This window comes from Capra hircus, chromosome 8 (assembly GCF_001704415.2).
Source record: "Capra hircus breed San Clemente chromosome 8, ASM170441v1, whole genome shotgun sequence".
Taxonomy (NCBI): Eukaryota; Metazoa; Chordata; class Mammalia; order Artiodactyla; family Bovidae; genus Capra; species Capra hircus.
This window is the reverse complement of record NC_030815.1, coordinates 38,695,401-38,972,664: the sequence shown is the minus strand read 5'-3', so window position 1 is coordinate 38,972,664 and position 277,264 is coordinate 38,695,401. Positions and strand designations below refer to the sequence as shown.

General features: G+C 39.1%; 3 protein-coding genes across 4 annotated transcripts; 1 reads left to right on the top strand and 2 right to left on the bottom strand.

Annotated features, from left to right (window-relative positions):
* On the bottom strand, nucleotides 38,798–53,773 carry LOC108636599. The gene is made up of 2 exons (XM_018052763.1): nucleotides 53,127–53,773; nucleotides 38,798–38,927 (listed from the first exon to the last, which is right to left on the bottom strand). Exon 1 carries the CDS (start codon nucleotides 53,771–53,773, stop codon nucleotides 53,162–53,164), a length of 612 nt encoding a protein of 203 aa, XP_017908252.1. The 3' UTR covers nucleotides 38,798–38,927; nucleotides 53,127–53,161.
* Nucleotides 53,534–196,446, top strand: RIC1 (RIC1 homolog, RAB6A GEF complex partner 1). Of its 2 annotated transcripts, none has more exons than XM_018052017.1 (26): nucleotides 53,534–53,915; nucleotides 98,902–99,009; nucleotides 123,382–123,461; nucleotides 139,331–139,438; nucleotides 151,354–151,496; nucleotides 151,800–151,933; nucleotides 158,010–158,101; nucleotides 159,778–159,866; nucleotides 165,465–165,609; nucleotides 166,298–166,346; nucleotides 167,972–168,124; nucleotides 169,902–170,105; nucleotides 174,650–174,688; nucleotides 174,995–175,105; nucleotides 176,022–176,111; nucleotides 176,898–177,058; nucleotides 178,038–178,173; nucleotides 183,078–183,194; nucleotides 183,761–184,489; nucleotides 186,594–186,752; nucleotides 186,841–186,980; nucleotides 188,551–188,837; nucleotides 189,840–190,031; nucleotides 192,560–192,737; nucleotides 192,891–193,079; nucleotides 193,869–196,446. In XM_018052017.1, exons 1-26 carry the CDS (start codon nucleotides 53,772–53,774, stop codon nucleotides 194,155–194,157), a joined length of 4,266 nt encoding a protein of 1,421 aa, XP_017907506.1. In that variant the 5' UTR covers nucleotides 53,534–53,771; the 3' UTR covers nucleotides 194,158–196,446. The 2 variants fall into 2 exon arrangements, with proteins under 2 accessions (XP_017907506.1, XP_005683745.2); XM_005683688.3 differs by having other exon boundaries at nucleotides 151,797–151,933.
* ERMP1 (endoplasmic reticulum metallopeptidase 1) lies at nucleotides 198,500–260,682 on the bottom strand. Its single transcript, XM_005683759.3, has 15 exons — nucleotides 260,254–260,682; nucleotides 258,635–258,936; nucleotides 254,620–254,747; nucleotides 253,938–254,043; nucleotides 231,070–231,216; nucleotides 230,327–230,419; nucleotides 227,740–227,952; nucleotides 225,026–225,246; nucleotides 222,030–222,204; nucleotides 221,474–221,664; nucleotides 217,394–217,546; nucleotides 214,871–215,073; nucleotides 213,287–213,402; nucleotides 201,820–201,983; nucleotides 198,500–201,693 (listed from the first exon to the last, which is right to left on the bottom strand). Exons 1-15 carry the CDS (start codon nucleotides 260,595–260,597, stop codon nucleotides 201,532–201,534), a joined length of 2,718 nt encoding a protein of 905 aa, XP_005683816.2. The 5' UTR covers nucleotides 260,598–260,682; the 3' UTR covers nucleotides 198,500–201,531.

Sequence of the window (277,264 nt, the reverse complement as noted above, 5' to 3'; positions counted from 1 at the left end):
CCTTGACATACTCCTTTCCCAGTTTTGAACCAGTCAGTCATTCCACCTCCAATTCTAACTTGTCAGTTGACTCACATACTAGTTTCTCAGGAGACAGGTAAAGTAATTTGGTACTCCCATTTGTTTAAGAACTTTTTACAGTTTGTTGTGATCCACACAGTCAAGGGCTTTGGTGTAATCAATGAAGCAGAAGTAGATATTTTTCTAGAACTCCCTTGCTTTCCCCATGATCCAACGAATGTTGGCAATTTGATCTCTGGTTCCTCTGTCTCTTCAAAACCTTGCTTGTTCATCTGGAAATTCTTGGTTCACATACTGCTAAAGCCTAGCTTGAAGGATTTTGAGTATAACTTTGCTGGCATGTGAAATGAGCACAATTATAATGTATTTGAACATTCTTTGGCATTGCCCTTTTTTTCCACTCAGTACATGTGAACTGAAAGTGTGGAGTACAGTAGGACCCCAAATTACAAATGGATGCTAGAGAGGAAAACCAATGTTTGCCATCAAAGCCAGTTATGTAATCAATCAACAGTTTATGAGCTCTTACTATCCACAAGGCTCTGGTGACTTAAGATGGCTAAATTATGGTCTTTGTCACTCACCACTAGGCTGAGAAGACAAAGATGAATGTAACCCTGATATCTTGCCAGATGTTGGGATAGATGGATAAGAATCCTGGTGATGCAAAAGCTGAGAGAATTCAGCACCACCAAACCAGCTCTCCAACAAATTCTAAAGGATATTCTCTAGACAGGAAACACGAAAAGGGTGTATAAACCCTAACCTAAAACAATAAAGTAAATGGTAACAGGATCATACTTATCAATAATTACCTTAAACGTAAATGGGTTGAACGCCCCAACCAAAAGGCAAAGACTGGCCGAATGGATACAAAAACAAGACCCCTCTATATGCTGCTTACAAGAGACCCACCTCAAAACAAGGGACACATACAGACTGAAAGTGAAGGGCTGGAAAAAGATATTCCACACAAATAGAGACCAAAAGAAAGCAGGAGTGGCAATACTCATATCCGATAAAATAGACTTTAAAACAAAGGCTGTGAAAAGAGACAAAGAAGGCCACTACATAATGATCAAAGGATCAATCCATGAAGAAGATATAAAAATTATAAATATATATGCACCCAATATAGGAGCACCGCAATATGTAAGACAAATGCTAACAAGTATGAAAGGGGAAATCAACAATAACACAATAATAGTGGGAGACTTTAATACCCCACTCACACCTATGGACAGATCAACTAAACAGAAAATTAACAGAGAAACGCAAACTTTAAATGATACATTAGATCAGTTAGACCTAATTGATATCTATAGGACATTTCACCCCAAAACAATGAATTTCACCTTTTTTTCAAGTGCTCATGGAACCTTCTCCAGGATAGATCACATCCTGGGCCATAAATCTAAACTTGATAAATTCAAAAAAATCGAAATCATTCCAAGCATCTTTTCTGACCATAATGCATTAAGATTAGATCTCAATTACAGGAGAAAAACTATTAAAAATTCCAACATATGGAGGTTGAACAACACACTTCTGAATAACCAACAAATCACATAAGAAATCAAAAAAGAAATAAAAATATGCATAGAAACGAATGAAAATGAAAACACAACAACCCAAAACCTGTGGGACACTATAAAAGCAGTGCTAAGAGGGAAGTTCATAGCAATACAGGCATACCTCAAGAAACAAGAAAAAAGTCAAAAAAATAACCTAACTCTACAACTAAAGCAACTAGAAAAGGAAGGATTGGAGAACCCCAGAGTTAGTAGAAGGAAAGAAATCTTAAAAATTAGGGCAGAAATAAATGCAAAAGAAACAAAAGAGACCATAGCAAAAATCAACAAAGCCAAAAGCTGGTTCTTTGAAAGGATAAATAAAATTGACAAACCATTAGCCAGACTCATCAAGAAGCAAACAGAGAAAAATCAAATCAATAAAATTAGAAAGGAAAATGGAGAGATCACAACAGACAACACAGAAATACAAAGGATCATAAGAGACTACTATCAGCAGTTGTATGCCAATAAACTGGACAATGTGGAAGAAATGGACAAATTCTTAGAAAAGTACAATTTTCCAAAACTGAACCAGGAAGAAATAGAAAATCTTAACAGACCCATCACAAGCACGGAAATTGAAACGGTAATCAGAAATCTTCCAGCAAACAAAAGCCCAGGTCCAGATGGCTTCACAGCTGAATTCTACCAAAAATTTCGAGAAGAGCTAACACCTAGCCTACTCAAACTCTTCCAGAAAATTGCAGAGGAAGGTAAACTTCCAAACTCATTCTATGAGGCCACCATCACCCTAATACCAAAACCTGACAAAGATGTCACAAAAAAAGAAAACTACAGGCCAATATCACTGATGAACATAGATGCAAAAATCCTCAACAAAATTCTAGCAATCAGAATCCAACAACACATTAAAAAGATCATACACCATGACCAAGTGGGCTTTATCCCAGGGATGCAAAGATTCTTCAATATCTGCAAATCAATCAATGTAATTCACCATATTAACAAATTGAAAAATAAAAACCATATGATTATCTCAATAGATGCAGAGAAGGCCTTTGACAAAATTCAACATCCATTTATGATAAAAACTCTCCAGAAAGCAGGAATAGAAGGAACATACCTCAACATAATAAAAGCTATATATGACAAACCCACAGCAAACATTATCCTCAATGGTGAAAAATTGAAAGCATTTCCCCTAAAGTCAGGAACAAGACAAGGGTGCCCACTTTCACCGCTACTATTCAACATAGTTCTGGAAGTTTTGGCCACAGCAATCAGAGCAGAAAAAGAAATAAAAGGAATCCAAATTGGAAAAGAAGAAGTAAAACTCTCACTGTTTGCAGATGACATGATCCTCTACATGGAAAACCCTAAAGACTCCACCAGAAAATTACTAGAGCTCATCAATGAATATAGTAAAGTTGCAGGATATAAAATCAACATACAGAAATCCCTTGCATTCCTATACACTAATAATGAGAAAGTAGAAAAAGAAATCAAGGAAACAATTCCATTCACCATTGCAACGAAAAAGAAGAAAATACTTAGGAATATATCTACCTAAAGAAACTAAAGACCTATATATAGAAAACTATAAAACACTGATGAAAGAAATCAAAGAGGACACTAATAAATGGAGAAATATACCATGTTCATGGATCAGAAGAATCAATATAGTGAAAATGAGTATGCTACCCAAAGCAATTTACAAATTCAATGCAATCCCTATCAAGCTATCAGCCATATTTTTCACAGAACTAGAACAAATAATTTCAAGATTTGTATGGAAATACAAAAAACCTCGAATTGCCAAAGCAATCTTGAGAAAGAAGAACGGAACTGGAGGAATCAACTTGCCTGACTTCAGGCTCTACTACAAAGCCACAGTCATCAAAACAGTATGGTACTGGCACAAAGACAGACATATAGATCAATGGAACAAAATAGAAAGCCCAGAGATAAATCCACACACATATGGACACCTTATCTTTGACAAAGGAGGCAAGAATATACAATGGAGTAAAGACAATCTCTTTAACAAGTGGTGCTGGGAAAACTGGTTAACCACTTGTAATAGAATGAAACTAGATCACTTTCTAACACCGCACACAAAAATAAACTCAAAATGGATTAAAGATCTAAATGTAAGACCAGAAACTATAAAACTCCTAGAGGAGAACATAGGCAAAACACTCTCAGACATAAATCACAGCAGGATCCTCTATGATCCACCTCCCAGAATACTGGAAATAAAAGCAAAAATAAACAAATGGGATCTAATTAAAATTAAAAGCTTCTGCACAACAAAGGAAAATATAAGCAAGGTGAAAAGACAGCCTTCAGAATGGAAGAAAATAATAGCAAATGAAGCAACTGACAAACAACTAATCTCAAAAATATACAAGCAACTTATGCAGCTCAATTCCAGAAAATAAACAACCCAATCAAAAAATGGGCCAAAGAACTAAATAGACATTTCTCCAAAGAAGACATACGGATGGCTAACAAACACATGAAAAGATGCTCAACATCATTCATTATTAGAGAAATGCAAATCAAAACCACAATGAGGTACCACTTCACACCAGTCAGAATGGCTGTGATCCAAAAATCTGCAAGCAATAAATGCTGGAGAGGATGTGGAGAAAAGGGAACCCTCCTACACTGTTGGTGGGAATGCGAACTAGTACAGCCACTATGGAGAACAGTGTGGAGATTCCTTAAAAAATTGCAAATAGAACTACCTTATGACCCAGCAATCCCACTTCTGGGCATACACACCGAGGAAACCAGAATAGAAAGAGACACATGTACCCCAATGTTCATCGCAGCACTGTTTATAATGGCCAGGACATGGAAACAACCTAGATGTCCATCAGCAGATGAATGGATAAGCAAGCTGTGGTACATATACACAATGGAGTATTACTCAGCCATTAAAAAGAATTCATTTGAATCAGTTCTGATGAGATGGATGAAACTGGAGCCGATCATACAGAGTGAAGTAAGCCAGAAAGAAAAACACCAATACGGTATACTAACACATATATATGGAATTTAGAAAGATGGCAATGACGACCCTGTATGCAAGACAGCAAAAAAGACACAGATGTGTAGAGCAGACTTTTGGACTCAGAGGGAGAGGGAGAGGGTGGGATGATTTGGGAGAATGGCATTCTAACATGTATACTATCATGTAAGAAACGAATCGCCAGTTTATGTCTGACGCAGGATACAACATGCTTGGGGCTGGTGCATGGGGATGACCCAGAGAGATGTTATGGGGTGGGAGGTGGGAGGGGGGTTCATGTTTGGGAACGCATGTAAGAATTAAAGATTTTAAAATTAAAAAAAAAAAAAAAAGAATCCTGGTGATGTCATTTGTGCTGAGATGTTGGAGGCCCCAGATGTTTCTGTGGGCCTCTCCTAGACTATATAGCACAAAATGTCAGAAGCCTATTCTAAGAAAAGTATTGCTCTCACATAACACCCTGAGGAAAAACACTTCCAAAATATATTTTTGGTCATCCTGCCTTTTCTGATGATATACTTCTTACCTCTATGGCATTTCAGTTCACTTCAGTTCAGTTGCTCAGTCGTGTCTGACTCTGTGACCCCATGAACTGCAGCACACCAGGCCTCCCTGTCCATCACCAACTCCCGGAGTTCACTCAAATTCATGTCCATTGAGTTGGTGATGCCATCCAGCCATCTCATCCCTTGTCGTCCCCTTCTCCTCTTGCCCCCAACCCCTTCCAGCCTCAGAGTCTTTTCCAATGAGTCAAGTCTTCGCATAAGGTGGCCAAAGTACTGGAGTTTCAGCTTTAGCATCAGTCCTTCCAAAGAACACCCAGGGCTGATCTCCTTCAATATGGACTGGCTGGATCTCCTTGCAGTCCAAGGGACTCTCAAGAGTCTTCTCCAACACCACAGTTCAAAAGCATCAATTCTTCGGCGCTCAGCTTTCTTCACGGTCCAACTCTCACATGCATACATGATCACTGGAAAAACCATAGCCTTGACTAGACAGACCTTTGTTGGCAAAGTAATGTTTCTGCTTTTGAATATGCTATTTAGGTTGGTCATAACTTTCCTTCCAAGGAGTAAGTGTCTTTTAATTTCATGGCGGCAATCACCATCTGCAGTGATTTTGGAGTCCCCCAAAATAAAATCTGACACTGTTTCCACTGTTTCCCCATCTATTTGCCATGAAGTGATGGGACCAGATGCCATGATCTTCGTTTTCTGTATGTTGAGGTTTAAGCCAACTTTTTCACTCTCCTCTTTCACTTTCATCAAGAGGCTTTTTAGTTCCTCTTCACTTTCTGCCATAAGGGTGGTGTCATCTGAGGTTATTGATATTTCTCCCGGCAATCTTGATTCCAGATTGTGCTTCTTCCAGCCCAGCAATTTCTCATGATGTACTCTGCATATAAGTTAAAGAAGCAGGGTGACAATATAGAGCCTTGATGTACTCCTTTTCCTATTTGGAACCAGTCTGTTGTTCCATGTCCAGTTCTAACTGTTCCTTCCTGACCTGCATATAGGTTTCTCAAGAGGCAGGTCAGGTGGTCTGGTATTCTCATCTCTGTCAGACTTTTCCACAGTTGATTGTGATCCACACAGTCAAAGGCTTTGGCATAGTCAATAAAGCAGACATAGATGTTTTTCTGGAACTCTCTTGCTTTTTTGATGATCCAGCAGATGTTGGCAATTTGATCTCTGGTTCCTCTGCCTTTTCTAAAACCAGCTTGAACATCTGGAAGTTCACGGTTCACATATGACATTTAGATGTGTTAAAGTGCAGGGGAGGGTTTGGATTATACATTATTTCTTTTGTTGAGCTTGAAATAATAGATAACCAGTGTTATAGTGTCAGTAGCCATCATGAGGGTAATTGTTTATCATTGTAGCTAACTTTCATACCATGTGCCAGACATAGTTCTAATGGCTTTACATGTATCACATTATTTAACCTTTGCAGTTTAATGAAACAGAGGCTATTCTTGTCTCCATTTTACATGTAAGCCAAGTGAAGTCCACAATAAAAGCTCACAGCACATAGCAGAACAAGACCTCAAGATTCTGCAGGTCGCCCTTGGTCCTAGGGCATGTAATACAGTCAAGCTTACACCACACGGTACTTTGTAATTACATATGTGTTTGGTTTTCTCCAAAAGCCTGCATCATACCTAGGAATAGGAGCTGGATGTTTATTCATTTACAAAGTCCTAGAACGCAAACCCAAACACAATACCACTTCAGTATTCTTGCCTTGAGAATCCCATGAACAGTATGGAAAGAGAAGATAGAACACTGAAACATAAACTCCCCAGGTCTGGAGGTGCCCGATATGCTACTGAAGAACTGTGGAGAAATAACTGAGGAAAGAATGAAGTTCAGTTCAGTTCAGTTCACTTCAATCACTCAGTCACGTTCGACAGTTTGCAACCTCATGGACTGCAGCACGCCAGGCTTCCTGTCCATCACTAACTCCCAGAGTTTACTCAAACTCATGTCCATTGAGTCAGTTATGCCATCCAACCATCTCATCCTCTGTCTTCCCTTGCTCCTCCCTTCTTCAATCCTTCCCAGCATCAGTGTCTTTTCAAATGAGTCAGCTCTTCACCTCAGATGGCCAAAGTATTGGAGTTCCAGCTTCAGCATCAATCCTTCCAATGAATATTCAGGACTGTTTTCCTTTAGGATGGACTTGTTGGGTCTCCTTGCAGTCCAAGGGACTCTCAAGAGTCTTCTCCAACACCACAGTTCAAAACCATCAATTCTTTGGTGTTCAGCTTTCTTTATAGTACAACTCTCACATCCATACATGAATATTGGAAAAACTAAAGCTTTGACTAGATAGACCTTTGTTGGCAAAGTAATGTCTCTGCTTTTTAATATGCTGTCTAGGTTGGTAATAACTTTTCTTCCAAGGAGCAAGCATCTTTTAATTTCATGGCTGCAGTCACCATCTGCAGTGATTTTGGAGCCCCCAAAATAAAGTCTGTCACTGTTTCCATTGATTACTCATCTATTTGCCGTGAAGTGATGGGGCCAGATGCCATGATCTTAGTTTTCTGAATGCTGAGTTTTAAGTCAACTTTTTCACTCTCCTCTTTCACTTTCATCAAGAGGCTCTTAAGTACTTCTTCACTTTCTGCCATAAGTGTGGTGTCATCTGCATATGAAGTTATTGATATTTCTTCCAGCAACCTTGATTCCAGCTATTGCTTCATCCATCCCAGCGTTTCTCATAATGTACTCTGCATATGAGTTAAATAAGCAGGGTGACAATATACACCATTGATGTACTCCTTTCCTGATTTGGAATCAGTCTGTTGTTCCATGTCCAGTTCTAACTGTTGCTTCCTGATCTGCATACTAATTTCTCAGGAGGCAGGTCAGGTTATCTGGTATTCCCATCTCTTTAAGAATTTTTCACAGCTGATTGTGATCCACACAGTCAAAGACTTTGGCATAGTCAATAAAGCAGAAAGCAGATGTTTTTCTGGAACTCTCTTGCTCTTTCGATGATCCAACGGATGTTGGCAACTTGATCTTTGGTCCCTCTGCCTTTTCTATTTTTTAAATTTATTTATTTATTTTAATTGGAGGCTAATTACTTTACACTATTGTAGTGGTTTTTGCCATACATTGACATGAATCAGCCGTGGGTGTACATGTGTCCCCCATCCTGAACCCCCTTCCCAACTCCTTCCCCATCCCATCCCTCAGGGTCATCCCTGTGCACAGGTTTTGAGTGCCCTGTTTAAGGCATCAAAGTTGGACTGGTGATCTATTTCACATATGGTAATACACATGTTTCAATGTAGTCTCTCAAATCATCCCACCCTCGCCTTCTCCCACTGAATTCAAAAGTCTGTTATTTACATCTGTGTCTCTTTTGCTGTCTCATATATAGGGTCACAGTTACCATCTTTCTAAACTGCATATATATGCCGTAATATACTGTATTGGTGGGGGTTTTTCTTTCTGACTTCACTCTGTATAATAGGCTTCAGTTTCAACCATCTCATTAGAACTGGTTCAAATGTGTTCTTTTAAAAAGCTGAGCAGTATTTCATTGTGTATATGTACCACAGCTTTCTTATCCATTCATCTGCTAATGGACATCTAGGTTGCTTCCATGTCCTAGCTATTGTAAACAGTGCTGTGATGAGCACTGGGGTACACGTGTCTCTTTCCATTCTGGCTTCTTCGGTGTGTATGCCCAGCAGTGGGATTGCTAAGTCGTACAACAGTTCTATTTACAGTTTTTTAAGAAATCTCTACACTGTTCTCCATAATGGCTGTACTAGTCTGCATTTCCACCAACAGTGAGAGAGTTCCCTTCTCTCCCCACCTCTCCAGTATTTATCGTTCGGAGACTTTTTGATAGCAGTCATTCTGACTGGCATGAGATGGTACCTCATTTGCATTTCTCTGATAATGAGTGATGTTGAGCATCTTTTCATGTGTTTGTTAGCCATCTGTATGTCTTCTTTGGAGAAATGTCTGTTTAGTTCTTTTGCCCGTTTTTTGATTGGGTCGCTTATTTTTTTGGTATTGAGCTTCATGAGCTGCTTGTATATTTTTGAGACTAATCCTTTGTCAGTTGCTTATTTGCTATTATTTTTCCCATTCTGAAGACTGTCTTTTCATCTTGCTTATAGTTTCCTTCATTGTGAAAAAGTTTTTATGTTTAATTAGGTCGATTTGTTTATTTTTGCTTTTATTTCCATTCTCTGGGTGATGGGTCATAAAGTATTCTGCTGTGATTTATGTCAGAGAGTGTTTTGCCTATGTTTTCCTCTAGGAGTTTTATAGCTTCTGGCCTTACATTTAGATCTTTAATCCATTTTGAGTTTATGTTTGTGTATGATGTTAGAAAGTATTCTAGTTTCATTCTTTTACAAGTGGCTGACCAATTTTCCCAGCACCACTTATTAAAGAGATTGTCTTTTCTCCATTGTATATTCTTGCCTCGTTTATCAAAGATAAAGTGTCCGTAGGTGTGTGGATTTATCTCTGGGCTTTCTATTTTGTTCCATTGGTCTATATTTCTGTCTTTGTGCCAGTACCATACTGTCTTGATGACTGTAGCTTTGTAGTATAGTCTGAAGTCAGGCAGGTTGATTCCTCCAGTTCCATCCGTCTTTCTCAGGATTGCTTTGGCTATTAAGGCTTTTTGTATTTCCATACAAATTGTCAGATTATTTGTTCTAGTTCTGTGAAAAATGCCATTGATAGCTTGTTAGGAATTGCATTGAATCTATAGATTGCTTTGGGTAGTGTACTCATTTTCACTATATTGATTCTTCTGATCCATGAACATGGTTTATTTCTCCATCTATTTGTGTCATCTTTGATTTCTTTCATCAGTGTTTTATAGTTTTTTATATATAGGTCCTTTGTTTCTTTAGGTAGATTTATTCCTAAGTATTTTATTCTTTTGGTTGCAATGGTGAATGGAATTGTTTCCTTAATTTCCTTTTCTGTTTTCTCATTGTTAATGTATAGGAATGCAAGGGATTTCTGTGTGTTAATTTTATATCCTGCAACTTTACTATATTCATTGATTAGGTCTAATAATTTTCTGGTGGAGTCTTTAGGGTTTTCTATGTAGAGGTGAGAGTTTTACTTCTTCTTTTCCAATCTGGATTCCTTTATTTCTTTTTCTTCTCTTATTGCTGTGGCTAAAACTTCCAAAACTATTTTGAATAGTAGTGGTGAAAGCAGGCACCCTTGTCTTGTTCCTGACTTTAGGGGAAATGCTTTCAATTTTTCACCATTGAGGATAATGTTTGCTGTGGGTTTATCATATATGGCTTTTATTATGTTGAGGTATGTTCCTTCTATGCCTGACTACTGGAGGGTTTTTATTATAAATGGATGCTGAATTTTCTCAAAGGCTTTCTCTGCTCTATTGAGATAATCATATGGTTTTTATCTTTCAATTTGTTAATGTTGTGTATCACATTGATTTGTGAATATTGAAGAATCCTTGCATCCCTGATATAAAGCCCACTTGGTCATGATGTATGATCTTTTTAATATGTTGTTGGATTCTGTTTGCTAGAATTTTGTTGACGATTTTTGCATCTATGTTCATCAGTAAATTGGCCTGTATCTTTTTTGTGGCATCTCTGTCTGGTTTTGGTATTAGGGCAGAAAAATATTCAGCAGGTAAAGGAACATGATAAATGCCCACCAAACCAAACAAAAGAGGAGAAGATAGGGAGTCTATCTGAAAAAAGAATTCAGAATAATGATAGTAAAGATGATCCAAAATCTTGAAGACAAAATGGAGTTATAGATAAATGGACTAGAGGCAAGGATTGAGAAGATGCAAGAAATGTTTAACAAGGAATAGAAGAAATTTTTTTAAAGAGTCAATCAATAATGAATAATGCAATAACTGAGATCAAAAGCACTCTGGAGGGAATCAACAGTAGAATAACTGAGGCAGAAGATAGGATAAGTGAGGTGGAAGATAGAATGGTGGAAGTAAATGAAGCAGAATGGAAAAAGGTAAAAGAATTTTAAAAAATGAGTACAACCTCAGAGACCTCTGGGACAATGTTAAATGCCCCAACGTTCAAATCATAGGAATCCCAGAAGAAGACAAAAAGAAAGGGCATGAGAAAATACTTGAGATAATAGTTGAAAACTTCCTTAAAATGGGGAAGGAAATAGTCACCCAAATCCAAGAAACCCAGAGAGTCCCAAACAGGATAAACCCAAGGTGAAATACCCCAAGACACATATTAATCAAATTAATGAAGATCAAACACAAAGAGCAAATATTAAAAGTAGCAAGGAAAAAACAACAAATAACACACAAGGGGATTCCCATAAGGATAACAGCTGATCTTTCAATAGAAACTCTTCAGGCCAGAAGGGGATGGCAAGACATACTTAAAGTAATGAAAGAGAAAAACCTACAACCCAGATTACTATACCCAGCAAGGATCTCATTCAAATATGAAGGAGAAATCAAAAGCTTTACAGACAAGCAAAAGCTCAGAGAATTGAGCACGACCAAACCAGCTGTTCAACAAATGCTAAAAGATCTTCTCTAGACAGGAAACATAGAAAAGGTTTATAAACTCAAACCCAAAACAATAAAGTAAATGGCAATGGAATCATACTTATCAATAATTACCTTAAATGTAAATCAATTCAATGCCCCAACCAAAAGACAAAGACTGGCTGAATGAATACAGGTCTTGTTTCTGTATCAGCATTCATTATGCTGTCTACAAGAGACCCACCTCAAACCAAGGGACACATACAGACTTAAAGTGAAAGGCTGGAAAAAAGATATTTCATGCAAATGGAGACCAAAAGAAAGCAGGAGTAGCAATACTCATATCAGATAAAATAGACTTTGAAATGAAGGCTGTGAAAAGAGACAAAGAAGGACACTACATAATGATCAAAGGATCAATCCAAGAAGAAGATTCGACAATTATAAATATATATGCACCCAACTTAGGAGCACCACAAAATATAAGGTAAGTGCTAACAAGTATGAAAGGGGAAATTAACAGTAACACAATATAGTGGGAAACTTTAATACCCCACTCACACCTATGGATAGATCAACCAAACAGAAAATTAGAAAGGAAACACAAACTTTAAATGATACAATGGACCAGTTAGATCTAATTGATATCTATAGAACATTTCACCCCCAAACTATGAATTTCACCTTTATCTCAAGTGCACATGGAACATTCTCCAGGATAGACCACATCCTGAGCCATAAATCTAGCCTTTGTAAATTCAAAAAAAATTAAATCATCTGAAGCACCTTTTCTGATCACAATGCAGTAAGATTAGATGTCAACTACAGGAAAAAAAGCTGTTAAAAATACAAACATATGGAGGCTAAACAACACACTTCTGAATAACCAACAAATCACAGAAGAAATTTTTAAAAAGTCAAACAAGAAATCAAAATATGCATGGAAACAAATGAAAATGAAAACACAACAACCCAAAACCTATGGGATTCAGTAAAAGCAGTGCCAAGGGGAAGGTTCATAGCAATACAAGCTTATCTCAAGAAGCAAGAGAAAAATCAAGTAAATAACCTAACTTTGCACCTAAAGCAACTAGAAAAAGAAGAAATGAAGAAACCCAGAGGTAGTAAAAGGAAAGAAATCGTAAAAATTAGGGCAGAAATAAAAGAAACAAATGAGACTATAGCAAAAATCGAAAACTAAAAGCTGGTTCTTTGAGAAGGTAAATAAAACAGACAAGCCATTAGCCAGACTCATCAAGAAAAAAACGGAGGAGAATCAACAAAATTAGAAATGAAAATGGAGAAATCACAACAGACAACACAGAAATACAAAGGATCATATGAGACTACTATTAGCAACTATATGCCAATAAAATGGACAACTTGGAAGAAATGGACGAATCCTTAGGAAAGTATAACCTTCCAAAACTGAACCAGGAAGAAATAGAAAATCTTTACAGACCCATCATAAGCACGGAAATCAAAACTGTAATAAAAAATCTTCCAACAAACAAAGCCCAGGACCAGATGGCTTCACAGGTGAATTCTACCAAAAACTTAGAGAAGAGCCAACACCTATCCTACTCAAACTCTTTCAGAAAATTGCAGAGGAAAGCAAACTGCCAAACTCATTTTATGAGGTCACCATCACCCTAATACCAAAATCAGACAGAGATGCCTTTTCTAAATCCAGCTTGAACATCTGGAAGTTCATGGTTCATGTACTGTTGAAGCCTGACTTGGAGAATTCTGAGCATTACTTTACTAGTGTGTGAGATGAGTACAATTGTGCCATAGTTTGAGCATTCTTTGGCATTGCCTTTCTTTGGAATTGAAATGAAAACTGACCTCTTCCAGTCCTATGGCCATGGCTGAGTTTTCCAAATTTGCTGGCATATTGAGTGCAGCACTTTCACAACATCATCTTTCAGGATTTGACATGGCTCCACTGGAATTCCATCACCTCCACTAGCTTTGTTCATAGTGATGCTTCCTAAGGCCCACTTGACTTTGCATTCAAGGATGTCTGGCTCTAAGTGAGTGATCATACCATCCTGATTATCTGGGTCATGAACATCTTCTTTGTATAGTTCTGTGTATTCTTGCCACCTCTTCTTAATATCTTGTGCTTCTGATAGGTCCATACCATTTCTGTTCTTTATTGTCCCCATGTTTGCATGAAATGTTCCTTTGGTATCTCTAATTTTCTTGAAGAGATCTGTAATCTTTTCCATTCTATTGTCTTCCTCTATTTCTTTGCACTGATCACTGAGGAAGGCTTTCTTATCTCTCCTTGCTGTTCTTTCCAACTCTGCATTCAGATGCTTATATCTTTCCTTTTCTCCTTTGTTTTTCACTTCTCTTCTTATTTCAGCTATTTGTAAGGCCTCCTCAGTTGGATCATTGAAAAAGCAAGAAAGTTCCAGAAAAACATCTATTTCTGCTTTATTGGCTCTACCCAAAGCCTTTGACTATGTGGATTCCAACAAACTGTGGAAAATTCTGAAAGAGATGGAAATACCAGACCACCTGACCTGCCTCCTGAGAAATTCATATGCAGATCAAGAAGCAACAGTTAGAACTGAACATGGAACAACAGAGTGGTTCCAAATCAGGAAAGGAGTACATCAATGGTGTATATTGTCACCCTGCTTATTTAACTTATATGCAGAGTACATCATGAGAATTGCTGGGGTGTATGAAGCACAAGCTGGAATCAAGATTTCTGGAAGAAATATCAATAACTTCAGAAATGTAGATGACACCACACTATGACAGAAAGCAAAGAAGAACTAAAAGGCTCTTGATGAAAGTGAAAAGGTAGCTTAAAACTCAACATTCAGAAAACTAAGATCCTGGCATCTGGTCCCATCACTTCATGGCAAATAGATGAGGAAACAATGGAAACAGTGAGACTCTTTATTTTCTTGGGCTCCAATTCTCAGGTTAGTTCAGTTGCTCAGTCATGTCCGACTCTTTGTGACCCCATGAATCGCAGCACGCCAGGCCTCCCTGTCCATCACCAACTCCCGGAGTTCACTCATCAGACTCATGTCTATCGAGTTGGTGATGCCATCCAGCCATCTCATCCTCTGTCATCCCCTTCTCCTCCTGCCCCCAATCCCTCCCAGCATCAGAGTCTTTTCCAGTGAGTCAACTCTTCGCATAAGGTGGCCAAAGTACTGGAGTTTCAGCTTTAGCATCATTCCTTCCAAAGAAATCCCAGGGCTGATCTCCTTCAGAATAGACTGGCTGGATCTCCTTGTAATCCAAGGGACTCTCAAGAGTCTTCTCCAACACCACAGTTCAAAAGCATCAATTCTTCAGCGCTCATCTTTCTTCACAGTCCAACTCTTACATCCATACGTGACCACTGGAAAAACCATAGCCTTGACTAGACAGACCTTTGTTGGCAAAGTAATGTCTCTGCTTTTCAATATGCTATCTAGGTTGATCACAACTTTCCTTCCAAGGAGTAAGCGCCTTTTAGTTTCATGGCTGCAGTCACCATCTGCAGTAATTTTGGAGCCCAAAAAATAAAGTCTGACACTGTTTCCCCATCTATTTCCCATGAAGTGATGGGACCAGATGCCATGATCTTCGTTTTCTGAATGTTGAGCTTTAAGCCAACTTTTTCACTCTCCTCTTTCACTGTCATCAAGAGGCTTTTTAGTTCCTCTTCACTTTCTGCCATAAGGGTGGTGTCATCTGCATATCTGAGGTTATTGATATTTCTTCCAGCAATCTTGACTCCAGCTTGTGCTTCTTCCAGCCCCGTGTTTCTCATGATGTACTCTGCATATAAGTTAAATAAGCAGGGTGACAATATACAGCCTTGACGTACTCCTTTTCCTATTTGGAACCAGTCTGTTGTTCCATGTCCAGTTCTAACTGTTGCTTCCTGACTTGCATATAGGTTTCTCAAGAGTCAAGTCATTACAATGGCAAAAACCTTTTTAAATTTTAACATATAATGCTCCAGAATATTAAATTGATAGAAGTTGAGCAGGATATAGTCTATAGGGTCACAAAGAGTCACACAAGACTGAAGCGACTTAATACAGACACACACACACTCTTAAGTTGTTAGTGGTCATATAAATCAGTACAAATTTGGAAGGAAGGTAATTTGTCTATAGATCAGGGCTCTTAAAATTTTTCATACCATTTGCTTGAGGAATTCTACATATTTTAATCTGAGGAAATAGTTTAAAAAGAACAGAAAAAGCAATAAACATGGAGAGGTTCATTACAAATGTAAATATATATATGTATATATGTATGATTTTTTTAAAAGCTTTGCCATAACACTGAAAGAATAAAAAAATGTACAAAACTCTATACTTGCTTTGATTACTCAATTTTTAAAAAAAATGAACTAGAAAATATTATTGAATAAATAGCAAGAATCATGTCGAGGTTCATACTTTTATCCAAATATACCATTCCAACGGTTTTTTAAAAAAGGAAATCCATAGACTGAAGTGGAATACGTTAATATATGAAAACATACATTACAGTGTTACCTGTTGTTGTTTAATCGCTAAGTCGTGTCCAACTCCTCTGCAATTCCATGGACTGTAGCCTGCCAGGCTCCTCTGTCCATGGGACTTCCCAGGCAAGAATATTGCAGTGGGTTGCCATTTCCTCCTCCAGGGCATCTTCCCAACCCAGGTATCAAACCTGGGTCTCCTGCATTGGCTGGTTAATTCATTACCACTGAAGCACCAGGAAAGCCCATACAGTGTTATCTAGATGGCCCCAAACTGGAAATAATCTGTCAAACAAAACAGAAGTGAATTAGTCATAGTAATATATATTTGCATTACAGATCACTATCTAGTTACAAAGATTATGTAGAAATATGAAATAACTATGATATAATTTTAAGTAGAGAAATAGTTTGTATATGTTAAATGCTTACCATGAGCCTGTCATTCTGTTACTCAATTTACATACTTTATCGCTTTTGGCACCCCACTCCAGTACTCTTGCCTGGAAAATCCCATGGACAAAGGAGCCGTAGGCTGCAGTCCATGGGGTCGCTAAGAGTCGGGCACAACTGAGCGACTTCACTTTCGCTTTTCACTTTCATGCATTGGAGAAGGAAATGGCAACCCACTCCAGTGTTCTTGCCTGGAGAATCCCAGGGACGGGGGAGCCTAGTAGGCTGCCATCTGTGGGGTCGCACAGAGTTGGACACGACTGAAGCGACTTAGCAGTAGCAGTAGCAGTGCTCGCAGAACCTGATAAGTAGGTAGAGTGCTATCCTTAGTGACAGTAAGACAATTGTAACAAGGTTGCTTAATAATTTTCCTGAATTCACACAGCTAGTAGTCAGACCTAAAGCTAACTGATATCAAAGCCATTTCCCCTTAACTAAAATGTTATAAAATCCCTAGACACCTAAGGCAGTAAACAAAGTAAATATAATATACATATATGGAGAAAAAAGACAAAATCAGAGTGGAGCAATGGTGTTTAGTTCAGTTCAGTTCAGTTCAGGCACCTCAGTTGTGTCCGACTCTTTGTGACCCCATGAACTGCAGCACGCCAGGCCTCCCTGTCCATCACCAACTCACAGAGCCAACCCAAACTCATGTCCATTGAGTCAGTGATGCCATCCACCCATCTCATTCTCTGTCGTCCCCTTCTCCTCCTGCCCTCAATCTTTCCCAGCATCAGGGTCTTTTCAAAAGAGTCAGCTCTTCACCTCAGGTGGCCAAAGTATTGGAGTTTCAGCTTCAACATCAGTCCTTCCAATGAACACCCAGGTGCAATGGTATAGATAGTCTCATAGTAATTTTTTCCCTTCTATTACAATGTTGAGTACAAACAAACTAGCAAATAAAATGTTAACAGTGAGAATCAGACAAAAGTCTGGAAAGACGTATACTAAAGTATTAATAGAGTTTTGTTAAAGTGGTAGAGTTCAGTGTAATTTTCTCCTTTTCTCTATTTTACAAGGTTTTTTGGTAATGTATATTGCTTCCCTGGTAGCTCAACTGGTAAAGAATCTGCCTGCAATGCAGGAGCCACAGGTTTGATTCCTAGGTTGGGAAGATTGCCTGGAGAAGGGATAGGTTACCCATTCCCGTATTCTTGGGCTTCCCTGGTGCCTCAGATGGTAAAGAATCTGCCTGTGATGGCTAAGACCTGGGATCGATCCCTGAGTTGGGAAGATCCCCTGGAGAAGGGAACAGCTACCCACTCCATGGGTAGAGTTCCATGGACATGATGGACAGAGGAAACTGGCAGGCTACAGTCCACCAGGTCACAAAGAGTCAGACATGACTGAGTGATTTTCACACCTCACATAAGACTTTTGAAAAATACTTTAAATGCTTCAGCAACACATATGCTAAAATTGGAAAGATACTGAGAAAGATAGTATGGCCCCTGCACAGGGATGACACACAATTTAATGGAGCATCACATACAAACACACACACACATATACATCTGTCCTCTGTGATACAGAAACCAGAGCTCTGTAAACTTATTGATCATTGAAACACTGTGATATTCAGAAACAGCAATGGTACTCCTGGTGGTATAAGTGTTATTAAGAATACAGTATATCTGTCATTTCTTTCAAAATTCTTGGGGTTACTTTCCATGGAGTCCTATTTTTTAAAACAGGTTTGAGAAGAAAATCTAAAAGCTGATATTCCTTCCTTTTTTTACTCCCTTCCTCTCCTTTCCTTTGCTTTTGTAACTATAAAATTTGTGTGGTATGTGATAATAGTAACTCTCTCCATTTATGTGATAAGTGCAAGGGCAATTTTATTTTCATTATATTCTTCCTGTATTTGAAAGGTTTTGAAAAACACATTTAACAATTTAAATCTGAAAAATTATCTTTAAACTTAACATTATAAATTATTAAATTTGAAAGAGTTTAAAAGTATTTTTGAAATTTTAGAAGTTCTGTATTTATGGAAAATCAAAACATGGCACACATACCAAGTATAATGATATGTTTGGCAAAACTCTTGTAAGCACAACTCATGTTTTTTCCCTTTCTGATACAAACTTTCACCTGTGTTTTGAAGAGGCTCTAAAAAGAAACTAAAAGGAAACTTTGCTAAGTGAAAGTTTGAGAAGGTTCTGGGGTTGCCAACATCTTGCCTGCTTAACTGATCGTCGCATTGGCCGCTGCACGCACTGCATGGCTGGGCTGCAACACAGCACATGACACACATATGACAGCACGAGCGGCTCGCGTTCTTTCCGAGTGGCGCTCTGGGGAGTCATCCTCAAGAACCACCCTCCTAAAAGCAGAAAACTCAGGGCTGGGGAGGGAGAGGGGTCTTTCCAAAACACAAAATCTCTTCTGAGTGTTCTAAAAACGAAGAGGAGGAAAGGACAGTGACTACTAGATGCTAAAATGTGACATTTGAAAGTGTTAGGAAAAATGCCAGACTGACAACTCCAGCTATAACCCCCCGAGTCAAAATGAAAGTTCAAGCTCAGGCTGATAGAGACCCTACTTTTCTGAATGTTCGTCAGCAAGATGGGAAATTCATCAGACTACCCGGACGGCATGTCCTCCCTTTCTGAGCTGCTGGGAGGAAAGGTTTAGTTCCCAGGATCTATCCAGTTCTGTCTTGAAAGTCTGAACCTCAATCAGCATTGTGTGAGATACAAAGTCTATATTAGATATGCTTCACCCTGGGGAATTTATAGGAAGTGGGAGGAATACATCATACATAGGAAAAGTTGTATGAAAAACAAGGCCACATAAAATTGTCTGATGTGTGGAACAGACCATAAAGCAAAGAAATTCAGAGTGGAACGGAGCTTTTACAGGAGGGAGAAGCACTAGAGACCTGGGGGAAGATGAGAAATGCACTGGGCCTGGAGGATTTTCCGTGATGAATGGGGAGTAATGGGGGCAAGGCTGATATTTAAAAAAATCACCAGGCATTATGAACAGGAGTAAGAAGGGAGCAAATAAAACACAAACTAATTCTATCAGCATTAGTGACAAGTCATCATTCTAAGTTAGATTTCTGTGACAAGTTAAAATTTCAAAGGATTTTAAAAATATTTATTTTTGGCTACACTGGTTGTTTGTTGCTGTGCATGGGCTTTCTTTAGTTGTGGTGCTCAGGCTTCTCATCACCGCGTCTTCCCTTGCTGCAGAGGACTGGCTCCAGGGTGTGCAGGCTTCAGCAGTTGTGGATGGTGGGCTCTAGAATTCTGATTCAGCAGTTGTGGCATTCAGGCTTAGTTGCCCTGTGGCGTGTGGAATCATCCCAGACCAGGGATCAAATCCATGTCCCCTGCTTTAGCAGGCAGATTCTTAACTACTGGACTACCATTGGACTCCCTGTCAAGCATTTTTTAATGTCTTTATTCTGGTTGAGCTGCTAAGTCATGTCTGGCTCTTTTGTGACCCTATGGACTATATAGCCCATGGGATTTCCCAGGCAAGAAGACTGCAGTGGGTTGCCATTTCCTCCTCCAGGGGATCTTCCTGACCCAGGGATCAAACATGTGTCTCCTGCATTGGCAGGTGGGTTCTTTACCATGAAGCCACCTGGGAAGCAGCCTTCCTAACACTTAAGGGAGTAGGGCAACTACTCCTAAATCAGAGATAAGGAAACTTGGTTCAGAGAAGTTAAATAACTTGCCCAATTTACTCCATTTCTATTTTTAGTAACATTACCAGTTTGGTAATTCAGGGAGGTGCCAAGGACACAGAACATCTTTATTTGTAGCATAGCATATAATAAAGGATTACATTTATTTGCATGTGAATAAATTAATATGGTTGGAGAAGAAGTCAGGCTGACAAAGCAACTATTAAGAAACTGACTTCTTTCTGGGGGCCTAATATGAAAAAATATGACTGATACCATACTTGTCAATTATAACTGTGCCACAGCTACAAGTGCAAGCTGAATTGAAATCCAGTTGCCAAAAACTAAGGAGAACTTCAGAACCACCAATAGCAGGATATTGTCCAAAGCTGGGAGCAGATAGTCTTGCTGTCTTCCTACTATATCTAGACCAGACTGCATCTAGAATGTTTGGTCTATTCTGGGCTCTGTCTGTTAACTGGAACACTGATATGTGGGAATAAAGCTGGAGGAAGCACCTAAGATGGTGATGGGGCTGGAAACCACCATAACCTAGTAATACCTTAAAAGCTGGGTGTATTTCTCCTGAAGAAGGTTTATTAAGGGAAGACACGAACGTCAAGTTCAATGGGTACAAGTTACATTTAAGTAGAGTTTCACCCAGAACTGAAAAGGACTTGCTTACAACTTGAGATACTCATCGAAAGTTAACCTCCCAGTTCTTGGAAATAGTCTCATAGCCTGGAAATGCCATTTTTCACGATGCTCTAGAAGGTACTCTTCTTTTAGGAGGTAAATTTATAAGGTCTCCTTCTTGCCCTAAAACCCTATGATTTCTCAAACTAGCTACCTTACTTCTCTTGTGGGAATCGAGTTAGAATGAAACAGTTCTTAAATTCCCTTCTTGCTCTCTCCTTCCAATGAAGTATCTCATTCTAAAGTTCAGCTTCACTTGTGTTTCACAGTGATATCAGAGACAGGAATCTTTCATTTCAGCTTGACTCTCAAGATCTTATCCTCAAATGAACTTACCACTACCAACTGAAATAAGTTCTTAAAATCTTCTGTCAATGAATCATCAAATGAGTCAGCTTTTCAAGCTTAATTGGCATGGTTCCTTGATAACTATGTCACCTTGCCATATTCCTTTTTTATTATTATTATTTTTTCCCCTAAACTCTGTTTTTAAACTCAAACATCCTGCTTTCAACACTCTTTGTATCTAAGAACATAGTGGGGCTGATGACACAGGACGAGAAACTTGTAAAGGGTAACAGATATTTTCCTTTTGACTGGTAGATGTTGTCAGGAGTAGAGAAGGACTGATGTGAAATTCTGGGCTTGACCTTAAGGAAGTAACTGGAAGTCTTAAGAGTATCGTGTGAAAGACTTGCCTCCAGACAGGATCAGTGACTGTAGGAAAAGTAGGTGGCTGTGTTTGCATGTGTTCTGAGAGATTCTGGGAAGTCCCTACCCTTTCCCCTACATGTATACCCACCCATTGCTCCATCTTTCTGTCTTTAGAAATAATTTCATTTAGGCCACAAAGTCTTTTAAGACTTTAAAAAGCTCCTTGTTCATGCTAGGTCACTTCAGTCACGTCTGACTCTTTTCAACCCTATGGACCATAGCCCTCCAGGCTCCTCTGTCCATGGGATTATCCGGGCAAGAATACTGGAGTGGGTTGCCATGGCCTCCTCCAGGGGATCTTCCCAACCCAGGGATCGAACCCACATCTCTTATGTCTCCTGCATTGCAGGCAGGTTCTTTACACTAGCACTACCTGGAAGCCCAATAAGCTCGGGGCAGAATACTGTGGAGAAGCGGGAAACGGGGAGTAATTTCATAAAGTTGCCTAGTTGAGTCTGTCTGTTCCTTTACAACCAGCCTTAAGGCTAAGAGAAGGTGTAGGCCTGGGTTGAAGGCAACTCTGCCACTAACCAGCTATATCACCAGAGGCAGCTGATGCTCTCTCAGCCTTAGTTTCTTCCTATGTAAAGCAATGAATCTTATCTGGCTGTATTTTGAAGGAATTAAAGATAATACACTGAATTTCCTATCACAGTTAGTATATAACCATAGAACCTGAACTTAAGGAACCCTTAACTACTAGTATAAGTAATTTGTCTTAACAGCTGGATTGGGGGATAACAGAGTCTGCTCAGTCAGACTTCATGCAGAAGTGAAAATCCTGGGATTTGCAGAAAATATGCTCTTAACAGTAAATGCCCTCTATAATGAGGTGTGACAGCTTAGGCTGGGGGCAAATATTTCATGAGATCTTAATTGCTAGAAATAAAAAGTTGAGGAGCCGAGATGGGGAGAAGCTACTTGTATTTTTAGTTTTCTGGGTTGTTTTATGTTTTTCTAGAAGAAAGATATTAAATTTACATTTGAGATGGATTATTTCAGGGTAAGAAGATTAATAATTTTTTTTTAATCACATAAAGGTAAAGCCAAGATCCTGATCTGGAACAGAAAGTTTGAGACCGTTCATTCCTTTATTCCCGCAGTCCCAACCTTTTTGACACCAGGGACTGGCTTCATGGAAGACAGTTTTTCCAGACCTGGGGGGCAAAGGTGGGGGTCACAGAATGGTTTAGGCTATAATGCAAGCAGTGGAGAGTGGCAAAGGAAGCTTCACTTGCTCACTTCCTGCTGTGCAGCCAGGTTCCTAACAGGGCCGGGGGTGGAGACCTCTGCTTTATTGACTCAGCAAATATTTGAGTACTTGCTATACATATATTACACAAGGTAGTGAACATAAAAAGCACTGATTATGCAAAAAGGTTGTCTTTGCAGTGAGTAGAATTACAGTCTTGAACCTGTGTTTCCTTGGGGTCTGGAAGGAGAAGCTTGATTAATGGACTCTGGTCTATAGGAAACTGGGTCCCTCCACCATGGCAGCAGGATAGGGACTGAGGGAGAGATACCCTTCCTTTGAGGGGAGGATAGGAAATGTTTTGGACTTCCCCAGTGGCTCAGCAGTAAAGAATCTGCCTGGAATGCAGGAGCCGCAGGAGACATGGGTTTGATCCCCTGGGTCAGGAAGATCCCTTGGAGGAAGGCATGGCAACCCACTCCAGTATTCTTGCCTGGAGAATCCCATGGACAGAGGAGCCTGGTGAGCTACAGTCCATGGGGTCACAAAGAGTCAGACAGGACTGAAGCAACTTAGCAAGCACTTAGGAGATATTTTGGAGGATCCAGATATTTTTTCTTTTATGCATCATTTTTTCTTTCTCCTTAAGTAAAGTTAGGCTAAATGTTGCAGTCTATTCCCCATTGAGAAGGGCTACCCTTGAGGCTCCAAGTAGTTGACTGAAATAAGCACTCCCTAGGAATTCCCAGAAGTTTGAGGGAGGAGAAGTCAGATATTGACGTTCCTGCAGTCAGGCGAGAGGTGAATCTCAGAGTTATTTGGGCATTAACTAGAATTGGGATTATTTGAAAGCAGGACTCCTCAGTTACACATTTGTCCTTGTGAGCAGCTTGAATGATCCTCACAAAGTGCCTGAAGACACACTCTCATGATAGCAAGCCACTGGGCACAGTTTCCAAGAGTATCAAGTCAAAGCAGCTCACTCCCCACAAACTCAAATAACATGAAACATGCAAGTTATTTTACATGCTGCGGTACAGATATGCTGAGCATGTGGACTAGAGCTTGCCAATCCAAGGTTATTTCCTTTTATTCCTCTTTTCCTTTCTTACCTATCATCCATGCTTCTCCCAAGCTCCCTCTTGGGCCCTTTCCTCAGTTCAGTTCAGTTCAGTTCAGTCACTCAGTCATGTCCGACTCTTTGAGAGCCCATGAATCACAGCACGCCAGGACTCCCTGTCCTTCACCAACTCCCGGAGTTCACTCAAACTCACGTCCATCGAGTCGGTTGTGCCATTCAGCCATCTCATCCTCTGTCATTCCCTTCTCCTCCTGCCCCCAATCCCTCCCAGCATCAGCGTATTTTCCAATGAGTCAACTCTTTGCATGAAGTGGCCAAAGTATTGTAGTTTCAGCTTCAGCATCAGTCCTTCCAATGAACACCCAGGACTGATCTCCTTTAGAATAAACTGGTTGGATCTCCTTGCAGTCCAAGGGACTCTCAAGAGTCTTCTCCAACACCACACTTCAAAAGCATCAATTCTTCGGCGCTCAGCTTTCTTCACAGTCCAACTCTCACATCCATACATGACTACTGGAAAAACCATAGCCTTGACTAGATGGACCTGTGTTGGCAAAGCAATATCTCTGCTTTTCAATATGCTATCTAAGTTGGTCATACTTTCCTTCCAAGGAGTAAGCATCTTTTAATTTCATGGCGGCAATCACCATCTGCAGTGATTTTGGAGCCCAAAAAAATAAAGTCTGACACTGTTTCCACTGTTTCCCCATCTATCTATCCCATGAAATGATGGGACCAGATGCCATGATCTTCATTTTCTGAATGTTGAGCTTTAAGCCAACTTTTTTGCTCTCCTCTTTCACTTTCATCAAGAGGCTTTTGAGTTCCTCTTCATTTTCTGCCATAAGGGTGGTGTCATCTGCATACCTGAGGTTATTGATATTTCTCCCAGCAACCTTGATTCCAGATTGTGCTTCTTCCAGCCCAGCGTTTCTTATGATGTACTCTACATATAAGTTAAATAAGCAGGGTGACAATATACAGCCTTGACGTACTCCTTTTCCTATAGGGAACCAGTCTGTTGTTCCATGTCCAGTTCTAACTGTTGCTTCCTGACCTGCATATAGGTTTCTCAAGAGGCAGGTCAGGTGGTCTGGTATTCCCATCTCTTTCAGAATTTTCCAGTTTATTGTGATCTACACAGTCAAAGGCTTTGGCATAGTCAATAAAGCAGAAATAGATGGTTTTCTGGAACTCTCTTGCTTTTTTGATGATCCAGCGGATATTGGCAATTTGATCTCTGGTTCCTCTGCCTTTTCTAAAATCAGCTTGAACATCAGGGAGTTCACGGTTCACGTATTGCTGAAGACTGGCTTGGAGAATCTTGAGCATTATTTTACCTGCGTGTGAGATGAGTGCAATTGTGCGGTAGTTTGAGCATTCTTTGGCATTGCCTTTCTTTGGGATTGGAATGAAAACTGACCTTTTCCAGTCCTGTGGCCACGGCTGAGTTTTCCAAATGTGCTGGCATATTGAGTGCAGCACTTTCACAGCATCATCTTCCAGGATTTGAAATAGCTTAACTGGAATTCCATCACCTCCACTAGCTTTGTTCGTAGTGATGCTTTCTAAGGCCCACTTGACTTCACATTCCAGGATGTCTGGCTCTAGGTGAGTGATCACACCAACGTGATTATCTCAGTTGTGAAGCTCTTTTTTGTACAGTTCTTCCATGTGTTCTTGCCACCTCTTCTTAATATCTTTTTCTTCTGTTAGGTCCATACCATTTCTGTCCTTTATTGAGCCCATCTTTGCATGAAATGTTCCCTTGGTATCTCTAATTTTCTTGAAGAGATCTCTAGTCTTTCTCATTCTGTTGTTTTCCTCTATTTCTTTGCATTGATCGTAAATGAAAGCAAAGAAGAAATTAACATGTAGGGAAATCTGCCATGCTAAACACACTGTGGGCTGTTCCACATAAATTATATCATTTAATCCTTTACAGGGGTTTCCCCGGTGGCTCAGCCATAAAGAATCTGCCTGCAATGCAGGAGACGCAGGTTCAATACCTGGGTCAGGAAGATTTCCTGGAGAAGGGCATGGCAACCCACCCCAGTATTCTTGCCTGGAGAATTCCGTGGACAGAGGACCCTAGCAGGCTACATTCCAAGGGATCACAAAGAGTCAGACATTAGCACGAACACATGCACAAGCCCTTACAACAATTTGGCAAAATAGGTAAGTTTATCGCCTTTCTGTGATAAGAAACGGAAGCTGAGAGTCCTATGTCCAAAGTACCACAACCAGCAAGTAGGTAGCAGTCCTGGGGTCCAAATACAGGTTTAATGTAACAACAAAGTTCTTTACACCAAACCACAGAGGAAAGTGTATGTTGGGAGAGAAACATAATTAAAAAGGAAAACATATTGGGAGATATGTTTCTGCTTCCAAGCAAACATAAGTAACTACCCATCAGTAGACACTGACCTCCAGTTGTAACTAAAACCCACGACACAGGGGGCACAGGTTCAGACACTTCCTCTCCACCTGGAAAACTGCCGCAAAGGAAAAAGAAGTGGTAAAAAGCAGTTTCAGGCAGATCATGACAAAGTCAACTAATCTTTCTTGGGTGATAGGAGTAAAGGAGCCATATCTGTCTGTCCTGGGGAATCAGTTGCCTTGAAGGTTAATGTAAATCTGTTGTTTAAAACACAGGTTGTTTTATATATACAGCCCCAAAAGTTAAAGCTTAAAAAAAAATCCCTCATTCATGCAAAATCATGCTGACATATAAAGGCACATCTGCAGTCTACAGCTTGATCATTTGTAGCCCTCTTATAAAGCACCAACCACACAGGGCTTTGTAGACCAGTAACAGTTGGTGGGTGGGCACAGATGCATGAAAGTGTCACTTTCATTTTCAATTACAACACTCTTAGCACCGGTTATTCTAAGAAAAAACCAGCCATTTAAACCTCAACATGGTCTCCACATATCAAATTACAACAAATTCTTTCTTCCTTCTTTTTGTCTCTCTTTTTTTTTTTAAACTCGAGCAATCTGTGGGGCTGCTTAAAAGAAGTCTTTAGTACCTATAGACTTTCTGAAGGAAATGAGAGACATTAGGAGGTCTCAATTATATTTTCTTTCTGCATAAATCTGAGCAAGACTGTTATTTTTATCATCTCAAAGATTAAAGTTGCGCAGGCAGCACAAGGGTAGAATCTTGATGTTTGCATATTTCTTCCCTGTTTCCCCTGTCTCCTGATCCTGAACCCACACACAGAGAGAACACATAAGCTGAGTGACTTACTCATGGCAAGCATTTGAACTGGTCTTTTTATACTCATATTGTGGAATCTGTTTAAAAAACCACACCAGACAACCACCATGCCACCCACTTCACCTTTCTTTTGTCATCTGTGTTTTGTGGTAACATGGTTTTCTATCACAGAATGATGACACTCTTGCCTTAAGTGGTTTCTGTGATGAATTCCCAGACAGAGTTTGGGGGGAAAGCATTATTTCTCTTTTGCTTCCCCTACCCCAAATGTCCCTTATGTGTACCTCAAACGCTTCAGCCTAGTCTTCTCCTTTTGAGGGGAAATTAGTCAGTGGCTCAGAGGGATATACCCCAGCTCTTACCTCAGTGGCTTACCAAAACCAGAACTGGCCCCTCACTCAGTCAGGTCCAATCATGATCTTCCACAGACCCTGAAGCCATACTTGAACCTGGATTTTTCCCCCCACTTAGGATTCCCCTTGGAGAAAAAGAATCAGGGAAACCACATGCAGAGGGTTGAGCAAAGAACAGAAATCCCAGAGCCTTCCAGCTTCAACTGTTCTTGCTGTCCTGATGACCCTCCCAGGGCTAGAGAGGAAGAAGATCTAGCACAGGGAAGAGAGTGGCTGTTAGATCCCTTGGGGAAGGGATCTCTTGGGCTCTCTTGTGAGATCTGAAAGTGTGTAGAAATCCCTGCAGTTACTAGGAAAATGCAGATATCTATGCCTGACAAATAATTGGTGCTCAATATGTACACTAAATAGCTGAATGGTTGAATGAATAAATGGGCAAAAAGAAGCAGAAGAGAAGAGGATGAAACAGAGCTTCATAGATCACTTTCATTTGCCTTCCTTCCTGGGCTCTTTTTTTGTTTTTTTTTTTAAGATTTCTATTTATTTATTTTATTATTTGGCTGTGCTGGGTCTTCACTGCTGCATGCGGACTTTCTCTACTTGCGGCGAGGAGGGGCTACTCTCTAGTTGCAGTGCGAGGGCTTCTCATTGCAGTGGATTTTCTTGTTGGGGAGCATTGGCTCTAGGCTTGCAGGCTTCAGCAGTTGGATCCTGTGGGCTCAGTAGTTGTGGTTCGCAGACTTAGCTGCCCTGAGGGATGTGATATCTTCCCAGACCAGTGAGTGAACGTGTGTCCCTTGTACTGCAAGGCAGATTCTTATCCATTGGACCACCAGGGAAGCACAGCAGTTATCCTTTTTCTTTTTTGCTCTTCACCCTTAAGAATAGCCATGCCATTTTTATTTTCTTATTTCCTAATTACTCGCTTAATTTTTTCCCCAGATGTTTCATGTACATCGGTTTATAAAGTGAGATCACACAGAAGAGCTAATAATGAAAAATAATCCAGTTACAAGGAAAAGCTCTATTCTTTCAGCTTTAATCCTTTTCTCCAGAGGGAGACAGTTTTAACTCTCTTAACTTCTGCTTGTTAGAATGCAGGTTCAGATTCAATCTTGATGAGGCCCAAGATTTTGCACTTCTACCTTTTGCCTGGTAATGCCAAAGCTGCCCTATGGAGGAGTCTAGAACTTTGAGTAGCAAGGACCTAGACCATTGCTATAGTGTCTTCCAGCTTCAATTCTTGTCAAATCTCTTCCACCCTCACCCCCCACTTGGCATTCTAAAGCCTCAAACATGCCGTGCTCTTCAAACCTGCTTGGCTTTGTACATCTTCCCTCTGCTTCTCAGCCCCTTCACTGAATGAGTTTCTTTGTGTCTCAGCTCACACTTAATCTCTTCTATGAAACCTCCCCCAGATTCCCATCCTACCAGATGGTCAGGCCCTCTCTTCTCTGTGCTTATCACATTGTAGTATAACATGCGGTTTCCATGTCCAGGGCTATTGCATAGGATTGCTCAGGTTGTGCCCAAGGATAAGGATCCCTGGTCAAGAAAGCAAGAGGGGCTGAAGTCCATCCTGTTCTCTGCTTGCTGCATCAGTGGAGGCCTAGTGCAGAGCTGCCTCTGCTAGGAGGCAAGGAGGACTTTTTCTCTTTCACACAAAGGTACCATATGGGCTGATTTTCTCTCTTTTCTATCAGATGTGGTGTCCTTCAGGAAGGAATCAAGTCTCTTTCACCTTTATGTTTTTATTTACTAGCGTAGTGCCTGTCATATTTCAGTGTTCAATGAAATGTTTGTTGAATGCATAAATGATAAGAAAAAGAAATGAAGCACAAAAGCAAAGCACAGACAATAATTTCACTCAGTTCTAAAATTAACTGAATTGTAAGCAAGAGGTCTGGAATTTGCTAATTGCTGATAAAAAGGCAAGGACTTAAAAACTTCACTTTGCTAAAAAGGATGGTAATAAGTATTGGTGAAAAGATATAAAGGTTATAGTCAGCACCTTTAGAAGACTCATTAGAACCAGTAAAGAAATAGGCTGCCCAGAATCAGTGCTAAATGGTCATGTCTTTTCAGATCTAGGGAAATATGAGGAAGATTCTGAGGATATTATTTGGTCATAAGATTTAGAAGCTCCTAAAATCAGCAAGAAGGTCCTGAGACCAAGAAGACGTGATGACAAAAAACCATGCATTTATATAGAGGGGCTGAAGTCAGAAACAAAACATGTATTAGGTTGTGAAAATGAGATTCCCATGACTGCTAGGAGCCTGGGCTTTATTGAGAAAGGCACAACCCAGATAAAGAAACATCTTGACACAGATCTTTTAAATGGGGTCCATTCAATCTGCTTTGCATGAGCTCCTTGGGTGTTTCCACAGAATGTCTCTCCAATAAGACTGGAAGCTTCTGGAAGTTGGGACCAAGGCTTGGACATTTTTTATCTTCCTGAGAGTGTGTGATACTCTGTGAAATGAAGTAGGTGCCATATATGCAGGGAGTTTACAGCTGTCAATGACCAGAAAGTAAGGGAGTGCAGAAGTGCTAGTCATCCTCCACTAAAATAGCAATTTCACCTCAGCACTGAGAAAGGGATTCTTTTGAGAAACATCCTAATACCTTGCAAAAACCCAACCTGGGCTTTGCTTTCTTATATCATCTTATTCTCATTAAGGCCAGTTTCTGAAACTACAACTGGTGGTTCTGTAGTAAGGGGAACTGAGAATCTTAAATACTGTATGCTATCATGTGACTTCAGGATAAAATGTTGTTCAAAACAAAACCTAAGTTAAACACACACACACACACAAAGGAACGTAGGATAAGATCATCAAACTTACATTTACCTCTCACCAAGATTTAACCCCAGATCTCCAACAAACAAATTGGGAGGTGTTAGAAAGCATCTGGGGCCTTATCTTTTCATCTAAGGGGTTTTCTGGTCTAGTTATCTAGCACCAGCACTTGTGATCAGTGTGATAAAGAGTCACTGTCAAAAAGAGTAGAAATGAGGTCTTTCTGACACATCACTATCATGAGACCTAACGCTGTTTACTGCCCAGGACCCATGGACTATGCTGGAATTGAGAATTGGGCAATTGCAAAGTTTCCTCTTTTTAAGGCATAAAAAGTGCTAACTTCATGTCTTTATTCCCTGGGCCATTTCTAAAAGGAAGGCAAGCTAATTAACTTTTTTTTTTTTTTAAAGAAAATCAGCCAAATAGCAAATACTCATTTAAAAAAGGCTTTCAGTTATTTAAAAAACTCATTCTCATTTTAGGAAAAAAAAAGTTTAAAGAAGTACCCCCCCCAAAAAAAAAGAGAGAGAGAGGTTATGGTAATCCACCTATTGTCACCAACCAGGTGGATTCCTTACCAACAGAGTCACCAGGGAAGCCCAGCACAACTTTAGCAATGTCTTACGTTAACTTTTCAAGCCATAGAGAAAATCAGCACCTGAAAGCTATTCTCACACTCAGTTGGTAAACGAAAGGTAGGCTATGCTCTTACACTCTGAGGTTCAGTGGAATTGTGCAAGTAAAAACTATTCTGGAAATCTTAAATGTTAAATTCAGAAATTAAGAAAATATGTGACTATTGATCACTTCCTTCAGTGGATAACAGTGCAGATTTCCTGATCTGTCACATGGCTTTCTTTTTAACCAAACAGGAAAGGTTTTGACATCCTTGTTTGCTGTTTCTACATCTTGAAGAAAAGCTGAAAGCACCTTTCTAGATACTGGCTGCCACTGCTGCTGCTGCTAAGTCGCTTCAGTTGTGTCTGACTCTTAGTCACCCCATGGACTGCAACCCACCAGGCTCCTCTGCCCATGGGATCCTCCAGGCAAGAGTACTGGAGTGGGGTGCCATTGCCTTCACCTAGATACTGACACACCAAAAAACTCCTTTCAGAAAAGTTAGAGAAATCCCAGAATGTTATTTATCAAGCAGTTCAGGTGTATCCTTTTGAAAAAGATTGACTCTGCAGATTTTATTACTTAGACTGTCACCTGTAAGACAGTTCTTCTGAGTGTCCATAACATTTTTACTCTTTGGCAGGGGCGGGGGGTGTGTGTCATTTACCCAGTTCCCATGAGGTGATCTAACCTCAGATTTGGAAACCACATAGTAGGCTGTTAAATTTCTTACTCAATGATACAGAATTGCTTTTAAGCTGAGTTTTGAAGCTGTAAACTTCAAACTGATTTAAGCACTGAAGATGTTTTGGGCAAACTGTATTGCTTGGCATATAAAAAACAACACTAACAACCACAAAGTTCTTACAGTGTGTCAGGACCTATTCTGTGTGCTTTACAACTATAACTAACTCACACTTAAGCTTCATAATAAAATCCTCACAATCATCCTATGAACCAGATACTGTTATTGTTCCCATTTTATATATGAGAGACAGAAAGCAATTTGCCCAAAGTCACAGAGCTGTTAAGTGGCCAAGCCAGTGATAAGAACTGGCCATCTGTCTTGGAGTCTGTGCCTCTAAGTCTCGTCTAGCAATCTACCCACCCCCCCAACCAGTTGAAAATTACATTGACTCCTTCTAGCCACCCTCGTCCAACATTAAACCCACTTGAGTAATTAAATGCCAAATTCAGTAAAGCTGCATTCTCTTAACAACCCCTTTTCCCAAGGTCCATGGGAGAAGCTGGCTATTTGCCTGGGGAAGCCTGTCTGAAGGGGTTTGTGTGTGTGCACGCCTGCTCAGTTGTGTCTGACTCAGTGGCCCCATGGACTATAGCCCCCCAGACTCCTCTGTCCATGGAATTCTCCAGGCAAGAATCCTGGAGTGAGTTGCTGTGCCCTCTTCCAGGGGACCTTCCCGACTCAGGGATTAAACACTCTTCTCTTATGTCTCCTGCGCTGGCAGCCGGGTTCTTTAGCACTAGCACCACCTGGGAAGCCCCTGAGCTAACACTGTCACTGGGGAGAGAAAGGTGAGTTTTCTTGTTCATTTAGTGTGAAAAACTTCTTAAACTGACGGGTTTCTTTCCCCTCTCTCTGCTGCCAATAGCTACAGGTGAGAAGGTCTCCTGGGTATATTTCACATGATCTGCCTCAAGTAAAGAAAGGTCATGTGCCCTCAAAGAAGACAGCATACAGGAAGAGCGTAAGGGGAACGAGCAGGAATTATAAAAACTCTGTTAATGACGTAAATACCTCATCAGCTTTCATTTTCTCAGCTAGGAGGGCAACCCACATGGTTAAAGTCAAGAAAGAAACTCTCAAGTTATTGTATTAACAATTCTGTTCTTTGGAGGAGACATCATAAAAAACCTTGGGATGGTAGAGCTGGAACTCTTTTAGCATCATCCCCCACATTTTAAAGACAGGGAAACTGAGACCCATAGGGGACTCCTGGCCTGCTTGTGATAACACAACTAATTGGTGATTTTTAAAAACATATTTATTTCCTTTTTGGATTATTTTCTTTTGAAGAAAGAACAAATTAATTAGCTTGTTTGGCCTTCTAGAAATGGCTCATGGCATAAGGCTCATGACATGAAGTCAGCATTTTATTGCCTTATACGGAGGAAACTTCAGTTATTACCTCCCATCCCAAAATGGGTCATGTTAGGCCCTAGGGCCTACGTATTGGCATGACAATGGAGACGCGTCTTGCTCTTTGGTCGTGTAACTACTGTGCTGCTTATTCTCTGTTGCTGGCTGGTCCTGTAGCCTCTATTGGGCCCTTTTGCCCAGCAGGTTGCAGAGACACTCCCACAACGGTCCTCTCTTTTGATCACAGGTCTGCCACAAGGGATTCCTGCCACTGCCCTTGAGACTGAAGGGCTCAGGCCAGGCTTCCACAGGCACGCATCCAGGCTTCCCCCAGCAGAGGTCTCAATCCCTTTGGAGTACTGTGCACAATTGCAATCAGATTCCCGGCACTTGTAGAACCTCCTGCATATCTGCCCCTCCCAGTAGCCAGTCTCATGCCTTCTCCCTTCTCCTTAGGGTCTGTCCACTTCCTTTCCCCTCCTCTTGCACAACTCCAGTTCTTACCATTCCAGACACTTTCCAAAGTAAGGGTTATAATGCAACCCTCAGACTAGGAAGCCCTGACCTCCTGGAGTAGAAAGCAAGATCTCTGTTATCCTGAACCAATTATGTATCTGTTTAATGTCTGACTCTCTTCAGATTATGAAGAGAGAATGAAATTGAGGATTAGGATCAGGTTAAAGTTAGAGTGAGATTTAGGATCCTTCTGTCTGTTCTCTTTTGCCTCCCCTCTGCCAGCTCAGGGCCTAATAAATAATAGTCACTCAATACATATTTTCAGAGGTAAGAAAGGGAGGAAGGAGAAAGAGGGGAAGCTATTACAGTGGTATTGAAATAACAGCAATACTGAAATAATAAGTGTCTGATTTAAGGTAGTCTTAGAGGACATAAAGAGGAAAGAGTGGGAATGAAGTTGAAAACTATTAGGAAGAAATAATTTACAGGGTTTGATAACAAATTTGCCATGAAATATGTGAAATACAGCAGTCATGGGTGATTCTGAGATTTTATTTACTTATTTTGCTACACTGGGGCTTCACTGTAGCACATTAATCATATGGGATCTTAGTCTCCAACCAGGGATCGAACCCATGTCCCCTGCATTGAAAGGCAGATTTTTAACCAATGGACCACCAGAGAAGCCCTTATCTTGAGGGTTTTTAAAATGGACTTACCTAGATGTGCTCTGGGACTGTGGGAGAACAACTGGGTTGGTTTTATTGGTAAAGAATGGAGGTTGGGGGTGGGAGGTGGGAGGGGGGTTCAGGATTGGGAACTCATGTACACCCGTGGCAGATTCATGTCAATGTATGGCAAAACCAATACAGTATTATAAAGTAAAATAAAGTAAAAAAAAAAAAAAAAAAGGATGGAGGTTGGTGAAGGGCTTGTGAACAGTGGGTCTAGCTTGGAAACTGTGAGGTATTTGGGGAGCATGTCCAGCAGGCAGATATATCTGTGGGTCTCACTATTTTAAATACATGTGAACAGGAAAACCAAAATCAAATTGTGAGGTGGGAAGAGTTGTCTTTAGAAAGTCCCTTCTCTTTTAGGACCCATTTCAAGGCCCCAAGTTCCCTAATTTTTTGCCTGTTTTTCTTCATCTACATCTGTTTTTAAGAAGTGATCTGATCATCTCGATGATCTCAGTTTAGAAGACAAACTGTTGAAACACAATGAGTTAGTTCCTCAGGTTGTACTGGAACGCTCAAATGGGAGCACAGCCTCAAACCAAAGAAATGATAGTAACACCACCAGTAAGAGGCAGTGCTCATGCGCCTCTTCGTGCACCCCAGGCACTGCACCAAGCACCTGCTGCTCTCTGCAACACCATGAGGCAAGAGTCATTTCAGAGAAAACTGAGCACCAAAAGGCTAAGTGACTTGTCCAAGGTCCCATGGCCTACTAATAATAAAGCAGGAAACTACCCTGGTGTTGGGGCTCTGGAGTCCATTCCTGTAACCAGTATACTGGGAATGAAAGTATAATGGTGGAAGTCTAAGAAGAGTGGAAATGTGCAGTGAATTTTTCAGGGGAGGGACCCTAGTAAGATTCAGATCCCGTTGTGCAGCTCACTGCAGTTTCATCCTTCAGACGGATGACCACGATGACTTGGGCTCTGCCGAGAATTAACCTTAGGCAATGTACTTAATCTCTTTCAGTTTCATTTTCCTCAAAGGAGAAATGACCTATGTAAAAGGTTATCCCTTATAGCAGCATATAGAGATGCTGGAAACAACCTAAATGTTTATTGAGAGGGGACTGGCTTAAAGAAAAAAAAAAGGATTGTACACCTATAAATGGAACATAATGCAGCCATTAAAAAGAGTAAGGTAGAGGTCTATAAGCTGTTATAGAATGATTTCTAGTATATATTGTTGTCAGTCAGTCAGTTCAGTCGCTAAGTCGTGTCTGACTCTTTGTGATCCCATGAATCGCAGCACACCAGGCCTCCCTGTCCATCACCAACTCCCGGAGTTCACTCAGACTCGCGTCCATCAAGTCAGTGATGGCATCCAGCCGTATATTGTTGTAGAACAATACAATATGCCAGCAGTCCCCAACCTTTTTGGCACCAGGGACCAGTTTTGTGGAAGACAGTTTTTCCATTACCAGTGGGTAGATGGGATAGTTTGGGGATGATTCAAGTGCATTACATTTATTGTGCACCTCAGATCATCAGGCATTAGATCCAGAGGTTGGGTACTCCTGGAGTATGCTATAATTTAAGCTTATAGACCTCTACCTTTACTCTTTTTTATGGCTGCATTATATTCCATTTATAGGTGTACAAACCTTTTTTTTTTAAGCCAGTCCCCTCTCAATAAACATTTAGGTTGTTTCCAGCATCCCTATATGCTGTTATAAGGAATAACCTTTTACATAGATCATTTCTCCTGTGAGGAAAATGAAACTGAAAGAGATTAAGTACCTACTGGAGTGGGTAGCCATTCCCTTCTCCCAGGGATCTTCCCAACCCAGGGATCAAACACAGGTCTCCCACATTGTAGGCAGATTCTTTACCAGCTGAGCCACAGTGGAAGCCCATATATGCAGAAAACCTGTAGAATTGATTGCTTCAGGAGAACTGGGTGGCTGGGGGACAGAGATGTGAAGAGGAAGCTTGTACCTATCAGGATACCAGCAGAAGTACCCTCAAAAGGGAGTTTAATGAAAGAATGAGTTACAAAGGTGTGGACGGGGATAAGCACCCAACAAAGGATGGTGGTGTGTCCACCCTTGGACTAGCTACAGAGGAAAAGTCATTACCATGCCTGGGCCCCAAGGGACAGGGGGAATAATGCTTACCAGAATCCAGAGAGAGAGAGCGAGCGAGCTGTAGGTATAGAAGAAGCCACAGACTTCCAACCCACAGCCCAGCAGAGAAGGTGCTGGGGTTTAAACAGAGACCCTGACTCCATTCTTCTCCTGTCCTCCTATCTCTTGCCAGTGCAAACCCCACCAGCAAGCCAAGGGCAGAGAGCGCTGTCAGTGCACCCTCACAGAAGAGCCTCTCGGGGGTGGAGGCAGGTGGCAGTGGGTCTGGAGGGCAGAGACTACCCACCACGGAAAAGGCATGTATAGCCTTTGACCTTGTATGTTTAGAACCAAGTGAATATATAACTTGTTTGAAAAGTAATAAATCTTGCACACATAAAAAATAAATTAAAAATAAAACATAAAATTAGGGATTAGAGTAGATGGTTGCAATGTCTCCCCCCCACCTCCACACTCTATTTATTTGATGTGTGAGTTTTTCACCTAATGACAATCCAGGGCTCCACCTAGTGTCAGAGCAGCGCTTCACTGCATTCTGAGCAGTCTCGCTAGGAGGGATTCTGGGGCAGACATGCTGGCTGCCCCCAGTCACTGGTGTGTAAGTAGTCTTCACTGTGAGTTATACCCACTTGGTGAATGGTCTTACCCCCTGAAAGTAGAAAGTAATTATTTTGAGACACAGAACATTTGTTGTTATTTCTCTTAAAGAGATAGTGAAGCTTGAATTTTAATTCAATTTTGAACTAAAAAAAATGTATTTCTTGGAGAGTTTTAGAAAGATCTTACTGGAAATTCTAATTTAACTGGTTTGAGGTCTGGGACTCAGGCATTGATTTTTTGTTTGTTTCCAAAATCCTCAGTGGGTGTAACGCGCCACCAGGCTGGGAGTCCCGGGTTTAAGGATTCATTGCTTTCTATGAGGTGTGTTTCCCTCACTACCCAGAATGTGCCCCTTTCACTTTAGGCAAACTAGGTTACATGTAAGACAATTTTCCACTCTCCATGTTTTGCTCATGCCACCCGCTCTGGACTGCTCATGCCTTGAATGTTTTGCCACCCCTGCCTGCATCTACTGCCACAGTTTTACCTATTATCCCTGACACTGCTTAAGGGCTACCTCCTCCAAGATTTCCCCTGCCCCTCATATCCAAACAGCTGTCTCTTCCTCGTTTGAATCCTTGAAGATTTTTAAAATAACTTTTATTATTTTTTTCCTTAGTAGAAAATGAATATATTTATACAGTATTCTTTTTACTTATCAAATTGGCTGCAATCAAAAAGTCTAATACAGTAGTCCCCTCTTACCCACAGTTTTACTTCCCATGCTATCAATTACCTGTAGGCAACCACAGTCTGAAAACATTAATGGAAAAATCCAGATACAAACAATTGATAAGTTTTAAATTATGCACACTTTTGAGTAGTGTGATGAAATCTTGTACCACCTGCTCCATCCCACTTGGAAAGTGAATCATCCCTTTGTCCAGTATATCACCCCAAATGCTAATTTTAAGAGTTTATTTTAAAAAGATAAAATATCTAGAGCAATTTTGGATTTATCCAGAAATGCAAATGAAGTTAAATACTAGAAAATAAATATAATTCACCACATTAACATTAAACAGGAAAGAACATATGACCATCCTAAATATGCAACAAGTAATATCCCTAATGATGGAAAAATGAAAAGCAAACCCTAAAAAGTTCAGGAGCAAGGAAAGTCCATTTACCTCTATTTGGTATTATAATGTATTTCTTAACTAGTGTGGTAAGACAAGAAATAATAGAGCACAAAGATAGGAGAAGCAGTAGCTGGTAAAAGTATTGGAGTGGTCTTTTTTCATAAAAATATGGTTGTCTACATTCCAGTGAATCTTCAGGCAAATGATTAGTAATGAATGCAGAGCTCAGTAACATGGCTGAATAGAAGACCAATACGCAAAATCAAATATACTTCTAAGCACTGGCAAAAAAGAGCTAGAAAATCCAATTTTGAAAAAAAAGGTGCCGTTTACCATAACAATTAAAAAAACATAAGCTACCTCTTTCATAAGGCCTATATGCAATAAATTCCAAAACTCTATTTGATGAACATCAAGGAAGACCTATCACAGAAATACATGGTAGAAGATGTTCAATAGGAAGACTCTTTTGTGAAGTTGCCAGTTCTCCCCAATTTGACCTATAGATTCAATATAATCTAATTCCAAATCCCATGGGATTTTCATCCCCCAACCCCAACTAAAACTGATAAGCTGATTCTAAAATTTGTACAATAAAACAAAAGTTGATATACAACAAAGACTCTTTTGGAGAATAAGGTAGGAAGACTTGTATCAGATTTCAAGAGTTTAATTATAAAGTCATAAGAATGAAGAGAGTGTGGTACTGATGCTGCAGTAGACAAATGGATTCATGGAATAGTAGAGATTCCAGAAGCAGATTTATGTATTTATGGACATAATATAAAAGAGGAGTGGTGGACTTACCTGGTGGTAGAGTGGATAGGAATGAGCCTGCCACTGCAGGGGACACAGGTTCAATCTCCGGATTCTACAAGCTGTGGAGCAGCTAAGCCCGCACACCACAACCACTGAGCCTGCACTCTAGAGCTTGCGAGTCTCAACTCCTGAGCTTGAGTGCCGCAACTACTGATGCCCACATGCCTGGAGCCAGCGCCCTGCAACAAGAGAAGCTACCATAATGAGCTCACACGCCACAACTAGAGAAAGCCTGTGCACAGCACTGAAGACCCAGCACAACCAAAAATCAACAAAGAAGAAAGAGAAGTGGTATTGAGCATACTATGGAGAGGAAGAATTAGTTAACAAGTGGTGCTAGGGAAATACAGGGGGAAAAAGCAGATTCCTACCCCATGGGTATATAGGAAATGCATTCTAGTTGTATTAAAGACTTGAATGGGAAAGCTGATTTTTAAACATCTAAAAGGAAAATAAAGAATAGTATCTTTATGTATTTGGGGTAGAGAAGAATTTCTTGAAACACACACACAATTTTATCCAAAACTGACAACAGAAAAGATCAACAAATTTGACTCTACTAAAATTAAAACATTTCTGTTCTTCAAAAGACCCCACAAAAGAATTTGTAGACAAACCACAAACCAAGAATAGATATTTGCAAAATATATAACTAGTGGTGTGCTTGTAAATGTTTTAAAACTAATTTTCCAGGGGAAAAAGCCATGATTTGTAGGGTTTGATGTTTACCATGGAGGAAATAATCCCACCATAGCCTATTTCAAACTACCAAAACAATGTCTTACACACAGTTTGGAAGAGATGCACAAAATTACTCTTATGAGACCAGGCAAGCCAGCTCCAGTGCACCACTTCATATTACATTAAAGGATTTGTTTCCAGAATATATGAAGAACTCTTTCTGTATATCAATAATTAAACATCAAGCAATGCCATAGAAAGATGGGTAAGAGACATGAATAGTCATTTTACAGAAGAGAAAATGTAGAGAATAGAAATATACAAAGATTCTCCACCTTCATTAATAATCATATAAATGTTATAATTAAGATTACAATAAGAAACTATATATACTCTATAGGTGGGTTAAAATTAAGAAGTATATTAATACTAAGAAATTGCAAAGACTTGGATCAAGAGAAACTCTTTTTATGTTGTGATAGTTTCAGATGAACAGAGAAGGGACTCAGCCATACATATACATGTATCTATCCTCCCCCCCCCCAAGACTCCTGTCCCATCTAGGCTGCTCCATCAAGTTCCATGTGCTATACAGCAGGTCCTTGTTGTTTATTCATTTTAAATATAGCAGAGTGTACATGTCTATCCCAAACTCGCTAAATATCCTTTCCTCCCATCCCTCCTATTGGCAACCACCAGTTTGTTCTCTAAGTCTGTGAGTCCAAGAGGAACTCTTAAACAATGCTTCTGTGAGTATAAATTGGCACAACTACTCAAGAATTTAAAAATTTTATTATCTTAAAAGTTGAATATTTGAATACCCTACAATCCAGAAATATGTACTCTTTAGGTATCTATTTTAGAGGGATTTTAGCACAAGTATACCAGAAAGCACAAACATGAATGTTCATGGTAGCATTTTTATAATAGTAAAAAACAAACAAATAAAATTCAGCCCAAATGTATCAGTCAGGGTTTGTTCAAAGAAGCAGAACCACTGTGAGAAATTAATGCAATAAGGGATTTATTATAGGGGATTTAACTGTATGCAGTTCCAGAAGCTGGCTACACTGTCTATGTGAAGCTGTTGTTCCTGTATCTGATATCAGAGCTAAAGACCACAGGATGGGAAGACAGGATGTGAAATGGGGGGAGCAAGGACATACCAGAACCCACAAGGGTAGACTGTAATCTGCACTAGTCTTTCCCTCCTCCCAAACCCGTGGTGACATTCACTGTGGAGTTAAACACACACCTGGCCCAAGAGTTGGAGAAGCTGAAGCTGACGCTGTGAAAGGAATTGGGGAGCTGCGGGCCTGTAGGGACTTCCTCCATATAAGGAAATAGGGCCGCTCCTTCCCTCCTACCTTCTTTACTGAGCCCAAAATGTCTCTTTGTCTTTTCACATAACCCTAAGAGGCCCAGAGAAGAGAAGCGACCTGTGACCTATAGAAGCCTACTTTTAAGCAGCGTCTTTCTGCATCTTTCTGCATTTCTTCTCAAGAGAGCTCATTTCAATATTTTGGATCTGAGTATCTGCTATTCCTCCTCTCCAAAGGACATTCCTGACAGGTACTTGTGCCTGTTGCCTCTCATGATACCGTATAAGCAGGCTTAGGTAGTTTTGTAATAACAGATCTATTTACATGATTAGCCTCCAAGAAAGTTCCTCATTCCACTGTAAATAGATGTCATCTTAGGACTGATTTCCTCCTGAATAACATAATCTTATCTAAATTTGAGCTATACATCCAAATGTACATTTTATTTCAATGTGAATTGCTGGCTTTGAGCTAAAGACAAATTCTCAAACCTCTGTCCAAATTTGGTACCAAATTATCCATGGTTACTCTGCAACTACTAATCTAGCGGAGGAAACACTCTTTGGCAGAAGAGGAAGTCAGTCCCCAACCTTCATTTCTCTATTCTCAGAGACATCAGGATGAAGTTTAAATCCATTACCAAAACATAACAATAGAATTAAAATTATTTAAGGGAGAGACTAAGTCTTTGCCAATTCATTTATTTTGAGCAAAAATAATACAATAAAGTTCCAGTACTGGAAAAGAATTTGGCTAATATTCTTAAGAACAATATCACAATATGTTAACTTGAAGTGACTTTTTCTCCCTCTATAGCTAAAAGTGTTGAGCCAAGGGTAATTAATCAGAAGTTAATGCAATTTTATATTAGATGTTTTGCTGTGGCTTTAGATTTTAAATAACAAATACTTTAGTTTAAATCATTTCAGTGAGTGAAAATCTGATTCTGTAAAGTAACAAATTGGAAGTTAGTGATTTCAATTTGCAATTCTTTTCTCTGTAAAACTATTTGTCATAAAAGTCTTCACATGGTGAGTTCTGCTACTGACTTTAAAATATAATTTAACTCACCAAAATATGATTCATAGTCCAGTTTTTCAGACATGTATTTTTTTTCAGACATATATTTTTTTGTACAAAGTGAGATATGTTAGTATTTCTTTCATTTCTAAATCTCTTTCTCTATTCTTTTTTGCTAATTTGTTTTTACTGTAAGATAACTTTTTATAAATATGGTACTTACTGAGTTATATTCTAATATCGTTATTATTCAGAAACCTCAAAAGAGAGAGATAGACAAAGTTCCTCCTGCAAGGGAGCCATCAATCACTAAAACCACCAGTCAACTGAGCATAAGACAGCTCTACATACAAGCAATAATTGGCTGCTTTGACTTTCTCTTTCTTTACTCCTTTGGGTCTATACTTGAGGAGTTAAGGTATCTAGATATTTGTACCTGGGCTCTGGGTACCTGCCATGAGAACTAGATTCAAGACACAGATTAAGGTAAGGAAGTTTATTAGGACGTGCTTTTGGAATCAAACCAATCTATTGCTCTGGACTAGACCAATATTATTGTTTTGTTTATTTATTAATTTATCTTTGGCTGCACTGGGTCTTCATTGCTATGTGCTGGCTTTCTCTAGCTGCTGAGAGGGGGCCTACTCTCGAATTGCGATACATGGGCTTTTCACTGCAGTGGCTTCTCTTGTTGCTGAGCGTGGGCTGTAGACACAGGGCGATATAAGATCCAGCTGTTCCTTTCCATGTGGATATTCTCTTTTGAATATTGATGTTGGAGGATATGTGTTTATTTTAATTAAAGAAGGCAACATTTTTTTAAATCTAGGGCCTATAAATATTAGTGGCTAAGCATTTTCAAAAATTTGAAATTCAATCACAATCTTCATTATCAATGAGCAATTTAGAAGAACACAACATTGTTACTGAAACAAATTTACTATATTTTCCAGACACTATCTTAAGAATTGAAAAACTGGTGGTTTTTGCTTTTTGGAAAATATGATACTTTTTCTTCTCAAAGTTTCCTTTTTTTTTTTTTGCCTTATGTGGCCTCATAGCTCTCTCCATGCCCTGTGTACAGATTTCCAAAATCTGTTCTTGCTGTCAGGTAGAGATATTTAGCAACAAAGAAAAATCTAAGCAGGACCCACCCAGCTTTTATATCCTGCATGGCTGAACTTTAATGAAAGTTTGAGTTTTTCCAAAATCTGGTCTTCACTGACTGGGGAGGAAAACCAGTTTGGGAAAAAAAAAATGCCTTCAGCATGTGAACCATGTAATTTTATTTGAACTCAGGAATTCCAAAAATACTTGCTTATTGAAAACACAGTTATGTTTTTGTGTTGAAACCTGTTATGGAGAAGGATAAGTGCTAGTTCTTTCCTCCACTACTTTTTCTCATAAACATAAAAAAATTAAAGACTGAGTGGCTGGGCAGAAAAATAATATGGAGGGGATGAGTCGGACCATATCCTGTCCTGAAACCTATGCTTTCCTTGGGAGATCTGTATCCATTTTGTGGGATCTACTGAGCCCTACTCAGCTTCAGATAACCCTTTCCCCCTCTGATGAGAATTCAGGGCTCCCTCTGGCCCGATCTTCAAGGCTAGTTGGCTCACTGTTCTACTTGCTGACGTCAGTGTAAATGCTATGCCAGTAGCAAGACTAGAACTTCTGGGTTCCTGCAGGGCAAACTGGCCAAGCAGAACATTTTAAGGTCTGGTCAGGTTTAAGGGGATCCAGTGTTAAGAATAATATTAATAACTAGCATTTGGGGGAATACATACTATGTGTCAGTCACAATACTGGGTGTTTGTTGTTGTTGTTTTTTAATGTGAATTACCTTATTTAATTCCCACAACAATCCTTTGTGGAATTTGATGCTTAGGGAAGTTTAAGAACCCAGAATTTGAAACCAATCAGCCGGTCTCCAGAACTCTTGATCTTCTTCCCTATTCTGCAAGCCCTGGCATTTATTAATGGGTCTCCATGTACTAGATTGGAATCTCAGGCACCAGGGTAGCAGATGCTGTTGGTGCCCTGCCCATGTCTCCTTGAGGCTGTACCAACTGCCAGCAACTGCACCACCTATCAGTGACTTTCTCTAGTGGTTAGAGGTCCAGCTGTGAGTATGGAGGTTGGGTGTGCGGAGATTTAACGCCTCCCAGGAGCAGCCCTTAACTAATGATTGGTAGGAGCTGGTTTATAAATCTCCAGTGCCCTTGCTTCTCAGATGCAGTAATTCAGAAGTACGGGATCTACGCTGGTTCCCAGAATTCCCCAGAGGGACTAAGTACCCATTACCCATAGTGTTCATGTGCTTGAAAACACTCTCCTCATTGGTTGTCTCCCATTCTTGCGTATTTCCCTGCTGGCATTTCCTGATACCAACACCGAAATGAACTATTGGCATGTGTATTCTTGTTGGCTTCTTCTTGTTTTTGGTTCGTTGGGAACCAAAACGAAGACAGAGTAAAGGAAAGGAGGGTCTGTGAAGAAGAAGAAGGCAGGTGGTGGAGCTGCTGCATTTCTGGAAAGAGCACGGGGTTGCTTCTGTAGAAAGTAGCCTCATAGGTGGTTCTCTGCTCTTGAAGGTGACAGTGTCTTTGTGAGACATGAGAGAAAGGTTTCGAAGGATTATTGAATATTGACACACTGGATGGTTCTTTTACGGCTCGGTTGGTGGAATGTTTGTCAGAGGTCTCTTTTGCTCCACTGTTTTTAAGTGTACTTTTGCCTAGCGTTTTAGTTGGAAGTAAGAGAAGCTTCCCTGGTGGCTCAGATGGTAAAAGAATTTGCCTGCAATGCAGGAGACCTGGGTTTGATCCCTGGATTGGGAGGATCCCCTGGAGAAGGGAACGGCAACCCACTCCAGTACTCTTGCCTGGAGAAACCCATGGACAGAGGAGCCTGGGGGCTACAGTCCACGGGGTCACAAACAGTTGGACACAACTGAAGAGACTTAGCACAAACGCAAACAGGTAAACTTTTTTTATTTCCTTGATCATGGAAGGACGTGGGCTTAATAACAAATATATACAGGCAGTGGCCAGCTTCTTCCAATACACCTGGCTGATGGAAGATGTTTCCTTCTACCTGGTTAAGGTAAAAACCTGGAGGGAGCTCTTGCCACCTTTGTCAGTTTTCTTGTCTTTATTACAGAGGGGACAACCTCTGAGAACAGTAATCTTGCTTGGGATTGGGAAAGTGTAGGTTGAGGGGAGAAATTGTAATGCTCCCTCCCAGAAATTGCTCACAGACAGTGCAGCATCCAGTCAAACCCCAAGGGCCTTTCACAGGAAACAGTCTGCACTTGCTCACTTTCTGAAAATGCCCACTGAGTAGGGGAGAGTCTTCTTTGGTGAATCATGTATTGAATGATGTGGTGCATTAATGTTGTTGAAATGCTATCCAACTGCTAAAAGGTTAATTCCTTGATTCACTTTATAGATTCAACATCCTACCTAAGTGATGCAATTCCTTCTTTCCTCTCTTCCATCTACTGCTTATTAATATTTTCACGTGACCTTTTGGATAGATTATCATTTCATTTTTGCTTAAGATATAAAGGATGTTTTTTGCTAGGTGAATATGAAAATGCCAATTTCATTCATTTTCTTAGCAAAGCAATTTTTCTGCATGAAGGATTCATAAAAAATATTCTTAGGAATTGAAAAAAATAGTTAAGTCTGCCTGATATAAAATATGCATATTTTATTAGTGAGAAAATAAGTGTGTAGAGAGAGACTATATTCAAGTTTGTTAAGTGTTTGTGTTCTGGGTTCAAGTTTTGATTCCACCACTTCCTTCTTTACTCTGAACCTTGAGCCTCTCTGAGCCTTAGTTTCTTCACTTGTAAAGTAAGGATAATAATAGCTACCTCATGTGATTGTTAGGATGATAAGCATTAAGTATTATAAAGTGCTTAGAGCAGTATCTAGCACATAATGAGAGCTGAATACTAGTTATTATTATTATTATCATTTGTGTAATAGAACTCATCATTAGGAAGTTTTTTGTGTCTAATTCAAAATATGCTTCAAAGGGCATGGATTACTTTGACCTTTCAGTCTCCAGCATCATTAAAAAAACAGAATCTGACAAGATAGGTATTAGCATCTCCACTCCACAGATGAGGAACAGTTAAAGGTAGTTTAGAGGGCTAGCAAGGCAACACAAAGGTGATGAACAGGGCCAAGTAGTCCATAAGCATGGGCTCCACTCACTCATGAGGACTGCTATTGAATGACTTAAGGTTACGTCAACCCCTTGGTACCCTCTGGTCTCTACAGCGGAGTTGTTGTACCCTTTGGATAGCTCTTTCACCAGGAAATCAAGAAAATTCAGATTTGCTGGAAGAGGATTCATGCCCACACTTCCTCAGAATCCAGTGCAGCAGGATTTTGACTTGTTTGTATGCTGATAGGAGAACTGTATAGAGATTCTAGCCTACATATAGAATATAGACAGAAGGCACTTTAGCTTTTAACTCCTAATCAACTCTTTATTAACTCTTATTAATATGCATGAGAATCTTGTGGGTATTTGTTTAAAATGTTAATTCTTGGGCCATACCGTAAAGGGATTCTGACTCAGGAAGCCTGAGATTTGGTCATGGAATCTGCATTTTATTTTATATTGTTTTCTGTGTGGCAGATTCTCTTTTCTTTTTTAAATTGAAGTATAATTATATATAATATTATATGTTACAGGTATATAATATAGCGAGTCACTATTTTAAAGGTTATCCTCCATTTATGATTATCATAAAATACTGGCTATATTCCTTGTGCTGTACAATATATTCTTGTAGCTTATTTTATATACAATAGTTTACAGATATCTGGATTTTAAGTGTATCTCCAGACAGTTCTGATGCAAGTGATAAGTGGACCACGATTTGGGAAAGTTGACCTCCTCAATAACAAATTAACATACAAAATAGCTATTTTTTCTAATTAAAAAAGAAAAATATTACTATTTTTCCACTTATAAAAGAAAAAAAAAACAGAAAATGCCAGGAATGAAAAAGAAAACTATGCATAATTATATTTTCTAGAGATGAGTTGAGTACTGCAAATATTTTGATGGCTTTCCCTTCAGTTTTATTTTCTAATGTATAGCCACTTTTTCATATCCTTTAGTACTTATAATCAAGTGTATTAAATGTGGTTTCATAGATATGTTCCTTTTACATTAAGTATTTATTAGTTTTATAAATTAATTTTGTGTTTTAAATATATGTAAACTTACTCTATGAAATCTACTTATATTCTTGTCGAGGCTGGAGATTGGACTAGATAATATTTCAGGCCCATTCTGATTAAGATCTCATACTTGTGAGATTCGTACAATTCTTTGAGTGTAAGAACTAACCACATTCAAACCTGATACAGAATCTAAAATTACATTCTCCAAAACTTAAGTTCAAAGATTTGCTCTTGGGCTTTGTCTTTCTCTCAGATCTGCTGATGTGACATTGTATCAAAGGTAATAATAACATTTGTTCAAAGATGATATACACATGGCCAACAACTATGTAAAAAGGTGTTCAATATCACTAATCATCAGAGAAATTAAAATCAAAACCCAAAATTATCTCACATCCATGAAGATGGCTACTATTAAAGAAGCAGAAAATAACAAGTATTGGTGAGGATGTAGAGAAATTAAAACCCTGTGCACTGTTGCCTGGGTTGAAAAATGGTTCAACCTCTATGAAAAACAGTATTGGAAATTCCTCAAAAAATTAAAAATGGCACTACCATATGACCCAGTCATCCCATTTCTGGGTGTATATCTAAAGGAGTTGAAAGCCAGGACTTGAACAGATGTTTGTGCACCAAAGTTCCCAGCAGCTTTATTCACAGTAGCCAAAGTGTAGAAACAACCCAAGCATCCACATATGGATGAATGGATATACAGAATGTGTAATATATTTATACAATGGGCTATTTGCCTTAAAAAAGAATGACATACTATCACATGCTACATACAACATGGATGAATCTTAAGAACATTATACTAAGTGAAACAAGCCAGTTGCAAAAAAGATAATTATTGTATGATTCCACTTATATGAGTTGGAAACTAAACTAGTCAAACTCACAGAAACAGAAAGTAGAATGGTGGTTATTAGGGGCTGGGAGGCAGGGGGAAAGAGAAGCTATTGTTGACAAGATATATAGTTTCAATTTTGCAAAATGGAAAGTTCTGGTGATCTGTTTCAGACAGGGTGAATAACCTAAAAATAGTTCAGTTCAGTTGCTCAGTCATGTCCAACTCTTTGTGACCCCATGGACTGCAGCATTCCAGGCTTCTGTGTCCATCATGAACTCCTGGAGCTTAGAACTCCGGGAGCTTACTCAAACTCATGTCCATTGAGTCGGTGATGCCATCCAACCATCTCATCCTCTTTCGTCCCCTTATCCTTCTGCCTTCAATCTTTCCCAGCATCAGGGGCTTTTCCGATGAGTCAATTCTTCACATCAGGTGGCCAAAGTATTGGAGTTTCAGCTTCAGCATCAGTCCTTCCAATGAATATTCAGGACTGATTTCCTGTAGGATTGACTGGTTGAATCTCCTTGCAGTCCAAACAACTCTCAAGAGTCTTTTCCAATACCACAGTTCAAAAGCATCAGTTCTTTGGCACTCAGCCTTCTTTCTGATCCAACTTACACCCATACATGACTACTGGAAAAACCATAACTTTGACTAGATGGATCTTTGTTGGCAAAGGAATGTCTCAGCTTTTTAACATGTCTAGATTTGTCATAGCTTTCCTTCCAAGGAGCAAGCGTCTTTAAATTTCATGGCGGCAATCACCATCTGCAGTGATTTTGGAGCCCAAGAAAATAAAGTCTGTCACTGTTTCCATTGTTTCCGAATCTATTTGCCAGGAAGTGATGGGTCTGGATGCCATGATCTTAGTTTTTTGAATGTTGAGTTTTGAGCCAGCTTTTTCACTCTCCTCTCTCACTTTCATCAAGAGGCTTTTTAGTTCCTCTTCACTTTCTGCCATAAGAGTAGTGTCCTCTGCATATCTGAGGTGATTGATATTTCTCCCGGCAATCTTGATTCCACCTTGTGGTTCATCCAGCCCAGCATTTTGCATGATGTACTCTGCACATAAGTTAAGTAAGCAGCGTGCCAATATACAGCCTTGATGTACTCCTTTCCCAATGTGGAAGTAGTCTGTTGTTCCATCTCTGGTTCTAACTTGCTTCTTGACCTGCATACAGGTTTCTCAGGAGGCAGGTGAGGTGGTCTGGTATTCCCATCTTTTTCAGAACTTTCCACAGTTTGTTGTGATCTACACTGTCAATGATGCAGAAGTAGATGTTTTTCTGGAATCTCTTGCTTTTTCTATGATCCAACAGATGTTGGTAATTTGACCTCTGGTTCCTCTGCAATTTCCAAATCCAGCTTGAACATCTGGAAATTCTCGGTTCATGCACTATTGAAGCCTAGCTTGGAAAGTCTCATTTGCATCCATTAAGGCTTATTAATAATAAGCCATTCTGGCTTTATGGTTAATTAAATGATTCTTAGTAAAATTTAACACTATTTACCGTGAGGAGGACTTTGGACAAGGTAGACTGGTTAATCACATTTTCATTTACTGAAATTTTAAAAAATTTAAATGTTTGTACTTTTAAAATCAAAGTTTCAACCATGTGGAAAAGTAGAGTGAATAACATATTGAGTTCCCTACTGGCCATCACTTAGCTTCGAATATAATCAACTCATAGCCAACTTTGTTTCATACATACTTCCATCTTCTCCACTCACCCCCAGATTATCTTGAAGCACAACCCAGACATCGTATTAGTTTAGCTGAGATATTATCAATCTTCAGGAGGGCATAAATGCTAATCAAGAATCCATCCCAGAAGTAAATACATTAGCAAATATAAATATAAAAGTATCATACAAAAAATACAAAAAAGCAAATACAAAAATATCATAAAGTTGAATGTTTAAATCATATTAAACAATCCAAAACTAAACCAGTATCATATTCAGTGAATATTGTGATAGGCTCTTATAGAGATCCCCCCAAGTTGGAAGTGGTGTGCGCAGAATCAGAATCCAGTCAGTTATGTATCATCATAAGAAGTCTTTTGGACTCTGTGGGAGAGGGCGAGGGTGGGATGGTTTGGGAGAATGGCATTGAAACATGTATATTATCATATGTGAAATGGATTGCCAGTCCAGGTTTGATGCATGATACAGGGTGCTTGGGGCTGGTGCACTGTTATGACCCAGAGGGACGGTACAGGGAGGGAGGTGGGAGGGGGGTTCAGGATGGGGAACACATGTACACCTGTGGCGGATTCATGTCAATGTATGACAAAACCAATACAATATTGTAAACTAATTAGCCTCCAAAAGAAAGAAAGAAAGAAAGAAGTCTGTGAATGTGTGAAGGGCAGAGAGCCTACTTTTAGTCTGATGACTCAGAGTGCTTTTCCTCCTAATCCTTCTCTCACCAGTCTTGCGACAGTGCCTGAAGCTCCAGATTACTACATTCCTCTCTTTGATTTGCCTGCACTGTAGGCCTCACTTAAAGCAGAAAAGCGGGGCATTATAAATCATTAGCAACTTAACTTTGTCTTATGGAATTTTTTTTTCATTACAAAAGTAACATGTATTCATTATAGACAATTTGGAAAACACAAAAAACCCTCCCAAAGAACACAAAAAAGCACCTATAATCAGGGGTCAACACCAATATTTTAGTGAATTTTCTTCCATTTTCTCCTAGGCATTTTTATACATTTTTTTTTATGAACATGGGATATTTTACATACTGCCTTTTTTCTGCTTTCATTACTTCATAATATATACTGAATATACTTCTATGTGATTAAATTTTCTTCCCCATAACTCTTATTTTTGCAAAACTTTTCATAGTAAGGAAGGACTATAACTAATGTCTTTTGAAGGACATTTAGATTATTTCCTCTTAGCTATCTTTGTGGGGTACATTCTTAAAGTTAAACTCTGTACATACTGGTGTTTTTTTCTTTAAAAAAATCACTAAAGGAAAAGAAATGGTTGGTTCCAAAGGTAACATATCTTTATGCGCTCTCTCTCTCTCTCTCTTCTTAAAAATGTAAGACCAGCTACTCTTGAGCTTCCCTGGTGGCTCAGACAGTAAAGAATCCACCTGCAACGTGGGAGACCTGGGCTCTATCCCTGGTTTGGGAAGATCCTCTGGAGAAAGGCATGACAACCCACTCCAGTGTTCTTGCCTGGAGAATCTTAATGGACAGAGGAGCCTGGCAGGCTATGGTCCATGGGGTTGCAGATAATAGGACACAGCTGAGCAACTAAGTACACAGCACACCAGCTACTCTTTAGAAAAACTGCGCCAACTCTTCTTCCAGCAACAGTTTATAAATGTACCTCTGTTCTTGTGTCCCAACACTATTGCTTGTGATTAAAAAGAGTCTGTTAGTTTGATACATGAAAACTTGTACCTATTAGATTTCCCCTACACTTCAGTCTTAGCTCAGAATAGAGTTCAATAAGTTTGACTTGAAATTGACGGTGGTGTGCAGAAAGGAAGAGAAGGTACATCCAGAGCATAGGAATTGCTAGTGTATTTTATAGATAAATGTTAGACTGTGATATCTGAAAGTTTGCAAATCCCATTCATAGGGTTTCTACCACAATGGAGGGGGGGACTCTTAAGTAAGCGGTTGTGGAGAGAGTCAGATATTTTACTTCTCCCTGGACAGGAAGAAAGGCCTACAGGATCTCCCTGCCTGGAGCAACTACCACAGGTCACTTCAATCTAGAGATCAATAGATCCGTAGAAGGAAGACCAGTTCTTTTCAGAACTGGTGACTTTAGGCATGTCTACCACTCTGGTCCTGTTAACATCACACCAATGTTACCTACCTTGAAGATTAGCTACAGAACAAAATCAAGTCATGCATTTGAAAATATTTTGCAAACCTTAAATGCTGCAAAGGAGTGTGTTAATAAATCAGCAAGTAAAGTTAAAAATGAGTGCAATGAAAAGTACTTACAAGTTCCTTAAACTGTGTGTGAGTGCAGTTAAATGCTAACATTTAGGAGGCGCGTGAGAACAAAGACCCTCTGAAGGAGAGCTGGGAGAAATACACCCTCAGGAAATTTTCAAGTGGAACTGGTGCCCTGTAACTTAACTTTAATTTCCTCTCTCTTTCTGCCAAATGCATAACTGAATCTGAGAATGGTAGATGACTGTATGATGCAACTGTGTTATTTTTCTACAATTTTATATTAGCAAGTCAAGAAACTGCTCTGGGCCTCTTTATTTGTCTAATGGTGCAGTTTAGTTGGATCAGGGTTTCATCCAAATCTTTCTTTGACAAAAATTTTCAGTTTACTATCCTTACTATTTAATATGTTCCAGGCTGCTATGCTGTTTGTTTGTCGGGAAAAAAACACCAGGAAGGAGACACAGTCTGGCCACAAGAGGCTGGTGAGTGGTGAGGCAGTTTAAACTTTGCTTTGAGGAATCTTGGATTCTTTGATCACCTTCTGGAGAATGCAGTGAATGTTTAGGAAAATTATGGAAAGTTACATATTTTGCTATGAGTACCAGCTACAATACTGCATCTGATACGGATTAAGTTAGTTTCCTTTCTTGCTGTTTATTTATTCATGTGAGTTAACTTAAAAAAAAAACAAAACTTGGGCTCTTAAAAAAAAACTTTTAATTGAAACATGGGGAAAAATTCAGACTGTACAAAGACGCAGATAATGAGAAGAAAGTCTTTTAATCCAGAACCCCATTCCCCTACTCCTCTTTCCCTCGACACTCCTGCATCCTCTTTTTCAGATGTAATCCCAGGGTCAACGCTTAAAGAAACTCTTATTGTTAAGGTGATCCCTAGGGTCCAAAAAGTTAAACATCGAACTACAGAATCGCTAAAGTCGGTTCCAGTTCCAAAATTAAATCACATGCTCTACTGAGAGCGCAAAAGAAAAAGCCTTGCCTTGTCTAACATTATGGCTGGTAAATGGATACAAGATTGCAAACCGAATTTAAAAATATACACTACATTTAGAATTCCTGAAGGACAGAGAACAGGATTCAGGCACTTTCACGGCAAGTGGTTTATGAATTGAAATAAGGTCCCCTCTAGGGTGTAAACTCCATGAGGGCAGGGACTTCACCACCAGCTTTCACTGCAGACCTTGGCATACAACAAGGGTTCACTGGACAAGGGACCGCACAACCCTGCACAGAGACCGCGGCCCACAAGCCAGGACAGGAATTGAAGCAGCAAACGTCACGTGAGTTACCCTCCCCTGCACGTTCCCCCGACCCAGGCAAGGCAGCTCCGGACCCACCTCCACCAGAGACTTCACCAATCAGGGAAGGAAAGTTAAATTTGGCCAGGCAAGGGGCGGTCCCAGATCGTAATCTCCGAGTAGCTGCGTCTTGCCGGCTGGGCCCACTGGTCGCCGAGTCTCAGGCACTTGTCCTGCCTGCTAGCCCTGACTATACAGCCCACAGAGCAACTGGGAGGCGCAGAGGAGCCAGAGCAGCGCAAGGCGCATGCGTGTTGAGCTGAAGCCCAAGGCGGAGTTTCAGACAGCAGAGTGAAGATTATCTCCAGTACGCACGCGCGCAGCAGCCCTCGCCGGCAAGACACACGCGGCGCGGCGTGGTGACGCCAGTGCGGCCCGAGGAAGGGGCGGGGCCAGGGCCGGGGCGGGACTTCCAGCTCCTCCCGCCCCCTCTCCATCCAGACTCTCCCTCCCCCTCCTACCCCTACACTGGGCCCCGTCTGCGCTGGGGTACCTTCGTCGCTTAGCGTTGCGTCGGCCTGGCCCGGCCCGGCCAGAGGGCAGATGCCCGGAGCTGCCACCGGCGCCGCCGCCGACTCGGCCGGTGGCGGTGTGGGAGACGGGCGTCCGACCCTGGGCCGCTGAGTGTGACGGACGGGGCCGGGGGCCGCCTGGCGCCGCGGCGTCTGAGGCTCCGCGCGGACCATGTATTTCCTGAGCGGCTGGCCCAAGAGGCTGCTGTGCCCTTTGGGGAGCCCGGCCGAGGCGCCTTTCCACGTTCAGTCCGACCCCCAGAGGACTTTCTTCGCCGTACTGGCCCCAGCTCGCCTCAGCATCTGGTACAGTCGGGTAAGTAGAGCCTCACGCCGCTTCCTCCCGGCTTCCCGGCACCATCCCGCCCCCAACTTCCACCCAGAGTCTGGGACCCCTGCCCCTTCGTAACAGACCCACTCGTCTTCGCCGTCCTTGTTCCGCCTCCTTGGTTGCGCGAACCCCCGGATCTGGACACGTCCTCTGGCCAGGGCTCCGGGGTGGATGCCGTCGCTGCTGCCCCAAATCCCTGCACCTCCCTGCGTTGGGCCGGCGGCCGCGCATGGTGCGGACCCCACGCGCTCCTTCGTCCGAGTCCAGACTTTCCTTCCTCTCTCTTCCCCCATTCGCCGAGGAACAAATTTGGTTAAACTTTTCACAATTAGGAATCTGGCCGCTGTTGTGTTCCTAGTCCTACCTTGCTTTAAAGGCCATTGTTTTGAAGTTGGGGAAAGCCTGTTGGGCTTTACCCAGTCAGTGCCAGACTTGACATGCGGTGATAACATTTCTGCAACTGCAGCCAGAGGTTTTTTTTTTTTTTTTTTTTTTTTTTAACTGAAGGTCTGGTAACCCAATTCCTCGCCTTGCCCTAACATCTCTCCGCTTTTAGGTCAGTTATTTTCTCTACAGCTCTTGGACTCTTCTGTAGAGAATTATAGGGGTGTTAGTAGGAGCTGAAGTGGGACTCAGTCTCTCCGCTTGCCTCCTGGTATTCGCACCTGGAACTAATAAGATTTGGGAAGCGCTTGAACCAGTGTTCTGTTTTTGCTTTCTGTGAATCGTGCTTTTTTATTTCTTGTATCTAATTAGTCAGTGGTTGAAAGAAGAACTTAAAAAATAACTGGTGGATTTCCTTATTTTCCTTGAACGCTGCTACAGGTCTGTTTATAAGCAACAGAATAGAGTATAAAAATTTCCCCCCACCCTCCCGAGAGAAGGCAGTGCTAATCTATGTCAGAGTGAAGTTGTTATCCTTTGAAAGCTGATTTTTACCAGGTGGAAATAGGTTTCGACCTTAGCTTTGTTAGATACATGTGAAATACTGGGTTTAATCAAATTAGTTAAAACTGTCACATCTGTGTGACTATTTGAATGCCTGTAAGGCCCTTGACTGTCCTCACACACAGCCCTGGTAAAAGTAATGATGAGATTTCGGTATTTCTGGTATCTTTTATATGACTGTAATAGTTAGGTTTTAAATTATAGTGTTTGCCATTAAGTTTTGGCTGATTTAATTTTTAAATACGTCTCAGAACAAAACAGGGCTTTGTGTCGTTTTGTTGTCGCAAAGCAGCAATGTGACACTTCTGTCTGGTGCTTGATTGCATGTTTTTATGTATTGCATATCATCTGGGTCTTAAATGAGATACTAATTCATTTACATCATGTATGCCACTTGAGTAATTTTTTTGTATATATTATTTTTAAGGCATATAAAAAATAATTAGGTAAATTTTATATTGCCTTCTGAACTTTAGTTCATAATTTCACTCTAATGTAACAAACTGTAAAGCCTGAAATATAACTTTCCTTAACTCCATAAAGGACAGGCCTAACTTAATTTTATCACCCAACACCTGGTGGCTCAGATGGTGAAGAATCTGCTTGCAGTGCAGGAGACTCGGATTCTGTCCCTGGGTCAGGAAGATCCCCTGGAGGAGGGAATGGCTACCCACCCCAGTATTCTTGCCTGGAGGATTCCAGGGACAGCAGAGCCTGGCAGATTATAGTTCATTGAGTCACAGAGAGTCAGACAGGACTGAGCGACTAACACAACTTAATTTTAGGCATAACTAAAAAGCCTCTTGATGAAAGTGAAAGAGGAGAGTGAAACAGTTGGCTTAAAGCTCAACATTCAGAAAAGTAACATCATGGCATCTGGTCCCATCACTTCATGGGAAATAGACGGGGAAACAGTGGAAACAGTGTCAGACTTTATTTTTGGGGGCTCCAGAATCACTGCAGATGGTGATGGCAGCCGTGAAATTAAAAGACGCTTACTCCTTGGAAGGAAAGTTATGACCAACCTAGATAGCATATTGAAAAGCAGAGACATTACTTTGCCAACAAAGGTCCATCTAGTCAAGGCTATGGTTTTTCCAGTGGTCATCCATGTATGGATGTGAGAGTTGGACTGTGAAGAAAGCTAAGTGCAGAAGAATTGATGCTTTTGAACTGTGGTGTTGGAGAAGACCCTTGAGAGTCCCTTGGACTGCAGGGAGATTCAACCAGTCCATGCTAAAGGAGATCAGTCCTGGGTGTTCTTTGGAAGGAATGATGCTGAAGCTGAAACTCCAGCACTTTGGCCACCTCATGCGAAGAGTTGACTCATTGGAAAAGACTCTGATGCTGGGAGGGATTGGGGGCAGGAGGAGAAGGGGACGACAGAGGATGAGATGGCTGGATGGCATCACCGACTCGATGGACATGAGTTTGAGTGAACTCCGGGAGTTGGTGATGGACAGGGAGGCCTGGCGTGCTGCAATTCATGGGGTCTCAAAGAGTTGGACACAACTGAGTGACTGAACTGAACTGAAACTTAATATGGGCTTCCCTCATAGCTCAGTTGGTAAAGAATCGTCTGTTGGTAAAGAATCGTCCGGTTTGATTCCTGGGTTGGGAAGATCCCCTGGAGAAGGGATAGGCTACCCACATTTAGTATTCTTGGGCTTCCCAGGTGGCTTAGTCAGTAAAGGATCCACCTGCAGTGCAGATGTGGGTGTGATTCCTAGGTTGGGAAGATCCCCTGAAGGAGGGCATGGCAACCCACTCTTAATATTCTTGCGTGGAGAATCCTCATGGACAGAAAAGCCTGGTGGGCTGCAGTCCATGGGGTCACTGTCAGACATGACAGCGACTAAGTGCAGTACACAGCATAAACTTAATATGAAGGAAGAATAGACCAGAAGCCTGTAGACTACTTTATCTGTAAAAGAAACAAAAATGTTCCTTGACTTTCTTAGGGATATTGTGAATATTGAGAATATCAGGGTTTTATTGTGTGTGTTTCGTTTTGCTTTTGGACTTAGATATTAAAGAAATCTATGGCAGTCCTGGTCAATGTAAAACTGGTCATACCCCTTTCCTTCAAATTCCAATGGTGCTCACAGATTGCTGGGGCCACTATCATTAAGATTGTGCAAAAATTTAGGTTGTACAGAGTGTATGGGTTCAGAAGTATGTGAAAGGAAATTCAGGAATACCTTAGAGGAGGCTCCATGGTACTGTCAGTTCACTTAAGGTTAACTTTGAACTCTGACATCACCGTCACTTTAGAAATCAAGTATTGGACGAGATGATTTTAAAGTTTATAACTGGGTGAATGGGGAAACAGGTGCCAGACTCCAGTGTTTATTTTGATATTTTAAATTTCTAAACTTAAACTATGTAAGTTAAACCTATCTAAGTTAGGTTAACAAACTTCTTTTAAAAGTGAAAATACCTCTAGCTAAACTGAGTAGCTATAAGTCATTCCTATGTAATTTAGAGTGAACGGGTTTAAAATTTTTGCATGAGAACATGAAAGCTTTGATTTTGGAGACATTGTATATGCAAGTAATTTTACAGAATAAAGTGAATTTTGAAGATCTGAAGAAGGGTTTTATGAAATTTGAAGTCTTTAAAGCAGCTTGAGGGCATTTAAAAACATGGAGAAACATGCTCAAAGAGATGTGAGGATATAATACAATTTGCTTTCTTAAAATTTTGTTAGGGCTCTTTTAGTAAGTTAAATTCACTTAGGAGGAATGCATTTTTAAAAAGAGAAAACTGGCCTTGTGGGAGGAATGTGCATTTAATAGTCTAGCTGTTTATTTATTTATTTTAATGTCTAAAAGAATAGCTGCCTGGAAAATGTTGATTAGACATGAGGCTATGAAAACAGTAAAATAAAATCTCTAAGAATAACGTGTGCGTTTTGTGGATTTTCTAGTGAGCTTTTATGTACCTCTTACAGCGACTGTTGTATACTCTATGTAGCTGTTTGGGATCTGAGTGTTATAGTCATATCTCTTCAAAATTCTTTCCTGACTTCAAATTTGAGAAGTGTAGTAGAGTGCTTTTTAGATGTGTTGATAAGATAGTCATTTTGCTTTTGATTTCATTTTTAGTGTGAGGGTGTGACTCATTTTCATTGTAATGTGTTGGTGTAAATTTGCTTTCTCTACTTAGTGAATCTACTTAGGAGTTTTAAACTACTTGAATTTACAACAAAGATCATTCATATATTTTGGGACCAAAAAAGGGGACTCCAAAAAGGTTTGGTATGTCTGTTAGATTGGGGTGCTAGAGATGCGAGTTACTTGATGGAGCAGTTGATGATGTATTTCTGCCAAGGGTATTGTAAAAGGACTGATTTCAGCTTTGAAGACGAAGCTGCTGTTTAAAGCACATTATGATTTATGATTGACATGGGGGTTGTATGAGATAAATTGTGTTTTGTACTGTATTAGAGAGCCTAGAATTATTCCTTTAATATACTACTTAACTGTGACTATAAAAGTCTCTGTGAACCACAGAATGATACTTCAGAATGCTGTAATTCCAAATTAATCTTATCTTAATTTTCAGGTCATTGATTATTTTAAATATATGAACACTTTCTGTGAAAAAGATAGTATCAATAGGCAGTGTATGAAAAGGATTAAGGGGACATACTGTATGTGAGAGAAAAACATTCTGTTCAAAGATACTAGTGTGTTAATATAAGTGAAAATTTTGTGAGTACTCACTGCTAATAAAAAGGTGAAAAAGGTAGAATTACTGGACTTATGAACTGTAATAAATTGTCTTTGAGCAACCCTGAGTGAAAACTTATCCTCTTTTTGCTGTGTACTAATAATGGAAAACAATGCGACAGATATTCAATCAGGTGTATGGTTAAGATGTCATGGGAAAACACTAACTTTTTGGTTAACCCAACAATTTGTGCCTGTATTTTTCCAGCTCTCCCATTTCTCACGCTTTCAACCCTATTCTGTTAATGCCTCCAAAGAGCCTTCCTTATAAAGCCACTGCTTGGAAGTCATTTAGGGTTCACTGTTGGTTAAAGGATGAAGTTCATACTCCTTGCTTTAATATCAGAGACTTTCCTCTCTTGGAATGCTCTCTTGCCCTGTCTCTGCCTATCAGAATATTACCCAAACCTTAGCTTCTGTTGAAATCGCGCTCTGAGTCATTCTTTATTTACTATAATTGTTTTTGATGAACACTGTTTTTCATTGAGTTCATTGTTTTTGATGAGCAGTACTGTTTGTAGTGTAGTTTTTCACACTTCGTTTATTTCTCCAACTGGATTGTAAGTTTCTGGAGAGCAAAAGTTATCTTACTTATTTTTAATTGAAGTATAACTGATTTACAATATTATGTTAATTTATAAGTAATCTTATTTTGTACTTATGTTTTGCACAAAGGTGTTTAATAAGCATTAAAAAAAATGAATTTAAGATATCTGTCCTATGCATAACACTTAACTTTTTTCAAGTTTTAATAATTTGAAGATTTTTAAATGTTGACATGTAACTTAAAAAATGTGATGATATTAAATTACAACTTAAAATCAGAAAAAATTGTATTAGGGTTATAAAAGTTAAGGTGAATTAAATGCTTTTTAAAATTATACCCAGCCCAAATTATATTAAAAAAGTAGTATGTTATTCATAATAGCCAAGATGTGGAAGTAGTATCTGTCAATGGATGAATGGATAAAGAAGATGTAGTGTATATGCATAATGGAATATTGTTTAGCCATGAGAAAGGACATCTTGCAGCATATATGGAAGGACCTAGAGGGCATTGTGCTAAGTGAAATAAGTCAAAGACAAATTATGTATATATCACTTATGTATATATATGATCTGAAAAAGCAAAATGGATAGAAACATACTAGAATGGTGGCTATGAGGGGCTAGGGAGTGGTGGAAAAGGGGAGATATTGATACAAGAGCATAAACTTCAAGCTGTAAGCTGAATAAGTTCATGTACAGCATGGTGATTATAGTTGATAATACTGTATTATATGCTTGAAAGTTGCTTAGATGAGAGTAGATTTTCAGTGTTTTCTCTACAAAAGAAGAAATGGTAATTAACATGATACATGTATTAGCTAAGACTGGTGGTAATCTTTTTGCAATGTATAAGGGCATCAAATCAACATGTTGTACATCTTAAACAGTGTTGTATGCGAATTGTATCTCATTAAAGCTGGGCAGGGGTGTTGGTAGAAGTGCTACCTTATAAAGGGTCTTTCTTTAATTATTAGGTAATCTGCAGTTTGTCAAAACTTAAATTACTGTGCAGTATTATATATAGCCAGTTGAATTCCTTGTTCCCAGTGTATATTTATATTGATGTGATCTATAATTTGGTAGTGGGACCACATGTGTGTACTTTTAGTTTTTCAATCATGTCTGACTCTGCAACCCCATGGACTGCAGCCCACCAGGCTCCTGTATCCATGGGGATTCTCCAGGCAGGAATACTGGAGTGGGTTGCCATTGGCTTCTCCCGGGGATCTTTCCAACCCAGGGATCAAACCCAGGTCTTCCACATTCCAGGTGGATTCTTTACCGACTGAGCCACCAGGGATAGGTACTCTGTTATTTGTGTGGATTCGTTTCAGATTTCTGAGGAGATCAGTGTACATCTTTGTGTGTCTCAGAAAGGGCAGTGGTTGGGGAAGAGTAATTTGGTTCTTCACTATAGGCCTCCTTATCTAGTGTTTGACTATCAGTGCTGGAAAAATGTGTGGAATATTCATACACTACATTTCAGCTTTCTAGATTATCTTCCTCCTTTATACTGTGATTCACTTATTTATCTAAAGTACGGTCTCAAACTAGTACAAGTTGCCTGAGAGTCTAGCAGCCTTTAGTTAAAGGTATCTAGCCAGTGAACATAATCATAGTAAACTGCCACAAGGAAGAAGTTAACTTACCCTGTGTATCAAGGTCCAAAATAATGATGTTCCCAAATGAAAAAAATTAAGATTTGGGCCAGTTAGAAACTAACAGCAGTATCAGTAGAGGTGCATGCTTAATGTCAATCAGTATAGTTTCCATTTAGTGCATCTTTTAATCACTGAAATAAAAGCTTCTATAAGATTCAAGTCTATGATTGAGAAGGCTTTCTTTTCTGGTTATCACCTGTACCCTGAAAAGATTTGGTGTTGGCTGGTTCTAAGACTGAAATGTAGTAAGCCTAGGTTGACTACAACCCCGTAACCTTCTGTTCAAGTTATGGCACAGTATTACAGGGACCCCTGACTTTTCTGTGAGAAAAGTGGACCTTGAAGTGAGATGGAGAGGAAGGAGTTCAGTGCTGATGGTCAGTGGAGTTGAAGAGATTTTAGTGACTGGATTCCCCTCCTCTTACTTAAGATCCTAGTGAAATGGAATGTAGACCTAAAGTGGAACTACTTGTTGGGAGTCACTAGTGCCAATCCATGAAAGCTGGAAAATATACATTTCGAGAAGCCTTGAGTCCCTGTTTAACTGCCCACTATACAGGCACTACAAGAAAAGTTTGAAACTTTTGATGCAAACACAGTAAAATAAAATTTAAATACTTACTCTGCCAGACACTGGTGCCAGGATGTGAACTCTTCTAGACACTGGTGCCAGGATGTCAACAGTACACAGAATCAGTCCCTGCCTGCATGAAGCGTCTGCTTTGGTCAAGGGAGACAGGCAGCAAACGCATCCATATGTCAATATAATGAGTGCCGTGGAGAAGAGCAGAGTAAGGGTGTCAGGGAATGTTCGTGTGGCATTGTTATTTTAGCTAAAGATGGTTGGAGAAAGCCTCCTTAGGGAGGTTGCATTTCAGCAGAGATCTTGAACTAAGTGACCAAGCCACGTAGGTATCTGAAAGAAGAACATTTCAGAAAGTTCAGTTCTGATGCTCAGTCGTGTACAACACTTTGCAACCCCAAGAACTGCAGTACATTGGCTTTCCTGTCCTTCACCAACTTCAGGAGCCTGCTCAAACTCATGTCTGTCTAGTTGGTGATGCCATCCAACCATCTCATCCTCTGTCATCCCCTTCTCCTCCTGCCTTCAATCTTCCCCAACATCAGGGTCTTTTCCAGTGAGTCAGCTCTTGGCATCAGGTGGCCAAAGTACTGGAGCTTCAGCTTCAGCATCAGTACTTCTGATGAATCTTCACAACTGATTTCCTTGAGGATTGACTGGTTTGATGTACTTGCAGTCTGAGGGACTCTCAAGAGCCTTCTCCACCAGCACAGTTCAAAAACATCAATTCTTCAGCACTCAGCTTTCTTGTAGTCCAGCTCTCATATCCATACAGGACTACTAGAAAAACCATAGCTTTGACTAGATGGACCTTTGTTGGCAAAGTAATATCTCTGCTTTTCAATATGTTGTCTGGGTTGGTCATAGCTTTTCTTCCAAGGAGCAAGCGTCTTTTAATTTCATGACTGTAGTCACCACCTGCAGTGATTTTGGAAACCAAAAAAATGAAGTCTCTCAGTTTCCATAGTTTCCCCATCTATTTGCCATGAAGTGATGGGACTGGATGCGATGATTTTTGTTTTTGAATGTTGCATTTTAAGCGAGCTTTTTCACTCTCCTCTTTCACTTTCATCAAGAGGCTCTTTAGTCTTTCTTTGCTTTCTGCCATAAGGGTGGTATCATCTGAATATCTGAGGTTATTAATATTTCTCCCGGCAATCTTGACTCCAGCTTGTGCTTCATCCAGCCTGGCATTTTGCATGATGTACTCTGCATATAAGTTAAATAAGCAGGGTGACAGTATACAGCCTTGATGTACTCCTTTCACAATATGGAACCCTCCTAGCTAGGCTTCAACAATACATGAACTGTGAACTTCCGGATGTTCAAGCCGATTTAGAAAAGGCAGAGGAACCAGAGATCAAATTGCCAACATCCGTTGGATCATCAAAAAAGCAAGAGAGTTCCAGAAAAACATTTACGTCTGCTTAATTGACTATGCCAAAGCCTTTGACTGTGTGGATCACAAGAAACTATGGAAAATTCTTCAAGAGATGGGAATACCAGACCACCTGACCTGCCTCCTGAGAAATCCGTATGCAAGTCAAGAAGCAACAGTTAGAACTGGACATGGAACAACAGACTGGTTCCAAATAGGAAAAGGAGTATGTCAAGGCTGTATATTGTCACCCTGCTTATATAACTTATATGCAGATTACATCATGCAAAATGCTGGACTGGTTGAAGCACAAGCTGGAATCCAGATTGCAGAGGAAATGTCAGTAACCTCAGATATGCAGATGACACCACCCTTCTGGCAGAAAGGGAAGAACTAAGGCTCTTAATGAAAGTAAAAGTGGAGAGTGAAAAAGTTGGCTTAAAGCTCAACATTCAGAAAACAGATCACAGCATCTGGTCCCATCACTTCATGGCAGATAGATGGGGAAACAGTGAAAACAGTGAGAGACTTTATTTTTGGGTTTCCAAAATCACTGCAGGTGGTGACTGCAGCCATGAAATTAAAAGATGCTTGCTCATTGGAAGGAAAGCTATGACCAACCTAGATAGCATATTAAAAAGCAGAGACATTACTTTGCCAGCAAAGGTCCGTCTAGTCAAAGCTATGGTTTTTCCAGTAGTCTTGTATGGATGTGAGAGTTGGACTATAAAGAAAGTTGAGCACCAAAGAATTGATGCTTTTGAAATGTGGTGTTGGAGAAGACTGTTGAGAGTCCCTTTGACAGTATGGAAATCAAACCAGTCCATCCTAAAGGAAATCAGTCCTGATATTCATTGGACGGACTGATGCTGAAGCTGAAACTGCAATACTTTGTCCACCTGATGCAAAGAAGTAACTCACTTGATGAGACCCTGATGCTGGGAAAGATTGAAGGCAGGAGGAGAAGGGGATGACAGAGGATGAGATGGTTGGATGGCATCACTAACTTGATGGACATGAGTTTGTGTAAGCTCTGGCAGTTAGTGATGGTCAGGGAAGCCTGTTGTGCTGCAGTCCAGGGGTCGCAAAGAGTCGGACACAACTGAGTGACTAAACTGAACTGTTGTCCCATGTTCAGTTCTAACTTTTGCTTCTTGATCTGCATACAGATTTCTCAGGAGGCAGGTAAGGTGGTCTGGTATTCCCATCTCTTGAAGAATTTTCCACAGTTGGTTGTGATTCATACAGTCAACGACTGTAGTGTAGTCAGTAAAGCAGATGTAGATGTTTTTCTGGAACTCTTTCCTTTTTCAGTGATCCAGTGGCTGTTGGCAATTTGATCTCTGGTTCCTCTGCCTTTTCTAAATCTGGCTTGAACATCTGGAAGTCCATGGTTCATGTACTGTTGAAGCCTGGCTTGGAGAATTTTGAGCATTACTTTGGTAGCCTGTGAGATGAGTGCAATTATGTGGTAGTTTGAACATTCTTTGGCATTTTCTTTCTTTGAGATTGGAATGAAAAGTGACCTTTTCTAGTCCTGTGGCCATGGCTGAGTTTTCCAAATTTGCTGGCATATTGAGTGCAGCACTTTCACAGCATCATCGTCCAGGATTTGAAATAGCTCAACTAGAATTCCGTTGCTTCCACTAGCTCTGTTTGTAGTGATGCTTCCTAAGGCCCTTTTACTTCGCACTCCAGGATGTCTGGCTCCAGGTGGGTGATCACACCATCGTGGTTATGGGTCGTGAAGATCTTTTCTGTAGAGTTCTTACGTGTGTTGTTGCCACCTCTTAATATCTTCTGCTTCTGTCAGGTCCATACCATTTCTGTCCTTTATTGTGCCCATCTTTGCGTGAAATGTTCCCTTGGTATCTCTGATTTTCTCGAAAAGAAATATCTTGAGATCTCTAGTCCTCCCCATTCTATTGTTTTTCTCTATTTCTTTTCATTGATCACTGAGGAAGGCTTTCTTTTTTCTCCTTGCTATTCTTTGGAACTGGGTATATCTTTCCTTTTCTCCTTTGCCTTTTTCTTTTCTTTTTCACAGCTATTGTAAGGCCTCCTCAGACAACCATTTTGCCTTTTTGCATTTCTTTTTCTTGGGGATGGTCTTGATCCCTGCCTCCTGTACAGTGTCACGAACCTCCGTCTATAGTTCTTCAGGGACTCTGAATATCAGATCTAATCCCTTGAACCTATTTGTCACTTCTACTGTATAATTGTAAGGGGTTTGATTTAGGTCATACCTGAATGGTCTAGTGGTTTTCCCTACTTTCTTCAATTTAAGTCTGAATTTGGCAATAAGGAGTTCATGATCTGAGCCAGTCAGCTCCCTGTCTTGTTTTGCTGACTGTATAGAACTTCTCTATCTTTGGCTGCAAAGAAATTTATAATCAGTTTGATTTCGGTATTGACCATCTGGTGATGTCCATGTGTAGAGTCTTCTCTTGTGTTGTTGGAAGAGGGTGTTTGCTATGACCAGTGCGTTCTCTTGGCAAAACTCTCTTAGCCTTTGTCCTGCTTCATTTTGTTCTCCAAGGCTAAATTTGCCTGTTACTCCAGGTAATCTCTTGACTTCCTACTTTCGCATTCCAGTCCCCTATAATGAAAAAGACATTTTTTGGGGGGTGTTAGTTCTAGAAGGTCTTGTAGGTTTTCATAGAATCGTTCCCTGATAGCTCAGCTGGTAAAGAATCCACCTGCAGTGTGGGAGACCTGGGTTCAATCCCTGGCTTGGAAAGATCCCTTGGAGAAGGGAAAGGCTCAGTTCAGTTCAGCTCAGTCGCTTAGCTGTGTCTGACTCTTTGCGACCCCATGAATCGCAGCACGCCAGGCCTCCCTGTCCATCACCATCTCCCGGGGTTCACTCAGACTCACGTCCATCGAGTCCGTGATGCCATCCAGCCATCTCATCCTCTGTCATCCCCTTCTCCTCCTGCCCGCAGTCCCTCCCAGCATCAGAGTCTTTTCCAATGAGTCAACTCTTTGCATGAGGTGGCCAAAGTACTGGAGTCTCAGCTTTAGCATCATTCCGTCCAAAGAAATCCCAGGGTTGATCTTCAGAATGGACAGGTTTGATCTCCTTGCAGTCCAAGGGACCCTCAAGAGTCTTCTCCAACACCACAGTTCAAAAGCATCAATTCTTCGGCGCTCAGCCTTCTTCACAGTCCAACTCTCACATCCATACATGATCACAGGAAAAACCATAGCCTTGACTAGACGGACCTTAGTCGGCAAAGTAATGTCTCTGCTTTTGAATATACTATCTAGGTTGGTCATAACTTTCCTTCCAAGGAGTAAGCATCTTTTAATTTCATGGCTGCCATCACCATCTGCAGTGATTTTGGAGCCCAGAAAAATAAAGTCTGAACTGTTTTTACCATTTCCCTGTCTATTTCCCATGAAGTGATGGGACTGGATGCCGTGATCTTTTCTGAATGTTGAGCTTTAGGCCAGCTTTTTCACTCTCCACGTTCATTTTCATCAAGAGGCTTTTTAGTTCCTCTTCACTTTCTGCCATAAGGGTGGTGTCATCTGCATATCTGAGATTATTGATATTTCTCCCGGCAATCTTGATTCCAGCTTGTGTTTCTTCCAGTCCAGCGTTTCTCATGATGTACTCTGCATATAAGTTAAAGAAGCAGGGTGACAATATACAGCCTTGACGTACACCTTTTCCTATTTGGAACCAGTCTGTTGTTCTATGTCCAGTTCTAACTGTTGCTTCCTGACCTGCATGCAGATTTCTCAAGAGGCAGGTTAGGTGGTCTGGTATTCGCATCTCTCTCAGAATTTTCCACAGTTTCTTGTGATCCACACAGTCAAAGGCTTTGGCATAGTGAATAAAGCAGAAATAGATGTTTTTCTGGAACTCTCTTGCTTTTTCCACGATCCAGTGGATTTTGGCAATTTGATGTCTGGTTCCTCTGCCTTCTCTAAAACCAGCTTGAACATCAGGGAGTTCATGGTTCATGTATTACTGAAGCCTGGCTTGGAGAATTTTGAGCATTACTTTACTAGCATGTGAGATGAGTACAATTGTGCGATAGTTTGAGCATTCTTTGGGATTGGAATGAAAACGGACCTTTTCCAGTCCTGTGGCCACTGCTGAGTTTTCCAAAATTGCTGGCATATTGAGTGCAGCACTTTTACAGTATCATCTTTCAGGATTTGAAACAGCTCCACTGGAATTCCATCATCTCCACTAGCTTTGTTCGTAGTGATGCTTTCTAAGGCCCGCTTGACTTCACATTCCAAGATGTCTGGCTCTAGATGAGTGATCACATCATCATGATTAGGGAAAGGCTACCCACTCCAGTATTCTGGTCTGGAGAATTCCATGGACAGTTAATGGGGTCACAAAGAGTCAGACATGACTGAGTGACTTTCACTTTATAGAACCGTTCAGTTTCTTCAGCATTACTGGTTGGGCATAGACTTGGGTTACTGTGATACTGAATGGTTTACCTTGGAAACGAACAGAGATCATTCTGTCGTTTTTGAGGTTACACCCAAGAAATGCATTTCAGACTCTCTTGTTGACAACAAGGGCTACTCCATTTCCTCTAAGGGATTTTTTCCCACAGTAGTAGATTTAATGGTCATCTGAGTTAAATCACACATTCCAGTCCCATTTTAGTTTACTGATTCGTAAAATGTCGACATTCACTCCTGCCATCTCCTGTTTGACCACTCTCAATTTACCTTGATTGAACCTAACATTCTAGGTTCCCATGCAGTATTGTCCTTTAGAGCATTGGACTTTACCTCCATCACCAGTCACATCCGCAGCTGGGTGTTTTTGCTTTGGCTCTGTCTCTTCATTCTTTCTGGAGTTATTTCTCCATTGATCTCCAGTAGAATATTGGGCACCTGCTGACTTGGGGAGTTCATCTTTCAGTGTCGTATCTTTTTGCCTTTTCATACTGTTCATGGGGTTTTCAAGGCAGGAATACTGAAGTGGTTTACCATTCCCTTCGTCAGTGGACCATGTTTTTTCAGAACTTTCCACCATGACCTGTCCGTCTTGGGTGCCCCTACATGCCATGGCTCATAGTTTCATTGAGTTAGACAAGGCTATGTGATCGGTTTGATTAGTTTTCTGTGATTGTGGTTTTCCTTCTGTCTGCCCTCTGATGGATAAGGGGCTTATGGAAGCTTCCTGATGGGAGAGACTGACTGTGGGGGAAACTGGGTCTTGTTCTGATGGGCGGGGTCATGCTCTAAAAATCCTTACTCCAATTTTCTGTTTTGGGGCTGTGTTCCTTCCCTCATGTTTGACCTGAGGCCAAACTATGGTGGAAGATATGAAGATAATGGCGACACACTGCAGCACTCAGTGCCCCGACCCTGCAACAGGCCACCGTCAACTGACACCTCTGCCGGAGACTCCTGGACACTCACGGGCACATCTGGGTCCATCTCTTGTGGCGTCAATGCTCCTTTCTCCTGGTGCACACAAGGTTTTGTTTGTGCCCTCCATGAGTCTTTTTCTCCAGTCCTGTTTAAGTTCTGGCGGCTGTATGGTGGGGTTAATGGTGACCTTCTCTAAGAGGGCTTGTGCCATACCCAGGTCTGCTGCACCCAGAGCTCCTGCGCCTGCGGCAGGCCACTGCTGACTCATACCTCTGCAGGAGCCACTCAGACACTCAAAGGCAGATCTGGCTCAGTCTCTGTGGCATCTTCTGGTGCGCACAAGGTTTTTGTTTGAGCCCTCTGAGCGTCTCTGGCGGATTTGGGTTTTGATTCTAAATGTGATTTCGCCTCTCCTACCGTCTTGCTGGGTCTTTGCCTTTGCCCTTGGACATGGGGTATTTTTTTTGCTGGGATCCGGCATTATCCTGTCAGTGGTTGTTTAGCAGTGAGTTGTAATTTTGGAGTTCTAACAGAAGATGAGTGCACGTCCTTACTCCGCCATCTTGGATTGGATTTTTTTCAGGTAAGGGTGATGACAAGTCCAAAGGTTCTGAGGAAGGAACTGCATGCTTTGACACTAGTGTAGTAGAAGAGTCGAAAGTCAGTGTGGCTGGAGTAAAATGAGTAAAGAGGATATTAAGAAATTCGTCAGAGATAAGGTTGGGGGTGGGGCATAGGGACATGCACTGATGATGCAGGGCGTTATAGGCCATTGTGAGGACTTGGCTTTTAACAAGCAGGATGGGGAACCATTTGAAGGGTTTAAGTGAAGAGGAACTAAAAAGCCTCTTGATGAAAATGAACGTGGAGAGTGAAAAAGTTGGCTTAAAGCTCAGCATTCAGAAAACGAAGATCATGGTATCCGGTCCCATCACTTCATGGGAAATAGATGGGGAAACAGTGGAAACAGTGTCAGACTTTATTTTGGGGGGCTCCAAAATCACTGCAGATGGTGATGGCAGCCATGAAATTAAAAGATGCTTACTCCTTGGAAGGAAAGTTATGACCAACGTAGATAGCGTATTCAAAAGCAGAGACATTACTTTGCCGACTAAGGTCCGTCTAGTCAGGGCTATGGTTTTTCCTGTGGTCATGTATGGATGTGAGAGTTGGACTGTGGAGAAGGCTGAGCGCCGAAGAATTGATGCTTTTGAACTGTGGTGCTGGAGAAGACTCTTGAGGGTCCCTTGGACTGCAAGGAGGTCCAGCCAGTCCATTCTGAAGGAGATCAACCCTGGGATTTCTTTGGACGGAATGATGCTAAAGCTGAGACTCCAGTACTTTGGCCACCTCATGCAAAGAGTTGACTCATTGGAAAAGACTCTGATGCTGGGAGGGATTGGGGGCAGGAGGAGAAGGGGACGACCGAGGATGAGATGACTGGATGGCGTCACGGACTCGATGGACGTGAGTCTGTGTGAACTCCGGGAGTTGGTAATGGACAGGGAGGCCTGGCGTGCTGCGATTCATGGGGTCGCAAAGAGTTGGACACAACTGAGCAACTGAACTGAACTAAACTGAGTGTGATGTGATACAACTTAAGTTTTAGTAGTGGCTGGCTGCTGTTTGGATAGCATATGCATGGTAAAGAAGTAGTAGCAACCACAGCAAAATAGTATGAAGAATGGCATTTGAAGTCCAGGAAAAATCAGGCATTTAGGATGGGTATCTGGTATATAGCATCTTCCCTGGTGCCTCAGTGGTAAAGAATCTGCCTCCTAATGCAGGAGACAGAGGTTCAATCCGTGGATCGGAAAGACCCCCTGCAGAAGGAAATGCCAATCCCATGGACAGAGGAGCCTGGTGGGTTACAGTATGTGGGATTGCAGAAGAGTCAGAGAAAACTTAGCAACTAAACAACAATGGAAAAAGAAGGTCACACAAATGAAGCAGAATAAAAACATCTAAGTAAAGACATTTTCCTCATCTTCAGTGCTTGTGAATTATTGAGGCGATCCATTTTACTTGTAAATGTTGATTCTGAGTTTACTATGTACTGTGTGATTTACATCATGGGAAGCAAAGTTTGCTGAATTTAGGTTCTTAACATAACTCACTCATGATGTTTGTCCTGTCCTCAGAGTAACCTGTCCAGCCTAACTTTTAGACTTAAAGTTTTCTTTCAAAATAATTTATATCTTCTTTATTCATGGAAAGCTAGCATCACTTTTGTGAATAGAGGGTTATTCATGAGGAGCAAAATGAATGTTATGAAAAACTAGTTTCTTAGATTACGTCAGAGATGGTTAGAAGTAAACTAGCACTTCATACAGATTTCCTCCTTACCAAATCAAAAGGACTAAGTAATTAAAAAAGTTTTATTTTCTCACATGTGATTAAATATTTAATATAGTGTTTATATGTCTCCTAAAATGATGGTATAGAAAATATTACATTCATAGCATTCCATTTACTGCTAGATAAAGTATTTACTATGCAGTTTATCAAATTAGAATAAATTTTGTTGTTCAGTTGCTAAGTCATTTCTGCCTCCTTGACCCCATGGACTGCAGCACGCCAGGCTTCCTTGTCCTTCACTGTCTCCCAGAGTTTGCTCAAACTCATGTCCATTGAGTCAGTGATGCTGTCAAAACCATCTCATCCTCTGTCATCCCCTTCCAGTCTTTCCCAGCATCGGTATCTTTTCCAGTGAATCAGCACTTCGCATCAGGTGGCCAAAGTATTGGAGCTTCAGCATCAGTCCTTCCAATAAATATTCAGGACTGATTTTCTTTAGGATTGACTGGTTTGATCTCCTTGCTGACCAAGGGGCGTCTCAAAAGTTTTCTCCAGCACTGGAGTTCAAAAGCATCAATTCTTTGGCACTTAGCCTTCTTTATGGTCCGAGTCTCCCATCTGTACATGACTACTGGAAAAGCCATAGTCTTTATCAGCAAAATGATATCTGTGCTGTTTAATATGCTGTTTAGGTTTGTCATAGCTTTCCTTCCAAGGGGCAAGTGATGAATTTATAATTTAATCATTTTAAAATATTCTAGAATTCAGACTTGCCACAGAGTGAGACTTTTTTTTTTAAATTGACTAGCAAGCATCAATTGGTTGAAATCAGGATATCTCACTTTTCTTTTAAGCTTTGCTTAAACCTGTCTCCTCATGTAATTTGACTTATTTCAGTCATAAATCATACCTAACTTTGCATATAAAATTTTGGATATTATTGTAGCTATACTGTAGAATTTGCTGTAGCTTAATTTTAAGTTTTATTGAGGTGTATAAAATACATCCCGTAAATGTGCCATGATTTTTAGTAAATTAATAGAGTTGTGCAGTCATCATCACTATCTAGTTTTAAGAGCATTGATAGCAACCTCAAAAGTACTATGCTCATTTGCATTCAGCTTCTGCTCCCCCCTCAGGCCCAGAAAATCATTGACTGCCTTTTGTCTCTGGATTTCGCTTTCCTGTAAATTTCATGTAAACATAACCATATAATGTTTGGTCTTGTGTCTGACTTTCATTTAGTGTAACACTTTTGTGGTATACCTTTTTATTGCTGAATATTATTCCATTGTATGGAGATACCATATATATATATTTTAGTCCATTCCTCAATGATGAATATTTGGATTGTTTCTCATTTGGGACCATTGTGAATAATGCTACTATAAACATTTCTGTATACTTTTGTTTTTTTGCAGTTATGTATTATTATTTCTCTTGGGGAGATACCTAAGAATGGACCTTCTAGGTCATTTGTTAAGTTTGTGTTTAGCTTTTTAGGAAAATGCCAAGATGTTCCAATGTAGCTATAAAATTTTATGTTCCCAACAGCAGTATATTAAGGTTTCTGTTTCTCCACATTCTTGTTAATATTTATTATTGTCAGTCTTTTTGTTATAGCCTTTTAGTGGCTTTGTAGTGATAGCTCATTGTGGCTTTAGTTTCTATCTTCCTGATAACTAAAAATGTTTAGCATCTTTTCATGTGCTTATTAGCTATTTGTGTGCCTCATTTGATGAAATGTCCATTCACATGCTTTGCCCGTTCCTTTTTTTAAATTGGAGCATTTGTCTCATTCAGTTGTTAAGAGTTCATTATATATTCTAGATGCAAATTCTTCATCAGATATGCCTTGCATATATTTTATCATAGTCTGTGATTTGTCTTTTCAGTTTCTTAATAGTGCCTTCTGAAGAGAAAAAGTTTGGTTTTGGTGAAGTCTGGATTATCATTTCTTTGATGAGTCATGCTTTTTGTGTCCTATCTAAGAAACCTTTTGCCAGTACAAGATCACAGACATGTTCTGTATTTTCTTTTGTAAGTGTTATCATCTGAACTCTTATACATAGGTCTGTCAGATGTTTTGAGTTGATTGTTATGAATGGTTTCAGGTCAAGATCTAAGATCAGTTTCTCTTTTTATATACAGAGCCAATTGCTTTAGCATTATTTGTTAGAAAAACTCTTTTCACTGTTGAATTGCATTGGCATATTTGTCAGAAATCTATTGACCATAAATGGAAGGGTTTATTTCTGTATTTTCTGTTCTGTTGATCAGTATGTCTATCATTGTACAAGCATCATCACACTGGAGCTTTTATAGCAAGTTGGTGAAAGTCCTACTTTTTGTTTTCAAAATTATTTTGCCTGTTCTAGATCTTTTGCAATTCTATATAGATTTTAGAGTCTTTGTCAGTTTCTACAGAAGAAAGAAAAGAAAAACCTTGCTGGGACTTTTCAGGAAATGACACTAAATGAGTGTCTCTTCATTTAGATTTTGAAAAGTTTCTGTTTGCAGTATTTTTTAGTTTGCAGTGTACAGGTCTGTTACTTTTTTAAAGCTTATTTCTAAGTTGTGTTTATTTTCTATGATGCTGTTGTGAATGTAATTATCAGTTTCATTTTCAGATCATTACTGACATATAGATATGAAATTGATTTTTGTATATTGTTCTGCAGCCTTGCCAAAATTTATTTACTTCAGTAGGATTTTTTTTTGGTAGTGAGAACTAATGAATTCAGCAAAATTGCAGGACATAAAATCAAGATGCAAAATTCAGTTGCATTTTTATGTAGAAATAGTGAACATCCAAAAGTGAAATTAAGGAAATAGTTCCATTCCACAATAGCACCAAAAAGAATAAAATACAGAGTGTGAGGGGAAATGGATTAGGAGTTCAGGATTAACATATGCACACTGCTGTGTGTAAAATAGATAAGCAAAAGAACCTACTCCTTAGCACAGGAAACTATATTCAATGTCTTGTAATAACCTGTAATGGAAAAGACTCTGAAAAAGAGTGTGTGTATGTGTACACTTGATATAACTGAGTCACTTTTCTATGTAGCTGAAGCTAATACGCAGCTTGTAAATTAACTACATTTCAATTGAAAAATTGATATTAATAAAGAAATACTTAGAATGAAAATTAATTAAAGAGGCTAAAGACATGCTAAGAACTACAAAAATTGCTGAAAGAAAGAAGATGCAAGTAAATGGAAAGACATCCCATTTTTATGGATTGGGAGACAATGTTGTTGAAATGCCAGGACTGTACTGCCAAAAGCAGTCTACAGATTCAGTGCAATCCCACCAGTGCTTTTTGCAGAGATATGAAAATCCATTCTAAAATTGGTACGGAATCACAAGGGACTTCCTCTTCAGGCTAGCTGAAATTTTATCAATGTTTTAGATCTTTACAGAGAACCAACTTTTGTTTTTACTGACCTTAGTCTATTAAGTTTCTGTTTTCTATATTATTGATTTCTGCATTGATTTTTTTTTTTTTTTTAAATTTTCTCCAGCTTGCTTTGGGTTTAGCTTGCTTTACTTTTGCTAGGTTGAAAACTTAGGTTATTAAGTTGAGGCATTTCCTTTTTTTAATGTAGGCATTTTAAGCTCTTAAGTTTTCTTCTAAGCACTGTATTAGTTGTATGCCATAATTTTTTTCTCTTTGGAACATTTTCAAGTTTACAATAAAATTGAGAGGAAATTGCCATTTCCTCCTCCGGGAGATCTTCCTGACCAAGGGATCAGACCTGAGTCTGCTGCAGCTCCTGCCTTTTGATTGGAGTGTTTAGTCTATTTCACATATGATTATTGATGTGGTTGGGTTTACACTAGATAATTTTCTATTTCTCTTCTATACCTCAGATGTTTTCTGTTTATCTGTTATGCCTTTAATCGCTTTGATTTCTTAAACATACTTTTTGAGTTATTTAACTGATGGTTGCTCTAGCAATTAAAAATTAATCTTATTACAATATATTTCAGGTTGACTCTGAATTAACTCTGGTAAAGTATAGAAAATGTTTCATTCCACTTTTTACTTTAATGCTTTTAAAATGGTAAAATATGCATAATATAAAATTTACCATTTAATAATTTTTAGATGTGCAGTGCTGTGGCCCTAAGTATATTCATATTTGTGCAACCATTACTTTCATCCATTTCTAGAACTTTTTCATATCGAAACTCCATTTCTGATAAACAGTAATTCCATTTCCCCCTCCTCCCACCCCCTGGCAACCACCGTTTTACTTTGTTTCCCTATGAATTTGCCTGTTGTAGAAACACAATGTTTGTTAGTGATAGACTTAATTCACTTAGAGTGTATTCAGGGTTCTTCCATGTGATATAGCATGTACCAAAATATGCTACCTTTTTAAGGCTGAATAATACTTTATTGTAGGTGTATATTATAGTTTATCCATTCATATGTTGATGAACATTTGAATTGCATCCATTTTTGGGGTTGCTTTCACTGTTTGTGAATAGTACTGCTGTGAACATTAGTGCACAAATGTCTGTTTCAGTCCCTGTTTTTAATTCACTTGTATATATCCAAAGTGAAATTGCTGGATCATGTGGTAATTCTGTTTGATTTTTTGAGAAATTGCTGGAGTTTTGTTTTCATACTGTTTTTTCACAGTGGCTGCACCATTCCCACCAGCAATACACAAGGGTTTAGATTTTCCCACATCTTTGCCAAAACTTTTTTTCCTGTTTTTTTTTTTTTTTTTTTATGATGGCTATCCTGATGAGTACAAAGTGGTATCTCATTGTGGTTTTGATTTGTATCTCCCAGGCTTCCTTGGTGACTCAGTGGTAAAGAATCGGCCTGCAGTGCAGGAGACGCTGGAGATGTGGGTTCAATCCCTGGGTCGGGAAGATCCTTTAAAGTAGGAAATGGCATCCCATCCCAGTATTGTTGCCTGGAAAATCCCACAGACAGAGGAGCCTGGAGGGCTATAGTCTACGGGGTCACAAAGAGTTGGACATGACTGAGCTCACATGCATACACATAACATCACTTGTCATGTGTATGCTCATTAATATCTGACTCTGTGGCCCTATGGAGTGTAGCCCACCAGGCTCCTTTGTCCATAGGATTATCCTGGCAAGATTACTGGAGAGGGTTGCCATTTCCTCCTCCATGGGATCTTCCAGACCAAGGGATCAAACCTGAGTCTCTTGCAGTTCCTTCATTGGAAGGTGAATTGTTTACCAGTGAGCCACCTGGATTAAATACCTTTTAATGTGTTTGTTGGTTGCTTCTGTATCTTCTTTGGAGAAACGTCTCTTCAAATTCTTAGCCCATTTTAAAATCAGGTGATTTTGTTGTTGAGTTCTTGGCATTCTGTATTCACAGTTAGCCCTTGAACAACGTGGGTCTGGCCTGACCCAAACATGTGAATGTTTTTCATTAGTAAAATACTATAGTACTACATTATCAATGGTTGGTTGAATTCTCAGATGTGGAACTGCAGTGATGAAAGCCCCACTGTTAAGTTATACTGAGGTTTTTGACAGAGGGTCAGTTCCTGCATTGCAAGGGTCAACTGTATTCTGAATATCAATTCCTTATATATATGATTTGCAAACATTTTCTTCCATTATATGGGTTGCCATTGTACTCTGTTGATAGTGTCCTTTGATGTCCAAAAGCTTTTAATATTGATGAAGTCCAGCTTAACTGTTTTTTCCTTTTGTTGCCTGTGCCTTTGGTGTCATATGCAAGAAATGATTGCCAAATCCAAAGTCATGAAGTTTTTGTCCTGTGTTTTTCTTTTAAGACTTTAATAGTTTTAGCTTATATTTAGATTTGTGATCCATTTTGAGTTGATTTTTGTATATAGTGTAAGATAAGGATCAAATTTTATTTTTTTCCTTGTGGATATTCAGTTTTCCTGGTGCAATTTGTAAAACACTACTCTTTTCCCCCATTGAATGGTTTTGGCACTTGTTGAAAATCCTTTAGCCACATATATGATGTATTACTATTAATCTTGGGCTCTCTGTTGTATTTCATTGTTGTGTATGTCAGTCTTTATGTCAGTGTGGTACTATTTTGATTACCATAGCTTTGTATTAAGTTTTGAAATCAAAGTGTGAGACCGCCAACCTTCTTCTATTTTATGCTTGTTTTAGCTATTGAAGTCCCTTGAGATTCCATGTTTTAGGATGAATTTTCACAATATCTGCAAAAAAACAAAAAACTGGTGTTGTAATTTTGATAGGGCTTACTTTGAATCTGTAAATTGCTTTGGTGGTATTGACATCTTAACATTGTTTTTTAACCTGTGAACATGAGATGTCTTGCCATTTACATGCATCTTCTTTATTTCAGGAATATTTTGTAGTTTTTAGCATACAAGTCTTTCACTTCCTTGGGTAAGCGTAATTCTGAATATTTTATTGTTTTCAATACTACTATAAATGTAGTGATTTTTAAAAATTTTATTTGTACATGTTCCTTATCACACAGAAATTCAACTGATTTTTGTGTGCTAATACTGCAGCTGTGCTGAACTGTTAATCACTTCTAACAGTTTTGTGTGAAATCTATAGGGTATTCTACATAGAAGATCATATTTTCAGAGAAGAGAGATAATTCTACTTCACTTCCAGTTGGGTGCTTTTTATTTTTTTACTGATTTCACTGGGCAGGATTTCCAGTAATGTTTTGAATGGAATTAGTGAAAGTGAGCACCCTTGCTTTGTTCCTGATCTTAGAGAAAAGCTTTTCAGTTTTTTAACCTGCTTATTTAACTTATATGCAGAGTACATCATGACAAATGCTGGGCTGGTTGAAGCACAAGCTGAAATGAAGATTGCTGGGAGAAATACCAATAACCTCAGATACACAGATGATACCACCGTTATGGGAGAAAGTGAAGAAGAACTAAAGAGCCTCTTGATGAAAGTGAAAGAGGAGAGTGAAAAAGTTCGCTTAAAACTCAGCATTCAGAAAACTAAGATCATGGCATCTGGTCCCATCACTTCATGTGAAATAGGTGGGGAAACAAAGGAAACAGTGAGAGTCTTTATTTTGGGGGGCTCCAAAATCATTGCAGATGGTGACTGCAGCCATGAAACTAAAAGACATTTGCTCCTTGGAAGAAAAGCTATGACCAACCTAGACAGCATATTAAAAAGCAGAGACGTTACTTTACTGACAAAGGTCCATTTAGTCAAAGCTGTGGTTTTTCCAGTAGTCTTGTATGGATATGAGAGTTGGACTATAAAGAAAGCTAAGCACAGAAGACTTGATGCTTTTGAACTGTGATGTTGGAGAAGACTCTTGAATGTCGCTTGGACTGCAAGGAGATCCAACCAGTCCACCTGATGCAAAGAACCAACGCATTGGAAAAGACCCTGCTGCTGGGAAAGATTGAAGGCAGGAGGAGACGGGGATGACAGAGGATGAGATGGTTGGATGGCATCACCGACTCAGTGGTCATGAGTTTGAGTAGGCTACGGGAGTTGGTGACAGACAGGGAAGCCTGGCGTGCTGCAGTCCATGGGGTCACAAAGAGTCGGACATGACTGAGCAACTGAACTGAAGACTTGTTTTGTGGCCTAACTTATAGTCTGTCTTAGAGGATATTATATGTGCATTTGGCAAAAATGTGTATTCTTCTGTTGTATGGAGTTATCTGTGAAAATGTTTTAAGTGAAATTAATTAGTCTGTGCTGCTGCTAAGTTGCTTCAGTCGTGTTTGACTCTGTGCGAGCCCATAGACAGCAGCCCACCAGGCTCCGCCGTCCCTGGGATTCTCCAGGCAAAAACACTGGAGTGGGTTGCCATTTCCTTCTCCAATGCATGAAAGTGAAAAGTGAAAGTGAAGTCGCTCAGCTGTGTCCGACTCTTCGTGACCCCATGGACTGAAGCCTACCAGGATCCTCTACCCATGGGATTTTTCAGGCAAGAGTACTGGAATGGGTTGCCATTGCCTTCTCTGTAATTAGTCTATAGCGTTATTCAAGTTGCCTCTTACTGAGTTTTTGTCTGGTTGTTATGTTCTCAGGTGTTTTTTATGAGGTGTTATTGTCATGTATGAAAGAGATGGGAATACCACACCACCTGACCTGCCTCTTGAGAAATCTGTATGCAGGTCAGGAAGCAACAGTTAGAACTGGACATGGAACAACAGAGTGGTTCCAAATAGGGAAAGGAGTACGACAAGGCTGTATACCGTCACCCTGCTTCTTTAACTTATATGCAGAGTACATCATGAGAAACACTGGGCTGGATGAATTGCAAGCTGGAATCCAGATTGCCAGGAGAAATATCAATAACCTCAAATATGCAGATGACACTACCCTTATGGTAGAAAGCAAAGAAGAACTAAAGAGCCTCTTGATGAAAATGAAAGAGGAGAGTGAAAAAGCTGGCTTAAAGCTCAACATTCAGAAAACGAAGATCATGGCATCCAATCCCATCACTTCATGGCAGATAGATGGGGAAACAATGGAAATAGTGATAGACTTTATTTTCCTGGGCTCCAGAATCATTGCAGATGGTGATTGCAGCCATGAAATTAAAAGACGCTTACTCCTTGGAAGGAAAGTTATGACCAGCCTAGACAAAAAGCATATTAAAAAGCAGAGACATTACTTTGTCCACAAAGGTCCATCTAGTCAAGGCTATGGTTTTTCCAGTAGTTATATATGGATGTGAGAGTTGGACTATAAAGAAAGCTGAGCGCTGAAGAATTGATGCTTTTGAACTGTGGTGTTGGAGAAGACTCTTGAGAGTCCCTTGGACTGCAAGATCCTCATCCTAAAGGAGATCAGTCCTGAGTATCCATTGGAAGGACTGATGATGTAGCTGAAACTCCAATACTTTGGCCACCTGATGTGAAGAACTGACTCATTTGAAAAGACCCTGATGCTGGGAAAGATTGAAGGCGGGAGGAGAAGGGGACGACAGAGGATGAGATGGTTGATTGACGTCACTGACTCAGTGGACATGAGTTTGGGTAAACTCCAGGAGTTGGTGATAGACAGGGAGGCCTGTCATGCTGCAGTCCATGGGGTCGTAGAGAGTCGGACACGACAGAGTGACTGAAGTGAACTGAACTGATCTAATGTCTACATGTTACGAACCCCATAATAGAATAGTATAGTTTATTTTAAAAATTATTATTTTATAGAGTGATATATTTTAGAGAAATTAGGAGGAGGAAAGATAAAAATACATTTATTCAGTCTTTTGCACTTATCCATTTACCATTTCCTGTTGTCTATGTTTCTTCTTTTGATTTGAGTTACCATCTTTGTCCCTAGTTTCCCCAATCATCCCCCACTCCCAGCTCAGTGATTTGCTTTGAAGACTCACAGTACACAGCATATAGCCATACTCATAACTGTGATTTATTACAACAAAAGTATACAAAGCAAATTTGCCAAAGGGAAAAGGTTTAGTGAGCAAGATCTGGAGGAACTAGCTGTAAGCTTCCAGTAGTCCTCTTTCAGTGTAGTTACGTAGGTTGTGCTTATTTTCTCCAGTGTCATTTTGTGATAGCATTTGCGTAGTGTTAAAGACCAAGGAAGTGCATTATCGACCTAGTTCCCAAGGTTTTTATTGGGGGCTTTTTGCCCAGTGCATACCAAATTTCACATTCTCTGAAAGAAAACAGGTTTGTGTAAATAGTTTAGTCACAGCCAGCCACTCTGATCAGTTAAGGAATGGTGGGAACCCTCCCAAAATCCAGGTTGCCATCTGCCAACTCAGGACGAACATCCTATGTTGGCTTTTTTTGTTTTTTTTCAGGTACAGCAGTCTTAGACATTTTAGGTTAACTATTTTTTGCATACCGTTTGATGACATTTCCTTTTTTTTTTCTGAGGGATTTCTTTTAGTATTTCTCATAAAAGGCGGCAGGCTTGCTAAGAACAAATTATTTTTATCTATTTTTAATCTGGGATGACTTTCCTTTGCCTACAGCTTCAAAGGATAATTTTGCTGGATATAGTATTCATAGCTGACAGTTTTTCTGTTTTCAGCATTTAAATATGTACTTTCAATGCCATCTGGTCTCCATTACTTCTGACAAGAACTCAGCCATTAATTGTATTTTTGTTCTTTTGTGTGTGGTTACCTGCTATACACATGTTCTTTTAACATCTTGTTGTTGACTGTAAGTAGTTTATGATGTATGTATACAAGTGTTTATTCCACTGGGGTTCTGTCAAGCATTCCAAATCTGGGGTTTACTGTTTATCACCAGACTTGGGACATTAACAGTCATTATTTATTATTTTTTATCCCTTGTGTCATCTCGTGGAACTTCCCACTATTCATATATTGGTGCACTTGATGTCCTACAGATCTCAGAGGCTTTCTTCAGTTCACTGTTTATTTTCTGTTTTTTAGATGGCTTAGTTTTATTGAACTGTTTTCGTGTTTTTTGATTGTTTGCCATCTCAAATCTGCTGCTGAGTCTGTATAATGAAGTTTTCATTTCAGTTATTGTACTTTTAAACTGAAATTTCTAGAGTGGGTTCTGTGTTATTGATTTTACTCTTTTGAGATTCCCAGCTTGTTTGGGTGTCATCATATTTTCTTTTCATTATGTAAACATACGTTACTTTATTCCTTTGATATATTATGACTGGTTTATTTGCCTGGTGTTTTGGGTCCACTCACAGTAGTTTTTTTTTCCTTCTGTCTGGCTCACTGATTGTACATCTTCTGATTTTTCTGTTGATAATTGGCCGTTTTGATTAATTTATTATAATAACTCTAAAGTCTTTTTTTTTCCCGAGAGTCATTGTTGCCGATTTTTTGTTTTAGTATTATGTTTTTTTTAAGTTAATTGGATGGATTTAATCTGCAAAATTTATGTCCACTGCAACTGCAGCAACTGACTAACATCTCTGGTTATTTTTCTTATTTTCATTTTTACCATGGCTTTCTAGGAGCTGCCTCCATGTCTACATAGTGAGTGTTTAGATGTTCAAACATCTTGAGCCAGTAAAGCTGAGTTGATTATTGGTTGATATATGAATTAGGGAGTGTAGGCAAAGTTTAGGATGTTTTTATGTCTGACTCAGCTTGTACTTCCTGTCTGGCCCTTTGGGAACTTCTTTGCAAACAGCCTCTTAGTGAGTCTGTGTTGTGTGGGGAGCTTATTAGCCTGTTGGTACTCTTCATCTGTGCATGTACACAGCCTCGCTGACGGACAGGGATGAACGGGGAGCTTGGATGCTTAAGAGTTTTTCCTCTTGCTAAGCTCTGCCTCCCATTGAGCCAAGGATCTGTGGCAATCTTATCAGTTCCCTCTTTGACTCCCTGGTTTCCAGGATTTTCCTGTTAAATTTCTGGCTGGTTGTGGGATGTGCTACTTGCCCGAAGCAAGTCTGCAAACTCTAGCTTATCGGCACTGGCAGCTTTTTCTGTTTATTTTCTAAGAACTTACCGCTTTTATCAACAGTGCTAAAGGGTATATTGCACCCTGCTCCATATCAGGGCAGCCTATCTTTAGCAACAAAGCTGGTTTTTCACTAGCAGCCCCACCCTGGTGGCGCTACTGCCTACCAAGCTTCCTTGAGGGGATGGGACCAGTCCTGGCAAAAACATCATTTATTGCCACTGTTCTTACCTGAGATTCAGCAGTTTTTCATGCATAAAGTGTTCTTAATTTGTGTATGCCATCAGTTACTTTGCAAATACAGTAAGCTGACCCTTGAATAACAGAGGTTAGGGGCCCTGACCTTCTCTGTAGTTGTAAATCTGCATATAACTTTATTGGTTAGTGATTGACAATCCAAATTAATTTTTGAAATGTTTCTATTCTAGAATACTTGTGAATTGAAAGAATATCGCACAGGATAAAGAACAGTAACATGGTAGGAGAGAAACAGCCTGATTTTAAGAGCTTGGAAGTGGGAATCAGGGATTTCTGAAATGTTACTCACTGTGTATAGAAAAGAAAGAAAATAGTTTATTGGCTGTCTTCTTCCTGTGCAGGAATGTGAGCGTCTTAGTTAGATGCCAGGAGCATTGAGGTTGAGATTGGGTCATCAGTCACAGTGCTGCCCTTAAGGAAAGTTGCACTTTGAAATTTGAGGAATGTTTGAAGCATGAAGTTAATTACTCATCACTACTGACATGATATCAGTAGAAGTAGCATATTACTGATAAAAGTGCCCTGTGTATACCCTAATGGAATGTCAGTAACCAGAAAAACCTTTTTTTGAAAATCATGTAAAACACATTGGTAATCTCTGTTTTTGTAAATAGCATTAAATATACTTAAATGGTGGCCTGTTTACTTACTTTTGGACTTTTTTTTGATGCGCAGTGAAGTGTTGATCTTAAGTGGAATTTGACCGGTGTATATACTAATATAATGATTATTCCAGTCAGGATTCAGAATATTTTCATCACTCCAGAAAGTTCCCTGTGCCCACTTCTAGTCAGTCTGGTTCTTTTCCCCATTCAGGTATCTGGTGGTCGAAGCACTGTATTGCCAGAAAGTTGGGACTGATCTTGTCTTTGTTGACTGCGGCGTGTGAGGTCGCTTTAATCATGTCTGATTCTGTGACCCTTATGCACTGTAGCCCACCAGGTTCCTCTGTCCATGGGATTCTCCAGGCAAGAATACTGGAGTGAGTTGCCATGCCCTCCTCCAGGTGTCTTTGTTGATTAAGCTAAGCTGTTATTGGTGTCTTAAGTAGGCGTTTCAAATAAACTATTTCAAGGTAGCACTTGGGAGTTTTGTTCTGTAGTATGTTTAATAATGTAATCGTGAGACATTAAAATAATGAAACAGCAACAGATAACCTGGTGCAGTCCATGGGGTTGCAAAGAGTTGCCCGTGACTGAGCGACTAACACACACACACACACACACACAGTACTTATTGAGTACTAAACATTCTGCCAAGTGCCGTATTATTTATTCAATTTTTGCAGAACCTACCAATGAGGTAGGTTCTATTGTTGGATTTATTGTAAAGATATAGAAACTGAAGCATAGGAGAAACTAGTTTGTTTAAGCTCACAAAGCTATTAAAATGGCAGAGCAGATATTTGAACCTTGTGTTCAGACTTCAGAGCCTATATTCTTAACCACTATATTATGTTCCCTGTTAGTATATGTGGGCTGAGTAGACCTTTTTGAGCTGATGAAGCAATCTAATCACCATTTAAAGTGAGTTTTCCTATAGGACCCCAATTATCAATTTAAGACAGATACTGGAACATTACTTCTTTGAAAGTTGGAGTTCCCAGTTAAAAAAATAGACAATGGATTTGGATAGATGTTTCACCAAAATGATGTAATATAGCCAATAAGCACATGAAAAGAGGCTCAAAATGATTTATTCATTAGGGAAATGGTAAATAAACTACAAGATACTACCATACTCACTGGAACGGATACTATTAAAAAGAGCAAGCGTTGGCAAGGAGGTGGAAAAATTAGAACTCTCATGGGCTGCTGGTGTGAATGTGAAATAGTGCAGTCACTGTGGAAGACAGTTTGACAGTTCCTCAAAAAGTTAACACAGTTATCATATGACCTAGCAATTCCATTCCTATGTATATAGCCGAAATAATTGGTAGCAGGTGTTCAGTCAGGAATTTGTGGATGAACATTGATAGCAGCGCTTTTCACAGTAGCCAGAAGGTGGAAACAGCCCACATATCCATCAATAGATGAATGGATAAACACAATATGGTATATAGATACAAGGGAATATTATTCAGTCATATAACAATACTGTATTGATACATGCTACAACATGGGGGAATTTTAAAAGATTATGTTAAATGAAACAGACCAGATATGAAAGGCCACAAATCATATGATTCTGTTTATATGAAATCTCCAGAATAGTCACATCCATAGGTCAGAAAGTAGATTATTGGTTGCTAGGAGCTGGGGGGTAGGGAGGGATTGAAGAATGACTATTAGTAGATACAGAGCATCTTATTGAAGTGATTGAAAATACTCTGGAATTATATAGATGATTGCACAACTCTGAATATACAGAAACCTGGTAAACTAGACACTAAAAGTAAAAAATAGACTAAAAGCTGATAATATTTAGTTTATCAGACATAATATACATTTATAACTACTTGAAAAGTAGATTAGAATTTCCTGAAGGCTGGTATAATGAGCTCTTTATACTGTGTGATAATCTAGAGGAAAGATGAGTTGTTTAATCAAATAGATTTAGAAAGTATACATACTGTATCTATTGAAGATTGATAGTGTACATCAGCCCACTAAAGATTTGCTAAAGGTCTATGGTAAAGACACATGTTCAGCTTCAACACAGGATTTTTACAGCTGAATGGATCTCTAGTCCTTTAAATAATCACTAGTTTCTACAGAACCTACTTAGGTATATCCAGCATGGAAACTGCTGGTCACGTTATTAAAATTCTTAGTTTATTAAGAATTAAGTAAAATAAATTCCTTAAACTGGCCACATTTCAAGTGCTCAGTAGTCATGTGTTACTAGTATGTATTATATTGGACAGTGCATTTCTCGTCTTGCTGAAAGCTTGATTGGAAAGTGTTAGTATAGGTAATACAATAAGACATACAGTCATAGGATGTTTTAATTTACTCTTAGCATTCTACTTTTCAGTTATTATGGAGCATTACAAAGAGAGAATATGATAGATTGAATCATGTCTCCCACCAAAAAATAAGTTGATTTCCTAACCCACAGTACCAGAAAAAGAATTTTTTTTTTAGTAGAGTCAATAGTTAATTGGGGGGGCCTTTAAACGTGTTGATTTCTGCTATTGACAAAGTCAGAGTGGTACTTATTAATATTTATAACATTTCTTACTACATTTATGCAAAATGAAAAGAAGAAGAGAGGTGAGACTGAAAACTGCTGCTTGTCTGCTTTACATAAAAACTTGGTGGTTTCATAAGCCCATGTTATTGTACATTATTCTTTTGTTTCAGTATGGATCCAAAAAGAGTAAAAAAAAACCATCAGGTTTAGTATGCTTTCTGACTTCCAAATTACAGAATTATTCATTTTGAGAACTGAAAAATTTACAAAATATTTAAACATTAAAATAGAAATTAAAAATTAGCAAATACTAAAATAAAACATAGCTATGATTTTAATTTAGTGATTAAATGTCACTCCGATTGACTCATCTTTATTAATCCAATAGGCAAATTATTGTCATTGCTGATTATAGCAATAGAAACCTTTTTGTTTTCAAAGCCCTCTTATTGAATTGGTTAATGTCTTCTTTGTAATCAATATTAAATAATTTTTCAGATAGGTCAAAGATCCATAAATCATCAAAAATGTAGAATTTATGCTAACTTGTATCTTAGATGTATTCATTTTAGTTGCGAAACAAATTACAATCAGTTTTTGTTGTTTTTGTCTTTCTGTCCCTCCTACCTTTTGCCATAGTTCATGTTTCTCTTTAGGCTTTTGCAGTAGATTCTGAGTAGGCCTAAGTATTTTTTCCCTTTAATTAGTTCTTCAAAAGACCATATAAGATAACTTGTTTTTAACTTTCAAATGATATTTTTTAGTATATAATTGACATATGTATAAATTGTACATATTTGTAGTTTAAATTTGTTTTTTTGACATGTATATACCCATGTAACTATCACTGTAATCGTGATAATGAACACATCTTTTATCACTCTGTTTCCTCCTGTCTCTCTTTTTTTTTGTGGTTTATTCATTTATTTTTTTTTACTTTACAATATTATATTGGTTTTGCCATACATCAACATGAATTTCGAAACATGTATAATATCCTCCTGTCTCTTTATAGTTGCTTCCCACTGCTCTTCATCTCTTGACAGTGACTCATCTGCTTACTTCTCTCACTGTAGATTAGTTTGCATTTTCTAAAATTTTATATAAATGAAATCATACATATATTCTTGTTTTTTGGTTGTTGTGTGTCTTTCACTTAGCATAATTGTAAAGAGGAAATTAACATTGGTACAGTAAGTATAAATCTCATTGAAATTTTCCCCAATTTTTTTTATGGATGATTTGTTTCTGTTCTAGACTTGTATTTCACATTGCATGTAGTTGTTATTTCCCCTTAGTCTTCCATTCAGTACAGTTGTTCAGTTTTCCTTGTCTTTTATGATCCTTTGGAAGAATATTGTTCAGTTCATTTATAGCATCAGTCAGCTTGTTTTCTCTTTTTTTTTCCTTCATGAATGAAATGTGCTTATGTATTTTTGGTAGAAATATCATGAAAATGTCCTTCTCAGTATATATCAGAGTTCATGATGTTCATATGTCTTTCTGTTGTTGACCTTTACCTTGATCACTTGTTGTCTGCCAGTTTTCTCTACTGTAAAGTTATTGTAACTTGGAGAAGATAATGTGCATATCCTGTTTTTTCTGAAACTTTTGCATGCTGATTTTAGTGTCCATTGTTGGATCTTGGCTGCAGCTATTATGCTGTTATGTGGTGTTTATCTAATTCTCTGCATCCCTGTTTCCTTTTACATTTATTAATTGGAACACTAATGTAAGAAAGAGCTGTCCTTTTGCTTTCATTTATTCAGTAACTTGTATCAGTATATTTTTGTGTATATATGCTAAAATACAACACTAATTTTATTTAAATTTTTGACTTAAAAAAATTGAATTTTGTTTTTACTCTTAAGAATTTTTCATTTATTTTCGATACAAGTCACTGATGCAGATATGATTTCCTTGTTTTTTTTAAATTTCAGTTTATAGCATGTCTTTATTCTTTTTAGTAGTGTTTTCTAAAGTGTTTTGAAGTATTTAATTTTTATAAGAATCACTTTGTCACTTTTAATAATATTTATTTTGTGAGTCATGATTTTTATATCTTATCTATGAAATCTTTTCCTAATCCAAGACCACAGAAGATTTTCTCCTGTATTTCTGAACGTTGATGGATCAGGTCTTATATATAGGTCTATAATAGGTGAATTAATTGTATTAATGTATATGTATTAATATGTCTTTTCCGTTCAGTTGCTCAGTCATGTCTGACTCTTTGCCACCCCCATGGACTGCAGCACACCAGGCCTCCCTGTCCATCACCAACTCCCGGAGTTTACCCAAACTCATGTCTATTGAGTCAGTGATGCCATCCAACCATCTCATCCTCTGTCCTCCCCTTCCCCTCCTGCCCTCAGTCTTTCCCAGCATCAGGGTCTTTTCATATTAGTCAGCTTTTCACATCAGATGGCCAAAGTATTGGAGTTTCGGCTTCAACATCAGTCCTTCCAATGAACACCCAGGACTAATCTCCTTTAGGATGGACTGGTTGGATCTCCTTGCAGTCCAAGGGACTCTCAAGAGTATTCTCCAACACCACAGTTCAAAAGCATCAATTCTTCGGCGCTCAGCCTTCTTCACAGTCCAACTCTCACATCCATACATGACTACTAGAAAAACCATAGCCTTGGCTAGACGGACCTTTGTTGGCAAAGTAATGTCTCTGCTTTTTAATATGCTGTCTAGGTTGGTCATAACTTTCTTTCCAAGGAGTAAGCGTCTTTTAATTTCATGGCTGCAGTCACCATCAGCAGCCCCCCAAAATAAAGGCAGCCACTGTTTCCACTGTTTCCCCATCTATTTGCCATGAAGTGATGGGACCAGATGCCATGATCTTCGTTTTCTGAATGTTGAGCTTTAAGCCAACTTTTTCACTCTCCTCTTTCACTTTCATCAAGAGGCTCTTTAGTTCTTCTTTACTTTCTGCCATAAGGGTGGTATCATCTGCATATCTGAGATTATTCAATATTTCTCCCAGCAATCTTGATTCCAGCTTGTGCTTCTTCCAGCCCAGTGTTTCTCTTGATGTACTCTGCATGTAAGTTAAATAAGCAGGGTGACAATATACAGTCCTGACGTACTCCTTGTCCAATTTGGAACCTGTGTGTTGTTCCATGTCCAGTTCTAACTGTTGCTTCCTGACTGCATAGAGGTTTCTCAAGAGGCAGGTCAGGTGGTCTGATTTAGGTATAGTTATTTTAATACTTTTGTGTTTTAACTTTTATACTAGGATTGGAAGAAATTTACCTATCACCATTACAGTATTCTGTATTTGTCTACATTTATAGTAGTGAAAACTGTGGTGTTGGAGAAGACTCTTGAGAGTCCCTTGGACTGCAAGGAGATCCAACCAGTCCATCCTAAAGGAGACCAGTCCTGGGTGTTCATTGGAAGGACTGATGCTGAGGTTGAAACTCCAATACTTTGGCCACCTTATGCGAAGAGTTCTCATTGGAAAAGACCCTGATGCTGGGAGAGATTGGGGGCAGGAGGAGAAGGGAATGACAGAGGATGAGATGGATGAATGGCATCACTGACTCGATGCACATGAGTTTGGGTGAACTCTGGGAATTGGTGATGGACCCGGAGGCCTGGCGTGCTGCAATTCATGGGGTCGCAAAGAGTCTGACGCAACTGAACTGACTGAAGTGTTTAGTCACTTAGTCATGTCCGATTCTTTATGATCCCATGGACTGTAGTCTGCTAGGCTCTTCTGTCCATGAAATTCTTCAAGAAAGAATATTGGAGTGGGTAGCCTAAGTCCCCTACATACAAATGAGTTGTGTTCTGAAAGCAAGTTCATAAGTCCAGTTTGTCATAAGTCCACCAAAGTTAGCCTAGGTACGCAACTAACACAATTGGCTGTGTAGTACTGTACTATAATAGGTTTTTTTTTAATTAAAAAAATTAATTGGTGAATAATTGTTTTACAATGCTATGTTAGTTTCTGCTGAACAACAATGTGAATCAACTATAAGTATACATATATTCCCTCCTAGCCCCTCCATTCCACCCCTTTAGGTCATCACAGAGCAGCAAGCTGGGCTCACTGTGTTACACAGAGCTTCCCGCTAGCTATAGAGTTTACACATGGTGGTATATGTCAGTCAGTGCTGCTCTCTGAATTTATCCCACCGCTCCTTCCCCCATTCTCTACTCCTGCCCTGCAAATAGGTTCATTGCTACTCTTCTTCTAGATTCCATAGATATGTGTTAATAGATGATATTTGTTTTTCTCTTTCTGCGTGACTTCATTATAACACGCTTATAGTACTTTTCACACAAGGAATATGTAAAAAACAAAAAATATTTTTAATCTTACAGTACAGTACCTTGAAAAGTACAGTAGTATAGTACAACAGCTGGCATACAGAGGCTGGCGTTGTGTGAACAGGCAAGAAGAGTTATTGATGGGAGGAGGGAGAGAAGGTGGGAGATGAGAGATGGAGGGCAAGCTACAATTTGCCTGATATTGATGGAAGTTTACAACTTGAATGTTCATATGTACTTACTGTACCTGTGCCAGCCAATTTATACTTTCTTATGCTGTTATGTTCCCTGGTGGCTTAGAGGGTAGAGCGTCCGCCTGCAATGTGGGAGACCCAGGTTCAGTCTCTGAGTTGGGAAGATCCCCTGGAGAAGGCAGTGGCACCCCACTCCAGTACTCTTGCTTGGAAAATCCCATGGACGGAGGAGCCTGGTAGGCTGCAGTCCATGGGGTCACTAAGAGTTGGACATGACTGAGCGACTTCACTTTCACTTTTATTCTATTATGTTGCTGTTTAGTGAGTCTTCATTTTAACCTGAAGAGTTGGTGAGTAGGGCTAGTGGTGATGAACTCCCTCAATTTTTGTTTATTTGGGAAAGACTTTAGTTTTCCTTCCTTTTTTAAAGACAGCTTGCCATTATAGTATTCTTGGTTGACAGCTTTTATCTTTTAGCACTTTGAATATATTGTCCCGCTACCTTCTGACCTGCAAAGTTTTTGCTGAGAAATTCATGTGATTCCCTTGTACATTACAAGTTGGCTTTTTCTTCTGCTTTCAAATTTCCATCTTTGGTTTGAATTTTGACAGTTTAATCTTAATTTGTCTCATTGGAGATTTGAGTTCCTTTTCTTTGGGGTTTTTATGGGCTTCTTGGATCTGGGAATCCATTTCCTTCCTCAGATTTGGGAAGCTTTCAGCCATTATTTCTTTGAATAAATTTTCTGGTCATTTTTTCTTCTATGCATACATTGATTGGGCTGCTTGTTGGTGTCTGACAAGTTCCTTAGATGTTTTTTTAACTTTTTTTTTCCTTATGCTTTTGTGTGTGTGTGTGTGTGTGTATTTCTTGTTTTTGTTTTTTAATTTTCATGGTTGTGCCACACGGCGTGTTGGATATTAGTTCCCCAACCAGGAATCAAACCTATGCTCCTTGCATTGGAAGTGCAGTCTTAACTACTGGACTGCCAGAGAAGTCCCATTGCTTTTGTAACTGAATGATTCCTGATCACTTTTCTTAGACCTTTCTGCTTGATAGTTTCCCACTGAACCCCTCTAGTGAAATTTTATTTCAGTTATTTTATTTTTTAGCTCTATAATTTTTGCTTGGCAGGCATATATGTGTGTGTGCATGTGTATACACATATATGGATGTGTATATATTTAATAGTATTTTATGTTGGAATTCTCACTTTGTTTATGCATTATTTTCCTCACTTAAGTGAACACGTTTGTGATGGTTGTTTTGAATTTGTCCAGTAAATGATAAATCTCTAGTTCACTATGGTCTTTTTCTAGACATTTATCCTGTGTCCTTTGGAACATAGTTGCCTGTTTCTTCATCGTCCTTGACTCTCCTTGTTGGTTTCTGTGCATTAGACAAAGCAAGCAACTCTCCAGTCTTAATGGATTGGCCTCATATAGTAGAAGATCCCTACCAGTCAGCCCAGCCAGAGATTCCGATGGCATCTCAAAACTTGAAACCAAGCCATGCCTGTGGGGCAACCCAAGACAGGCGGGTCATGGTGGAGAGGTCTGACAGAGCGTGGTCCACTGGAGAAGGGAATGGCAAGCCACTTCAGTATTCTTGCCTTGAGAACACCATGAACAGTATGAAAAGGCAAAATGATAGGATACTGAAAGAGGAACTCCCCAGGTTATTAGGTGCCCAGTATGCTACTGGAGATCAGTGGAGAAATAACTCCAGAAAGAATGAAGGGATAGAGCCAAAGCAAAAACAATACCCAGCTGTGGATGTGACTGGTGATAGAAGCAAAATCTGATGCAGTAAAGAGCAATATTGCATAGGAACCTGGAATGTCAGGTCTATGAATCAGGGCAAATTGGAAGTGGTCAAACAAGAGATGGCAAGGGTGAACGTCGACATTCTAGGAATCAGGGAACTAAAATGGACTGGAATGGGTGAATTTAACTCAGATGACCATTATATCTACTACTGCGGGCAGGAATCCCTTAGAAGAAATGGAGTAGACATCATGATCAACAAAAGAGTCCGAAATGCAGTACTTGGATGCAATCTCAAAAACGACAGAATGATATCTGTTCATCTCCAAGGCAAACCATTCAATATCACAGTTATCTAAGTCTATGCCCCAACCAGTAATGCTGAAGAAGCTGAAGTTGAACAGTTTTATGAAGACCTGCAAGACCTTTTAGAACTAACACCCAAAAAGATATCCTTTTCATTATAGGGGACTGGAATGCAAAAGTAGGAAGTCAAGAAACACCTGGAGTAACAGGCAAATTTGGCCTTGGAATGCGGAATGAAGCAGGGCAAAGACTAATAGAGTTTTGCCAAGAAAATGCACTGGTCATAGCAAACACCCTCTTCCAACAACACAAGAGAAGACTCTACACATGGGCATCACCAGATGGTCGACTCCGAAATCAGATTGATGATATTCTTTGCAGCCAAAGATGGAGAAGCTCTATACAGTCAATAAAAACAAGACCAGGAGCTGACTGTGGCTCAGATCATATACTCCTTATTACCAAATTCAGACTTAAATGGAAGAAAGTAGGAAAAACCGCTAGACCATTCAGGTATGACCTAAATCAGATCCTGTATGATTATACAGTGGAAGTGAGAAATAGATTTAAGGGCCTAGATCTGATAGATAGAGTGCCTGATGAACTATGGAATGAGGTTCGTGACATTGTATAGGAGACAGGGAACAAGACCATCGCCATGGAAAAGAAATGCAAAAAAGCAAAATGGCTGTCTGGGGAGGCCTTACAAATAGCTGTGAAAAGAAAAGAAGCAAAAAACAAAGGAGAAAAGGAAAGATACAAGCATCTGAATGCAGAGTTCCAAAGAATAGCAAGAAGAGATAAGAAAGCCTTCTTCAGCAATCAGTGCAAAGAAATAGAGGAAAAGAACAGAATGGAAAAGACTAGAGATCTCTTCAAGAAAATTAGAGATACCAAGGGAACAATTCATGCAAAGATAGACTCGATAAAGGACAGAAATGGTATGGACCTAACAGAAGCAGAAGATATTAAGAAGAGGTGGCAAGGATACACGGAAGAACTGTACAAAAAAGATCTTCACAACCCAGATAATCATGGTGATGTGATCACTCATCTAGAGCCAGACATCTTGGAATGTGAAGTCAAGTGGGCCTTAGAAAGCATCACTACAAACAAATCTAGTGGAGGTGATGGAATTCCAGTTGACCTGTTTCAAATCCTGAAAGATGATGCTGTGAAAGTGCTGCACTCAATATGCCATCAAATTTGGAAAACTCAGCAGTGGCCACAGGACTGGAAAAGGTCCGTTTTCATTCCAATCCCAAAGAAAGGCAATGCCAAAGAATGCTCAAACTACCACACAATTGTACTCATCTCACACGCTAGTAAAGTAATGCTCAAAATTCTCCAAGCCAGGCTTCAGCAATAAGTGAACCATGAACTCCCTGATGTTCAAGCTGGTTTTAGAAAAGGCAGAGGAACCAGAGATCAAATTGCCAACATCCGCTGGATCATGGAAAAAGCAAGAGAGTTCCAGAAAAACATCTATTTCTGCTTTATTGACTATGCCAAAGCCTTTGACTGTGTGGATCACAAGAAACTGTGGAAAATTCTGAAAGAGATGGGAATACCAGACCACCTAACCTGCCTCTTGAGAAATCTGTCCGCAGGTCAGGAAGCAACAGTTAGAACTGGACAGGGAACAACAGACTGGTTCCAAATAGGAAAAGGAGTACGTCAAGGCTGTATATTGTCACCCTGCTTATTTAACTTATATGCAGAGTACATCATGAGAAATGCTGGACTGGAAGAAACACAAGCTGGAATCAAGCAATATCAATAACCTCAGATATGCAGATGACACCACCCTTATGGCAGAAAGCGAAGAGGAGCTAAAAAGCCTCTTGATGAAAGTGAAAGAGGAGAGTGAAAAAGTTGGTTTAAAGCTCAACATTCAGACAACTAAGGTCATGGCATCTGGTCCCATCACTTCATGGGAAATAGATGGGGAAACAGTGGAAACAGTGTCAGACTGTATTTTTTTGGGCTCCAAAATCACTGCAGATGGTGACTGCAGCCATGAAATTAAAAGACGCTTAACTCCTTGGAAAAAAAGTTATGACCAACCTAGATAGTATATTCAAAAGCAGAGACATTATTTCCCGACTAAGGTCTGTCTAGTCAGGGCTCTGGTTTTTCCTGTGGTCATGTATCGATGTGAGAGTTGGACTGTGAAGAAGGCTGAGTGCCAAAGAAGTGATGCTTTTGAACTGTGGTGTTGGAGAAGACTCTTGAGAGTCCCTTGGACTGCAAGGAGATCCAGCCAGTCCATTCTGAAGATCGGCCCTGGGATTTCTTTGGAAGGAATGATGCTAAATTGAGACTCCAGTACTTTGGCCACCTCATGCGAAGGATTGACTCATTGGAAAAGACTTTGATGCTGGGAGGGATTGGGGACAGGAGGAGAAGGGGACAACAGAGGATGAGATGGCTGGATGGCACCACGGACTTGATGGACGTGAGTCTGAGTGAACTCCGGGAGATGGTGATGGACAAGGAGGCCTGGCGTGCTGCAATTCATGGGGTTGCAAAGAGTCGGACACTACTGAGCGACTGAACTGAACTGAACATGCTTGCTTTGTTCTTTTCAGCCCCCTAGTATCTGGGTTATGCTGGATCCCTCCACAGCATCAAAACTAGTAATACTGAAGCCATTTCTCAGGCCTCCTCTAAAATAGTTCGATCATTTGATGCTTCATCTAACTGTTTCCCTCCCTAGGGAGAAGCTAAGAGCTGAACTTTTTAATCCAGTTGCTCTGTGCTGAGCTGGAGGAGGAGCAACGCTAGCCCAAACTTTGGTCTCTATTATCATCAACTTCTTGGTGGCTAAATTATGTCAGTATCATCACTGCTCAGTGGAAGGCAAGAGAGAACCCCCCACCCCCACCCCTGCCCTGCACTCTGGGCAGCCCCCAGAAAAGTTGAGGCATTGATGTTGTGGACTAATTCTTTAGCTCCACAGGGAGAAACTACGCTTGTCGAGGGGCAGTGGTTATCCACTCAGTGTATGCTTAGTGAAAGAGGAGAGTGAAAAAGCTGACTGAAAACCCAACATTCAGAAAACGAAGATCATGGCATTGGGTGCCATCACTTCACGGCAAATAGATGGGGAAACAATGGAAACAGTGACAGACTTTATTTTTTTGCGCTCCAGAATCACTGCAGATGGTGACTGCAGCCATGAAATTAAAAGATGCTTGCTCCTTGGAAGAAAAGTTGTGACAAACCTAGACAGCATATTAGAAAGCAGAAACATTGCTTTACCAACAAAGGTTCATCTAGTCAAAGCTTTGGTTTTTCCTGTAGTCATGTATGAATGTGAGAGTTGGACCATAAAGAAAGCTAAGCACTGAAGAATTGGTGCTTTTGAACTGTGGTGTTGGAGAAGACCTCTGAGAGTTCCTTGGACAGCAAGGAGATCAAACCAGTCAACTGGAAGGACTGAAGCTGAAGCTCCAATACTCTGGCCACCTGATATGAAGAACTGACTCATTGGAAAAGACCCTGCCTGATACTGGGAAAGATTGAAGGCAGGAGGAGAAAGGGGATAACAGAGGATGAGATGGTTGGATGGCATCACCGACTCAATGGACGTGAGTTTGAGCAAGCTCTGGGAGTTGATGATGGATCGGGAAGCCTGCATGCTACAGCCTTTGGAGTTGCAAAGAGTTGGGCACGGCTCAACAACTGAAGCCCCCAGACAGCTAGACATTTCCAGGTCCTGTCAGCACTCTGAGACAGATAAGACAACCCATTCGTTTGAGTAGACCCCATAAAGTTGGGGTTTTGGACATGTGGACCAATTCTTTCTTTCTCCAGGGGGAAGCTGAGAGCTAGAATTTTCTTCTCTGCTAACCTTGTGCTGAGCTGTAGAGAATAGCGATGGTGACTACTATCCAAGCCACTGTCTCTGTCCTCCCCCAGGTAGCTTGATTATGCCAGTTCTGACAGGATCTTATGCAAGACTGACAAGATAGAAGCCTGTCCTCTGAGGAGCCCCCTTGGAAAGGTTGGCGCGTTGGACACACAGACCACTCCTTTTCCTTTGTAGGGATTAACTGTGGGCTGGAGGGTTTCATCCTGCTTGTATGACACTGTGTTGGTGGTAGGAATTCTGGTGAGAAGGTGTCCTGAGTTTTCCTACCAGTTTTAATGAGCCTTCTCACTCATTCATCCAGCATTCAGGTGCTTTTCAATTAGTTTCTGTATTCCTCAAAAAAGGGGATTTGTCTGTGAATTGTTAGGGGTTGAGGAAAGAATCCAGAAGTATGTATTCTGACATTTTGCTAATGTCATTTCCCATCAAGGTATTTTTTTTTAACTTTTAATTGATATTTGAAGTACAATCACTAATGACTGGCAGTTTTAATGTTTTCAGAGCTTTGTCAGTGTCTTAGAAACTTCTGTATTTCAATTTTAGAGATTGAAAAAAGCTTCTGAGGGAATGACTTATGTAGCTTTGGAAAATGGTGTTGTAACTGGTTATTCTCAAGCTAAATTAAAAGAAGTTATCCATAACAACTGTATTCTATTTGGTAAAATTGTTTTTTATGAGAATATATTTAGCAACTCCAAAATACTGTATACATATGTAGAACAGAGAACTAAATTAGTTGTATGAAATGATAGCCAAGCACTCACTGTCAGAAGAAAGTTCCAAGTAAGGGTGAAGTCTAGAATTAAGCACATTGTGCTTGATTATGGTCACATATGTTTCTGTTTATAAACATTTGCATATATTAAAATCAATATTTATAGATATGTGTGTAGATGTGGGTTAGTATAGGTTCATGTATTTTCTGAGAAAACCTAAAGGTAATGACATCCCACTAGCAGTAAGCATCTTGGTTTCAGGTCTTGTTTTCTAAATATTGTTTCTAATTAAAAGAGTCAGGAATTTCTGAAAAAGTTGTTGATTCTAGAGCAAAGGCAGACAAAGTACCAGGTGACCTTGTGGAGCTTTTTTTTAGTGTCAGAAATTAGATGTCCAGTTGTTTCAGCATCATTTGTTGAGAAGACCATCTCTTCTCCATTATGTTGCCTTTGCTCCTTTGTCAGAGGTTAGTTGACTGTGTTTGTGTGTGTCAGTTTCTAGGCTCTCTATTCTGTGGCATTGATCTGTTTTCTACTCTTGCCAATACCACTTTGTCTTCATTTCTTTGTCTTTATAGTAAGTCTTGAAATTTGGTGTCAGTCTTTCAATTTAGTTTGTTTCTTTTAATATTGAATTGGGTGTTCTGGATCTTTTGCCTCTCCATGTAAACTTTAGAACCAGTTGGTCAGCATCTGTAAAATAACTTGTGATTTTGATTGGGATTGTGTTGAATCTGTAGATCAAGTTCGGAAGAATTGAAGATTCTTCTTTTGTTCATTGAAACTTAGTAGATTTCCTCACATAGGTCTTACACATATTTTGAATTTGTACCTAAGTATTTTTTGTTGAAACTTCCACTTATCCGTTGCTAGTAGATAGAAAAGCAATTGATTTTTGTTTAATAACACTTTATCCTGCAACCCTGCTGTAATCACTTATTATTTTCACAAATTTTTTGTGGTTCATTCTTTCTGATTTTCTGTATGTGTGGCCATATCATCTAAGAACAAGTTGAATTTTTCTTCTTAATCTGTATATCTTTTATTTCCTTTTCTTGTGTTATTGCATTAGCTCAGTATGACTTTGAAAAGGAAGGGTGTACCTACCTGATCTTATCAGGAAAACTAGTTTTTTTCCAGTGAGTATGCTGTTAGCCATAGGCTTTTGTAGATCTTCTTTGTCAGGTTGAAAAAGTTCCCCTCTGTTCCTAGTTTGCTGAGAATTTTTGTCCTGAATGGTGTTGAATTTTGTCAAATTCTTTGTCTACATCTGTTGATTCCTTTAGCCTGTTTATATGATGGTTGATTATATTAGTTTTCACATGTACCAATCTTGAACACCTGTAGTAAATCCCACTAGATTATGGTATATAATTCTCTTATACATCGTTGGATTTGATTTGCTAATACTGTGTTCAGAATTTTTGCATCTTTGTGCACGAGAGATACTGGTTTGTCATTTTCTTATAATGCCTTTTCTGGTTTTAGTATTGGGGTGATACTGGCCTCAAGGAAGGAGTTTGTATTCTCTGCTTTTATCTTCTGAAAGAGATTGTAGAAATTTTGTATAACTTTTCTGTTATGTGTTTGGTAGAATCTACCAGTGAACCCCATCTGGGCTGATCCTTTCTGTCTTTGAACCTCATTAATTATCAGTTCAGTTTCTTTAATAGATATAGACTTATTTAGATTTTTTTATGGTTCTTTTTATCTGATTTGCTTGGACTGTTTAAACTTATGAATTAATATTGTTGTTGTTCAGTTGCTAAGTTGTGTCTAACTCTTTGTAACCCCATGGACTACAGCACTCCAGGCTGTCCTTTACTATCTCCCAGAGTTTGCTCAGGTTCTTGTCCATTGAGTTGGTAATGCCATCCAGCCATCTCATCCTCTGCCACCCCTTTCTCCCCCTGCCCTCAATCTTTCTCACCATGAGGGTCTTTTCCAGTGAGTCAACTCTTTGAATCAGGTGGCCAAAGTTTTGAAGCTTCAGCATCAGTCCTTCCAATGACTGTTAAGGGTTGATTTCCTTTAGGATTGACTGGTTTTATCTCCTCGAGGTGCAAGTGACTCTCAAGGGTCTTCTCCAGCACCACAGTTCAAAAACATCAATTCTTCACCCCTCAAGTCTCCTTTATGGTCCAACTCTCCCATCCGTACATGACTACTGGAAAAAACATAGCTCTGAGTATATGGACCTTTGTTGGCACAGTGATGTCTCTGCTTTTTAATACACTGTCTAGTTTTGTCATACCTTTTTCCTTCCAAGGAGGAAATATCTTTTAATTTTGTGGCTGACCCCATCTGCAGTGGTTTTGGAGTGCAGAAAAATAAAACTGTCAGTGCTTCCACTTTTTCCCCTTCTATTTGCCATGAAGTGATGGGACTGCATGCCATGATCTTAGTTTTTTAATGTTGAGTTAGAAAAGGTTATGTTATCTTTTATTATACTTCTAAAATTATTAAAATACTGTCAGTACTTCATGATGTTATCTTAGATTTACTTATTAGAAACATTAATAAAATACAACTTTTTTCTTCCAGCCCAGTGTATTAATTGTAACCTACAAGGAACCTGCAAAATCATCTTCTCAGTTTGGGTCCTACAAGCAAGCTGAATGGAGGCCAGATAGTACCATGATAGCTGTGTCAGTAAGTAGATTTTAATGGTGTTTTCTTATGAAATCATTACGTTGCATCTAAATTGGATTTTTTTGGGTGAGATATTTTTACTCTTTCACACTCTTTAGTTTTTACTGTCTGTGATAGCAGTTCTATTTAGGTTACTCCTCCTACTGTATCTTCTTTCTTGATTCTTCTACTTCTTCCCAGCGATAAATGATGCCTACTTTGTTTTCTTTTTATTCCTTTCACTTTCCTTAAAGTCTAATCCAGATTTTTTAAGCTTTCATCTATATTCACATGGTATTCTCAGATTTATATTATGAATCCTTCCCTTTATTCCCAGGGATGTGTCACAAAAATGATAAATTTTGTGTTTATGTCATACAACATTCTCATATCCATTTGAATTTATTTCTGCATCTCTTCTCTGGTCCATTAACGTGCTTAGATCTGGTTGATCTTACCTTTTCAAATTCTATTTTTTCATTGTCATCGTCACCTAATTTGAGTTAGCGATGTTAATTTGAATTATCATGGTTAACATTTATTGAGCACCTTCTATGTAAGTGTTGTTATAATCAGATTATGTGCATCATCTCTTTCAATCTTTAAATGAACACTTCAAAGTAAATACAATTGCCCTTTCTAGTAGATTAGTGTATTGAGGGTTTGAGAAATTAAGTTTTATCCACAGTTACACAGATAGTATATATTAGAGAGAAGGGCTTTAAAATGAGATACTTAGATTCCATTTACTGTCCTTTCAACTACTACACTAATTTATCTCTGTGCTTTCAATCCTTTTCCTGTTTATGCTGTTTAATACTGACTGGGTTAATCATCCGAAAATGCCTCCATAAAATAAAAAATACTGAGTAGTTACTCACTTCCTATAGAAAGATTTTGCAGATTACCAACTATGTATCATATCTACTCTGCTTCCTCTTGGTATGTGGACTATAAACTAAGAATAGTTTTATGTATTTAAATGATTGAAAACAATCAGAGGAAAAATATTTTTGACAGTTGAAAATTATTTAAAATTTAAATTTTACTGTCCATAAATAACATTTCCTTGAAAATGCCTATTTACATGTTGTTTATGGCTGCTTTAAAGTGACAGTATCTGAGTTGAGTACTCCCAACAGTGACCATATATGGTGCTTCATCTCTTCACTCTTCCACTCAGTGTACTATAAATTATAATGAAACATTTATAAATTTTGTGTTTCAAGTACCATACATATTGCTATACTGTGACATTTTATATTATTTTTATTACTAGTGCATAAGGAATTAAATTGTGTCGGAATGAAAGAAGAGAAAAATAAATTTTGAATGTCATGCTTTTAAAGCACATGGGAGTGTGCATTATTTTATTACTGAATTAGATGGAAACATATTGTTTATTTTAGAATGACTATAGTGATGTGAAAAGAATACAATATAAGTTGACATTACCCAGCTAAGTACTCATCATAGTATTCTCAACTCACTGAAATTAGTAGTCAGGAAAAGTTAGAAAATTTAAAATGGACTCATCACATGAGAATTTTTTTCACAAATACAAAAAATTAAAATGAAGGTGCAATCAAAGTACGTTTGCTTGGTTCTTGTGATGAATTGACAGATGTTAATTCTGCTCAGTTGTTATTTGAATAGTTAAGGCAGAGTGTGAAATGATTATGAATTATTCCCCATGATAGCATGTGTGAAACAACAGGTGAAAAATTTTTCAAAAAGGTTGAGAGACCACTAATTCAATATAACCTGAAGTAGAATCTGCTAACGTGTTTTAATTGATGGTGGTAAAAAACACGGAGCAGAAAAAGGCTTAGTTGGCAAATTTACAAAACTAATCCTTGGGTAAACATTGTAAAACAGATGGTTATATTTTAAGTTTTTGTTAGAAATAGAAGCCGAATATTCTGACTTGCCCAAGCCCAAAGCCTTTCATTGACTTAGCAGTCAGAAATTTATATGTGGTTAAGCCATTTTCATGACAACTGATGCAGATGACACCACCCTTATGGCCGAAAGTGAAGAGGAACTAAAAAGCCTCTTGATGAAAGTGAAAGGAGAGTCAAAAAGTTGGCTTAAAGCTCAACAAGATCATGGCATCCGGTCCCATCACTTCATGGGAAATAGATGGGGAAACAGTCGAAACAGTGTCAGACTTTATTTTTGGGGCCTCCAAAATCACTGCAGAAGGTGACTGCAGCCATGATATTAAAAGACGCTTACTCCTTGGAAGAAAAGTTATGACCAACCTAGATAGTATATTCAAAAGCAGAGACATTGCTTTGCCAACAAAGGTCCATCTAGTCAAGGCTATTGTTTTTCCAGTGGTCATGTATGGATGTGAGAGTTGGACTGTGAAGAAAGCTGAGCGCCAAAGAATTGATGCTTTTGAACTGTGGTGTTGGAGAATACTCTTGAGAGTCCCTTGGACTGCAAGGAGATCCAGCCAGTCCATTCTGAAGAAGATCAGCCCTGGGATTTCTTTGGAAGGAATGATGCTAAAGCTGCATGGGGTCGCAAAGAGTCGGACACCACTGAGCGACTGAACTGAACTGAACTGAAACTCCAGTACTTTGGCCACCTCATGTGAAGAGTTGACTCATTGGAAAAGACCCTGATGCTGGGAGGGATTGGGGGCAGGAGGAGAAGGGGACGACAGAGGATGAGATGGCTAGATGGCATCGCTGACTTGATGGGCTTGAGTTTGGGGAAGCTCTGGGAGTCGGTGGTGGACAGGGAGGCCTGGCGTGCTGTGATTCATGGGTCACAAAGAGCCGGACACGACTGAGCGACTGAACTGAACTAAATGTTTGAATTACAAGTAATGTCAGGCTGCTTTTTATACTTCCATTGCTGTCAAAAGTTAACAAGAAGTGAGATGTCTAAGAAAAATTAGCAATGGATATTTTTTTCTGAATTCAAGCCATGGTTCTGATAGTATTTTTTTAAACTTTGATGCCGTTATGGAAGAAATTTCCATATTTCAGAACCCATTGTACAAATGAGAAGTGCTTCCACCTAACCTTCAGTTGGAAGTGATTACAGTGTAATGACATGTTAACATGCAAACATAGAAGAAATGTGGTAGACTTTATAATTGCCTATCAAGTGATGAATGTATTCAATTAAAACCATGCTCATGGATTGATGTCAGTATTTGGCAGTATGGGTTGGAAAAGACATTTTCACATGAAATTTGTAAAATTACAAATTAGCATTGAGGAAACTTTGAGGAATCAATTTTGATCATAGGGAACACTAACTTTATTTTTAATTGAAATGTAGTTAATTTACAGTGTAGTGTTAGTTTCTGTTGTACAAAAAAGTGATTCAGTTTTATATATTTATTTACATCCTTTTCTTTTGTGGTTTGTTACAGGATATTAAATATAGTTCCCTGTGCTGTATAGTAGGACCTTGGTTATTTATTATGTATTTAATTGTCTGTATCTGCTAATCCCCAATTCCTAATTTATCTTTCCTACACCTCCTTCCCCCTTTAGTAACCATAAATTTGTTTTCTATGTCTGTGAGTGTATTTCTGTTTTGTGAAAAAGATCGTTGTATCATATTTTAGTTTCCATATATAAGTGGTATCATATAATATTTGTCTTTGTGTATCTGACTTACTTTCCTTATGATGATCTCTAAGTCCATCCATGTTGCTGCAAATGGGCATTATTTCATTCTTTCTATGACTGAGTAATAATCCACTGTATGTACAACATCTTTTATTCATTCATCTGTCAATGGACACTTAGGTTGCTTTCCTGTCTTTGTTTTTGTTCAGTCGCTAAGTCGAGTCTGACTCTGCAACCCCATGGACTGCAGTGCCGGGGTCCAGCCCTGGTGGATCCAGGGTGATTCGAAGGTGGGGACGGAGTTGGCGTCCTTGGAAATAACTTATTTAATTACAGATAGAGAGGGATTAGAAAATTAGCAGAGAAAAAGAGGCTGAATAACTTGGTTTACATGGAATACCAATCACCACCTATGTAGGCTGCAGGTGTCTTCCCGTTCTCCTGAAGGAGAGGAGGCACTAAGCACCACCCCCCCCCGCCCCGCCCGTCCGATCTTAGAAGCCCAGGCAAAATTAGCAGGCTTGGTGGGTACCCATGCACCAGATGGGAATTCGGCCAGAAAACAGTAGGAGAGGAAAAGAGGCTGAATAACTTGGTTTACGTGGGATACTGATAAAATTCCAAGACAAGGAATTTGCACCATCTATGTTAGGCCACCGGCACCACTTGAATATCGGAAGGTGCCCCTCCTTGGGCTCCTTCTTGCATGGGCTTGAAAGCCAGGGCAAGTAAGTAGACGTGGCGAGCACCCACGCTCCAGATGGGAATTCAGCCAGAAAAACGGGGAGCAAGAAAGACCAACACGGGGGAATCAGTCTTTCCGGAAACTGATCCGATTTCTTTATTTTGGGGTTTGCTTATATACCTTTTGTTGGAGAAGGCAATGGCACCCCACTCCAGAACTCTTGCCTGGAAAATCCCATGGATGGAGGAACCTGGTAGGCTGCAGTCCATGGGGTCGCTGAGTCGGAAACGACTGAGCGACTTCACTTTGACTTTTCACTTTCATTCATTGGAGAAGGAAATGGCAACCCACTCCAGTGTTCTTGCCTGGAGAATCCCAGGGATGGGGGAGCCTGATGGGCTGCCGTCTGTGGGGTCACACAGAGTCGGACATGACTGAAGCGACTTAGCAGCTGCAGCAGCTGCAGCATATACCTTTTGTTACACATAGGGATGAATACAGAGTCATGTGGGAGTCAGCAGTCCTGACCTTTATCAAAATCAGGTGCTTTACATAAAAAAAGATCTTAGGGGTTTTACATCATCTTCTGGCCAAGAGGCCTGCTGACATTTATGATCCTTTCTTTCTGATAACCAAAAAACTTATTTTTTCCAAGGGTGTTTTTTCTTAAACCAGGCACCACCCTCCAAATAAAGTTGCATTCCTATAGGGTGAGGGTGTAGTGAGTTACAATCAAGAAAGGAATTTATTTAACCCAAGGTTAACATGATTAATCTTAAAGGTTAATACTTATTTCTCCTATATGCTTAAAGGTTAATACTTACTTCTTTTATATGCTAGTTATATTTATTATAAGGGCAGGGAATATGGAGATTTAGCAGCAAACATCAGCCCAACAAATGAAAATCCTTTCACCAATGTTCCCCTTAAGATCTATTTAGTCTTAAGATAGTGATAAAGTTACATTTTTACATAGCAAGGACATAGTGATTTATAACAAAGTACAGTGATCTATTACAAAAGAGAAAATTCATTAACTCAAAAAGTCTAGTATTGCTAACCTTAAAAACTACTATATTTCCTTTTCTATATTCCAAATACATTGATTAATATATTCCCAGGTGCCTAAGGATATGGAGGCTTGGTTGCAATCATTGACTCAACAATGAGAAAAGCCCTATGCTAATTAAGACTCTCAAAATACTCCAAACTCTCTGTGCTGTTTATGGTTGAGAGGTAGTAAACAATGGCAGGAATATGGATAATCCTGTCACACAAGCTAGTTTGCCAGCAGAGAGGTTTGACCTGAGACACCCTTGTCACACCCAGGGCAGGGAATTAGCAGCAATTATTGGCACAACAAATGAAAAACCCTTCACCAATATAATTCCTAACCAACCCACTATACTAGTAATTTCTAACTTCCCAAAAGAACTTGCCTTTAGTAACTCTAAAACATCTCATGCCTCTCAGGTTGGGAGGCTGTAAACAATCACATGTGGCCGGCGGAACCTATACAGGTGCGCTAGATAACCTTCAGAGGAGTTGAAACACTCTTGTCATGCCCAGGAATTTTTATTGACTTGGAGCTGCACGTTTACTCCTTCTCCGAGAGAACCGGTGGGGAGCAGCCCCCCATAAAGTCAGAGGTGTAGGCAAGAGCATGAAACAGTGAAGTAGATGGACTCTGGTTTTGGGGGTAAGTGCTCAGGAACAGGGGGTTTCCTGAGCCTTAATTAGGCCTTTGCGTATGCCAAACCTCCTTCCTCATGACCTTTGTCATGGGTGGAGTTCCTCACGTTGGCTCCCGGCACTGCAGCATGCCACACTATCTCCCAGAGTTTGCTCAAACTCATGTCCATTGTGTCAATGATGCCATCTAACCATCTCATTCTCTACTGCCCTCTTCTCTTGTACTCAGTCTTTCCCAGCATCAGGGTCTTTTCCAGTCAGTAAGCTCTTCACATCAGGTGGCCAAAGTATTGTACCTTGACCTTCAGCATCCGTCCTTCCCAGTGAATAATCAGGGTTGATTTCCTTTAGGATTGACTGGTTTCATCTCCTTTCTGTTCAAGGGACTCTCAAGAGTCTACTTCAGCACCACAGTTTGAAACAGTTTGAAAGCATTAATTCTTTGACACTCAGCTTTCTTTATGGTCCAACTCTCCCATTTGTACATGACTACTGGAAAAACCATAGCTTTGACCATGCAGACCTTTGTCACCAAAGTAATGTTTCTGCTTTTTGTTATGCTGTCTGGGTTTGTCATAGCTTTCCTTCCAAGGAGCAAGCCCTGTCAGCATTTACTTCTGGGAGCAGTCACAGCATGCTTTTTGGTAACTGTGTTATAGTCCCAGATGGCTGAGCAGGTAAAGTGTCTGCCTGCAATACAGGAGACACAGGAAATGCAGGTTTGGTCCCTGGGTTGGGAAGATCCTCTGGAGAAGGAAATGGCTACCCACTCCAGTATTTCTTGTCTAGGAAATTCCATGGACAGAGGAGCCTGGCAGGCTACAGTCCATGGGGTGGCAAGAGTCAGACACTATTTAACGAGTAAGAACAACAGCAACTGAGAAAAGAAGAAAGTTACGAATGTGGGTTCAGTCTTTCCATCTTAGCAGAAGCTAACTCAAAGTAAACCATTTCATCCCATTGTTCAAGTTTCATTTGCCTCTGCCTGCAAAAGAGGTTATATTTTATCTTCATTTTTTATATTATAATGTACTATAATGTAGAATAATACAGATGGAGAACTATCATTTGATAATAGTTTAGTAAGGTCACTGGTATTTTTGTATTATCTGTTCAGTGAGGCAATCACTTGAAGTAGGAATTATTCTTGCCTGGAATATTCCATGGACAGTGGGGCCTGGTGCAGACTCCATGGTGTCACAAGGAGTTGAACACGACTGATCACAGTACACAGTACAAAGCAATCACTCTTCTTTTGCAGTCATTTGTACTAAAAGATAATCTATAAAGGGACACATAAAAATAATCTTAAAAATTATATATTACCATGCCATGTGTATTAGATAAGTGAACTTACTAGATAATTAGAAGTTTAATTGGATTCTAAAGCTTTATAATTTTGATGGTCCTTTGTCTCAAATGTATTTTACATTTTCTTAGCCTCATACATGAATCCATTGATTGTGAATTAACTGCTTACTTAAAAATTGAGTTATTATGATGGTTAACTTTTTTGGTGCCTGCTCTGTGGTAGGCACTATTTAAGTGCCTATGTGCATTAAAATTATTTTTCATAACAGCCCTCTGATGATACGTAATTTTGTTACTTCTATCATACGGTTGAGTTGATTGTGGTAGACAGATTAAAGCACCTGCCCCAGATTACATAGATACTGTGTACTTCAGATCACACTGCTGATAATGAAATTCTAACCCGTGAAGCCTGGTTCTAGAATTTGAAAGTCTTAATAATTTTGCTTTACTGCCTTTCACTGTTAGCATGGTTGTTTAATCCTACTAGCTATTATGGAATAAAGCTGAATCCAGGAGATATTTTGCAATTTGCTTTTACAAAAACATCAGTAGACTGTGTGAGAAGCGTATACAGTTATATGATCTGTAGAGCAATACAACATCAGTCTCTCTCTGCACTTTAAGTCAAAACCAAAGCACTTTTTATGGCCTTCCCCTCAACCGCCAAGAATAGTCATTTTGTGCTCTGGCATGTCAGTTATATTAAAAATTCTATTACCGTATCATCAACAGAGCCACAGTCACCTCCTTATCAAGTTGTACCTTAATATTTTAAGTGTGAGAAAGAAAATCCTTCACCATTTTAAGAATTGGCCGATAGTGTTTTGGAGTGTTTTCTCTGAATATCAAAGGTAGAATATCATTTTAGTAGCTATGATACTAGACCATAAATATCCCTACAGTTTTCCTCAGTTTCAGGCAATTTTTATATATATGTGTGTGTGTGCACTGCTGCTAAGTCACTTCAGTCGTGTCCAACTCTGTGCGACCCCATAGACGGCAGCCAGCCAACTAGGCTCCCCCGTCCCTGGGATTCTCCAGGCAAGAACACTGGGGTGGGTTGCCATTTCCTTCTCCAATGCATGAAAGTGAAAAGTGAAAGTGAAGTCGCTCAGTCGTGTGCGACGACTCTTCGCGACCCCATGGACTGCAGCCTACCAGGCTCCTCCATCCATGGGATTTTCCAGGCAAGAGTACTGGAGTGGGGTGCCATCACCTTCTCTGATAAATGTGCACAAGGAACATTAAAATGAATTTTAAGTGCTGTCTCATTCCTAGTACTCTATGTGGCAAGAAGCACCAGTGTATTTGGCATATGCATAAATATTTTTATTGAGGCTTTGCTTATAATAGGAAAAAACCTGGAGTCTCTGGATTCTGCATTCTCTTCCAATCACCAGTATTTTGCTAAATCCTGACTCTAATTTATTGGCATCCTCTTTATTCTCATTGTCATTACCTTAGCACAGGCCTTTAGTATATTTTGTAGATTGCCTAGAACTCAAAACTTTCAGCTATTTTTTATTTTTGTCTACTTGAAATGTGCCTAAATTATGCATCAGTTCAGTTCAGTCGCCCAGTCGTGTCCAACTTTTTGCGACCCCATGAATCACAGCACGCCAGGCCTCCCTGTCCATCACCAACTCCCGGAGTTCACTCAGATTCACGTCCATCGAGCCAGTGATGCCATCCAGCCATCTCATCCTCTGTTGTCCCTTTCTCCTCCTGCCCCCAATCCCTCCCAGCATCAGAGTCTTTTCCAATGAGTTAACTCTTCACATGAGGTGGCCAAAGTACTGGAGTTTCAGCTTCAGCATCATTCCTTCCAAAGAAATCCCAGGGCTGATCTTCAGAATGGACTGGTTGTATCTCCTTGCAGTCCAAGGAACTCTCAAGAGTCTTCTCCAACACCACAGTTCAAAAGCATCAAATCTTCGGCGCTCAGCCTTCTTCACTGTTTCTAAATCACAGCCCTTATTCTTACTTTCAAACCTTTTGGTGGCTTCTTCTTGTATTCAAAATGTATTCTAAACTTCTTAGTCTAATATTCAAGGCTGATCTGGCCTCAACCTGCCATTCCAACTCCGTTTCTCCTTGCTACCCTTGATATTCTCTCACTCTTAGCTAAATGGAAGTGTACATTATCTGCCACAACATGAGAGTTACTATAAATGTATTAGAATATAACTTTTTTTTGAATGAGGGAAAAACATCAGTTTAAGTTAGAATTCCTGTTGGTTCATTGTCGGGTTTTTCTGCCCTCCTCTTGCTAACATGTTAATGTATTGAGGCACCAAATAACAGCCGAAAGTAAAGAGAGTGGACTACAGCAAGTTGTAGAGGAATATAGTGTTCTACATAGTACTCATTCATCTCTCTCTCCTTTCTTTTTCATCTTGGTTTGACCAAACACTGTTTTGGAAGTGATTGCTCTTCTCCTTGATGTCTTCGAATTTTGCTCTTATTTCTATAACTTGGTGTCCTTAAATTATACTATTTATAGTCCCTTAAATTATATATATTCTTAAGTTATACTGTTTTTGTTAGAGTTGTTATTTTTCACATTTAATATCTAACTTCAAAATGGTGGCTCAGAACAACCATTTGTTGACTCTCCTGTGATTTGCCGTGGGTTTGGTCAAGCGGTTCTCCTGATCTCAGTGCCTGTAGTATTGATGTGACTGCAGACATCTGAGAGCTCTGCTGATGCTGGATGGTCTTTTAGTTACATGTCTGATAGTTGACTGTTGCTGTCCACTTTGGTTTTCTTTGTAACTTCTTATTTTCCAGTAGGCTAGATAAAGTTTGTTTTGTTTTGTTTTTTACTGTGATGGTAGAAGCTTTTCAAGAGAGCAAAAGTTTCCAAGTCAGCCATCATTTCCATTCCATTTTTCTAAATAGCTTTATTGAAGTACAGTTGATATACAATAAACTGCACATACTTGAAGTGTACAATTAGATTAATTTTGAAACTGTAACTACAATCAGTGGAGAAGGCAGTGGCACCCCACTCCAGTACTCTTGCCTGGAAAATCCCATGGATGGAGGAGCCTGCTAGGCTGCAGTCCATGGGGTCGCCAAGAGTCGGACACAACTGAGTGACTTCACTTTCACTTTTCACTTTCTTGCACTGGAGAAGGAAATGGCAACCCACTCTGGTGTTCTTGCCTGGAGAATCCCAGGGACGGGGGAGCCTGGTGGGCTGCCGTCTATGGGGTCACACAGAGTCGGACATGACTGAAGTGACTTAGCAGCAGCAGCAGCAGCAGCAGCAGCAGCAGCTACAGTCAAGTTAGTGAACAGATCAGCAGCTGCAGAGGTTTCCTTCTACCCTTTTGTAATTCTTCCCTCCTGCCATGAATTACCTTCCTCTAAAACCAATTATTGATTTGCTTTCTGTCAGTAGATGAGTAGAGTTTTAAATAGATGGAATCATCCAATGTATGCTTTTTTTCTAATTTACTTTACTGACATAATTTAAGCACAGTTATTTTGAGATTCAAGCATGTTGTCATGAATCAGTAGTTCGTGCTGAGTAGTATTCCATCTTATGGATATAACACAATTGGTTTATCCATTTATCTGTTGATGGGCATTTGAGTTGTTTACAGTTTTGGTCAAGTAAACCATTGTGGACGTTGAAGTACAAATCTTTATGTGGATATATATCTCCTTTTTCCTTGGGTAAATAACTATGAATGAAACAGCTAGATCAAAAGGTAGGTACCTTATGTTTAACTTTTTAAGGAAATGCTAAACTTTTTACAGAGTAATTGTACCAATGTATATCCCTGCCAGCAGTGTACAGGAGTTTTCATTCCTCTTTGCCAGTTTATGGTATGCCTTTTTAAGATTAGTTATTCTGATGGGTGGGTGGTGGTATCCGGTTATAGTTATAATTTACATTTCTGTAATGACTAATGATATTGAACATCTTTTCATTTGATTATTTCCCATTTTCCCATTTTATCTATTTATTATTTGCTTTCTTTTTGAGTTTCTAGACTTCTTAGTATATTTTGGATAAAAGTCTTTTATTACACATATTCTTTACAAAGAATTTCTTATAGTATGTTACTTGTCTTTTCATCCTGTTAACAGTGGTTTTCCAATGAAGTACTTAATTTTGATGAAGTCCAGTTCATTTTTTTTTTTTAATGTGTCATATCTTCTTCCTGTGCTCTCTTTTAGAAGTCTTACTGATGTAGGTTTTATATTTAGGTCTATGCTATATGTTGAATTAAATTTCGTGTATGGTGCAGGGTATGGTTCCAAGTTAATTGTTTGCCTGTTGATACTCAGTTGTTCAACACAGTCTGTTGAAAAGGTTATCCTTTCTGCTCTGCATTTCTTTTGCATCTTTGTCATAAATCAGTTGTCCTTGTGTATGTGGGATTTTGTCTGCATTCTCTTCAGTTCCATGAAGTGTTAATCTGTCTTTATGTTCAGTTCAGTTCAGTTCAGTCGCTCAGTTGTGTCCGACTCTCTGCGACCCCATGAATCGCAGCACGCCAGCCTCCCTGTCCATCATCACCTCCCGGAATTCACTCAGACTCACGTCCATCAGGTCAGTGATGCCATCCAGCCATCTCATCCTCTGTCATCCCCTTCTCTTCCTGCCCCCAATCCCTCCCAGCATCAGAGTCTTTTCCAATGAGTCAACTGTTTGCATGAGGTGGCCAAAGTACTGGAGTTTCAGCTTTAGCATCATTCCTTCCAAAGAAATCCCAGGGCTGATCTCCTTCAGAATGGACTGGTTGGATCTCCTTGCATTCCAAGGGACTCTCAAGAGTCTTCTCCAGCACCACACTTCAAAAGCATCAATTCTTCGGCGCTCAGCCTTCTTCACAGTCCAACTCTCACATCCATACATGACCACAGGAAAAACCATAGCCTTGACTAGATGGACCTTAGTCGGCAAAGTAACGTCTCTGCTTTTGAATATGCTGTCTAGGTTGGTCATAGCGTTCCTTCCAGGGAGTAAGTGTCTTTTAATTTCATGGCTGCAGTCACCATCTGCACTGATTTTGGAGCCCCAAAAATAAAGTCTGACACTGTTTCCACTGTTTCCCCATCTATTTGCCATGAAGTGATGGGACCAGATGCCATGATCTTCATTTTCTGAATGTTGAGCTTTAAGCCAACTTTTTCACTCTCCTCTTTCACTTTCATCAAGAGGCTTTTTAGTTCCTCTTCACTTTCTGCCATAAGGGTGGTATCATCTGCATATCTGAGGTTATTGATATTTCTCCCGGCAATCTTGATTCCAGCTTGTGTTTCTTCCAGTCCAGCGTTTTTCATGATGTACTCTGCATATAAGTTAAATAAGCAGGGTGACAATATACACCTTGACGTACTCCTTTTCCTATTTGGTACCAGTCTGTTGTTCCATGTCCAGTTCTAACTGTTGCTTCCTGACCTGCATACAGATTTCTCAAGAGGCAGGTCAGGTGGTCTGGAATTCCCATCTCTTTCAGAATTTTCCACAGTTTATTGTGATCCACACAGTCAAAGACTTTGGCATAGTCAATAAAGCAGAAATAGATGTTTTTCTGGAAGTCTCTTGCTTTTTCCATGATTCAGCAGATGTTAGCAATTTGATCTCTAGTTCCTCTGCCTTTTCTAAAACCAGCTTGAACATCAGGAAGTTCATGGTTCACGTATTGCTCAAGTCTGGCTTGGAGGATTTTGAGCATTACTTTACTAGCATGTGAGATGAGTACAATTGTGTGGTAGTTTGAGCATTCTTTGGCATTGCCTTTCTTTGGATTGGAATAAAAATGGACCTTTTCCAGTCCTGTGGCTACTGCTGAGTTTTCCAAATTTGCTGGCATATTGAGTGCAGCACTTTCACAGCATCATCTTTCAGGACTTGAAATAACTCAACTGGAATTCCATCACCTCCACTAGCTTTATTCGTAGTGATGCTTTCTAAGGCCCACTTGACTTCACATTCCAAGATGTCTGGCTCTAGATGAGTGATCACACCATCGCGATTATCTGGGTCGTGAAGCTCTTTTTTGTACAGTTCTTCCGTGTATTCTTGCCACCTCTTCTTAATATCTTCTGCTTCTGTTAGGTCCATACCATTTCTGTCCTTTATCGAGTCTATCTTTGCATGAAATGTTCCCTTGGTATCTCTAATTTTCTTGAAGAGATCGCTAGTCTTTCCCATTTTGTTGTTTTCCTCTCTTTTTTTGCACTGATCACTGAAGAAAGCTTTCTTATCTCTTCTTGCTATTCTTTGAAACTCTGCATTCAGATTCTTTTATCTTTCCTTTTCTCCTTTGCTTTTTGCTTCTCTTCTTTTCACAGCTATTTGTAAGGCCTCCCCAGACAGCCATTTTGCTTCCTTGCATTTGTTTTCCATGAGGATCTTCTTGATCCCAGTCTCCTGTACAATACAGTATTATTTTGATTACTCTAGCTCTGTAATTATTTTTGAAATCATATAGTGTTACTTTTTCAGCTTCCTTTTCAAAGTTGCTTTCACTGTTGTAGGACTTTTTGTTTCCATATGAATTATAGAATCACCTAGTTGGTTTCTATGAATATGACTGCTGGGCTTTTGATTGGAATTGTGTTGGATCTGTGGATCCATTGGAGAAGATTTGTCATCGTTGTAGAATTGATTCTTCTGACCTATAAACAAGTTATATCTCTTATTTAGATATTTTTAACTTCATCAATGTTTTATTATTAGTATACAAGTATTTCACATCTTTTGCCAGATTTATCTCAAAGTATTTTATATTTTTTGGGGAAAACTTTTAATTTTCTAATTGTTCATCTCTAAGATGTAGAAATGCAGTTGATTTTTCTGTTGATCTTGTATCTTACAACCATGCTAAACTCACTTATTCTACTACTTTTTTAGTAGATCTCATCATACTTTCTCAAAAGACTATGATATCAATCTGGATACTTTTTATTCCTTTTTCTTCATTGATTTTATTGGTAAGACTGTCCAATATAATCTTGAATAGGAAAGTATTTATCTTCTGGTATTAAGAATCATGTTATAGGTATTTTTAAGATTCTCTTTATTACGTAGTAAAAGTTAACCCTCTCTTGTTAATTTGCTGATAGTTTTTAATTAGTAGTGTTATATTGGATTTTGTTTGCTACCTTTTCTGCATTTGTTGAGACTATCATACAATTTTCTTTTTTTAGTTTGTTAATATTGTAAATTACATTTATTGATTTTTGAATGTTAAACCAACCTTGTATTCCTGAATAAACATGATCTGTTATTCTGACAGTACATTGTTAGATTTAATTTGCCAAATCTTTGTTTAGAAATTTTACATAGATGTTAATAAAGGATATTGGTTTGTAGTTTTTTTTTCCTTAAAATGTCTTTATCTTGTTTTGGTGTGAAGGTAAAGCTGGCCTCATAAAATGAGATCAAAATTTTCCGTCCTTTTTGGTTTTTTAGATGAGTTTGTGTTGAATCGATATTGTCTCTTTTCTAAATATTTGGTAGAATTCACCAGTGATAGCATCTGGGCCTAGAGTTTTGTTTCATGGAAAGGATTTAATTTCTTTAGTAGATACAAGCAAGTTTTGATAGTTTATGTCTTTCACGGAATCTATCCATTTCATCCAAGTTGTAAATTTACTATCATAAAGTTAAATATGTGTAAACTATGTGATGGAGAAAGGTATGGCAACCCACTCCAGTGTTCTTGCCTGGAGAATCCCAGGGACGGGGGAGCCTGGTGGGCTGCCGTCTGTGGGGTTGCACAGAGTGGGACACGACTGAAGCGACTTAGCAGCCACAGCAGCAGCAAACTATGTGGTGATGTCACCTCTCATTTCTGATAGTGGTTATCCTGTTTCTTTTTTTCCTGGACACTATGACTAGAAGTATGGAAGATCTTAATGATCTCTTTTAAAAACAAAACAAAACCCAGATTTTAGTTTCATTGATTTTCTTTTCTGTTTCACTGATTTCCATGCTGATCTCTATTATTTTCTTTATTTTAAAAAAATTATTTACTTTTGGTTTCATTTGCTTGTATGTTTCTAGTTTAAAGTAGAACCCAGGGTCACTGATTTGGCATTTTTCTTTTTTTTATAAGACAGGCATTTGAAGCTATAAAGTTTCCCTTAAGCACTGCTGTAATAATACCCCACTAATTCCTGTGTTTTTCTAAATTTCTGTCTTGATTTCTTCTTTTATGAATTACTTAGAAGCATATATATTTGTGAGTTCTCCAGAAAGTTTCTGTCATCAGTTTCTAGTTTAATTCTTTTGGGGTCAAGGAACATATATTACACACACTTTATTTTTAATATATGGTAAGACCCCAACCTACATTTCTACTATTTTTATTTTAAAAGTCAGCTATCTTTTAAAGAAGTTTAAGTGAAACAAATGAAATTTGTATCAAATTTAATGCAACTTTTTTTTTCCCCCTCTTACCTCTCTCCTTTGGGAACTCTGTGCATATGTTAGGCCATAATTTACTGATACTCTATCAGTTTTAGTCTTTTTGTGTGTGTTTCATTCATGACCAGGAAACTTTTTAATGTCTAATCTGCCATTAATTCCTTTTAGTGTATTTTTATCTCAGATAGTTTAGTTTTTTTAATCCCTGTAGTTTGGTTTGGGTTTTCTATGTTCCTTGGCCTTTGAACATATTGAACACAGTTATAACTGTTTTCAGTGTCCTTTTATGCCAATTCTAACATCAGATTGAATTCTGGATCATTTTTGATTGGTTGATTTTTCTTCTTACTGTGTCTTGTGTTTTTCTGCCTGTCTATATGTGTAGTAATCTTTCATTGGATGCCAGACATTTTGGTTTTACTTTGTTGTTTACTGGATATTTTTGTGGTCCTGTAAATCTTTAGCTTTGTCCTGAGAAGTACTTATGTTACTTGGAGGCAGTTTGGTGTGTTCATATTTTGTTTTGTGGGTTTGTATTGCAAGTGTTGGAACAATACTCAATCTAGAGCTAATTATTCCCTACTTCTAAGACACTACCTTTCTAAGATTTACCACAGCCATACGTGAAAACACTGTTACGAGCAACTAATCAAAGCCACGTGCATGATGAGTTTTCTCAGTCTTGCTGATGGGACAGGGACTGTTTTCAGGACTGTTGGAACACCACACACTGTTCCCTTTTCTAATCCTTTTGGTTTTCTTCTGCGTTGGTAGTGTCTTCACATGCATATGCTCATTGGTGTTCTTTGATTCTTTCTCCATAGAACTCTCTTGTCTCTGGTAGTACTCTGTCATATAAATTTTAAGTGCCTCTTCTTCCTGAACTCTCGGCAGCATCTTCTCAACACAGGTCGTCTCCTAGGCTTTGCCTCCACTTCCCTTCTCAGTGCTGTGACCTGAGAACTCTCTAGACAGTAAGCTGAAACAGTAGAACTCAGCTCAGTTTCCCATCTCTCATGGATCACTGGCCTTCACTGCTGATGTCAGTGTTTTGAAACCATTGTTTCATATATTTTGCTTGGTTCTGGGTTGTTTATTTCAGATGGGAGCATAAACTGTCTTCAATTTAATCCATCTTGGTTAGAACCAGAAGTCTTCAAGTGCTCTGGTATAAACAGTGTTATAGAACTAGGAATAATGATGTGATGACTATTTGTATCAAAAGATATTCATCACCTGTTTTTGAGAGAATGTGCTATTTACAACTTTTTGTTATTTTTCATTTAAATATATTCATATGTATGTGCAAAGTCTGAACGTATTCAAAATGTTAAATCATTCTCTTAGAGGTATGATTTGGAGTAATTTTATATACTTCAACATATATAATAAAGAAATATAGCTAAAAACAGAAAACACCATTTATGAATTAGTGTAAAGAATTTTAAAATGTTCTTCTGCCAGCCATATTTGAAACCTAATATGACCATATGTTGGGATAAAAGATCTAGATCATCAAATCCATATCTCTTAAATGATTATAGAAATCCTTATGATTCCATGATTCAAGTCATTGGAGCTAGATGCATAAATCCATTCTATCCGTTATGGTAAAAATGGCATATGCAGAGGAAGAAATGCCCTGTGTCTTGAAATTCTAAAGTGTCTGGTGAATTCATGTGCAATAAAAGCATTTGGTTGGTAGAAGAAAGTATTGCAAAGCTGCCTACAGGTTAAGCATTAGTTATAGGTAACTGTTGACTTGTATAATTATGCAGTTAGTTTTATTTTAATTGGAGGATAATTACTTTACAGTGTTGTACTGGTTCACAGTTAGATTTAAATTATTCCTGTTTACAAAAAGTTACTATTTCTAGTATATATATCATCCATCAATCATAAAGTAATTTTAAAACACATTTAGTTTGGAGTAGCTAGTGAAACTTCCCAAATGCCCACACACAACCGAATAAAAACAGGCAGTTAATAATAATAACCATATCAACTACCACCACCAGAGAATTTAGTCTCTTCTTTTTAAAATGTGGAATTAAGTGAGGTAATTTGTATGATTTTTTTAATGTCTGTTACTAGATTTGCAGTTAAATGAAGCCTAATATTTATGCCTCTGACTGTTTATTGCCTTGTTGATATATTTTATATTATTGTTTGTAGTTCTTTTTCTTCTAAGTGGCATTAAGGGAGACATATGTTTTTTCTATCCTCTATTTAAGTAATGATTTCCTTCTTTCATCCTCTTAATACCCTTTATCCTTATGATCTTATGGCCCTAATGCATGGATGTACAAAAAACGTGAACATAAAGAATGTCATATAAATTGCCTGCAGGTCGTTGGACTTCTGTATAGTTCAGTCCAGTAACTCAGTCATGTGCAACTCTTTGTGACCCCATGAGGTGCAGCACGCCAGGCCTCCCTATCCATCACCAACTACCAGAGTTTACTCAAACTCATGAGTCAGTCATGCCATCCTACCATCTCATCCTCTGTCATCCCCTTCACCTCCTGTCTTCAATCTTTCCCAGTATCAGGGTCTTTTCAAGTGAGTCAGTTCTTCGCATCAGGTGGCCAAAATATAGTAGTTTCAGCTTTAGCATCAGTCCTTCCAATAATTCAGGACCGATTTCCTTTAAGATGGACTGGTTGGATCTCTTTGCAGTCCAAGGGACTCTCAAGAGTCTTCTCCAACACCACAGTTCAAAGGCATCAGTTCTTTGGTGCTCAGCTTCCTTTATGGTTCAACTCACATCCATACATGACTACTGGAAAAACCATATCTTTGACTAGACGGACCTTTGTTGGCAAAGTAATGTCTCTGCTTTCTAATATGTTGTCCAGGTTGATCATAACTTTTCTTCCAGGGAGCAAGCATCTTTTAATTTCATGGCTGCAATCACCATCTGCAGTGATTTTGAAGCCCCAAAAAATAAAGTCTGTCACTGTTTTCATTGTTTCCTCATTTATTTGCTATGAAGTGATGGGACCAGATGCCGTAATCTTAGTGTTCTGAATATTGAGCTTTAAGCCAACTTTTTCACTCTCCTCTTTCACTTTCATCAAGAGACTCCTTAGTTGTTCTTCACTTTCTGCCATAAAAGTGGTGTCATCCGCTTCTGAATAACCAACAAATCACAGAAGAAATCAAAAAAGAAATTAAAAAATGCATAGAAATGAATGAAAATAAAAACATAATAACCCAAAACCTATGGGATTCAGTAAAAGCAGTGCTAAGGGGAAGGTTCATAGGAATACAGGCTTACCTCAAGAAACAAGAGAAAAATCAACTAAATAACCTAACTCTACATCTAAAGCTACTAGAAAAAGAAGAAATGAAGAACCCCAGGTCAGTAGAAGGAAAGAAATCATAAAAATTAGGGCAGAAATAAATGAAAAAGAAACAAAGCAGACTATAGCAAAAATCAACAAAGCTAAAAGCTGGTTCTTTGAGAAGATAGATAAAACAGACAAGCCATTAGCCAGACTCATCAAGAAAAATGGGAGAAGCATCAAATCAACAAAATTAGAAATGAAAATGGAGAGATCACAATAGACAACACAGAAATACAAAGGATCATAAGAGACTACTATCAGCAACTATATGCCAATAAAATGGACTAGGAAGAAATGGACAAATTCTTAGAAAACTATAATTTTCCAAAACTAAACCAGGAAGAAATAGAAAATCTTAACAGACCCATCACAAGTGTGGAAATTGAAACTGTGATCAAAAATCTTCCAACAAACAAAAGCCCAGGACCAGATGGCTTCACAACTGAATTCTACCAAATCAGAGCAGAAAAAGAAAAGAAATCTAGATTGGAAAAGAAGTAAAAATCACTGTTTGCAGATGACATGATCTTCTACTTAGAAAACCCTAAAGATGCCACCAGAAAATTACTAGAGCTAATCAATGAATATAGTAAAGTTGCAGGATATAAAATTAACACACACAAATCCCTTGCATTCCTATACACTAACAATGAGAAAACAGAAATTAAGGAAACAATTAATTCACCATTGCAATGAAAAGAATAAAATACTTAGGAATAAATCTATCTAAAGATATAGAAGACCTATATATAGAAAACTATAGAACACTGATGAAAGAAATTAAAGATGACACAGAAAGATGAGAAATATACCTTGTTCCTGGATTGGAAGAGTCAATATAGTGAAAATGAGTATAGTACCCAAAGCAATCTGTAGATTCAGTGCAAGCCCATTCAAGCTATCAGTGGTATTTTTCAGGGACCTAGAACAAATAATTTCACAATTTGTATGGAAATACCAAAACCTTGAATAGCCAAAGCAGTCATGAGAAAGAAGAATGGAACTGGAGGAATCAACCTGCCTGACTTCAGACTATACTACAAAGCTACAGTCATCAAGACAGTATGGTACTGGCACAAAGACAGAAATATAGATCAATGAAACAAAATAGAAAGCCCAGAGATAAATCCATGCACCTATGGACACCTTATCTTTGACAAAGGAGGCAAGAATATACAATGGAGAAAAGACAATCTCTTTAACAAGTGCTGCTGGGAAAATTGGTCAGCCACTTGTAAAAGAATGAAACTAGAACACTTTCTAACACCATACACAAAAATAAACTCAAAATGGATTAAAGATCTAAATGTAAGGCCAGAAACTATAAAACTCCTTGAGGAAAACATAGGCAAAACACTCTCTGACATAAATCACAGCAGGATCCTCTATGACCCACCTCCCAGAGTAATGGAAATAAAAGCAAAAATAAACAAATGGGATCTAATTAAACTTAAAAGCTTTTTCACAACGAAGGAAACTATAAGCAGGGTGAAAAGACAGCCTTCAGAATGGGAGAAAATAATAGCAAATGAAGCAGCTGACAAAGAATCTCAAAAATATGCAAGCAGCTCCTGCAGCTCAATGCCAGAAAAATAAACGACCCAATCAAAAATGGGCCAAAGAACTAAACAGACATTTCTCCAAAGGAGACATGCAGATGGCTAACAAACACATGAAAAGATGTTCAACATCACTCATTATTAGAGAAATGCAAATCAAAACCACAATGAGGTACCATCTCACACCGGTCAGAATGGCTGCTATCAAAACGTCTCCAAACAATAAATGCTAGAGAGTGTGTGGAGAAAAGAGAACCCTCTCACTGTTTGTGGGAGTACAAATTAGTACAGCCAGTATGGATAACAGTGTGGAGATTCCTTAAAGAACTGGAAATAGAACTGCCATACGACCCAGCAATCCCACTGCTGGGCATACACACCAAGGATACCAGAATGGAAAGAGACGCGTGTACCCCAATGTTCATCACAGCACTGTTTACAATAGCCAGGACATGAAAGCAACATAGATGTCATCGGCAGACGAATGGATAAGAAAGCTGTGGTACATATACACAATGGAAATTTACTCAGCTAGTAAAAAGAATGCATTTGAATCGTTCTAATGAGGTGGATGAAACTGGAGCCTATTATACAGAGTGAAGTAAGTCAGAAAGAAAAACACCAATACAGTATATTGATGCATATATATGGAGTTTAGAAAGATGCTAACAGGGACTGTATATGTGAGACAGCAAAAGGGACATAGATACAAAGGACAGATTTTTGAACTCTATGGGAGAAGACGAGGGTGGGATGGTTTGAGAGAATAGCATTGAAACATGTAAATTATCATATGTGAAATAGATTACCAGTCCAGGTTCGATGCATGAGACAAGGTGCGCAGGGCTGGTGCACTGGAATGACCCAGAGGGATGGGATTGGGAGGGAGGTGAGAGGAGGGTTCAGAATGGGGAACACATATACACCATGGCTGATTTTATGTCAATGTATGGCAAAAACCACTACAATATTGTAAAGTAATTAGCCTCCAATTAAAATTTAAAAATTGATTTAAAAAAATTTTTAAAAACAAAAAGTTGTGTCATCTTCATATCTGAGGTTATTGATATTTCTCCCAGCAATATTGATTCCAGCTTGTGCTTCATCCAGCCCAGTGTTTCTAATGATGTATTCTACATATAAGTTAAATAAGCAGGTTGACAATATACAGCCTTGACATATTCCTTTCCCAATGTGGAACCAGTCTGTTGTTCCATGTCCAGTTCTAACAGTTGCTTCCTGGACCTCTGTAGTTAAAGCCATATAATCCAGTAATATGCCTTGGAGAAAGAAAAAAATATTTTAAGATTAGGAATGATAACAGGAAGATTAGGAATAACAAGAAAGAGAACTTTGAAGTTCTTTATTTTGTCTTTTCATTAACTTTTTAGAAAAGCTGGTCTTAGAGTGTGTACTTATGTTTATTATATATACTAGAAGAAGGTTTCGAGTTATATACTTAAATTTGCAGTATTTGGGGATAAGAAGAGAAGGACGATCTAACTATGGTCTCACTACATAATAATAACAGTTTTGGTATAGATACAGAAAGATGCTTTTTTTTAAGAACGATCGTTTACCACCAAAACTTTTGTTGTTCAAAGGCAGGCGTGTTTATGAAATTATCGCTGATGAAATCATTAATATCTGGAAATATATAACATTTGATATACATGCAAAGCCAACTTTAGCTGCTAGAGATGATTGATAGAGAATACCAAAATAGTATATTTGTAATACCAAAATAGCCATATTTGTAATCTCATCTAGTATACTGTCATCTAGTATACTGTCTATGTAAGGTTTCTAAATGCTGGGGCAAAGTGATGCTGTATTTTCCCTGGCATTATAGTCTTCTAAGCAGTTGTTAAAATTCTCAAATATTATTAGCATTTGATGTTCTGAAATGTTAAACTTTTGACTTTGAGTGACTGATACTCCAGACAAAGTATGTATGTTATTTATCTAAGTACTGTACTATGTTGTTTTACTTTTCTAGCCCATGCAATAGTAGAGTTTACACATTTTAGTCAGTAATCTATATAGGGGTCGTGACATCTGTGAAACTTTTAGTATGGTTTTTATTTGCATCCATTTTCTTTTTGATCTCATAGTTTTCACATTAGAATAATATAAAATTGTACATGAGGAATTAGAATGACTATCTTATCTGGAGGATTTTATCCTTTTTTCTTTGGTATCCCAATATGTTGAAATAGAGTTTTGGAAAACATTATGAAATATTAACATTTTTAGCTTAAAAACAGATCACCTGGCTTTCCTGAAGAAATTGAGTGTTTCCTCTTGCATTCCTTTATATGAAAAACAGAAAACCTGTACTGGAAAGAAATTTGAAACCTTGAATAATTTTTTAATTTTTTTTTTTTTCAGTTCTGTTTTTGGTAAAAGCTGTCCTGCCACTAAAATGCCAGGAATTCAGTATGAATATAAAGTAGTTTGAGTAAAACATTGCCACTTGATTCTGTTATGTCTGAAAGTATCTGGTTCAGTTCAGTTCAGTCGCTCAGTCTTGTCCGACTCTTTGTGACCCATGAATCGCAGCACGCCAGGCCTCCCTGTCCATCACCAAACTCACTCAAACTCATGTCCATTGAGTTGGTGATGCCATCCAGCCATCTCATCCTCTGTCGTCCCCTTCTCCTGCCCCCCAATCCCTCCCAGCATCAGAGTCTTCCAATGAGTCAACTCTTTGCGTGAGGTTCGTTTAGAAAAAGCTAAATACAGGTTTGTTTTATATTTATATAAGTGTAAAATGGTTGGTTGAGCTTCATAAGTAAATATCTGCCATGATCATATGACATTTTGTTTTAGAACAATTTATAATTTTTTAATTGAAATGTAGTTGATTTGCAATGCTGTATTAATTGCTGTGCAGCATAGTGATTCATTTATACATATATATACACACACATGATCTTTTTAATATTCTTTTCCATTATAGTTTATCACAGGATATTGAATATTGAATGTAGATCCCTGTGCAATACAGTATGACCTTGTTATTTGTCCATTCCTTATATAAAAATTTGTATCTGCCTGATCCTAAACTCCCAGTCTGTCCATCCCCAACCCTGGCAATCATGTCTGTTTTAGCTATCTGTTAGTCTGTTTCTGTCCTGAAAATATGTGTCATTTGTGTCATATTTTAGGTTCCATATATAAGTGATATTGTATGGTATTTTTCTTTCTGACCTAGTTAATACAGTTTGAAGCATTTTGCTAACTTAGAAAAATTAGCTGATGTTCAAACTTTTGAAATTGAAGTTTCTCTATTTTTCTTCTGTCTCAAGAGTATATTTTGTAGTAAATCAGGCTAATTTATTGATTTTGAAATGTATAAAGTATGTTGAATTTCATCATACTATTACCATTTGGTGGTGTCATTGCTTTAAAAACTCAGAAAAATTTTACCATATTATTCCAGAGTTCAGAACAGTCTGTATATTTTGCAAAATAGCCATCTATTACCTGAATAATAGCTATTTTAGAATACTAATGTCTACAGCTTATTATAAATTATTAATTTCAATTACCTATGGAATATTTTGAAACCTATAAATTCCTTTCATGAGTTACTTTATGAACAAGATAGATTATACTGAAACATAGTGATTCATTTACTTGGATAATTTAGCTGTAGATCTTCAAAAGAGTATTCTTAAGAGTAAAATATTTTCAAAGAAAGAAATACTTTGAAATAAATACTTTAAATAAAATTAAAATTAAGGTTACAATCATAGCTTTACCCTTTAATTCATGGTAAATAAAATTTATCTTTCAGACGGCAAATGGCTACATCTTGTTTTTTCACATAACAACTACAAGAGGGGACAAGTACCTTTATGAACCAGTGTATCCCAAGTAAGTTCATTATCTTTTATTTTTTTAATATTTAATTTGTGTACTTTGTATTCACAAAATGTTGCAGTTTAGGGTTGTCTGGAGTGCTGGGCCAGCATTTCCAAAAACACTGTTTCAGAAATTACCAAGTCTTCAAACTGCTGTCACTTGAATAAAAAAAAATTCTATAGTAAGTCTGGAAATCTTGGATGAATATGTTCTGTAATGTTTTATGGGAAAGCCCAAATGAACTTTTTGGCCAGCCCAATACTGTCCCCCTTCTTGGACATTCAGAATCACTACTAACATACTCTAGCTCAGCATTCTTTAGTCTCCATTGGGGTGCATGAGCCAAGAGATTGTGAAGAGAAGAGGCAAAATGTCAGCCAGCTATAGGCACTTTTCCCTGTATATTTTAGTATGTGCATAGACTAAGCATGTAGCCCCGAAAGGATTTGAGGGAGCTTGGACTTTTGATCTTTAATCTTCGTTGTTCAGTATGTTTTATATTGTTTTGTTGTTGTTGTTGTTTGCCTTTTGAAATAAGAACATTTTATTGAAAGAACTTTTGAAATAAAATAACATAATTTTCAAGTATGACACCTTTTTTAAAAAAAAGATCAAGCCATTAAAACTGGATGAAAATAAAATTAATTATTTATCACATTTCTAGACGGTGGAAGACAGATGTTATTAGTTATATAAGAAGTGAAAGAGAAAATAGATTTCATTTTATGAAAGTTTAAATTTCTGAAAATCAACAGTGATAAAACAAACATTAAAAGTAGCAAACTGAGGGAAAATTATGCAGTTGATAGGACCAAGGCTTACTATTTTTTATATGAAGGAGTCATAAATGGCTAAGAAACACAAAGATTTGAAAAATAAATAGGTAAAAGCAATCTTATAAGAGGAAATGTAATCCATTTTAATTCTCAGTTTAAACACATTCCTGTAAATAAAAAGCAATAAACAGGGTCACCTTATAGGTGATTATTATTATTATTATTCTCTTCTAGATGGGCAGGGGAGGTAAATGACATCTTTGGAAACAGTGAAAAATACACTTCATTTCACCAACAAGATTTACATGTATTTCCAGTGTTTTGAAACAGTATTTTGAGATTCATTTTTTGTTTCCCAAAGATTTTTTAAAGTTTCTTACCTTGTAATACTAACTAGTATCCCAACAATGCATGAATTTTGCTGTTTGACTGCATATGTTAAGCTAGAGAAGTAAAGAGCATTATTATTATTTTTTGACTTGGATGATCTTCATTGTACTGAAGATTTTTTAGTATGTGAGCCTCAATAAAGTATGCATTGCCTTAGAGCAGCATGAATAATGAAAGGGGATATAGCCTTTGATGTCAGATAGACTTGGAATTAAATGTCAGTTCTGCTGTTTTTCAGCTGTATGACTTCTATCAAGTTAATCCCTCTAAAACCTCAGTTTCTTCATCTGTAGAATGAGATAGCAGTTGTTATTATTTCAAGGATTAAATAAGATCATGCATATTAAATGTTTAGATAAGCACGTAGTAGATGGAAAAAGTAATATGGACAACTGCTGTTTTTTGTACGCTTTTCCTGTGTTAGTTGCTCAGTCGTGTCTGACTCTTTGTGATCCCATAGACTGGCAGGCTCCTCTGTCCATGGGATTTCGCAGGCAAGAATACTGTATGTTGTACATTTTTTGCTTTTGAGTTGATAGTATACTCTTTTTAGAGTCTAACTGCTAGTAACTACTGCATAAAGTGGAATAAAATCTCTTATATGGGAATAGTTTTGCAGAGCAAATTAATCAGTTTATTATGTATTAGGCTGGCCAAAATATGTGATGGAAAGCCCTAGCAAACTTTTTGGCCAATCGAATATTTGTGTGCTAGACTACTTTCTAGTTGGATTTTTTAGTCTAGTAAGTTTCTTAGTTTTTCTAGTAGAACCTGTTTATAAAATGGGAATAAAAATATTTTCCTCTTCAGTTCTTTGCAGGATTATATGGCTTAGGTTTTTAAAATCTGATTTGAGGGGAGTTTTTAAAAAATACTTAGTTTTTATAGGATGTAAGATAGGCACAGGGAGGTATTGCATGACATAGGGAATACAGCCAATATTTTGTAATAACTGTAAATGGAAAGTAACCTTTAAAAATTGTATAGAATTTTTAAATGAAAAAAAATTAGTTTTAACGAGTGTATTATTATCTGTGCCATTGTAAACACTTACGCGGTTCAAGACACTGTTCTAAGCACTTTTCAAATTCATTTAATCCCTGTCGCAACCTGATGAGGTAGTTATGGACAGTTACTTGCATCAGAGAGGCCAAGTAACCCACCTAGAGTCACACACTAGTAAATGACACACTCAGGATCAGACCTAAATGTTGTAACTTCAAAATCTGTGTATTTAATCACCAGTACTGCACTGCCTCAATCCTCTTTCATTCTAGTCATCTGTTACTCTTGGATTTATTTGGGGAGTTAGGAATTTAAGAAAAAAGAAAGGATGAATGATCTGGAGTGGTTTATAATAGTCTTAAAGAATAAAGGCAGCATAGTTGAGACCAGTAGTCAGTCATCTTCTCAATTTTAGAAATACTATTATCTCTTGCTTCTCTTTTCTGAATCTTATGAGTTTATCATATGAGTTTTTCTAGAGTATCTCAGCATCGTCAAATTATGTGACAGCATCTTAACTCTCAGACTGCCTATCTTTTCTCATATGCTCCATCTTTGTTGTTGTTTAGTCACTAAGTCATGTCTCACTCTTTTATGACCCTGTGGACTGCAACTTCCCAGGCTCCTCTGTCCATGGGATTTCCCAGGCGAGAATACAGGAGTGGGTTGCAGACATGGGTTGAACCCATGTCTCATGCATTGCAGGCAGATTCTTTACCACGGAACCACCAGGGGAGCCATGCTCTATCTTAGAACAGGTTGTTGTTCAGTTGCTCAGTCATGTTTGACTCTGTGACCCCATGGACTGCAGCATGCCAGGCTTCCCAGAGTTTGCTCAAACTCATGTCCATTGAGTTGGTGTTGCTATCCAGCCATCTCCTCCTCTGTTGTCCCCTTCTCCTTCTGCCTTCTGTCTTTCCCAGCATCAGGGTCTTTTCTAATGAATCGACTCTTCACATCAGGTAGCCAAAGGATTGGAGCTTCAGCATCAGTCCTTCCAGTGAATATTCAGGATTCATTTCCTTTAGGATTGACTGGTTTGATATCCATGCAGAGATCACGGATTTAGAGGGTATGGACTTAGAGGGCATTGTGTTAAGTGAAATAAACCAGACAGAAAGACAGAAAAAGAAAGACAAATACTGTATATCACTTCTATGCGGAAGCTAAAAAATGTAACAAACTAATGAATATAACAAAAAAGAAACAGACTCACAGATACAGAGAACAAACTACTGGTTACCTGTGAGGAGAGGGGCAATATAGGCATGAGAGAGTAGTAGATAGAAACTATTGAGTGTAAGATAGACTACAAGGATATATTGAACAGCACAGGAAATTTATCCAATATTTTGTGACAACTGTAAATGGAGTATTATCTTTAAAAAATTATATTCAATGCACAAATAGTGAGAGACATAAACAGTAAAAAGTGAAATTGTGAACCTAGTCTGCTTTTTCAGATTCCAGTCTTGTTTCACTTTCCAATTAGCTTTATATTTGAGTAAATAAATACCTAGGAGTTGAATTGCTGGGGCATATCACATTTAAGATTGGAGGATGGACGTTGTATTACGTATCGAGTGTCTGATTTTTATTCTTTTGCTTTAAAGAATGTTGAGGTTTGTCTTGGAGAGCAGTTAAGTTGGAGATTTTCTTGATCCTTTTGGAGCTTATTTATATATATTTTAGGGCAGATTCAACCTTTAGGCTACATTAGAACTTCTGATCTCTATACTAACGTCCTGGGTCTTTAAACAGGTCTCTTTGATCTGGTCAGAACTAGGATTTCCCCAAGGCCTCTATGAGCTCTACAACTTGAAACTCTGGAAGTTTTTCTTTGGCTGACCTTGTGGAGTTTCCCTACATACAGGCGTAGCTTAGTATTTAGCAACATTTAAGGGGAACCTATATTGGTTTCCAGAGCTCTTTTTCTATATCTCCTGCCTCTCTTGTACTGTTCCACAAATAGCTGCTTCTGCTTCCCTAAACTTTAATCTTCTTCTGCTCAACTTAACAAGACTGCTGTATTATGCTTGTGTTCTCCTAACTTACATGGTAATATCAAAAGTGACTTCTACCAGAAAGCTTTGTTTGCCTCCCTTCACTCAGGAGTACATCCTTGTGCTGCCTGTTATGCAGTGTCTGAAAACTGTTTCTTATATTTTGTCCAGTTTTCTTTTTTTTTTTTTTTAATTGTATCTGGAGGGCTAATTTGGCACCAGTTTTCGGTTATAGCAATAAAGTGACTGACCATCTATGTCCCTGTCAGTCAACTTTAGTCTGTTTTCACTGGGTATGTTTTAGCACATTTAAGATATCATCGTTTTATTTCATCCCAAAGTGCTTTCATTATTGACATTCTGGTAAACAATTAGATTGACTCGGAATGATGCCATATGAGGTACAGAGTTTGAGGAAAGAAAACATCCTGAGCCTTACCAGAACTCTGGTTGGAGAATCAAAGCCTTTTGGTCCAGAAGTCACCTCGGACTGCCAGAACTTGCTGGATCAAGTCTAACACATTCCAGACATTTTAAAACTTGATAATCTGAGTTGTAAGAGAGTAGATCTTAAAAGTTCTCATCACAAGGGAAAAAAAGTGTAATTATATGAGATGTTGGATGTTAATCTTACTGAGGTAATTATTTTAAAAAATATATGTAAATCGTTTTGTTGTGCACCTTAAACTCATACAGGGTTCTATGTCAGTTACACCTCAGTAAACTGGGGAAAAAGAAAAGATGTGAAAATCTGAAATTAGATTCATTTTCATTATCATCATCAAATACTTATTGTGTGCTATAGTATCACTTGTAAGACATTAGCTGTCCTGATGCTGGAAAGGTATAAGATGCTAGTGAAGAAATAAGTATTTAACGGCAGTATAAAATAGCAAATGCCAAGTGAACATCCCTAAAAGTGGTAATATTAATAGCATTTCAGGCAAAGATGCTGGAGTTGTCAGGGAAAGTTTTGTAGCTAGGGACATTTGAGCTACACTTAGAAGGAAAGATAGGCCTTGGGTAAGTTGCATTGCTAGGAAAACACTGTACTTCTGAAATTCCTGTCCCATGTCCCTGTGTTATTGTGCCCTCCATACCCCTCCTGGCCCCTCTGCCACAAGATTTATCAGATCATCTGCCATGTTGTTTCCTTTGAAGTGAAGTCAAGTCAGGTCGCTTAGTCATGTCCAACTCATTGTGCCCCATGGACTGTAGCCTACCACGCTCCTCTGTCCATGGGATTTTCCAGGCAAGAGTACTGGAGTGGGTTGCCATTTCCTTCTCCAGAGGATCCTCCCAACCCAGGGATTGAACCTGGGTCTCCCGCATTGTAGGCGCAGACATCTGAGCCACCTCGTTGTTTTCTTTAGCTGGCATTTGAAGTATTTGAGATTTCTTGCACAAATAGACTTTGTTGAAATAAATGCCTGTTGAGTTTAATTGCAATGGCACCCCACTCCAGTCCTCTTGCCTGGAAAGTCCCATGGACGGAGGAGCCTGGTAGGCTGCAGTCCATGGGGTCGTGAAGAGTTGGCACGACTGAGCAGCTTCACTTTCTCTTTTCACTTTCATGCATTGGAGAAGGCAGTGGCACCCCACTCCAGTATTCTTGCTTGGAGACTCCCAGAGACAGAGGAGCCAAGTGGGCTGCCATCTATGGGGTTGCACAGAGTCGGACACGACTGAAGCAACTTAGCAGCAGCAGCAGAGTTTAATTGTGTGCGCACACATGTGTGTGCGCATGCGCATGTGTGCAGTCTTGTCTGACTCTTTGCAACCCCATGGGTCTGTAGCCCGCCAGGCTTCTGTGTCTGTGGAATTTCTCAAGCAAGAATACTGGAGTGGGTTGCCATTTCTTTCTCTAGGGAATCTGCCAGACCCAGGGATCTCTTGTCTCTTGTATTGGCAGGTGGAATTTTTACCACTGTGCCACCTGGGAAGCCCTTACTTAATTGCATAGTGAAACTTTGCTTTTAATTCATGAAAAATACATCAGTAAAACAAAACTCTAAAAATGGCTTAATTTCATTTTTCATTCTTTCTTATGATATTGGACTTAGTATTATTACTTCTAATAAATACATAGCAGTTTAGAGATGTGGATTTGAATAGGATTTGAAACTGGAGACACCTGGGTTTCAATCTGTGTCCTACTATTTGCAGGCATTGACTTGGAAAAGATGCTTGTTCAGTTATTTTCTATGCTTTTGTGCATCTGTAAGATAAGAGCAGTGAATTAGTAGGTCTTTAGTAAGTTGCAGTTGTCATTGTCTGGGTTGCCTTTTGAATTATTAAACATAATCTACTTCCACTGGACATTTGACAATGTGTTTTCAGAAAAGAAGGAAATTCAGGTTCACTAAAATATGATTTCTCTTATAATCCATTTATTTCTCTGTGGTTAGTAGCAATGCCCCTTCTTTCATTTCTAATTTTAGTAAGTTGAATCTTTTTTCCTTTAGGTTTTTCAGTTTTATTGATGTTTTCAGAGAACTACCTGTGCTTTATTTGATTTTCTCTATTATTTTCCAGTTTCCTGGGGGGTTTTTTGTTGTTGTTCATATCCATTCCAATCTTCATGATAGCCTTCCGTCTGCTAGTTTTGTTGTAAATCACATCCACCTCTTTAAGTTTGCTCTTCTCTAGTTCATTTTAAGGAGTGAAGTTAGATTATAGATTTGAGATTTTTCTTCTTTTTAAAGTTTAAGCATCTTGGCTGTAAATTTTCCTCTGATGACTGCATTTACTGCCCTCTATGACACTGTGTTTTCATTTTCATTAGTCTCAAAGGATTTTCTAATTTTCCTTTTGGTCTTTTCTTTACCCTGTTGGTGGTCTCTGAGACTTGTTTAATTTCTACATTTTTGTATATTTTCTAATTTCCCTTGTGTTATTGCTATGTGGTTTCATTCCATGGTGATCAGATACTTTGCATGATTTCAGTCTTTTTAAATGTATTGAGGCATTTTGGTGACCTAATGTGTTCTATCCTAGAGAATGTTTCATGTACATTTGTGAAAGAATGTGTATTCTGCTATTACCTGGTAGTTTGGTATGTGTCTTAGGTCTGAGTGATTTATAATGTTCAGATTCTCTTATTTCCTTACTAATCTTTTGTCTAATTGTACTGTACATTATTGAAAGTGGGGTATTGAAATGTCCAGTTGTTACTTTTGAACTATTTCTCCCTTCATTTGCTTCAGTATTTGCTTCATAAGTTTTCGGACTCTTGTTATTAAAAGTTTATCTGTTTATAATAGTTACGTCGTCTTGCTGGATTGACTCTTTCATCATTATGCGGTGTCCTTTATCTCTTGTAACAATTTTTTGTTTAAAGTATTTTGTCAGATATTACTACAACCGCCTAGCTCTGTCTTAGTTACTATTTGCATGAAATATTTTTTCATCCTTTCATATTCACTTATTTCTTTTGCTCTAAAATGAGTTTCTTATAGAAAACTTAGAGGTGGGATCATATATTTCTTTAATCTGTTCAGTCAGTGTGCCTTTTAATTGGAGAGTTCAATCTGTTTGCATATAAAGTAATTGATGGTAAGAAAGGAATTCTGCTATTTTGCTGTTTGTTTTTCATGTGTCATATCCTTTTTGATGCTCAGTTCTTTTGTGTTTAATTTTGATTCCTTTTTCATTTCCTTTTCTCTGTATATTTTTAGTTTTTCTCAGTGGTTACCTTGGGAATTACTTAGCATCTTACATTTAAACAACCTAGATTGAATTAATAGCTTGATTACAATACTAAAGCTGTGTTCCTGTACAACTTCATCCCTCTTATTTCCTCTTATTGTCACACATTACATCATTATGCATTGTGAGTCCATAATGTAGATATAGAATTATCTTTTCATTCATTGTTGTTGTTCGTTTCTCAGTTGCGTCCAACTCTTTGCTACCCCATGGATGGCGGCATGCCAGGCTTCCCTGTCCTTCGCTGTCTCCCTGAGTATGTTCAATCTCAAGTCCATTGAGTCTATGATACCATCTAACCATCTCATCCTCTGCTGCCCCCTTCTCCTTTTGCCCTCCATCTTTCCTATCATTTGGGTCTTTTCCAGTGAGGTGGCTCTTCACATGAGATGGGCAAAATATTGGAGCTTCAGTATCAGTTCTTCCAGTGAATAATCAGGATTGATTTCCTTTAGGATTGGGAAGGAAAACCCTAACCCTAAACCCTAACCCTGGTTTGGTCTCCTTAAAGTCCAGGGGACTCTCGAGAATCTTCTCTAGTGCCACAGTTTGAAAGCAGCAGTTCTTCCTTTGATGCTCAGCTCAGCTTTCTTTATGGTCCAGCTCTCACATCCGTACATGACTACTGGAAAAACCATAGCTTTGACTATACGGACCTTTGTAGGCAAAGTGATATCTCTGCCTTTTAATATGCTGTCTAGCTTGGTCATGACTTTTCTCCCAAGGAGTAAGCATCTTTTAATTTCATGGCTGGAGTCAGTGATTCTGGAGCCCAAGAAAATAAAGTCTGTCACTATTTCCATTTTTTCCCCCATCTAGCTGCCATGAAGTGATGGGACCAGATGCCATGATCTTCATTTTTTGCATGTTGAGTTTTAAGCCAGTTTTTTCACTCTCCTCTTTCACTTTGATTAAGAGACTCTTTAGTTCCTCTTCGGTTTCTGCCATTAGGGTGGTGTCATCTGCATATCTGAAGTTACTGATATTTCTCCCAGTAATCTTGATTCCAGCTTGAGCTTCATCCAAGCAGGCATTTTGCATGATGTACTCTACGTAGAAATTAAATAAGCAAGGTGACAGTATGTAGCTTTGACATACTCCTTTCCCAATTTTGAACCTCTGCTTCTTACTGTTGCTTCTTGACCTGCATGCAGGTTTCTTAGGAGACAGGCAAGGTGGTCTGGTATTTCCATCTCTTTGAGAATGTTCCATAGTTTGTTGTGATCCACACAGTCAAAGGCTTTAGCGTAGTCAGTGATGCAGAAGTAATGTTTTTCTGGAATTCCCTTGCTTTTTCTATGACCCATCGGATATTGGCAGTTTGATCTCTGGTTCCTCTGCCTTTTCTGAATCCAGCTTGAACATTTGGAGGTTCTCAGTTCACATACTGTTGAAGCCTAGCTTGAAGGATTTTGCGCATTACCTTGCTAGCATGTGAAATGAGCGCAATTGTACAGTAGTTTGAACTTTCTTTGGCATTGCCCTTGTTTGGAATTGGGATGAAAACTGACCTTTTCCAGTCCTATGGCCACTGCTGAGTTTTCCAAATTTGTTGGCATATTGAGTGCAGCACTTTAGCAGCAGCATCTTTTAGGATTGAGATAGCTCAGCTGGAATTCCATCACTCCCAGTAGCTTTGTTTGTAGTAATGCTTCCAAAGGTCCACTTGACTTCACACTCCAGGATGTCTGGCTGTAGGTGAGTGATCACACCATCATGGTTATCTGGATCATTAGGACCTTTTTTTGTATAGTTCTTCTGTGTATTCTTGACGCCTGTTCTTAATATCTTCTATTTCTGTTAGGTCCATACCATTTCTATTTTTTATTGTGCCCATCTTTGCATGAAATGTTCCCTTGGTATCTCTGATTTTCTTGAAGAGATCCTAGTCTTTCCTATTCTGTTGTATTCCTCTGTTTCTATGCATTGTTCATTTAAGAAGACTTTCTTATCTCTCTTTGTTATTCTTTGGAATTCTGCATTCAGATGGGTATGTCCTTTTTTTCTCATTTGCCTTTCATTTCTCCTCTTTTCTCAGCTATTTGTAAGCCCTCCTCAGACAACCATTTGCCTTGCTGCATTTCTTTTTCTTAGGGATGGTCTTGATCACTGCCTCCTTAACAGTGCTACGAACCTCCATCCATAGTTCTTCAGGCACTCCATCTGTCAGATCTAATCCCTTGAATCTATTTGCCACTTCTACTGTATAATCAATCATAAGGAATTTGGTTTAGGTTATACCTGAATGGCCTAGTGGTTTTCCCTACTTTCTTCGATTTAAGTCTGAATTTGGCAATAAGGTGTTCATGAATGAGCATGCAGGCTTAGTTGCTCTGCAGCATGTGGGATCTTAGTTCCCCAATCAGGAATTGAGCTCACATCCCCTGCACTGCACAATAGATTCTTTACCACTGGACCACTAGGGGGATTCTTTACCGCTGGACCACTAGGGAAGTCCTGAGGATCCCTTGTATATGACAAGTCACTTCCCTTGTTGCTTTCAAGATTCTGTCTTTCATTAGTTTACAGATTATGTATCTTGGTGTGAATCTTTTAAAATTTATCCTTCTTCGGAGTTTGCTATGTTCATTGGATAGTAGATTTCATGTCTTCATTATATTTGGAACATTTTTAAACATTATTTCCTCAGTTATTCTTCCTGCTTCCTTTCTCTTGCCGTGCCTTTGGTGCTCCCATTATATGTGTGATGGTATGCATGGTGGCGTCCCATAGTCTCTTAAGCTACATTTGTTTTTCTTCATTCTTCTTTCTTTCTGCTCCTCAAACTGCATACTGAATAAAATCACCTGTGAATGATAATCACAAGCTATTGCTGGGTTTTACTGGACCATGGTCTAATAACTCTAATAGTTATTTGACGTAGTATATAGATGAACCTTGAACAACATGGGTTTGAACTGTGCAGGTTCACTTACGAGTGGTTGTTTTCAATAAACATATAGTACAACATGACACATGGTTAGTGGAATCTGTGAATGCAGAACCACAGATAAAGAGGACTAACGGTGGGACTTAAGTATCAGTAGATTTTTATATGCATGGTGGGTCCTGAAATCAGTCCTCCCCAGACACCAAGGGACAGCTGTACTATATGTCATAAGCTAAGCTTATGACAGCTGAGTCCCTGAGATAGAGGATTAAAGCAGAGCATAATGTGCTAAGTGTTGGCTCTTAAATCCTCTGCCCAGAAGTAACACAAATTACTTCCCCTTTTGTTTTATAGGCCAAAACAAGTCATATGGCCGTACCTCATTTTAAATGGTCAGGAAAGCACAATTTTATGTGCCCAAGAATTAAAAATACATTATTTTTCAGTAGCTTAAATGACAATCAGGTATGCATACAGTGTGATTGTGTCTGTCTCTAAGAAGCCTCTGTGACTGAGTAAGAGTTATAATTCTCAATATGCTTTTATTATCTCCTTTCAAAAAAGATTATGATAAAGTTGTCTGAAAAGACATTCTACTGCCACTGCCAGTAGATGCCTTGGTGTACTCTTGCTAATAGTCTCCTAAGTAATCTCCAGACTGTTCCTCCCCACCCTATCCCTAATCCCTTCTTTGGCATTCATTGTAATACTTCTTTGTGTACACAAAGGTTATTATTAACCTCTTTAAGTCTACTAGTGTTCAGTTTCTTAGCACCTGGAATTGAAGCCACTGGCTCACATGTCAACTCCTTCACTTACTAGTTGTGTGACCATAAATAGAATTCTTAATAAACTGAAGCTTCAGTTTCTTTTCTGGAAAAAGAGAGATAATAATGCCTGATTCAAAGGATGGTGGTCAGTCAGTTGAGAAAATGTCTGCAGAACTTACTGTGTACTCATATTTAGTGAATGCTCAATTGACTGCTTTTTTTCCTTCTGGCATTCAGTGCTCTTCATAGTTAGACTTTAACTTATCCTTCCCGCCTCATCTTCCGTGGATGAGTGAAAGTTGCTCAGTCATGTCTGATTCTTTACGACCCCATGGACTGTAGCCCGCCAGACTCCTCTGTCCATGGAATTCTCCAGGCAAGAATACTGGAGTGGGTAGTCATTCCCTTCTCCAGGGGATTATCCCAACCCAGGGATCGAACCCAGGTCTCCCACATTGCAGGCAGATTCTTTACCATCTGAGCCACCAGGGAAGCCTCCCCTTTCAAAAATCTGATGCAGTTCTCAAATTGTTATTGAATTATAAGTAATAGTATTTTTGATCAGAAAGTTAATTTTTTTGTTATTGTGATTTTAACAGTTGCCTGCCTTTTAGTACTTCTGGAGGAAGCAATGCAAACTACACTGTGAAATATATTTCTTAATTTTGCACTGAAAGTTACTGAGAAGTCAAAATTCACTTAAATTTGCTATAAAATGCTTAATACTTTAGCTTTACTAAATGATAGTATTTATATAAAGGAAAATAGTTTCCAGTTTAAAGTTGGGTAATGAGGTTTCCACTTTTCCTCTTTTGGTTGCGCTGGATCTTCGTTGCTGTGTGCTGGCTTTCTCTAGTTGTGGCAAGCAGTGGCTCCTCTTTGTTGTGGTGCACAGGCTCTAGGCGCCCAGGCTTCACTAGTTGTAGCACATGAACTCAGTAGTTGTGGTGCTCCTGCTCAGTTGCTCCTCAGTATGTAGAATCCTCCCAGACCAGGGATCGAACCTGTCTACCCTGCATTGGCAGGCGGATTCCCATCCATTGTACCACCAGGGAAGACCTCTGCCTTTTTCTTGAAAATCAGCAATTAAAACGAAAAGTTGAAATTCTGTTTTCCACCTTTAATGACAGCTGTAAATAACTAACCAATAACCAAAAATTTGGATGAGTAGGAATAAATGACTCAAGAATATCAAACCTGAGAGCCTATGATTGCATATGTGATATTGGTGAACAACAGCTTGTTTGATCAGAACTCTAGAATGGCTCAGGTACTAATATCACAGAATATAGGGGGCCATAAATGGGGATTGTTTGAAAAATCTGAACAAGGAATGGAATTTCTATGTTCTTACCTCACAGGAGACAGGAAATACACTGTCTGTTAAACCAGAGGGATTCCAGACACAGAATAGGGTAAGGATGAGATGTTAAACTAAAAATGGTGATTAAGTGAAAGTTGTTGTGCTGAATGATAAGATGTCAAGCTTTCTTCCCTTGCTCTGCTCCAGACATCTGGCTTCCATACTTAAATATCCCAGACAGGATTGAGGGATTCTTCCTGGAGAAATTAAATCACTCCAGATGAATGACCCAACAGGCTATCATATTGGAAGACTTCTGGCCAGTATACTGAGGCCCACCAGTTGACAACCCAGCTTAAACACACAGAGCTTATAATTTGTTTTTTCTTACTAACCTGTTAAACATGAAGAAATATTGTTGGCCAAGGATTGTTAGCCATCTTAAGAAAGTTTCCAACGTAAAACAGACACACACAACAGAAAAAAGGAAACTCACAGGAAATAGATGAGACTTCCCTGGTGGTCCAGAGGTTGAGAATCTGCTTTCCAGTGCAGGGAATGCAGATTCGATCCCTGGCTGGAGAAGATCCCATGTACCATGAGGCAACTAAGCCCGTGTGCTGCGACTAGAGAGCCAGCTCACTGCAGCTGCTGAGCCTGTACCCTCTAGAGCCTTTGTGCCACAGCTAGAGAAAGCCTGCGCATTGCAGTGAAGACCCAGTGCAGCCAAATAAATAAATAAACCTCTTTTAAAAATGCAAATGATGGAAAGGAGATAGTGCAGGGAAAAAAAAGCACTTTGGGGAGATAATAATAAACAACCTTAAACAGGTATTGCCTAATTTTAAAAAGTTGATTCTATAAGAAAAAAGGGGAAATCGGTGAGAAAGTTCCTGGAATTGAAAAGCATGATAGCAGAAATTTAAAATTCAGTAAAAGCATTGGAAGAAACATTTGTGGGACCCTCCTAGGATGTAGAACAATAGCAGGAGAAATGCCTTTTCAGACAACTTTATCATAGTCTTTTTTGGAAGGACAAGCATTCATTCACATGTCATAATAAAATAGAGACATTTCAGACTTGAGAGTTCTAAGTTTACTTCTCATGCACCTTTCCAGGAAGCCCCAAGAATATGTGAACTGAGGAAGATACGGGATCTATAAAATAAAGGATTCAACATAGGAAAGAAGCAAAGAAATCATAAGGATGATGACAAAGTAAATATCATATTTGATAGCTATGCACTAGACTTAGGCAGTAGGCCATTGGGCATAAAGAAGGGTGACTCCAGAGGCAGGGGTGGGGGGAATGGAAATGATAAGTTCTGAAACAGGTTTGACCAAATAGAAGATTATATTGAGAGTTGTTTTGTCAGAGCTGTTAAGGAGTTTGAGACAATTAGGTATAAGTTTAAAGGAAATCAAGCAAATGGAGGCATGTGGTAAAGTTAACTTCAAGAAAATTAGCAAGTTATATAAGAAAAGAAATGTAATTACTGAACACTACTTGACCCAGAAGTGAAACATAGTTATATAATCATCATAATGAAAACATTTGGTATAATTATGTTGGGAGGATGGGGGGGAATGGTAAATGAGAATAGAAAGTTAATAATGTCTAAAATTAATGATGCTAAAGCAGTGTAAACACATGGTTTAAAAATATGCAAGTAAATAAAAAAAGATAATAGCTCAAAGACTTCAAGCTGGCTGCTTCGTCACTGAAAAAGGACTACTTCTGTAGTTTTCTTGGTTGTAAGCCTTCTAGCATTGTTTGACTTTTTATCAATATATGTATGTATTACTTTGAAAAATAACTTTAAAACTATATGTACGTGGAGAATGTCTCAGGAAATTCATCACAGTGTTTTGTGTAATTAGTCAGATGTGAGTCCTATAAATTATTGATAATAACTCATAGTGGCCTTCTAAGGGCTGTCATATCAGTCAAACATACTAATTGAACATGAACATGTTTGGTAAACATTAGCTAGTATAGCCATTCAGACATGTAGAAAGAATCAGATATTCCAGCACATGGCAGTAGCTGGATGATAATAAAGCCCCACCAGGCTTCGATATGAGAAATAACCTAAAAATTAAAAAGTGTCTGAATTAAAAAAAAGAAAAAAAAGTATCTGAATAATTTTGTTAGCATCCAAATAATTTTCTCAAAGCTAGGACTCTTAAAAGCTGTTTAACTTGTTAGACTCTTTGCACATAATTTTAGTAATATTGACAAATTGATTTATAGGATTATAGCTAGCAAGATGGAAAGATGATGAAGGCAGACTAATTGTTGCCTTGAGTTAATCATAGCTGATAGTAAGAGAATAGACAGAATGCTATTAAATCCTAGCACAAGCATTGAGAAAGAATGGTCCAAATGCCATATGGTTAGAAAGATTCTGAAACATCTTTATAGTCCTTTTGAGGGGTTGTGTGTGACAGCTCAGTTATGTTGGCATTGACCTAGCTGCTCTAGTGCAGCCATTTAGTGCCAAGGAGTTTTCAAATTTAGCCATTTTGCCATTTATTACCACTTACTTAAAACATCTCCTAATTGTATCCCTGAATCTGACCTTCTGTCTGATACACACCTAAAGAATAGAAAGCAAGAGTGAGGTGTGGACTAAGGTAAGATGAGGTGACGATTTGGATCACTTCGGATATGCACCATACGATAGAATGGTATATAAGTTCCATAGTTGTCCAACTCAGAAAAAGGCAATCAGTCATTTAAAATAAGATATCTCTTGGTTCCTTTGAGAATTCACTTTTATCCTGACTGTCGTGTGTGTGTGTTTGTGTTTTAGATTCTTTGCTTTTCTCCCTCTACTACCAACCCCCCCACCCCCCGACCCCTACCAACACAGGTTACATTGGTCAAACACATTAATTTCTAATTTATATTGTCTGCTAAAATAGAATTTAAATATGTTTTTTACTTGAGAACCTAAAGGATGAACACTTGATTTGTACATACGATTGAATTGAATATCTTTCTCTTTAATCCTGTGTATTATTTTTTTTTAGAGGAAGCCCGCAAATGAAAGGGACACCCCATTTTAAGGAAGAACAGTGTGCTCCAGCATTAAATTTAGAGATGAGGAAAATACTGGATTTGCAAGCACCCGTCATGAGGTACAGTACTTTGGTTAAACTTAGCATTTTGTGATGACAGTATACAGTGTGTGGTTTGTTAATCGCATGAGCAATAAGAAAGTTGATTTTACTTCTTGTCAGTTCTTTTTAGTCCTAGAAATACTTGATTAGTCTTATAAAAAATGTAAAACCTTACAAGATGGTACATTATTATATTTAAATTACAGTAATAAAGCCCAGAATTTGGGTATATCAATTATAATTTTATTTAGAAATTTTTATTTTTTTTAAATAAGATCTAGAATTGTTCAAATGATATAGTTCAGTTCAGTCTCCAAGTCATGTCTGACTCTTTGTGATCCCATGGACTGCCGCACACCAGGCTTCCCTGTCCCATCAACTCCTGGAGCTTGCTCAAACTCACATCCATCGAGTCAATGATGCCATCCAACACCTCATCCTCTGTCGTCCCCTTCTCCTCCTGCCTTCAGTCTTTCCCAGGATCAGGGTCTTTTCCAAGGACCGTGATTAGAAAAGGGTTGAACCAGGGTCTTTTCTGGTTTTTCACATCAGACAGCCAAGGTATTGGAGCTTCAGCTTCAGCATCAGTCCTTCCAATGAGTATTCGGGACTGATTTCATTTAGGATTGACTGGTTTGATCTCCTTGCAATCCAAGGGACTCTCAAGAGTCTTCTGAAACACCACAGTTCAAAAGCATCACTTCTTCAGCACTCAGCTTTCCTTATAGTACAGCTCTCACATCCATACATGACTACTGGAAAAACCATAGCCTTGATTAGACGGACCTTTGTTGGCAAAGTAATCCCTTCTTGTTAATATGGTGACTAAGTTTGTCATAGCTTTTCTTCAGGGAGCAAGCATCTTTTAATTTCATCACTATAGTTACCATCTGCAATGAATTTGGAGCCCGCCCGCCCCCCCCACCCCCCCACCCCCCCCACCCCCCCACCCCCCGCCAAATTAAGTCTGTCACTGTTTCCATTGTTTCCCCATCTATTTGCCATGAAGTGATGGGACCGGATGCCATGATCTTAGTTTTCTGAATGTTGAGTTTTAAGCCAACTTTTTCACTCTCCTCTTTCAGTTTCATCAACAGGCTCATTAGTTCTTCTTTGCTTTCTGCCATAAGGATGGTATCATCTGTGTATCTGAGGTTATTGATACTTCTCCAGCAATCTTGATTCCAGCTTGTGCTTCATCCAGCCTGGCATTTCACATGATGTACTCTGCATATAAGTTAAAGAAGCAGGGTGACAATATACAGCCTTGACGTACTCCCTTCCCGATTTAGAACCAATCTGTTGTTCCATGTCCAGTTCTAACTTGCTTCTTGACCTGCATACAGATTTCTCAGGGGGCAGGTTAGGTGGTCTGGTATTCCCATCTCTTTAAGAATTTTCCACAATTTGCTGTGATCCACACAGGCAAAGGCTTTAGCATAGTCGATAAAGCAGAAATAGATGTTTTTCTGGAACTCTCTTGCTTTCTCAATGATCCAGCGGATGTTGGCAATTTGATCTCTGGTTCCTCTGCCTTTTCTAAATCCAACTTGAACATCTGGAAGTTCACCATTCACCTGCTGTTGAAGCCTGGCTTAGAGAATTTTAAGCATTACTTTGCTAGTGTGTGAGATCAGTGCACTTGTGCAGTAGTTTGAGCATTCTTTGGCATTGCCTTTCTTTGGGATTGGAATGAAAACTGACCTTTTCCAGTCCTGTGGCCACTGCTGAGTTTTCCAGATTTGCTGGCATATTGAGTGCAGCACTTTCACAGCATCATCTTTCAGGATTTGAAATAGCTCAACTGGAATTCCATCACCTCCACTAGCTTTGTTTGTAGTAATGCTTTCTAAGGCCCACTTGACTTCGCATTCCAGGATGTCTGGCTCTAGGTGAGTGACCACACCATCCTGATATCTGGCTCATGAAGATCTTCTTTGTATAGTTCTTCTATGTAGTCTAGCCACCTCTTCTTAATATTTTCTGCTACTGTTAGTTCCATACCATTTCTGTCCTTTATTGACCTCATCATTGCATGAAATGTTCCCTTGATATCTCTAATTTTCTTGAAGAGATCTCTAGTCTTTCCCATTCTATTGTTTTCCTCTGTTTCTTTGCATTGATCACTGAGGAAGGCTTTCTTACCTCTCCTTCCTATTCTTTGGAACTCTGCATTCAAATGGGTGGAATTTGAATTCAGATCTTTTCTTTTGTCCTTTGCCTTTCACTTCTGTTCTTTTTTTGGCTATTTGTACAGCCTCCTCAGACAACCATTTTGCCTTTTTGCATTTCTTTCTCTTGGGGGTGGTTTTGATCACTGCCTCCTGTACACTGTCACAGACCTTTGTCCATAGTTCTTCAGGCACTCTGTCTCTCAGATCTAATCCCTTGAATCTGTTTGTCACTTCCACTGATAATCGTAAGGGATTTGATTTAGGTCATACCTGAATGGTCTAGTGGTGTTGCCTACTTTCTTCAATTTAAGTCTGAATTGGAAATAAGGAGTTCATAATCTGAGCCACAGTCAGCTCCCGGTCTTGTTTTTGCTGACTGTATATAGCTTCTCCATCTTTGACTGCAAAGAATATAGTCAGTCTGATTTCAGTTTTGAGCATCTTGTGTTGTTGAAGAGAGTGTTTGCTGTGACCAGTGCGTTCTCTTGGCAAAACTCTGTTAGCCTTTACCCTGCTTCATTCTGTACTCCAAGGCCAAATTTGCCTGTTACTCCAGGTGGCTCTTGATTTCCTACTTTTGCACTCCAGTCCTCTATAATGAAAAGAACATTTTTTAGGGTGTTAGTTCTAGAGGTCTTGTAGGTCTTGATAGAACCATTCAACTTCACCTTCTTCAGCATTACTGGTTGGGGTATAGACTTGGATTACTGTAATATTAAATGGTTTGCCTTGGAAACAAACAGAGATCATTCTGTCATTTTTGAGATTGCACCCAAGAACTGCATTTCTGACTTTTGTTGACTGTGAGGGCTACTCCATTTTCTTCATTTCAAATGGTATAACATAGTATATATTACTTTAAAAAGATACTTCTGCTTTTGTACAAACATTGAGGGCACTCTTCCTTGAAAAAACTCCCAAATATGTTGTTGGATTAAAGGAAGAAAAGTATGCTGTGTGTAATAATGCTAGCATTACTGTCCCTGTTTTTAAAGAGCGCTGGTGGTGGTAGAATAGGTGTTGTTCTGGAAGAATACGTAAGAAACTGGGCGTGAGAACTGAGTGGCCAGGGGCCAGGTTTCGCAAGAAATGTTTATCTATATGGATGCAATATGTGAATATATTAAGCTATTGTATATGAGGGCAGTGCCTATGTTTTTTAAATCCTTCCGATTCACAGTTGTAATGAACGGCTTCTTTTATTGTTTCTCTTATTAGAATACAGTACAGATAGTGGAACATATTAAAATAATATTGTGTGCAAGTGGCTGACTATTGTCTTGCCTTGTTTAATCTATCCTTTTTCACTCTAATTCTTCTCAGAGAAAAAGAATGCCTTTTTGGTGTTTTTATTCACTTTCAAATGTGATGAGGGCTACAAAACATTGCGTTAAGGTTACTCTTCATCTCAGATTTTATTTCAGCATAGAGATTCTGTTTAAGAATGTAACTTGTGTGAGGAATTTTGAATGTCTAGGAACCAAGCTATGTGGGACTGTACAAGCATGGCTTTCTGCCTCCACCTGGTGGGAGGAAAAAATATACAGTTCATGGAAATAGGATAGAAAAAAAAAACCTTTAAAGAAAAGAATTCCTGCTATCTTGTACAAGTGTAACTTGTGCTCGTTTTTAACCTACTTATTTAGGTGATTGGAAATCTCTAAGGTTTCTCTCAAAACTTCAGTAAAATGATTGCATTTCAGAAGAGTGTTATTATTAGCACCGGTAACATGGACCTCCTGGAAATTTAATTGGAGAATTCCTATATAATTTTGAATTGAGTGAGGAGGTATGAAAATTGGGCTTTTAGCCTTCTGTTTTCTCTCTGAAAACTGCTGAAAATAAGTCAAATAAAGATAGGGACAGACTGCTGCTTTTAGGCATAAGATGGCAAGAGTACTGCCATCTTTAATTTTTTTATTGAGGAAGGAATAGGATTAAATGTTAAACATCTTTTTCTTGTTATTGATTAAGGATAGAGTATGTTTAGAAAGTAAAAAGTACTACATTGCGATGCTTAAAATGGATAACCAGCAAGGACCTACGGTATAGCACATGGAACTCTGCTCAGTATTATGTGGCAGCCTGGACGGGAGGGGGGCTGGTGGGAGAATGGGTACATGTGTATGTATGGCTGAGACTCTTCTCTGTTCATCTAAAACTGTCACAACATTGTGAGCTGGCTATATCCCAGTACAAAAAAATTTTTTTTAATTTAAAAAGGAAAAAAAGTACTAATTTATAATTAAAATCTTACTGTATTTCTAACTAATAATAAATGTTAATAAATTTTACTCTAAATTTTATTCTCTATCTTCCTTTTTCCCAGGCACATAGAAAGCCCCATGTAGTATATATAGTTCAGTTCAGTCGCTCAGTCGTGTCCGACGCTCTGTGACCCCATGAATCGCAGCACACCAGGCCTCCCTGACCATCACCAACACACGGAGTTCACTCAGACTCACGTCCATCAAGTCCGTGATGCCATCCAGCCTTCTCATCCTCTGTTGTCCCCTTCTCCTCCTGCCCCCAATCCCTCCCAGCATCAGAGTCTTTTCCAGTGAGTCAACTCTTCACATGAGGTGGCCAAAGTACTGGAGTTTCAGCTTTAGCATCATTCCGTCCAAAGAAATCCCAGGGCTGTTCTCCTTCAGAATGGACTGGTTGGATCTCCTTGCAGTCCAAGGGACTCTCTAGAGTCTTCTCCAACACCACACTTCAAAAGCATCAATTCTTTGGTGCTCAGCCTTCTTCACAGTCCAACTCTTACATCCATACATGACCACAGGAAAAACCATAGCCTTGACTAGACGGACCTTAGTTGGCAAAGTAATGTCTCTGCTTTTTAATACACTATCTAGGTTGGCCATAGCTTTTCTTCCAAGGAGTAAACGTCTTTTATTTCATGGCTGCCGTCACCATCTGCAGTGATCTTGGAGCCCAAAAAAATAAAGTCTGATACAGTTTCCACTGTTTCTCCATCTATTTCCCATGAGGTGATGCGGCCAGATGCCATGATCTTCATTTTCTGAATGTTGAGCTTTAAGCCAACTTTTTCACTCTCCACTTTCACTTTCATCAAGAGGCTTTTTAGTTCCTCTTCACTTTCTGTCATAAGGGTGGGTGTCATATCTGAGGTTATTGATATTTCTCCCGGCAATCTTGATTCCAGCTTGTGTTTCTTCCAGTCCAGCGTGTCTCATGATGTACTCTGCATATAAGTTAAATAAGCAGGGTGACAATATACAGCCTTGACGCACTCCTTTTCCTATTTGGAACTAGTCTGTTGTTCCATGTCCAGTTCTAACTGTTGCTTCCTGACCTGCATATAGGTTTCTCAAGAGGCAGGTCAGGTGGTCTGGTATTCCCAGTATTTAATATTAATTAGGTAAGAAACAAATTTACATATTTGATCATTGTTAATTATTAATTATATATTTCCATTAAGAATATTTGACTAATCAGATTCCAAAATCCTGTTCTCCTTCCAAAATCCTATTATTCTGCTTCTGAGATCCTTAGTTGAATAACAACAGCAATAACAGACATCCCTGGGATATCACATAGCTGTTGGTAAAGCCCATAGAAGTTAATGATTGGAGAGCCTCTCTCTAAAGGCATAACTTAGAGTATGTTTATATGTATTCTGTGTTTACTTAGACCCAGGGTGATTTTCAATAAAAATCAGTGCGACATACAAAGACATAAATGAAAGAAAAGTGAAAGTAAAAGTCACTCAGTCGTGTCCAACTCTTTGCTACCCCATGGACTATATAGTCCTTGAAATTCTCCAGGGCCAAATACTAGAGTGGGTAGACAGTCCCTTCTCCAAGGGATCTTCCCAAGGATAAACTATGGAAATATTCAGTATTTTAACATCTGACATCAGCCTTTAATTTAAAGTTTGTTTACTTTCAATTAAACAAGGGTTTATCTTTTTAGATATTGTTTATCATGTTTGTCTTAATTATTTTAAAGTCATTGTTAATTCCAACATCAGGATTTTTTATGAGTCAGTTTACATTGATGGATTTTTCTCTTAACTCTGGATCACGTTTTCCTGTTTATTCAGATGCCTGGTCATTTTTTGTCACAGCATGGTGAATGATGGTAGAGATTCTGAATTCTGTTAACTTTGTCAAAGGAGTGTTGAGTTTTGTCTGTCAGGCAGTTAAATTACTGGTTAACCTTGATCTTGTTCCTAACCATCATATGCAGTGATTTTTCTAGGGACATATGAGAAAGGAAGAGAAAGAATGCAATTTGAAATAAACCTAGGCTGACTCCTACTGAATGAAGATCACTGGTAAACCAGTGACTGAAAGTGAAAGTTGCTCAGTTGTGTCTGACTCTTTGCGACCCCATGGACTATACAGTCCATGGAATTCTCCAGGCCAGAATACTGGAGTGGGTAGCCTTCTCCAGGGAATCTTCCCAACCCAGGGGTCGAACCCAGGTCTCTCACACTGCAGGTGGATTTTTTACCAGCCAAGCCACCAGGGAAGCCCAAGAATACTGGAGTGGGTAGCCTATCCTGTCTCCAGTGTATCTTCCCGACCTGCATCGCAGGCAGATTCTTTACCACTGAGCTACCAGGGAAGCCCAGTGACTACTCCACTAAATTACTTCTTTTGACATGCAGTTGTTGTTGTTCAGTCGCCAAGTCATGTCTGACTCTTTGTGACCCTGTGAGCTGTAGCCCACCAGGCTTCCTTGTTCATCACTATTTCCCAAAGTTTGCTCAAATTCATGTCCATAGAGTCAGTGACACTAACCATCTCATTCTTTGCCACCTCCTTCTCCTTTTACCATCAGTCTTTCCCAGTATCAGGATCTTTTCCAGTGAGTCGGCTCTTTACTTCAGGTGCTCGAAGTACTGGAGCTTCAGCATCAGCCTTTCCAATGAATATTCAGGGTTCATTTCCTATAAGATTGACTTGGTTTGATCTCCTTGCAGTAGCAGGTCTAAAACATAAAGTTTTTATATTCTAGCCACCACATGCTACACATAAATTTTACCATTAAAATATAAATTTGAAATAAAAGAATATATAATATTTTAAAAGATGAACTTTCTTTAAACTGGAAATTGTAATTGGTTAAAATGCTCTGAAGTTCAAGAGATGGAGCTCAATAAGGGGATAATCTTTTAAAATATTTTTATAGTTAGGAAGATAATACAGTAAATTGTTAATTATCTGAAATACATAGTAGAATAAGTCATTGGACTCCAAAGAATTAAAGGTTAAAGAAAACATTGAAAAACATTCTTTTCACTGTTATGAATTAAAATATTTCTGAAATAAACTTTTAACCTCTTAAGTATGAAGGCTAATTTAACAGTATATAACAGTGTATATTAGACATACATTTTTCATTCTTTCTTTCTTTCTTTTTTTTTTTTAATTTTAAAATCTTTAATTCTTACATGCGTTCCCAAACATGAACCCCCCTCCAACCTCCCTCCCCATAACATCTCTCTGGGTCATCCCCATGCACCAGCCCCAAGCATGCTGTATCCTGCATCAGACATAGACGGGCGATTCGATTCTTACATGATAGTATACATGTTAGAATGCCATTTTCCCAAATCATCCCACCCTCTCCCTCTCCCTCTCCCTCTGAGTCCAAAAGTCCGTTATACACATCTGTGTCTTTTTTGCTTTCTTGCATACAGGGTCGTCATTGCCATCTTTCTAAATTCCATATATATGTGTTAGTATACTGTATTGGTGTTTTTCTTTCTGGCTTACTTCACTCTGTATAATCGGCTCCAGTTTCATCCATCTCATCAGAACTGATTCAAATGAATTCTTTTTAATGGCTGAGTAATACTCCATTGTGTATATGTACCACAGCTTGCTTATCCATTCATCTGCTGATGGACATCTAGGTTGTTTCCATGTCCTGGCTATTGTAAACAGTGCTGCGATGAACATTGGGGTACATGTGTCTCTTTCAATTCTGGTTTCCTCCGTGTGTATGCCCAGAAGTGGGATTGCTGGGTCGTAAGGTAGTTCTGTTTGCAATTTTTTAAGGAATCTCCACACTGTTCTGCATAGTGGCTGTACTAGTTTGCATTCCCACCAACAGTGTAGGAGGGTTCCCTTTTCTCCACACCCTCTCCAGCATTTATTGCTTGCAGATTTTTGGATCGCAGCCATTCTGACTGGTGTGAAGTGGTACCTCATTGTGGTTTTGATTTGCATTTCTCTAATAATGAGTGATGTTGAGCATCTTTTCATGTGTTTGTTAGCCATCCGTATGTCTTCTTTGGAGAAATGTCTATTTAGTTCTTTGGCCCATTTTTTGATTGGGTCGTTTATTTTTCTGGAATTGAGCTGCAGAAGTTGCTTGTATATTTTTGAGATTAGTTGTTTGTCAGTTGCTTCATTTGCTATTATTTTCTCCCATTCAGAAGGCTGTCTCTTCACCTTGCTTATATTTTCCTTTGTTGTGCAGAAGCTTTTAATTTTAATTAGATCCCATTTGTTTATTTTTGCTTTTATTTCCAGAATTCTGGGAGGTGGATCATAGAGGATCCTGCTGTGATTTATGTCTGAGAGTGTTTTGCCTATGTTCTCCTCTAGGAGTTTTATAGTTTCTGATCTTACATTTAGATCTTTAATCCATTTTGAGTTTATTTTTGTGTGCGGTGTTAGAAAGTGATCTAGTTTCATTCTTTTACAAGTGGTTGACCAGTTTTCCCAGCACCACTTGTTAAAGAGATTGTCTTTACTCCATTGTATATTCTTGCCTCCTTTGTCAAAGATAAGCTGTCCATATGTGTGTGGATTTATCTCTGGGCTTTCTATTTTGTTCCATTGATCTATATGTCTGTCTTTGTGCCAGTACCATACTGTTTTGATGACTGTGGCTTTGTAGTAGAGCCTGAAGTCAGGCAAGTTGATTCCTCCAGTTCCATTCTTCTTTCTCAAGATTGCTTTGGCAATTCGAGGTTTTTTGTATTTCCATACAAATCTTGAAATTATTTGTTCTAGTTCTGTGAAAAATGTGGCTGGTAGCTTGATAGGGATTGCATTGAATTTGTAAATTGCTTTGGGTAGTATACTCATTTTCACTATATTGATTCTTCCAATCCATGAACATGGTATATTTCTCCATCTATTAGTGTCCTCTTTGATTTCTTTCATCAGTGTTTCATAGTTTTCTATATATAGGTCTTTAGTTTCTTTAGGTAGATACATTCCTAAGTATTTTATTCTTTTTGTTGCAATGGTGAATGGAATTGTTTCCTTAATTTCTTTTTCTACTTTCTCATTATTAGTGTATAGAAATGCAAGGGATTTCTGTGTGTTGATTTTATATCCTGCAACTTTACTATATTCATTGATGAGCTCTAGTAATTTTCTGGTGGAGTCTTTAGGGTTTTCCATGTAGAGGATCATGTCATCTGCAAACAGTGAGAGTTTTACTTCTTCTTTTCCAATTTGGATTCCTTTTATTTCTTTTTCTGCTCTGATTGCTGTGGCCAAAACTTCCAGAACTATGTTGAATAGTAGCGGTGAAAGTGGGCACCCTTGTCTTGTTCCTGACTTTAGGGGAAATGCTTTCAATTTTTCACCATTGAGGATAATGTTTGCTGTGGGTTTGTCATATATAGCCTTTATTATGTTGAGGTATGTTCCTTCTATTCCTGCTTTCTGGAGAGTTTTTATCATAAATGGATGTTGAATTTTGTCAAAGGCCTTCTCTGCATCTATTGAGATAATCATATGGTTTTTATTTTTCAATTTGTTAATGTGGTGAATTACATTGATTGATTTGCGAATATTGAAGAATCCTTGCATCCCTGGGATAAAGCCCATCTTAAAAATTAGGGCAGAAATAAATGCAAAAGAAACAAAAGAGACCATAGCAAAAATCAACAAAGCCAAAAGCTGGTTCTTTGAAAGGATAAATAAAATTGACAAACCATTAGCCAGACTCATCAAGAAGCAAACAGAGAAAAATCAATAAAATTAGAAAGGAAAATGGAGAGATCACAACAGACAACACAGAAATACAAAGGATCATAAGAGACTACTATCAGCAGTTGTATGCCAATAAAATGGACAACGTGGAAGAAATGGACAAATTCTTAGAAAAGTACAATTTTCCAAAACTGAACCAGGAAGCAATAGAAAATCTTAACAGACCCATCACAAGCACGGAAATTGAAACTGTAATCAGAAATCTTCCAGCAAACAAAAGCCCAGGTCCAGACGGCTTCACAGCTGAATTCTACCAAAAATTTCGAGAAGAGCTAACACCTATCCTCCTCAAACTCTTCCAGAAAATTGCAGAGGAAGGTAAACTTCCAAACTCATTCTATGAGGCCACCATCACCCTAATACCAAAACCTGACAAAGATGTCACAAAAAAAGAAAACTACAGGCCAATATCACTGATGAACATAGATGCAAAAATCCTCAACAAAATTCTAGCAACCAGAATCCAACAACACATTAAAAAGATCATACATCATGACCAAGTGGGCTTTATCCCAGGGATGCAAGGATTTTTCATTCTTTCTTATACTCAATTTTTTTTATAGCATTTGATACTCTTGAGAGCTTCCCTGGTAGCTCAGACGGTAAAGAGTCTGCTTGCAATGCAGGAGGCCTTGGTCCAATCCCTGGGTCAGGAGTATTCCTCGGAGAAGGAAATGGCAACCCACTCCAGTATTCTTGCCTGGGAAGTCCTATGGACAAAGGAGCCTGGCAGGCTATAGTTCATGGGGTCGCAAAGAGTCAAACACAATTGAGCGACTAACACTTTGACTTTCACTATTCCCTTGGCTTTCCTGATGCCAAGTTTCCATTGGTCCTCTTTCTTTCTTTCTGCCAGTATCTTTGTAGCTTCACTTTGATTATTCCTCACTCTTGACCTTCCTCCCATAAACATTTGGTACCAGATGTAAATGACACTGCCCTCCAGGCTTGGCATTATAAGAGTAAGCAAATTAGACATTTATTGCCCTGGAAACTGTAATTGTTAAAGCTCTTTGCAAGTATCAATAAATGCTGAGATCATACTACATAATTTATTTTCAGTACTTAGTTACCTGAGAGGTCTTCTGGAGGGAGAAACTATATTTCTTCACCTTTCAATCTTCGACAAGCATAGCACCTGCCACAGAGCCCAGACCTAACATGAGATTCTGTGATACCTTAGAAATACTGTGGTCTGGAACTGTGTTTTCTATGACAGTAGCCACTAGTCAAATGAAGTGACTTAAATGTTAATTGTAGATAAAATAAACTTAAAATTTAGTGTTTTTGTTACACTCCTTCAGTATTTCAAATGTGTGGTCACCACGCATGGCTAATGGCTGCTGTGTTCAGTAGTATGGATAATAGAATATCTCCATCACTGGTGAAAGTTCTCTTGGACAGGGGTAGAGAATGGGTACCACTACAGTCCCTAGCTCTAGACTGTCATTCTGTCATTAGTTCATTTTTATGGTTTCTCTGCCTCTTTCCTTTCTTAGCTTCACTTATCCTTCCATCTTCTAATCTAGTCTGTCAGGTTTGTAATAATAGCAACTATGGTCTCTTTTTCCCCCTCTAGAATTTCTGATCTAGATTGAATTATACATAGATAAACTACTGTATAGTGAAATTGTTGATAAATGGCAGTTTTATGAGTAGTTTCATGATCTTTGCTTCAATATTCTCCAGAGCAGTTATATTCATTGCTTTCCCAGTATGTTTTTCTTAAAAGATAACTAATAAATTGCTTATTGCTTCCCTACAGTTTGCAGTCTGTGCTGGAAGATCTCCTGGTTGCTACTTCTGATGGACTTCTTCATCTTATTCACTGGGAAGGCATGACAAATGGGAGGAAAGCTATTAATCTTTGTACAGTACCCTTTTCAGTAGACCTGCAGTCATCTAGAGGTAGTAATACTTTTTACATGAGATAGAACAAGGAGTTTAATATTTTATATAAATAGTCAGATATTTTCTATGGATGAACATTGATTTTTCTACTTTCAAATTAATTATGCAAGGGAAGAAAAGGAGAGTGAGTTGAGTGTGTGTGTGTGTGTGTAGGAAGGAATAGTTTAACTGTTCAGTGTTGTTAGGTCTTTAAATTTTGACCTTTTAACTGTTCTTAACATGGTTTGCAAGCAAAAGTGTAAGAGAATTAATTTACTATATTTATATTAATATTTCAAATACTTATTTTTTCATCAGCAGGTTCATTCCTGGGCTTTGCAGATGTGCACATTAGAGACATGGAATACTGTGCCACACTTGATGGATTTGCTGTTGTGTTTAATGATGGTAAAGTTGGATTTATTACACCAGTGTCAAGTAGATTTACTGCAGAGGTAGGATTTACTTTCAATGTTTGTTTTTCAATTTTGCATTTATTAATTTTAATCTTCATTAAATCCCCCTCCAGTTTTCCTTATTTAAGATTTTAGGAGTGGTTGTTAATTTTTTTTAATCAAAGCTATACGTACAACTAGCATAAACAGACAACGAAGTCTTAACCATACATAAACAAGGAAGCCTTTTGACATGTTAATGAAGAATGATCGTTCCTTTCCTCTCTTCATGCCCAGTGTTCATTCTCAGAGACAACTACTTTTTACTCCTTCATTGATTATTTTGCTGTTTATCTCCACTACTCAGAGTATTTCCTGTAGTTTTTGGTTTTTAGGCTGTGTTTATTGACTTGCCGTTGTGGAAAATGACCATTTACTTCCCTCTTCCCTGGTCCCACAACGTCTGTAAGTTCTTCCCATCATTCCAATATAGATAATGTGATTTTGATTATATTAGTATTTGTTTCGTCGTCTTGAAGAAATTTCTGTTGGATTCTTCTGGATGGATTGCACACAGGCTACATGTTGGGGCTGTCCATCATCATCATCCTCTGGATTTCCTATATTCCTTTACTCTTAGATCCTTTCAGAGTTAATGGTAAATATTTGATTAGTTAATGTATGAATTTGGTTGTGACAAAGACCCAGAATAAAAATTTAGATTCACCAAAGGCTGTGTGGGATTTGGTGGGTTTGGTTGACTGTGCTCTTCATAACATGAGCTAACTGGGTAATTTTTTTCCTCCTCACGCCTTATCCAGTCTTCTCCAAAGATGATGTACCTGGCTGGCCCAGTATTTTGGGATTTTGAGTTATGAAAGAGTTAGACTAGAGATTCCAAATTCAGGAAGTAAACTCCCACGTATCCCTATTTTCAGTGTTGTTTAGAGACCGCTGAGATTTTTGTCTTGTTTTTCTCTAAAGAAAAAATTCAGTTTTCTCTTGGAGTGGAGGTAGAATATTCCTTAGCTGCTCAGAGTGGGAGGTAACCTAAGCAGATCCAGCTATTGAATAAACAGTCTTTGAGCCAGTCCTGCTGCTTTCAGTTCAGCTTTTGAGAGACATTTTAATTCCCCAAGCCCTTTGTGTAACCTGTAATGCAAATTTGACTGTTTTTCAAAGTGTTCCTTACTGCTAGTTAAGGACTCTACTCATACGCTTGCTTCCCAGCTTACAAAATTTTCTGATACTACCTCCTCTCCCATTCTGTCCTTGCCAACTTACACATTTGGGATTTTAAGAGTCAGAGAAACTAAATATTCATGTTCAGCCTCTCTAACTGGAAGGAATTTCAAGTTTTTAAGGGCATATTTTTCTATATGGTATCAGCTTTCTCGTCTAATTTACTTCATTCAGCATGTTGCAAAAGGCAAGATTTCATTCTTCTTTATGGCTAAATACAGTTGACCCTTGAACAACGTAGATTTGAACTGCACAGGTCCACTGACACCTGGATTTTTTTCAATAAATACATACTGTAGTACTCTATAATCTGCAATTAATTGAATCCACAGATGCAGACCCATGGATATTGAGGGCCAGCTGTAAAGCTGTGTGCGTATTTTCTACTGTGGGGGATAGGTACCCCTAACCCTCATGTTGTATGAGTCAACTGTGTTCCGTTTTGTGTGCGTGTATGTACATATACCAAATTTTCTCTATCCATTCATCCATCAGTGAACACTTAAGTGTTTCCATATTTTGGCTTTTATAAACAATGCTGCATTGAGCATGGAGATGTAGTGGCTGTACAAATTTACACTGCCATCAGGAATGCACAAGGATTCCTTTTTCTCCCATTGTCCCAACACTTAATTATTTCTTGTCTTTGATAATAGCCATTCTGACAGGTGTGAAGTAACATCTCATTGTGGTTTCAATGTGCGTTTCTCTGATATTAGTGGTGTTGAGCATCTTTTCAGGTACTTTTTGGGCATCCTTATGTGTGCTGTAGAGAAATGTTTGTTCAGATCATCTGCCCATTTTTTTAATCAATTTTTTGCTATTAAATACATGAGTTTTTTATATATTTTGAATATAACCTTTTGTCACATATGTGATGTGCAAATATTTTCTCCCATTTAGTAGACTCCCTTTTCATTTTGTTGACATGTTTTGGATTTAAATTTATTTCCTGAAAATAAACATGTTAGAACTGGAAGGTAATTGACTCATTTCTGAATATCAGCTTTAATTAGTATTTGGTTAAAGAAAATTTTCTAGTAATTTAAGGATTTAAATAATGAAAAGTAGATGGACATTATTAAGGAAGTTATAAGTAGAAAATATAAGTTACATGAAAACATTGCATATGTATTACTGGTAATTGGGAAATACTCTAATGGTATATTTATATTAGACATTATTTAAGTGCCTTATAAGAACTCCTGTTTGGCATTCTATAATGGCTGTACAAATTTACAGCCGCTATACAGTATACACATCTATATACACATCGTATATATATATATACACACACTATGTATGACTTAGAGTATACACTGTAAAAATACAGTAGACACATCTATTAAAATATGTCAGACTATGCCACTCCTCTGCTCAGAACCCTTTAGTAGGACTAGAGTTTTAGGACAAAACCTGCTGAGGTCAACTAGAAAAGCTGGAGAAAAAATAATTTTTTTAATGTGCTTAAAGGCTTTGGAGAGCTAACAAAACAGTAAGGAATTAGGAGGCTAGGGGAGGCCAGAGGCCCAGTGAGCTAAAATGAGCAAACAAGGCTGTATGCAGCAACATGGATGAATCTCACAAAAATATTCAGTGGAAACAGCCAGACACAAAAAAGTATGTGCTGTGATTCTATTTTACATAAAGCAGAAGGAAATCTTAAAACCTAGGCAGCTCTGAATTAGAGTTTGTATGAGTGCATGTTTAAGTGTTAGTAGTTTAAAGGAAAAGAAGAAAGTGACTACCATGTAAGTCTGGATGTTGGTTACTTTTGTGGTTCGGGTGAGGGTATATTGATCAGGAGTGACACCATTGGGAGACTTTTGGTACTGGTAATTCCTAGCTGAGTGGTAATTTCACAAGTGTTTCCTATGTGATGTTACTATGATGTACATTTTTGGTTTTGGTATTTGTCTTTGATGTATCATATTCTAATTCATAATAGAAAGGGTTAAAAAATTAAAGACTCTCCAAATGACTCCCCATATATGAAATGGAGAAAAAGTCAAAGATCTCATGGTGGCTTTCAAAGCCCTATAAATCTGGCCTACTGTTTCATCCGTTACCTCCTTTACTACTTCTTCCTTTATTCCACTCCACTCCAGCCACACAAGTTTCTTTTATCTTTGAACATGCTAGAAATGCTGCTATGACAGGGCCCTTCTGTTGCTCTCTCTCAGTACTTTCCTCGAGAGGCACCTTCATCATAGGGAAAACAGTTTAATATTACATCCTTCCCCCATACACTCTCTTCTCCGTAACTGTTTTGTTATTTTTTTTGTAGCATTTACTACAACTTTGTGTGTAATACTGTACAGTTTTTTAAACTTGTCAGTCTTTTAACAAATGTAAGGCAGGGATACAGCTGAGGATTTTGGTATGTTTGAATATCTGCAGTATTCTCAGTATCTAGAGCAGCATCTGGTGAATAGTGGGTGCCTGGAAGACTTTTATGGTAGGGATGAATGAATGAATTCCAGTCTAGACAGTAGTCCAAAGAAATAATAGTCATTGCTATCTTTTGCCATTTTCTATTATCTGAAATAATGTGTAGTTTTATTATTAAAGTAAAATAAATAAAACTCCTACAAAGAAGCAAACATTTCATATTTAGATAGTAGATTATATAGTTTATTTAGGAATTTTTAAAAACCTATAGTGTTATATTTTGAACCGCTTCATTATATCCGATCATCTAATGTTCACTGTTGTGATAATCCAAAAGTAAAGTGCTGTATTGTAGTGTGCTAAATTCTGTGCTTACTAAACTAGCAGTCATGGTGACCTTTGCCTTAGAATTTATGATCTAAGATGCCCTTGATTTGACAAATAAAAACAGACAGCAGAGTTGACTCTATTCTGTGTCTGTATTCAAACTTAAGTAGCATATGAAGCTTAATAATAATATCATCCATTCATTGAAGCTTATTTAACTTGTTGAATTCCAGGCGTTATATTAAGTGAGTTCAGTTCAGTTCAATTCAGTCGCTCAGTCATGTCTGACTCTTTGCAACCCCATGAACCGCAGCACGCCAGCCTCCCTGTCCATCACCAACTCCCGGAGTTCACTCAGACTCACGTCCATCGAGTCCGTGATGCCATCCAGCCATCTCATCCTCTGTCGTCCCCTTCTCCTCCTGCCCCCAATCCCTCCCAGCATCAGAGTCTTTCCAGTGAGTCAACTCTTCGCATGAGGTGGCCACAGTACTGGAGTTTCAGCTTTAGCATCATTCCTTCCATGTATTGAATATATCTACTCCCATTTAAACTTCAAAACACTCTAAGAGGTAGTTTACAGAAAAGAAAACTGAAGCTTGAAAATATCACGAAGTCATTTTTACAAGTGAGTGGTAGATCTGAGATGTAATGTTAGGCTGCCATATGCCATGCTGTTATACTATAAAACAAAGGAGTTAAAGAGAATAGTAAGCAACTGACAAGTCATTAATCACTTCTAAAGAATGTCATTGTTGTTCAGCCCCCAAGTCATGTCCGACTCTTCAAGACCCTATGGACTGCAGCACACCAGGCTTCCTTGTCCTTCACCATCTCCTGGAGTTTGCTGAAAATCACGTCCATTGAATCAGTGATGCCATCCAACCATCTCATCTTCTGTCACCCTCTTCTCCTTCTGCCTTCAGTCTTTGCCAGCATCAGGGTCTTTTCCAGTGAGTCAGCTGTTTGCATCAAGTAGCCATAGTATTGGAGTTTCAGTTTCAGCACCAGTCCTTCCAAAGAGTATTCAGGGTTGATTTCCTTTAAGATTGACTGGTTTGATCTCCTTGCTTTCCAAGGGACTCTTACGAGTCTTCTCCAGCACCACAATTCAAAGCTTCAATTCTTCAGCACTCAGCCTTCTTTATTGTCCAGCTCTCACATTGGTACATGACTACTGAGAAGACCATAGCCTTGACTATAGGGACCTTTGTTGGCATAGTGTTGTCTTTGCTTTTTAACATATTGACTAGGTTTGTCATGGCTTTCCTACCAAGGAGCAATCATCTTCTAATTTCATAGCTGCAGTCACCATCTGCAGTGATTTTAGAGCCTAAGAAGAAGAAATCTGTCACTGCTTCCACCTCTTCCCCTTCTATTTGCCATGAAGTGATGAGACTGGATGCCATGATCTTAGGTTTTTTTTAATATTGAGTTTTAAGCTGACTTTTTCACTCTACTCCTTTACCTTCATCAAGAGGCTGTTTAGTTCCTCTTAGCTTTCTGCCATTAGAGTGGTGTCATCCGCATATCTGAGATTGTTGATGTTTCTCCTGATAGTCTTGATTCCAGCTTGTAATTCATCCAGCCTGGCATTTTGCATGACGTGCTCTGTGTATAAGTTAAATAAACAGGGTGGCAATAAACAGCCTTGTCATACTCCTTTCTCTATCCCAAACCATTCAGTTATTCCATACAGGGTTCTAACTGTTACTTCTTCACCCCCATACAGGTTTCTCAAGAGACGAGATAGACCAAAAAAAATTGACTGATTCCCATTGATTGGGAAAGTAAAACACTGTGTACTAAATGAGAAGAAGAAGAATAGTGAGCGAGTTAGATGCAGTTTCTACCATCAAGAGGTTTACTTTTTAATAGGAAAATTATCTTCAATTAATTTGAATTTAGAGATCAGATATCCATCTTTTAGTGTTTTATAAATGAATTAGCACTAGACTGAGCTCATCTGGAAATATTTATTAAACCAGTTAATGAAATTAAGATTTTAAGGGAAAATCCAGATGGTAGTCTTGATGGGATGTTTTCCTATCCAGATGAAACCATATAAAGAACCATATAAAACCTTATGAAATTATGTTTACTGCAGGGGAATTATGTTAATTGAAGTATATTTGGAGAACACATTTTAAATCTTAACTATGTTTCTTAATTTTAGCAGCTTCATGGAGTTTGGCCACAAGATGTTATTGATGGAACTTGTGTAGCAGTAAATAACAAGTATCGACTGATGGCATTTGGTTGTGCGAGGTAATGTAGATGCCTGTATTTTAACACTTATTGCCAAAAATAATTTTTTTAAAAAACATAAGATGTTCTTATTAACACACTTAGGAACTTTGTTGTGCCTTTTATAATTTATGAATCAACCTTAATATAAAATGTTAAAGTATTGTAATTGAAGCAAGCAAATATAAAGGGCAGATTTTGGAGATTAGGTGTTTTAATTTGTGAGCTTTTTTTTAGTGGTAGGAAATTGAATCACAAGTTAAGGTTAAATCAATTAAAATTTAGGTTCTTTATTGTTTTAAATAACATCAGGAGGAGGTTTTATTTATTTTCAGCTGTGCTGGGTCTTCAGTTGCTATGCAGGATTTTCTCTAGTTGTGGTGAGTGGGGGCCACTGGACTTCTCATTGCAGGTTGTGGAGCACAGGCTCTAGGGGGCACAAGTTTCAATAGTTGTGGCAGGTGGGCTTGGCTCCTGAGCTTTAGAGTTATGGGACATGGGCTTAGTTGCTTAGCAGTGTGTGGAAGCCTCCTGGACTGGAGATCAAACCTGTGTCTCTTGCAGGTGGATTCTTTACCTCTGAGTCACCAGGGAAGCCCCTAATCCTTTCTTTTTAAGACATCAGTGTTGACTTGCCTTTAAATTAGTGAGTGTGCCTTAGTTAACAAGCAAATTTAAAGCTCATTTGTAAAATCATTTTCTTTCCTTGATTCAAATAATGAAGGTTTTCAAAGTAAAATTGAATGCCTGTTCATTTTTAAAATAGCCTTATGGAAGATTCAGATTTTTCTATCTCTTCCTCAGTCATTTTGGCAAGTTATATTTTTCTAGGAATTGGTTTCTTTCATATACACTGTCAAATTTATTGACATAGAACTTATAGTACCTTTGGGAATTTTCATATTATAAAATAAAAACAAATGGGGAAGTGTGTAATCAAGTACATACTATAGTTTTACAAATAATTATAATACAAGCATCCATCTTTTCACAACTTGGTCAAGGAATAGAACGTTGCTAGCCAATATAAATTTTATCACTCCTACTTGCTAATCATGTCTCCCAGTCCCTTCCTAACTCATTTTCTCTTACATAGACACACAATCTTTAATCAAATGCATGGGTAAATTAATGATAAATCCTCAATAAGATCTAAAACTCATTCATATTCAGACTAACCTAATTGCCACCAAATTTCCTTTATATCTTTGTATATTTTTACCACAAATGTATTTCACTACTATGTTTTGGATGTTTTTCACAGTACAGAAATGAAATTATACTATTTATATAGATATAGATAGATGGGTGGGTAGAGAGATATGCTGTCCATTTTAAGGTATAGGACAGAAATTCATTTTCAGTACTATATGGTATACTATTATATGAACATACCACAGTTTCTCTTCCCTTTGTCATTGCTGGACGTGTGGATGGTTGGCATTTCTTTGCACTTAACAGTCTTATGATGACATTGTATATGTCACAAAGACAAGGATATTTCTGGGGTATATCTATAGGTGAAATCACTAGACTATAGAATATGCATTTGTTTCAGATTATGAGATGACTATAAATTATTTACAAAATGGTTGTGTTCTAGTTTACACTCCTATCAGCAGAACATATTTCCATAGTCATGTTTTTTATATTTGTATTTGTCTTTTTACACTGAAAATCTTATCTGATTTTCACAGTGGTTCTGTACAGGTTTATACAATAGATAACACCACTGGAGCCATGCAGCTGTCTCATAAACTAGAGTTAACAGCAAAACAGTATCCTGGTGAGTCCTCTTTTTTTTTTTTTTTCTTCTTAGTTACAGATAATATGTGTAGTGAGTTTTGATTTGAATTAGATGATGGATGCCAAAGGCCAAGTATTATTAAAACATGTAACAACAATTCTGTCTGACTCAAGGATTTCTACTAGAGTCTCCTGGGAGACCTCTTTTATCTCTTCCATTTAGTTTTCTTTATCCTCACTTAGTCATAGCCTCTATGTTGCTTGTCTGGGCTTTGCTTTAGACTCTTTCCTAATTTCATTGCCTCTATTATTTTATGCCTTCATTTCCATTTGGTCATTCAACAAGTAATTATTGAGTACATACTATAGGCCAGACATTGTTCTAAATGCTGGTACACAGTAGTGAATAAAACAAAAAAATCTCTCTCGGAACTCCCTTTGTGACTCTTAGATGAATTCTGTCCGCTGGAGTAAGTGTAAAATCTGTTATTACTGGAAATGTTTTTGACTGAAACTAACAGAAAACCCACTTACTATCCCTTAAACAAATAGTATTTATTCTCTATATTGGCAAGAAATCCAAAGGTAAGCTGCTCTTGGCATTCATTTGGCCTTTTCTTTCATGATCACAGGTTGACTTCTAAGGCCCAAGCATTACTTCTTGAGTCAAGAAGAAAGGAGGAAAGAAAGTGTATATATGTTTTCTGGTCAGGAAAGCAGAAACTAGATTGAAATGAGTTTTTGCTGAGAGGATATCTGTCTGTTTCTTCCAGTCACCTGGGAAAATTACATTAGTCTTGAAGCCTTTGCATTATATTCTCTGTTTAGGATTTTTTTCTTTTTTGAATCCTATAAGTTACACAGATTGTAGATGAGCCTAAGGACTGGCTTGGGGTTGCAGATTCTCAGGGGAGCTTCTTTATTTTCCATTCAATACCATGGGCAAAAACAGGAAAGTGCTCCTTGCTATTTTTTTCACCTTCTATGTGGTAGAGTTTATTTCTCACTCTCCCTTGAACATGGAATTGTATTCTCAGCATTACATGGGTATCTTCTATTCCCCGTCTTGGCCAAGCTCTGAGTTTTATCTTCTGTCCCTCATATGCTGAGAGTTGTCGTAGGTGAAAGTCAGGTCTCTAGGTTTTGGCAGAAAAATTCAGGGCAACAGCAGTTTGTACACCCACTTACCTCCCAGTGTTTTTTAATATTTTGAAATATTTAAGTATTCTGTTTAACATTTTACTTGTTGCAGTGTGGAGAGTCAATCCAGCTATCAAATTTGCTATATAGCCAGAAATAGAAATTAGTTCCTTAAGTTTTTATCACTCTTATTGCATAGCTTTTAAAGGTTGCATTTTTTTCCTTATTTCCTAAAGAGTTTTTGCTGCAGCTGGCAAGAACAGGATGCTGTGTGTTTTGATTGTGTTTTCTAGCCCTGTTTCTTTTTTATCCATACTGTGATATCCAGTACGATAGCTATTTAAATGAAACTAAAAGAAAATCAAAACGTTTCTTAGTTGCCTCAGTCAGTTTAGTCACTCAGTTGTGTCTGATTCTTTGCAACCCCGTGGACTGCAGCACGCCAGGCTTCCCAGTCCATCACAACTTCCTGGAGATTGCTCAAACTTATATCCATCAAGTCGGCAGTGCCATCCAGCCATCTCATCTTCCATCTTCCCCTTCTCCTCCTGCCTTCACTCTTTCCCAACATCAGCGTCTTACCAATAAATCATTTCTTCACATCGGGTGGCCCAAATATTGGAGCTTCAGCATCAGTCCTTCCAGTGATATTCAGGACTGATTTCCTTTAGGATTGACTGGTTTGGTCTCCTTGCAGTCCAAGGGACTCTCGAATCTTCTCTAACACCACAAATCAAAAACATCAGTTCGTCAGCGCTTATGTTTCTTTATGGTCCAGCTTTCACATCCATACATGACTACTGGAATAACCATAGCTTCGACTAGATGGACCTTTGTTAGCAAAGTAATGTTTCTACTTTTTAATATGCTGTCTAGGTTGGTCATAGCTTTTCTTCCAAGGAGCAATCGTCCTTTAATTTCATGGCTGCAGTCACCATCTGCAGAGATTTTGGAGGCCAAGAAAATGAAGTCTGTCACTATTTCTAGTTTCCCATCTATTTGCCATGAAGTGATGTGACTGGATACCATGATCTTCATTTTTTGAATGTTGAGTTTTAAGCCAGCTTTTTTACTCTCCTCTTTCACTTTCATCAAGAAGCTCTTTAGTTCCTCTATTTTCTGCCATGAGGATGGTGTCATCTGCATATCTGAGGTTATTCTGTTTCTCCCAGCAGTGTTGATTTCAGCTCGTGCCTCATCCAGCCCGGCATCTTGCATGATTTTCTTCATATAAGTTAAATAAGTAGAGTGGCAATATGCAGCTTTGATGTACTTCTTTCTCAATTTGGAACCAGTCCATTGTTCCATGGCTGGTTCTGATGGTTGCTTCTTGACCTGCATACAGATTTCTCAGGAGGCAGGTAAGGTGGTCTGGTATTCCCATCTCTCTAAGAATTTTCCACATGTTGTTGTGATCCATACAAAGGCTTTAAAGTCAGTAAAGCAGAAGTATATGTTTTTCTGGAACTTTTTTGTATTTCTGTAATCCAACGGATGTTGGCAGTTTGATCTTTGGTTCCTCTGCCTTTTTGAAATCCAGCTTGAACATCTGGACGTTCTTCATTCACATACTATAGAAGCCTCACTGGGAGAATTTTGAGCATTACTTTGCTAGCCTGTGAGATGAGTGCAATTGTACAGTAGTTTGGCATTGCCTTTCTTTGGGATTGGAATGAAAACTGACCTTTTCCTGTCCTGTGGCCAGAGCTGAGTTTTCCAAATATGCTGGCATGTTGAATGCCGCACTTTCAAAGCATCATTGTTTAGGATTTGAACTAGCTCAATTGGAATTCCATCACCTTCACTAGCTTTGTTCACAGTGATGCTTCCTAAGGCCCACTTGACTTCACATTCCAGGACGTCTGGTTCTAGGTGAGTGATCACACCATCGTGGTTATCTGGGTCATGAAGATCTTTTGTGTATTGTTGCCACCTCTTCTTAATATCTTCTGTTTCTGTTTGTCACTTCCACTGTATAATCGTAAGGAATTTGATTTAGATCATACCTGAATGGCTTAGTGGTTTTCATTACTTTCTTCAATTTAAGTCTGAATTTGGCAATAAGGAGTTCATGATCTGAGCTACAGTCAGCTCCCCATCTTGTTTTTGCTTAATGTATAGAGCTTCTCCATCTTTGACTGCAAAGAATATAATCAGTCTGTCTTCAGTATTGGCCTTCTGGTGATGTCCATGTGTAGAGTTGTCTCTTGTGTTGTTAGAAGAGGGTGTTTGCTGTGACCAGTGCGTTCTCTTGGCAAAACTCTGTTAGCCTTTGCCCTGCTTCATTCTGTACTCCAAGGTCAAACTTGCCTGTTACTCCAGGTATCTCTTGACTTCCTACTTTTGCATTCCAGTCTCCTATGATGAAAAGGACATCTTTTTTGGGGGGGGGGGGGTGTTAGTTCTAAAAGTTCTTGTAGGTCATCATAGAACCATTCAGCTTCACCTTCTTTGGGATTAGTGATTGGGGGCATAGATTTGGATTACTATGAAATCTCAGTTGCCTCTTTACACCTAAATGTTAAATAGCCTGATATAGCTTAGTGGCTGTCTGTTAGACCAAGCAAATATAGAATATTTACATCATTACAGGAAGTTCTGATCCCTTCTATTGATCGTTTGACAACACTGTACTGAATTTTTCAGGTTGTTTCCTTTTCTCAGGTTCTTGGAATGCCATTTCTCCCTTTAGTTATCTGCTAACTCTTGCTCTTGTGGTCTTTGTTATGGGAGAGGGCTGCCCTTTTAGATTATGTAACTTTTGGCTATAAAGCTGCTTAAAATGTTGGGAGGCTTGTGTTGTCCTGCCTCTGGAACAGACATAAGCATCTATGTTTTCTTCTGGCTTCACTGGCTGATTTTTACACATGGTAGCACATCAGGAATCCTTACATGATCATCAGCTTCCATTCTGATTCTCAGACTCATGTTGCCCGGAACCCCTTTTTTTGTCTTTGCATAAGAATGTGAGACCCCCAACTTCCTAATCACAGCTAGGTCCCATTCCAACCTTCTGTCCCTATATTTGCAACTGTCTTTGCCTCATCACTTCCCACTCTTCACACCTAGGCTGCCTTAATTGAAGCACTAACTGGTCTCACTGTTTGTTTTTTTCTTCTGGCTCCTGGAGATCGTCCTTTCTGTCTTGCAAATTCAACTTTAACAGCAAGTTTGGGGATTATTTTTTACATTTTTCTCATTATGCAGATTATCACAATTAAGTTTACAGTAGGTTACCAGCTAGATAAATTTTCTGTATTCCTGCCACTTGAAAATTAGGTTAACCATCATTACTGTTTTATGGTACATCTCTGTACCTAGATTTTTTTAACATGTGTATAACGCTTGGAAAATATGTACATCTGTGTGTATGTAGATGCAGATACAGATACATATGTTTACTTGGGATAATAGGAATACTGTTTGTAAGCTAAAACACTAGCAGTTTTTTGTGATATTAAATATACATCTAAACCTTATTTTTTTTTCTTGCGCATGGAATTGCTTATAAGCTTTGATTTGAGTTTGTATTTTTTTCTTGGTTTGGATTTAAATTTCTCTCCTAGGTGTGTAAAGTATACTAAAAAGACATGTTGCTTAGATATGTTCCCATTTTTATATACATAAATACCAGTTACTCATATACCTGAATTATGGTGGGGAATGGTAATGTGAGGATTCAAACATAGGCAGAGGGAAAAAGTTCTTACTCTGTTAACCAAGCCTGTCTTCTGTAGGCTAATATCTGTATACCACCCCTTTGCAGCAGATATATTTACAACAAAAATTTATTAATACTGCAGATGTAAAGAACTGTAATTGTAAAGAAGGTCATACAGATCTTTTTGAATTCCTGATGGGAAATGCTGGTATGTTTCATTTAACTCTGCAGTAAAGAAACTTGGATTTTACTATGCAATGAAAATTTCCCCTTTAGTAATTATATATAGGATTAGAAGAAGTATTACTAGTTAAAAGAAGATGTAAGCATCTATAGTGCTGAAGCTGGAGTTTACCTACTTAATCCTAATATAAGGTTAAACTTCAATTTGCTTTAATTTGAGTCCCTTTGATATTACTGAAAAAACATGGAGATCATGGTAAAATATTTTATATTTTGAAACACCTCATACTTTGTAGAGTACTTTGATACTGTATTGAATTATTCAAGGGAAATATTATTCCCATCTTAGAGAAACTGATTCTCCCAAAGCCAAAGAGTTTTTGAGACCACACAGTTGTATCAATAGTTATTTAAGCTAATAGTGGCAAGAAATGGTTCTGGGTTCTTACGAATCACTTGGGTACAGAGTTTGTTCTGCTTAGATCAGGCCCAGGCTGATGATCATACTAATTTTAAATAGCCCTAAATGAACTGAATTCATCTCATTGAAGCAGACATGCCTTTCTGCTTGTTTCAAGTTGAAGATAGAGGCTGTAAAAAGTACTAAATATGAAGCAGTCATTTATCCTTAACTTTTCTGTGGTTTCTTAACAGACATTTGGAACAAAACAGGAGCTGTTAAGTTGGTCAGATGGTCTCCTGACAATAGTGTTGTAATAGTGACCTGGGAATATGGTGGCCTTTCTTTATGGAGTGTATTTGGAGCCCAGCTGATTTGTACACTTGGAGGAGATTTTGCGTGAGTCAATAAAGGAATTTTGGACAAAGTAACTCCATTTTCTCTGAAACAGTACACATACACACACATACACACATGCACGCAAGCTTTGTCATGCAGCTACCAGCTTGCCTTATTTGACCCTTCCCCCAAAACAGTTTATAAGGTTCAGAATTAATTTATTCAGAATGTATCAATTCCTCGTACATCTATCCTCTTTCAGTTGATTGTTCATTCAATAAAAATGGATTTATTTATCAAACCCCTATTGTGTATGTGATAAATGTTTCATTCAAGGTTAAATCACACATGAATCTATTCAAGTAGCTTATTATCTAATAAGAGCTGTAAACTATATATATAAGTAGCTAGTAGGAAGTGAAAATTACATTATCTCATTGAGTTAATATAGGTACTCTGTGGGTTGACAGAAGTGGGTTAATATCTCTGCCCGTTTCATATGCTATGCTGAACTTTAGTCCTGACATAATGAACACACCTGCCCAAACTGCATGACCCTGTCAAGAAATTATTTAGTACCTAGAAGACTGTATCTCAGTGACGTACCTAGGTATATTGACCAGGAGTCTCATATTTCACACAGTATTGTGTGTTTCTCTTTCAAAGGAAGAAAATCATTTTTTAAAAAATTAAAGCTAAACGTTGTATGCAATTAGAAGATTCTTTTTAATTTTCTCTTCTCTTTCAGCTATAGGTCAGATGGTACCAAAAAAGATCCCCTTAAAATCAACTCTATGGTAAGTTCTTTCTATAAAATATTGATACAGTGTGAAAAACTTGTGTTTTTTCTTCCTTTTTTCCCCTCATACTGTCCTAATAAAATTAAAAAGCTCTTCTAGTCTCATAAGACTCTTCTTACACAGTTCGTGCTTTAATGAAAGTGTTATCTTTAATAGTCTGTCTTTAACAGGCTATCTAACTTTCAGTGTGTGATTTTTATTTTGTTTTGATGTGTCCAGCAAGCCCTGTCATCTCTGTGAACACAGTGACTGTTCAGATCAGGCGTTTGTTTTTCCAAAACATTACCTGCATTTCTTATGTGACTCAGCACCCACTTCCCATAGCCTCCTTTCTTTTAATGTGAAGTGCTCATTGGGTCTTTTTCCTGGAGGACATGTACATTATTTGAGCATATTTTAAACTTTTTCCGTAGACGTATATCAAAAGAATTGTAGTCCTTGTTGTAATAGTATTTTTACCATCAGTTTTCAACAGCTTCTGTAGAAAGCAGTGAGGTATAACTACCCTTGTCTTTACATAAAAACATTTTCTTACTATAGCCCTCTCTGTACCATTTTTGTGAAGTTAGTGGCTGTGAGGCTTAGGCTTACCACTACCTTTCTCTCCTGCTCCACAGAGGAAGGCATTTTCTGATCGTGGGTTTCTCGAAGAATTTAGACCACCATGGTTGCCTTGAAACCATGGGCTTCCCAACCTTTCATCACCAAGGATCCCATGTGAAGGCTCTACACACCTTCATAGTTTTAAGTTTTCAAACACCGTTTCTGTGACTGCCAATCAGTGCTTCTGAATGGAGTGCAACAACTGGTGTTACCAGCCTCACTAAGCTGCTATTTTAATCACAAACTAAGAATCTAAGCATTTTAGTTAACTTGTGCAACTGAAACTTTTCATGGGAAAGCAGAACTTCTGAAATTTTGTAGCAATTCATGGACCTCTCCTCCCCTCATTAGTGTTTTCTTGGCCTTGCAGGTTAGGAATTACTACTCTTCCCATGATTTTTTTTTTTAAGTGATTTTAACAATCATGAAATCTAGTTATAGAATATTAAAATTGACTGGGCCTGGTTAATTTCTTTGAGCGCTCTCATTTTATAAAAGAAGAAACTTACACCCTGTGAAACCAAATAGTTTGGCCAAGGTAGTACAACAAAATGGTAGCCAAGCTGCAGTGGAAACCCTAGTCTCATAGTCGCCAGTCCATTGTTCTTTGTTCTGTACAAGATTGTACCTGTTTCAGTGCTTGTTTGTCAAGCTTCAGCTATGTAATGTGGATCTTGTCTCTCTGAGGAAGTTCTTTGTATTTGAGAGGCAGTTAAATTAATAGAGAAGTTACAGACAGCAGTAGGCAATTCTTAGGATTTCTAGCTAGGATTAGTATGTAGTGTTTTCCCTACTCTAGGTGGAGAGCAATCATGGTTTCCACATCTGAGATGTAGTAAATATAGGTGTATGATTCTTGTCTGTGGTGTTTGTCATGGTATCTCCAGCCTTCAGAAGTAATTAATAATGCTTATTGTTGGTTATTTGAGAATTCAAATATTTAAAACCAGGAAAAAATAACATTTTCTATTGCTTTGATTTCCCCCCTCTTCTTTTTCTCCCCCACCTCTTTCCCTAAGAGCTGGGGTGCTGAAGGCTATCACCTCTGGGTAATCAGTGGATTTGGTTCTCAAAATACTGAAAATGAGTCTGACTCCAAGAGTATAGTTAAACAGCCTGGTATTCTACTGTTTCAGTTTATCAAGAGTGCACTCACTGTAAACCCTTGTATGGTAAGTTTATTTAATTAAAACTCTGGCTTTGTTTTCAATGGCTTTCACATAGAATATCAGACACAGATATGTCCTTATGACATAGATATATTGCATGTACTCCTAAAATTGACATACGATCTTCGTTTGTATATTTTCTGTGATTATTAGGTTTCTTTTTAATTTATATTAAATAATACCCCCCAATTTTATTTCTGAGCAGGATTAGCTTTTGGAGGGGGTAGGCTGCAGGATCTTAGTTCCCTGACCAGGGCTCAGACCTGCGCCCTCTGCAGTAGATGCACGGAGTTGTAACCACTGGACCACCACGGAAGTCCCATGCTTTTTTCTTTAAGTAGGATCATAAGCAACTTGAGGAAAAACAGTCTTTATAGGTTTACTTGAATAAAATTTAGTGTTAATAGCATTTCCCAAAGTGTGTTCCACCAGGCACATTTTGTGAGAAATATAAATAGCAATTACATAGAATAAGAAAAAGTTCTGTTGTCTTGTGTGAAATAAAGGAGTTAAACAAAGCTGTGGAAGTTTCTTTACCATAGGAATCTAGTCTTTGATAACGCTAATGTGCATCATAAAAGTCCAGAAGTTGGTATATAGAAAGCAATATTTCCCAAGCTTACTTACCTATGAATTTTTAAGGAAGACCTGCAAGAAAATAAGCCTAGAATCCTGCTTTGGGAAACACTGCCCCAAATTATAACATAAATTCATGTTTATCAGTCTGAAGTAAGATATTAATATGCTATTTATTTGTAAGAATATTTCTATGTAAAAATAGTATATGTTACATGATAGAAATGCATATCTTAGTATCTGCCATCAATGGATTTTTAAATATATGGTACAACCAGTTTCTAATTAAAATTTACAACACACTGAGAAAGAATGAAAATACTGTGGATCTCAGACCTTATTACTATAGTTGAATAATAAGAAAAACAAGAGTAGAGGATTTCTTCCTCTGCTCCCTCATCCAAAATAATAATATAAAAGCACCCCAAGTTTTATGTCAAGATGATGTTTGGACTACAATGGGAACATGAGGGGTTGGGGTGCTAATCTGTCTAATTTATAAAAAATAGTGAGTGAATAATCTGCTTACATTTGAAAACACTGGCCTTTCACAGAAGTAGAAACTTTTTCTCTAAATGTCTTCAGAGCCTGGCACATCCCTTGGTACTAACCAAGCATTCACCAAGCAATTATTGAATTGTTCTGAACCAGGATCACAGATGTAGGCTACTCTTCCTCCTCCCCATGATTTAAAAGATCCTCCAGAATCCAGTTATCCCTGTGTCTAATCCACTCCTTGCCATGTGGGCACATCGGTGAGCATATACACAAAGTGACCAGACATGTTTTCTTATCACCATTCATGAGATACTTTATATAAAATTACTTTGTAAATTATAGACATTGAGTAGTTTTATTCACTTTTCAGATGGAAAATCTCTCCTAGCATTGCCATTTTGAAGTAGTTACGAAAGATACTGCTATAGCAGTTGTAACCCTGGGCATGTTTTGGAATCTATATGATAAAACAAACTTTAATAAAGATTTTTTTACACTGGGAAGAAATCATTAAAATGTTGCCTGTTAGTCTTAAGTGTAACAGTGTGAGCAATTTTTATGTAGTCTTGTCCTCTGTGAGGAAAATAATGCTGAAATGTATGGTATATTCCCAGCAATAAAACTAAATTGACATTTTACTTACTTTCCCCCACCTTCCTTGTTTTTATTTGCTTTCCTTCCCTCTGCTTCCTTCTCCCCCATCTAGAGTAACCAAGAGCAAGTGTTGCTTCAGGGGGAGGATCGATTGTACTTGAACTGTGGAGAGGCCTCACAGAGCCAGAATCCCAGGAGTTCTTCAGCTCATTCTGATTACAAAACCCGTCGGGAAAAGAGCCCATTTGCAGGTGGCGGTTTAGAGTCTCAGAGTTTAAGCACTTTACTTGGTCATCGGCATTGGCATGTAGTGCAGGTGAGTCTTCAGATGCTGTTGGCTGGTGGCTTAGTCCTTGCTAAGACAGCACCTAAAGCAGATTTCTAAGCAGTTCACTCGGTGCTTTAGAGAACTGAGGAACTTCCTAGCCTTTTTTGACTGTCACGGCTCCTGCTTTCCTGTGCTCTCGTCCTCTTGTCTTCTCCTTTCTTTCCCCCAGTCCATTAGTAAGTGAATAGTTTCACAAACTAGAAGTTTATGCTTTGCCCTTTTACTGTGCAGGACTGTCAGCCTTCTTTTGGTGTAAATTTAGCTCTAGAATTGCAAAGGCAGAAGTGTGGTAATTTCATGAAAAGTGACACTGTCCAGATGATCTTATAGTCCTGATGGGTACACATTGAGGTTAATTGTCTGACTTTGGACCCAAGATGAAGACTTGTGATTAGTCTAGAACATTATTGTTGAAATTTTTATTATTACTTGGTCTTGCTCCAGACTATTTACTCATTCTGATATAACTTTCAAATTAGTAGTTTTTTTAGTAATTCTGATAAATTGACATTTAATATAGAAATTAATTCTGAGTTTTGAAAACAAAATTAATTTGGACAAATCAGCAAATTGAAGTTTCTTAAAGAAACTTTCATATATATTTCAGAGTCCTGAATGTTTTCATCCCAGTTTTGTCACCAAAGTGTCTTAGATACATCAGAGTCTGCTCTTGAGTCAGTTTCTTTTAGGCACTGTCTGTTTCCACAGTTCTTTGTCTTCTGCATTCTATACTTTTACCTAGCTTACTTCACCTCCCATGTTATTTTCAGTTGACTTTGAGTGAAGATAATGAGAGATAGAAGAATGGTCTGTGTGTGAAAAATTAAAGGAAGAATATCTCCTACATTGACATGTGGTATACACTAAAAGAAAATGTATTTAACTTACATTGAAAAATTCATAAAATCAAACAATGTGCATACCATTTTATAATTAGTAACAGTTATTAAATAAAACTGCATCAGCTACTTCCTTGACTAAAATTTTCCACTGCTCCCTTCTCTCCTATAGCCATTTCTCTGCTATTTTCATTCCCCCATACTTTGAACTATTCATTCTACACTGACCTAGCATGAATGCCAGTTCTGCCTAGCCAGGTCTGTGTTGCCAGAGAGCCAAGTAGAGCAGAGGATCAAAGAAGGTAGGTCTGGAACTCAAAAATCCATCAGGCAATGACAAAAACGGAATTTCCTTCCAGCTCAAAAATTCAGTGATTCTGTGATTCATAGCCATCTATGAAGTAGCCTGTGGTAGAAGCGTATAACACTGCTTTTACAACTTCAGACAACTAGATACTAGCAAGATTCTTCTGTCATTCTGTTCTTCAGATATCCAAAATACTCAGAAAGATAAACTTAACTCTAGCTTTACCTAATGGTTTCCATTTCCTTAAAGCTAATAAAAATAATGCTAAAGTTGTTGTAGTTCCCCCAAATTAAGTTATAATGGACTCATAGAATTTTTAGAGCTGGAAGGACCTTAGCAATTATGTAGTCCAATTAGATTTTATACATGAGGAAATTGAAGCTCAGGGAAGTTAGGTGACTTGCCCAAGGTCACACAGCAGAATAGTGGCAGACTTGATCCTTGCCATGATACAAATTAAGGGAATAATAGAACTTATCTTAAAACCTAGGTACTAAATGTTGAAGCATATAATATACTGCTGACTTAGGTCTATTAATAAAACCTAGCATGTGCCTACTTGGCACTGTTTTTACTTTGAGTTGCCCTATGCTTTGTTTGCTGGTAATCTAGCCACAAGAGTCAATGCATTGTTTTGGTGGTGTGTGTTTGGTGGTGTTTTTGGTAGTGTGGTTTTACGGTGTCCATATAATGTTTAATGCTTTACCTTCCAGACATTTTAGCCTTTAGTAAGTATTCCCTGGAGAAACATGGGTGCCTGTTTAATTCCACCTTCAGCACATACTCTTGTCCAGGAGAGTGCCTGCATCCTCCATCAAAGTGGCTTTGTTTGCGTGATTAATACTTTGTATGCTTCTTATACAGCTTAGAGTTCATCAGATGAGCTCAACTAATCCTGCTTGCTCTGTCTGTTCCCCATCTAGACTACTAGGTTTTTTGTTTGTTTGTTTAAGCTTTCTACCTTATATTCATTAGTTTCCTGGTCAGAAGATTCTATGTTAATTATGTGTTCTCCTTTAACAAAAATAACACAAATGCATACTTGTCAGAAGCAGGGTAATGTATCAGGCACTTTGTTAAGTCAACGAAGAGGATTGTAAAGGCTATTTAATTTATAAATGATTTGCTCTCGTTCCTACAATGTGAATCAAATGTTCCAGGTATTTGGCACAGATCAGATTTCCTAGGATGATGGTTTTTACAATCTCACCAGATACAGACAGAAATAAATCTGAGGAGAAGACAGGGTTTTAGCAGAATGACTTTAAAGGGGAAAAGGTAGATTTAGGTTCTATGAGAGATGGAAAAATCCTAAGATGTTAAGAGTAGAGATTCTGTAGCTTTGCACTGGGTTTCCCAGTGGTGTGACATGACTTTTGTGCCCTGAGTATACAGTCCTGACCTGAGTTTCTTCATCATTCATTAGCCACCTCTTTTCTTAGTTTTGCCATTTTCTGTTCTCAGTATTAGGAGTGGAACTCAAAGTTCAGGTAATATGTTGATCTCCTAGGGAAAATAAAAGTTTTTGTTCTTATTTCATAGCATCTTCAAGACATAAAACTGTATAAATAAAGCTTCAGTGTAAGTTTTGAAAGCAAACCATTTGCTATCTGTGGCATCTCATATACTTTTGGAGGATAGAATACATTGTTTTCTCTTAGAGATATTCATCAGAGTGTGATCAAATAATAAGATTTAACCTTGGTTCCTGTGATTAGAAACTCTTCGTGTTGGAATCCACTTTGGCAGTGAGATCTCACTTCCCACTTTACCCACTCACACATTTCATAAATACTATGAAATACCAAGGTTTGGGGGAAGTGGGGCATTTTGTGTTTTTTGTTTGTTTGTTTCTTCAGTGTCTTGGGTGCTAGCCCAGTGGTACTCCAGGAATATCCTTCTTCAAGTGACTATTTTTATTTTCTTCATTCAAAAAAAGAATTTCACTTATAGCCCCCTACAAAACTACTTTCAAATTCTACTTTGCCACCTGATCGTTACCTCAGATTACCATTATTCTGCACTAATTTCACCCATCATAATGAATTTTACTAGTTGGCCTGAATGGTACAGCATATCTGTTAAGATACAAGTTTAGCATTCTTCAAGTATGTCTATCACTTAATTCTCTAAAGTAGGCATCCACACATAAGCAGTTCTGGGGTTAAGAACTTCCTAATGTACTAAAAGCTATTAATTTATTTAGATTTTAGGTTGACTAACTGGATAGTAAGTGAAGTCTAACAAAAATAGTTTTATGAATAAATTTTATCAAGGTTAATACAGATGTTTTCAGCAGGTTTTTTGGGGTTGTTTTTTTTTTTTGCTTGACTTTGGTTTTGTCTTCACATTACACAAAGAAGCTTATTGGATTTGATTGCATTTACTTGGCTTTTTCATTTGGCTCTCCTTTTTAAAATATGTAATAATTTTTCTTTGAGTAAAAGGAAAATAAATAAATTGAAGGTTCAGTAGTTATTCCAGGAACAGAAGATTTTTCCTTTGTTCTGTTGTTCTGTTAATTTTCACCCTTCATTCACCATGTGTTCGTGAAACTATTTAATCAGCAGACTAAGAGAGAGGTCACAGTCTCAATAAAGCTAAACTTGACTTAATCTGCATTGATATCTCACAGAGGATTTTTTAAGTTTAAAATTCTCATTAGAGTAATAAAATGACACCATGTACAAAAATGAGACAGACAGCATGGAAAGATACATCTATTGCTGATGTTGCAGATGAAGAGTTCGTATCTGTAATATACTAAAAGTCTTGTAGGTGAATAAATAGCCATGACTTAGACACACTTTTGTGTGTACATGGCTGTTTAGAGACAGAATAAAAACTAATTAGTTGTTCCCCCGAACAGTGATGTAAGAGAAGAATTTCAGTTTGTACTTTGTGTACTTTTATATTGTTTAAAATTTATAAGCATACATTGCTTTTTTAATCAGAAAAATATAAAAATAAGAAAGAGTGCTATTTAAAAAAAAAACAACTCTTGCTGAGGCTCTGATTTTATTAGATAAGATTTTAGAGATGGTTCATATCAGCAAAACCAGACTGTTTATCTACACAGTTCTTGGCTACCATTGTAGATGCTTCTCTAAATATCTTTTGTCATTCCGTTATTGATTGAGTGTTCAATAGTTAAAACAAACAAACAAAAACAGTATAGAGAAAAAAGAGGAAAGCCTGATGTCTAGAAACATATAGTGAAATGGATAAGACAGGCGATATGCAATATTGGCTGCCAATAATATTCAGTTATTTGGGAGCACTTTAAACATTACAGGAAAATTAATCTCATATTATGATGCTAATGCTTTACATTTAAATATAGTAAACATTTCAAAAGTCTTACAAACTGATATGTTATTTCCTAGATTTCCAGCACCTATCTAGAGAGCAATTGGCCTATACGGGTGAGTTATTTGTTACTTTGTTGGTGTTAACTTTCAGTGGATGGCATGTGCTGCAAGAGGTATTCTGGGGATTGAGCTTTTCAGTGGGTGCATTGATAAAAGTTTCAATACTTGATTCCTTGTACATTGTTGGTGTAAATCTATAATTTTGTTAAATATAATTTAAATATGATTTTTGAGTTTAACATTTTACATTTAATTCACCTAGCAAATGTTTATTAATAGTGTGCCGTCCTGACATAATCCTTAGCTCTTTATGTCTAAATAAAAAGTTCAAGGAAGAGATCTTAATTTTTTTTAATTCAGTTTTCAGCTATTGATAAGCTTGGCCAGAATATTGCTGTTGTTGGCAAGTTTGGTTTTGCACATTACTCTTTACTCACCAAAAAATGGAAGCTTTTTGGAAACATTACCCAGGTTAGTCTTTTTGAAATTAAAAACCTATTTGTCAAAGTGTGGGAGAACAAACTACAATATAATTATGTATAGAGTAAACCCCTGTTTACTTACTAAAAAGTAAAAACATTACAGAATGACTGAATTATGTCCAAGGGTCAGTTCTGATAAGGTACTTGGTATTTGATAATGGATTTTGTATTGAGATAGTTGTTCAGTCGCTAAGTTGTGTCCAAGTCTTTGCAACCCTTTGGACTGCAGCATGCCAGGCCCCCCATCCCTTACCATCACCTGGAGTTCACCCAAGTTCATGTCCATTGAGATAGTTAGTTTTTAATTCTTGTTAATATCAGAAACTAATCCTGTAATTGAGAATTTACTCTTCCATTTCAGGTAGAGTTCATCAGATATTATTGGAATAAATCTCCACAAAATTTGAGATCATTTCCTGCTTGTCTGTGTACAATATAAACATCTGGGTAGCATACAAACATGCATTTGGATTTTGCAAGAATCAAATAGGAGGAATAGAAAAGGAAGTTGACATTTACTAGGTGCCTACTATGTACCAGGCACTTTTCATGTATCTCATGGATCCTAATAACAACCCAGTGAGGGCCCTACTATTACCATTTTATATAGGATTCAGAGTCAGGCAGCTGATAAATGATAAAGCCAGAATGTAAACCAAGATGTATTGAATGTGGAATAACAGTGCTACATGGTTCCCAGTTACAGAAATACACTTTTTTTTTTTTTTTTTTTCAAAAATAGGATCTGAATCATTATTAATAAAGGCCCTCGAGTAACACTTAATGTTGTGGGGTGGGAAGAATAGAGAGTAGAACAGAAATAATTAGAGCTTTCATTGTCTGATTAGGAATATTTTACAAATGTATTACTGTCAGGAATAAATGTAAAATTTTTTTTCTTTAAGGAGCAGAATATGATTGTGACAGGTGGCTTAGCCTGGTGGAATGATTTTATTGTCCTTGCATGTTATAACATAAGCGATCGTCAAGAAGAGGTATGTTTTTGTTCTCTCAGAAATAATAAATTTTTTATTTTAAAGATATTAAGCATTATTTAAGGACTTTCCAGGTGGCTCAGACAATAAATAATCTGCCTGCCAAAGATCCCTTGGAGAAGGAAATGACAACCCACTCCAATATTCTTGCCTGGAAATCGCATGGACAGAGGCAGGCTACAGTCCATGGGGTTACAAAGAGTTAGACACAACTGAGTGACTAACAATTTTCACTTTCACAGCATTGTTTGATCTATATAAAAATAATCTACTGAAAATGAACGAGACATTTTCCTTTTAATAAAAAATTCTACATTTTTAGCTAATGGGATTTTCAAGTTACTGTTTTAAAAAAAAAAAAAAAAAGAATAACCAGGACTTCTGTGATTACTTTTTCTAATGATTTTAGCCATTCTCTATAAAGTTTGTAACTAATAAAAAATAGTTAAAAGTTGAAAAGTTTATAAGAATGTCTGTCCTTAGAGACATATTGATTGATTTATATATTTATTTTTTTGAGAAACTACATCTCCTGATGTCATGTCTAAATATGCAGGTCTAAAAGGAGTATCTCATAATAGTACATCACAGTTTTGATCACTCATCTTTTAGTTATTTGTAGAATGTGCCTACTTTGTCAAAATAGAAACATCCACTTATTATTAATGCTCAAATTAGTCTTTAGCTCCTCTTGAAAAAAATAAATTAAAAAACGTATGTCTAGTATTTAGTCATCCATGGTAGGTATCTTCTTTTTACAGTTGTCTTTATTTTTATTTTCTACAGCTCAGAGTGTATTTGCGAACCTCAAATCTGGACAATGCTTTTGCTCATGTCACCAAAACACAAGCAGAAACATTACTGCTTAGTGTCTTCCGGGACATGGTAATAGTTTTTAGAGCAGACTGTTCAATATGCCTTTACAGTATTGAAAGAAAATCTGATGGGTAAGTATATAAAATATATAGAGTCATTTTTTGCTCTTATTTATCATGCTTCCTCTGTAATTTTATTTCTCAAAACAGTTATTCTAATTTTATATTTGGTTTCCTTTGTTTTAAGAGTTTCGTAAAGCAAGGAATTTTAATTAGTGATCTTTGTATGGTAGTTAGTTTTTAGCTACCAAAATAAATAAACTATAAAGCTTTAACAGTTTTTTCAGCTAATCTTATTGGATTCATTTGAAAAAAAAACACTAGTTTGGGATTGGGTAAAATTTTAAATATTAATTTTTTTTACACATCTTGATAACAAGTTATTAATTTTCCTAGTGTTCTAGAAACTTGGGGAAATTTATATTTCTGTAGTTTTAGGGGCTTAGGAAGCATGCCCTTAGCAGACTCTTGTACATTTTCACTGGCCTAGATTGCTGTTGTCTAGAAAAGGAAAAACTGACAGTCATCTTGCTCTTTGTGTGTGTTGCCTATATTCTTCTTGGTATCTAGCTGACTTGCAGCATTTAGACCACACTTCTTGAGTTTTATTTTGTTCTCAGATGGCTTTTGTTTCTTTTTATAAAAAAGCTATGAAGTGCGTGTTTGCTGAAGTAGCTTAGTAATTGAGGATATCTTTTATAAAGATAAAAACAGATCACCTTAGATAGAACCCATTTCCTTCCTCACCCAACTATTTCTCAGCTGACTAAGCTATTCCTGTAAGCTTCTTCCCAATTTCTTTTTTACTTTCTATATCTTACTCCCTTTTTTCCCTCCCCTCATCTCCATTTGTGTTCTTGAGTGCCACAGCCTTGTCAGTCTGCTGTTTAAAGGATACTTGGGGAGGTGGAAATGGTAGGTAGAAAGTATTTGGGGCCCCTATAAACATAAACTCTGATACTATTTGTAGTGGAAATGGGGGGGGGAACTCATTAGAATTGTTGAGGTGTAAAAAAACTTATTAGAATTGTTGTTTCTTTCTCTTTTACAGTCCAAATACTGCTGGTATTCAGGTGCTTCAGGAAGTATCCATGTCACGCTACATTCCTCACCCTTTCCTAGTGGTATCTGTCACTCTGACATCAGTGAGTACAGAGAATGGAATCACCTTGAAAATGCCACAGCAGGTACCATTCTGTTACCAGAGCTCTTTAGAGTTTTTAGGTCTTTGTGTTTTAATTTGATATTAGGAACTATTAATTTGTTCAGAAAATACATACTAAATATATAGAATTTACCTTGTGTGAAGATGCTGGGTTACAGTGCCAACTAAACAAACATGGTTTTTGCTAATACTGGAAAGAAATAATTACATAGATAATTAATACAAATGTGATGTATATACCAAAAAGTAATACAGGTTACTGTGTATACCAAAAAGTGATACTGTGTTAAAACGTTATTCTGTGTATAAAAGTTATACTGTATAACAAAAGCCTAGAGTAGTCTAAGCAATCACAGACGGTTTCTCTATCATTTAAATTGAAACCTGAAGAATAATTGGTGGTTATCTAAGTAAAGAGGAATTTCAGTCAGAGGGAACAGTTCAAAGGCCTGTAGATAAGATGTGGGGAGGGAGGTGGGAGGGGGGTTCATGTTTGGGAACGCATGTAAGAATTAAAGATTTTAAAATTTAAAAAAAATTAAAAATAAAAAAAAAAAGAGAGAACAGGACACATTCAGGGAAATAGAAGAAATTTCGCAGTGACTGGAACATAGAGTGTGATAGTCTTATTGATACTGTGGACTTTGTCTTAAAGTCTAAAGTGTTTTAAGCTAGATATTATTAGATCTAAGCTTTGTAATATTAGAGAAAACATTACAAAGGAAGAAAATGAACCAGAGTTGGACAAAACTGGATGAAGGGAGAGCAGCTAAGAGGCTATTGCAGTGATCTAGGTGAATGGTGTTTGTGGCCCAAACTTGGGTAGTGAAAAGAAGACAGAAAGAAGTAGAAGGAATATGACATATAGAGGACTCCATGATTAGTTAATTATGAGCAAAGAGAAGGGATACTCCCATAGCTTCTGGTTAAAGTAACTGTGCAGGTAGCGTTGCCACCATGACCCAGGCTGCGTAACTTACGTTTCCAAACTTCATGTTAATGGGGAACCCATCTTCAAAGAGAAGTTCTGTGTGGAGTTACTTGTCATCCCTGTCTGCCTAGTCTTTTAAAACTTCCTATTAAGGCACTTCCACTGAGTGCCTTTAAAATACAGGTTCCATTTTCTCTGCAAACTCATATTTCATGTAACCAGATAGTCCTAGTTAATGAAAAAGGAATGTTTTACAGAAGAACTCTAGCTAAAAGATATGGAAGAAACTTGAGAATTAAGAATCAGTTTTGCAGCCTTTGAAAAAATGAGTGGATTCAGTGACCACCAGTTGAAATCAATGAAAGGTTGATGGGAACTTCACAGTGAAGGTATTGAATTGTCATGCCAAAGCCTCATTAGTCAGTCTTAGCATCACTAAAAGTAGGAGAACCACGCATGCTTCCTGGGGTGATGCAGCCTGAGGTTCACATGAAGAATTACTGCCAAAAGCATTGAGCCTGAACTGAATCAAGCTTCTCGAGTCATTTTCTATTCATCAAAAATACAAGGATAGAGGTTTAGTTTAATAACATTCTGTAGGAAAACTGCAGGTCATTAACGTGGAGGAAAAAAGAAAAGACTCTTTTAAATAAGACTTTAGAGCTATAACAAAAAAATGCAATTCATAAGGTCATTTGTATCTTGATTCAAATAGGCTACAAAAAGACACTGTTAAAACAATTAGCGATATTGACTGAGAGATGACACTGAGAAATAGTTCTAAATTTTATTAAATTTAGATGTGATGTTGGCATTGTAATTATATAATCAAATGTCCCTATATTTGAGAGATGCCTACTAAATGTATAGGAGTAAAATGGCATGATATCTTCCTTTAAAATACTTTGGCAAAATAAGTATTAATAAAAAGAGAAAAGGGTTAGGTGAAACAAACCTCAGTATTTGTGAATGTGAATAATGAGAATAAGATTGGGGGGGTGTACATTTTATGTACTTTTCATCATGTTTGAAGTCATATTAAAGAAAAAGACTTCTTGAATATTCTAGATAGAGTAGGCAGTCAGAAGATGAATAACACTGGGTGCCCCATTTTAATTAAGAGGCCCCTTTACAAAGAGGAGATACTTAACTTTGTAAAGAGCAGAATAAGAAGTTGAAAGATAAGAGGAAATAGATTACATCTTGCACAGAGAGAAGGCCAAGGTTTAAAAAACAAAACAAGTCTTGATTTAACAACAAAAAACCAGCAATGAGAACTGTTCAACAGTAAGGTGGCCTCCCTGAGGAGACAGGTGAGCCCCTTGTCTCTGATGCTCCAATGAGAATTACCTACCAGGGATTTTAGATGGTTTGTTGGGTTCCTTCAGATTTAGGACCTTGAGGATACATGTGGTCCCAGCTTTTGTGTTACATTCAGTTTCTGAAAAGTTCATCAAAGCTGCTTGAGAGGGCTGTAATGGTCACTTGTTCTTATGTACTGTGATATTATCAGTAAAAAATGTTGACTGCATGGATAGAGCTGAAGGGAAAAATGGAGAATTTTGTGCTTTTATTTTTTCCCGTGCTGGCGGTTCATTGCTGAGCAGACTTCTCTCTAGCTGTGGCAAGCGGGGGCTACTCTAATTGCAGTGCACAGGCTTCTCTGCGTGATGGCTTCTCCTGTTGCGGGGCACTGGCTCTAGGGTGTGTGGGCTTCAGTAAGTGCAGCTCCAAGGTTGAGAGCACAGGCTCGGTTGCTCTCGGGCGTGTGGAGTCTTCCCAGACCAGAGATCGAACCCATGTCTCTTGCATTGGCAGGCAGAGTCTTTACCACTGAGTCACTAGGGAAGCCCTGTTTTGTTGGGTTTTTTTAAATGAAATACTAGTAAATTCACCACTGTATTTTATATCTAAAAACATAAAAGTGGTCATTATGAACATTAACGTATTTAGTAAACTGCAGTGGATGTTCTTCAGGTCTTTGGAAGTGTTTGAGGAGTTTGTGGGGGGGTGTGTGTTATTCACTGAGTCATGTCCGACTCTTCATGACCCCATGGACTGTAGCCCATCAGGCTCCTCTGCCCATGGAATTCTCCAGGCAAGAATGCTGGAGTGGATTGCTATTCCCTTCTCTAGGTAATCTTCCCAACCCAGGGATCGAACCTGGGTCTCCTGCATTGCAGGCAGATTCTTACCATCTGGGCTACCAGGGAAACCTGTTTGTCCCTCCAATCATACTGTTTGATTCTTGGGATTGCATGTTCGGTTTCCTCTCCTCTCTAGTTCTTATAATTCTCACACAGCTTTTCAATTCCATTTTTCCTTCTCCTAACTCCAAGTTATTTACTGTTTCTCATGTGTTATGGACAGATGTTCATTTTTAGTTTATGTGCTAAATTGAGAACGGAAGACTCCTTTCCAAGTAAAATTCTTGAGCTTTGTGACAGTTGCTTACAGATTTTTGTGGGGTAATTTTTCAAATTCCTGCATTTTAAATTAACATGCTTATTACCTACCTGGATGATATAAAGCAAAAATGAGTGACAAAGTCTCTAAGTATTCAGCATCCTTTTGCCATTTCTTTACACACAATCTCTTGTGTCTTAGAGCAGTACAAATGAGCATTTCATGTATCTGATTATTTTTTGCAAGTAGAATACATAGGGTGATGGTTGTTTTCCTGACTGAACCCTAAATGATATTGGAGCTTAAATTCAGCCAGCCAGCAGGAGTCAAAGCTAGGACACAATCCATGCCATTTTAATCATCGTCCTTTCCTTCCTAAAACTCTCTCCTTCTCTGGTTCGTGGCATCATGCTTTGTTTCTCTTCTTGCCTTCAAAAGCTTAGCCAGTGGTCCTTTGCTCTGTTGCTGCTTCAGAAAATTCATCTGTTACCTTCAGTTTACCAGCCTTACCATTATGGTTCAATGATTCTGGTATTCATCTCCAGTTTAGTCATCTCTCACAACATTTTTATCTGGAAGTCTTAAGATTCTTTCTAATTTATTGGGCAGTAAAAGGAAACTTTTCAGATTCGCTTTCCTAAGTTACTATCTCCTTCTAACTTCTGTCCATGAAGACCGCAACTTCTCTAGCACCTCACCTAGATTCAGCACCCTGAAATCATCTTTGACTCAGCTTTGTTTTTTTATCCTTCATGTCTAGAATATAAGTAAGCTTTTGGTTTGTTTTAATCAAAATGTTCTTCCTCTTTACAAGTGAAAGTGACTTGATAGCTGAAAATATACTTTAAAGCAGTGCTCCTCAAACTTAAAGATGGGAATCCTAGGTTTTCTACTTTGGGGTTTGATGGAAATTTTCCTTAATAAAACACAGACTATTTACTTCATTCCTGAAGTTACTACCCATGATATCTTCCTCCCCTCAGTCATCCATCCTGAATAACTCAGAATTTTTAATAACTCTTTTATTCAAGGACCATAAGTAGTGGCTTATTTCCTGATATATTTTTACTTGACTTTCCAAGCCCTCCTTAAAGGTCTGTTACCATCAGTATTTTTTCTTGTAATATCCCTAATCTAGCCAGATTGTTCTCACTTTCGCAGTAGAACTATTTTATCTTCTTGTGTCATCTATATTTCATTCTTCAGCTAAAGTACCAAATGTTTTTCTCCCACCCATGTATGTCATCCTCACCCTTCAAGTCCCACTTCATCCTTAAGCCTTCTCTAGCTATGCCCACCAGGTCACTGAAGCAAGGTCTCACTTTTATGAACTTCTGGAAGTCTCTTTGTTTTTTCAGGATAATTCAATTCTGCCATCACCTTTTCATTAATTAATTATTAATTGCATTGTCGTAAGTTTGTACTACTGGAGCCAGATAGCTCCTTGACTCCAACAGAGTCTAACAGAATGACTGACCGTAATACACACTCAGTATTGTTTGTTTAACCTGTAAGCATTATGCCTTGGTGGGGGAAATGCTGAAAGTATACTTGTTAATTCATATGAATCCAACTCACTGTCCTTTCAGGCTCGCGATGCAGAGAGCATTATGCTGAATCTGGCAGGACAGCTCATCATGATGCAGAGGGACAGGTCCGGCCCTCAGATCCGAGACAAGGACAGCAGCCCTAACCAAAGGAGGCTTGTGAGTTAGATGAGAGCCACTTAGAATGTGAAGGATGTCAGGTCCGGCCCTCAGATCCGAGACAGGGACAGCAGCCCTAACCAAAGGAGGCTTGTGAGTTAGATGAGAGCTGCTTAGAATATGAAGGATGTCTGGGAGAAGAATGAGGGGATAAAAGAGTTTAAGAACAGAGTATTATCTTATGATTTTGAAACTGAGAAAGTGTATAAAATTAGTTGTAAGCCTTTGGGTGCAAGACTGTGGAAAGTGGAGGATAAGATCCTACAATGATAATAAAATGTTCTGTATGCCAGACGTTACTGCTTAGGTGTTATTGTTTGGAATAATTCTAATGGAAAAACAGGATAAATTGGTGAAGTTCCTTGGGGGAGGGGGGTTGTTTTGTTTTTAGATTTAAGTACACTTACTTTGAAAGGCAGGGCAGTATTATTAACTTTAAACAGATTCCTCTAATTTTCCCCAGAATTTATACTACTATTTTGAAAGACTTGAGAAACTAGTACCTAGGAAAAGTTCATCTACAAATTTAATGGGAAAAGAACTGATTTCAGTCTCTTTTTCTCCAGTTGCCATTCTGTCCTCCTGTTGTACTAGCCCAGTCTGTTGAAAATGTCTGGACCACATGTCGTGCAAATAAACAGAAGCGTCACCTGTTGGAGGCCCTCTGGCTGAGCTGTGGAGGTGCCGGGATGAAAGTCTGGCTCCCTCTTTTCCCCAGGGATCACCGCAAGCCCCATTCCTTCTTGTCCCAGCGGATCATGCTGCCTTTCCACATAAATATCTACCCCCTGGCTGTTCTGTTTGAAGATGCATTAGTCCTTGGTGCTGTCAACGACACTCTGCTCTACGATTCTTTGTATTCTCGGAACAGTGCTAGGGAACAGCTGGAGGTGCTCTTCCCTTTCTGTGTCGTGGAGAGAACCTCTCAGATCTACCTCCATCACATTTTGCGTCAGCTGCTGGTGAGGAACCTCGGGGAGCAAGCTCTGCTCTTAGCCCAGTCCTGTGCCACGCTGCCTTACTTTCCCCACGTACTGGAGCTCATGCTCCATGAAGTGCTGGAAGAAGAAGCTACCTCACGGGAGCCCATTCCCGACCCTCTGCTTCCCACGGTGGCAAAATTTATCACCGAGTTCCCCCTTTTCCTGCAGACAGTTGTTCACTGTGCCAGGAAGACTGAGTATGCCCTGTGGAACTACCTTTTTGCAGCTGTTGGAAACCCCAAGGACTTGTTTGAGGAATGTTTGATGGCTCAGGATTTAGATACTGCTGCATCTTACCTTATTATCTTACAGGTAACAATTTTCTTCTTGTAAATGTATAAGAATTAGTGAGCATAAACCTAGAGGAAAAAGAAAGCAAATGTCCTTGGTTGGCACTGTGATCATGCTTAAAGAACTAGTACAGGGACTTCCCTGGTGGTCCAATGGTTAAGACTCCATGCTCCCAATGCAGGGGGCCTGGATTCAATCCCTGGTCTCAGGGATCTAGATCCTGCATGCTGCAGTTAAAGAGTCCACATGCTGCCACTGAGACTCGGTGCAGCCAAATAAGTAAATACTACAAAGAAAAAAAGAACTATTAGAGTCAAGTTTTCTGTTCAGTTTTTATCTTTACTTTTGAAGAACTCAATCTTACTCTATGATGGCAGAAAATTACTGTTAAAAAGTAGCATTGCAGGGTTGGGTTTTTTTTTTAATCCTATTTGCCCATAAATAGGCCTAAAACAAATTAATGAGTTTATAGTATTATTTTGAATAATATTAAAGGAATGTCTTGTATGTATATATATACAGATATACATTGTGCCTAGTCGCTCAGTGATGTTGGACTCTTTGTGACCCTATGGACTATAGCCCAAGCTCCTCTGTCCATGGGAATTCTCCAGGCAGGAATACTGGAGTGGGTTGCCATGCCCTCCTCCAGGGGATCTTCCCAACTCAGGGATCGAACCCAGGTCTCCCACATTGCAGGCAGATTCTTTACTGTCTGAGCCACCAGAGAAGCACGTGTATGTATATACATATAATGTGTTATAATACATATAATACGTACATATTACATATGATTATCAAAATATATAATAAACATACTAGTAAATAATTATTCTGAATATTAGTGGGTTTATCTGAGCCCTCCACAGTAATCTCTCTCCTGGTGGCATGGAATTGCTGAGAAGTAAAAGTTCTTCCAAATTACCGCAGAGTTGTTTTTATTGTTTAAAGAAGCTAACCATAAACCTGGTTTGAGATTCTGCCTGGAGCAGTTTTCCTCTCAGCATTTGCTTCATGGCGGCTGACTGAAGTCAGAGGAGATATTCTGGCAGAAGGTGGGTGGCCCTGAGATTCTGGCTATTCTTAAAAGGCCTCACAGTCATAAAAACAGAAACAAGATAAATGCAGTTTTTTGTTTGTTTGTTTAATTTAGGTCACTGCTTAGATTTCAGTGATCTCCCAAGCATTGGAATTAGAAACTTTATCAGGATTCCTAAGTTGTGACTGACATGATAATTATAGTTGAACTTGCCTGGTAGGCGCCGCTCCATGAAGGCCAGGGCAAGCAGCAAGATTAAATCTGTGAAAGAACCACTGTGGATGCCCATTGTGTAGCAGTAGTACATACTGTTGCCCAAAGCAGTTTTTTATTAAGTCACATCCTCAGAAAGCTCTGTCACAGGACATAGACCAGAGCTTTTTTGGAGTCAGAAAGACAAATTTATACTCTTGCTTTTCTGCTGATCTTCAACAAGTTGTTTATTTCTTTCTTTGTTTAGAACATATATTTTTATTTCTCTCTCATCCAACAGTCCTATTTTTGGGAACCAGACTTCTTTCATTTTGGATTTCTAACACTCTTGAGGGCAAGGGATTCTCAATGTGTGGTCTACAGAATTCTGGGGGTTTCTGAGACATATTCAGGAAGACTACAGAATCAAACTAATTTTCATATTAATACTGAGATACTATTTACCGTTTTTTCCTGTGCTTATATTTGTGCATGGACATTACACTCTGAATTGCCATGCAATTACAATTTTTAAAAAGTTTTAAATGCATAATTTCAACAAGTTGTTTAACTCAGTTTTCTCATGTGTAAAATGAGAATGATATACTTCTTTTGAGAGTCACTAGGAGAAATGAAAGAATGTATAAAGTTTAAGATATCTGGCAGTAATGGGAGTGCAAGAAATCATAAATTATATTACACCAGGGGAGTATTTGCCTCACTTCTTCTTACATGGTACTTTTCAATGCTTCTTTTGATTTTACTAGTAAATTATTCCCTACAGTGCTATATCTGCATTACTTGTCTGGGTTTAGGGAAGCATGGAGATAAAGAATTACTCATATCTTCTCAAATCATTTGTAGTATAAAAGGAATTCTTCGTTGTTTTTCTAGAACATGGAAGTCCCAGCAGTAAGTAGGCAACATGCCACCCTTCTTTTCAACACAGCCCTGGAACAAGGCAAGTGGGACCTGTGTCGACACATGATTCGATTTCTGAAAGCCATTGGCTCTGGAGAATCTGAGACGCCCCCATCCACACCTACAGCTCAGGTTAGTTGAAGAATTGCACAGCTCTGCTAGGCCACACACCCACGTGGCATCTTCCGCTAACCATACTGCACTTTGTGTGTAATCATAGGAACCTAGTTCAAGTGGTGGTGGATTTGAGTTCTTCAGGAATCGAAGCATCAGTTTATCCCAGTCAGCTGACAGTGTTCCTGCTAGTAAATTCAGCTTACAGAAAACACTAAGTATGCCATCCGGTCCTTCTGGAAAAAGGTAAAAGAATGAAGAACTGTTTCTGCTTTTAGGGAATTCTATAACACATTGCATTTCAGAGTATTTGTAAAATTGGATCTTAGGAAAAAACTGTTTGATCTGATTGCAGTTCCTTTTTACATTCCCAAAAGGCTTCCCTTTTTTCTTTCTCCTAAATTCACTTCTTTATTCTTTGTAGTATTTTTGCCCTTTGTGCTAGAATAGGTCTTGATGTGCCCATTCTAAATGCAACTAACATTAAATTACCTCTGATAACAGAGGACCAGAATAAAAAGGAAGATAGATCTGCAAATAATTCAAAAGCCTTCTGACAGTCAGCAGTTTTCCCATTCTTTCCCAGTGTACCTTTTGACATTTTAGTCCTGTACTGGACTCTCTTGGGACTCTTTTGAGTGGAGAAGTCATTAAACAGTTCGTGCCAAAAAGTATATCCTGGAGTCTGAAACCTGTATTATATGTAGATGGGTTACTATGCCCTGAGGGGTAGATCTGAACTCATGCTGAACATTGTAAAATAGATTTGCCTGTTTTGTGAGGTCCTTGTTTTCCTTCCAGTGTTGTTATGTGGTCTTGGCTCTTGGTTTCTTTCTCTCCCCTAATCCTTTCTTTTCTATTCTGTGTGTACTCTTACTACAGCGCCTGACACAGAATGAGAGCTTACTGAACATTTTTATTGTGATGTTTTACAGCTTTTTCTTACAGAGCCATTAATACACCTGCATTCCCAACACACGCACACTCAGACACACACACACACCATAAACAAGTTAAATGCAACTGTGAAAGACTATAAAACAATTGCCAGGCAAACAGTAGCTACTCAGCTATACCCTGAATGTGCATGGTGTTTAATATATACTAAGTGCTCGCTGCTCGCCAGGCACAATTCAAACATTTCCGTGTATAGGTCTTTCAGTAACAGCTCCGTATGGGTAAATATACTGTTATTATCCATATTATACAGCTGAAAAACAGAGGCCCAGAAAAATAAACTCTCTTTATATTCACAAAACTGTGGGGCAGAGCCAAGTTCAGAATGCAGGTAGTCCTGCTCCAGTACTGCTCTCTGAAGGCACACCATCACCCCAGTACCAAACCAGTTGCGACTCACCAGTTCATAGGAATAAGGGGTAACAGATGATATTTAGTCATTCATTTCTTTAAATCTGTTTTTTTCTTATGTGTCTGTATAACTCACATTAAGAGACTACATTTCACTTTGCTTCTCTTTAGTCTCCTTGGTCTGATCTCCTTTCCTCTTTTCATTGGTCTTTTCAAATACAGCGTTTGTTTGCTACCTTTCTTTACTTCATCCAGTCACTATCCTCTTCCTGATTTTGCTTTGTAAGTCTCCTTTTTGTTTTCTATTCTGTACTTTTACAGACATGTTTAAGAGGCTACTTACTGTGTTCCAGCTACTGTTCAACAGGTGTGCTATCTCATGGAGAAGCTCTGGTACTTGATCTTCCTCTTCCTTCGAATCTCCTACCTCCTTGTCAGCATTTTCAGTGCTACTTCATAAGAAGTATGTGAAGCTTGTTCTGTAGCTTACTTGTGTTCCCACTTACAGATGGAGCAAAGACAGTGACTGTGCTGAGAACATGTATATTGATATGATGCTCTGGAGACACGCTCGGCGTCTCTTAGAAGAAGTTCGGCTAAAGGATCTCGGCTGCTTTGCAGCCCAGCTGGGCTTTGAACTCATTAGTTGGCTGTGCAAGGAGCGTACCCGTGCTGCCCGAGTAGACAACTTTGTGTTGGCCCTGAAGAGGCTCCACAAAGATTTCCTTTGGCCACTTCCCATCATCCCAGCTTCTTCTGTCAGTTCTCCTTTCAAAAATGGAAAATACCGAACAGGTAATATAGGCTTTGTGTTACTTATACAAGAATTGTATTTGCTCCAGATGTTTAGACATTTTTCCGTTAGTTGATATTCAAGAAGTCTTTTCATTCCAAGCTTAGATAGAAGCTGACTTTTTGTAGATCAGTTGGAACATCCACCATTTGACTAAGGATGTAAATAAAAGTAGATCATGTGTCTCTTGGCCTTTTGACTTTGAAGTTTAATTTATAAATCCAGCCGATTGTTTTCTCAGATTATCAGCAAGTTGAGCATTGACTGAGTATAGAAGATACCACACTTTTTTTTTTTTTGGTAGGAAGTTTCCTGCAATGCAGGAGACCCTGGTTCAATTCCTGGGTCAGGAAAATCTGGAGAAGGGAATGGCTACCCACTCCAGTACTGTGGCCTGGAGAATTCCATGAACTGTATAGTACATGGGGTCGCAAAGAGATGGACACAACCGAGCGACTTTCACTTTGGCATTGGTTAGCCACAGATCTCAAAATAAGCTAAATTGTGACTTACCTGACAGGATTCATTCCAGAGAAATGGTAGAAAATACGTCTTTGAAAGCTTGGGCCATCTTCTAAATTAGGAGAGGGCAAAGTGAACTGTATCTTGGTAAAAAAAAAAAATGTTTTTAAGGTTTTTTTAGTTCGGGTTGTAATCATTATTACTTACGAAAATTCAAACAAAACCCTTTTTATTATGGCATTTGGAAGTTTCATGTCATCTTAAAACCATGGTAAATCAGTTAAGGATGACTGAGGTTTTGCCTAGTTTCTGGTAAGTTAAATAATGATAGAAGATGACTGCTGGGTGGCATTATCTGGTCAGTGCATTCTGTTCCAGTCCAGCCTCCCTGGTTCATGGGTGGGTGATGCAGTGTAGCGACATTAATTGGCTTTGAACTTTCCGTATTTGGAGTTGGTGGGGGAAGAGAAGCTGAAAGAACTGAACTGGAAATGGCAGTGTGTGCACCTTTAATTCCTTTTTTTGTGTTTCCTACCTTGCAGTGGGAGAGCAGCTGTTAAAGTCACAGTCAACTGACCCATTTTTAAACCTCGAGATAGATGCTGGCGTCTCTAATATCCAACGAAGTCAGAGCTGGCTCGGCAACATTGGTCCTGCTCATCAAGAAATAGACACAGCCTCATCTCACGGGCCACAGATGCAAGATGCCTTCCTGTCACCTTTATCTAATAAAGGTAGATATCATTTTAAATCCTAGCTCCTCATTAGTTTCTTTGGAGGAAAGTTTATATGCCATATGTAGCATTTCAGAGAGAGCTTTACTCATTTCAAGATGTGTCTTTGAGAATTAGCATTAGTATCTGCTGGACAGGTGAATAGTTACTAGCACAAAGCCAAAATCACTTTGATTATACTTTGCCGTGTTTATTTTACGTAAATGAAACAGGTAAAACCTCGCTACAGCTAAACACTAATAAATGAACCTTTGTAATCAATTTTGATGATACAGAAACACTAACTTTGAACCTCAGGTAAACAAAACTTTATCCATGTGTAAAGAATTCCATTCTTCTCATAGGTGGACCTATATTATAAAAAATTGTTACCAGTTATCTTCTGTTTATTTCAGCTGTAAAAAATTATGGGAAAATTTTTTTATCTTCTAAATTCCTGCATGATACCCTGAATTTTGCATCTCAGCCTTCAAAGCCTAAGATTACTGTCTGACCCTTTACCAAAAAAATGTGTGTCTTCTGCAATTATAGTAATGGGTGAATTACAAATTGAAGAAGCTTTAAAGTGATTCATGTTGTTTAGGTTTATATAAGAGCTGAAGCAGCAGTTGGTCTGATTCTGCAGCTTCAATGGCCAGATCCACCTGATGCTTGATTTTCAGTGTATGCCCACTGTTGCCTGAGCTGTTCCTATATAGGGAGGCATATAGAAGCCATGGCTTCTTTTATTGTAGTAGAATACATGTAAAATCTACTGCTTTATGGATTTTTATGTGTACAGTTCATTTATATTCTTGGGCAATCAACCTGCAAAACACTTTTTTACGTTGCAAAAGCAAAACTTTATACTCATTAAAGAAAACTCTCCATCTCTCCCTCCTCCAACTCCAGGCAACTACATTCTATTTTCTGTCCCTGTGTAATTGTCTTTTTGTGTCTGGCTTATTTCACTTAGATAATGTTCTCAAAATTCATCCTTGTTGTAGCGTGCATGGGAATCTCCTTCCTTTTTCGGGTTTATCAATATTCTGTTGTGTGTTCAAAGCACATTTTGTTTATCCATTCATCAGTGGCCACTTGCATTGCTTCCACCTTTTGGTTATTGTGAATTATGCTGCAAAGAACCGGGGGGGTACTGTGAATATGGGAAGTCTCTTTGAGACCGTTTTCAGTTCTTCTGGGTATTGTCAGCTCATGTGATAATTCTGTTTTCAGCTTTTTCCTCATAGCAGCAGCCCCACTTTACTTCTTATCAACACTGGCAGGGATTCCAGTTTTGCCACAGCCTCGCCAATACTTCTTTGATGATTTTGTTAATAGTAGCATCCTAATGGACCTGAGGTGGCATCATTGCTTTTCTTTAGAAAACCTTTTAGAGAGATTATTTCAAACATATTTTAAAAGGAGAAATAATACTATAATGGGCACCTTCCCTCCAACCCCCACTTCAGTGATTACCAATTCATGAATAAATTTGTTGATAAAACACTTTCTCCTTCTTGTATTATTGAACTAAATCTAAGATATGATATGTTTTATTTGTGAATGTTTCAGTATATATTTCTAAAAGGACTTTTTTTTTTAAATAATGGCACATCTCTCTAAAAATTTAGCAGTAGTTCCTTAATACCATCAAATATCCAGTAAGTATTCAAATTCCAGCTGTTTTACAAGTCATAATATTTTTGCGGTTTAAAAGAAAGTGAGAGTCACTCAGTTGTGTCTGACTCTTTGCAATCCCTTGGACTATACAGTCCATGGAATTCTCCAGGCCAGAATATTGGAGTGGGTAGCCATTCCCTTCTCCAGAGGATCTTTCCACCCCAGGGATCGACCCCAGGTCTCCCGCATTGCGGGTGAATTCTTTACCAGCTGAGCCACAAGGGAAGCCCAAGAATAGTTTGAATCAAGATCCAAGTAAGATTCACACACAGTGATTATGTTTCTGAAATTCCATTTTTAGTGCTTTTTCCCCTTCCCCATCTCTTTTTTTCTTCTTGCAATTTATTCATTGAAGAGACTTGCTTCTGAGAATTTTCTCATGACTGGATCTCAGTTGATTGCATCTTCATGGTTTAAACAGTTTCTGTACTTCTTGTAGACTGGTGATTGAATCTAAAGACTTGATTGGGAATCTTCTGGTGGTCCAGTGGTTAGGATTCTGTATTCTCACTGCCTCAAGGACCTGGAAACTAAAACCCCACAAGCTGTGTGGCACCTCCCTCTCCCCAAAAAGGACTTGAACAAATTGTAGCTAGGTTTGTTGTTGTTTCCAGAGGTGGGCAAGACTGCTTAATAGGTAGTAGTGTATTTTTCTTTTATATGGCACATAATGCCTGGTTACCTCTCTGATGATTTTTTTGTTTAAACGTCTACTATTTAATGTAACATGGGAATTTTAGTAGTGAATTTAATGTTTTGGTCTCAAAATCCTAAAGAGGAAGCAACATCTGAGAGACAGCCAATATTTTTAATTGAAGGAAGACATACATTAAGCTAGTTTGTGACTTTTGACAATTCTTCATCAGGTGATGAATGCAGTATTGGTTCAGCCACGGACTTGACTGAAAGTAGCTCCATGGTGGATGGCGACTGGACAATGGTGGATGAAAATTTCTCCACACTCAGTCTAACCCAGTCAGAGCTGGAGCATATCTCCATGGAGTTGGCGAGTAAAGGGCCTCACAAATCCCAGGTCCAGCTTCGGTAAGTTTCTCAACATTTTGGAAGCATAGAATGCCTCCTCAGGGTGTTTGGGCAAATTGGGTATATAGGCTGCCTTCCCAGTAACGACTGCCCTTCTCTTCATCCATAGATCCTTCCTAGCATCAGTCACTGTGTTTCTGCTTCTGTATATAGGTATTTGCTGCACATCTTCATGGAGGCAGGATGTCTGGACTGGTGCATTGTTATAGGCCTGATTCTTAGAGAATCCTCAGTCATCAACCAGATTTTGGTTATTATACAGTCTTCAGAGGTAGATGGAGAGATGTTACAGAACATAAAGACGGGGCTGCATGCTGTGGACCGATGGGCCTCCACAGATTGGTAAGTTATTAGGCTCGTTCCCTTGACTGTCCTCTGGTGACTTCTCCTCTTTCACATTAAGGCTTATTTCTGGTTCATTTATTTGGAGATTTGTAAGTTGCTTGAAATAAAAACTCCTTTTGTATATTAATTTTTAAGATTATTTTCTTTAGTTACCATTTTAGACCCAGTTATTTTAAATGGGTCATATTCATTGTTGTCAGTGAATGTGTGTCACTGAGGACCAATACAGTCCAAATGACCTTAGAACTAGGGTGGAACTTGAGATTTCTAGTTCTGTGGAATTGAAGATGATAACCTGAAAACAAGTAAAAATTTAAAGTCTGTGTGAGTTGAACATTCCATAGCAGTTACTGACAAGCCCAAAATAAGAATAGTGAATGAAAGGAGAAGAGCCTGGGATCTACCCCCTTTGTCGCCAGTCACCTGTGGATTTGGGGTTTCCCTCACTTGGCTCTAGTCTTCCTTAATTGGCAAATTCGTTTAGGTTAAATGTTCTCTGAAGGTCCTGTTTTTCAAGTCTGAAAATCCTATTAATGGTGTTTACGATTATAGAATATGCTTTTTAATTGCAATACCGGATAAAGAATATCCACCTTTGCTGTTTGTGCTCACACTTACATTATGTGTAGCCCCCTCCATGGGGGCCTTGGCATCTAAAAGCCTTTCCCTTCCTACTACCTCTGTGCCTCCTACTGTATCAATGCTTAGTAAGAATCTGTCCATAACATGCTATGGAGCCTTTTGAATGTGGCTGATAAGAGCCAATTTCCTTTTTCTTCTGCTTAGTCCTGGATATAAGCCATTTTTAAACATCATTAAGCCACACCTGCAGAAGCTTAGTGAGATCACAGAAGAGCAGGTCCAGCCTGAAGCCTTCCAGCCGATGACTGTGGGTAAGACTCCTGAACAGACCAGCCCCCGGGCAGAGGAGAACAGGGGCTCCTCGGGCCATGGCGGCATCCCCCAGGGCGAGGTCACAGGTGGCAGTCTGGTCAGCCGGAAAGAGGAGGCCACGGCACGAGCAGAGGATGAGGAACCTTTGCAAGATGGGACTTATGACTGTTCTGTGTCGTAACAACAGTGAGTACCATCTCCATGGGCAGTATTAACTCGCATCAGCGTGCAACTGAGGACACTGTGACCTAGTTAGAAAATTTAACCAGGGGGAGAACACAGCTCAGAGACTCTGGTAAGGTATTATTAAATTTTAACTTTTTCTTCTACGAAATCTTGAGTCCATAAAAAAATGTGATATCAAAAAAAAAAAGATCATCTTTCATAAAAGTTTTTTTTTAAGCTGCAGTGGAAAGTTGTACAGAATATTGTACAGATGTACATGTGAACATTTTGGTTTTCTTAAAGATTGGTAGCTCTTAAACCACAGGGATCGTATTGTCCCAAATGAGCTTACTTTTTCACTACTTAAAGCTTCCTTTGTTTTCTGGTTTAGCGTGTGTTCTGGACTGCTTTTTAAAAATAAATGCTAAGGTGCTTGCTGTAGCTCATCAAGTGCTTGAGCTACCTGTATGCCCCCTGGATCAAGAGCACTGGACTCCCTGGTTGGGCCTCTGAATAGATGCCTGCCCTGGTATAACAGGCACCTGTAACATGCTCCTCTTCTGGCCTGTTAATCCTGGTCCTCAATCGATGGAAGCTGTTTACCTGTGTCAGTGTGCCTGCTTTTTGTCTAGCTTGGTTCCTGCTAGGTGAGTGTAGGCAGAGGCCTGAGGAGTTCTTATCAATTATGCTATTAGATACCACTAAACTATTTTGTATCAAAGAACCGTATCTTTTTGTGAATAATTTTGTGTAAATATACTCAAAGGCACTGTTCCTATTTTTAGGGCTTGTACTATAATTTGTAAGGTTTTATGCTGGATTCTGCATGGCTATAGATACTCTTAGAACAAAGACAGGGCTTGCTCTTTCCAGATACAAGCACTCTTCATAAAGGAAGACAGATTTATTGGCTTGGTCATAAGGTAACAGAAATGGTCACACTGATCATGAAATGAAACAGGTTTTGTGCAAATTAATGTAGTTTCTTATTTATTGCTTTTGTAAATTGAATAAAAATGAACTCTATGTAAATAGACTGCTGAATCCTGTATTATCACGGCTACTAAAAATTAGTATGTAAAGAATGCATTCATCATAACTTCTTAAATATTTTATGTATTTCTAGATATGACTTAAATTTTAGTTTTCATACATTATGGAAACACAATTGCAGACTCAGTTGCTTCAGACTAAACACATATCCAGTGTATGTTTATCAATTACCCTATAACAGTATTAATTTAGATAGCTTGTTTGTACTGTGCAATTTGAACAAAGGAATGCAATGTTATTTTTTACAAAAACAAACTTATTTTTATAGTAACAACGTATCTGATGTGGACCAAATTCATACCACTATGTAAAACAGCCTCTCCTCTCATAGTGCAATTACAGTTTAGAAATAAAACTTGGTCCTCTATCCTTGCTTTTTAAAATTAATGGCTAGATTTAGTTGTCCTAGCCAGGTTTCCTTTGAAAGGAAACTCAAATTTGAAAAATGCTTTGTTCAAAAGTCATCAATGGTTTTAAATTACTGATTTTGATAATTTACTATCACTTACTTTTCACATTACAAGTGCAATACTTTCACATACTAAAACTCCTGAATTGGTGGAATATGTGATTACTGGTACCTGGCCCTTCTGGTGCTACGTTTATTTAAGCCTTTGTTTTAAACCACCTTTCCCTGAATCTTAAGATAGAAAATGTTTCCCATGTGAGTCCATGCAGCCCAGCAAGAAACTGGAGCAGTTCTTCTCCTGTCCTCGTCCATTATGAGAAGAACTAGCATTACTTTTGTGTTTGGTTTATTTAATCAATAGAAATGATTCACCATGGTAAACAGCCATGTTTACAGATATCCTAATGTGCTGCTGGGTTCATCTTTCACTCTTAAAAGCAGGGCACCATTAAGTTAACCATATTCCTATGGTTAATGCCACGACCGAAACTTTTCTTGTATAAAATACTTGTTTTGCAACCAACAGATACAGGTGGCCCCAAGGCAAAAAGATTGGCAGCTTTACAGAAAAACTTTTCTTTGGTAGTTTGTTATATACTTTAATTTTTTGAATCATATTTTAATTTTGCCTTGTTTGGATCACGTATTTGACTGTTTAAGCCATATTTAACCAATGAATTTAAATATTCAGTATAACTATTTGAAGTTTAAATTATTTGCTGATACCAAAACAAGTTATTTGGGGGTAGAGTTAACCTTTGCTTGTAATTAAAAGTTGCTGCTACTTCTGTAATGTGTATTTTTTTTTTAACTTGGTAAAGGGCAATAAAACCATTACATGAACTTTTTGTTTACTCAAGTTAACAGCAAAAAATGTATGTATTAAAAGTCATATTTCATTATATAATTCCACCTTTTAGAATTTTCCTTATAACTAAAAATTTATATTTAAAATGTATATGGGTATACCATTTTATGGATATATTTCTTTACTCTTCAGTTGAGGGACATTTGGGAGGGATTCAACTCGGACACTGATATGCAGGCTTCTGTGTAGACATAAGTTTTCAGTTCTCTTTAGGAGTGGAAACGTTGGGTTGTGATAACTGGTTAATTTGCGGGGGCAGCAGGGGCCGGGGGGTGGGGTATGCTTAACTGTATTACAAAGTGCCTGTACCATTTTAAAAGAAAAAAAAAACATTTCCACTAGTAGTGGATGAGGGTTCAAGTTTCTGTTGGTCAACATTTGTTTTTGTATTTTTGGTTATAGCCATCTGAGTTACATATGAAGTCATATCTTATGGTTTAGAATTACATTTCTCTGATGGCTAACATATTTTCATATATGATCATTAGCCATTCACATCTCTTTGGAGAAAACTGTATTCACATTCTTTGCCCACTTCACAAATGGCTCATTTATCTTATTGTTGATTTGCAAGAGTTCTTTATATATTCTAGACAGTTTTGCAAATATTTTTTCATTCTAAGGGCTTTTCATTTTCATGATACTGTCTTTTGAGACATAAAGTTTTTCATTTTGGTGAAGTCCCCAACTTTTTCTTTGGTTCCTTGAGCTTCTGGGTGTCATATCCAAGAAACCATTTCCGAATCCTAGGTTATGAAGATTTATGCTTATGTTTTTTTCTGTTTTATATTTTAGCACCTACATTTAGGTCTTTGATCCATTCTGAGTTAGTTTTTGTATATGGTATGAAGAGGTCTAACTTTGTTCTTTTGTATGTGACTACTCAGTTGTTATAATTTACTGAAAAGTTCACCGTTTACTGAAAAGATTTTTTTCCTATTGAATTGTTGAAAATCAACTGACTACAAACGAATGGGTTTATTTCTGGAACTGTCAGTTGTATTACATTGATTTCTGGGTCTTTCCTTGATGCCAGTATGACATTGTTTTGATTACTGTTGCTACCTAGAAAAAGGAAGTTTTGAACTTGAGAGCTGTTGAGTTTTTCAGGACCATTTTGGCTCTTCTGTGCCCCTTGCGTTTCCATATGAGTTTAGAGTCACCTTGTCAGCTTGTATGTGCACCCACACACACCTATAAGGCAGCTATAAGTTTGATAAGGATTACATTCAGATCAATTTTTGGAAAATTTTGCCATCTTGATAATAGGCCTTCCAGCCCATGAACATGGAATGTCTTTCCAGTTATTCATGGCTTCAGTTTTCTTTCAGGAGGGTTTTATAGGTACTTTTAATAAGCTTATTAGTATTTTATTCTTGATGCTATTGCAAATAGAACTGTTTTGTTTTTGGATTATTGTTTGTTAGTATATAGAATAATTGATTTTTCTATGTTGCAATTGCATCCTACAACACTGTTCAATTCACTAACTATATAATAGGTTTTTTGTGTGGATTCCTTGGCATTTCCTGTATAGAAAATCATGTCATCTATAATCAGAGCCTGGGCTAGAGCCCCCAATACAATATTCAAGTGGCAGTAAGTAGATACCCTCGTCTTTCTGATGTTAGGGGGAAAGTACTGAGTTTTCATTATACATTCGGATGTCAGCTGTTGAGTTTCCCATAGATGGCCTTTATCAGGTTAAGGAAGTTCCCTTCTATTAAATTTTTTATCGTAAAGAGGTGTTAACTTTGTCAAAAAAACTTCACTTCTGTTGAGATGATTATATTGTTGTCCTTTATTCTAATGATAGTCTATTATGTTGACTTTTAGGTGTTAAACCCACATTCCATTCCTGGACCTCATTTTGGTCATGATACAGGCCAAACTTGAAGAAAAGAAATTATCAGTACACTTGTTGTATTTTCACTAATCAAGTAAGGAAGTGCTAGTATTAAAAGAAAAGTACTGATGAACTTCAAAAATGCCCAAGATGTTTTTTCGAATAAAAACAGACATGAGGCATAGATGCATTTTGGCTTTATTGGCCCTAAAACACAAGGTATTATTAAGAACATAAGTTATTTGGCTGCTTCACCTTGTACTGAACTGTTCTGCGGGAACTCACTTGGAAAGGGAGGTAACTTGCACGGAGCTCTTGGAGCTCACAAGTGGGTTCTGTATTTTGGGGCCTGGTGGTGTGCCTTCCTTGTGAGCAGCGGGTCACTGTCTGGCTGAAAGATAGTATTTTCTTCCCCCCGATCCCCCAATGAAAGAACATCTTTTATTGGCCCTTCAGTGATTTTCTTTGCCAACAGTGATGATAAAACTGCTAAACAGGCTATAGGCTCAACATTTAATTTCTGTGAAATTCAAATGCACAATTTCATTCCACAGTAAAATGGATTCCAGTTGAAGCCATGTTGAGTTCTTTGCTCACATGACCCTTTAAAATAGCAATTATACCCACAGGAGCCAACTAGGTCTTTCTAACAGCAGAGTTGTTGTATTTTTTTTTTAAAGCTCTAAAAGGCTTTATGGATTTAAAATAACTCTTCAGATGAGGGGGTTACAGGAAAATATAAACAATGATGGTCTGTTTCTCCGTTAATGATACTGACTAGTATTTAACATGTTTATTTCAGTTAAACTATAAGGCAACAATTCATCCCTAGCAAACCAGTGAAAAGATAATGGACAGACATATTCATTTTTCCCACAGCTTCCTGAGTGTGCAGGCTGGCTTCTTAAGTAAGTGGTGGTAATGGTTTAGAAATATGATCAGGCCTATGTACATCTGCTAAAGTATGGAAACAGAAGTACTCCATGCAACTGTCGTTCTTGAGTAAATTTTAAGAATTTCTTCAAAATCACAATCCTTCACACTTTCCCCAAATGTGTAGTACTGTGTGAAAACAAGTTCTTCAGACTGCTGATCTGACTGTGTTATTAAGAGCCATGAGTATTGTGTGCAATTATTTAACCAGTCCCCCAGACTGTTAAGCATACCCTGAGTCTAATGTGCATCTTGTTACTGACCTTCTACAACATTAGAGCTTTATAATGCCAGAGAAAACCAAAACAAGAGCAAACTGTCCACACAGGAAAATAAAGGCAAAGAAAACCATGATTATTATCAAAAAGGAGTTAACAACATGCTCCCCAAGGCGGGGTGGGGCAGGTGGGAATCGCAGGGAGCTCAGGTAGTGCCCTTCCTCCACGTTCGGAAGTTTGCTTTTGCTTTTCTTTTCCCTATAAATAATTTCCAGTAATCTATTTCAGATTAACCAGAGAAACAGAAAATAGGCCTGTATTTTGAAACTCGTTTAGATACTATTTTTCTCCACAATTGTGAGTCTATAAAAGCTATGAACAGTGCAGACTGCGTGTGTCACTTGAATCATCTAAGACTAATGATACAGCTGACCCTTGACAACATGGGTTTGAACTACAGGTCCAATTATACAGGGGTTTTTCATTGAATGGATATCACAGTACTACTTGATCCATAGTTGAATCCACAGAGACAAAACCTTGTATACAGGGGTGTGATGATGCACATTTTCAACGGTGCAGAGGTCAGCACTCCTAACCCCTGTGTTGAGTTCAAGGGTCAGCTCTATGGAGCCAGTGCTTCTCCTGGACTTCGTAAGAACCAGTGTCCATGCATGTGACAGCATGGTGCCGTTCAGCTCTGGCTGTAACCCTGCTGTCTGTGTAGGCCCAGTTTTTGAGGAAATAGCACGATTCAGAATGCACACTGTATATATCGGACAAGCAGCTTTATGCTCTTTCTGTTCAGGCAGATTTGAGTGCCACTGTTTTGTTTGTTTCACTATGGCTCTTTTAGCCCAACTTACTAAAGACAGAAAGTGTCTGTCTTTTTACATTTTTAATGGAAAAAAAGAAAGCTAGCAGAATTTACCATTGCTTCTCGCCAAACTCTTCCACTGCTGGAGCCAACAGCCATCTTCCTCAACATGAAAAGTACCTCTAAGTCCTAGAGCTGCTGTTGTGCAGGACCTAAACACCAACAGCTAGAAGGACACTCCAGTGCAAGCCACAGGTCCTCGAGTCTCAGGAAAGCCAGCTCTGCCAGACACAGTAAGTTACTGAGAAACTAACCTGTTCAACTGGCTAGAAAACAAGGACCCAGTGCATCGATAATATTATGCCCTGAAGGATTAACTTTGGATGACAATATTCTGTTCATTCCTTTTTTTTAAGAATCAAAATAAAATGTCCAGCCACTCCCACTCTCCTCCCACCCCCAGAACAGGCAGCATGGGGCACCTCAGCGCTCTGAGAAGGGAAGTTCATGTCCTGTACTTCCACAGACAGTATTCTAAACCAGAAGAGCCTGGAAACCCCAAAAGGAAGCAGGTATTGAAAACCACCTCAGAAAAGCATCGCAACGATGGATCTTAGTGACCATGTGTCTGAAGGACAGGAGCCAGCACTTCAATACAGGTTTCCACATCAGAGTACTAGGGCCTTAGCGCCACCAAGCACACTCTAAAGACTGCCCACAAGGCTGCCCAGAGAAGCAGAGCTCCCAGCACAGGCTGGGGCCTCAGAAGCCTGTCTTCATCTCAAATTTCTTATGACTGATCATTAATTCCTGTGATACTTTACCTACCATCTACTGACACAAAAAACAGTGGTCTTGGGCTTTAACTGGAAATGTCATTTGTATCATTAACAAGGGATTTACAGTACCTTCTGCATCTTTCATGATCCTAAGGGTTCAACTATTAAAACTGGTTTGCTGGCTTTTGTTCTTAAGGTCATATAAAATGACGTGTGTGTGTAGTACCCATGTGTGCTTAAGTGCCAGAAAACTGGTATTTTCAAGTGTCAAAAGGGCCATGCACTCTACTCCACAGTGTAACCATTATAGATCATGCCCAGCCCTGAAGAGTGTTAGCCCACAAAGCTCTCAGAACATATGCTCGTTAAAATTCACTGACTTACATACAGCCGTCCATGCAACATAAGGAGAAACTGTGCCACATGGAGTATCCCACTGGATATGTACTTAGAGCTCATCCACAAGATTAAAATACAAAGAGATTGTAGGTGCACACCCAGGCAGAGGGAAATGTCCAATCTGGGAACTTCTCTCTCAGAGCATCCAGCTGGGAGGATCTGTCTTCCCCAGAAAAATAGTGGGCAGCAATAGCCACAGTGACCATTCCTTCAGGCCGTTCTTCCAAGACCTACAGGAGAAAGTTAATTAGTTCTCTAGCTCTAAGGAGGCAGAACACTGACTGATCCCAAGGGTCTTGCCAAATACCACCCTGGGAACCTGATCAGTGATAGCAGCGATGATGGGATTGTCGCACCTGTACTTCTATCCAGAAGTGCCATGTGGAGGCCTGGAGTCCATGGGAATAAAAGACAAAGTAGTCCCCCCCTTTACTTGTGACTGGGGTGCCGTTGCCGAGAGACCACTGAGAAAGCGTAGCCCCTTTGTGGGTTCGAACATAGAATGACATATGGCTTGGTCCTGTAGGATAAAAGGAAGAACAGTTAAAACAACCTTCAAGAAAAGCGACCCAAACCAGACTACGAAGTTCATGCTTCACTAGCAATAAAGACACTCAGTACAAACCTAGTGGAGGGCTTTCAGTCTGGATGTTCCTTATGAATCAACAAGGTAAGCAATGAGGTGCAGAAAAGGCACAGAGTTCATAATAAAAAAACTTGTGTTTACACCTTGGCCCAGGCATTTAAACATACAAGAACCTACCTATCACTCAGAAGCCCTTCTTCAGAAATCTAGAGAATAACTGCAAAAACCAGAGCAAAAGAGCACTGAGGATCTTAGCGTATCCACATACACTGTATTAAGACAAATATTAATGTAAAAGTGGAAGACTAATGTGCAAATGCTGCCTGTAACAAACACAGAGGGAAAGGGGAAAACAGATAAAACTGTTGTGTTGGCTTTGCGCTTTAAAAAAGTTTCTGGCACTTAAGATTTATATTTTTGTTTTGATCACCTATTTTATTTTTTGCTATTTGTATGCCAGTTTTTGTGGTATTCTTATCAGCTTATACATCATAGGAAAAAACACAAATACAGCAAGTAAAACACAAGTAATTATAAATACTGTGAGGCAGTTGCGACTGCAGGTATTGGTCATAAAAATAAATGTGAATAGACACAACCCAGCTCCTAAAAGAAAAATGTAGCTTACAAAACTAGACCTAACCACATACTGTATCCCAAGATATTCAGAAAGGGTAAAAATAAAGAACAAAGGTTATTTCAGGCAAGTGGACAGAGTCTTTAAAAGATAAGGAAATATTACAGATGAAATCAATGAAATAGACAGTAGAACAAACCGACCTAGTAATCAAAAATCTGTTTTGTTTTTTTAAACTTAACAAGATGATCACTCGGTAACCTGACTGGAAAAGAGGCGGGGGAAAAGAGCAGAGCAAACACTAATATATGCAAAGATAAATAAGAGCTGATTCATGTCAGTGTATGACAAAACCACTACAATACTGTAAAGTAATTAGCCTCCAATTAAAAACTACCAATAACAATTAAAAATGACACAACCAACAACAAAAAAAAAGAGAAGAAATGTTAAAAATCACTACATAATCACTATTATTTCCGTAAGTTTGAAAACCTGAATGAAATGGGTACATTGCTAGGAAAATACAGGTTATCAAAATTGAACACAGAGATAATAAAGCTAAAACAGGCCAATCTCTCTAGAAAAAGAAACCACTCTAAGAAAAAAAGCACCTGGCACAAGGGGTCTCAGGAATTCCAGCCAACTTTTCAACAGAACAGTTCTAATGCCCCATAAACTGCTGCAAGACAGGAAAAGTAAGGAAAACTTACCAACTGTTTTATGATCTGTAACAGTCACAGTGTGTTTACATTTATAATGTATACATAAATTGTTAAAAACAGTGCTCAAAACACCCCAAACCAGTATCATGCATCACATTAAGAAAATACATGATAACCTAATATACCATGAGAGAAAAATTCGATGATTATTTTTATAGATGCTAAAAAAGATTTTCACAAAATTAAAACCTATTCGTTATTAAAAAACATTGAAGGAATGTTAAGTTTTGAATGCTTATTTAACATGATAAAAAATATATACTCTTTTAGTCCTAAAGTCAATATCTTACATAACAGGAAAACACTAGAGACTGTGGTTCTAATGCCAAGAACTAGGCAAGGATGCTTATTATCTACACAACTGTTGTATATTAGAAGTACAGGATATACTGTTTATATACAGACCAGAGGCATACGAGTTGGTAAAGAAATACTGTATTTACACATGGTATACAGTAGTTGACAAACTATACCTGAGGTCTGCGTTAGTATGGCTCTTGGGCTAAGAATGGGTTTTTCGCTTTTAAAGAGTGGCTAGCAACAAAGGAAAGAATCTATAACAGAGACATATGGCAAAGCCTACAGTATTTACTATCTAACCCTTTAAATTTTGGCGGTTCTTGGTATACCTGGAGAACATTAGTATCAATGATTAAAAAATATTAAAAGATTTAGTAAGATAGCAAGATGGATAGGGTGATTCAACATTACAGTGTCAGTTCTTAACTTATAAATTTGTAATGACCCTAACTACAATAATTTTATATTAGAGAATACTAAAGTTCTAAATACTAAAATTAATAAGCATGTAAAGAATGGCAAGGAAAACAGTGAAAACTGAAAACTACAAAGGATCTTCACTCTCCTAATCATTAAATGATTAAGCTTCTATAATTTTAAGAAATGTGGTAACTGGTACACAAACAGACCGTCATACCACCAATTTTCTTTTTAATGATTTCTTAACCTTTGTAATCACGAAACACAGGTCAGTAGATGCGCAATCTGCCTGTCAGGGACCTGATTTTTATTGGAATTCTCCAAATTGTACAGGAAGGAGGGAGATTTAAATTTTTCTGTGCTTCCTTTTTACAGGCTAGCATTTAAATAAAAACCAATTTATTGGCATGAACAAGAAAACCAGTTGGTACAAAATGAGTTTATTCCTAATTAAATTGTTAAAGCCTAGAAAAGGGAAGTATTCACCTAAGAGGTATCAGCTAGAGCCCTTATCTCTCACAAGTACTTCATCCCACTGCTTAACAACCAAATCTTACTATTTCACTACTACCATCTTGTGTCCTCCAGCTGCCCTTATCTACTAGATTTTCAAGTCCCTTCTGTGTTAAAACTGAATGAACTATGCCTTCACACAGTAAATGCAGTTACTTTTCACGACTGATATGATGGCCACTGTCACCAAAAAATACAAAACCCAACAGACTATGTGCAGAAGAGAAAGTTCAGAAGAAAGTGGGCAAAGCTGTGAGGGATAGAGTCAAAATCTTGACAAGAGCACCAAAGTGACTCAGTAAGCAGAGTCTTCAACAGATGGTGCTGGAACTGAATATTTGTAAGGGAAAAGGGCCTTGACCTCTACCTCAAGCCATACACAAAAATTAATTCAAGGTGGATCCTAAGCCTAAACATAAAAATTTAAAGCTGTAAAGTTTCTAGAAGAAAACAAAGTCTATCTTCATAATGTCTGGGTAGACAAGCTTTTTTGGAAGACACATAAAGCATTAATCCTAAAAGAAAAGCTTGATAAGATAGAAGTCTCATCAGAAGACATCAATAAGAAAATGAATGGGCAAGAAAATCTGGTAACACTGTATCTAATAAAAGATTGTGTCTAGAATATATAAACTCCTCTAAGACAATAAGCCCAGTTTTTAAAAGGGAAAAAGACGTGAGGAAACAAAGCATATGAATGCCCAATAAGCACTTCAAAAAGTGTTCCACATCTTAATTATAAGAGAAATTCAAGAGATACTACCATTCAACACCTATAAGGAATGATAAAATGAAAAAACAAAGGAAAAACCAGCAAATTCAGGAAGAATGCAAAGCAACTGGAATTCTTGTATACTGGTAGAGAAAAATGGAAACATTTTTAGAAAGTTAAACGTAAGTCTATCCTATGAACTAAACAATTCCACTACTAGATATTTATCTACAAGAGGTGGAAAACATATTCCCAAAAAGCTTTTCATAAGAATGTTTATAACAGCTTTATCCACCTTAGCCCCAAACTGGAAAGAGCCCAGGTATCCATCAATAAGAGAGTGATAAGCCACGAGACAGTCTGACTACTGACTGATACACTGACTACTAGTCAGCAATGAAAAGGAACAAAATATTGACAACTTGAAAACACCACAGCTCAATCTGAAATACATTATGCTTAACTGACCAGACACTATTACATACTGGATGATTCTATGTGTATATATGAAATTCAAGAACAGGCAAATCAAATCTCTTAATGCAGAAATCAGAAAGGTGCTGCTCAGGCTCAGGGGGACTAGAATGTAATAGAACTTTATGGGGTGATGGAAATATTTGTGTTTTGATAGGGGGTTATGTATGATTTTATCAAAACTAATGGAACTGTAAGATCTGGACATGTCAATGTATGTAAATTAGGCCTTATAATAGAAATATATTTTATATTTATATATGAATGAATAAAAATAAGCAAGAGGGAAAGTTATGTTTGAAGATACTTTTCACTCAAAGATTCGGACACGACTGAGCGACTTCACTTTCACTTTTCACTTTCATGCATTGGAGAGGGAAATGGCAACCCACTCCAGTGTTCTTGCCTGGAGAATCCCAGGGACGGCGGAGCCTGGTGGGCTGCTGTCTATGGAGTCGCAGATAGTTGGACACGACTGAAGTGACTTAGCAGCAGCAGCAGACAAACAGGATATGTAGAAAAAGTTAATTGTTTTATAGAACTGGCTCATGTGACTGTACAGGCTGGCAAATCCAAACCTGCAGGAGGCGCAGGCAGGCTGGAGACTCAGGGAAGAATTAGAATCCCCAGGACTTGCTGGCAAAACTCCCCCTCCTTGAAGAAGGCAAGTCTTTTTTTTTTTTTCAAGGCTGTCAGCTGATTGAACAAAGCCCACCATGGTTATGGAGAACAGCCTGCTTTACTCAAAATTTACTGATTTAAATTAAATGTCAATCCTATCCAAAAAATACCTTCACTAGAAATAACAAACATGGTTTTCCCTTGTATTTGAATACCATCTTAAAAAAAAATTGTCAAATGTAACTCAACAAATTGAGTGCCCATTAGGCGGTAGTAATATTTACTGGGCACAGAGACTAGAAAGAAAAATAAAAACACGTCCATATCTGCCTCCCTTGAATGCTAGTGGAAAATCAGATATGAACTAAATAACCATGATACAAGGAGGTCAGTGCTACAATCGAGATACGTACAAAAGGCACAAAATAGATAGCAGTTGCTCAGTCTGTTAGAGACAATGAAAGAAAGGTCTGGATAATGCTGACATTTTGCCAAGAGAAGAAACAGAGTTCCAGAGAGAGAGAGAGAGAGAGAAACAAGAAAACATCACTCTCACCAAGAGGGAGTGTGTGACGATGGAAATGAGCACTTAGATGCAGCTAAGGAGTGCATAAGGGAAGTTCTGAAAAAGCTGTAATAGGTACATAAGCCAGATTACCGAAGACCAAACATGCTCTCTCCCAAAAAATTGGAGTGCGTTCTGCAGCAACAGGAAATCACAGAAAAGCTCTTTTACTTAGGGAAGTGACATGATCAAGTATACTTTTGCAAAATAATATTAGAAGACTTCAGACCACCATTTGAGAAACTCAAGGACCTGACTACTAGTTCTAAACATGGTAAATATACCAAGAAAGGTAAACAAACTGTCTGCTAATGCCAGGCCAAATGCTCTTGCGATCTACCTGACAACAAATATCTGACAATGAAAGTTTTTAAATAAGGCTCCTTAAAAATTATTGCTTCAATTACTTTTAGAAACACTGTAAGCACTCAAGTTGCTGATCAAAAATAAGTCTGAGGAGGAAAAAAATCCCACATGTAACATTAAAAAGCTTAAGAAGTGAAAGAGAGAGAGAGAAAAGTATCTGACTTATTCACTGCTTCAGAGGTCAACTTGAGATACTGTTATAAAATGTCCCTACTACCCATGAAGCAGTATAGTGTTACTTGAAAGTTAACTTACTGAAAGCTTGAAACCACTGAAAGTAATGTTTAACAAGTATAATTAAAATGCTAATATATCAATACAAAATTTAGGCTTAAAGAAAGTAGGGAAAACCACTAGGTAATTCAGGTATGACCTAAATCAAATCACTTATGATGATACAGTGGAAGTGACGAATAGATCAATGGGATTATATCTGGTAGAGAATGTGCCTGAAGAACTATGAATGGAAATTAGTAACACTGTACAGGGGGCAGTGACCAAAACCATCCCTAAGAAAAATGCAAAAAGGCAAAATGGTTGTCTGAGAAGGCTTTACAAATAGCTTAGGAAAGGAGAGAAATGAAAGGCAAGGCAGAAAGGGAAAGATTCATCCAACTGAATGTAGAGTTCCAGAGAACAGCAAGGAGAGATAAGAAGGCCTAAAATGAACAATGCAAAGAAGAGGAGGAAAACAATAGAATGGGAAAGACCAGAGCTCTCTTCAAGAAAATTAGAGACATCATGGGAACACTTCAGACAAAGATGGGCACAATAAAGGACAGAAATAGTAAGGACGTAACAGAAGCAGAAGAGATTAAGAAGACATGGCAAGAATACATTGGTGAACTGTACAAAAAAGATCTTCATGACCCATTGTGGTCACTCACCTAGAGCCAAACATCCTAGAGTATAAAGTCAGTGGGCCTTAGGAAGCATTACTACAAAGTTACTGCAGGTGATAGAATTGCAGCTGGGCTATTTAAAACCCTAAAAGATGATACTGTTAAAATGCTGCACTCAATATGTCAGCAAATTTGGAAAACTCCCTGGTGGCTTGGACAGTAAAGAATCTGCCTGCAATGTAGGAAACCTGGGTTCAATTCCCGGGTCAGGAAGATCCCCTGGAGAAGGGAATGGCTACCCACTCCAGTATTCTTGCCTGGAGAATTCCACGGACAGAGGAGCCTGGCAGACTACAGTCCATGGGGATGCAAAGAGTTGGACACGACTGAGTGACACTTTCACTTTCAGCAGACTGGGAAAGGTCAGTTTTCATTCCAGTCCTAAAGAAAAAAATGCCAAAGAATGCTTAAACTATCACACAGTTGTGTACATTTCTCATGGTAGCTAGGTTATGCTCAAAATCCTTCAAGCTAATCTTCAGCAGTATGTGAACCAGGAATTTCCAGATGTACAAGCTGGGTTTAGAAAAGGCAGAGGAACCAGAGATCAAATTGCCAACATTCATTGGATCATGGAGAAAGCAAGGGATTTCCAGAAAAATTTCTGCTTCATTGACTACACTAAAGCCTTTGACTGGGTGGATCACAACAAACTGTGGAATATTCTTAAAGAGATGGGAGTACCAGACCACCTTAGAACCAACGGTTAGAACCGGACATGGAACAACTGACTGGTTCAAAATAGTGAAGAGAGTACAACATAGCTGTATATTGTCATCCTGCTTATTTAACGTATATGCAGAGTATATCATGTGAAATGCCAGGGTGGATGAATCACAAGGTGGAGTCAAGATTGCTGGGAGTTATATTAACAACCTCAGGGACATAGTTAACAGTCTAATGGCAGAAAGTGAAGAGAAACTAAAGAGCCTCTTGAGGAAGGTAAAAGACAAGTGAAAAAGCTGGCTTGAAACTCAATTCAAAAAACTAAGATGATGACATCTAGTCCTATCACTTCATGGCAAAGAGAAGGGGAAAAGGTTGAAGCAGTGACAGATTTTATTTTCTTGGGCTCCAAAATCACTGTGGACGGTGACTGCAGCCATGAAACTAAATGATGCGTGCTCACTGGAAGGAAAGCTATGACAAACCTAGACAGTGTATTGAAAAACAAAGACATCGCTTTGCTGACAAAAGTTCGTATAGTCAAAGCTAAGGTTTTTCTAGTAGCATGTATGGATGTGAAAATTGGACCATAGAGAAGGCTGAGTGCTGAAGAATTGCTTCTTTTGAATTGTGCTGGAGAAGACTCTTGAGAGTCCCTTGGACTGCAAGGAGATCCAACCAGTCCATCCTAAAGGAAATCAACCCTGACTGTTCACTGGAAGGACTGCTGCTGAAGCTCCAATACTTTGGCCACTTGTTGTGAAGAGCCAACTCATAGGAAGAGACCCTAATGCTGGGAAAGACTGAAGGCAAAAGAGAAAGGGGCAAAGGATGAGATGGTTAGATAGCATCACCAATTCAATGAACATGAATTTAAGCAGACTCTGGGAACTAGCTGAAAAACACCACCATCAAAAACATTCATAGTACTTCAACACCAGAATACACCTTCAAGCTCACATGAAACATTCACCAAGAGACCATATCTTGCACCATAAAACACACTTCAATAAATTTAGAACAGAAATACAACGTATGCTCTTAGACCCCAATGAAATTATGCTAGAAATCGATACTGAAAAACAAATGTTAACAAAGTAAAGTGAACCAGCATTTTAATTTATGAGATGCACCAAAATAGTGTTTAGTGGGAAAAATACAGCACTGAAAGCATACATTAGAAAAGATGATCTAAAATCAATACTCTTAAGCTTCCACTTTAATAAACTGGATTTAATCTACTCTTCTTTTTCTAAACTAAGTAGAAAAAATAAGTAATTAAAAACAGCAGAAATTCATAAAATTGTAATAGGAAGTCAAGACCAGTTCTTTGAAAAGATCAGTAAAACCAATAAGGCTCTAGCTAGGCTAAGAAAAAAAGAGAAGACACAGATTACTAATCTCAGAAGTCAAATAGGTGACAACACTACAGGATGAGCCCGTGGACAGTAAAAGGATAATGAAAGAATATTAGGGACACTGCAGGCACCAAAATTTGATAACCCAAATGAAATAGACCAATTCCTTCCAAGACAATCTGCCAATACACACACAAGAAAAAACAGAGGATCTGAAAGTCTTTTCTTAAATGAAATTGAATGATTAACAACCTTTCAAAACAGAAAGAACCAGGCCCAGATGAGTTCACTAGTGAATTCTACCAAATATTTAAGTAAGAAATTATACAAATTCTCTTCTATTTCTTCCAGAAGATAGGAACAAAAGGAATAATTTCTAATTAATTTTGAGGCCAGCATCACCCTCATACCAAAACCACACAAAGACATGACAGGAAAACCTAAACATCAGTATTCCTTCATAAACACAGATGTAAAAATCCTCAACATAATATTAGAAAATCAAATCCAACTAAGAATTATACACTACAACCAAGTGGAATTTATTCCAGGTATATAAGATTGGTTCAACATTTAAAAATCAAGTAATATAATCCATCACATAAACAAGGTAAAAGAAAAACCACAAGGTCGTATCAAAAGACAGAAAAATATTTGATAAAATCCAACATTCATTTACAATAGAAACTAGCAGCAAACTAAAAACAGATAGGAACTTCCTCAACCTGATAAAGAACATCCACAGAAAATATACTCAGCTAATATCATCCTCAGCAGGTAAGAAAGCTTTCTCATTAAGGTCAGGAACAAGGCAAGGATGACCTCCTCTTACCACTCAGTTTCAAAATCAAACTAGGAAGTCCTAGCTAATGCCACGAGATAAGGAAATATAAAGTGTAAAGACTGGGAAGAAAGAAACAAAACTGCCTTTGTAAATGACATGATCATCTATGTAGAAAATCAGAAAGAATCAACCAAAGAAATCCTTGAACTAACAATTATAGCAAGGTTATAGGATACAAGGTTAATACACAGAAGTCAGTTGCTTTCCTATATACCATCAGTGAGCAATACTATTTACATTAGCATCTCAAAAATTGCATACTGAGGTATAAATCTCACAAGATACGTACAAATTCTATATGAGCAAAAGTGTGAAATTACAAAAATAAGATATAAATAAATGGAGAGATTCCATGTCATGGATCGGAAGAGTCAATAATGTCATTTTCCCGAACTTGATCCATAGGTTCAATGCCATTCCAATCAAAATCACAAAAAGCTATTTTGTGCAAAACCAATACAGTATTGTAAAGTAAAATTTTTTTAAAAAAAGCTATTTTGTGGGTATTGCCAAATTGATACGTGGAAAGACAAAAGACAGGCAATAAGCAGTATACTGAAGAAAAGTAAAGTTGAGACACTGACATTACTCAACTCCAAGAAATACTATAAAGCTACAGAAATCAAGACAGTGCAGTTAATGGAGAAAGAATAGAGAAACAGATGAGTAGAACAAAATAGGGCCCAAAATAGTCCCGCACAAATATAGTCAACTGATCTTTGGCAAAGGCAACTCAGTGGAGACAGGACAGTCTTCAACAAATGGTACTGGAACAGATGCAAAAAAATCAATCTAGACACAGACCGTACACCTTTCACAAAAATTAGTTCCAAACATATCACAGACATAAGTGTAAAAAGCAGGATTTTAAAACTTCTGGAAGGTAACATCAGAGAGAATTCAAAGACCTTGGGTTTGGCAATGATTTTTAGGTACAACACCAAAAGTGCATGCCATTAAAAGAAAGTAAGTTGGACTTCAATAATTTAAAACACTTATGCTCTATGAAAAACCCTTGTTAAGATATGAAAATACAAACTGGGAGAAAATATTTGCAAAATGCATGATAAAGGACTTGTACCCATATATAAAGAACTCTTAAATCTCAACAATAAATTAATAAATGGACAAAAGATCAGAATAGACACCTCACCAAAGAAGTTATACACATGGCAAATAAGTATGAAAAGATGCTAACAACATATGTCATTAGGGAATGACAAAACAGTAACGAGATACCACTGCACATCTATAAGAATGGCTAAACTCCAAAACACTAACAGCACCAATGCTGGTGAGAATGCAGAGCAACAGGAACTCAAATTCCTTGCTGGTAGGAGTTCATACTTTGGAAAACACTTCAGCAGCTTCTTACAAAGGTAAATAGAGGCTTATTGTACAGTCCAGCAATTGCACTCCTAGATCTTTATCCAAATGAGTTGAAAACTTATTCTACACAAAAATTTGCACACAAGTGTTTATAGCAGCTTTATTCAGAATTGCCAAAAACTGTAAACAACCAAGATACTCTTCAATAGATCAGCAGATAAACTGTGGTACATTCACAGCAATAAAAAGAAATAAGCTATCAAGCCATGAAAAGACATAAAAGCACCTTAAATGCAAATTACTAAATAAGCCAATCTGGAAAGGGTACCAAGTAAAATTCCACGCTATATGATATTCTGGAAAAGGCAAAACAATGGATACGGTAAAAGGTCAGTGGTTGCCAGAGGGCGTGAGCAGAGAGATCACTGAGGGGACTTGAGGGCGGTGAATCTATGCTGTATGATATTGTAATAATGAATACATGACAATACGTATTTGTCACAACCCACAGAACTGAGCAGCACAAAGAATAAGGACTTTTATTATTAATAACGTATCAATGTTGGCTCATCAGTGATATGTTCCACACTTAATGCAAAAGGAGAATAATAAGGGAAGCTGGAGGGTAGGGGAGGGCAGACATGGGAAATGTTTGTACTTTCTGCTCAAATTTTTCTGTAAACTTTTTGTAAACTGCTCTAAAAAATAAAGTGTTTTATTTTAAAAATCATAACCAGCTTGAATTGCTTTTAAAAATGCTAAGTTCTTCCTAAGTTGCTGGTCACTATTATAAATTTGAGGAAAAAATATATGTGCGTATTGAAATTTTTAAGAAGGGAAAGAAGAAAAAAACTATTTGACTTACCTGTTGCTTCAAAGGTCAGCTTTATGGAATCCCAGGGTGTTTGTTCTTTGGATACAAGTCTGAAATGAGCAGGTTCTCTTGGAGAAACTTCTGGGGCAGGAAGATACCAGTTTTTCCTATTTGGAAAGGTAACTTCAATATTTAGGTTGCTTTATTGATTAACTTCTAGCTATAACTCATGGACACGCTCAGAATATAAAAAACAACATAAAATCTGATGGAAATAATGATAAACAATGTGAGTTTCTCTGAAGCCCAGGTTTTTATGTAGTAAAACCTTCCTGAAGTTAAGAACAAGGATCCCAGGTAATCTGAGTTCCATTACCCATACTATTTCTTCTCCTCCATTCCTTCACTGCCAAACCATTAAACTTCCCAGAAAAGATGCTCAACATCACTCATTATTAGAGAAATGCAAATCAAAACCACAATGAGGTACCACTTCACACCAGTCAGAATGGCTGTGATCCAAAAATCTGCAAGCAATAAATGCTGGAGAGGGTGTGGAGAAAAGGGAACCCTCCTACACTGTTGGTGGGAATGCAAACTAGTACAGCCACTATGCAGAACAGTGTGGAGATTCCTTAAAAAATTGCAAATAGAACTACCTTATGACCCAGCAATCCCACTGCTGGGCATACACACCGAGGAAACCAGAATTGAAAGAGACACATGTACCCCAATGTTCATCGCAGCACTGTTTATAATAGCTAGGACATGGAAACAACCTAGATGTCCATCAGCAGATGAATGGATAAGAAAGCTGTGGTACATATACACAATGGAGTATTACTCAGCCGTAAAAAAGAATTCATTTGAATCAGTTCTGATGAGATGGACGAAACTGGAGCCGATTATACAGAGTGAAGTAAGCCAGAAAGAAAAACACCAATACAGTATACTAACACATATATATGGAATTTAGGAAGATGGCAATGACGACCCTGTATGCAAGACAGGGAAAGAGACACAGATGTGTATAATGGACTTTTGGACTCAGAGGGAGGGAGAGGGTGGGATGATTTGGGAGAATGGCATTCTGTCATGTATACTATCATGTAAGAATTGAATCGCCAGTCTATGTCTGATGCAGGATACAGCATGCTTGGAGCTGGTGCACGGGGATGACCCAGAGAGATGTTATGGGGAGGGAGGTGGGAGGGGGGCTCATGTTTGGGAACGCATGTAAGAATTAAAGATTTTAAAATTTAAAAAATAAAAAAATTAATAAAATTTAAAAAAAAAATGAAAATGGGGTTACCAAAATAAATAAATAAATAAATAAAATAAAACAATTAGAAACTGATGCTTAGCTGCTTGCTATCTGTTAGACCAGTTAAGAGGGCTACCCTTCGTTCAGGTTTCTAGAGGAAAGACGTCCTAAATTTGAAAAACCAAATTTTGAAGGGAAAAAAAAAACTCCTGAGTGTTTTGTCTGTAGTGATATCAGAGCTTTTGTAGTGATAAAAATAATACAACACTCAACTTCTCTGTTAAGCAGTTTAAATAACAGAGTACCGACATAGTGATAGGAATTGAGAACACACTAACCCCCAACTTAAAGCAGAGAAGTAATGAACCAACCTGATGAGGAAGTGCACAGGAAGGTACCAAGGGAAACCGCAGAGGGGGGCGTTCTCCTCACAGTCAGCGCGGATGGAATCGTTGATCTCGGAAATGTGAGGGGTTACGTGAGACATGCCGGTGTAATCGAACCCATTGATCCATACTCCAGAGTCCCGTTTAACTATGCTTCCGTCCAGATCATGAAATGTTCTAGTTATATGCTGAGAAGAACAAGCCTAATGAGGAAACTACTGTTTGAACTCCTTCACCCACATCCCTGTCCCACGTGAACAAAATGACCAAGTGACAATACCAAGAAATGAAGAGGCTCCCGAGCAACAGGAACCCTCACGCACCACTGGCACCAACACCTCAGGAGACTGCTTAGCGTTACCTCGTAAAGCTAGCATGCACATACCCTTCATGCCAGCAGCTCCACTCCTGAGTGTGGACCTTAGAGAAACCTGAACAGGGTACAAGAGTGTTGGTTCCGCACTGTCTGTATTAGCAAAAACTGGATACAACCCAAATGTCCATTAACAGTAGAATGGACAAATAAAGTAGGGTATCATCCTAGAACAGAAGTCTATTCAGCAGTGAAAAATAGTGATAACAATTCAACCTGGAACACTCTGATATGCTGTTGGGCAATAAGAAGCAAAGTCACCAGAGTATTTACGGTTTGGCTTTATCTATAAGAAGCTCAAAGACAGGCAAAACTTACATGTTGTTTAGAGATTCCTACATATGTGGTACAGTGATGGTTAACTGCAACCTTTAAGATAGAACTTTGGAGGGTGGGAAGAGGGAGAGGAGCAAAAGAGCTGGGATTAAGGAGGGAACACGAGGGTTTTCTAAGGTGCAACTAATGATCCTTTAATTCAAGATGATTGTTTTACTATGTCTTACAAATATACTGCTATATTTGTATTCATACAAATTTTTTTGAAAACCAACTATTTCAGATTTAAAACACATGAACACTAAAACTCCTAAAAGGTCTCAAATACATTCTAAAAGAAACACACACAAACACACACACACCCCTTTCCCTTTCAGTCTATTACGTGAAGCTAATTCATGTGCAAAGAAAAACAGAAATCACAGCTCACCACTAGATGACAGACTTGTGCCTAACAGAATGAAAAGGCACCTTGCTCCGTCCTGAATAGCTCTATTGACAGCAGAAACCAGCCTGAAGAATATCAAATTCGAAAAGAAACAGTACAAAGGGCAGGGGTGAACCAAAGCCCACAGGCCAAATGGCCTGCTACTATTTTTATAAATAAAGCTTTACTGGAACACGGCCACATGCATCTGCTGGTATTGTCCATGGCAGCTTCACTCTGTAAAAAACAGAGTGGCTAAAACAGACCACATGGCTGGCAGAGCCTAAAATATTCATTACCTGGCCCTTTATAGGAAAAGTCTGCCAAGTTCTGAAACTGGGGAAGAAGAGAACCCCAAAACAAATCAAGACAGGAGTTTTTTAAAAAATAAGAGTCTAGTCTTGCCTGGAAAATCCCATGGATGGAGGAGCCTGGTAGGCTGCAGTCCATGGGGTCGCTAAGAGTCGGACACAACTGAGCAATTTCACTTTCACTTTTCACTTTCAAGCATTGGAGATGGCAACCCACTCCCAGTGTTCTTGCCTGGAGAATCCCAGGGACGGGGGAGCCTGGTGGGCTGCTGTCTATGGGGTCGCATAGAGTCGGACACAGCTGAAGTGACTTAGCAGCAGCAGCGGCAGCTTCTAATGACTACTGATGCAACATCAGTCACATAAAATGTATCGCTGTGTCCTACAGGTTTGTAAACAAGGAATAGTTGGCTCTTCCTCAAAATCTCCTCTCTGATATTTAAGTTCAAACATATTATGATTAATTTACTCAAGTCTCTGAATAGTAATCTAGGTTATGACTCTTGGCTTTTCTGTTTGGGCCACGCCATTCCCTCTAACAGGAAGACTGAAAATAAGAGGACTTAAGTTCAAGTTCTTTTTCCTATTTTTCACCAGCTCTAAAAAGTTTGCAGAAAAACCTGAATCTAAGAAAGTTGTAAATCTCATTCTATTAATATCTAAGTTGTTATACTTTCGCTATCCCGTATTACCTTGAATGTTACCTAAGATCAGCCTTACTAGCATTTTAAAGAATGTGTTTCCTTTTCCAGTTGATAGGAGTTCACATTTTTACTCAGTCTGCAGACAACTTTACAATCTGTACTTCTGACAGTTCATTACTCCATGATACATACATGCGCTCGTTTTTCTAAGTACATTTTTGTAATTTGAACAGTAGTAAAAACAAACAGGTTTCCATTCAGTCCCTTGGGAGAAGGGTTTCTAGCTGATCAGAATGCCTCTTGATGGTCAATCTTTTCCTCACTGCCTTACACAAAATAGTCAAGGTACAATTAACAGGTCAACAGTAGAAAAGTCACCTATGTGTTTTGAGCTTTACTGTTGACTAGTGAAGCTCAAAACACCATAAGCCTTTCCCTGTCCAGAATCTTAAATAGCTCACACAAAATCACTCTTACCTGAAGAAACACTCTCTTTGGCTTTGGACTGGCAGGGTTGGAGCTGTACGGGAAAAAACTTCCACTGCAAACAAGGAGGAATGTAACTGTACATACCAAAGTTAAACTTAGCATTGTTCTTTTTGTGCTTTTGGCAAGGTAGATGAAGTTAATCTAAAAACACAAAAACAGAAAAATTACCATTGGCAGGAAAGTGGTTTTGGTGACTTTCTAACAGGCCTATTGTAGCAGATAATGAAGGACATGTATCAGCATGTGCTAACATACTCCAGCTTCCAGTACAAAACGCACTAATTATAAGGGATTTCCATCACAAGTCAAGAGTCTAAATAAATGAGATGCCCCCATCTGCACGATGGTGGCTTCTTGTCAGGCAGCCAGACAGTACGGGGGATCAGGGTAACTGAGACAGGGTCTCTGCTCAGTCAAGAGATCAGAGCAGGTACATCCGTCAGTCAAACCATGGCCTTATTTTATTTCTGATTCTGTCAATACTCTGCAGCCAAGACTGTACAGCAGACAACTGTTCGATTGTACCAGACATCAGGACATGTTTTTATTAAAGAAGTAACCTTTTATGCAAGTAAGCAGGCCTATTTCAAAACAAAACTCAAGTTCTGTTCGTGATGCTTTCATAACATGCCCAGGTTGCTGCTGCTGCTGGATCCACCTAAACGAGCGTTTAGATTCACCTCCAAGACTGCCTGTGAGCCTGTGTTTTAAGGAAGAACTGCTGGAAAAGTAGCTCTGCACTGGAAACTTATGCAGTATCAGAAATCAACGTTTAGTTCAATTAAACAAACTCTGAAAACTGAAACAAGCTGGGAAAGTAAAAGCCATTCTGCTCTTTTCACTGCCGAGCTAACCGAAGCCAACACAAACAGCAAATCTGAACCTGGGCAGGAAAAGCAAGTGGCTCAGTCTCAAGATGGGCATCCTGAAAGTCCTAAATACATCAGTTTCTTAACTGTAATGAAATCACTGAATTAAAGTTTGGGGGGACACACAACTCATAGAATATGTCCACAGATCTCTTAGGGGTTCTGAAGGAGCCACTCAAGGAAACAATGACCTAATCCCAGCTCCCCTTATTGGCCACCCTCCCAGGGTCAAGAAAAAGAAAAGTGAAGAACATAAAGGTGAAAATGTTTTCTTGAGATGAAAATGAAAAATTATTCATACTAAGTACTCAACTATATGAAACTAATAAAGAGATTTTATATCTACAGTATAACACGTGCCATCCAGAGTAATCTCCAGCAAAGGAGTACTGGCCTTATGTTTTCACACTGGAGCCAGAAAGGAGAAAAAGTACCCAAGGATTTAGGGTAGTGAGTTAGCAAAACACAATTTGTTACCCTGTCTGTCCCTCTTCCTCCTAGGAGTCAATATTTAAAATGTGGCTCCTGAGCACAGTATCAAATACCCTGCCACGTAATGAGTTTCACCTCCAGTGGAAGGCTGGTTAGGTTTCGGTACAGAGTCATGTGGGTCCAGATAAAATCTCCCTGTGGTTCCTGTCATTCTCCACCCTGCTGCTACCTAGAGCTGTCCTACAGCTTCCGGTTCAGCTATAGTTCCCACATCCACATTCTGTCTTCTCCAGGTTATGAGGCTCATTTCTGCCTCTTCTATCCACCTTCTGGAAGAGGTTTGGTAATGGTGATAAATGAAAAGGTGATCCCAGGGAGAGAAGGAAGAAGAGAATGGCCTAAGTAACAACACGTCTGGACCCCACTGTCTTAACTGTCACTATCATTATATCTGATACAGTTCCGAAATGGGTGTGAATGAAAATGAAGAGAAGCATGAGAAGGGCCTATGGAATGTCCAGTGAGTACTGGCTTTTTCTGTTTCTCTCTGACAGCTTCCTCCTGATCCCCCTATCAGTATTCAGGTAATCAGTATAACCATGACGGCCCCAGCGTGGGATAACTCCCAGAAGCCTGTTAACCAGTCATTTGACAGCAATTTAATTGCTTCCTAGCAAATATATTTAATAAATCCCCATAGACTTAGAGAAAAGCCCTCAGAAGTATGCATTATGGTTCAATTCTCCACTACCCAAGGAGAAAAGGCTCACTCTATTAAAAAGCCACTATCTATAACACAGGTACACACAAATAAGAGTGAAGAGAATGGTAACCCACAGCATCAAAGAGCAGCAGAGTTATCTCACATTATAATGACAGTCAAATTAGAGCTTAAAATATTCCAAGAGGCACCTCCAAAAGCTTTCCTAATAAAATATAATTGAGAAGATAATAACTTTAGTTGCTTATTGTTTCAAAGATTTCCATGCTTTGGGGTCACGCCCAGTTTTCAGCGTTCATTTTGTCCCTGGTTCATATGGAACTGATCTGAAATGCCCCACACTTTGGTCATCTTTTATGAGCATCAAGAGCCTTCATTCACGGAAGATGATTTACATACATTAGGGGGGTGGAGGATCCAGTTCATAACTTCGCTTACTCTAGATTAAACCTCATCTACATATGATGACACTACAAACTCCTTTAATTCTCACAACAGCCAACCTATCAAGAAACACAGAGGATTTAAAGGCTTAACATTAAAACCAAGAGAAGTAAACCTTGAAGGGAACAAAGAGCACTTTAGAATCTTCCATCCATCCCTGCAAATACCAGTAAAGACTTAACCACAGTATTAATGGTAAAAAAAAAAAAAAAACAGTTCTGTGTATAAGAATTACTCTACGGGGCTATAGACACAGTCACATACACAGCTATTTATTGGTGATTTTGGAGAAGGAAATGGCAACCCACTCCAGTATTCTTCCCTGGAAAATCCCATGGGTAGAGGAACCTGGCCAGCTACAGGCCATGGGGTCACAAGAGTCGGACACGACTTAGTGACTCAACAAGGACAAATTGTCTATTGAAGGGACTTCCACGGACGGTGCTGACCATGCATGTGGTATTCTTATCTCTGGTTCCTAGATCTTAGTCTTCACATGAGATGCCTTTTACTGTGTCAGTGTGAAAAGCTCACTGTCATCTCCATGAAGGAAAGAATTCTAGGAGTCATCACTATTTCTGTTTTGTCCCCTAGTCTCAAGTCTCAGAGTATAACTCCTGGTATTCAATGACTATGTCTTACTCTTAGGAACTGCAATGAAAAGAACCACAGAACTGGGGAGTGCTGACACCACGCTAAAGGCAGAGCTCCGCCTGGAGCTTGCTCCAGCAGGGTGGATGTTATCCACTCTGCACCATTTCTTCCCCCACTCCCCTTGGAGAGTCCCAGGGAAGAGAAGCAGGCATGGCAAAGGCAGGACTCTCTCTCCACGGGCGGAACACTGACAGAGCAAAATGACAAGGGCTGTAACACGTTCTCATTACTTGGTAAATGAGGCCTGCTCGGGTGTTGTATAAATGTGTCACTCAAGGACACAGACTCAACTAATGACCTTGGCGGTGCCAGCAGTGAGGCAGGTGAGTGACAGTGGAAAAGTCCTCATCAGAATTAGTCTCCCTTCACTAGCTCTACCAGCAGTGGTGAAACTACCACCTATTTATTAATGCTTGCCTCTAGTCAGTAAGTTCAAAACACGTTCTCAAAATTCACCACCAAGCAATCTCTACCAGTTCTCACCTGGTATTCATTCCACACATTCACATTCAGGTGGTCTGAAAGCTATCTAAAAAGAAGTATCAGTAGAGGATTTGGGAGCATGAGGAGGCAAAAATAACAAAACCCCCCTTCTACATTTTCTGACCACACCGAACCTACAATAGGCACCATCTCTTTGGCTTAAGAGTAGAAACAGTGTTGGCCACTCAGCCGTGTCTGACTCTGCAACCCCGTGGGCTGTGGCCCGCCAGGCTCCTCTGTCCATGGGATCCTCCAGGCAAGTGGGTTGCCATTTCCTTCTCCAGAGGATCTTCCCAGCTCAGGGGTTGAACTCAGATCTCTTGCATTTTAGGTGGATTCTTTACAGTCTGAGAAACCAGGAAAGCTCTTCAACACTATTTCATAAGATCTAGCATGGTTAAACTCATCACATATTTATATATAAAATGAAGAAGGAAATTTAAAAAAATAAAACTTTTTCCTTACAAAATAGGATGAGAGAATCATGGTACAACCAGCCAAAATAGAGGCCAGCACAACGTCAGGTGGAATTTCCGAACCACTCCTGCCAAGGATAGGGGTAAACATCTCAAATACGGCCCAGATGAGGTACAGTGCATACAGATATGGAATAAACATCCCCAAAAGGTAAAAGGCAATAAATTTTCCTCCAGCACCTAAAAATAAAAGAGAAAGAAAACATACATCTCTGAAATTCTCCAGTGAGTTAATAGCTTTTTATAGCAACAGTGTATCTTTACACCTAACAAAAATTAGATTAGCTGATGACTTGGCCTATGTTATAAAGAGGGATAAAACGCTTTGAGAGGGTAAAATACAAATAAGAAAACAAAAAATGTAATATATTACCATGTGTTCATTTATGTGAGAATGATGGGTATAAGATAAACATCTGTGTGATCTTAAAACAGCAACAATTTTGAAAGCCTACCCAATAAAATCAAATAAGGAGACAAGTTTCGGGAAGCCTTAATGTATTTTAAAGCATTTCCTGTTTGTATTGCAACCAAAAATACCCTACCATGCTGCTTCAAGTCCTTCTGCACGCAAAGCTTTGTGAGCAACGGGAATGCCACCCAGACGGCACTAATAAATGCAGAGCAGAGCCCTCGGTACGTGAGCGCTGTAAGGAACCCACAGTGTACACACAGTGAGACATCAAAGAATACTTCTCCCAGATACTGGCCACTGGCATTCTGAAAGAAAGAAAATACAGACAACCCATCAAGATCTTCTATTGCGGTATAATTTCCACTGCTCAGAAAAGCTACATTTTGTCTTGAGCAGGGTCTATCCTTTAAACTATGAAGTAAACACTGACAAAGCTACCTCCTCTCACGAAGCAATAAGTTCAAATTGCTGCACAGGAAAGGAGAATTTAACAAGTTAGGGTAAAAACATCATTACTCATATATATGCTTTCCCTCCACTGGGCTGAGAGACCTTTGGAAACGTTCTAAAGTAGAACAAAGGACTTCCCTTAAAACATTCACTTCTATAAGCTCTTTTATTCATGAAATTTTCAAAGAATGTCAAGCAAACCAGAGAAACAACCCGTATGCAGAACAGTACAAGCTGCTGCAGCGCCTCCAACAGCACGCCTCAAGAACCGCAGGACCTTCAGAGCACAGGGCCTTGGGGGGTTTGATCAACACTTGTTGAGCTTTGAAGTCTGAAAATCTGAGGATTCCTGTACAGCACCTTGAGTTCTGCAGAAGAAAGTTGCCTTATGGACTTTATACATTTTAACTTCTGCACCAGTGATTCTATTAACATGAAAGTTATAATTTCGGTGCAGAAACACCAAAGCAGAAATAGGTATGTTTAAGCTTTTCTCTCTCCTCTGCCTTCTCATTTCTATACAGTCCAGGGCATGTTTGTTAAAAGGGCCCCTACTTCAAAAGTGCAAAAGAGTTTCAGTCACACGTGTTTCAAAACAAACTTAAGGGCACTTAACAAACTTCCTTGGACAATGAAAGATAGGCTCTTGTTGGTAAAATATTAGATGTTCAATACTCTTAGTCAAGAGTCATGGTCTCTGAAAAGAATAAAATAGTTCTCGGGATTCAATGTGAAGCCACATTCCACTCAGATAGTTATTTAAAAACAAAGACAGCAACAATGAAGACTGTAATAACTGAAGATGTTTTACACTGTTCCCACTTTGTACCAAGTTCAAACATCCCTCAAATCTAGTTCCCCTCTGCCCACCTCTATCACCCTTTCCCCCTTCCAGTCCGTTGGTAATGTATGCTGTTACCAGTGTGTTCCTGCTGAATCACAAATCTTCTCATTCAGTACCCTGCCTAGAAAGTTTAAAATGTGGCCCCAGTGATTTTTAGGGTTATGCTCTTAACCATCAACCTTATCTTCACCACATGGAACTTTTTATTGCCTGTGACCCAAACGCATCTTATACATTCTGACCTTTGCCCATCAACCAGTTCCCTGGTACATTTCTACTCAGACCACAAAAAACAGAGTTCAAATGTCACCACCCTCTTCATGAAGCCTTCCTGACTTCCACAAACAAAATTCATCTCTCCTGGCCCTACAACCTTACAGCACGGTGAACCTATCACTCTATTTCACTTTATCCCAGTGCACTGAAGTCACTGTGGTTTCCCCATCATTTCATCCCCCAGTGAGACTGTGACCTTCTCAAAGGAAAGACTACGTCCCCAGTCTCTGTACCAGGCCTGAGGATGGGAACCCACTGGGCACTCAAAGACAACGTGAGACAAAAATGCACATATTACTCTTTCTACTGTGCCTTCAGCCCAAAGTTTCATAACTGGACAACTGAAATTAGAATTTTACTAAGCATTCCTGTCTTACCCTCTACTGTACCCCAGTGCCATATCAACCAGGGTGTCAGCCACACTCTGGTTACATCCCACTGCAGCCAGAATAAATACTTGAAATTGAGCCGCATCATGTAGTTCTTTTGGAAACTGAAGTCATGAAGATATAAGTATTGGCTCAGCCATAAACAGATGGCTAACCTCAATGAATCTTTCTTCAGTAGGGCCTGCCACACAGAAGAGCTCCTTAAACCATATCCCAACATGAACTGAACTGAGACCCAGCTTCAGGTACTGAAGACATGCAAGTGAAAATATGCTGTTTATAGTCTTCCGTGTCTCCAGTCTAATCCCCAGCAGGACAAACCGAGATGAACAGGTGTGCACATGCCATACTGAAAATGATGGAAGAAAGACAGACTTTCCCTTTTATTATCTCAGGAAATCAGAACGTGTGTGGCTTGCTCTCTCACTAATTATTCAGTTTTTAGTCCTGCTGTCTCATAAACCTAATACTTAACTTTGTTTTTACGAAACAAATGTACACAGTTGAAACCATGACTACGGCTATTTCTCAAAGACAGCATATGTCATTTTGGAACTCTCTCCCTTCGCTTTCTCTCCTCAGCAATGTGTCATTAACCCCCAGACCACCTAGCATGCTGACATGCTGACAGAATCTGTATCAACAACACAGGTTAAAAAAAAAGTAAAGAAGACTGAACATGTTCATTGCAGCTTCGGATACAGTGCTCAGCCAGGCAGAAAAGAGTGTCAGTTCTGTGCCGGAGACTGCCTAAGCACGGGGGACTGTGAACAAAACCACCCTTGCCCTCAAGGAGCTGACAGTCCGTCGGGGAACAGAGCTTTTCAAATAAAAATAACCGGTGGTCCCAGGGAAGGCTGGTAGATTAAGGAGCATGGTTATAAAAACTGCCACTGTCAGCAGAGGCAGAAGCATGCTAACACACCTTGGTGTCACCAACACCCCAAACACTGTTTGCCAGCCATGTAAACTCATTTATTTAAAGTCTGCAACCCTCCGAATAAGAAGTTTTCCAGAAAGTCAACATGGTTCTGGGAGTCAATTTTCCATAACCATGCCAAACAGTTTTTGGTGTCACAAAAGGCCAAACATAAGGAACCCCACCTGAGTTTGTCTTCAATCCTTGAAGGTGGCAGAAAGAAATCAATGAAAAAGCCCAACACTTACCACATAATAAAATCTTTTCGCAAGGGTATGTATGAATATTATTTTGGCTACAGCTGCAGTTCCATACAGACAAACGGAGACATAGAAGTGGTTATACCATGAGAGGGACTGTCCAATAAGGGAGATGAACACTGCTATAATGAGAACTGTAACCAAGCTGGTAAACCAGCTTATCAGAGTGATGCCAAGTCCACAGAAGAAGTCCTTTGTGTAGGTAGCAGCTGACGGAGAGAAAAAAAGAGTAGTGATCACTGTCTTTATCAAATCAATTTCACAACCAGTTAGTAGAATTAAAGGAGCAAACATTAAAACAAAATTTACCACTATAATTGAAAATATTAAAATTTCCTAGGGGTAAGGTTTGTTTAACATTACAACAAGGAAAAGAACAGTGAATAAAATTCAGGTATGAACATTTGCTGAGAGTTGGTGGGTACAAAAGACCCAAAGAGGTAAGTCTTCAGGAAAAGTTCAGCTATATTCCTGACTGGGAAAGGGAGTCATCTTGATTTTTATCACCTCTGGAATGCTCTGTGTATTGAAATAACAGCAAAAATGGAAGGCAGAGTTACATATAAAATCTTAGCAAAAGCAACAACACGAGAAGAGAAGCAGCATGAGAAAATAACCAGTGATTAAGGGATACTTAAACCGCTGCTAAATATCTGACCTGCTAACAGCACACACTAACTTAAGACTATTAAATAGTTCAAGCAGAAGCAGACCAGTTTAACCAGAAGCAGTTCATTCATACTCCAGAACAGGGTGCTACTGGTCCACAATGTGGACACTTTTTAAGGGGACTCTTCACTAAAAGTCAATCTTTACAAACCATTTTCTACAAGCTTTTGAAATACTTCCATGAAGTGCGTAAGTACATAAAAATTGCATGCTTCACCAAGACTAAAAGTATAATGAGCATATCACTCTGATAATCATTTAGAAATTTCTTCAGTTCAGTTGCTCAGTCATATCCAACGCTTTGCAACCCAATGGACTGCAGCTTGCCAGGCTTCCCTGTCCATCACCAACTCCCAGAGCTTGCTCAAACTCATGTCCACTGAGTCAGTAATGCCATCCAACCGTCTACTGGATGTCGTTCCCTTCTCCTGCCTTCAGTCTTCCCCAGCATCAGGGCCTTTTCCAGTGAGTCAGTTCTTCACATCAGGTGGTTAAAGTATTAAAGTTCCAGCTTCAGCATCAGTCCTTCCAATGAATATTCAGGACTGATTTCCTTTAGGATTGACTAGTTTGGTCTCCTTGCAGTCCAAGGGACTCAAAAGAAGAATCTTCTCCAAAGCATCAGTTCTTCGTTGCTCAGCTTTCTTTATGGTCCAACTCTCACTTCCATACATGACTACTGGAAAAACCATAGCTTTGACTAGATGGACCTTTGTCAGCAAAGGAGTGTCTCTTCTTTTTATATGATGTCTAGCTTTGTCATAGCTTTTCTTCCAAGGAGTAAGCATCTTTTAATTTCATGGCTGCAGTCACCATCTGAGTTTTTTTGGAGCCCAAGAAAATAAAGTCTGTCACTGATCCATCGTTTCCCATCTATCTGCCATGAAGTGATGGGACCAGATGCCATGATCTTAAGTTTTTTGAATGTTGAGTTTTAAGCCAGCTTTTTCACTCTCCTCTTTCACTTTCATTAAGAGGCTCTTTAGTTCCTCTTTACTTTCTGCCATAAGGGTGGTGTCATCTGCATATGTGAATTTATTGATATTTCTCCCAGCAATCTTGATTCCAGCTTGTGCTTTATCCAGCCCAGCATTTCGCATGATATACTCTGCATATAAGTTAAATAAGCAAGGTGACAATATACAGCCTTGACGTACTCCTTTCCCAATTTGGAACCAGTCTGTTGGTCCATGTCTGGTTCTAACTGTTGCTTCTTGATGTGCATACAGTTTTCTTAGGAGGTAGGTATGGTTGGCAGAGGTATTTCCATCTCTTGAAGAATTTTTCCACAATTTGTTGTGATCCACACAGTCAAAGGCTTTGGTGTAGTCAATAAAGCAGAAGCAGATATTTTTCTGGAACTCTCTTGCTTTTTCTATCCAACAGATACTTACTGGCAATTTGATCTCTGGTTCCTCTACCTTTTCTAAATCCAGCCTGAAAATCTGGAAGTTCTCAGTTCATGTACTGTTGAAGCCTGGCTTGGAGAATTCTGAGCATTACTTTGCTAGCGTGTGAGATGAGTGCAATTGTGCGGTAGTTTGAGCATTCTTTGGCATTGCCTTTCTTTGGGATTGGAATGAAAACTGACCTTTTCCAGTCCTGTGGCCATTGCTGAGTTTTTCAAATTTCCTGGCATACTGAGTGCAGCACTTTCACAGCATCATCTTTTAGGATCTGAAATAGCTCAACTGGAATTCCATCACCTCCATTAGCTTTGCTCGTACTGATGCTTCCTAAAGCCGACTTGACTTCAACTGCAGGATATCTGGCTCTAGGTGAGTGATCACACCATCATGGTTATCTAGGTCATTAAGATCTTTTCTGTATAATTCTTCTGTGTATTCTTGCCACCTCTTGTTAGGTCCATACCATTTCTGTCCTTTATGCAAGAAATTTCTTACAACAGTGTAAATCAAATGTTATTTTTCTTAAGATTTGTAACTTCTTAGAAAGATACAAGAAAAGTGCCAAAAAACTTTAGGTAAACTCTACACCCATCCAGAATTGTAGTTTTAGAGGAAAATACTTACTCTTATATTTGGGATGCAGTAATTTCCTTCCCAGGTATAAAACAACAGCCATCACCACCATATAGTTAATTATTGAGCCAACACGAGATGGGTAAGCGATGACAAACAGGCCAAGCACATCAAAGAAGACCATGTTTCCATGTTGATACTTAGAAGAAGAAGCCAACATATCAGATGTAGCTAGATATTTAAGAACTGCTAAAATGTTGTCACCTATTAGTAAAAAGAAATGAAAGGTAACAACGCTGAATAAACCATCCACTGCTGGAGTCAAGGAGTACCTAGAAAGACTATGAACAGAAACAGCTTTCTAACCATCCTACTGCTCGCCCGTTTTTCTTGCTAACTATCTCTTATAAGGTCCATGCCCTATGTGCTGTTTCTTCTCTGCTTTGAAGCTCAGTGACCTGGTCTTCATCCTTTCTCTTCTACTTATTATAGCTACCCCCTGATCAACTGTACCCTTGCTGGTGACAAACCCAACAGCTATTTCTCAGTCTCTATTCATTTAATATATACTTAACATAGCAGACACTGCTCTGACATAGAAATTCAGTGGGGAACCAAGAACCTCAAGAAGCTCACAGACACCAAACAAGTTATTACACATGTATTAAGAATTAACAAGGACTTCTCTGCTGGTCGAGTGGTTAAGAATCCACCTTGCAATTCAAGGCATGCAGGTTCAACCCCTGTTCAGGGAACTAAGGTCACACATGCCATGGGGCAACTAAGTCCTCATGCCCACTCTACTGAGCCCATGCTCTGGAGCCTGCACCCACAAGCCTGCATGCCCCAATGAAAGATCCTGTGTGCCACAACTAAGACCCGATGCAGCCAGATAAGTACATATTAAAAATAATAATAAGGAACGTCAGTAATACCTCAATTAAAGAAAGACAGTATGGAGAAAGTGCCCTAAGAACATATCAGGGAGACTAGTGGAGTTGGAGAAATCAGGGAAGCACCTGAGGAAGTGAATTTCTAGCTAAAGGATGGATAGGAGCTACGACAGGGAAGAGACTTTGTTTAGAGACCTGTGTAGATAAAGGCCCCAAGGAGGGGAGAAATGTCCAGAATGAGGAGCGAGAGTATTTTGCAATGAAGCTGGAGAGTGGGCTGAGTCATTGTCAGGCAGAAGCTGGCACCTCAGAGGCCGTCATAAGTATCTGTTACATCAATCAGTGACTGAGTTTATAATGAAGAATTATAAGAAGCTTTGAATGGCTGGCATATCTTCTGATGCTCATTCCATCCTGGACTTCCTCTTCTTTTCACTGAGGACACCACACTGTCTCACTGTGGGATTTCTCTCATTGGCTCTCCTGCCGCCTTCAAATGCATCTCCCCCTAGGCTCAGGTTTGTTTCACTCTTCCAAAAACCATTTCCATTCTCCAGACGTCCATGGTTTTGACAGTGCCTTTAATTTCCAAACCCACCCAGTTCTGCCATGGTCTCTAATGGTGCATCTGCGTTTTCATCTGGTCAGTTCACAGACGCCCTCTGTCTCGTGTCTGACAGAGTTCACAGCCTCGTGCCCTCCTCACTACTGCTCTGGGCGAGCCGCCTTCCCATGTCCAGTTATGGTCAGTGGTGTCATCTCTCCCGGGCCAGCCAGGCTTGACCCTCTGAGGTCTTGCTTGCTGCCATCCATCCGATGCATCCCTGCTATGTAACCTATCAAGTCTTGTTGAGTTTTCATTCAAAATGTACCTAGTTTTCCACCCTTGCTTTCATGTCTATCTTTTGCCAGCACTACAGTCTAGGTCTTCGTATGCCACACTAAAATTACTGTTGGAACAGCCCTGACTCTTGGCTCTCTCCCCTTCTCTCCCATACACTCCATACTGCATCACCAGACTGACAGCTTTTTAAACCATCATTCATTCACATATGCAGGCCTTTAATGATCTCTTATTCCTACAGCATCCGCTTGCTGACTTTTGAAGCCATCTACAGCTTTCTCTACCCCCATACACCTCTGCCTCGTTTCCCTCTATGTCTGAAAAATGCAGCCTCCATTCACACTGTAGTCTAACAGTCCTCGGCCCAAACAAGCCCTACTCACGCAGAGCTCTTACTCGAACAGGCTCTTTCCCACTGTGCCAGATCCCAACTCTTTGCAAGGCTCAGCCTCAGACTCACTTCCCCTGACTACTACTGATGTCACTGGAAAACATTTTAACTCCCCTGTCCTGACACCTGTCCTATATAACTGGTTCACCTGTCCTCACCACACAACCTTGGATCAATGTAACTTTTCCATACCTGGGCAAGTTGCCCGAATATGTGTTTGTACCACCTCCAATGTACAGCTTCCATTTTGGCTACACTCTGAATACTCAGCAATGTTTTCATAACCCTAGGTCAACTCCCTTTCAAATTCCTCATAATAAATAGTTTTAGGTTCTTAACTGCTAAACTAGACTTTGAGGCTAAAATTCAAAGCCTCGTCGAACTCCAAAGCCCCACTTCATTCACACCACACACTGCCTCCCTAATGCACAGGACACAGAGTATCTATAGGCTCACAGGTCATCCATAATATTCCATCTTAATATCAAAAGTCTAAATGAGAATACCAACCTGCTCTCTGAATGGAATCTGTTAGAATTCTGTCCGCTGTGTCATACTTGGTGTGATAAATGTATCCATTCTCAATAAAAGCTAAGTCTATTCCTAAGACATACAGAAAAAAAAAAAAAAGTCATTTTACTTTAAAGATTGACCTCAATTTAAGGCCTCTTTGTTTAATGTATTAAATTCCTAAAAGACATCAAAGCAGCAGCATGACTGCTTTGTCACATTCAAGAAGGAATGATGAAATTCTCACAGAACCTATAGCTATGGTACATAATTCAATATATAATGACTGGGGCATTACAAGTCACACAGCAAGGAGTAGGAATACTGGCATGGGAGGTCATCAAAACTTTGCCATCTACATCCTTGCCAGGCCAGAGCCAAATTTTAACTTTAAATAAGCTGTACAAGTCCCCAGGGCAGTTGGCAAAGCAAGGTAACAATGAAAAAGATCCCTGAAGGATCTATTACCATCTTTTGAGAATGAAGTGCTAAACAGTTCTCCCCTGTTCTTCTGTCACATTGTGGGCCAAGATGACATGTTCTAAAAAAAGGAAGCATTTAAAGTAAATTGGAGTTTAAAAGAAAAGGAGACTATCAGGAACTCTCTTTCAGTGAGTCAGTATATATAGTTCTCACATAAAAATCTGCTCTCAGAAAATGCTGCTTACTCACAAACTTCCAAAAAGTAAGACTTGTTTTTAATTGATCATTGTCACAGAAAAGTCCATAATAATTGACAATACCTGGAATGTTCCCAAAGTCCCTGTAGATCCGGAAGTCAGTATCTGAAGGAATGATTCCACTCTGGAAAACCTCCTGAGCCACCACCGAAGCAAATGGGTGTTTAGCTGCTGAGACATAAGCTTGGACCAACCAAGGATTTTCAGGACCTGAAATGAAACATGACAACAATATGAGGTTAATCTGGAATTTTTTAACATACATAAAATAGTTACTATGGTGATCTGGGGAGATAGGTCAAGAGTTTCGTTTTTTTAATCCTCTTTTCTATATTTTCCAACATTTCTTTGATAAACGTATATGATTCTTTTAAATGAAAAATAATCTTGTGGGAAACAAAATTGCTTTTAATAATAAGATAACAGCAATGTAAAAATTTTAAGTTTAAAAATAAAAAACCACTCACAAGACCATCATCCGAAGATAACTATTATCATTTTTATGTCTTCAACTTATGTATGACTTATAAACGTATGTGTGTACACAGATGTACTGATAGGGTATGTATAATCTTTACATTTCTCTTTCACTCAGATATGCAGATGACACCACCCTTATGGCAGAAAGTGAAGAGGAGCTAAAAAGCCTCTTGATGAAAGTGAAAGAGGAGAGTGAAAAAGTTGGCTTAAAGCTCAACATTCAGAAAACGAAGGTCATGGCATCTGGTCCCGTCACTTCATGGGAAATAGATGAGGAAACAGTGGAAACAGTGTCAGACTTTATTTTTCGGGGCTCCAAAATCACTGCAGATGGTGACTGCAGCCATGAAATTAAAAGATGCTTACTCCTTGGAAGAAAAGTTATGACCAACCTAGATAGCATATTCAAAAGCAGAGACATTACTTTGCCGTCTAGTCAAGGCTATGGTTTTCCCAGTGGTCATGTATGGATGTGAGAGTTGGACTGTGAAGAAGGCTGAGCGCTGAAGAATTGATGCTTTTGAACTGTGGTGCTGGAGAAGACTCTTGAGAGTCCCTTGGACTGCAAGGAGATCCAACCAGTCCATTCTGAAGGAGATCAACCCTGGGATTTCTTTGGAAGGAATGATGCTAAAGCTGAAGCTCCAGTACTTTGGCCACCTCATGTGAAGAGTTGACTCATTGGAAAGACTCTGATGCTGGGGGGGATTGGGGGCAGGAGGAGAAGGGGACGACAGAGGATGAGATGGCTGGATGGCATCACGGACTCGATGGATGTTGAGTCTGAGTGAACTCCGGGAGATGGTGATGGACAGGGAGGCCTGGCGTGCTGCAATTCATGGGGTCGCAAAGAGTCGGACACGACTGAGCAACTGAACTGAACTGAACTAACACTGTACTAAACATATTCCTATGTTGCTAGTTATTACAATGATAATTTAAAATATCACAATGATCATGGTCCGGTGGTTAAGAATCCACCTTTCAATGCAGGAGATGCAGGTTCCATGATCAGGAACTGAGCTCCCACATGCTGCAGGGCAACTTAGCCCGCACACGACAACTAGAGAGCCTGCACGTTGCAGTGAAAAGATGCTGCCTGTCACAACTAAGACCCAAAGCAGCCAAATAATTTTTAAATGATCATTTTAATAACTGCATAATTACTGAATATATCATAAAGTTCCTTATTATTACACATAACATTTATCATTATTAATAATTCCACATTAACATCTCCATGCATACACAGTTTTCAAATATAGGAGTTTTTTCTTTCGGAAAGCAAGATAAATTATATTACTGTCCCCAATTATTCACTCTTCCCTCTCACATAACTTACAGTGCCTCCTGTGGAAGCAGCACATACATGAATTGCTTCAGCCAACTGACTGTGAATGGGAGACACACGGACCCTGAAGAGCCATCACATGGTCCACCTCTCCCGTTAACTTTGGCCCTGAGATCGCTATGTCCCTGATGGGGCTTCTTCAGCCTGGATCCCAGGATGAATAAGACACATGGAACATCATAACCATGGGACGTAGCTGCAGTTACCCAGGAACCAGAATGTAACATGAGCAACAAATAAACCTTTGCTGTTGTAATCCACTGAGATTCAGGGGTTGCATATTACAACTAAATTTAGCAAAAGTTATCTGATGTTGACAGATCAAGTAACTCCGTTTCAGAGAATCCAAGAATATTAACATTTTTATAACTTTATAACCAGATAATCATTTGCTTTCCTACAGAAAAAAAAAAAAACCATAAATGGTGAAGGATAGAAGGGGTGAAGGAACACTACAGAATCAGATACCTAGGTGACCCAGATACTGGAGTTACCAGGCATGAATTTTAAAATAAATATTAATTATTCAAAAACACAGATGATAGCAAGGGTATCACTAGACAAGTACACACTATTAACAAAGAGAGAGTGTGTCAAATAGAAACCCTAGAACTGAAAATAATAACTGCTGTTAAGAATTTTCATACATATACAGCTTAATACAAAGGTAAAAACAGCAGAAGAAAAATCATAGATCTGGAGAATTAAAGCACAAAAGGAAACAGGGATAGAAAACTCAAAAATGCTTATAAGACATATGGGATAGAGTGAAAAGGTCTAACATGAGTAACTGGAATCCCAGAGGAAAGGGAGGATGGGAATCAAAGCAATGTTTAAAAGAAGTTAAGGCAAATAATTTCTGAAAACTTACAGGAAACACCACCAAGCTGTGAAATCAAAAGGCCCTAGAAAGTCCAAATAAGATACACATAAAGAAAAACATACTCAGCATCAAGCTCTTTGCTTTTGAATACCATTATCCACTAAAACAACCAGTTCTCCCTAGAAATATGCCCAATTCCAAATCTGAGGCTAGGAAAATACTCAAAAGTGGAACCATCTTGTGCCAGAAAGGAAGTGCTCAAACACATCAGAGATGTGTCAAAAGGACAGGCACCAGCTGAAGGGGCTGCCACTGGCCTGAATGGGATCAAGTCATGCATTAAAATGGTTACAACAGAATATAAAATCCCTAAAATAAAACACATGAAAAACACTGAAATAAACACACACACATAAGGGAGAAGCCTTACAAGGAGCTGAGAGAAGAAGAGAAGTGAAAGGCAAAGAAGAAAAGGAAAGATACACCCAACTGAATGCAGAGTTCCAGAGAATAGCAAGGAGAACTGAGAAAGCCTTCTTAAGTGAACAGTGCAAAGAAATAGAGGAAAACAACAGAATGGGGAAGACTACAGATCCCATCAAGAAAACTGGAGATGCCAAGGGACCGTTTCATGCAAAGATGGGCATGATAAAGAACAGAAATGGCAAGGACCTAATAGAAGCAGAGGATGTGGCAAGAATAAACAGAAGAACTACGCGAAAAGAGTCTTAATGACACAGATAAACACAGTGGTATGGTCACTCACCTAGAGCCAGACATCCTGGACTACGAAGTCAAGCGGGCCTTAGAAAGCATTACTACAAATAAAGCTACTGGAGGTGGTGGAATTCCAACTGAGCTAATTAAAATCCTAAAAGATGATGCTCTTAAAGTGCTGCACTCAACAAGTTAGTAAATTTGGAAAACAGCAGTGGCCACAGGACTGGAAAAGGTCAGTTTTCATTCCAGTTCCAAGAAGAGCAAAGCCAAAGAATGTTCAAACTACGACACAACTGCACTCATTTCACATGCTAGCAAAGTAATGCTCAAAATCCTTCAAGCTGGGTTTCAACAGTACATGAACTGAGAACTTCTAGATGTACAAGCTGGATTTAGAAAAGGTTGAGGAGCCAGAGATCAAATTGCAACATCCGTCGGATCATAGAAAAGGCAAGAGAATACGAAAAGACATCTACTTCATTCACTACGCCAAAGCCTTTGACTGTGTGGATCACAACAAACTGTGGAAAAATTCTTCAAGAGATGGGAATACCAGAACACGTTACCTGTCACCTGTGAAACCTGTATGAAGGACAAGAAGCAACAATTAGAACTGGACATGGAACAATGGACTGGTTCAAACTTAAGAACAGAGTATGTCAAAGCTATATGTTGTCACCCTGTTTATTTAACTTATATGTAGAGAATATGAGAAATGGTGGGCTGGAATCACAAGCTGGAATGAAGACTTCTGGGAGAAATATTAACCACCTCAGATATGCAGAAGATACCACTCTAATGGCAGAAAACAAAGAGAAACTAAAGAGCCTCTTAATGAGGATGAAAAAGGAGAGTGAAAAAGCTGGCTTCAAACTAAACATTCAAACAGCAAAGATGATGGCATCTGGTCCTATCACTTCATGGCAAATAGATGGGGGACAAAGTGAAAACAGTGGCAGATTTTATTTTCTTGGGATCCAAAATCAGTGTGGACAGTGACTGCAGCCAGGAAATTAAAAAGACGCTTGCTCCTTGGAAGAAGAGCCGTGACAAACCCAGACAGTGTATTAAAAAGGGACATCACTTTGCCAACAAAAGTCCGTAAAGTCAAAGCTATGCTCTTCCCAGTACTAACATATGATGTGAAAGTTGGGCCATAAAGAAGGCTGAGCACCGAAGAATTGATACATTCAATTGTGGAGCTGGAGAAGACTCTGAATTCAGAGTCCCTTGGACAGCATGGAGATCAAACCAATCAATCCTAAAGGAAATCAACCCTGAATATTCACTAGAAGGACTGATGCTGAAGCTGAAGCTCCAATACTCTGGCCACCTGATGCGAAGAGCTGACTCACTGAAAAAGACTCTAATGTTGTAAAGATTGAAGGCAGGAGGAGAAGGGGAAGACAGAGGATGAGATGGTTAGATGGCATCACTGACTCGATGGACATCTCGACGGTCATGAGTTTGAGCAAGTTCTGGGAGTTGGTGACAGACAGGGAAGCCTGGCGTGCTGCAGTCCATGAGGTCGCAAACAGTTGGACACGACTGAGCGACTGAACTGGACTGGACTGTAGCCACTCAATTGCTAATAAATTATTATTTGCTGTTTATTTTTAATGTATTTTAGACTATGGAGATGATGTTAGACAAAAAGCAAATTTGAGCAATTTTCTTATTCGACTTTAAATGGGTCATAAAGCAGCACAGACAACTTACAACATCAACAAAGCATCTGGCTCGGGAACTGCTAACGAGCGTACAGTACAGTGGTGGTGCAAGAAGTTTGGCAAAGGAGATGAGAGCCTTGAAAGTAAGAAGCATGGTGGCTGGCCATCAGAAGTTGACAACAACCATCTGAGAAGATCATTGAAAATCCTCTTATAACTACACAAGAAGTTGCCCAAGAACTCAATGTCAACCATTCTACAGTCATTTGGCATTTGAAGCAAATTGGAAAGGTGAAAAAGGTCAGTAATTGGGTGCCTCATGAGTTGACTGCATCTATTTCTGCTCTGTTGACTATGCCAAAGCCTTTGACTGTGTGGATCACAACAAATTGTGGATAATTCTTAAAGAGATGGGAATACCAGATCACCTCACCTGCCTCCTGAGGAATCTGTGTGCAGGTCAGGAAGCAACAGTTAGAACTGGACATGGAACAACAGACTGGTTCCAAACAGGGAAAGGAGTACGTCAAGGTTGTATATTGTCACCCTGCTTATTTAACTTATATACAGACTACATCATGAGAAACACTGGGCTGGATGAAGCACAATCTGGAATCAAGATTGCCAGGAGAAATATCAATATCCTCAGATATGCAGATGACACCACCCTTATGGGAGAAAGTGAAGAAGAAATAAAGAGCCTCTTGATGAAAGTGAAGAGGAGAGTGAAAAAGCTTAAAGTGTTGGCTTAAAGCTCAAAACTCAGAAAACTAAGATCATGGCATCTGCTCCCATCACTTCATGGCAAATAGATGGGAAAATGATGGAAACAGTGAGAGGGTTTATTTTGGGGGGGCTCCAAAATCACTGCAGATGGTGACTGCAGCCATGAAATTAAAAGACACTTGCTCCCTGGAAGAAAAGTTATGACCAACCTAGAAGGCATATTAAAAAGCAGAGACATTACTTTGCCAACAAAGGTCCATCTAGTCAAAGCTATGGTTTTTCCAATAGTCATGTATGTATGTTGGACTATAAAGACAGCTGAGCACTGAAGAATTGATGCTTTTGAACTGTGGTGTTGGTGAAGACTCTTGAGAGTCCCTTGGACTTCAAGGAGATCCAACCAGTCCATCCAAAAGGAAATCAATCCTGAATATTCATTGGAAGAACTGATGGTAGGCTGACACTCCAATACTTTGGGCTACCTGATGCAAATAACTGACTCATTGGAAAAGACCCTGATGTTGGGAAAGACTGAAGGCAGGAAAAGAAGGGTATGAAAAAGGATGAGATGGTTGGATGGCATCACAGACTCAGTGGACATGAGTCTGAGTAAACTCTGGAAGTTGGCTCTGGACAGGGAGGCCTGGCGTACTGCAGTCCTTGGGGTCGCAAATAGTAGGACATGACAGAGACTGAGCGAACTGAGTTGACTGCAAATCAGAAACGTCATTTTGAAATGTTGTCTTCTCTTATTCTGTACAACAGCAATGAACAATTTCACAATCAGATTGTGACATGCAGCAAAAAGTGGATTTTATACTACCAGAGACAACCAGCTCAGTTGCTGTACCAAAACGAAGCTCTGAAGCACATCCTAAAGCCAAAGTTGCACCAAAAATAGGTCATGGTCACTGTTTGGTGGTCTGCTGCCTCTCTGATCCACTACAGTTCTGAATCCTAGCAAAACCGTTACATCCGAGAAGTATGCTCAGCAAATTGATGAGATACACCAAAAACTGCAATGTCTGCAGCTGGCACTGTTCAACAGAACAGGCCCAATTCTTCTCCACCACATTAGCTGTCAACTCATTGCACAACCAACACTTCTAAAGTTGAACAAATTGGGTTACGAACTTTTGCCTCATTTGCCATATTCACCTGACCTTTTGAGAACCCCATGAACAGTATGGAAAGGCAAAATGATAGGATACTGAAAGAGGAACTCCCCAGGTCAGTAGGTGCCCAGTATGCTACTGGAGATCAGTGGAGAGATAACTCCAGAAAGAATAAGGGATGGAGCCAAAGCGAAAACAATACCAAGCTGTGGATGTGACTGGTGATAGAAGCAAGGTCCAATGCTGTAAAGAGCAATATTGCATAGGAACCCAGAATGTCACGTCCATGAATCAAGGCAAATTGGAAGTGGTCAAACAAGAGATGGCAGGGGTGAACGTCGACATTCTAGGAATCAGCGAACTAAAATGGACTGGAATGGGTGAATTTAACTCAGATGACCATTATATCTACTACTGCGGGCAGGAATCCCTCAGAAGAAATGGAGTGGCCATCACGGTCAACAGAAGAGTCCAAAATGCAGTACTTGGATGCAATCTCAAAAACAACAGAATGATCTCTCTTCGTTTCCAAGGCAAACCATTCAATATCACAGTAATCCAAGTCTATGCCCCAACCAGTAACGCTGAAGAAGCTGAAGTTGAATGGTTCTATAAAGACCTACAAGACCTTTTAGAACTAACACCCAAAAAAGATGTCCTTTTCATTATAGGGGACTGGAATGCAAAAGTAGGAAGTCAAGAAACACCTGGAGCAACAGGCAAATTTGGCCTTGGAATGCAGAATGAAGCAGGGCAAAGACTAATAGAGTTTTGCCACGAAAATGCATTGGTCATAGCAAACACCCTCTTCCAACAACACAAGAGAAGACTCTACACATGGACATCACCAAATGGTCAACACCAAAATCATACTGATTATATTCTTTGCAGCCAAGATGGAGAAGCTCTATACAGTCAATAAAAACAAGACCAGGAGCTGACTGTGGCTCAGATCATGAACTCCTTATTACCAAATTCAGACTGAAATTGAAGAAAGTAGGGAAAACCGCTAGACCGTTCAGGTATGACCTAAATCAAATCCCTTATGATTATACAGTGGAAGTGAGAAATAGATTTAAGGGCCTAGATCTGATAGATAGAGTGCCTAATGAACTATGGAAGGAGGTTCGTGACTTTGTACAGGAGACAGGGATCAACACCATCCCCATGGAAAAGAAATGCAAAAAAGCAAAATGGATGTCTGGGGAGGCCTTACAAATAGCTGTGAAAAGAAGAGAAGCAAAAAGCAAAGGAGAAAAGGAAAGATATAAGCATCTGAATGCAGAGTTCCAAAGAATAGCAAGGAGAGATAACAAAGCCTTCCTCAGGGATCAGTGCAAAGAAAGAGAGGAAAACAACAGAATGAGAAAGACAAGAGATCTCTTCAAGAAAATTAGAGATACCAAGGGAACATTTCATGCAAAGATGGGCTCGATACAGGACAAAAATGGTATGGACCTAACAGAAGCAGAAGATATTAAGAAGAGGTGGCAAGAATACACAGAACTGTACAAAAAAGATCTTCACGACCCAGATAATCAAGATGGTGTGATCACTCATCTAGAGCCAGACATCTTGGAATGTGAAGTCAAGTGGGCCTTAGAAAGCATCACTACAAACAAAGCTAGTGGAGGTGATGGAATTCCAGTTGAGCTGCTTCAAATCCTGAAAGATGATGCTGTGAAAGTGCTGCACTCAATATGCCAACAAATTTGGAAAACTCAGCAGTGGCCACAGGACTGGAAGCGGTCAGTTTTCATTCCAGTTCCAAAGAAAGGCAATGCAAAAGAATGCTCAAACTACCGCACAATTGCACTCATCTCACACGCTAGTAAAGTAATGCTCAAAAATTCTCCAAGCCAGGCTTCAGCAATACATGAACCGTGAACTCCCTAATGTTCAAGCTGGCTTTAGAAAAGGCAGAGGAACCAGACATCAAATTGCCAACATCTGCTGGATCATGGAAAAAGCAAGAGAGTTCCAGAAAAACATCTATTTCTGCTTTATTGACTATGCCAAAGCCTTTGACTGTGTGGATCACAATAAACTGTGGAAAATTCTGAAAGAGATGGGAATATCAGACCACCTAACCTGCCTCTTGAGAAATCTGTATTCAGGTCAGGAAGCAACAGTTAGAACTGGACATGGAACAACAGACTGGTTCCAAATAGGAAAAGGAGTGCGTCAAGGCTGTATATTGTCACTCTGCTTATTTAACTTATATGCAGAGTACATCGTGAGAAACGCTGGACTGGAAGAAACACAAGCTGGAATCAAGACTGCTGGGAGAAATATCAATAACCTCAGATAAGCAGATGACACCACCCTTATGGCAGAAAGTGAAGAGGAACTAAAAAACCTCTTGATGAAAGTGAAAGAGGAGAGCGAAAAAGTTGGCTTAAAGCTCAACATTCAGAAAACGAAGATCATGGCATCCGGTCCCATTACTTCATGGGAAATAGATGGGGAAACAGTGGAAACAGTGTCAGACTTTTTTCGTGGGGGCTCCAAAATCACTGCAGATGGTGACTGCAGCCATAAAATTAAAAGACGCTTACTCCTTGGAAGAAAAGTTATGACCAACCTAGATAGCATATTCAAAAGCAGAGACATTACTTTGCCGACTAGGGTCCGTCTAGTCAAGGCTGTGGTTTTCCCAGTGGTCATGTATGGATGTGAGAGTTAGACTGTGAAGAAGGCTGAGCACTGAAGAATTGATGCTTTTGAACTGTGGTGTTGGAGAAGACTCTTGAGAGTCCCTTGGACTGCAAGGAGATCCAACCAGTCCATTCTGAAGGAGATCAACCCTGGGATTTCTTTGGAAGGAATGATGCTAAAGCTGAAGCTCCAGTACTTTGGCCACCTCATGCGAAGAGTTGACTCACTGGAAAAGACTCTGATGCTGGGAGGGATTGGGGGCAGGAGGAGAAGGGGATGACCCAGGATGAGATGGCTGGATGGCATAACTGACTCGATGGACGTGAGTCTGAGCGAACTCCAGGAGTTGGTGATGGACAGGGAGGCCTGGCGTGCTGCGATTCATGGGGTCGCAAAGAGTCGGACACGACTGAGCGACTGAACTGAACTGAACCACTTCTTCAAGCATCTCAACAACTTTTCGCAGCGAAAATGATTCCACAAACAGGAGTACACAGAAAATGCTTTCCAAGAGTTTGTTGAATTCAAAAGAGCAGATTTTTATGCTATAGGAATAAACTTATTTCCTTGTTGGCAAAAACGTACTGCAATGGTTCCTATTTTTATTTCCTGTTGGCAAAAATGTATTGACTGTGATGGTTCCTGTTTTATTAATAAAGATGTGTTTTAGCCTAATTATACTGATTTAAAATTCAGGGTCTGAAACCACAGTTACCTCTGTACCAATCTAGTATTTGAGAAAGGGCAGGTGGAAAACTTCTGGGAGCATGTGGCCAGAGTCTATCCTCTTTGACATATTGAAGTTAGATGTGTATTGACTTTATAATAATTAAGTTCACACATATTTTTTACTTGTGTGTTATGTAATGATTGTGATATATCAAAATATCTCTGCTGTTTGATCCTGAATTGGAACTCAGATTAAAAACAGCTAAAATGTTATCAGAACAATAGAAATCTGAATATGCAGTTTATTCACTGACAGTTTTATATTCATATCATATTTCTGAATATAATAATGTAGTTATTGAAGGAACATAAACCTTGTTCTTTATATCCTGAGGTGATTACATTGAGATTTTCAACTGAGATGGTAATGTGATGAACTACACAGAGTGCCTTTCAAATATTAAACCGTCTTCATATACCATTAGTAAAAATTCAGGATATATGATCATTCCACAAAACCAGATGTATTTCTATACAGCAATGAGCTACCAGAAAAAGAAATTTAGAGAACAATCCCATTTCCAATTGTATTAAAAAGAATAAAATACCAAGGAACAAATTAACCAAGGAGGTGAAAGACACATACACTGAAAACTTTAAGACACTGATAAGAGAAACTGAAGATAACACAAATAAATGGAAGAAATTGTGTGCTCATAAATTAACTAAATGCAGAGTTCCAGAGAACAGCAAAAAGAGACAAGAAGGCCTTCTTCAATGAATACAAAGAAATAGAGGAAAACAACAGTAAGGGTAAGACTAGAGACCTCATCAAGAAAATTGGAAATATCAAAGTAACATTTCTTCCAAAGATGGACACAATAAAGGATAGAAACTGTAAAGACCTAATAGAAGCAGAAGAGATTGAAAATATCTGGAAAGAATACACAGAACTGTACAAAAAGATCTTAATGACCCAGATCACCTCATTGTTGTAGTCTGTCATTCAGAGCCAGACATTCTGGAGTGTAAAGTCAAGTGGGACGTAGGAAGCACTACTGTCAATAAAACTTGGAGGAGATGGAATTCCAGCAGAGCTATTTAAAATCCTAAAAGATGATGCTATTAAAGTGCTGCACTCAATATGTCATCAAATTTGGAAAACCCAGCAGTGTCCACAGGACTAGAAAAGGTCAATCCTCATCCCAATTCCCAAGAAGAGCAGCACTAAAGAATGTTCAAACCACTGGACAACTGCACTCATCTCCCAAGCAAGTAAGGTTATGCTCAAAATCCTCCATGATAAGGTTCAGCATTACATGAAGCGAGAACTTCCAGATGTTCAAGCTGGGTTTAGAAAAGGCATAGGAACCAGAGATAGAATTGCCAATATTTGATGGATCATAGAGAAAGCAAGGGAATTCCATAAAAACATCTACTTCTGCTTTACTGACTATGCTAAAGCCTTTGACTGTATGGATCATAACAAACTGAAAAATTCTTAAAGAGACAAGAATACCAGACCATCTTACCTGTTTCCTGAGAAACCTGTATGCAGATCAAGAAGCAATAGTTAGAACCTTATACGGAACAATGGACTGGTTCAGGATTGAGAACGAGTATGTCAAGGCTGTTTATTGTCACCCTATTTAAGTTATATGCAGAGCACATCATGCAAAATGCCAGGCTGGATGAGTTACAAGCTGGAATCAAGACGGGCAAGAGAAATATCAACAACCTCAGATATGTAGATGATACCACTCTAATGGCACAAAGCAAAGAGAAAGTAAAGAGTCTCTTAACGAGGGTGAACGAGGAGAGTGAAAAAGCTGACTTAAAACTCTATTTAAAACTAAGATCACGGCATCTGCTCCCATCAGTTCAGTTCAGTTCAGTCGCTCAGTCGTGTCCGACTCTTTGCGACCCCATGAATCGCAGCACGCCGGGCCTCCCTGTCCATCACCAACTCCCGGAGTTCACACAGACTCACGTCCATCGAGTCTGTGATGCCATCCAGCCATCTCATCCTCAGTCATCCTCTTCTCCTCCTGCCCCCAATCCATCCCAGCATCAGAGTCTTTTCCAATGAGTCAACTCTTCGCATGAGGTGGCCAAAGTACTGGAGTTTCAGCTTTAGCATCATTCCTTCCAAAGAAATCCCAGGGTTGGTTTCCTTCAGAATGGACTGGTTGGATCTCCTTGCAGTCCAAGGGACTCTCAAGAGTCTCCAACACCACAGTTCAAAAGCATCAATTCTTCAGTGCTCAGCCTTCTTCACAGTCTAACTCTCACATCCATACATTACCACTGGGAAAACCACAGCCTTGACTAGACGGACCCTAGTCGGCAAAGTAATGTCTCTGCTTTTGAATATGCTATCTAGGTTGGTCATAACTTTTCTTCCAAGGAGTAAGCGTCTTTTAATTTCATAACTGCAATCACCATCTGCAGTGATTTTGGAGCCCAAAAAACTACAGTCTGACACTGTTTCCACTGTTTCCCCATCTATTTCCCATGAAGTGATGGGACCAGATGCCATGATCTTTGTTTTCTGAATGTTGAGCTTTAAGCCAACTTTTTCACTCTCCACTTTCACTTTCATCAAGAGGCTTTTTAGCTCCTCTTCACTTTCTGCCATAAGGGTGGTGTCATCTGCTTATCTGAAGTTATTGATATTTCTCCTGGCAATCTTTGATTCCAGCTTGTGTTTCTTTCAGCCCAGCATTTCTCATGATGTACTCTGCATATAAGTTAAATAAGCAGGGTGACAATATACAGCCTTGACGCACTCCTTTTCCTATTTGGAACCAGTCTGTTGTTCCATGTTCAGTTCTAACTGTTGCTTCCTGACCTGCATACAGATTTCTCAAGAGCAGGTCAGGTGGTCTGATATTCCCATCTCTTTCAGAATTTTCCACAGTTTATTGTGATCCACATAGCCAAAGGCTTTGGCATAGTCAATAAAGCAGAAATAGATGTTTTTCTGGAACTCTCTTGCTTTTTCCATGATCCAGAGGATGTTGGCAATTTGATGTCTGGTTCCTCTGCCTTTTCTAAAACCAGCTTGAACATCAGGGAGTTAGTGGTTCACTGAACAGTGCTGAAGCCTGGCTTGGAGAATTTTGAGCATTACTTGACTAGCATGTGAGATGAGTGCAATTGTGCGGTAGTTTGAGCATTCTTTTGCATTGCCTTTCTTTGGAACTGGAATGAAAACTGACCTCTTCCAGTCCTGTGGCCACTGCTGAGTTTTCCAAATTTGCTGGAATATTGAGTGCAGAACTTTCACAGCATCACATTTCAGGATTTGAAGCAGCTCAACTGGAATTCCATCACCCCCACTAGCTTTGTTCGTTGTGATGCTTTCTAAGGCCCACTTGACTTCACATTCCAAGATGTCTGGCTCTAGATGAGTGATCACACCATCGTGATTATTTGGGTCGTGAAGATCTTTTTTGTACAGTTCTTCTGTGTATTCTTGCCACCTCTTCTTAATATCTTCTGCTTCTGTAAGGTCCATCACTTCATGGCAAATAGAAGGGGAAAAGGTGGAAGCAATGACAGATTTCCTCTCCTTGGAATCTAAAATCACTGCGGATGGTGACTGCAGCAATGAAATTATAAGAAAATTGCTTCTTGGCTGGAAAGCTATGACAAACATATACAATGTGTTAAAAAGCAAAGATATCACTTCACCAACAAGGGTCCATATAGGCAAGACTACAGTCTTTCCAGTAGTCAAGTGACGCTGTGAGAACTGGACAATAAAGAAGGCAGAGCACCGAAAAATAGATGCTTTTGAACTGTGGTGCTGGAGAAGACTCTTGAGAGTTCCTTGGAAAGCAAGATCAAACCAGTCACTCTTACAGGAAATCAACCCTGAATACTCTTTGGAAGGACTGATGCTAAAGCTGACGCTCCAATACTTTGGCCACCTGATGCAAACAGCCAACTCATTGGAAAAGTCCCTGATACTGGGAAAGATTGAAGGCAGAAAGAGAAGATGGCAACAGAGGATGAGATGGGTTAGATGCCATCACTGATTCACCGGACACAAACTTAGGAAAATTCTGGGAGACAATGAGGGACAGGAAGACTGGTGTGCTGCAGTCCATGGGGTCCCGAAGAGTCACACACAACTTGGCAACTGAACAACAACATAGATTAGAAAAATTAATATTGGTAAATATCCATGCTACACTAGGTAATCTATAGATTCAATGCAATCCCTATCAAAATGCCAATGGCATTTCTCACAGAAATAGAACAATCCTAAAATTTGTATGAAACCATAAAAAACCCCAAATAGCCAAAGCAACTTTAAGCAAGAAGAGTAAAGCTGGAGACATCACACTTCTTGATTGCAAACTGTATGACAAAGCTCTTGTTATGAGAACAGTATGATATTGGCATAAAAACAGAAACACAGATCAATGAAACGAACAGAGAATTCAGAGGTAACTCCATACATGAACGGTCAATTAATTTACAACAAGGAGCCAAGAATATACAGTGGGTAAGGAACAGTTGGTATTGGGTATTGGGAAAACTGGACTGCCACACACAAAATAACGGAAGTGAACAACTATATTATACTATACACAAAATTAACTCAAAATGGGTTAACGATTGAATACATAAAACTGAAATCATACAATTCCAAGAAGAAAACATAGGTAGTGAGCTCCCTGACATTGGTCTTGGTGATGATGTTTTGGATTTCACAAAAGCGAAAAATAAACAAGCAGGGCTACATCAAACTAAAAAGACTCAGCACAGCAAAGAAAATCATCAACAAAATGAAAAGGCAGTGTACTGAATGAGAGAAAATATTTGTAAACCATATATATGATAAAGGGTTAATATCTAAAATATAAAGAATTCATACAAATTAAGGGCAAAATAAAAAATTCCAAACACTCTGATTAAAAAATGGGCACAGGACTTGAATAGACACTTGTCCAACGATGGTCTAACAGATGCCCAAGATGTACTTAAATGGTGCTCAACATCACTAATCATCAGGTATATGCAGATCAAAATCACAGTCACAGATCACTTCATACCTGTCAGCACGGCTGTTATCAAAAAGATAAGAAATAAGTGTTTGTAAGGATGTGGAGAAATGGGAATCCTGTGCACTGCTGGTGGGAAAGTAAATTGGTGCTTCCACTAGGGAAAACAGTATACAAGTTTCTCAAAAAATTAAAAACTATATGATTCTACTGGGCGCTTATCAAAGAAAAACAAAAACGAGCTCAAAAAGATATCTGCACCCCCATATGCACTGGAGCATTATGTGCAACAGCCAAGACATGGAAAGAACCTGCGTCCATCAACAGACGCGTGGATAAGGAAAATGTGTGTGTGTGTATACCCACACACACCCCCATTATCATATAGTTGCAAATTTTTTTCTTCCACACACACAGTGGAATATCATTCAGCCCATCCTAAATGAAGTAAGTCAGAAAGAGAAAGATAAACACCATTTGATCTCACATGGAATCCTGACCCGTCCCCTGAGAAAAGGACTTCATAGACACAGAGAACAGACTGTGGTTGCCAAATATGGGGGGAGGGGAATGGGGGAAATGGGTGAAGGTGGCCAAAAGGCACAAACTTCCAATCATAAGATAATTAAGATGCGGGGACATAATGTGTGTACAGCATGGGGACTAAATTTAATAACACTGTATTGCATACCTGGAAGTTGCTAAGAGACTTGTGGACACAGCAGGGGAAGGAGAGAGTAGAATCAAGGGAGAGCAGCGCTGACACACGTACACTGCCCTACGCAGAACAGCTGGTGGGCGGCTGCCGTGTTACACGGGAGCTCAGCTCAGCGCTCTGCCATGACCGAGGGGCGGGATGGGGTATGGGAGGTAGGCTCAACATGGGTATATGTATACTTACAGTTGATTCATGTTGTTGTATAGCAGAAATTAACACAACACTGTCAAGCAATTATCTTCTGATTAATTTTTTTTTAATTTTAACAAAGTTGCTAAGAAAACAGATCTTAAACCTTCTCAACGTAAGGAAAAAAATCTGCATCTGTATGGTAATGGATGTTAACTAGACTTATTAATGATCATTTTGCAACACATACAAATACTGGGTCACTATGCTGTACACCTGAAAGTTGAAAAATCTTATATTCCTGAAATAAGCTCAACCTGGCTGGAAACATATTATCTTTTTTGTATGTACACATATACATATAAATACACATATTGATACATGGCTGGATTCAGTTTGCTAATTGTTTCTTTAGGATTTTTTCATCCCAGCATGGCATTTGTTTACCAACACTATCTACCAAAGCTGAGACTACACACACCTATGACTCTGTAGTTTCACTAAGAAATGTGCATACACAAACATGTTTACTAAAGACACTCATTAGGGATGTTCATAAGACCACTCATAGGAGCCAAAGCCTAGAAACAATCTGACATCACCAGCAGAATGGATACCCTTGTCAATGGAGTATTATTTGGCAATGAAAAAGAATGAACTAAATGTAACACAGATGAATCTTAGGAACATAACACTGAGGAGAAAAAAAGGCCACACACAAAAGAAACACTATGTATGAGTCCATTTAAAGTTCAAACACAAGCAAGATTAAATCTACCAAGACACAAGTTAAAATAGAGTGATTCTGGGGAAGGAATGACTGAGAAGGGACCACAGCAGAGGCTTCTGGAAGCAACCAAAATACTCTCAATCTTGATCTGGGTTTTAGTTACATTACTTACTCAGTCTATAAAAATCCATTAATCTGAGCATTCAGAGCTGTGTACTTTTCTTAGCTTATAATGAAAAGATGAGATAGGGGCTTTCCTAATGGTCCAGTGGTTAAGAACCCACCTTCCAGTTCAGGGGACTCAGGTTCAATCCTTGGTCAGGGAACTAAGATCCCACATGCCACGGACCATCTAAGCCTGTGCACAGTAACAGAAGATCCCATCTGCAACAACTAAGACCCAACACAGCCAATCAACCAATCAGTGATGAAACAGACACCTAAAGATAAAAGTTTAAGTTCATTTTATGCACTGTACCACAAAAATTTTTGAGAAAACCATAAGATCCATCAACAGGAAAAGGTTTTGAGTAGCTGCTCCCTGGCCTTTGACCCTTTGCAGATGCCGTGGCTGTACAGCAGTGCTCCAGCCCTACCCCAGGCTCTCACTGATTGTCCATGGAGGCCTACAGTACAGGTCACAGACAGGTCCAGTGATGGTGCAAAAGGGAAAACTGGAGAGACTGGGATGCGGGAGGCAGATGAGCTCCAGGCTAAGAGAGTCTCTGTGACATAAAAAAGGCAAAGTGAGCTCTTACACAAGAAATTACAGACTTGAGGTTTTTACCAAGTGGTTATTCATCCTAAAAGGTACACACCAATACTAGTCCAATTTTACAGATAAGGAACTGAAGTATGGCGTGGTTGTATGACTCGTCCAAGGTTGCAATGCTACACCGCTGAGATCTGAACTTGGATCAGCGGACTATAGAGCCTGTGCTCTTTATCACAACCTACCCTGCCTCCCACAGAAAGCTCTTAATTATCTCATAGAGAAATATTTTTACCTTATAGTCTTTCTCCTACCATCATCTAAATCCCACGATGCTCCCAGTTTCTTGTGCATTAATTTCTTCTTAAAGAATGAGCCCCATCTTTCTTAAAGCAAAAGTTATGCACATGTGTGATACTGAGGGAAGGCAGATCTCAGTGTCAACAAACTCACCATTAATATAAACAGTCTCTTATGCATGAACCTGAAAGGTGTTTTCAATTTTTCATTCTTACAAAAAAAGAAAAAAAATCAAAAAGACTATGCAGGACTTAGATCTATGCATCTATGTACAACTGTTTCTACAGAATAAATTCCTACAAGGGGACCTGCTGGAAGAAGGATCTGTACATTTTTTAAAGTGATATATATATAGCCAAACTGCCCCCAAAACTGCACCAATCTATACTTCTAGCAATAGTGTATAAAAATGCCTGTTCCTCTCTATTCATCAGAATTGGGCATTCTCATTCTACTTACCTTTTGCAAAACTAATTATTAAAAAGTTCTTATTGTTGTTTGAATTTACATTTCTTCTAAAATAAAACTTAGTTTAACAGTTTCTCAAAAAGTTAGAACATAAACTTGTCATATAACCCTGTAATTCCATTCTTAGGAATCCACTCAAAAGAAATAAAAATACATGTCCACACAGAGAACTACACACAAATGCTCACAGAAGCATTATTCACAATGGCATAAAAGTGGAAACAATCCAAATGTCCATCAACTGATGAATGGATCAATGAAATGCAAGATATTCCTACATGGAATATAATCTAGCCATAAAAAAGAATGAAGCACTCAGGAATTCCCTTATGGTCCAGAGGTCAGGACTCCACGTTTTCATTGCCAAATGTGCAGGTGCAATCCCTGGTTGGTGAACTAAGATTCCTGCAAGGCATGTGGTATGGCCAAAAAATAACAGTAGTAATAATTTTTAAAAGTAGATGAAGTACTGATACACACTACAACATGCATGAACATCAAAGAATACTGTAAGAAGTGAAAGAAGCCAGACCTCTCATGAGTATGGGGTTTCTCTTTGGGGTTATCACCCCAAAGGGTGGGAGATGAAAAGATTCTGAAATTGATTGTAGTGATGACTGTACAATTCTGTGACTATACCTAAAAACTACTGGGGATTTCCCTGGTGGCCCAGTGGTGAAGACTTCACCTTCCAATGCAGAGGGTGCGGGTTTGATCCCTGGTCAGGGTGCTAAGATCCCACATACCTCACAGAAAACAGAAGCCATATTGTAACAAATTCAATAAAGACTTGTTCAAGTCAAATTCAAGATTACATATAGTATATATTTTATATACTTATATAGAGATGAATAGAAAAAAATCCCAGAAGGATAGAGACTAAACTATAGCAAAAGTTTGCTCTGGGTTCTAAGATTACAGGGTCATAGATATTTTTCACAAGAGGGAAAAAAAAGATTTCATTGACCCCGTTGTTTATGAGCTTTCTTCTACTCAAGGTTGGTAGCATATAATTTTTTTACAAGGAACATGTATTACTGGTTTAATCACTTTAAAATTTTAAACAATGAATTTTATAACACCTTCAAAACTATTAAATTAAGCCTTGATTCAATGATATATATTATCAGTCTGATAAATTTTGCCATTCATGCATTCTGGCCCTTTAAAAAAAAATTAAGTAGTAGTGATTATTCTAGTCACTAAAACCTCCCCAAATGAATGTCTCTCTGAAGTGACAACAGGACACTACAGAGTACGAACTGTTTTAACTGAAACATTCCCAGGCAGGACAAACACTACTGTTCCGGATAAAAGCGCCTGCTGCAGAAGCTGAGGACGGAGTGCTCTGGCAGTGTTCCCCAGGACTCCAGACCCAGGAAGCCTCCTCCTGCCTCTTCAGACACGGAAGCAACACTAACTAGCTTTCTGAAAGCAATGCCCATGAGAAAGCTAGTGTTTTGTAGCAAGAACATTGGGAAGTGAGAGATAGAAAGGTATTAGACCATCAGAAAATGCCCAGAAAGCTTTGGGGTATAGCATTTAGCCACAAGAATAAACTACCAAAATCTAGAGGGAAAACAGCATACAAAGACTCAAAGAACAGGGAAAAACATTCTTTACAAATCTTTTGTAGAATGCCCCTTCACAAAGAAAATTAATTTTGAAATATGGGAATTTTATTCTAGAGTAAGTAAAACACTTAAGCTGTATATATATTGCTCCTCTGTCCATTGGATTTTCAGGCAAGAATACTGGACTGGGTACCATTTCCTACTCCAGGAATCTTCCTGACCCAGGGATTGAGCCCACGACTCCTGTGTCTCCTGCACTGTAGGTAGATTCTTTACCCACTAAGCCATATATATTGCTAACTAGTAACAAGTCTGTTTTTGTTTTATTATTAATCATGTACTGTGCTTAGTCACTCAGTTGTATCCAACTCTTTCCGACCCCATGGGCTATATCCCACTAGGCTCCTCTGTCCATGGGGATTCTCCAGGCAAGAATACTGGAGTGGGTTGCCATGTCCTTCTCCAGGGGATCTTCCCAATCCAGGGAACGAACCCAGGTGTCTCACACTGCAGGTGAATTCTTTACCATCTGAATCACCAGGGAAGCCCAAGAATACTGGAGTGGGTGAGTGAGTGAAGTAGCTCAGTCGTGTCCGACTCTTTGTGACCCCATGGACTGTAGCCTACCAGGCCTTTCCCTCCATGGGATTTCCCAGGCAAGAATACTGGAGTAGGTAGCCTATCCCTTCTCCAGGAGAACTTCCTGACCCAGGAATCAAACCAGGGTTTCCTGCATAGCAAGTGGATTGTTTACCAGCTGAGCTATCAGGGAAGCCCATATGAAATGCAAAAATGTAAACAGTATAGAAAACTATAAAGAGTATAAGTAAAGCTGCAATGGCAATTCTGGTTTTAAGTTTATGAAGCAATGGAAAATTCAAATTGGCTTTTCACAGTCTGCCCCATCCTCCCCTCTAGTCACTCACACCACAGCTCCATCAGCAATGCCCACCATCCAGTGGTGACTGTTATTAACAAAATAATGCCAATATATCTAAAATGTAAACTGTAGGATTCTTGAGCTTAACGGTCTGCATTTAGTAAAAAGAGCATGGACTATAAATTAAACCAGTAAAGTGAGTACTCAATAAATGTAAAGAAATAAATGAAATGACTTGTGTCTTGCCCTCGCTAACCCTAGGTTAATGTGTTTCTTTTTTTTTAATTTTTGAACACAATTTTTAAAGGTTACTGCATCTGAGTTACTTCAAAGTACGGGCAATGCTCCCCATGATGTACAATGCCTCCCTGAGCCTGTCCTACACTCAACAGTTTGTACGTCTTCCTCCCTCACCTCTGTAGAGCCCCTCCCCCACCACTGGTAACTGCTAGTTTTGTTCTGTAAGTCTGCTCCTTTTTTGTTATAGTCACTAGTTTGTTGTATTTTTTAGATTTCACATATAAGTGACATCATACAGTATCCGTCTTTGTCTTATTTCACTTTGCACAATATCCTCCAAGTCCATCCACATTGCTGAAAATGACAAAATTTCATTCTTTTGTATGACCGAATAGTATTTCACTGTACACACACACACACACACACACACACACACTTATCCATTCATCTGTTGATGACACAGGTTGCTTCCATATCTTGGCAATTGTAAATAATGCTGCTAGAAACACTGCACTGCATGTATGTTTGAATTAGTGGGGTTTTAGGGGGGTTTTTTTGGATATACACCCAGGAGTTAGGTAAATGTGTTTTAATTTCTCTGGATTATATGTATGAAAGATATATTAATATATATACACAGAATATGTATGCATCCATTAATATATATGCACAGAAAAAATTCAGGGAAAGGCACAGACTAAACCTTAAAACTGGTTCTTCTCCGGGTTACAGAAGTTCAGGGGCAGGGTCCTGTGATAACAAATTAAAAAGAATGTGTGCGGCACTTCCCTGGTGCCATAGTAGATAAGAATCCACCTGCCAATACAGGGGACACGGGTCTGATCCTTGGTGTGGGAAGATTTCACATGCCGTGGAGCAACTAAGCCCATGAGCCTCAACTACAGAGCCCGCACGCTGCAACTACTGAAGCCCATTCGCCTAAGGCCTGTGCTCTGCAATGAGAAGCCAAAACAATGAGAAGCCCGTGCACAGCAATGAAGAGTAGCCCCTGCTCGCCTGCATGCATCAATGAAGGCCCACCACAGCCAAAAATAAACAAACAAAGCATGGATGTGAAGGTACTTACAGTATATTTCCAGGAGAGAAAATATAAAAAGACACACTCCTGCTCATGTGTGGTCCAGATACTTTCAGAGAAAAGAAAGACACAGTGTCCTCTCTGCTTACAGAATGTTCTCCTGCTGCTTTTTGATCTGGTGGTTATTATATCAAGTGTTTCTCCTATCCTGACCAATATCCAAGAATTAGAGGGAAATGGATAATAGTGAGTCATCCACTTATCCCCACAGACATTACATACCAGCTTCTCACTATTCAGATGAAGAGTAAGCAGAAAGCTATGAGTTGAAAAGAAGGGAGAACCTTGCTTCTGACCACATAACTTTGAGATCCTCAAAGGTTTGACTGAAGTTAAAATATACATTTGAGTGGAAAAAATCTAAAATAAGTTGGATAGAGAATATTAAGATGTGTATTGTTTAGGATATGAAGACATACTTAGCATATCTTTATAACTTAAACAATACCATGTCTGTGAAAGGTGCTAAAAATATTTTAAAAGTTTCCATATCACCTTATTCACTTCCCCTAGCCCACCTCATGCCTAAATATTAAGTTTCTAACAAATGCAACATCTCTGGCTAAAATGCCTTACACACATTTCTAACAGAGCAGAAAAATAATAGCATGAAACTACCAATAGCAGATTTCAGTATCTCCTAACTAAACAAATCTGAGCTCTGAACTCTAATATGATTTACTGGATTTTTATGACATTAAATATTATTTTGTTAAAAACTTTAAAAAGACAAGCTAAAGCTATCTCATGCTTTAAAAAGAATGTTCATTTCATTAGATTATTTACATTCAGAAATTTTCCACTTTTATAAAACAAAAATTGCGTTACAATATACAATGCATAGCCTCACATACCTGTTTGGAATACAAGTTCTTTCCCTCCTACACCTGCTGCCTCCAAGTTAATAAATGCACGGACCAAGCTGGCCCAGGGGTGCTGGGTAATAAAACCATGACTGGCCTGAATGAGAAGAAAACAAATACTGGGTAAACAATCTAATATTACTGAAGTCTTTATTTTGCTTTTTTAACAGATGGAGCGTCTATGCTGATGAGGCAAAGAAAAAAACAGAACAATCATTTTTTTCAAAGGCAGGATCTAAAGACATCCTCTGTTTCTCTCCCTCTGACTAATGGCCGTGTGCAGTTTGCTCAGTGGAAAGTCACTCATCACAGAAGGCAGCCTCATTCCCATGAGTGAAGCCAAACAGCATCTTTAGGTAAGTGTGAACCTGTGCAAAAGAAAACACAAAAAAGAAGGCACTATTCCTATGGTTGGGCACTCATGACGTGTGCCTGCCTCAAAGCATCACTGAAACTAGAAAACCTGAGCCAAATAATTATGCCATCGGAGAGCCCTATAATGAATTAAACACTGACAAGAGGATCTGTCCTGAGTTTTCAAAATTAACCATGCATACATAAGTGGCTATCAATTTTTTTAAAAGTACTCCATCAAAACCCATGTGTTAGCTATTATTACTATTCTCATTGTCACTATTACTCAAGCCTAGTCTTTAAAACAGTGAAAGCTCACTTGCAAGACGTTCTCCTCAGCACCATTAAAGAGAAATATGACCGCATGAGACAAGGCTTCTGAAGATGTCGACAAGACACGAAGGACTTCCAGCATCACTGAACAGCTAACTGCGTCATCGCTGGCACCTTTAAATCAGAAAAACAGATTTGCTTCTCAGATTTTAAAACCTTTACAGCACAAACCATCATGGCAAGAACAGGAGTTTTCCTACCAAGGCAGCATCACAACAGCTGCAGTAGCACAGCTCCGCCATCATCAGGTAGTAACTGCACCCACCAGCAGTGACCTCCAGGAGGACAGGGATCTTTGGTTTGCTCGCTGACTTACTCTCAGTAACTCCAACTGTGCCTGGTCCCACAGCAGTTGCTCAGTTAGTATTTGTTAACTAATCAACTAGAGGGGACCTAAAGCAATACTGAAAACTGGCATTCTCATCACCAAAAGCAATTTAATTTATCCTTATTCACATCCTCTGTAGTATCTTCACTTCTGGTTTCCTATGTCATCTCCAACTGCCACCCACTCCCTTCCTGCTAGTTTTTCTGCCAAAATCATAAAAGCTGCAGATCACGCCACATTTAGAAGGGTCAGTTTGGATAGTGTGGCATTATTTTAAAAGTTTCTCCAAGGGGATCGTGTGATGGAAAAATATAAAGACACCTGATGGAAACAGGAAAGGGGGTTAATGACCAAAGTATTAATAATATCCCTGGTCTAAGAATTGATAAAACAGAGGACCTTATCAAATCACTTAACCTCTTGATTCAGAAACTTTAGATATTAATTAAAGGTGACTATAAAGGTGACTTTTGTACTTAAACACTTTTAAAAGTACTGTAAGAGGTAATTAAAGGAACTAACTGGATATTAGCTGATATTGTTAGCACGCTCAGTCATGTCTGACTCTGTGTGACCCCATGGACTATACGCCCGCCAGGCTCCTCTATCCATGGGATTTTCCAGGCAAGAATATGGGAGTCGGTTGCCATTACCTACTCCAATTTGCTGGTATTAAGGAATTACTACTAAGTTTTTCAGTGAGGTATTCATGGTATTATGAGCATGTCAAAAAAACAGTTCTTATCTTTTAATGAACCAGCCCAAAATATCCACAGAGGAACTGATATACCTGAGATCTGCTTCAAAATAGTCAAGGGGAGGGGGTGGGGGAAGTACAGAAAAAACAAGACTGAACTGTTGAGAGAGGTACACTCAGGTTCATTAAACTATTCTTTTTGTATACACTTGAAATTTTCCATAATGAAAAGTTTAAAGAATAATCAAAGTAAATAGGCACAGCATTTCTGGGTTTACATGCCGGGAGGCAGGGTACTACAGAGATTAGTGTAGGTTTTGGAGTAAGAAAGACTTGGATGTAAATTCTAGCTCTGCCCCTTTTCTCCTTCCTGGACTGGAGGGCAAACTAATGATACCTACTCACAGGTGTGCTATGAGGACGACAAAGTAATGTAGAGTGTCTAGAATGCGTGTGGTAGGCGTTCAGTGTCAGTTTTCCCTTCTTTTCTCTACACATTTATGGACTGCTTTGCAGCCAGGAAAGTGTTTGTTTTGGTGCTATTAAATTCAAGACCTCATTCCTGCTTGAGAAGAAACTACCTGTTAGCTATCCTTGTCTTGAAAGAAAATGAAAGTGAAGTTGCTCAGTCGTGTCTGATTCTTTGCGACCCCATGGACTGTAACCTACCAGGCTTCTCAGTCCATGGGATTTTCCAGGCAATAGTACTGGAGTGGGTTGCCATTTCCTTCTCCACGCGATCTTCCTGACCCAGGGATCGAACCCGGGTCTCCCACATTGTAGGCAGACGCTTTACCCTCTGAACCTCCAGGGAAGCCCAAAGTACTTGTCTTAGTAGTGATTATTGGACTGTAATTTAATCAGAGTGAAGCAAAGTAATAATTACCTCATTACTATCGAGCAGGAAGTACATGTAGCTATCAATAAAAAGTGCCATCTTTCAAGAACCAAATGAAATAAATGGTCTTTAACTTTGAGACTGTGAGTTACTTTAAAATAAAAAGCAGTAAAATTTTTCTTTATTCAAAAGAAGACAAATGGAAGTTGAAAGATATATATCTCTATAGGGTGGATTAAAAGCTAAACTGTACTTTTATCATCTATTTTAATAGCTCTGGTGTCTGAGAACAAACCTAGAGAAGGGTCAGACATCTTTAAGAAAGAGAAGGAAAGTTAGACGACAGTATCAAAAGGGCTGTATGCTTAACCAACATCCCTTTCCATTTAGAATTATCATTGAAACTGAAGCCACCTCCAGAATAACAGCCTGGAACCATGCAAACCCAAGAAGGTATTTATGGCCTTTCTGTGGGTAACATTACTCCTAACTGATATCAATTCCTAAGTTTCAGTTCTCTTACTCAGAAGCACTCTTAAAAAACTCATGCTTCAATCTGTTCATCCACTAAAAAAATTTAGGTGATAGTCTATTTTATAAATGTCTTTAAAACTATCTTTAACAATTTATTAATGACAGAAATTTCCCTGAGATTGTTGGCATGGGTATCCTTATAAAATTTTAGTTAAAAATGGGTTCCAGTAACCAAATAATCCCATCCTTATGCCTGGACTCCATATATGATTTCTATCATTTAGCACTGTTTCTGACACTTGTATACACATCTTTCTTACATACTGCTCTTAAATAACCATGGTGTTAATTTGTTCTTTCCTTGATTTTAAGCATCAAAACAGTAGGCAAAGGGTCATGCTTATTACTGCTTTGAATTGGACATAAAAGACCACTAATTTCCCCAACACAAAAAGGTATTTCTGACTTTGTAAAAAACCATGAGTGCATGCTGATTTTTGAAAAAGCACATTACATTCTAAATGCAACTGGCAAGATTTCCAACTAAAGATATCCTAGTATAAAAAATTTTATCAAGCACATAAATTTTATTTTAGACTATGTATAACTCTGCATGTCTACATTGAACTTAATATTAAATAAATACTAATAACCAAAAAAAAGGATTTTTCATGCCAGTTGCTAGTCTACTGTTTCACTCAAATTTAACCCTCACTTAATCCTCTAAGCAATGCCATTAAGAAAGTACTATTATATCTCTGTTTTTCTAATCAGAAACTGAAGAAAGAAGAGGTTAAGTACTTTGCCAAAGGGAACATTAACTACATCCTAATACTCTCCTTTCTTTCAAATACAGCTAAAAGAACCGACTAGCCAGGAAACCCAGGTCCAGGCCCTGTCTCAGATCAGTGGTGGTCAGCTAAGTGTATTCCTGTCAAACGAGGGGACTGAACCAGATGCCATCTCACTGTAAAATGCTATTTTCTATTCTTCCCTATGTACATTCCCTAGCTACTGAAAACTTTTCCCTGAGGAATCTTGCTTTAAAAAACTGAAGTTGAATTTAGGAGATATTCATTCAACAAATATTTATTGTTTCAGGCCCTGTAATAAACATCAAGTACTCTATTTTGGTAAACTATTTTCAGGCAAGCTTTATGGATTAAAAATTAATGTGCTCTAACAGTATGGCATCCCCAATGGATCAAAATTCTCACTTAACAGGTCGAAAGAAACTGCTAGGAGAATGAGTCTCCAATTACACGTCCCACGAAGGCCAAGACGGTTCCTTTATCCCATATTCCCAGAGCCTAGCACAACACCTAGCTGAGTAAACACTTGAAGGAGCAGAACCTAACTCCAGGACTCAAGAACACACACTGGTAACAATGATAAGGCTATTTCAGTCTGGTAGAAACACTCGATGCCCTGCAGCTGGGCTGCTGGCACTAATGTCTGAAAATTAAGTAAATAAAGCACTTGAGGGAATACTAAAAGGTAGAATCATAAACAAAATTATACCATTCTAATGATCCTGTCTTCCACCACAATGGAAAAAAAGGGTTTGTCTCAAAAAATGGTGTCCCACAATTGCTCAAGCAGTTTGGAGTTAACAAACTTTGGGGGCTATGAGGACCTCAAAATGACCAAAAACAGGCACATACCTGGTGAGTTTGCCACCGAGTCAAAATGACAGTTAGCCAGGACAGCATGCTGGGCTCCAGCTCTGGGTTCCAGCTTTACCACAACATTGGTAATGTTGTCATAGTAGCTTGTAAACCCTCCCAAGAAGTCAATGCTAAAGGAGCCTGTGGGCCGTTGTACATCTACTGAAATCTTGTGAAGGCTGTTACTTTGAGCTTCAATCAGTTTAATCTGTTCCAAAAGGTAATGTACTGTCAGAATTTCATTTTCTGGACTTCCTGTAATCCTGGGGCCAATGGATGTTATATGTTCAAGATAATCCCTGGAAGCAACGAAAAGAAGCATGATGACAGGGCGTGCTGGCTTAAAACTAACACTTTGAGCAACTTTCCCTCCACACTCTCCCTCCCCAAAAGACAAGTTCTTTGACATAAAACAAGTTCTTCTCACAAAAAAGGCTGCCTTTAGTATTTCAGGTAACATGTGAAAATCACTTGCCAAGTTCCATCATTTCTTTTGCCTTCCATGAATTCATCCCTTCAGTTTTCTCCACCCACACCACTCCCAACTTCTCCCAACACCCACACAGAATTAATACAAGGACCAGGGAGTTTATTCAAAATGTGTAACTGCTGATAGCTAGATGGGACAGCAAACAACTATTTTGTCATACTCTGGACGGTTACTGACTCTGGGTTACTGATTCTAAGCAGCAGAAACCAATGAGCAAAGACAATTTAGTCAAGAGGTTAAATAAGCAAAGAAAAACTTTTGATTTTGAAGAATGGACTCAGCCCTCCCAGTGTGCACATAGGGCCTAGTAACTTCAATTCAGGCTAAACCAACTCTACCCCTAAAACAAACAAACAAATCTTTTGTCTTTTCACTGCATTCCAAATCGGGAATAAAGGGGGCGGAGGTGTGTTTCAGGAAGCCTTTAAAAAAATAATAATAAGATTCCAGTGCTTTGTACTTAAAAGTTTTTTGAAACACAGTAGCTGTTGAAAACTCTACAAGCATATGATTTTCTGAGCTTTGGTTTTTACAAAACCTGTGACTTAGTTCACATTTTCTGGCATACTTAGAAGAAACCAATGAGCAACGTTTTAATTAAAACAAACAAAAAAACCTGACACACCAAGGACAAGCTCCAGGAATCTCAGAACTTCTGAAACTGTAAAACTGTTAATGTGCCGTGTTCCAGAGAAAGCCTCCATAGTGCTCAGATTTGAGACCTGTACCCTCAAAAACTTAGATCACTTCATTATTCCCTTCCGAACCCTCCCCGAAAACCTAACTGGGTTCACAAATTTCACAGCTTTGCGTTTGTATAGCAGGAGGGCGAGTAAAAAGTGCAAGTTGCTCTGAGAGATGGGGACGACTAACAACCAGAAAGTGGGTGGAAAAGCCAACCTAATTGCCCTGACCACCAGCAACACGAGCTTAAACAAGGGACAGTGCGAGCCCCGCGTCCCTTAAATTGTACCTCTAGAAGGGGGACACGCGAGGCCACCCTCACTCCACCCCACGTGCAGCCGGACAGGGCCGGCGAGCCCGGGCGGTCCCGCGGGGCGGGTACACTCAGGAGAGGTGCCCCGGGCCGAAAAGGAAAGCACCGGCCTGGTGGGAGGGGCAGTACCTGGCTTGGTGCGCGTCGAACTCTCCCTGCTGGCCGACAGCGGCCCCGCGGAGCACGAGTTGCCGCAGCGAGAGCTGCACAAGCGCCCGCAGCGCGAGCAGGTAGAGCGCTAGCCCTAGCGCGGCGCGCGCCTCAGACAGTCCAGTCCCCGCGCCCCGGCTCGCGCCACCACCGCCCCCCTCCCCGCTCCGCTTCCGCGTCCTTGCGCCGCCGCCGCACGCGTCCGCCAGGGGCTCCTGCGCCAGGGCCTCCCTCTCCGGTTGCTGCGTGGCCGCCGGGCCGTCCCGGCGCTCCCCTCCGATGCGGTGCCGCCTCACGGCCCCCGACTCCGAAGCCCACTCCATGGCCACGAGAATCAGCAGCCAGTCCAACCGCCCCGGCCCGCGACAGCTCCAGGAGCCGCCGCGGCGACCGCAGCGCCTCCTAGTGAGCGGACGGAAACTGCAGAGGGCCAAACTTCTTCTGATTGGCCGGTCCCGCGGCGCCGCGCCTCAGGTTCTTTGGGCAGATAGCCTGCGGCTCGGCGGCAGCGCCCACAGCCGACTGGGTGTGATGGGTGTGCCTTCTTATGCAGGGCTTCCCTGCCTGGTATTGGGACGCAGATTAATAAATGGAAAGATAGCCATAAACTTGGAAACGTGAGAAAAGAGACTGCTTTTAAAAGACTGCACGAGGGTCATCATTTATGCATCATGAAGGCAATGGCCCAGCTTGCGCAGGGAGCATTAGAACAGGCTCTGAAAAATAGTAGGCTCCTAGTAGGGACGGGGGAGCCTGGTGGGCTGCCGTCTATAGGGTCGCACAGGGTAGGACACGACTGAAGCGGCTTAGCAGCAGCAGCAGCAGCTCTTCAGACTAGAAATAGGGCTGCACAGAGGAGCCCTAGCCTCGTGCTTCCACGTACTGTAATCTAATCACAGATCATCAAAACCATGTGAGGTAGCCACTGTCTCCATTTAACAGACTAAGAAAAATAATAGCTATTATTTCTTGAATACCTGCCATGAGCCAAGCACTGTGTTAAGTGCTTTAATACACTATCTCATTTGGTTCTCACAAGAATCCTGAAAAGAAAGTATTTTTTATTCCCACTTAATAGCTGAAGAACTTACAGGTAACAGATGAAGGACTTAAATCTAATTTAGTGGGCTCCCAAAACAGCCTCGGAGAAGGCAGTGGCCCCCCACTCCAGTACTCTTGCCTGGAAAATCCCATGGGCGGAGGAGCCTGGTAGGCTGCAGTCCATGGGGTCACTAAGAGTCGGACACGACTGAGCGACTGCACTTTCACTTTTCACTTTCATGCATTGGAGAAGGAAACGGCAACCCACTCCAGTGTTCTTGCCTGGGGAATCCCAGGGACAGGGGAGCCTGGTGGGCTGCCGTCTATAGGGTTGCACAGGGTCAGACACGACTGAAGTGACTTAGCAGCAGTAGCAAAACAGCCTATTGCTTATGGCACTCTGGAAAGGAAGGTTTACAAAGGTATTCCTCCCTCCATGTTGCCCTGTGGGGGTATGAGCCCTGGTTTTAGAGTAGATCCTAGTGAGCATCTAGTCTTCTTCCTGCATGCTGCTGCAAGGAGCCTGTCTGCTTTAAAGCTCCGCATCTCCAACATGGAGTTGCTGCGGTACCCTATCTGTTAACCTAGAGACCGACTGGGAAGGTGCACTACCGGACTGGTCTGCTCCTGCCTATTGCTTAGGCCCACTTGAGACCAGGGCACTCCTTATTCCCAATTCTCCAGCCACACTGGCCTTTCAAAGTCCTTCCTGCTCACCATCTTTCCTTCCACAAGAGGATCTTCTCACATGGTGAGTTGTCTAGAATGTTCTTCCCTCCTCTCATTGCCTAGTTTTAACTCCTCTTTATCCTTCAAGTCTTACATTAAGTGGAACTTCCTCAAGCAAGAACCTCCTAATCTAATGAATCCAGTTTCCCCTAATTGTAAGATCTCACGGCTCAGATCATGAACTCCTTATTGCCGAATTCAGACTTAAATCGAAGAAAATGGGGAAAACCACTAGACCATTCATGCATGACCTAAATAAAATCCCTTATGATTATACGGTGGAAGTGAGAAACAGCTTTAAGGGACTAGATCTGATAGAGTACATGATAACTATGGACAGAGGTTCGTGACATTGTACAGGAGACAGGGATCAAGACCATCCCCAAGAAAAAGAAATGCAAAAAGGCAAAATGGCTCTCTGAGGAGGCCTTACAAATAGCTATGAAAAAAAGACAAACGAGGAGCAAAAGAGAAAAGGAATGATATAAGCATCTGAAAGCAGAGGTCAAAAGAATAGCAAGAAGAGATAAGAAAGCCTTCCTCAGCGATCAATGCAAAGAAATAGAGGAAAACAATAGAATGGAAAAGACTAGAAATCTCTTCAAGAAAATTAAAGATACCAAGGGAACATGTCATGCAAGTCAGTTCAGTTCAGTCGCTCAGCCGTGTCCGACACTTTGCGACCCCGTGAATCGCAGCACGCCAGGCCTCCCTGTCCCATCACCATCTCCCGGAGTTCACTCAGACTCAGGTCCATCAAGTCAGTGATGCCATCCAGCCATCTCATCCTCTGTCATCCCCTTCTCCTCCTGCCCCCAATCCCTCCCAGCATCAGAGTCTTTTCCAATGAGTCAACTTTTCGCATGAGGTGGCCAAAGTACTGGAGTTTCAGCTTCAGCATCATTCCCTCCAAAGAAATCCCAGGGCTGATCTCCTTCAGAATGGCCTGGTTGGATCTCCTTGAAGTCCAAGGGACTCTCAAGAGTCTTCTCCAACACCACAGTTCAAAAGCATCAATTCTTCGGCACTCAGCTTTCTTCACAGTCTAACTCTCACATCCATACATGACCACAGGAAAAACCATAGCCTTGACTAGACGGACCTTTGTTGGCAAAGTAACGTCTCTGCTTTTCAATATGCTGTCTAGGTTGGTCATAACTTTTCTTCCAAGGAGTAAGCGTCTTTTAATTTCATGGCTACAATCACCATCTGCAGTGATTTTGGAGCCCCCAAAAATAAAGTCTGACACTGATTCCACCGTTTCCCCATCTATTTCCCATGAAGTGACGGGACCAGATGCTATGATCTTCGTTTTCTGAATGTTGAGTTTTAAGCCAACTATGGGCTCAATAAAGGACAGAAATGGTAGGGACCTAACAGAAGCAGAAGATATTAAGAAGAGGTGGCAAGAATACACGGAAGAACTGTACAAAAAAGATCTTCATGGCCCAGATAATCACAATGGTGTGATCACTCACCTAGGGCCAGATATCCTGGAATCTGAAGTCAAGTGGGCCTTAGGAAGCATCACTACAAACAAAGCTAGTGGAGGTGATGGAATTCCAGTTGAGCTATTTCAAATCCTAAACAATGATGCTGTGAAAGTGCTGCACTCAATATGCCAACAAATTTGGAAAACAGCCATGGCCACAGGACTGGAAAAGGTCAATTTTCATTCCAATCCCAAAGAAAGGCAATGCCAAAGAATGCTCAAACTACTGCACAATTGCACTCATCTCACACACTAGTAAAGTAATGCTCAAAATTCTCCAAGCCAGGCTTTAGCAATATGTGAACCATGAACTTTCAGATGTTCAAGCTGGTTTTAGAAAAGGCAGAGGAACCAGACATCAAATGGCCCACATCTGCTGGATCATTGAAAATACAAGAGAGTTCCAGAAAAACATCTACTTCTGTTTTATTAACTATTCCAAAGCCTTTGACTGTGTGGATCACAACAAACTGTGGAAAATTCTGAAAGAGATGGGAATACCAGATCACCTGACCTGCCTCTTGAGAAACTTATATGCAGGTCAGGAAGCGACAGTTAGAACTGGACATAGAACAACAGACTGGTTCCAAATAGGAAAAGAAGTACATCAAGGCTGTATATTGTCACTCTGCTTATTTAATTTCTATCCAGAGTACATCATGAGAAATGCTGGGCTGGATGAAACACAAGCTGGAATCAAGATTGCCAGGAGAAATATCAATAACTTCAGATATGCAGATGACACCACCCTTATGGCAGAATGTGAAGAGGAACTAAAGAGCCTCCTGATAAAAGTGAAAGAGGAGAGTGAAAAAGTTGGCTTAAAGCTCAACATTCAGAAAACAAAGATCATGGCATCCAGCCCCATCACTTCATGGGAAATAAATGGGGAAACAGTGGAAACAGTGTCAGACTTTATTTTTCTGGGCTCCAAAATCACTGCAGGTGGTGATTGCTGTCATGAAATTAAAAGATGCTTACTCCTTGGAAGGAAAGTTATGACCAACCTAGATGGCATATTAAAAAACAGAGACATTACTTTGTCAACAAAGGCCCATCTAGTCAAAGCTATGGTTTTTCCTGTGGTCATGTATGGATGTGAGAGTTGGACTATAATGAAAACTGAGCACAGAAGAATTCATGCTTTTTAACTGTGTTGTTGGGGAAGACTCTTGAGAGTCCCCTGGACTGCAAGGAGATCCAACCAGTCCATCCTAAAGGAGATCAGTCCTGGGTGTTTATTGGAAGGACTGATGTTGAAGCTGAAACTCCAATACTTTGGCTACCTGATGCAAAGAGCTGACTCATTTGAAAAGACCCTGATGCTGGGAAAGATTGAGGGCAGGAGGAGAAGGGAATAACAGAGGATGAGATGGTTGGATGGCATCACTGACTCAATGGACATGAGTTTGGGTCATGACTCTGGGAGTTGGTGATGGACAGGGAAGCCTGGTGTGCTGCAGTTCATGGGGTCACAGAGTCGGACACAACTGAGCAACTGAACTGAACTGAATAGCTTCCTGTATGCATGTAATTATTTAGTATCTTCCTCATTAGACTGTAAGCTCCATGAAGGCAGGAATCATATCTGGCTTTGCTCACCATTTTATTTCCTTCTCTTAACACAAAACATGATATGTACTATGTTGTCAATAAATATTTCTTGTGTGAATTAATGAAATCATAACAGTTTTATGGCAGAAGCATAATTTTAGATCAATAACATCCTTTTTAGTCTTTAAGACCCATGAGACCAAAGACAACGTCCATCTTATTTCTTTGTTACTGTGTCCCCAGTGCTTAGTCCTGTGCCCAGCCCATGGTCATTGCTCAATACATATTTACTGAATGAGGAAATGAATATATATTGTCCTTTGTAAGAACCAGTTCTCTTGCTGTCTTGTTTCCTTCTAAAAAGTCAGCACTTCCATTATCTTTAGAAGGTAAAACCTCAGCAGTGCCTCTATCCAACACAGAATGACAAGATGTAAAGGTCTCTAGTTCCTAGGGGTAAGGCTCAAACATCTCATGGTCTTTTAAACTTTACACTGTGACTTGCTGAGCTGGGTGGATGTCAGAAAACCTAGGGATAAGTTCTACCTCTCAGGAGCTGTGTTACAATTTAAGTCGTTTGAACCTTCTTTTTCTGAACACATAATGTTTGCTAAGCATTTCCGACAATATTCCATGGGAGGCAATGTGCCCTAGTAGAAAAAAAGCCTGGTTGTCAGCAGTGGGGCTGACTCAATTCATCTGGCCTGACAGGCATGTTATTTTTTTAATATGTCCCTTTATGACCAAGTAAGTTAAACCAACTTGATGGGTATTGAGGGTCCCGAGTCCCTGTTTTGCCATCTCTCCATTATTTCCTATTAACCTGGCCAAGGCGAGTGGAAGGGCATGCCAGTTGTCAGGTTTCAGGTGAATTACCAGTCTCTGTCTTCCACAGAGGTCATCTCACGCCCTGTGTGCATTCTTCCTTGGAAGAGGGGCTAGTAGGGGCATATGGTGGAAGTTCTCTAGGACTGACTTTAACATCAAGGGAGGTGCCAAGCCAAGAGGTGAAAAGAGAATCCAAACCATTTGCAAAAGACAGAGCAGATGTCAGAGGCTAACAGAGGATCAAAGACTGAGAAATCAAGAACAGTGATTCCAAAGGCAAAAGAGATCTTTGATAAATACTGTGGACAGGTCCTGTTGCTACAGTAACGGGATTATATGTACTCACTTGAGGTGGTGTGAGGATGGGTCAACTATGTTTAAACGTGCAGGAATAGGGCTTATGCCCAGGTTCAGGAGACACCATTAGTTTGTTTTCTGGTTTGTTTATTTGGGGGTCAGAGGGCAGGTTTAGGTCCCGTCAGGCTTAAGTGAGGGCCTCAGGGTGCTAATGGACAACTGGTCTTCCCAATTATGCCACTCTGCAAGGGAACATTTGCAAGCTGGTGACAATGGTCAGCTACAGGAAGAACCTGCATTAAGCCAGGCAGCCTGGGAGCTAACAGTGCTGGTAGAAAAGAGCTTTCTCAAGGGCACAGAAGCCAGATCTGCAAATCCCCCTTTTGTTCAGAGTTTTTCTACCCCCATGAGCTGAGCTGTCCCTGGAGCCTAGGAAGAGGGTGATAGTACACCACTCTTACCTCCCCTTCAAACTCCAGGCTAGCCCCTCCTGTTCCTTAGTGTCCTGTCACTGGTGGCCACACAGGAGGTAGAAAACCAGTCCAGTTGCATTATAGCTGAAGCCACCATGTCCAATTACCCTTTTTCATGGCCAATTGGAAAGGAGATGCTCTAATTTTGAAAGAACCTATATCTGACTAACAAGGCCTTTTGAATGGGCAGAAGACCTAAGGAGACATTTCTCCAAAGAAGAAATACAGATGGCCAATAGACATATGAAAAGATGCTCCACATCACTAATTATGAGAGAAATACAAATCAAAACTACAATAAGGTATCACCTCACACCAATCAGAATGGCCATTTTAAAAAGCCTACAAATAATAAATGGTGGTAAGAAGGAGAAAAGGGAACCCTCCTACACTACTGATGGGAATCTAAGTTGGTGCAGCCATTGTAGAAAACAGTATGGAGTCTCCTCAGAAAACTAAAAATAGAATTATCATATGATCCAGCAATCCCACTCCTGGGCATATATCCAGACAAAGAAAGTGAAAGTGAAGTTGCTCAGTCGTGTCTGACTCTTTGCAACCCCATGGACTATAGTCCACCATGCTCCTCCATCCATGGGATTCTCCAGGCAAGAATACTGGAGTGGGTTGCATTTTCTTCTCCAGGAAATCTTCCCGACCCAGGGATCAAACCCAGGTCTCCTGCATTGCAGGCAGATGCTTTAACCTCTGAGCCACCAGGGAAGCCCCCAAAACTATGACTCAAAAAGAGATATGCACTGCTATGTTCATAACAGCACAATTCACAATAGCCAAGCCATGGAAACAACCTGAACATTCATCAACAAGAGGGATGGATGAAGAAGCTGTGGTATATGCATACGATGGAATACTACTCAGGCATAAAAAAGAACAAAATAATGCCATTTACGACAACATGGATGCAACTAGAGATTACATACTAAGTGAATAAGTCAGAAAGAAAAAGACAAATATCATATGATATCACTTATATATGGAATCTAAAATGCAATACAAATGAACCTGTCTATGAGACAGAAGGAGAAGGCGATGGCACCCCACTCCAGTACTCTTGCCCGGAAAATCCCATGGATGGAGGAGCTCGGTGGGCTGCAGTCCAGGGGGTCGCTAACAGTCGCACATGACCGAGAGACTTCATTTTCACTTTTCACTTTCATGCATTGGAGAAGGAAATGGCAACCCAGTCTAGTGTTCTTGCCTGGAGAATCCCAGGGATGGGGGAGCCTGGTGGGCTGCCATCTCCATGGTTGCACAGAGTCGGACACGACTGAAGTGACTTAGCAGCGGCAGCAGCAGCATGAGACATAAACAGAATAAGGGACATAGAGAATAGACTGGTGCCTGCCAATGGGGAGGGAAATAGAAGAGTGTAAGAGTGGGAGCTGGGGATTAGCACATGCAAACTGATATGCATAGAGAATGGATAAACAAGAAGGTCCTACTGTATAGCACAGGGAACTATTAGTATATTCGATATTCTGTGATAAGCCATAATGGAAGAGAATATGAAAAACTGTGTATTATGTATAACTGAGTCACTTGGCTGTACAGCAGAAATTAACAACATTGTAATTCAACTATGCTTCAATAAAAAATAATTTTTTAAAAAAGACCTTCTGAAAACCAACAGGGTAAGAAAATTGCCTCTTTTGGAGGAAAATATGAAATTGGAAACTTGTGCCACATTACACTCCCCCAAAATCAAGTAGAAATCAGAATATGAACAACTTTTTAACTGATAGAAAATAAGGTAAACATAATTTTAAAATTATAATTAAGATTTAAAATGGCCAAGGACTCTAATCAAAAAAGACTTAGAGGAAATCATAAAGTAAAAAAAAAAAATCACATGTTGAGCAAATAAAATTTAAAATTTCTGTGTATCAAAAACAATCACCAAACAAATGAAAAGTCTAATGACAAACCTGAAACATTATTTTAAACAAGTTTTTAAAAGAAGAGACTACTATGTTGTACACTGTCTCTCATCCCCTCTGTCTTGAGAGATTCAATGCACATATCTAATTTAGTTATATATTATTATATATAATTTATTATAAATTAATAGCTATATTTAACTTAATATATATAAAGTCAGCAAGAAAAATACCAGTGCCTCATTCAATTCAGTTCAGTCGCTCAGTCGTGTCCAACTCTTTGCGACCCCATGAATTGCAGCACGCCAGGCCTCCCTGTCCATCACCAACTCCCGGAGTTCACTCAGACTCACGTCCATTGAGTCAGTGTAAACCAGTCACCCCTTGTATTAAAGGAACACATGTGAAAATGTACAACATTTTAAACTTATCACATGGAAAAAGCTTCTTGCATTCTATTTTTAATTATAATATGCACGATGGCAAAAATTTGATTGATAAGCACTTACATGATGTCAGTGGAATAACTATCAAAATGCCTTTTTGGAAAGCAATTTGGTAAGATGTACCAGGAGCCTTAAAAGAATTCACAATTTTTAATGTAGTATTTTCATATGAAGGAAGGTGTTGATGTGATAAACTTAAAAAAAAAAAAAAAGAAATATGCAGGTTCCCTGGTGACTCACTGGTAAAGAATCCACCTGCCAATGCAGGAAGCAAAGGTTTGATCCCTGATCCGGGAATGTCCCACATGTCACAGAGCAACTAAGCCTGTGCACCACAACTATTGAGCCTGTGCTCTAGAGCCTGGCGTCACAAATTCTGAGCCCAGGTGCCACACTAATGAAGCTGCACGTCCTAGATGCTGTGTTCCACAGCAAAAGACGCCACAGCAATGAACCCACGCACCCATGCACCACAACTAGAGAACAGCCTGCGCAGCAATGAAGACCCAGCACAGCCAGAAACAAATAACAAATAATTTTCTTAAATGCAAAAGGATTGCTCCTCTATTAAAGTCAAATATGTGGAAATGACTTCTGCATATAAAAATCCAGTCAAATAAATTGCAGTACATCCAGAGTGTGGGACATCATGTAGTATTAAATACAATATTGCCAAAGTCTATCCGATAATGTGGGGAAAATGCTCATGTTGTAAATACTACCAGAAAGGGAAAAAATAGCCAAAATTGAATAAAGGATATACTTGAGAATATTAAAAACATGGAAGGACATGCAAACAAGGACATCTGCAAACTCATGATAAAAAGAATCCCTGACTGTAGAAGAGGCAAGGAGGCATTTAGAAATCAATTACCTTTTACTAGAAATCGAAAATCTAAACTAAATAGACCAACGTGGGAAGGGTGTTAGCCAAAGTCCAATTCTTCTGCATGAATTCTGTGGAATATTTTAGAAATTTAAGTACAAGTTGAAGAAACAGGGAGATGCGATCAGAGACATATTTTCTGTATTTCACTGACTCAGTTCTTTGAGCAAAAGCAGCTAAATGTGCCCAAGCAGAATTTGAACCTGAAAACAGCAGTTCCTATGATGGGAAGTAGACTCATAGGCAGCTTGAGGGTGGAGTAACAAGAACAGACTCATTTTGCTGATTGTTCATTATCTATTTTCACTGGATGAGTAAAATCCTAGTTTTAACAGAGGTGGCTCTCTATTTTGTATGGAGGGGATACAACTCTGATCTAGGTGTAAGTAAGGACCACAAAAGCCATTTCTTTGGAATTAAAACTTCAGAGAAGAAGAAACTTTGCCAGTGGACAATGAAAACAAAAGGTGGGTCACGATTTAAAAACCTAAGAAAAAGTTAAGAGGGAAGACATGAGAAATTTAAAGGTGGTGGGTCAGTGGGCCACAAGACAATGTTTCTGCTCCTTGTCTAAATGGATAGACTTCATAGACATCCAGCTTCCTGGAGTAGTTGGCACCATTATTGAATGTATCCAGAGAACCAAGAGGAGACGGAGAGATGGCAACAATTCTATGACTTCGATTCAGGACTTGGAGAATCCATAGTAGTGTTATTCAAAATAAGTGGATTTCCTGTATTCCCTGAAAAATAAGTCACAAGTTTTCTAGGGCCTGCTAACACAGGTGGGAAATGTTGCATACATTCAAGTCTTGTGTCAGAAATTTACACTTTTCTGAATCAGTTCCCCTAATCATTGGTGGCAGCTTAGCCCTGTTCAGTCAAGTGGGGTTGGGTGTATTCGAACATGTCTCTTTAGGACTGGTCTCAAGCCATAGAAATTGATGGAAGGACATTCAGTTTCTTCTTTGAGGGTCATTCTCTCATCTTTCTGACCTCTGCTTTCCCAGATATGAGAGTATTAGAGTGGCTGCCACATAGCTAAATTGTTGTGTAATCACTGGAGGCAGCTCCTCATCCCATGTTAATTCCTTACGTGATTTTTTTCTTAATCTCCAAGAAAGGGTATGGACATAAGCTCACTTTTTGCAAATAACCTATAAAATTATGTGTCTGAGTTATATATACAAAGAAAATGCAATTGAAATGAGAGAAAAATAAAAATAAAAACATGGAAGGAAATACATGGATACAATGACAGTGGTTTCTGTGGGTGATTTTTTTCTTCTTCATTCATTTCTCTCTCTTCCACCTTTCCTACCATGATCTCAGTGTTCCCTTTCAGAGCCTCAGGCTCCTCAACCCTGTACCTAGGAAGACACTTTAAAATCTGCTGCATTTTAATTGTTAGGAAGGCAGTTTTTAAATTGATTCCAGCATGGATGTGATCCAACAGGGGAATGCAATGTCACAACCTCATCTCTGGCCTAAGCACAAGTACATCTCTAGACTAAAAGGTTTTAGGGTAAAGATTCAACAATTAATGAATAGCTGAACCAATTCAAAAAAAATTAGGAGACAATTTTCAATAGAGAAGAATTCATGCTTAGACTTTTAAATGGCTTTGGATTTTGCATTTTCTCTTCCCTCATCCATAGTACATTCCTTGTATTAGAGGAAAAGAACCCAGAGAGCTGGAAGTCTCTAGGAATTTATTTGAGGGCCACATGCCCAGGGCTTGGTTTGCCTTCCTCCCTGGGCTGTAGGGGCAGGAGAGCCAGAACAGAGGTGGGTGACTCAGCAGTTTAGGGGGTGGAAGAAGCTGACTCCAGGCCAAAGTTCAGCTGTTTTGGACGTGTAACAAAATTAATGTTCATGTATGTTGCCAGGGTCCAGCGCATCTAAGAATGCACGCCCAGAGACCACCAACTCTAAGCAACCACTCCACTTGCAGCCCCCAGAACCCCTCTTGCAGGCTCTGACACAGGCCCTTTTCATGTGGCCTGTGACCTCCGTCGAGACCTCTGCAACTGTGCTTCTCCGAGACGCCCGAAGGAGAAAAGGGACAACAACGGATCTGGGATGAGAATAACAAATCTCTCCCACAGTGTAGTCTAAGGAACAGGTGGCGTGAGAATCACTTGGGCACCTGCTAAAAAAACATCTTCCTGTGTCCTACCCACCTATTGCATCTGACTCCCTGCAGGTAGGGCCCTGGAATTGTGATTCCTGCATACACTGAAATGGTAAACCACGGTGCAGTCAAAGGCCTTCCATCTCTGGTCCAGAAGCCCAAGATGGCACACAGGCTGACTGTGAGCAGAGACTGGGCCAGATGCCCCCCCTCCACCTTTAGGAAGATTGGGTCAGCATTGCTGCTGCCACCGTCTCCCAACCTGCCATGCCCTCCTGCACCCCCAATGGCCAGAAGGACTGTGTAGCACCTTGCCACATCTTGTTAGCAGTTAGGAATGTCAGACTCAGAAGGTATTCTGGTTAAGAGCATGGGTTCTGCACTCAAACTGCTTCCATCTGTGCTCTTTACTACCAGCCTGCTGCGTGACCTCCAGTGGGTTATTTACCCTTGCAGTGCCTCAGTTTCTCCAACTGAGAAGTAAGGTTAATAGGGCTATTTTGAGGCCCTTGAATGGGAGACCTGGCAAGAGCTCAAGGTGTGAAAGCTGTTGCTCCTTTTCGGTGGTTTGAACCTATTCTGTAGGGCATTCACAAGATGAAGAGATAACATCTCTGGGTCTCTGACCTGGTTTCCAAAACCTCCAGGTCACTCTTTTGCTGGTGGCTATGTGAGTGAAGACCAACCTAGATAGCATATTGAAGAGCAGAGACATTACTTTGCCAATAAAGGTCTGTCTAGTCAAAGCTATGGTTTTTCCTGTGGTCATGTATGGATGTGAGAGTTGGACTGTGAAGAAAGCTGGGTGCCGAAGAATTGATGCTTTTAAACTGTGGTGTTGGAGAAGACTCTTGAGAGTCCCTTGGACTGCAAGGAGATCCAATCAGTCCATTCTAAAGGAGATTAGCCCTGGGTGTTCTTTGGAAGGAATGATGCTAAAGCTGAAACTCCAGTACTTTGGCCACCTCATGTGAAGAATTGACTCATTGGAAAAGACTCTGATGCTGGGAGGGATTGGGGGCAGGAGGAGAAGGGGACGACCGAGGATGAGATGGCTGGATGGCATCACCGACTCGATGGACATGAGTTTGAGTGAACTCCGGGAGATGGTGATGGACCGGGAGGCCTGGCGTGCTGCAATTTTTGGAGTCGCAAAGAGTCGGACACGACTGAGTGACTGAACTGAACTGATGTGAGTGAGAGGAAATGAGAGAACTTGACAGACCCTTTACAGAAACTTAAAGTTGTTAAGATCACTGCTGACAGTGACTGCAGCCATGAAATTAAAAGACGTTTGCTCTTTGGAAGAAAAGTTATGGCAAACTTAGTGTATTAAAAAGCAGAGACGTCACTTTGCAGACAAAGATCTCTATAGTCCAAGCTATGTTTTTTCCAGCAGTCATGTATGGATATGAGAGTGGGTCCATAAAGAAGACTGAGCTGAGCAACCAAGGAAAAACTAATGCTTTCAAACTGTGGTTTTGGAGAAGACTCTTGAGAGTCACTTGGATAGCAAGGAGATCAAACCAGTGAGTCCTAAAGGAAATCAGCCCTGACTATTCATTGGAAGGACTGATGCTGAACTTGAAGCTCCAGTAATTTGGCCACCTTATGCGAAGAGCCAACTCATTGGAAAAGACCCTGATGCTGGAAAACATTGAGGGCAAGAGGAAAAAGGGATGATACAGGATGAGATGGCTGGATGGCATCATCAACTCAGTGGACAAACTCAGTTTGAGCAATCTCCAGGAGACAGTGAAGGACAGGGAAGCTTGGCATAAACCTCAGAGATGAGGTCCTTAAAAGGGGCTAACTGGCGTCTGAACCAATGGGGTTGCAGAGTCAGACCCAACTTAAGCCACTGAACAACGACAACAAAATTGTGAAAGGCAATTTGCAATCTTAGCCTGAGGGAAACTTGCCTAACCTTGAAATACAGGCTTCCATATCCTTGTAAGTATCGTGCATTTTTCTTTATCCCCACATCTTGGCGAGAGGGTTTGTGGAAAAAACTATTTTCCTTTCTTATCTCAAGTCTTGGTCTTCCGTGGCACAAAGCAGTCAATGAGCAAAAAAACCACAAGTACGAAGAATAAGTACTCTTTTTTTAATAATAAAGAGTATTCAGTCATTAAATTATTATTAATATTATTCAATCATAAAAAGAAATGAAGTGCTGATACATGCTATGATGTGGATGGACCGAGAAAGCATTATGCTACAAGAAAGCAGCCAGATACAGAAGGTTTCCTATTGTCTGATTCTGTTCACATACAATATCTAGAATAGGTAAACTCATACAGACAGAATGCAGATTGATCACCTCCAGGGATAGGGAGGAGGGGGGATGGAGTCAACTGCTTTATGGGTTCAAAGTTTCCTTTGGGGGTGATGAAAACGTGTTAAAACTAGACAGAGGTGGCAGCTTGTACAATATTGCGAATGTACTACATGCCTTTAAATTGTACACTTTAAAATGGTTAATTCTATACTATGTGAATTTTACTTCAGTAATAACAAAGTTATATTCACTATAAATTATACACAGCTGACCAGATAGTAAGTGGAATTTAAAAAGAATTCTTAGCTCCAGAAACAGATGCCTGTCCAAGTTCAGTTAAAGTACAATGGTTTTCTACATCAATGCTATTGTTATAAATTGTGATGATAATAATAAAATAAGATAGCCTCTCATTTCCAAACAACTCAAACTAGGATTTCTTACCTGAGGATTATTTATTAATTTATTTCTAAGATAATCAGACAGACCTGTGGCAGAGATGTTCATTCTTCAGAGAAAGCAAAGAAAGGACCTTAATTCATAGCCTCATTTTTAAAACCATTTCCTCCAAGATTCTTCCATGGTTCTAATTTCACTTAACATAAAGTTACCCAAATACCCTGGTCAGAGGTAAAGCTAAATTTTAAGGGACTCCTGTAAGATCGAGAGGCCAAGTCGAGAGATTCAGAGATGAAAATCCACAAGGTTTTGTGCTGTTGTGCTCACAGGGTGGTTTTGACTAATTTGGGGTGACAGAACAGAGCATTTATAAACTATTTTCTAATATGGGCAGATAAGGTAAGGCTAAAACAGTTCAGATTACGGTTGCAGGGAGTGGTAGGAACTGGGGTGAACTGTGACCCCCCAAGCCCCACCTAAATCTGTGACTACTGCTCTGTGGAATTGGGAAGCCCAGCATAGCCAGGTCTTCTAATCTTTCAAGAAATGGCAGAAATTCAGATATTTATGTGAAAGCTTCTGCTCTGCTAATGTCAAGAACTAATTTTAAAAAGAGAAGATCATCGTGCACGCCAAACAAAACAGGTCTGTAAACGATCCTGCCTGCCAGCTGCCAGCTTGGAACCTCTGAACCCTTATCTTTAAGCCTTCAAGGACACACTTGCCAAAGATAAATATTTCCCTGAGTAAGAATCGGATTATGCACTGAATTCTTAGCTCTCAGTTGAGGGTAAAGTTTATAGTGCTAGAGTAGATCAGATGTAGCCAGTGTAGCCAGGCCTCTTTCTTTTCTTTGCAGGTGACAGGTGAGTCCTGTCTAGTGCTTCCCCATTCTACTCCTCACCACACCCAACTTTATTTTGCTTTGAATACACTGGAGCATGAAACTGATCTGCAGTTACAGCCCTGTTCCACCCTCTTAGATTTGGACCAAGCTGGGGCTATGCCACTGTATTTACTCTCCATGTGTCCCATGGGAAGGAAGGGAGGGAAGAGCAGAGAGTGAGTGGGCCTAGGACAAAGCCCATAGCTGTGGGAAACAGAGCATTCCTCCACAGAATGGCCAATATCAGTAGCAACACTTTTTTTTTTTTTAATCTTTTGGCCATGCCACATGGCTGTGGGATCTTAGTTCCTTGGCCAGGGATTGAACCCACACCCCCTAGGTTGGAAGGCAGAGTGTTAATCACTGGACTGCCAGGAAAGTCCCTGACTCTTAATTTGAAGTGGAATCCTCTGTAAAGTAGGAGGGAATTTCCAGGAGCTGAGATTCAGTCAAACCTACAAATCGGTTCTGATGTATAGAAAAACACTTTCTTCTTAACGTTAGATCCCTGTCCTAGAAAACACTGCCATCCTACATCCCAGCACCTTCCTTCCTGCACCTTCAAGCTCTTTTTGTCCAGATTCAGACATAAGTGGACCCAACAGGAGAGATTAAATTCAACTTTTGTAAGAGCTAAAGAGAAACCTCTGCAGTCTGTCTTGCTGAGACCTAACAAAAAGCCACTTGGGTCAGACTGAACGGCCCTTGCTCCTCTTGCAGAAACCTAGGCAAGCTACCTGCATCCGTCCTTCCGATTTTGTGTATACTGGGTGGGTTTTTCAGCTTTATCAGCCTTGCAGGAAACCATAAATAGACTTCCAGTTGACACTCATGCATTCTGGTTATGTCAACCCCAGTTCTTCCTTCCAGAGACACCATCCTGACTATAGAGATAAAATTCAACAAATATCACATTTTTTCCAACTGGTCTAGCCATAAGTTATGGCTGGTTCAAGCATGTCAGCCTTCTGCTTTTCTCCAGAGTACAAGCAGTGCCCTGGGCCCACTGGTGGCTTAGCCGGGTTTCCTGCTGACATGAACAGAGGGAAAAGCCCCCTTCCACTGGCCAGGACCCTCCCTAGGAACCGCATCTGGCCTTTGAATCTTTTATAACTCAACTTGCTGAGCCTAAAACCTATATCTTGGTATTTCGCTTGTTTCTGTTTCATCAGGTGAACTTCAGTGCCCTTTCTGTATTGGCTTAAAAAAATTTTTGTTTGTTTGTTTATTTTTAAACCTGTAATGCCCCTGACCTGTGACCCTGAGAGGATCTGACAATTATTTGTGCTCTTAAAAAAAAGAAAAGAAGTTTCTTAAACTTTGGAGGAGTGGGGAGGAGAAAGTGTGAAAGAGACTAATTTGTTTAAGTTATTTATCTTCTCTCTTTTCCGTCTGGCAAAACCAACTCCTAATTGACTGATTATCTCTTCCTGGCTTGCAGGTTAATCACACTTGCCCTCCCCGCCTCCTGCCACCAATACCTCACCCCTTCCTTCACCGCCAAGTATCTTTGTTGTTTCTGCTAAGGAAGAGGAAAGAAAAGACTAGAATTTGTTCTCTTTGATTACCCAAGAGAGGTTTGTGGGGCCCAGGCCTTATCTTGATCTCTCTTCAAGCAAATAATGGAGTCCACTCTCACCTCTTAG

Bases quoted from the DNA above. Each gene is read 5' to 3' on its own strand.
- ERMP1 (XM_005683759.3), bottom strand. From the start codon at position 260,597: ATGGAGTGGGCTTCGGAGTCGGGGGCCGTGAGGCGGCACCGCATCGGA. The intron at 230,420-231,069 runs GTATTGTCAATT...TGTATGTCTTAG, and splicing joins GGACTTTGGGAACATTCCAG to GAATAGACTTAGCTTTTATT. The intron at 221,665-222,029 runs GTAGGGTATTTT...TTTTATTTTTAG, and splicing joins GAAGGACTTGAAGCAGCATG to GTGCTGGAGGAAAATTTATT.
- LOC108636599 (XM_018052763.1), bottom strand. From the start codon at position 53,773: ATGGTCCGCGCGGAGCCTCAGACGCCGCGGCGCCAGGCGGCCCCCGGC.
- RIC1 (XM_005683688.3), top strand. From the start codon at position 53,772: ATGTATTTCCTGAGCGGCTGGCCCAAGAGGCTGCTGTGCCCTTTGGGG. The intron at 178,174-183,077 runs GTACCATTCTGT...CTGTCCTTTCAG, and splicing joins CCTTGAAAATGCCACAGCAG to GCTCGCGATGCAGAGAGCAT. The intron at 190,032-192,559 runs GTAGATATCATT...ATTCTTCATCAG, and splicing joins GTCACCTTTATCTAATAAAG to GTGATGAATGCAGTATTGGT.